Below are 243,793 nucleotides of genomic sequence, written 5' to 3'. Positions count from 1 at the left end.
CAGTAGTTGTGGCACACAGGCTCAATAGTTGTGGTGAATGGGCTTAAGTTGCTCCACAGCATGTGGGATCTTCCTGGACCAGGGATCGAACCAGTGTCTGCTGCATTGGCAGGCGGATTCTTAACCACTGTGCCACCAGGGAAGTCCCTGACCTGAATCTTGAAGGCAGAAGGGAAGGTTAGTCTATCTCGGCAGAAGAAATAATGGGAATAAAAAGAGAAGCACAAATCAGCCTTTTGTATTCCCAAATGCTCCCAGCTTACCCCTAAACTTTGCTTACTAAAATCCTCTCAGCCTACTCATATGCTTCCTTGGTCAGGGACTTCCTTGGGGCAGCCTCTTCTGGGTAACTTAGCTTATATTTCTCACCTGCACACTTGCCCTGTTGTGCCAAAGTGTGGCTGTCCTGTCTTCTTGAGCACCTGGACCTCCTCTGCTTCCTCAGGCTCTCCTAGTTCATGGAGTTCAGTTGGAATTCCACATACCTGTGGTAGGTGCTCTTGACCCTGGGTTTCAAGATTTTGCAGGTGAGGTCCTTATCCCTTCCTGTTGTCCTCTGGTTTTCGGCTTCAGTGAACCCAGGCCCATTGGCAGGTCTCTTCTTGTGAGGGAATGAATGCCCCACAAAGGCTGTGAAAGGGACTTCTCTTTCAGGCTGGAGAAATGAGGACTGGGGAAAAGAGTGATTTGGGGATTATGGGACAAATTTAAGAAAAGGCTCACATTTTGTTGATGCCTCAGCCCTGGAGCACTGAGCAAGGCAAAGGCTACACTTGGGTACCAGGAATATGTACCACAAGAAAGGAAACAGCGGAAGATAGATGAGGTGCATGAGTGGCAAACTCCTTTGAGAGATAATCTAATCTGCTCCCAGAAAGGAGGTTAGAGGTGAGGTTGTTAAATTGCTCTGTAGAAAATGCTGGGGTTTGTACGTCCTTGTGGAGCCACAGGTGCAGACCCATGTCTCTGCTCTTCTCTGGCTGACAAACACTGCCTACCAACTTCTAGGCCTCACAGGGCGCCCTGGGTTTTTGGTGTGGTGGTTCTATTACATTGGATGCGAGACCCTACTGAGCCAGGGAGCACTACCAGAGGTGCTGGAGGATGCAGGAATTCTGGAGAAGAGCTGAGGCAGAGGTTTCTGGACCTGGAGGAAACCTCTAAGCCCATTAAGCTCAACCCTTTTATTTTATAGTTGAGAACACAGGTGAGAAAACTGGTTGCTATGGTTGTTTTCTTTGGCCGTGCTGCGCGGCTTGTGGGGGACTGAATCCAGGCCCTCAGCAGTGAGAGGGCAGAGTTCTAACCACGGGGCCGCCAGGGAACTCCTGGTTGCTACAGTTTTTAACACTTAGGTCCACTGCGCCAGATAATGTCTCATATCCCCCACCGCCCCATCTTAGCTCCTTATTGTGGCGCATGAGTAATCAAGGACTACGTACCTTGGTCCAGGATGAAATGCTATCCACTAACCTCCAAATGCCCTCACTTTTTGTTTATGCCTGAAGTGCCCTCTCAACAGGAAGAACCAGACTCTGGTGGAGAGAAAACAGGTCTGCTGCTAGCAGCGGAGAAGTGAAATGAAAAGGGCCCCAGAGGATCCTAAAATAAAGGAGACAAGAGCCTTTGTGGGGGGTGGTTTATTGCAAACTGTTATAATTAAAGTGATATTTTACAAGTGTTTAAGCAGAGGGCAGACAGGCTCTGAGCCAAGCCTCAGCTTCAGAGGCACAGGCCCAGAGGGGAAGTGGCACTTGCAGGGAATGCGAGCTCAATCACTGCTGCTCATTTAATAAGTACACTCGTGCAGGAGTCTTCTTAGGGAGCCTGAGAGGAAAAGAAGGGAGTGGAGAGAGCCATGAAGTAGCTACTTGAAATTCCTAATCTTGCTCCCTTCCCACTGTGCACTTCGCCTCACAGCGATCCTGGGGACTGACACAAATCCTTCCTCTGGCCCAGGCTTCCCACCAGCTCAGGGTGCCTGAGTCACCCTCATTATCATTCATCACTGATTCCCTTTTCTGCCAGAGGTTTTCCCAATTCGTAGCTTAAAAACACCAGCAGGAGAGGAAGCAAGGAATGTTCTTATTAATATAAATCCACAGCAGGGTGACTCGAGAACTGGGTGTTTCCCAGGGTTGGCAGGTACGTGGATGGTTCCCAGCATTCTTTGTACGTAGGGTGCTTGAATGGGTAGTACTGCCAAACGTGCCAAAGGTCTGCACTTTTAGGACTTGTTCATGTTTTTGAGAACCTCTAGGGAAAAATCACTGGTTCAGAATCAGAGCCTAGCAGAACACTAGGACAGGGGAAACTCGATGAATCCTGAGATCATTCCCAGGAGGAATGATCTCAGCACTACTTTCAGAAGTAGCAGCAGGGAGGGCTGTGCCAAGGCTCTGCCCAGGGGGCCAAGGTGCTTGGCATGGAGAGGTGGCTCCTTGTGCAGTTCTATGTTATGGTTTTGGCAAAGCGAAGTCCCAGGCAGTTTCCTGTGCACATTTCCACATGGCCTGCATGAGGCGGGTGAAGCCCATGTCTTTGGGCTTCTCCAGGCCTCTCATCAGCCGTTGCTTCATGATGGAAACAAATTCCTTATTGCTCAGCTCTCCGTTGCCTAGAAGAAGAGGCAAACACAACAGGGACAAGTGAAGGCCTTGGAACAAAGACAATGAGGAAATTCCAGTGCTCACATCATGTAGCTTCCAGAGCCTGGTACTCTCTCACAGCCAAATTCAATTCTCTTGGCTAAAAATGAACTGGTTTGTGCCTTCCTTGATGTTTCCAATTGCAACTCAGTGATAGTTCAGTGTAGTGTGACAGAAACTGAATGAGAATATATTATATGTCTGGTCCTGTGTTGAGAATAAAGAGATAAAAATGACTTTGTCCCTTGAAATACCATCAGGTTGTGGGAGAGACAAGAACGTTATTTCAATAATGTGGTAAATGCCATAATGGGGTAAAGAGAGGATGCTATGGGGGCACAGAGGAAGACTAACCCAGGCTGGAGGGTGCAAGTGCAGATCAGTAAAGGCTTCCTGGAGGTGACTCCTAAGTTGAATCCCAAAGGATGAGCAGGAATTGGCTACACAGAGGGGAGTGAGATGGGGGAGCCATTCCAGTAGTGGTAGTAGCATAAGCAAAGGCACCAGCAGGAAGCAGCACAGCTGTAGGAGAACTACAAGGAGTTAGGTATTGCTGGATACACAGAAGTGGGGGTATGGCCAGTAAACCAAAGAGGCAGGCAGGAGACAGGTCCCCAAGGATCTTGTATGCTCATCAAAGGGTTTGCACTTTATCTTCAGGGCACGAAAGGACTCGGAGAGGGGAGTAAGATGTAGTTAGACTTCCACCTTGGGTAGATTTCTCCAGCTGGTTGATAGCAATGGACTGGAGAGTGGCACAGCTGGAGTATGGGAGCCAGTTAGGAGGCTGCTGCCAATTGTCCAGGTGAGACATGATGAGCCTTTTCATGGTGAAAACCAAAATCAAAATCTGGCTTTGGGTTAAGCCCACTTTCTCATGGCTTCGCATTTGATCCTCTTAAGTGGCAGACTCTCAGGTCTGGAGGAGAACTTGGAGAGCGTCTGGTGTGACCAAAGGTCACCTCTCAAGCCGCATGGAATAGTAAGCGCTCCAATAGTAGAGGACAGTTACTGTTTGACTAGATGCCCAGGAGTAAATGTCTGCTGATTAAAAGAATGGTAGCCATTACTGGTGGTAACAGGAAACCAGCAAACAGACCTCTATTAATGATCAGTCTGGAAGAAAGTGGTAAGAGGGAATAAATGCTTTACTTCTGTGGAGAGTACTTGAAAACCTAAACGGGCCCATGTTTGTTGTCTGAAAAGAGCATGGGCAGCCTCAGAGATACCCTCACAGCAAGATTAAAACAAACAAAAACCCAGATAAAACTATGGTGCTAAAAGTTAGGAAAGTGGCCGCCCTTGGGGGTATAAGTGACTGGAAGGCAGCACCAGGGGGCTCTGTGGTCCTGCTAATGTGCTGCTTCCGGATAATGCTGGTTACAAAGGTGTGTTCAATTTTTAAAATGTATCATGCACCACACAACGGTATTTGCATTTTTTTGTAAGTATATTATACTTTAACATAAGAAGTAGCCTGGCTGGGCTGAAAGGTAATCAGTAATATGGCTTATTAAGAATGCAGTTAAAAGAATAAAAAGGTCTTATTTAAAGACTCTTAATATTTTGTATACAAAGAAGCTTAAGATGAAAAAACCTGAGGCTATTTTTATTTATTTATTTTTTGGCTGCGTGACTTGCAGGATCTTAGTTCTCTGACCAAGGATCGAACCTGTACCCTTGGCAGTGAAAGCTTGGAGTACTAACCACTGGATAGCTAGGGAATTCCCAAAACCTGAGTATATTTCATTCAAACTACTATGGGATTTGCTTCGTGCTTCCCTAAGGCCAAGGCTGACCAGTCTGAATGGCTTTTGTTACCTGTGAATCAGATATATGACTGAACGTCATTTGTGTGCATGTGTGATCTGTGAGTGCAACTCTAAATTCTGTGACAAACAAGTTTGAAAATCGGAATTCTCTGCCCTCTGGCATTTTGACCTAAGGTCTTGCACTGGTAGACATGACAATGGCTTTTAAATTTAACATCTACTTTCCTTTCTGTAGATTAAGAAAATAAGCCCCATTTACCACCCAAAGCAAAGGCAACAAAAGCAAATATAAACAAGTGGGATTATATCAAACTAAAAAGCTTCTGCACAGCCAAAGAAACCATCAACAAAATGAAAAGGCAACCTACTAGATGGGAGAAAATATCTGCAAATCACATACTGATAAGGGGTTAAAATGCAAAATATATAGAGAACTCATGCAACCCAATAACAAAAAACCAAACAATCTGATTAAAAAATGCACAGAGCACCTGAATAGATGCTTTCCAAAGAGGACATATAGATGGCCAATAGACACATAAAAAGATGCTCAACATCACTAACTATCAGGGAAATGCAAATCAAAACCACAATGAGATATCCTCATACCTGTCAGAATGGCCACCATCATCATCAACAACAGCAACAACAGCAGCAGCACTATTTATAAGAGCTAAGACACAGAAACAACCTGCGTGTCCACGGACAGATGAATGGATAAAGAAAATGTGGTGTGTGTGTGTGTGTGTGTGTGTGTGTGTGTGTGTATTGTGTGTATGATGGAATATTATTCAGCCATAAAAAAGAAGGAAACTTTGTCATTTGCGACAACATGGATGGACCTTGAGGCCATTATGCTAACTGACATAAATTAGGCAGAGAAAGACAAATACTGTATGATCTCACTTATATGTGGAATCTAAAAGCAACAAAGTAACTGAGTTCATAGATATATAGAGAATAGATTGGAGGTTGCCAGAGGTGGGGGGTGGGGAGGGACAAATTTTGGTGAAGGGAGTCAAGAGGTACAAACTTCCAGTTATAACATAAATAAGTCATGGGGATATAACGTACAGCATGAAGACTATATTTAAAAACACTGTATTGCATATTTGCAAGTTGCTAAGAAAGTACACCTTAAAAATTCTCATAAGAAAAAAATTTGTAACATGTATGGTGGCTAGAATTATGGTGATCATTTTGCAATACACATAAGTATTGAATCATTATGTTGTGCACCTGAAACTAATATAATGTGTTTTCTTTTAGTTAATTAATTAATTTTATTTTTGGCTGCATTGGGTCTTCGTTGCTGCGCAGTCTTTCTCTAGTTGCAGTGAGCGAGGGCTACTCTTTGTTGCAGTCTGTGGGCTTCTCACTGCGGTGGCTTCTCTTGTTGTGGAGCACGGGTTCTAGGCACTCGAGCTTCAGTAGTTGTGGCTCGAGGGCTCTAGAGCGCAGGTTCAGTAGCTGTGGCGCACAGGCTTAGCTGCTCTGCAGCATGTGGGATCTTCCCGGACCAACGCTTGAACTCATGTCCCCTGCACTGGCAGGCAGATTCTGACCCACTGTGCCATCAGGGAAGTCCCACTAATGTAATATTATATGTCAATTATATCTTTTTTTTTTTTTTTTTTTGGGCGCACGAGCTTAGTTGCTCCGTGGCATGTGGGATCTTCCTGGAGCAGGGATCGAACCCGTGTTCTCTGCACTGGCAGGCAGATTCTTAACCACTGTGCCACCTAGGAAGCCCTGTCAATTATATCTTAATTAAAAAATGAGGCCCCAGAGGTTAAATGATTTTTTAAAAGGTAACAGAGGTAGATTTTGACAGAGCTTCCTTCTAAAGAGGCTAGAAAATCAAACATTTCCCAGGACTTCCCAGGAGAAGAGGGGAACTGTGAGGCTTGCTGCCATTACTCCCATATTCACTTCACAAACCAGCTCCTGGATACTGGCTTCAAAAATTATAAAAATAAATGTTCTTTGGAAAAAACTCAAACCACCTAAAAGTGATGAGAGCAAAAACAAAATCTGGGGGCTTTCCTGGTGGCGCAATGGTTAAGAATCCACCTGCCAATGCAGGGGACATGGGTTTGAGCCCTGGTCCGGGAAGACCCCACATGCCTCAGAGCAACTACGCCCATGCACCACAACTACTAAGCCTGTGCTCTAGAGCCCTCGAGCCACAACTACTGAGCCCACGCACCACAACTACTGAAGCTCTCGTGCCTAGAGCCTGTGCTCTGCAACAAGAGAAGCCACTGCAATGAGAAGCCCACATACCACAGAGAAGAGTAGCCCCCACTCTTCACAACTATAGAAAGTCTGAGCACAGCCACAAAGACCTAGCACAGCCAATAAAATAAATAAATAAATAAATAAATTTATATTTAAAAAAAAAACCAAAAAAACCAAAAACAAAATCTGGGAAGAGTTACTCTCTCTGTAGCAGTGCTGTCCATGAGAACTCTCTGCGATGAGGGAAATGGTTTTTATCTGTGCTATTCAATACAGGAGCTGCCAGCCACACGTGACTACTGGAGGAAGTGAGTTTTAAATTGTAATCAATTTAAAATAATTTAAATTTAAATAGCCACATGTAACTAGTGGTATCATATTGGACAGGGCAGCTCTACAGAATAACCACCCTTCCCTGTGGATGTGGACTCTCCTTGTCCTCACACTGGGGCTTCTTTCACTCAAACCTCAGTTGTGGGTGCAGGGGACAGATTTAAATAACTCAAGTTCAACTTAAAAAAAGTTAATGAACACCTGTTATGTGCAAAGTAATATCTGAGGTCCTATTGTGGGGGAGGGGGGATCCAAAGGTGACTTTACCCATAAAAAGCTCACAATTTGGTAGGGACATTGTCACATACACAGAGATAGAGTATAAAATGCAGTGATGTGGACAAATTGAACCAAGTTAAGGAATTAAAAAACCAGAGTGATTCATTATGCTGGGATCAAAAGGGAAGGTTTCACATATGCAGGAGCTTCTGACCTGGTTCTCGAATTCTATGAGCCTGGCTTCCTGGAGGAAGATGAAGAATGAATCCTGGCTGTGAGACAGGGAATGGAGGTAATATAGTACAGAGGGAGACAGTGCAGTTTGGTTCAAATCCTGGATTTGCTATCTACTACTACCTTTGTGATCCAGGGAAAACTACTTAACCTCTTTAAGTCACAGCTTCCTTATCTGTAATATGTGGTTAATAACTATTCCTTTGTCAGAGGATTAAATGAGCAGCTTGCACAGTGTATCTGGCTCACAGCAAGCAATAAAAAAACTGTGAGATAACTAATAAGAACCTACTGTATGGCACAGGGAACTCTACTCAATACTCTGTAATGGCCTACGTGGGAAAAGAATCTAAAAAAGAGTGGATATATATATGTATAACTGATTCACTTTGCTGTACACCTAAAACTAACACAACATTGTAAATCAACTAAACTCCAATAAAAATTAAAAAAGAAACAATTTAAGGCAAAAAAAAAAAAAAAGAAGAAGAAGAAAAAGAGAAGAAAAAATTGTGAACCTCCATAGTATCATCTTTGTATCAGCCAACAGAGCTGAGAAATAAGGCCTGAGCAGAACCAGGGTCTCTTAAATGGGCTAAACTGCAGAGTGCTCACAGACACCACAGACTAAGCTGTGGGGCTGGAATGCTATGATGGGATGTAAACGACTGAAATGTGTCCTGGGAGGTGGAGTGATCAGGACCATCTTCTTCCTAGAGACATTCAAATACTTGAGTGCTCCTATCTAGTAAGCAGTGAGGTTGGTCTAGTATTTTGTTTCTTTTTTATTTTTCTTTTTTGGCTGCAGGCATGAGGCATCTTAGTTCCCCAACCAGGAATTGAACCTGTGCTCCCTGCAGTGGAAGCACAGAGTCCTAGCCACTGGACCTCCAGAGAATTCCTTTGTTTCTATTTTTAAGATCCTGGGGTCATAAATGAATTTAGGCCTACAGGCAAATTGGAATTATGAGAAGAAATGGAGAACACAAACCAGGACCAGGGGTGATATTTCTCAATGTCATGATGCTGAGCTACTGTTGTGGGAAAGGGGTTAAGTTGAAGTGTTCTAGGTTGGTACGCTGGAGCTGTCTGCAAGGCTCCATCATAAACAGTGTCTACTTCAAGGGCAGTAAGGCTCGGTTTTCCTGCTGGACTCCAGAGGGCCCCACTCACCATCACAGTCAAAGAGCGCAAACACCACATCACACACGTGATCTGAGAGTTCCACTTTGGCCACTGTCCTGGCTACCTGCTGCATGGTCACTGAAAGAAGAAAGATGGTGAGTTAGCACAGCAGAGGGATTTTCATTTTGCTTTCTCTGAATGGAAGGGTAAAACTATTCAGTCATGATAAAAAATTTTCAAGTGTATTTAAGTCACATTTAAGAAAATGATAATTCTCTTTTTAATCCATAACCTTTTCACTTCAGGTTCCATTTTTTTTCCCACTGCTGCCACACTTTAGGAGGTATACATAATTAAGAAAGAATGCGTGATACTAAGTTCATAAAGAAAGTAGATTAGAGGTTACCAGGGGTTGGGAAGTTAGTGATTAATGGGTACAGATTTTCTGTCTGGGGTGATGGAAAAGTTTTGGAAATAGTGGTGATGGTTGTACAACATTATGAATGTAATTAATGCCACTGACTTACATACTTAAAAGAACACCTGATATTACTATAGTCTCCATCTTAGCATTTCACTCCCACTAGAAAGAACACAATAATAAAAAATCAGGGAAATAATGAGGCAGCAGAAGGATGGGGAGGTGGGGAACAAGGAGGCTCGTTTGAGTGCGCTGAGGCTTCACCCACCAGTTGCTGACTGACAGCGGAGAACCTTCATGGCTGAGCTCCTGCCCCTCCTCCTGACAGGTATTCCATCAGCCACCTCGTTGTTTCCAGCTGTGCCCCTTGGGAGAAGCAGTGGCCCCCATCTCACTAGATCAGAATACAGCCTTTTTTTTCTTTTTTCAGACTTCATCAGAAAATCTCGTCTCTCTTGCCATTTTCTCTTTCTCTGACATTTACTGTTAAACACTAGCAATCATGTGAGAACTGGGTTCTCATGAAAAACAAGCCAGGAAGGACTAGGCAATCTCCCGTCTTCTCTGCCGTTTTTCTTCAAGCCTGATCCAGCTACATCTATAAATTATGTTATTGCTTATAGACACACTCTTAAGTGAGGTAAAGCTCAGAGGAAAGAAAAATACGAATTTCTATTTATGAATCAACTAGCAACGAAGTAAGTGTTCATATGTATAAACCTTAGGTTAGATTCTTCCAGAAGTAACATGAACTTAAAGTCAGTGTGACCTCTCTGCTTATTTCATTCCTATAATTTCCATTCTTTCTTGTCATCTTTTTCTGCATTTGATCTTTCACTTCACCTCTATGGCCGCCACATATTCACCACAGTGCCCCCAAGGTCAGCTGATCAAATGCTAGAACAATGTAGAGGAGCGAGGTGACGCAGTAGAAAAACTGTGCTTGCAGTCACAAGACCTGAGCTCTAGTCCTGGCTCCACCAACTTGCTGTGTGACCCCGATGGAGTCACCTAATCTCTTTAGATATAATGTTCTCACATTCAAATGAGGGGATGCCACAAGGTAACTGCTGAGGTGGCTGAGTAGTGTAAAGAATGGTTTATTGGCACTTTCTAGAATCTGAGGGTGAGGGATAGGGGTGGAGGTGCATAGAAACAGCCGAGGATCTTGTGTGGCGAAGGACAGAAGAAAGGTATAAAGGCCACAAGCTGGGCTGTGCCTCAGTGTCCACAGCCTCTGGCTGGAGGGGAGACTAAACTGCTCAGGAGGGCGGGAAGAGCCAGATTCCTCCTGCTGGGCTTTAGGTTACTGCTCATACCGCCCTTCCTCCCAGGATGTGAGATAGTGTGAAAGAGGAATCAACATCCTTGGAACTAAAAGACTTAAGCAGAATATATGTTATCGTGTGGATGTTCACGAGACGTGGTTAAGTGCTGACAGGGGAGATGGGGCCTCTACAAGGCTGTAAAATTTCTAAGGTTTAGAAAATTAGCCTTGTAGGTCTAGACACTTGATTCTCTCAGCTGGCTCAGGAGGAACTGATTCCTGTTAACTAAATGGCCCAGGGAAGGAAGAGAAACCAGAAGGCCAATTTACAACGAAAACAGTAACTGTTAAGAGAACTAAAGTGATGACAGCTGGCCACTATATTTCTCGGTAGGAAAATCTACTAAGGACACAATTCACCTCAGAAGACTTCTCAGTGAAAAAGAGAATCAGATCAGAAGCCATTGGGTGCTCTCAAACTGTGATCATTTACTGAATTACCCTTTGTGGGTACAGAAATGTGTCTGGAGAAGTGGCTCAAAACCTGTTCCATATCAGATAACACGGACGCTTTATGTTAATCATCCCTTTCTCTGTCAATGCTTGTTAACCATGCCTGTGTCACACCAATACCACACCGGTTATAACTGATAACTACCTCTTTTTCTCTCTTTTCCAGTTCCATTCTCTCAGAGCAGAGTGCCTATTGCCAATTCTTCTTCTTTCTTTTCTTTTTTCTGGCCACACTGCATGGCATGTGGGATCTTAGTTTCCTGACCAGGGACTGAACCCTTACCCCCTGCAATGGAAGCACGGAGTCTTTATCACTGGAATGCCAGGGAAGTCCCTGCCAATTCTTCTTGATACTCCAAGTGCCCAACCTTTTCCCCATGAAGACAGACACTTTTCTCTAAATAAACCATTAACTAAATAATATCCAAGAATGTCAGTGAGAGCTCTTGGCTTTTTTTTTTTAGTGAAAAGCTCATTAAAGTGGTATTAAGTGGTTGCAGAATAGGGACTTCTGGAAGCCACCGTCGGGAATGCCTCATTACAAATGCCATCTCTTGACAGAACAGTTACAGAATGTGTTCCATCTCACATGGAGAGGGCTCTGATGCCACCTGTACTACAGGAGGAAAACTGGGGCTGCTAAGTTATTCAAACCACTGGGATGTTATCAGCCAGCAAAGAGTTTGGCTGGGGTGCCCTTTCACAGTCCAAGATCCTCAGATAGGTCCCCAGGTGTAAATCAGAGCAGTGGAGGAAACAAACATTAAACTAGCTGCTGAGCTGTCCAGCCAAGAGCACTTGGGACAAGTAGGATGACAGCAGATTAGAAGCCAAGTGCTTGACAGCTGGTCCTGAGAGTTGGCTCATTCAGATTTGCTTCCACATCTCTGAACCATAAAGTCATAATTAAATCACAGCAAGGAGAACAATCCCCCACCTCCTCTGCCCCAGATCACAACTTCCCCATATGGACCAGTTGTTGGTACTGGAATCTGGGCCTCCCCTATTTGATGATGCTAACTGATTGATGGTTGGGATTCTAATCTGAAAGATATCTCTATGGAGCATGAAGTCACCCTGGAGAAGGCCTAGGTTTCCAAGGCCTATCTATTCCTTTGGTACAAATATGGCCCAGCTGCCTGAACAATAGATGAACATGAGATTGGGTGATTTCTACTAGACTGGGGTAGGGAGGAATTTGCAGAAGCACGCTCAATTGGCACTCAAAAATGTGTTAACCATCTGGCTCTCTGAAAAGTCCAGGCAGAATGTGAGTTGTGTCAGGCCCCCAGTTTACTCTCTGGCATAGTCCATGACTGGACAATTCAGCAGCAGAAAGAAACACATACTGAGTTTGTGTGACTATAATGTCAGAAGCTATATTACATGAAACTATCTATTCACAACAGTAGTCGAACCAAGGAAAGGAGAGTCCTGGAGGGATAAGAGCCCAAATATCCACTTGGAATCAGAGAATCTTAGAACTGGAAGAAATCTCAGATGAAAGGTAAAATGCAGAGAATCTGAATAATTTGCTCAGGGTCACAAAGCTAGCTGGTAGCACAGCTGAGTCTAGAATCTAGGTCTCCTGACTTCCAGCCAATGTTCTTTTCCCTATACACACTGGGTCCACTTGATCCCTTATATGGACAATAGATCCTCCCATGAATCTGTCACTATATATATTTTTTTTGGCTGCATCGCATGGCTTGCAGCATCTTAGTTTCCCGATGCCCTCGGCAGTGAAAGTGTGGAGTCTTAACCACTGGACCACCAGGGAATTCCCATGAATCTGTAACTCTAAATAAGAGAAAGAGCTCAGATGAAAGAAAAACCAAACTGGGGATTAGTTATTGCTAGTGGGCAGGGAGGAATAACTGAATAACAATTAGGGGTTGTGAGGAGCCAGCATTATAGTTTGACCACAGGTCTGACTGTCCTCTATGGTGGAAGATGTTAGCGTTCCCTTGGAATGTATACTGACAATTTTACGGACAACTTTAAAAACGTTTATTAAAATGCAACCCAATTAAAAGCATGTGAAACAAAGGTGGCCCTGGGAGCTTTTATGCCTCTGATGCATAGATAGAGCTTTGGACAGCGTGACCCAGTTAGGAGCTGCCTATCTCTTCCTAATGCAAAGGTGTTTGGAAAGATGATATTCCAAGTTGGGCTGACAGTCTCTAGCTGTGTGGCCATGTGATTATTCCTGTCTTCCTGGACTGCAGTAGAGAAAATCAAAAGCTGGCTTGTGACTGCCAAGGTTAAGTGAGGGGAGACATTTCTGCTTCAGCTTTGGAAAGGCTTATGATGCAGATGTCTTAGTTTCTTAAATCCATTCCCTAGATGGCTTCAGGGAAGGCTGGGATGGGGGAAGGATTTTCCTTTAAAGAGCACTTGTCCTTTCTTTCACATCTTCTTCCAAGATACTTTGGCTAATACAACACACACATTTCAACCTGATTTGAGGGGGTGGGTGGGGAGGAGAGGACAACATTTAGGATAACAAGCAATATGAGGAGCCAAGAGCAATGTTGTATACTAATACTGAAAACTATAACAATTCTGTGTTCTGCATGGTGCTTCTGAGCCGCAGGCAGGTTGATCCCCTCTGTGTGCTCAGGCCGTCTACCTGTCAGAAGCGATGCTGGTGATCCTGGCTCTTAAATACTGGTATATGCCTGTGGTCAGGTTTTCTGAACCTCAGAGCATCATCCCATCAATGAGCTTACGTGATTAATCTAGTAAAACTGATTTACAGTAAGGTTTATTGCCATTGTCCAGCATTGTATCTGATGGCATTAAAAAACGCTCAACACATTTTGTCCACAAAGGGCAAGCATTTCTACCGGCACCATTAGGCAGTGATTTCAGGTGCCACACCCAGAGGGCAATCACAGTTCAGTGGGGGAAACCATACATACTAAGATGGAGAAATACATATGAGAATTATCAGACATATTAATAAACACATATGGGTTATGGTGGGATAGTCTGTATTTGGTTGGAGGTACATTTGGATCCTAATTCTAAAGGATTAAAGAGACAGAATGCTCCAGATTTAGCATGTAAGGTAGTAGGTGATGGGGGTTGGGAGTTTGAGTAAAGTACTGAAAGCAGGAAAGGATACTAATGCCTGACTAGAGAACTAGAACAGAGGTGCAGGTGGGGACGAGAGCATCAGGATAGATTTTGCAGGGGGCCAGTCAAGTCTCCTTGCAGGGAAAACTTTATAACACAGCCAGGTCTTATTTGGAGACCAATTTACCATATTAACTTGCTTTCCCCTCTTTGATTCTTTAAATTTTCATTATTTTTTACTTTAAAAAGTTGCTTTTATTAGATATTCAGCTGTTCCAAATTCAAATGGTACAAAAGAGCTGAAGTCTTCCTTCCAAACTCATGCCCCATAACTTGTTTCCCCAGAAATATTTTATAGACACAAAATCAAATATTTACTCTTCACTTCCCACAAAATAGTGGTATGTTAAATATATGGTTTTGCTTGACTCATTTAACATGTCTAAGAAATAATTCTACTCCAATACATAAATAGTTCCTTTTTAACAGCTGCATAGTATTCCACCAAGAGGATGTATTGTTATTTAGATAACCACTTCCTCACCTTATTCTAATCTCAACCTTGAGGAGGAAGTGCCTTTTATCCCCCCTTTACTTCCTTGGTTGGCTATAGTTGTCAGCTTCAGTACAGTCTGACTCTCTGACGGCGAAAGTTGAAAGCAACTGAGATATTTAAGTTCAGTTTGTTGAAGTTATACAAAGGCTAAATACTCTTTACCTAACAAGTGTCTTCTCAAAACTTCAGAGGCTTCTACGGGTAGTAACCCCTGAAGCGCCCCACCCCCAGCCCCCACCCTCGCCAAAAGCAGCACTTGCATTAAATACTAATCTCTATACTTTCCCAGTTGGTAGAATTTCTTTCTGATCCTTTTCATAGCAGGATGTAAATGTCTCACTTATCTATTTAAGTGGATGTTTTGCCAGTCTATCCTACCCTCACTCTCCTCTCTCCCTCAGTGGTAATCATGAATCCCTAAAGCAGCTCTCTTCCTCCTTGGGGCACTTAAATACAATTTTACTAAATCACAACATATTCAAAACAACAGAGTTAAGCCAGAATCAATCTTTAGAACTGCTAAGTGACTTTAAATTTGGGGGAAAAAAAAATCAGGTCTCTGCAGAGAAAATGCCTCATAAAGCAAACATTTCTTTCAGAATTTGAGCTTCCCTGCCTATATCATGAATAACTATGTTTAAAAAACTGACTTTGTCTTAAATGAATGAAATCCTGGCCAACACTCCTCTTTACAAATAAATGTTTTTACAAAATGCAATAATGAACTGAAGCATAGGGGCGCCTCCCACAAACTTTAAAAGGATTTATAAAATAGGAGCTTCTCTCCCATAACCTTTTACCGACACATCTTGACATTCCCATTTCCTGCCTTCATTCTATGGCTGTTTGGGGATGTTCTCTCATACATTCTTGCTGTGAATGTTTCCTTATTTCTGCCTTCTCATAAAAGTACTGAGTCCCCTATAGAATTCTCTAGGTCCCTCCAGTGGCAGTGGGTGCCATGTACTAAAGAGAACAGCGGTATGGAAGTGAGTGAACCTGAGTCTCTGGTCTCAGTTTTGCATCACTCTAGCTGTGATTCGAGTAAGTCATTTTCCTTCAAGTGTAAACGAAGAGGTTAAAAACAATAAAGTGAGAGTTTAAGTAAAATGATTCTTAAGCTCCCTGCTAGCCCTAAAATTTTATGACTACCATGTCAACATCTTTTTAGATAATATGGCTTAGATCAGTTAAAATGTCCATATCTTCAGAAGTCCCCAAGGAATCTAATGGTGGTAATTTCTGGAAATATGGTTGGTATGGTGGGTAGAATTCTGAGATGGTCCTCAACCTCCCCACACCCTGTAAAATCTCCTCTCCTTGAATGTGGACAGGACCTGTGACTAGGATGTGATAACACTCTTGTGATTATGTTACTTTATATGGAAAAGGTAATGAGCTAGTCACTCCCATGATTATAGTTATATTAGAACCCATCTCGGCACACTGGGGAAAGATTCTCCTGCTGGCTTTGAAGAAGTGAGCTGCCATATGTAAGAGGGCCAGCAAGAGAGCCACATGGCAAGGAACTGCAGCAGCCTGCTGAAAGTGACAGCCAGCAAGAAAAAGGGACCTCAGTCCTACAACAAAAAGGAACTGAATTCTGCCAAGAACCCAAAGGAGCTTGGAAGAGGACTGTGAACTCCAGATGAGAAAGCGTCCTACTTGATGCCTTGATTTCAGCCTTGTTAAGACTCTGAGCAGAGAACCCAGTTATGCAGTGCTCAGACCTTGACTTATAGAAACTAGGATGATAAATAGGTGGTGTTTTAAGCTAAAAATTTGTAGTAATTTGTTATAAGCAAGAAAGTTAAGTAGGGAAGGTTTTTATGGTCGGGAATGTTCTTTTGTGTTTCCTCAAGTCATACTTTATATACAGCTATGTTCATTCTAGGTACATTTTATGGAACTGTCACTTTTCTGCAACTACTATACCAAGCTCCTACAGAGGCATTAGCCAAGATCTAATTAAGTTCTAAATTTCTTAGCAAGAAAATGAATTAAAACTGCCACCCTTCTTTTGGGAATTCAACAGCCTTGCTCTGATTTCAAATGTATCTGATAATTATGTTAGTTTATTTTCACACAGGTTTGGATACAGCTTTAGGCTACAACATGTCCCTTTAAACATTACTACATTCAGTAAAAAGCTGATTTAGTTATAGAATTTCAAATCTGGAAGAACATTTGAAGATATCCAGTATAACTCTAACTTGAGATCAGAGAAATTGTGACTTGCCCACGTGTCAAGGAAATTAATGACATGGGAAGATATCATGCTCCTATCATTCTCCCTCTTACCCTAGGCTTTTATTAGAGATTTTCACCATCCTTTTCAGGATCTGGCCATGTTCAGAATTTACTCACTCATTTATTCAACATTAATTAAATATCTACTGTATATAAACAATTCTTCTGGGCTCAGAGTAGGACACAAAGATGTGGAAAACATAGTTCTTGTCTTCAAGAGTTTACAGTCTAGTAGAAAATTCCCGCTTGAATGCTGCTGATACTAGAGATATTAACAGGGCTTAGATACTCCTAGGAATAGAGAAGTTAAATAATGATAATACCCTCTGAAAGCAATGATCCCAAGAATTTTTGGATGAATGATGAAACTTAGGAGTATCTCATTTAATTTTCACACTAGCCCCGAGGCAAGTAGTCTTTATACCATTCTACAGATCAGGAAGCCGAGGTTTTGAGAGCTTCAGTGATTTGTTCAAAGTCACAAAGCTAGAGAGTAACAGAGACTCAAAACCAGGTTTGAGTTTAAAACCAAAATTTATGCTTACAAATTTCTTGCATATATTTAACTCTCAATAAGTGCTAGATGTTGGAACTGTCTCTAAAAGTATAAGGCATTGCCACACTGAGTAGAGGTGATGAGGAACAGTTGGATCGTTAGAAGCTGAGAAGTCCACACCTGTATATCCTATAATTTGATGTTTAGAAACTGACAGCTTAGTATATACATACATCTTTTCTGTTCTGTGGTATCCTTTAAAGGGATACCAACTTTCCTTGCTACATGATCTTATTTAAGTAACTTTAGGCTTTTGTGTATTGGTTTCTTCACTGAAGAGTAATATGGTCAGAAAAGTGAAGAACACAGATGTGCCTACTAACAGGTTCCTGTGTGGGATAAGAAGCTAGATTAGACAACTCCAAAAGTCTGTGTCACTGGAGGGTATACATTACAGATGTCAAAGTGTGTCTGAGCTGGAGAATCTGGTCCTGAACAGAAGAGAGAATTATAGGGGGAAAATTTCATATTTCATCTTCAAGAGAAGGGCACTAACTCCAAAACATCAGAGTTTACCAAAAGGACTTTATTTTCACCCAAGAATGGCCAACTCTTAGCCAAAGGGAACTGGAAGGAAATAGCCTAGAGCCTTGCTTCCCTAAGCTACTGAGAACCATAATTCAAAATGGTGAACCTGCATTGTCTCCTCCTGGATGGCATTTCAGCAAAGATTTTCAAATTCCAGCAGCATTTTGGGATATACTGAGAGACATGATGGTGTGGAAAGAATGCAGACTTTGGGATCAGAGAGCCCTGAGCTTGAATTCTGGTTCTACTTAGCTGGGTAACCAAGAGTAAGCTGCTTCATTTTATATTTTCTTATTCATAAAATGGGGGATAATACTACTTAACTTTCAGTAAAAATACTTGGGGTTGGGACTTCCTAGGTGGTGCAGTGGGTAAGAATCTGCCTGCCAATGCAGGGGACACAGGTTCGATCCCTGCCCCAGGAAGATCCCACATGCCACGGAGCAACTAAGCCCGTGCGCCACAACTATTGAGCCTGCGCTCTAGAGCCCGTGAGCCACAACTGTTGAGCCCACGTGCTGCAACTACTGAAGTCCACGTGCCTAGAGCCCGTGCTCTGCAAAACGAGAGGCCACCGCAATGAGAAGCCTGTGCACCACAATGAAGAGTAGCCCCCACTCACCGCAACTAGAGAATGCCCGTGAGCAGCAACAAAGACCCAACACAGCCAATAAAATAAATAAATTAATTAATTAATAAAAAAAAAAACCTTGGGTTGCAGAGGGTATCCTGTAGGAGTTATACCACAGGTTTTACTATTTATTTTCTTGGCTTGTCAGGTAATAAGGTAAACTGTGCATACAGAATGACTATACAGAATTAAGGACAACCATGTCAGAAATTACGATTTTCAATTTAAGTGGGCCTGTGCTGGGGCATGAGTACTAAAGGCCACGGACTATATTTCTGTGATTATTTCCTGTATTATAGTTCAAAGTACAGGGGGGATACAACTGGACCTACAAGTTTCCCATATCTCTAATATCCTAAGGTGCTTATAATGGGGCTTCTTTACCATACCTGGAAACCTTTTATTCTCTTGGCAGAAATAAGAATATTCTAAGTCATACAGGCCATAGCTCATTCTAGAGCTCCAACTCAAATAATTTCCACCTTTTCCATCATAGGATGCCACAGGAAAGGAGTCATGTTCAATTTTCCATTACCTTCTTCAGCAGACTAGGTAAGTCATTCAGACAGCCCTTGAGAGGTCACATATCTAATTTTATGCCCAGTATGTGTATGAATAAGCAACAGAACCAAGTCCTCTTAAGTGTTAAGCAAAAGAGACGACTATAGTAGAAATGTACTATAGTGCATGCAGAAAAGTTCTTTCTCCAAATGGTCAAAATTCAGCAAAGACATTTCATCCTTGCCTGAGACTTGCTGTTCTCATATGGGCCATGCAGAACTAAAGAAATAGCCTCAACAAAATCTGGCACTTCCACTCTGAGGGATTAGATCATGCTGGAATGTAAATCTGCAGTTGCCACCTGCCTGGGTTTTCCAACTGTTCTGAGGAACATTAGCTCTGTAAGTTGTTAAAAGACATTTTGGGGCAAGTCAAGTTTGGGAACTATATCACTTCCTTGGAGATTAATAATGCACATTAGCATATTAAAAATTGGCAAAAATAGTGCTGCAGGAAGAAATTCTCTATAACCTGGCATTTTCCAAACTTATCTGGAATACTTTTTTTTTGGTTTTGTTTTAAACCCACAGAACCATTAACATATTGCAGTATATAACATTCTTTGCAATGCTGTTTGGGAAATTCTGTGCTAAATTATGTCTAAAGACAGGTTTGCAAGCTCTAAAATAGCCCAGGAAGAGACAGTGCCAGGGCCTCTAAAAGGTGCCAATTTCTGAAGGTCCTAACCTTTTGGGAAAAAATGAAGCCAACTGAGACTGAGAGCAGCAGGCAGACAAAGTACTGCTGTGTCTATCCCCGCCTCACTCTTTCCCCACCCCTCACAGGGTTCAGAGGCCCTAATTAGCACCTAGCACAACCACTTGAACAGCTTGTATCCTTTTCTTTCTCCCCTAATAGACTGTGAGCTTCTTGAGAGTAGAACCTTGTGCCCAGCACAGTCTTTGCAGCAGCTGAATGAATGAATGAACTGCACTAAGTCTGGTTGCCTCATCACCCTCGCAATGGAAGCAGCAGGCATTGATTACACATTAACTGCATGGTAGGCACAGGGTTAAATGCTTTATGTAGATCTATCCTCAGAACAATCCTATGAGGTTTGTTATTATCCTGATTTTAAAAAATAGAAACTAAATTCAGAAATTGCCCAAAGCTACTCAGCTAGTCAACGATGGAGCCAAGATTCAAATCCAGACTTGTGTTCTTAGCCATTACACTTTCCTCCTCTCTCTAAGATTCGTCTAAGCAGTGAAGCTCCATGATTCTGTGGAAGGAGAATTGGTATAGAACTCAAACCCATGGAAAAATCACCAGTGTGACTCTCAGGATCAGGAAGGTTTAAAAGCAAAGGGAAGAGTACAAGGAAAGCCTCAAAAGATAGGCGCATCTGGCAGAGGGAAGGAACTTGGAATGGCAGCTGAGCACAGGCTAATCTTCCCATGCACACTGCAGTACATCAGTTAACAATGTTGATATTATTACCCCCTTAAGCACAGAAGAAGGTGAAATGTATGTCAAGTCTAAAAGACAGGCATTACAGGGCACAATGAATTCATGACACGAATTGTTCTCTGGGTCTACTGTCAAAGGTAAGGGGTTACTAGCTTGAGATCCTATGTCTTCTTCACATCTATCAAGATGTTCATTCACTCATTCATTTATTGATCAAATATTTATAGGATATCTACTATATCGCAGATAATGACCTAGGCACAGGGAACATATCCAGGAACAAGACAGATAAGCATTCGTAAAGAGAGACAGATAATAAACACACACATAAATACATGAGAAAATATCAGGTGGTGATAACTGCCATGATACAGGCCGATGGAGCTACCACGGAAGTGATTTACGAGACCTGAGTTACAAGGAGCCAAACACATCGAGATCCTGGGAAAGAGCACTTGAGGTGAAGAAATAGCCAGAACAAAGGCTTTCAGGTGGGGATGAACTTTATGTATTTAGAATATAAAAGAAGAACATGTGGAGTGGAGTGAACTGGTAAGAAAGTGATATTTGATATATTCCAGAGTATATAAGAGCTATGACACATGGAGCGCTGTAAGCCTAGGTAAACAGACTAGGCTAGGACTAGAGTAGGCAGATGGAGAAACAATGTCAGATTCAGGATATTTGGAAGTAGAAACATAGATTTACTGAAGAAATAAATATACGGGTGAGAGTGTGGAATCAAGCATAATGCTTACTTTTGAGCTCCTGGACAGATAAGGCATAACTCAGCTAGTAAGTATTTACTGAGAGCCTACTATCTATGTACAAAATATTGTAGTTAGTAGTCTCTACCCTACCTGTTTAGCCATATTTGTGAAAATTCAAGCACATGCCTACAATTTATGGATAGGAATTGATAAAAGCTATAGACAATATAGTTAGCTTTATATAACTTATACTGAGTAGTCAGGGAAGGCCTCTTTGAAGAAACAGAAGTTGGCCAGGTAGGGAGAGATTATAATTAGGTTTCTTACCAAAAAAATTATGTTTTTAAACAGATAATACAAACATTCTCACAGTAAACTAAATTTATGTTTTTTTTGTTTGTTTCTATTTTTGCCTTACTTTGTGGACTACATATGAGTGTTTAGTTTTTGGTTGCTATAGTGGGTTGAATGGTATCCCCGCCCCCAAGAGATATATCTATATTTTAGCCCCTGGAACTTGTGAATATGACTTTGTTTGGAAGAAGGGTCTTTGCAGATATAATTAAGGATCTTTTAAAAAAAATTAATTAGTTAATTTTATTTATTGGCTGTGTTAGGTCTTTGTTGCTGCACATGGGCTTTCTCTAGTTGTGGCAAGCGGGGCTACCCTTCATTGTGGTGCGTGAGCTCCTAATTGCAGTGGCTTCTCTTGTTGCAGAGCCTGGGCTCTAGGCACGTGGGCTTCAGTAGTTGCGGCACATGGGCTCAACAGCTGTGGCTCACGGGCTTTAGAGTGCAGGCTCAGTAGTTGTGGCACACGGAATTAGAGGCTCTGCAGCATGTGGGATCTTCCCAGACCAGGGCTTGAACCCATGTCCCCTGCATTGGCAGGCAGATTCTTAACCACTGCACCACCTAGGAGGTCCTAATTAAGGATCTTGAGGTGATCCCAAGTGGGCCCTAAATCCAATGACAAGTGTCCTTACAAGAGATATGCAGAAGACAGACACACAGGGAGATGGAGGAGGAAGACCACGTGAAGACAGAGGCAGTGATTGGCATTATGCAGCCACAAGCCAAGGAAAGACTAAGCCACCAGAAGCTGGAAGAGGCAAGGGAGGATTCTTCCCTAGAGTCTTCAGAGGGAGTGTGGCCCTGCCTACATTTTGATTTCAGATTTGTGGCCTTCAGAAACGCGAAAGAAATTTCTGTTGTTTTAGATCACCATGTTTGTGATAATTTGTTATGGCAGCTCTAGGAGATGAATACACTTGGCTTCTCCCTCTTACTTAGCATGAATCTAGGCCAGTTTCCCCTAGATATCTATCTTTCACACTCAGGGAAACCAAAGTTATACAGATACAACAAACTAGGAAGTCAAAATAAATGCCAAATATCATCTATCTCAAAGCCAAACATATTTTTGGATATCAGATATGACTGTATAATTTGTACCACTGCCTCTATTAGCAAGGGTAATGAGGCATGAACTCTCTGGAGAGGCTAAGCAGCCCAGGAGATGGTTTGAAGTCACTGGAAAGAAACACTTCATCTCTCTCTTTTTTTTTAACCAGTAGGTTGCACTTTCCTTTGCTACCATTACCCTGAATCATTCTATTTTGTACATCCTATAATTTTAACATAGATAGTGATTCATCCTATATAATTGTCCTTTAAAGCAAATCTATTGTCTCCAGCTGGACTTTTCAAAAAAAGGTATTCAAAACGAGAAGCTTATTAATTTTATTTTCACAATAAGTGATGACCTCTAATCTTATATCTTTGGATTTGCAGATACTGTCAAATCTGTTCTGTGAAACAAAGCAATATAACCAAAGCTATTCTGTAGGAATGACCCTGTGGTATTACACATACACATAAATAACCTCCATGATTTCATTAATTTTTTTCAAAGGCTTCTACAAAGGTCAGAGGAGGTATTATTTTAAACAAACAAAAATAAATAAGTAAACAAGGAGACAAATGCTACTTTAAAAAGTTATGTGGATCAAGAAAATGAAATAAAAGGAATCCAGGTTGGAAAGGAAGCAGTAAGATGATCTGTATTTGTAGATGGCACGATCTTATATTAGAAAATCTTAAGAAATCCACCAAAAAGTGTTGAATAAGCAATACTGTGTTTACAAAACCTGTCAGTGCTTTGAAGAGATTTAAAAATCACAAATTGCAGTACCCAATGGTGAAATAAAAACATTGTCAGATAAACCAAAAACTAAGAGAATTCACTGCTGGCAAATTTGTACCATAAAGGATGATAAAGGAAGTTCTTCAAACTGATGAGAAGTGATACCAAATAAAAATTTAGATATTCAGAAATAAATAAAAAACACTCAAAATGGTAAGTATGAGTAAATGGTAAATGTGGTTAAGTATAAAATTTTGTTTTTCTGTTAGTTTACTAAAAACTTTTAACTATTGAAAACAAAAATCCTAATATTATATGATAGGGATTATAACATATACAGATGAAATATAAAAAGACAATTACAGCATAAAGGATGAGGTGATGGTAAATGGAACTGTATGAATGCAAGGTTGCTTTTTATAAATATTTTTTATTTTTTAAAAATTTTATAAATTGTTTATTTCTGGAATTTTCTACTTAATAACTTCATTTTTTAAATTAATTTATTTACTGGCTGTGTTGGGTCTTCGTTGCTGCACACGGGCTCTAGTTGTGGCAAGCAGGGGTTGCTCTTCATTGTGGTGCGCAGGCTCCTCATTTTGGTTGCTTCTCTTGTTGCAGAGCACAGGCTCTAGGCACGTGGGCTTCAGTAGTTGCAGCACATGGGCTCAACAGTTGTGGCGCACGGGCTTAGTTGCTCCGCAGCGTGTGGGATCTTCCTGGAGCAGGGATTGAACCCATGTCCCCTGCATTGGCAGGTGGATTCTTAACCACTGCGCCACCTAGGAAGTCCCTTGCAAGGTTCTCACATTTCACTTGAAGTTGTGCATTATTAACTTTAGGAACTTCCTAGGTGGCACAGTGGCTAAGAATCCAGCTGCCAATGCAGGGGACATGCGTTCAATCCCTGCTCCAGGAAGATCCCACATGCTGCGGAGCAACTAAGCCCATGCGCCACACCTATTGAGCCTGTGCTTTAGAGCCCGTGAGCCACAACTATTGAGCTCATGTGCCGCAACTACTGAAGCTCTCGCGTCTGGAGCCCATGATGTGCAAAAAGAGAAGCTACGGCAATGAAGAGACCGCACACCACAACAAAGAGTAGCCCCCGCTCGCCACAACTAGACAAAGCCCATATGCAGCAACAAAGACCCAACACAGCCAATAAATAAATAAGTAAAATTATTTAAAGAAAAATTAACTTTAAGTAAACCATGAAAATGTATAACTTCTAGAGAAACCACTAAAATAAATGCAAAAAGGTATAGCTAAAAGGCTACTAGACCCAACTCTACGTCAAGAAGAGATGCACCTTAAAGACACAGATAGGTTTAACATGAAAGAATAGAGGAAGACACACCATGCAAACAATAACTACCCAAAGAGCTGGAGTAATTAAATCAATACCAGACAAAATAGACTTCAAGAAAGTGCATATTACTAACGGTAAAGGGGGGACATTTCATAAAGATAAAATGGCCAGTTCATCAGGAAAACACAATAGTCATAATGATTGAGTATGTATGCACTTAATACCAGAGCTCAAAATTCATAAAGCAAAGACTGACATCATTTAAAGCGAAAAACAGACCAATTCACACATCATACTTGGAGATTTTAACATTCCACTCTCACTAACTGATAGAGCAACTAGGCAAAAAAAGTCAGTAAGGACATACAACATCTGAACACTATCAACCATCTTGACCTAACTGACATTTTTATAACACTATATTCAAAAGTGCAGAATGCACATTCTTTTTTTTTTTTCTATTCTTCTTTATTTGCAGGACTTTTGAAAGTCTTTATTATCTTTCTTTTTTTTGTACATTCTTTTTTAATGTATATGAAACAGTCACAAAAAACTGACCATAGGCTGGGTCATAAAACAAGTCTCAATCCATTTCAATGAACTGAAATTTTACAGAGTGTGTTCTCTGACCCCATGGAATTAAATAAGAAATCAAACACAAGAGTATATTCAGAAAAAACAAAATATTTGGAAATTAGAAAACAAACATGTCTGTAAATAATACATGAGTCACCAAAGAAATCATGGGGAAAATTAGAAAATACTTCAAACAGAATGATGATGAAACTACAACATATCAAAATTTGTGGGATATAGATAAAGTGATGTTTAAAATGAAATTTATAGCCTCAAAAGCTTATCTTAGAAAAGGTAAGTAAAGTTCCCTGTTAAAAAGCTAAAAAAAGAAAAAAGCAAAGTACTATATACGGAAAATAAGTAGAAGGAAGGAAATAATGAAGATATGAACAAAAATCAATTCAATAGAAAAAACCAGAGAGAAAATTAAAGTCAAAAATTGATCCTTTGAAAAACTTAACAAAATTGCTAACCCCCTAGGTAGATTAAATAAGGAAAAAAAGAAAAAGAGAGCGAGAGAAGACATAGTTCACCAGTGTTAGGAGTAAAGGACAAGATTTCAGATTCTATAGATTCTATAGATATCAAAAGAATAATAACAGAATATTATGAACAGCTTTACGTGAATAAATTAAATAACAGACAAAAAACAGTCAAATTCCTAAAAAAAGACAACTTATTAAAATTCACACAAGATAAAACTATGAATACCTATATATTTATTTAAAAAATTAAATTATCAACTTTTCCACAAAGAAAATTGCAGGCCCAGACAGTTTCATTGGTGAATTTTACCAAACAATTTAAAATGAAAGAACAGGAATCTTTCACAAACTCTTCCTGAAAATAAATAAGAAAAAATTCCCCAACTCATTTAATGAGGACAATATACTCTGATTACAAAATCTGAAAAGACATTACAAAAAAGAAAATTACAGATCGATATTCCTCAATATTTAACAAAATGTTAGAAATAAGTTTAGCAATATACAAAAAGCCTAATACATCATTACCAAGTTGGGTTTATTTGAGGACAATAAAGGATAATCAATGTAACTGCCATATTAAGAAAATAAAGGAGGGTTTCCCTGGTGGCAGAGTAGTTAAGAATCCACCTGCCAATGCAGGGGACATGGGTTCGAGCCCTGGTCCAGGAAGATCCCACATGCCACGGAGCAACTAAGCCCGTGTGCCACAACTATTGAGCCTGCACTCTAGAGCCCACAAGTCACAACTATTGAGCCCATGAACCACAACTACTGAAGCCCATGTGCCTAAAACCCATGTTCTGCAACAAGAGAAGCCACTGCAATAAGAAGCCTGAGCACTGCAATGAAGAGTAGCCCCCACTTTCTGCAACTACAGAAAGCCCGCACGCAGCAACAAAGGCCCAATGTGGCCAAAAAATAAATAAAATAAAATAAAATAAAATAATAAATTAAAAAAAAAAACTAAAAAAAAAAAGAAAAGAAAGGAGAAAAGCCATATAATACATATATATATACACATATATACATGAAGTATTTGACAAAATTCAAGTCATTGATGATAAAAACTTTTTTTAAATTAGGAAGATAAAGGAATTTCCTTAAACTGATAATGGGCAACTATGAACAGTCTAATCTAATATCCAACTTAATGGTGAAACATTGAATGCTTTCCCCCTAAAAGCAGGAAGAAGCCAAGGATATCCACTCTCACCACTGTATTCAACATTGTACTGGTGGTTGAAGCAAGCGCAATAAGGCAAGAAAAAAAGCTATAAATATAAAAAAGAAGAGGTGAAACTATCTCTGTTTGCAGAGGACATGATTGCTTACATAGAAAAACCTAAGGAATCCACAAAATACCTAGAAGAATGAGCAAATTTAGCAAGACTACAGAGTACAAGATCAATATACAAAAATCAATTGTATTTTATAATAGAAACACCTGGAAAATGAAATAAAAACTCCATTTTTATTAGCATTAAAACCATAAAATACTTAGGCATAAATTTTAAAAACTATAAGACCCATATATTTAAAACTACAAACCATTGCTGACAGATATAAAATAAGATCTAAAAAAATGGAGAGAGATAATATGCTTGTGAATTAGAAGACTCATTATCACTAAGAGGTCAATTCTCCCCAAATTAATCTATATATTCAATGTTATTGTAATCACAACCCCACCTCTTTTTTATGTAGAAAGTGACAAACCAATTTTAGAATTTATATGGAAATAAAAAGGACCTAAAATAAGCTAAACCAATCTTAGAAAAGAAGAATTCAGTTGGGAGAATTTATAATACTTGACACTTCAAGAATTTCTATACAGTTACTATAAAGCAATCAAGACAGTGAGTATGTGTATAAAGACAGATGTATAGATAAATGCAACAAAAGAGAGAGCTCAGAAATAGATCTACACTAAAAAGGTCATCTGATTTTTGATAAAGGTGCCAAAGCAAACTAATGGAGGGCTTTGTCAACAAATGGTGCTGGTACAACTGAATATCCACGTGGAAAAAAAGGAATCTTGACCTCTATTCACATCATATTTAGAAATTAATTTGAGATGGATTATATATGAAATACAAGAGCTAAAATACTAAAGATTCTAGGAGAAAACACAGGAGAATATCTTCACAGTTTGGTGGTACATAAAGGTTTATTAGGATGAAAAAGTAATAACCAAAAAATTTTTGATAAATTAGATTTTATAAAGAAAAAAAAGAACTTCTGCTAATCAAAAGACCCCACTAAGAAAGTGAGTAGGCAAGCCACATACTAGGAAACTATTCACAAAATATATATCTGATGCAGGACTTGTATTAGAACATATTAAGAATTTCCACAATTCAATAAGACAAGCAACCTTATAAAAATGGGCAAAAGATTTGATCAGATTCCTCACCAAAGAAGATATCTGAATGATGAGAACACAAAAAAACTACTCAATAGCAGACGTTATCAGGGAAGTACAAATTAAAAACACGATGAGACACCTTTATATACATTCCAGAATCATGAAAATTAAAAAAAGACTGACACCACTAATTGTTGACAAGAATGTGGAACCACTTGAACTGCTGTATATTGTTAGAGGGAGTGTAAAAAGATACACTGTGAAAAAGGGTCTGAAATTTTTTTTTTTATAAAGGAAATACCTTTCTCTGGACCCAGCAATTTATTCCTAGGTATTTATCCAAGAAAAACAAAAATATATGTCCTCAAAAAGACTAACATAAGGATGTTCATAGTGGCTTGATTCAAGATAGCCAACAACTGGAAACAGCCAACGTGTCCAACAGAAGAATGGATAAACAAATTGCAGACTTTTCATACAATGGATTACTATCCATAAAAGGGAACAAACTACTGTATGCACGACAACACGAATGGACCTCAAAAAACAGGCTGAGAGAGACTTTAGAACGAGTGTACATTGTATAATTCCATTTGTATGACGTTCTAGAGCAAACAAAATTAATCTGTGGTGGAAGAATACACAGAATTAAGGTTGCCTCGATAACTAGGGGCAGAAATTGACTGTGAAAGGGCACAAGGGAACTGTAAGCAACTACTGAACTTCAGTTAATATTCATGCTGAAGTATCCAGGAGTGAAGTACACTTATGTCTCTAGTTTACTTTGAATGCATCAAAAAATAAGAGAGATTGATAGTCAGAAGGTTGAATATATGCACAGATATCCTATCAGGGAAATTCAGCAAAATGTTAACTGAGCTGGATATATGGGTGTTCTCTGAATAATTATTTCAATTTTTACATATGTTTGAGATTTTTCACAATAAAATATTGAGGAAAAATGTGTTTTCAGTTCCTCTGCTCTCTCACATTGCCTGTACAAACTGGAACTGAATTTGTATGAAGTAAGCCAATAGGAGTTGCTATTCTCAGTCACGATTTTATCTTTTAAAGAAAAACACAAAAACTTTAACATGGAAAATAAGCCAAACCATTCCTTCTCAACAAAGAATGAATTAAAATGAACAGCAACTTTAGCTTCACATTATATACGTCATGACTCTAGCTCTGATGAGAGAACTTCCAAATTTCATGTACTGTACCTCAGCTTAGATGCCTGTTTCCAAGACTAATCACTTAAAGATGGGCATCTGCCTTGACTATAGTACAAGAAAATATATTTGCTGAACTTGGTGTCTCAGGATGAAATGCAAGTCTCATGCAATGTCAACAAGACAAAACAAATAAAAAAACAACGTCAAGAAAAATTCACATATTACTGTTGAGGGGTAGTCACCTAATAGATTACAGATTCCGTAAATTTTGGGGTTTCATTACCTTTATCAAGAGATGCCCCGGCCATATGGTAAAAGCTCAATGCGGTGTCTACATCATTAATATTCTTTAGGAAAGTAAAGAAGTTCTCCACTTCCTGAAATGTCAGGCCCTGAAAGAAGAAAGACAATAAAGTAAGGCAGGAACCTGTATAAAAAGCAGCATAAAATGCAGAAAACTAGGCAGTTATTCATGTCTGTAACTCAGAAATTTATGCTGTGTCTAGAACAGAGACTGAACAAATTAGTCAAAGAATATTAAATCTGTACACAACAGAGGAACAAAACTCTGGAATTTACTCTGAGAAAGGCATGCTGGTTAATTACTTTCCCCTCATATGTAAAATCAGACATGAAGCTGTTTACAGTGATGGCTGGATATCTTTTTTTTTTTTAATTTATTTCTTTGGCTGCATTGGGTCTTTGTTGGTATGTACAGGCCTTCTCTAGTTGCAGCGTGCAGGGGCTACTCTTCATTGCGGTGAGTGGGCTTCTCATTGCGGTGGCTTCTCTTTTTGCGGAGCACAGGCTCTAGGTGCATGGGCTCAGTAGTTGTGGCTTGTGGGCTCCAGAGTGCAGGCTCAGTAGTTGCGGTGCACGGGCTTAAATGCTCCACGGCACATGGGATCTTCCCAGACCAGGGATGGAAGCCATGTCCCCTGCAATGGCAGGTGGATTCTTAACCACTGCGCCACCAGAGAAGTCTCTGGATGGATATCTTTAATGAAAATATTTCTATTTCTGCCCTCCAATTAGTCACAATATTTGTTGTGACACTTCCTAAATGAGCTATAGCCACTTGATCTGTTATACATCTTAACAAGTAAGACCCACCAGGACTTTCATTTTAATAATCTACTCATAGGCCAGCTAAGCTTTTTAGACGTTTAAGCTAATTAAAGAACCACCATACATGGGAATGGGTTCAGAATTTAACAGAACCCAAGCAACTGGGAGAGCTGTTCATTTTCTCAATTTAAAAACTACTAATGAAGCAATTTGCCATGTAACTTTAATCTGATGAGATTCTGTAAACGAAGAAATTCTTTCCAAAAGCTGGTCAAAGATTTGCTGATCTTTAATTCTACTTTCTATGATGGCTCAAGAGAGTAGTTGGATAAACAGGGATTACAGGGAGGAAGATTTGCCCTATTTGCCTATTTCCCATTTCTCACACGTCGTGCTGTGGTGGGAATGAATAAAATTTCTAAGGAGTGAATAACACTGGGGAGACAGAGGTTAACGCCTTCTAACAAAGCATCAGGTCCTTATGGATTGCAGATGTTGATGGGCTTCTACTCAGTACTGCTCCTCTTCTGATTTCCATTTCCCCAAACTACAGAGCCCAGGAATCCACATCAGCAACTCAGTAAAAAGGAAACCTTAACATAAGATAATCTATAGCACTTTCCTGGTCCTCTCCAAACTCGCCAATGGTATCTTTCTCATTTTATCAATCAAACTAAAAGCTAAAATACTGTGTGTATGATCATGTCACACGATCTTTTTAGTTTTTCCCCTTAGAATCACAGAACTTAAATTTTTTTAAATTGTGGAATATGATGACCTTTTAGAAAGCTGCATAAAACATAGATGTACAAATTAACAAACTGCTGTAAAATGAACACCCATAAAAACTCGATTCAGGTCAAGAAACAGACTATTATCAGCATCCCAGAAGCCTCCCTCCCTTTCCCAACATGGCCCTTCCCAGTGATAAGAACTATTATGACTTTTAGGAGATTCATTTCCTTGCTTTTCAAAAAAATAGCTTTACTATCTATTTATGCATCCTTAAACATATGTTCAAGGAGTTTAAGTATGTCTGTTTTTGAATTTTATAAATGGAACCATGCAGCATGTATTCTATTACATATGGCTTTTGTCTTTTAAGATTTATTGATGTTTCTGTGTATATCTGTAGTTTATTATTAGTGTTGAAAGTATTCCATTGTGTGACTATTCTATTTGGGCTATTTCCAGTTTTTGGCAATTACAAACAGTGGTCCATTTGTATTTAAGCATTCATTTAAACATTTACGGAGCACCTACTATGTACCAAGCTCCATAAATTTTGGCAGTGAACTGGAAGGCCTATATTAAATAACTTTCCCCCAACTTGAGGTCATTTTCTTGAGGTTATTCTCAGAGGTAGGGTTCATTTCTTGTACAAATGCCGTAGTATGCTATCTAATGTAAGCACTAGGTTAGAAACAACATTATAAGAGGAGAATTCCACTGGATCAGAAGCACAGGTTTTACAATATCATCTGCTTATGGGTGGATACACTAATACCATCTTCTCTTCTTCTCCATCAAAAGATATGTAGAGGTGGGAACAAACCAAGGGTCCACTGATAGATGAATGCATAAACAGAATGTGGTATATACATATAATGGAATAGTATCCAGCCTTTAAAAGGAAAGAAATTCTGAAACATGCTACAACAAGGATAAAGTCTGAAGATATTATACCAAGGGAAATAATCCAGTCACAAAGGACAAATACTGTATGATTCCACTTATATGAGTTACCTAGAGTAGTTACATTCACAGAGAGAGAAAGTACAATGGTGGTTTCCAGGGGTGGGGGGAGGGGATAATGGGGAGTCATTGTTTAATGGATATGGAGTTTCAGTCTGGGAAGATGAAAAAAGTTCTGGAGATGAATGGTAGTGATGGTTGTACAGCAGTGTGAATGTACTTAGTGCTACTAAGCCATTTAAAGATGGTTAAAATGGTAAATTTTGTTATGTATATTTTTACCACAATTTAAAAAAAGACATGCTAAAGGTTTTCTGCCTTTTTAAAAATTAAGGTGTGGATTTCCACAGGTGAGGGGAGATTAGGGGTCTGAGGTTATGAAAGGGTTTTTAATTTTTTAGGGCTAAAAGATTAACATAAAATTCCTAAAACAGAAAAGGCATGGTGGAGGAACTGCTTCCCACTCTGATAAACAATCTCTAATGTGCGTTAGTTAATTTATTGTGAAACATTAAATGCTCAAGACCACAGTGCTTATATTGAAAATTATTTGAGAACAGATAGAAAAATTGGAATTGGGTGGTTATTCATTTGATGATTTAGAAAAACAGTGAAATACAAATCACATTATGCCACTATTAAAAAAAATATGTAACATTTTGCCTTTTATTACATAGATATAATAAAAAATATTTATTGAGCACTTACTAACCACTCAGCACTATGCCAAGAACAGTGAGGAAAATAAAATTGCATTGGACATGGGCCTTGGTCTTATAGAGCTTACAATTTTTTTTTTTTTTTTGGGGAGGTACACTAGGTTCAATCATCTGTTTTTATACACATATCCCCATATTCCCTCCCTTCCTTGACTCCCCCCACCTCGAGTCCCCCCCACCCTCCCCGCCCCAGTCCTCTAAGGCATCTTCCATCCTTGAGTTGGACTCCCTTCGTTATACAACAACTTCCCACTGACTATCTATTTTACAGTTGGTAGTATATATATGTCTGTGCTACTCTCTCGCTTCGTCTCAGTTTCCCCTTCACCCCCCGCCCCCTCCCATACCTCGAGTTCTCCAGTCCATTCTCTGTATCTGTGTCCTTGGTCTTGTCACTGAATTCATCAGTACCATTTTTAGATTCCGTGTATGTGAGTTAGCATACAATATTTGTCTTTCTCTTTCTGACTTACTTCACTCTGTATGACAGATTGTAGTTCTATCCACCTCATGACATATAGCTCCATCTCATCCCTTTTTATAGCTGAGTAATATTCCATTGTGTATATATGCCACATCTTCTTTATGCATTCATTTGTTGATGGGCATTTCGGTTGCTTCCATGTCCTGGCTATTGTAAATAGTGCTGCAATAAACATTATGGTACAAGTTTCTTTTGGGATTATGGTTTTCTTTGGGTATATGCCCAGGAGTGGGATTACTGGATCATATGGAAGTTCTATTTGTAGTTTTTTAAGGAACCTCCAAATTGTTTTCCATAGTGGCTGTACCAACTTACATTCCCACCAACAGTGCAGGGGAGTTCCCTTTTCTCCACACCCTCTCCAACATTTGTGGTTTCCAGATTTTGTGATGATGGCCATTCTGATTGGTGTGAGGTGATACCTCATTGTGGCTTTGACTTCCATTTCTCTGATGATGAGTGATGTTGAGCATCTTTTCATGTGTTTGTTGGCCATCTGTATGTCTTCTTTGGAGAAATGTCTATTTAGGTCTTCTGCCCATTTGTGGATTGGGTTATTTGCTTTTTTGGTATGAAGCTGCATGAGCTGCTTGTATATTTTGGAGGTTAATCCTTTGTCCGTTGTTTCATAGGCAATTATTTTTTCCCATTCTGAGGGTTGCCTTTTAGTCTTGTTTATGGTTTCTTTCGCTGTGCAAAAGCTTTTAAGTTTCATGAGGTCCCATGTGTTTATTCTTGATTTTATTTCCATGATTCTAGGAGGTGGGTCCAAAAGGATCTTGCTTTGATGGATGTCATAGAGTGTTCTGCCTATGTTTTCCTCTAGGAGTTTGATAGTGTCTGGCCTTACATGTAGGTCTTTCATCCATTTGGAGTTTCTTTTTGTGTATGGTGTTAGGAAGTGTTCTAAGTTCATTCTTTTACATGTTGCTGTCCAATTTTCCCAGTACCACTTATTGAAGAGGCTGTCTTTTTTCCATTGTATACTCGTGCCTCCTTTGTCAAAGATAAGGTGCCCATATGTGTTTGGGCTTACTTCTGAGTTCTCTATTCTATTCCATTGATCTTCCTTTCTGTTTTTGGGCCAGTACCATACTGTCTTGATCACTATGGCCTTGTAGTATAGTTTGAAGTCAGGAAGCCTGATTCCACCAACTCCATTTTTCCTTCTCAAGAGGGCTTTGGCTATTTGGGGTCTTTTGCGTTTCCATACAAATCATAAGATTTCTTGCTCTAGTTCTGTGAAAAATGCCATTGGTAATTTGATCGGGATTGCATTGAATCTGTAAATTGCTTTGGGTAGTACAGTCATTTTCACGATGTTAATTCTTCCAATCCAGGAACATGGTATGTCCCTCCATCTGTTTGTGTCGTCTTTGATTTCTTTCATCAATGTCTTAAAGTTTTCTGCATACAGATCTTTTGCCTCCTTAGGCAGTTTATTCCTAGGTATTTTATTCTAGAGCTTACAATTTTGATAGGCCTTCTTAAAGAAAAGATGCTGAGAGTCACGAAATTCTTATTTTTTGGTAACCACCTTAGTAAAAATCCAGAAGTTTATTAGAATAAAGTTAGAATAAAAATATAGCATGAGGGTCATGCATAGAAAGTGCAAAGATAGGCTTTTCTCAAGTTGAGTTGATCAGACTGAGAAGTGGACAGCTTAAGCACAATCTATTGTCAGGTGACTTGAGCTGCAGACATAGTAGTCAAAAGGAAATATCCTTCTCTTAGACTTGGCATCAAGGGGATTTTTTTTTTTTTTTTACATACTTATGGGAAAGTGGAAGAAGCAGGAGTTACTTTATTCTGTGACCAACTGTTCAACAAACCAGTTATCTATTTACCTTTGGGAAGAAGAACTTATATAAGATTGGGTCCTAAATGACTAAAAAAAGAAGATAAAATTAATAGTACTTTGACAATAGAAGTACTTCTTTACGTTGTTTAAAAATGAACTTACCATTAAAGAAGCGGTTAAACAAGCAAATAGAATTGTCTTTCAAAACTAAAAGCAACTGATAAAATGTTTAGAAGAAAACAATCTTTATGACCCTGGGTAAGGCAAAGAGTTCTTAGATATGACACCAAAAGTACAATCCGTAAAAGAAAAAAAATGATAAATCAGGCTTCATCAAGATTAAAAATGTTTGTGCTTCAAAATATTGAGAAAATAGAAAAATCACAGACTGGGAGAAAATATTTAAAAATCATATATATGATAAAGGATTTGTATCCAGAATTATAAAAAGAACTCTTACAACTCAATAATGAGATAATAATAATAATCCAATTAAAAAAAGATTTGAACGGACATCTGCCAAACAAGATATATGAATGGCTAATAAGTACATGAAACAATGCTCTGTAGGAAATAGGGAAAAAGTTGATGTATACAAAACTAATTGTGTGGGGGGAAAATCAAAAGTAAAACAGGTGAAAAAATCCATAAAATCAAATCTTTTAATAGTAATTCACAGCTTAGTACTCCTTTGGGGGAAGTAAAGGTTTCAAAGCTAATTAGTAAAATAAAGCAGATCAGTGAAGTAGAATTTTAATCTTTTTTAGTTTAGTTGCCACACCTCGGGTGCTACACTACACAGTGGCTTTGATGGGCACCCAGTAATTGGTGTTAGAGTATTTCAAGGGCTGTGCTAGCAGTGTTTCTAGAATCTGATATCCTATGAAGACCACAATGTGGTTCAACCCCCAAATATCTGTAAGAATACGTGAACAGGAGAGCTCACATGAATATTATCCACAGAAAACATGAAAAGTTAATTATCTAATAGTTTTATTAAAATTGTTTGATAAGTACTAACCCTACTTAATGGTTAGTAGCAAGATTAATAAGCAATGCTGTACACAGAAGACTGTTGGGGATAGGGCTGTAAGAGGAAACACACAGCAAAAGCAAATACCTTTATAACCTCTGCTTGTAAAAATCTTACTTTGCCTTTCAGGCCAAGTTCAAATTGTACCTCCTCCAAGGTACAAGAATTCTTACTCAGTCTCTTCAGTTGGTTCTAGTGTTTCTCACTGGTGCTCCCAAAAGATCTCATTATCTTTATTGGGGTACTTAATATTCATTCATCAATGGATTTGATAAACATTTGCCAATGAGATATCATACAGAGGATGGCAAAGACAGTGCTCTCAAAAGGCTCAAAGTTAAGTGAGTTGTCTTCTATTATAATTATTTATTATCTGTCTCCTCCCACTCTGAGGGCAGAGACTTGGTTTTGCTCATTCCGTGTTCCCAGTATTTAGAAGAGTGCCAGCACAATGGTGGGTGCTCAATAAATATTAAACATGAAATTATATAGTTCTTTGCATACGTACTCTTTTACTAGACTATTATAGACTACATATTTCTTGAGGATAGGTAATGGTTTTGTTTATCTTTTATCTTTCTCACAGCATCTGGTTTTGTGACTTGAACATAACAATATCTGCCACTGAAATGTAATTTTCAACTCATCCTCAAGTGGATTTGCTAAGTTATTAAAGTGTGCAGCTTCTGTACCCACAAAGAACCACCACTGTCAATTACACTTTATGAAGTCTCAGAAAACTCTGTCTTTCTTTTAATGAGGAGAAGAAGGTAATTTGGAGGATGGAAAGTAAAAAAAAATTTTAAGTTGAGCAGATTTGACCTTGAAGAAAAATTCACAGGAAAAAAAGATATTGAGAGGAATGGGGAAAATCTGATAGAGGATAGGGAGTAATCTTAAAGCCAAAACAAAACATGCTGCCCATAAAACAAAAAAAGAAAGAAAAGAAAAATCTGTCTTTGTTAAATAAGAAACATGGCGGTTACTCAGAGCATGAATAGAGTAATTTTTCCAGGCATGGCAGGTTCCCCAGTTCTTCCAGCTATTACTCAGGGACAAAACTAGAGACACTGATGGAGCAGGCCTTTCCACAGCAGTGGCTCTCAAGCCTAACTGCACATTAGAATAACCTGGGAAGCCTTTTACGAACTATTGATGGCTGGACTTACCCACTGAGCTTCTGATTTAGTTGGTTTGAAGAGGGTCCCAACAACCACATTTCTGAAAAATTCCCCAAGCAATCCTACTGGGAGACCAGATCTAAAGAACTGCTTTAGAGGAAGAGTATGGTTAGGAGAAATAAAATTTTGCTAGAGAAGGGACAAGATCTGTAATAGGAAGCCTTGGATTTTAGTCCAGACTCTGGCAGATCATTAATTTCTCTTTCTCTCTGTCTCTATATTCTCGAAGGCAAAATGAGATCTAACAAAGCTGTTAGAAACACAAAAAAAGAAAAATGGTTGTGAAGCACTGCATGGTCATTAAGTAGTATGCAAATATTTATTTAATACCACCACTAGGACCTTCGACCTTTTAGGTCTGGTTTGGTATTTTGTATAGAACCCCACAGAGAATGATTAACACGTGCCAGATGAAAACTCACATTTTCATGTTAACAAATCCAAAGTGGAATAAAAGAAGCAATTAGAAATCAGATAGTGATCCCCCTATAACGGGAAATGGTCCCAGAGAGATGGACTGGTAACCTTACAAGCAAAGGCCCTTCATTAACTCTCATTTTAGTTAATTGCTATGTTCACAAACTATTTAATCAACATGAGAGTACAATCAATCTCAATCTCCCTGATAAAACAGGCTAGAAATTCTGGGCCAGATATAATTTAGCACCCCAGATTTTCCTCATCTGTCCTTTCACTTCAGGGCTCTTTTGCAAGGTCTTCAGGTCCTAAATTAACTCCTGCCAAAGCTAAAATACTTTATTCCTTCAAGGGCGATATCTCTAATTTATTGCTTTTAAATATAAATTCATAATAAAACATGAATTAGTCTATCATGATACATAATTATTTTACAGTTAAATCTATGCCTGGACCAAACTTTAAAAATCAGTCTGGTCAAAAGAAAGGAGTGTTCCCTACAAAATCCACCTATATTTGTGGTCAATTTTCTGAAACTATAATTTCCAACAGATATGACCTGGGTACTAGGTAGTGTAGGAGTCCTCTCTGGGAGAAAAGCATTGTCTTCTGTCACTTTCTGTTACTGAGTCTTCCTCTGTCGCCAAGGGAATACCTTGGGACAGGTTGGACTGAACTCAGAGAAGCTGACACTTTCTCTCAGAACCTAGCCTGCTCTCAGTTGCAGTCCACAGCCTGTTCAGAGGTCCTTTCAGCTTTTCAACCTCCAAGACAAGGAAAAAGTCTAGCTGATAAAAATTGTTTTCTACCAACTTGGGGTGATGCTATTCATGCAATATTTCCTCACAAAGACTAATAACTAAGAAAACTGAGACAAACACTTGCAATCCTATTTCTTATTTTCAGTTACTGAGTCTTCAAAGCTTAGAGTCTGCACCTAGGACAAGGCTCTCAATTCATGAGGCCAGGAATGTTAAGTGATTTGTCTAATGTTCCCGGAAACCTCTGAGGTAGGACCTGAACTCATCTTCTAGCTCCATGTCTACCATACCACACTACCTTTGCAATCCCTCATGGAACATGGTTAGTGCCAAGTCAGTTTCCCAGTCATGGCCAAATGGTAACTGTTGTCAGGTGGAAAGGATACTGAACTGAGAACGAGAAGATCTGGGTTCTAGCTCTTGCACAGTTCTCCCAAAGGTCACCAGTTTACCAAAACCAATGGGTATTTATCATCTTATTTTATTCGACTCTCTCTGTTCCATGTGACACTGTAGACCCCTCAGTTCATGAATCCTCTTCTTCCTTGGCTTTGACTTCACTACTTTCTTTAGGTATTCCTCTAACCATTACCTCAAAGTTTCATTCTGGAGCTGCTTAAATGTTAGTGTTCCACTTGATCTTGCCCTTGACTCATAGTTCTTTTCTGTATAATATTCTCCTTGGGCAACTTCATCCATTCTTGTGGTTTTAATTCTAACAGTGTGCTGACGCTTCCCAAATCTATCTCAGCCCTCTAAAGTAGATCTGAATATCCAACTGGCTGCTAACCATCTCTACTTGGACAGTCCACAGGCATTTTAAGATCTACAAGTGAACTCTTTATCTCCTCCTGTAAACCAGCCTCTCTCTTTAAATTCACAATCTCAGTTCATGGTGCCACCCGTGGTCTGAACAAAAAACCTAGGGTCATTTGGGGCCCTCCCCTCTTCCTTACTCACTACTCATTTAATTTTCAGGTACCAGAGATAAATTAGTCATAATTTGTCATTAGCTCACTCTCATTATGTTAGTGCTTTACAGTAATAATATTCTCCCATGGTACCTTTTCTTCCTCTAGGCAAAGATACCTACCTTTCCCTCTTTGAAGTGCTTCTTGAGCTGCTTCTGCATGGCAGTCAGCTTCTTGGACTGCACCCCACTGTAGGCCAGCAGCATGCCACCAAACTGTCTCTCAGTGATTCTCCCATCCACAGGGTCATGGCGTTCAAACTGGAAAGGGAACAGAAAGAGTGTTCATGGAGTCAAATGCAAAGTATTTTGACATGGAATGTGGAATGATCAACTGTGTTAGATGGCAGAGAATAGCTGATGGCTGGGACCATATTTTGAACTATAATTCTCACCAAGATTTTAAAAAATTAGTCAGAAACAAAAGATTTGGGTTCTTATTCCAGTTCTGTCACTAAGTTACCCAACTACCCTGGGCCTCAATTTCATCATGGATAAAAGAGCTACTATAACATCTCATATACCTTCTAGGTCAGGAGCTTCCTTGTGGGAATAAAAATAATGTCAAAAAACTCCATTCAAATTCATGAGTAATAGTATTAGTAATAAGTGATCTTTGGATCATCCATGTCCCTGCTACTCACAGAAAACTTAAAAGCTAATCATTATAAATTTTATCAATTATACATATGTAAAAGTCATATCAGTTCCTTGATCTGTACTTAATATTGTTATATATTCAGACCTCTAAGAATTTCAAAAAAGAGTAATGTGTTTTCAAGTTTTTCCCAAAATGGTAATCAAATGTATAGAGCATAGGATGCCTCAATTAGACATGCATACTTATCACAAAGCTACAAAAAAATCATTAAGTATATTTAAATATGCAGATGGAAAGATTAAGTAGAAAGGACCTCTAGCTAATCGAAGTAATGTCAGAAAACTAAGATTTTCACTTAAAAATGGAGAGAAGAAAGTTATCTCAATGCTAGCTACAGTGTTAATGATACTTCTAAATGCATAAATAATAAAATGGCTAAAGATGGGCCCAGAAACCAATTAGAAAGCAAAATGATTTCAAGAGGGTAAAATTTCCCCATGGTTTTATTGGAAAATATCAGTTACCAGGAAACTTTTAGATTCCTACATAGCAGGGCATAATGCTGTTCTCCTAAGGTTATATGTAGACATAAGATATTGCTAAGTAAGGTCATGACAACAAACATTTCCTGAATGTCTACTAGTTGTTGAGAGTGTGTTAGTCATTGTGGGGTACAGGAAAGAAGGAGAAGATTCAGTTTCTGTCCTTAGGGACTTCACCATCTAGTAATGAGATAAGATTTACATATATAAGACACAAAATAAGGAAGTACGTTGTTAAAAGTGAAATTCTCTCTCAATTTTTTTGGCCGCATCACACGGCAGGTGGAATCTTAGCTCCCCAACTAGGGATTCAACCTGTGGCCCCTGCAGTGGAAGCACAGGGTCCTAACCACTGGACACCCAGGGAACTCCCCTCTCTCAATTTTTATTTTCTTGGTTAGCTTGGTAAGTTGATATACACCTTAATTTGTCTCCTCACTGGTCAGACTATGTCAGTGAGCAAGACACAAGAATTACATTTTAACAACAAAAATCATTTACTGAAAATGTACTATGAGCCAGGTACTTCACCCATATAGTCTTTCATTTAATCACTATAACCACCCCATGGAGTAGATATTATGAGCTTCATTTTACAGATGAGAAAACTGAGGTAACATGAAGTTAGAGCTGGGAGTCAAATGTGGCTCTGTCTGGATCCAAAGACTGTATCTCAATATCATACTATTTCCTCCTTCTAAGCAGTAGTACATATTCATCCTATAGGATAGCATTATGTTGTTTTGGATAAACTTACAAAGCAATGGGGTTTAATTATATTCGAGTGAGAATCAAAACTATTTCCAAAGAAATCAACATCATCAATATTAAGTGAAAGCCCCATTTTTAACTCAACCACTCAATATTTCATGTTTGTCACACCACCACTTCTACAGAGCTGATTAATTTTTGACAAAACCGAATGTTTTCAGGATTCAATTTAACTTTGATTTATGATCCAATTTACAATCCCAAAACAAAGTGGAGGACTGATAACATTTTTGCAAATGGGCATACTTTCCACAATGTTTAAATCAGATTTTCAATATGTGATACCCAGGCCAAAGTTGGGCTTCTTCAAGGTAGGCGAAACAAAGCTGCTGTCCCTGCTCTCTTAGGCTTCAACAATTTAGGGTACTCATTCTACCCTTATCTGGGAGATTTCACAGCTGTGGAGAATTCTCATATATTTGAATTAGATGAGTTAAGCTTTATCCCACAAGATAGATTCAAGGTTGCAATGTCTCTTTGCATAGCGTTGGCAGCAGCAGCAGTGTGCTCAAGGCTTATGAAAGCCTGCATTTATCTGCTCTCCACGGGCACATAAAACCTCACCTCTGCTATGTTTCAAAGGCAGTAAAGACAATTTCCAGTGGAGATCCCCAATTAACAATTCCAGTGCTCAAATTAGCATTTTTACTAATGTTCTTTGAAAACACACACTTGTCTTTTTCTATCATTACTATTATTGTTAATATTTTGATGTGGTTGGAACCTGAAAGGGCTTAAAAACTATAAAACTCAGCTCCATGAAGTATAACTCACTTCAAATCTGATTTGGGGCAGCACTGAAGACCTACTAGGCTAGGGGACTTCGAGAGTAGTTTCTCAATGACCTGCATTAGGGCTAAATTTTCAAGGGCAATAGCTCGACATCATATGGTACCATATGATGTAATCCTCAAGGTCATGAGAGGGTCTTTGGGGAAAGACATAGGTTATTGCAAAATTATCACAGTATAGAAAGCTTCTAATTGTATATCTGGAAGCAATTCAAATGATTGGCTTGAATTTTATTTACCAAATATTGATACAGCCTCTTTAAGTTCCACTTCAGTGACAATTAAGAAATTCCATTCTATTTGATTCTGTGGCACAGAATGTGTGTGGTCCAGGACACTACCCACAATTTTCATTGCTCCTTAAGACTATACTGCAAAGCTACAGTAATCAAAACAGCATGGTACTGGCATGAAAACAGACATAAAGATGACTGGAACAAAATAGAGAGCCCAGAAATAAATCCACACTCCTGTGGTTAATTAATCTATGACAAAGGGGGCAAGAACACACAATGGGGAAAAGACTGTCTCTTCAATAAGCGGTGCTGGGAAAACTGGACAGCCACATGACAAACAATGAGATTAGAACACTCCCTCATACCATTTATATAAAAATAAACTCAAGATGGTTTAAAGACCTAAATGTAAGACCTGAAACCATAAAACTCCCAGAAAAAAAACACTGTTTGACATAAATTGTAGCAATATTTTCTTGGATCAGTCTCCTAAGAATAGGGCAAAAGAAATAAAAAAATAAACAAATGGACCTAGTTCGACTTAAAAGTTTTTGCACAGCAAAGGAACCACTGACAAAACAAAAAGACAACCTACAAAATGGAAGAGAATATTTGTAAATGATGAGACTGACAAGGGGTTAATATCCAAAATACACAAACAGTCCATACAAGTCAGTATCAAAAACAACCCAAACTTGGGCTTCCTAGGTGGTGCAGTGGTTAAAAATCCGCCTGCCAATGCAGGGGACACAGGTTTGAGCCCTGCTCCAGGAAGATCCCACATGCCGCAGAGCAACTAAGCCTGTGTGCCACAACTACTGAGCCTGTGCTCTAGAGCCCATGAGCCACAACTATTGAGCCCATGTGCTGCAACTACTGAAGCCCACATGCATAGAGCCCGTGCTCTGCAACAAGAGAAGCCACAGCAATAAAGAGCCCGCACACCACAACTAAGATTAGCCCCGGCTCACCACAACTAGAGAAAGCCCACGTGCAGCAACAAAGACACAACACAGCCAACAAATAAATAAATAAATTAATTTAAAAAACCAAAAAACAAAAAACCCAAACAACCCAATAAGAAAATGAACAGAAGACCTGAATAGACATTTTTCCAAAGAAGACATACAGATGGCTAACAGGCATGTGAAAAGATGCTCAAAATTGCTAATCATTAGAGAAATGCACAAATCAAAACCACAGTGAAATATCACCTCACACCTGTCAGACTGGCTGTCATAAAAACATCTACAAATAAATGGTGGAGAAGGCGTGGAGAAAAGGGAACCCTCCTCCTATACTGTTGGTGCAAATGTAAATTGGTACAGCCACTACGGAAAACAGTGTGGAGGTTCCTTAAAAAACTAAAAATAGAACTATTATATGGCCCATCAATTCCACTCCTGGTTATATACCTGGAAAAAATGAAAATACTAATTCAAAAGATACATGCACCCCAATATTGATACCAGCACTATTTACAATAACCAAGACGTGGAAGTGACTCAAGTGCCCATCAATAGATGATTGGATTAAAGAAGATGTAGTATATATATGCAATGGAATACTACTCAGCCATAATAAAAAAAATGAATGAAATATAATATTTGCAGCAAGGTGGGTGGTCCTAGAGAACATTTTGTTTAGTAAAATAAGACAGAGAAAGACGAATATGGTATGATATCACATGTGGAATCTAAAAATAATACAAACGAATGTATATGCAAAACAGACACAGACTTAAAGACATAGAAAACAAAATTATGGTTACCAAAGGAGAGAGGAAAGGAGGGAGGGATAAATTAGGGGCATGGGCCTAACAGATACAAACTACTTTATATAAAATAGATAAGCAATAAGGATATACTGTATAGCACAGGGAATTAAACCAATTATCTTGTAGTAACCTATAATGGAGTATAATCTGCAAAAATAGTGAATCACTATGCTGAACACCTGAAACAAACACAATATTATAAATTGACTATACTTCAATAAAATTTAAAAAAATATAAAGAAATTCCATTCTGTTGGATCCTGTGGCATAGAACGTGTGTGTTCCAGCATACCACCCATCATTTGCATTGTTTCTATGAGTCTAGGAGGAGAGCTGAACAGCTTAGCGTTTTCTCTTCTGGGCCACTGCCACTGTCTCAAATGGATACAAGCTGTTGGGTCCCTGTTGTTCCCCAGGGGGCTGCAGTGCAGGCAAAGAGGGGCCAGAGAAGAGGAGCCAAAAAACCGTCCACAAGATTTTTCCTGGCTTTCTGACCACACCGTGCCTCTTGTTCCCACCCCTGCCCCTTGTTGAGAGAAAGAACACCTTTTTGGAAGGACAGATGGTCTATATATATATCTAGAGATGAAATGATTTAAGGAAGAAGGGAAGCCAGGAAAAGAAAATGTGTATTATGAACATAGACCAAAATAAGATTAGAAAAATAGTAAAAGGAAAAAGAAATTGGTATCTGCAAGTGGGTCTTGATTTATTAAAGACTTTTTAGGTTAATATATTTCAACAAATGTAAACGTCAACCTTATTCTCTTTCACAAAATTATGTTTCAGGAGACTGTCTATCCCTCGGAGTAAATCCTGCCCTTTTACAAGTATTTCAGAATGATCATTTTCTTCACAGGCTTTTTCTAACTCCTGAACTGTACAATTCAAGTAATGCACAATAATCTCAAGTCACTGAGCTGAATACATCTATGTTTTCCAACCTGACAGTATTTGGCTTTTGAGATCTGAACCATGTCACTGCTGCTACTACCCTGAGTCTCAGAAAAACTGTTTTGCCCATCAGGAGGAAAAATGATTACAGACAAAGTTCTCTACTGCAAACCGCCTAGTGAGCATAACATGTACATTCCACAGTTTGAACATGAAATCTATGTTTCTACAATTGGTAAGGGAGAGAGCCCCAGGTCAAATTGCCTGGAGCATGAATTTTCTTGATCTTTACATATAAGATGCATCTTCACTGTCAACACTAATACGATTGTCTTTTAGCTGAGGAAGAAGGCCTACAATTTGGAATGAAGGTGACATGGCCCTGAGCAAGGGCCAAAACAATCCATCAGCATCTGGGACCATGAGATTATAGATTACCAAACTAAGTTGCTAGAGTCTTCTACTTCAAATTCAAGGATTCTTTCCATTTAAAAATGGTTTTTAAAAAAGTTCATGCTGGTGAGCAAATCAAGTGACTAAAAGACATGAGTACCAATCACACAGTTAAGACCAGAAAAAGATGAACTTTCCAAAATTAGGAAGACAGCAAGACACGCATGAACTTAATACAGGATAACAAAAACCAGGGTATATTTGACTAAGGGTGTTGGAGAAAAATATTTTAGATCTGGAACAAAGCGATTCAAGGTTTGATAAGTTTTGGTTTCATTCCATACAAGGTAATATATTTAAATGACTAGGAATACAGGCTTTAGAATCAGCAAGGCCTGGGTCTGAATTTCAGCTTGAAGCCATACTTGCTGCTGTGATTTACTCCCTCTAAGGATTCAAAATCTTCCCACCAAAGAAATGGAGATAATATTTATAACATCAAAGTGTTGTAGGGATTAAATGGGATAATGTATGCAAAGAAATTTGTACAGAGTTTGGTGCATAGTTAGAATTCCAATAAATGTAGCAATTAATATTCTTATCACCACAATATCACTTCTTAGGAAAGTACCTCAATTAACTATTCTGTTCTTAGTAGCTATTAACTAAGCTCAACTTGCTATGTCTCACTTTTCTTTTCATAATTGCTTTTGCTCAGTCTCTGTTTACAGAATACTACTTTCATATTTGAAGAGCAGAAAAAGGAATAAATTTTATTTGCAGCAAATTTTATTTATTATTCAACACAAGAGAATAATTTCAAGATTATACTTAGAGGTGGCTGAAGCAGAACAACTTAATAAGACCTGTATCCTGGCCATATATTACTAGACAAAAAACTTGCATAAAGGAGGTGCTCAGTAAATTTGTAGTAAGTGAACAGAGATAGAACACCAGAAAATTAATTCACAACACACTGTCCTACTGTTGAGAGGATTTCTTATCTGAGGCAAGGATTACCTCTCCATTTCTCCCTTAATACCTACTTCCACCATATTGATTTCTGTAAGAATATGCTTGAGAATGTCATTAAATATGGCTAATCAGTAACATATTTGAGTGCTTAGTAACTTGCCAGGTGCTGTCCTAGGAACTTACCTTATGTAATCCTCACAATATTATATAACAGGTATTATTATTATTATTTTATTTTATAGACGTGGACACATAAGCAGAGATAAGTTAAATAACTTGCTCACACAGTTAATCCAGGGAGAAATTTCTCTTTAGTCTCAATCAAAACAGCTGATTTGTTTTCTTATCTTAAAGGCACCAACAGTGATGTTTCCTTTTTTATCCTGGTTACTAAAAGTTTAGAGTCAAGTTTGTCGTCCACCTCTAATAAGAACAGGTATTTACAACCTATATTTTTTATAATAACCTTACTACTGGCTTTCTCTCAACCTTCTTCCATCTTTTAACTTTCAATTCTCAGCAAGTTTTATTTTACTTTTGTTTCACTGAATATATTCTTTAAAGCTTTCTTAAATCCTTTTGTGAACAAAGCAGGATATAAACAAGTGGTATTGGGCTACCAACTGTAAAACAGATAGCTAGTGGGAAGTTGCTGTATAACAAAGGGAGATCAACTGGATGATGGGTGATGCCTTAGACGGCCAGGATAGGGAGGGTGGGAGGGAGTCACAGAAGGGAGGGGATATGGGGATATATGTATAAATACAGCTGATTCACTTTGGTGTATCTAAAAAGCTGGTACAAGAGTGTAAAGCAATTATATTCCAATAAAGAGCTTAAAAATAAATAAATAAAAGTAAAAAACTGGTGTTGGGACTTCCTAGGTGGCGCAGTGGTTAAGAATCCACATGCCAATGCAGGAGACACGGGTTCGAGCCCTGCTCTGGGAAGATCTCACATACTGAGAAGCAACTAAGCCCATGTGCCACAACTATTGAGCCTGTGTGCCACAACTATGGAGCCCATGTGCCACGACTATTGAAGTCCACATGCCTAGAGCTGTGCTCCTCAACAAGAGAAGCCACTACAATGAGAAGCCCACGCACCACAATGAAGAGCAGCCCCCACTCGCATCAACTAGAGAAAGCCTGTGTGCAGCAACAAAGACCCAATGCAGCCAATAAATAAAAAATAAATTAATTAATTAAAAAAAAGTGGTGCTAGATATCTAGGTTGTTTCAATTTTGGTTGTAATAAATATCACCACTGGGATAAACATTTTCTGTATTGATTTTTTCATCATTTTTGGGTTGATCTCTAGAAATGAATTATGAAATTAAAATCTATATATAGGCTCTTACAATTTTTTATTATGAAATATGTGATATATACAAAATAGTATACATAATAGACAAGTCATGAAGCATAATAATAAAAAAATCTCCATGAACCTACCGCTAATCTGAGAGAGGAAGGATTAGCACAAACAGTTGAAGCTCATCCCTCTGCCTCCCCTAAGAGGACTTCTCTTTCTATTGCTTCATTATCTTTGTTTAGTTTAAAACACGTTTGTGTCCCTAAACGATATTGTTTATTTCTTCTTGCTTTTGAACTTTATAAAATGGTATCATACTGGATGTACTCTTCTGCGATTTGCTTTTTTCAATCAACATTATATTTCTAGAATTCATCCACGTTGACACATTTAAGCATGCTTCTTTCATTTTTACTCTAGTATAGATTTCTATTATTCGAAAATGCCACTATTTATCAGTTTTCCTATAAATGGAGATCTCAGTTACAGTCAGCCTTTTGCTATTATGAACAATGCTATTATGAATATTCTTATACCACTGTCCTGGTGAAGTAGGAACAAGAGTTCCAACTCTAAGGTATATATCTAGAAGTAGCACTGCTGGCTTATCAAGATAATACCTAATTATTTTTCAAAAGAATCACACGAATACTTTTATCAGCTATATATAATAACTCCCATTGCTTCACAGTTTCACCAATAGTTAGTACTGTCAGACTTTTTATTTTTTGCCAATCTAGTGTGTGTAAAAATGGTAGGTATAAACTCTTTAATGTTTTTGATATATATTGCCCCATTAATTTCCAGAAAGATGTATCAATTTACAATCCTAATAATATATTGGAACACCCTTGACAACATCAAGTATAACTTTAAAAAATCTTTGCTAGAGTAAAAATGGTAACCCATTTTAATTAGTATTTCTTTGATTACCAGTGAAGCTGACCATTTTTCAAACGTGTGTACTGGTCATTTCTTACTTCTTCCTTTGAATTTTTTGTGTTCTTTGCCTATTTACAGAAGTGCTGATATTTGTCTCAATTTATAAGATTAAAAATACTTGCCCTTTATTAATTCAGTATAAATTTTTTTACCCAGTTTGCCCATCTTTTCATTTTGTCTAAGTCTGTTTTACGTATAGAAGTTTTAAATCTTTACTGTGGTGAAACGCATGGATCCTTCTCTCTGGAACTTGTTTCACTGGTTTATATCTAGCAACTCTTTCCTTGTTAGATAAGAGGCTAGTTAAGTACTGACTTACCATTTCTTCATGAAAAAAAAAGGCAACAATCTAAAATATTAAAACATACTCATTGGACTTCCCTGGTGGCGCAGTGGTTAAGAATCCACCTGCAAATGCAGGGGACAAGAGTTTGATCCCTGCCCTGGGAAGATCCCATAAGCCTCGGAGCAACTAAGCCCGTGTGCTACAACTACTGAGCCTGTGCTCTAGAGCCTGAGAGCCACAACTACCGAAGACCGTGCTCTAGGGCCTGTGCTCCTCAACAAGAGAAGCCACCACAGTGAGAAGCCTGCAGTAGCCCCCACTCGCCACAGCTAGAGAAAGCGCGCGTGCAGCAATGAAGATCCAACGCAGCTAAAAACAAAAACAAAAAACAAACCACAGATACCACTTCAGGGAAAAAAATCCTCAATATCAATCAATGAAAGTGATTAAATCCTCAGAACAAAAGCTAAGTTTGTGTTAAAAAGTCCTCCAGATACTGAGTGAAGTCAGTCAGACAAAGAAAGACAACTATCATATAATACCACTTATATGCGGAATCTAAAGATACAGTACAAATGAACTTATTTACAAAACAGAAATAGTCACAGATGTAGAAAACTAATGGTTACCAAAAGGGAAAAGGGGAGGAGGGATAAACTGAGATTGAGATTGACATATACACACTACTATATATAAAATAGATAACTAATAAGGACCTACTGCATAGCACAGGGAACTCTACTCAATACTCTGTAATGGTCTATATAGGAAAAGAATCTGAAAAAGCGTGGATATATGCATATGTAGAACTGATTCACTTTGCTGTACAGCAGAAACTAACACAACACTGTAAATCAACTATACTCCGATAAAAATTAATTTAAAAAAATCAACTGGGAATTAAAAAAAAAACAAAACAAAATAAAATAAAAATAAAAAGTCTTTCAGTCTGCTGACTTTTGACTTTTTTAAACTAGTCTCTCTTTTTTTTTTGGCTGTGTAGCTGCACAACAGTGGAATTGCCCCCTGCAGTGGAAGCACGGAGTCCCAACCACTGGACTGCCAGGGAAGTCCCTTTAACTAGTCTTAATGTTTGGGAATTTAGACTAAAATGGGGTCATTTAAACCTAACTTAACCAGACTCCCCTCACTGAGGGAATAAGTTCAATGAAATTCAGTCCAGTTAACTTGCTTTTTTTTTTAATGTGTTCACTTACTTTAATAACACTACATTTACCATGTTATCACCATGGAATGTAAATTCAGGTTAGACAAGAGAATTTCACAAGTACGACAAAGCATTCTGTAGTATACCAAAGTCTGTATAATGTCTCACCAAACCAGCTTGCTCATAAATCACTTTCATTATAGGCAATTTATTTAGTTTACCATTTATGATTCTTATAGAGAAAATAAACATATTGCACACATTTAAAAAGTTTTTCATTTACCTTTGCATTAGCACTTAAAATACACATTTCTATTTCAAAATGACATTTAAAAATTATTCTAATATAACAGCAGCAAAATATAATTCTGCAATTACAAAAGAGCTAAACAGGGATCTACAATAACTTATTCTCATGTTTACAACCATGATTCTGAAATAAATACTACTTCAAAGCGGCTCTGTTAACAGCTTTTTAGGTTTGGTTTAAAAACACACACATATTGCCAGAAGGTTTATAATGTGGTACTCCATGCACTGTTCTGAAAGGTTTCCTCAAGAGCCAACCAGCCCTTAAAACAGTACTCAGTCCACAAGTTAGTCAGAGAGAGTTAAATTAACTGGGATAAATAGGATTCCTACATTACAGCAAAAGCATGTGATATTCTGCAGCAACTGGGAGCATATTCAGAATTGGCATGTTGTCCTATTTAGAACTAATTTCGTAAGAAGGTGGACATTGTACCACTATCAAGTGCATTTAAAAGTGACATGTTTCTTTTGTGCTAATCCGTCTTCCCTAAATGACCTAGCTAGTGAACTAGTCACCAGTAACTTGGTCACCAGGCAAATTAAGGCCGCAAGAAAGGAAGCCAATATTCAAATTACTGTGTAATTGTCTGACCCAAACAATTTATTTTCAACATAAACATATAACCTCAATATGAGATATCTACCTAAAGCAGGCACCACCAAGACCAAGACAGCATCTCCTCTTCTAAGGTTTAGGTTTTGCCCAGAATTCTTGACACATGGAATAGCCCATATCAAGCGTCATTGCTCCCACAACAAAGCCTTGGGCTGCAGCGTGCATGTGGATCAGGTGAACAGACATTTCAGTATTTCCCCTGCTCTTTAATTAATATAATCCATATGCAATGATTGCTGCAAAACCTGCCATTGCAATGGGGACAGATGGTGGCTCTCTAGCTTTTCAGACAAGTTTAGATCCCTGATCTTCATCATATGAAGAAAGAGAAACATATGTGTCATTTGACATAGTGATTGAAGAATCTTCAGACAACTACTAGATGTCTCAGGCTCCAACCGGCTTCTGACCCCACTCCTGCACCTGCCACCTTCTTTTTTTTGTTTGTTTAAAAGTATATAATCAGCTATGGAGCAATGAAGAAAGCAAGGAAAGAACAGTTCAGTTCCAAAGAAAATAAGGCCTAAAAGGACTATTATACTTACTTAGAAAAATTCCTCAGGTTGTTAAAGAATAATCCATTCTTTATCATTCTTTTTTTTTTAATTTATTTATTTTATTTATTTATTGGTGCGTTGGGTCTCTGTTGCTGCACATGGGCTTTCTCTAGCTGCTGTGAGCGGGGGCTACTTTTCGTCGTGGTGCTCAGGCTGCTCATTGCAGTGGCTTCTCTTGTCGTGGAACACGGGCTCTAGACATGTGGGCTTCAATAGTTGCGGCACATGGGCTCAACAGGTGTGGCTCACAGGCTCTAGAGCACAGGCTCAATAGTTGTGGCGCATGAGCTCAGTTGTTCTGTGGCATGTGGAATCTTCCCAGAGCAGGGCTCGAACCCATGTCCTCTCCATTGGCAGGCGGATTCTTAACCACTGCGCCACCAGGGAAGTCCCATTCTCTATCATTCTTTTTTTTTTTTTTTAATTTTACTTATTTATTTATTTTTTTTTTGGGGTACACCAAGTTCAATCAACTGTTTTTATACACATATCCCCATATTCCCTCCCTTCCTTGACTCCCCCCACCTCGAGTCCCCCCCACCCTCCCCGCCCCAGTCCTCTAAGGCATCTTCCATCCTCGAGTTGGACTCCCTTTGTTATACATCATCAGAGAAATGCAAGTCAAAGCCACAATGAGGTATCACCTCACACCAATCAGAATGGCCATCATCACAAAATCTGGAAACCACAAATGTTGGAGAGGGTGTGGAGAAAAGGGAACTCTCCTGCACTGTTGGTGGGAATGTAAGTTGGTACAGCCACTATGGAAAACAATTTGGAGGTTCCTTAAAAAACTACAAATAGAACTACCATATGATCCAGTCATCCCACTCCTGGGCATATACCCAAAGAAAATCATAATCCCAAAAGAAACTTGTACCATAATGTTTATTGCAGCACTATTTACAATAGCCAGGACATGGAAGCAACCTAAATGCCCATCAACAAATGAATGGATAAAGAAGATGTGGCATATATATACAATGGAATATTACTCAGTTATAAAAAGGGATGAGATGGAGCTATATGTAATGAGGTGGATAGAACTACAATCTGTCATACAGAGTGAAGTAAGTCAGAAAGAGAAAGACAAATATTGTATGCTAACTCACATATATGGAATCTAAAAATGGTACTGATGAACTCAGTGAGAAGACCAAGGACTCAGATACAGAGAATGGACTGGAGAACTCGAGGTTTGGGAGGGGGCAGGGGGTGAAGGGGAAGCTGAGATGAAGCGAGAGACTAGCACAGACATATATATACTACCAACTCTATCATTCTTAATAGCAAATATGTAGCACTTATTATGTGCCAGATCCTGTTCTAAGTGCTTGTCATACACCAATTCACATAGCATTTTGAATTACACAAAATTTGTGTGGTTATTTTTTCCTAAGATATGACCTTGATCAATATGAATAAGCCTCAAATTCTGGTAAAATTAACAGCTATTTAATATTCCAATCAATCTGTGAAGTTAGTGTTTCCACATGGAATCATTATATCATGTTAGTCTCAAGCTATTTTTTCCTCTAAGAAAGCTCTTTCAGCAAGCAGTAGATCTTACCATATCTAATTTCTGCTTTCAACAACCATTTTATTCTAACTCACAGGAACATGAAAAAAACCTCAGTCTTGGCACTAAATATTTCTTTGAGATTTGAGGCCCAACATTATTCAGAGTTCAAGGACATTCTTCTTTTCATGAGATCACAAGAGTTTTGGAAACAGAAAGACTATCTACTGGAAAAAAAATGTAAAAGCTTCAATTTTAGGAGATAAGAACCAAGGACTAATGGTGGTAGGAAAGCGAAGTGCTATTTTTTCTCATTTGAGTGTCAGTTTGTTTTCCTCTGATCTCATTATTTCTGTAGCTAGCTCTCTGGGATCTACTGTCTAGGGAAAAATACAACACATTTCCATACTGCTTTTGTCTGAGCATTGCTGACAGCACATCAGCACTCTTTTATGAGTTGGAGATTTAGCTTGTTCATTACTTGACACCTAATGACCACTATAAAAGGTTTGATGTGCTGATTTTACCTAAAGGTGTAGCAAACTGTGGAAGGCAGCAGCCAGTGTGAAAAGCTGTTGAAAAATAATGATGACAATTAAGACATACAATTTACTTTGGGCTTGGTGTATTCATAGTTGATCACTTCCTCATCACAGTGAATGACCGAATAAAGGAAAATAAAAGCCTCAACAAAATATTAGCAAACCCAGTCCAGCAACATATAAAAGGGATTAAATACCAAGCAGAATATATCCTATAAATGAAAGGATAGTTTAACAACTGAAAGTCAATTAATGTAAGACATATCAATAGAATAAAGGTCAAAAACTAAATGATCATAAAAAACGGGGAGACAGGCAAATATTTCTTCTTGTTACCATTTTCATATGAGAATATGGGTAATTTTTCCCACTTGCATAAGGCAGAAAACTGTCTAAGTTAGTAGACAGCAATTACTGGCAAATGATCAGAATATCCAAACTTGCTTAATAGAGACAAGAAAGATACACATTTTTAGCTGGCCCCAGTGAAACAGCAGGCAAGGGGGCAGGGCACAACCTTTAAAAGAATAATACAGCCCTTGAGGATATGACAAAGACCAGTGAGAATCGGGTCAGGTCCAAGATGGCAGAAGATTTGACTTCCAGTGGACCTTAATTGGGTGTTGGCCCAATTCCTGGAAATCTCTGCTCCTTCCCCAAAATAGCTGGAATAATCTGCCCACTCGTTAGCCCATGAAGTCACCCAGCCCGTAAAAACTAACCACCCCATATTTCGGGGCCTCTTGCCTTCTGATATGGCTCATACTCTGTCTGTGGAGTGTGTTTCTCCCAAAGCCATTCTCGCCTTTTGAGATGACCGCATTCTATGAAATGTGTATCTCTAAATAAATCCACTTCTTACCTATCACTTTGTCTCTCACTGAATTTTTTCACGATGAGACGTAAAGAACCCCAGCTTCGTTAAGTCCTGAGACCAGGTGTGTGATCTCAATTAAAAGACAGTGGGTTCAAGTCCCAATCTGAGTTTTGGCTGGGTTCAAGTTCCAATTGGTTTTGACTGAGTTCGAGTCCCAGCCCGTGGGTTCAAGTCTGAGTTGTGTGATTTCACCAGCATGATGCAAATTAGCAATCAATTCACTAAAATATGCAATATAAACTCCCCTGAGCTGCGCTGATTATGTACCTAATGTTTTTTCATAACAATAAAATATAAACATAAAACCTTTCTACAACAAGAAAAATTCAATCAATTTTAGACATTCTGTATTCTAAAGGGGCCTTTCATCACCTGTGAAAGGACCTGGAGTACCTCGTGGCTCTAGGGAAAGGACTTTGTTTCATGCTAAGCATTTGGGTTTTTCTTTATTTTATTTTCCCTGTCTGGGATGCTGTTTCCCCATCTTAACTATCTGTACAAACCCTGTCCTTTCTTGCACTTAACCTCTCTTCATGGCCCTACTGATTACTCCAAAACACACTAGATTTTCTTGAGTTTTCTGAGATCTTACGATAGGTAAGGTCTAGGCTTCATAGAATATACTTTGCGTTACAGTTTCCTTTTTTTTTTTGAAAGTGCAATATATCTGTCTTATAACATTATACACTTCTTGAAGGAAGAGTCCATACCTTGTATTTTTTACTATGTCATCCCTGGAGCTGGGACACACAGCATGTGCTCAATAAATAATTTTGGTTGAGTGATTAAACCTCTGCCTCATTTATAAGACTCATCTACCAATTCTTTATCATCTAGCAGGAGCCTAAGACACACTTTCCAGCCTACACTCTTGAATACTGAAGGAGAGACTGTGCCTCTTCTCTAAAATGAATAATTTCCCTCAGGGGAAAAAAAATCCTAACCATGCCCCTAGAGTTTCAAAGATATGATTAGTTGTGGGCTCTGCTATGAAGCTCCATTTGCTCCTTTACCTGAGTCCAGTTATATAAAAAATTTCTCAATAATATTCAGTTTGCATCTAACAAACTAAAAGAAAATAAAAATAGGTAGGTAAATCAATAAGCACACAGGGGGATACAGACAAGATAGGCAACACCAGACTCTGTAGGCCAAAATAATTTGTACTCAGAGTCTGAAACTATGCTGGAATGATAAATTAGGTGAGAATGGCAGGCACATTTATTCACTCAAGTGAAAACCACAAAAACCCATCAGTAAAGTTTCCCTTCTCCTGTCACTTGGTATTAGAAAACTACCATATCATCAATTTTCATAAAATTCAAGCCAGGGTAGATGCTATAAAATCACTATAGTCACACTTTAGTGCATTAGGAAAATGAGAATATTTTGATCAAAACACAGAGAGACCCACTTATCTAAATTAAAAGTCTGAATTGCAGGATCTATATTCAGCTGAAGAAATTTGCAGGAATCTTTTCATTTAGTCTTTACTCACTGCAATTCTAGTTTGGTAGCCTCTGGGAAATACTTTATGCAGCTCCATATAATCTCTGTTCCGGCTCTGCAAGAATTAGGATATTCTTCCTGTGTCCATATCAGACATCTTGATCATCTGGGGTGTATAAATGAATCCAATATACCACAGTGGCAAGAATACAGGCATTTGTGGTCAGACTGACTGATTTTTTTTTTTTTTTTTTGGTCACTTACCAACTGCAATCTATTTAACTTTTCTAACTCTTGGTTCCCTCATTTGTAAAACTGGTATAATAATAGTACTTTCCTTGTGGGATTATTTTGAGGGTTAAGTTAGACAATATATGTGAAACAATCACCTTATTTATTTATTTTTAATTTATTTATTTTGGCTGAGTTGGGTCTCCGTTGCTGTGCGCAGGCTTTCTCTAGTTGTGGTGAGCAGTGGCTACTCTTCGTTGCAGTGCACAGGCTTCTCAGTGCGGTGGCTTCTCTTGTTGCAGAGCACAGGCTCTAGGCGTGTGGGCTTCAGTAGTTGCAGTGCATGGGCTTTAGTAGTTGCGGTGCGCGGGCTCAGTAGTGGTGGCTTGCGGGCTCTAGAGTGCAGGCTCAGTGGCTGTGGCGCATGGGTTTAGTTGCTCCGTGGCATGTGGGATCTTCCCCCATGGACCAGAGATCGAACCTGTGTCCCCTGCATTGGCAGGTGGATTCTTAACCACTGTGTCACCAGGGAAGTCTCAATCACCCTATTTAATATTTTACCAGATGTATTTACTTATTTATATTTTTTACATTTTAATACCTCTGAAATCAATATGCTTCTTACAATTGCTGTTGGCCAGGCAGCAGTTATGACATTGTTGTCACTGCCTATACATGATGTCAAAGCTTGCAGAATGAATGTCAGTGGCTTGGAAGAAAATCCCAAGGTAACAGTGGAGTATTCCTTTAAGAAATGCTGCATTACCAATGCTCTTGATGGCTCAAAGGATAATTTGGTGTGGAAAAACATAGACATTCATGATTCTAAGTCAAAAAGAAATTCAGAAGAATTGGGCCCTGAATGCGAGGAAGTTTTAGACCAATTTATTTTGCTTATAATGAATTCACAAGGATGACATATAATAAAAATCTAAGCCTAAAGGAGAATTTTAATAGGCATTAACTAAACATTTTTAGTGCAAAGAAAGCATTTTTGTTATGATTTACTTGATGGAATTCTTTTTCTTTTTTAGTGGTACATAAAATAATGGTACATCTCACCAGTTTGTGTTTTAGATTCAATGAAATATGATAGTACGTTGCCTAGCACATAGTAAGAGCTCAATAAATGTTAGCTGCTATTAATAATAATAGATGTTAGCTACAAATAATAATAATAATAATAATAATAATAATAAATTTTGCTTCTGTTAACTTCAGGTCTGTTTAAAGAGAAACCTTCTGTCCTCTACAAAGACAATACAGAAAAAAAAAATTGAGAAAGGAAAGAAAAACAACAACTAAGTAATTCTCCTTAACTCTTTCTTTTCTGTCCTTCACATGAACATATCTCATGTTTATGAGAAGAAAGGAAAAGAGATGGAACTATGCTCAAGGCATGGAAAGTTGAATTATAAACTCTCCCTATAAAAACTGTACTTCTGCAAAAATTTATGGAAATAGGTGCTATAAGAATAAACTATAAGCCATGCAGTTACTATATATGGGACACAAATAAACATGTGGGCTAAGAAATAATAATGTGCAAAACGCTTCCTATTTCTTGAGTCTCATAATTACCTTTAAATAGGTATAATAGTGACTGTCTCTATTTACATAAGAGGAACCTGAGATCTGAAGAGTAAATGGGGCAAAGCCAAGACCACAACACAGGCTGATGGGTTTTAAAATTACCCTACCTGAGTGTATATTACTGGCACGATTACCAGCATGATAAAATTATATAACATTACATTTTATGAGTGAATGATTTAAAAAGCCCATGACTAGAAGCTGACTTAAGATCATGTAACTACACATATGCCTAACAAATATGAAAAAAAGAAAACCTAGTTAGGCAATTATAAGTTAAACTGCTAGTTTATACCCAGGAGGTGACAGCGTCAGTAAAAATAGTTATTGCTTGATGTTTTCTATAGGAACAATGTCACAGATGCAAGATATGAAAAAATCAATTGTGGCTCAATTTGAAAAAGAACTGTGTTCAAGGAATCCATCACGACAACTCTATGCTTCACAAAAGCTAGACAGTTTAACTGAAAGAAACATAGGTTTATTACACTAGAACAATGAAACAGTTACGGTTATATCTGTTTTACCCATGTGAACAAAGCTGTATGTTAAACTGCATATTCTCAAATTTCTATCTTCTTGGAAAATACTAAAAAATTATAGTTTGAGGACACTATCTGTAAAATTAGGAGTACATTCCATAGTTTGGTCTCCAGAACTTGGATCTCAATTATTATCTCACTTCTTGAAATGACTGATCCCTTTTTGATTGTCTTACTCTTATCACCCACTTTAAATCTGACCATTCAGAAAGCCACTGCATAGGCAATGAGCTCATGCTTATTAGGTAGTATGGAACTGGTTAATATCTTTTAATATACTAAAAATTACGCCAGGGACTGCCAATTTTTTTTAGAACATAAAATGGAGAGCCAGAGAGTGAAATAATATACAAAAATTAGAATTCAGGTTAAGTTGGCTGACAAGCATGAAGACAAATGCAAGAAAGACTAACAGACTGAAGCTTAGAAATACACAGCTTATTGCAGCTTTAATGTAGAAAGTGGGAAGAAATGATGAATCCAAACACAGCAGATGAAAGGCAAAGTATTTAATGGGCAAGATCACTTCAGTGGTCATTCTCTTCCATTAAAAAAAGGAAGAAAAATAATACACGTATTTCCCCTGACATAGGAAAATGGAGGAAAGTCATTAAATTCTTTTATGATGACAATGGTGAAAAACAGAAAGAGAGCCTGCTTTCTATCTCTACTGTATTCTAGGTTAACAATAAGTTTAGCTGTCCCTGGCTGGCCAATTACATGTTTTAGAGACCAAAGAGTAACCATTGAGTGAGGTTATGTGTCAAATTCCTCAGTACTAAAGGTTTTCTGTTTGTTTGTTTGTTTGTTTTAAAGTCACCGAGCTAATTAAGGTTCTTCTTAAATGTTAGTTTTTCATGTTTTTAAAAGCTAATTAAGAGACATAGAAGATACTTTTCAATTACGTGGTAGCCTTTCAGTTTTTAAAAAGAGCTAATTAGGAATTCTTCATGCTAAGCATACAGGGGTCTTCAACACGGCAGTTATAGTTAAAATAATCTAAACTAACTATGATATCCTATAAGGCATATGAATGTCATCTGAAGTTTGTTCATTTTCTTTACAGGTTCAGAGACTACTGAGTCTTATTCTGGACATGTTTTGAGGTCATTATTTTTAGTTTTTCTAGCTGTATTAAGGCTTCTTTTTGGTTGCACGTAATGTAAACCAACTCAAGTTAGCTTTAGCAAAAAAGAAATTTAGGTGCCCCAAGAGACACAAGCAAGCTCATGGAAGGGAAAAGACTGAAATCCAGGACTATAACATTGGCAGGGCTCTAATTTCTGTGTAGCTGCTTCACTCTTCGTTTTCTGTTAGCCTTTCTTCCTCTGCACTTCACAGGTCTACACAGTGGGCAGCAGATGGTTACCCTAGAGTTCTGGATTTTGTATCTTACAGTTCCACTATCAGATAAGACCAACTATCAAATTTCCTATGGAGAAACTGATTGGTTCAACCCCGGCTGGGCATCTGCTGCCAGTCCAATTAGCTGAGGTGGGGAAGAGGAGGGTGATGAGGAGAAGCAGTGGGAGGCGCAAGGCAAATTGATACAAATATGGTTTCCAGGAGCCCACACCTATGTTTGGGAGGTAGAGTGGGGCAATTCCTGGAGAAAAGGGAACTGCTGGAAGTTGAGTAGATATCCCCGAAGGTGCCTAATTTACTAACACGTAATGATGCCACTGAGGGAGACTGAGAGGGGTTGTGTGTGTGTGTGTGTGTGTGTGCACGCCTTTATCAAGCTTTTGTCCACATCTGAGGGACTATTCATCACTATTTCCTGAGCATCTGATTTGTGTTAGATACTGTGCCAGTGACTAAGGAAATAATAATGAGCCCAATACTCTACCAAAAGGTCTCAAGGAGTGTTTGGAGACAGGTATTTAAGAAATCATCAGAAGACTATATAATTAAGTGACCTGAAGAAAAAGTACAGAAAAGGTTACATTTGGAAATATGTAACACAAAATGAGGTCTAACTGGGCTCTCTGGGATAAGAAGGAGGTAACTAGGGGAAGGGAAAGGAGGAAGAGAGTGTTTCAGGCAAATCCACACTAATGCAAAGGCCCTTAGGTGGAAGAATGATTGGTATGAGATGAACTTGGAGGAAGAGGTGGCAGAGGTCAAATTATACAGAGCCCAGGAGTAAGGGTTTAAGTCTTTATTCTAAGAAGAACAAGGAAGGCAAGAGTGGCTATAGTTTAAGACTAGTTGGGAAGCAACTAAAGTAATTCAGCCAAAAGATAACTGTAGTTTAGACTAGAATGGCATTGAATATGGACAGAAGTGGTAAGATGAGATGATGTGGGATTGTGGGAATGGGTGTGATAAGGATATCTATGCCTAATAGGTTCTTTTGTGCTTCACACATGTCTTTGAATGTGACTCTAGCTACTTGCAAAGCCTATGTTGCTTGGCTTTCTCACTGCTAACCAAAGCCTTTACTAAAAGAAGGTCATATAACTGCTCATTTCTGCCTGGCAGGTCTTTCCTTGCTGGTGCTAGGAGAATGTTTTCATGTGTGAAATTATACTTCCTTAAATCTTAAATTGCTTTTAATATCTGACCTTGTTAGGGTCCTATTAGATTTGCAACACCTGATACATTCAAGTGACCAGCCAAGTTAAAGGGGCAGTGACAACTATTAAGGAGGCTGCTCCCATAATCTCTTGTAGCTCTCCAAAGTAGCAGAGATCCCCTACTTTAAGGGTATTTGATCTTAAGAGCTAGATGTAACACTGAAGACAAAGATATTAATATTGGTTGGTCATTCGCAGTGCTATCCCTTTACTACAATTCAAATACCCACTTCTTCGCCTCTGGCCCTCATGCAGCTGGGAGGCAAAAATAAGCCTCAAATTATCTACAGAGGAACAAGCTGTCCATGGCTGTGTAATAGAGAGAAGGCTGCCACATAAACACGAGGTCAAAATTATTGCACTGTTTTCAGTATAGAGGCAAACAGGAAGTTAATCAGTATTTCACATCAGAACCAACCAATTAAATACACTAAAATTATGGTAACATAATGAGGAAAATTGCACATTCTTCTGTCACGTATTTACCAGCACATATTGGCAGAGAGAAGCAGATATTTCAGATATTTGAAGCTATCTAGTAACTATGGTTTGACATATACTAATTATAGCCTAACAGTTTTCATTTACTGAAATCATGTAACTTTTACTCCGCTCTGAGGATCTGCCCTGTCGAGCCCTCTGGCAGATGGACAGGATGATTACTGAAAAGCCTGAGTGGGAAGGTGGATTTTTTGGATGACCTCTACAAAGCTGGTTTAGAAGAGCATCTAAGGCTATGCCACCTTATGCCAGTTTGAAATTAATTATGTTTCACTAGGCAGAGCAGGCTCCTGGGCACAGTTGACAAAGCATGTATAAAATCTGATTAGCTTTGGTGAATTAATGATTGCATGTTCAAATAAATGGACTTCTTAGTACACTCACTGGATCAACCAACTCCACAATTTATTATTTTTCCTTGGCAGAAATTGAATGCAAAGCTGCATTAACATTACATTTGAGGTCACACATACTCACAAGTGAGGAAAACCAAAGAGACTGTTCCCCTAGCTATCATAACCCTGTCAGAGCATAAAGATATATATTACAAGTGAACGAAAAAACTTAATTCAAATCCACAGTTAGGAAAAGAATACACCACAAGGAGAAAAAAAAGATGGCGGCGAAGTAGCGGGATCTGGAGTGCATCCCTCTCCACAGATGCATTGGGAATGCACGGAAGGACACAGTAATTCCCACAGAGAACCAGCTGAACACCAGCAGACGGCCTCGGTCACCAGAAAGGACCGCGGGGAGCCCGACATAGCCGGTAGGGAGGCATCTACGAGGGCTCAAAGAGGGTGAAGCGGCAGAGCTGTGGCAGACGGGAGGGAGTGAGAAACATATGGAGGGTCCGCAGAGCAGCTCAGCGTTCCCGGACCAAGACGTTGATCCGCGGCTGAACGGAGGGTCCCGGGAGCGGGAGCGTGGGAACCGGAGAGCTGGTTCAGGGTGAGAAACATTGTTGCCGGTAGGGTGACGGACCGAGAGGACAGGAGGGAGGAGGTCCGCGGAGAGGAGTGCCTGCCCCTGAGAGCTGCCCGGCCATGATGGCGGCTGGAGGCTGCAGGCTCACGGGCGGGGGGGAGGAGCCGTGCGCGTAGCCTCTCTCTCTTTCGGTGCCTCTGCAACAGGCAGTGGAAAGACTCCCGTGGGCCACCTAAGGTGCTCAGGGATAACAAGCACCCTCAGGCACTCGGGCAGGGCTAGATTAAAACCCCTTGCAAGGCCGGCAGCAGGGAGGCTGCTGAGAAAAAACAACAACAACAACAACAACAGCAATAACAAAAAAAAAAACCCCGAGAGAGGCCCAACTCTAAGACTTTCTGTTTACGCCTGAGCCACCGGCGTCCCTCTGCAACAGGCACCTCCAAGCCCGACTGAAACAACAGTGTGCCACTGCTCACTCACTCCCAGGAGAAGGAGCCACTATTGTACCTTCTCTCTCCCCACACACCGAGGCTTACAGACGAACAATAAAGGAAACTCTGCTGGTCACAGAATAATGCAAAAAAAACCCAAGGCAAGGAGAAGGACACTTACAGCTGAGACTCTAAGGAAACAGAAATAGTAGTATCAATTCCTATTGAACTGGTCCATTCTGGGATCAGTTCTGGATTTTTTTTTTTTCCTTTTTCTCTCTCTCTCTCTCTCTCTTTTTTTTTTAATTAAATATGATCTTAGCCCTAAGGGATCTACAAGTTTTATAACATAATTTTTTAATGATATTTTTTATTCTTTTTTTTTTTTTTTTGCCTTTTCTATATGCTTCTATATCTAGCTAAGTTTTTGGTAGTATGGACAATATATCTCTCATACTTTCCTTTCATCCCCATCTTTTCTACATTTCTATTCCTTTCTTTTTATTTGCATATTTCCAACCACACTACGCTCTTCTGTTCCCCTTTCTTCCAGCCATTTTAAGTTTATTTTATCTTAACATACTTATAAGCAACACTATCGATCTGCTCAGACTCCTTGCTCTATTCTCCAGATGATGCACTGCCTTGGTATTTAATATTAGGCTTTTGTCTTTATCTTAGTTCTTAGTACAGTTGTCTAATTACATTCTGAGAATCTCCATTCTCTCTGGTGGTACTCTGGCTCTTTTCTATATTTGATCCTAGCTTACAAAATCTCCCTGGATTAATGTTTGTATGTGTAAGGTGTTATTTGTTTGTTTGTTTGCTTTTGCATTTGTCTCTGATTTGTTCTGTTTCAGTTGTCAATTTCTGTTGGGTTTCTCTTTGAATATCTGATAGCACACTGGGGTTCTGTCAGGTCTTTCCAGAGCCTTATGTCCTAATGGATTCAGTAATCGTGTGTCTTATACATGCATGTGTTTCCTAGACTTAATATTTGTTTAATCCAATACTTGCACATTAGTCTGAGGCTTGGACAGTCTTCTATAAACACCTCTATCGCCAGGACAAGCAACCCCAAAAGTTTGGACAACCATGAGGAAACAAAGAAACACCATGCAGGCAAAGGAGCAGGAAAAAAACCCACAAGAACAAATAAATGAGGAAATAGGAAAAATGCCTGAAAAAGTATTTAGAGTAATGATAGTAAAAATGATACAAAATCTCGATAACAAAATAGAGAAAGTACAAGAAACAGTTCATAAGAACTCAGAAAAACAAACAGGAATGGATAACAAAATAACTGAAATTAAAAATACTCTAGATGCTATAACCAGCAGAATGACTGAGGCAGAAGAACGAATAAGTGAGTTGGAAGATAGAATGGGGGAAATAAATGCCACAGAGCAGGAAAAAGAAAAAAGAATAAAAAGAATAGAAGACAGTCTCAGAGACCTCAGTGATAACATTAAGCGTACCAACATTCGAATTATAGGCATCCCAGAAGAAGAAGAAAACAAGAAAGGGTCTGAGAAAATATTTGAAGAGGTTATAGTGGAAAACTTCCCCAACATGGGAAAGGAAATAATGAACCAAGTCCAAGAAGCACAGAGAGTCCCATACAGAATAAACCCAAGGAGAAATACACCAAGACACATATTAATCAAACTAATGACAATTAAACACAAAGAAAAAATATTAAAAGCAGCAAGAGAAAAGCAACAAACAACATATAAGGGAAAACCCATAAGGATAACAGCTGACCTCTCTACAGAAACTCTGCAGGCCAGAAGGGAATGGCAGGATATACTGAAAGTCCTGAAAGAGAGACACCTACAGCCAAGAATACTCTACCCAGCAAGAATCTCATTCAGATTTGAGGGAGAAATCAAAAGCTTTCCAGACAAGCAAAAGTGAAGAGAATTCAGCACCACCAAACCAGCCTTACAACAAGTGCTAAAGGAACTTCTCTAAGTAGGAAACACAAGAAAAGGAAAACACCTACAAACACAAACCCAAAACAATTCAGAAAATGGTAATTGGAACACACATGTCAATAATCACCTTAAATGTAAATGGATTAAATGCTCCAACCAAAAGACACAGACTGGCTGAATGGATACAAAAACAAGACCCTTCTATATGCTGCCTACAAGAAACCCACTTCAGACCAAGGGATACATATAGACTGAAAGTAAAGGGATGGAAAAAGATATTCCATGCAAATGGAAGTCAAAAGAAAGTTGGAGTAGCAATACTCATATCAGACAAATTAGACTTTAAGGTAAAGACTATTAAAAGAGACAAGGAAGGACACTACATAATGATCAAAGGATCCATTCAAGAAAGCATATCACAATGGTAAATATCTATGCCCCCAATATAGGAGCACCTCAATACATAAGGCAAATGCTAACAGCTATAAAAGGGGACATCGACAGTAACACAATTATAGTGGGAGACTTGAACACCCCACTTACATCAATGGACAGATCATCCAAACAGAAAATCAATAAAGACACACAAGCTTTAAATGACACATTAGACCATCTCGACTTAATTGATATTTATAGGACATTCCATCCAAAAACGACAGACTACACTTTCTTCTCAAGTGCACACGGAACATTTTCCAGGATAGATCACATCTTGGGTCACAAATCAAACCTCAGCAAATTCAAGAAAACTGAAATCATATCAAGCGTCTTCTCAGACCACAACGCCATGAGACTAGATATCAATTACAGGAAAAAAACGGCAAAAAATACAAACACATGGAGGCTAAACAATTCACTCTTAAACAACCAAGAAATCACTAAAGAAATCAAAGAGGAAATCAAAAAATATCTAGAAACAAATGACAATGAAAACACAACAACCCAAAACCTATGGGACGCAGCAAAAGCAGTTCAAGAGGGAAGTTTATAGCAATACAGTCCTACCTTAAGAAACAAGAAAATGATCGAATAAACAACCTAACCTTACACCTAAAACAACCAGAGAAAGAAGAACAAAGAAACCCCAAAGTGAGCAGAAGGAAAGAAATCATAAAGATCAGAGCAGAAATAAATGAAAAAGAAAGGAAGGAAACAATAGCAAAAATAAATAAAACTAAAAGCTGGTTCTTTGAGAAGATTAGCAAAACTGATAAACCATTAGCCAGACTCACCAAGAAAAAAAGGGAGAAGATGCAAATCAACAGAATTAGAAATGAAAAAGAAGAAGTCACTACGGACACCTCAGAAATACAAAAGATCATGAGAGACTACTACAAGCAGTTATATGCCAATCAATTGGATAACCTGGAAGAAATGGATACATTCTTAGAAAAATACAATCTTCCAAGACTGAACCAGGAAGAAATAGAAACCATGAACAGACCAATCACAAGTATGGAAATTGAGGCAGTGATTAAAAATCTCCCAACACACAAAAGCCCAGGACCAGATGGGTTCACGGGTGAATTCTATCAAACATTTCGAGAAGAGCTAACACCTATCTTTCTCAAAGTCTTCCAAAATATTGCAGTAGGCGGAACACTCCCAAACTCATTCTACGAGACTACCATCACCCTGATACCAAAACCAGGCAAAGATGTCACAAAAAAAGAAAACTACAGACCAATATCACTGATGAATATAGATGCAAAAATCCTCAACAAAATACTAGCTAACAGACTGCAACAGCACATTAAAAAACTCATACACCATGATGAAGTGGGGTTTATCCCTGGGATGCAAGGATTCTTCAATATACGCAAATCAATCAACGTGATACATCATATCAACAAATTGAAGGATAAAAACCATATGATCATTTCAATAGATGCAGAAAAAGCTTTTGACAAAGTTCAACATCCATTTATGATAAAAGCTCTCCAGAAAATGGGCATAGAAGGAAATTACCTCAACATAATAAAAGCCATATATGAAAAACCAAAAGCCAACATTGTTCTCAATGGGGAAAAACTGGAAGAATTCCCTCTAAGAACAGGAACAAGACAAGGGTGTCCACTCTCACCACTATTATTCAACATAGTTTTGGAAGTGTTAGCCACAGCAATCAGAGAAGAAAAAGAAATAAAAGGAATCCAAATTGGAAAAGAAGAAGTAAAATTCTCACTCTTTGCAGATGACATGATATTATATATAGAAAACCCTAAAGACTCTACCAGAAAACTGCTCGCACTAATGTATGAGTTTAGTAAAGTAGCAGGATACAAAATTAATGCACAGAAATCTCTTGCATTCCTATACACTAACAACGGAAGAGCAGAAAGAGAAATTAAGGAACCTCTCCCATTCACCATTGCAACAAAAAGAATCAAATACCTAGGAATAAACCTGCCTAAGGAGGCAAAAGATCTGTATGCAGAAAACTTTAAGACATTGATGAAAGAAATCAAAGACGACACAAACAGAGGGAGGGACATACCATGTTCCTGGATTGGAAGAATTAACATCGTGAAAATGACTGTACTACCCAAAGCAATTTACAGATACAATGCAATCCCCATCAAATTACCAATGGCATTTTTCACAGAACGAGAGCAAGAAATCTTACGATTTGTATGGAAACGCAAAAGACCCCAAATAGCCAAAGCAATCTTGAGAAGCAAAAATGGAGTTGGTGGAATCAGGCTTCCTGACTTCAAACTATACTACAAGGCCATAGTGATCAAGACAGTATGGTACTGGCCCCAAAAACAGAAAGGAAGATCAATGGAATAGAATAGAGAACTCAGAAGTAAGCCCAAACACATATGGGCACCTTATCTTTGACAAAGGAGGCACGAGTATACAATGGAAAAAAGACAGCCTCTTCAATAAGTGGTGCTGGGAAAACTGGACAGCAACATGTAAAAGAATGAACTTAGAACACTTCCTAACACCATACACAAAAAGAAACTCCAAATGGATGAAAGACCTACATGTAAGGCCAGACACTATCAAACTCCTAGAGGAAAACATAGGCAGAACACTCTATGACATCCATCAAAGCAAGATCCTTTTGGACCCACCTCCTAGAATCATGGAAATAAAATCAAGAATAAACACATGGGACCTCATGAAACTTAAAAGCTTTTGCACAGCGAAAGAAACCATAAACAAGACTAAAAGGCAACCCTCAGAATGGGAAAAAATAATTGCCTATGAAACAACGGACAAAGGATTAACCTCCAAAATATACAAGCAGCTCATGCAGCTTCATACCAAAAAAGCAAATAACCCAATCCACAAATGGGCAGAAGACCTAAATAGACATTTCTGCAAAGAAGACATACAGATGGCCAACAAACACATGAAAAGATGCTCAACATCACTCATCATCAGAGAAATGGAAGTCAAAGCCACAATGAGGTATCACCTCACACCAATCAGAATGGCCATCATCACAAAGTCTGGAAACCACAAATGTTGGAGAGGGTGTGGAGGAAAGGGAACTCTCCTGCACTGTTGGTGGGAATGTAAGTTGGTACAGCCACTATGGAAAACAATTTGGAGGTTCCTTAAAAAACTACAAATAGAACTACCATATGATCCAGTAATCCCACTCCTGGGCATATACCCAAAGAAAATCATAATCCCAAAAGAAACTTGTACCATAATGTTTATTGCAGCACTATTTACAATAGCCAGGACATGGAAGCAACCTAAATGCCCATCAACAAATGAATGGATACAGAAGATGTGGCATATATATACAATGGAATATTACTCAGCTATAAAAAGGGATGAGATGGAGCTATATGTCATGAGGTGGATAGAACTACAATCTGTCATACAGAGTGAAGTAAGTCAGAAAGAGAAGGACAAATATTGTATGCTAACTCACATATACGGAATCTAAAAATGGTACTGATGAACTCAGTGACAAGAACAAGGATGCAGGTACAGAGAATGGACTGGAGAACTCGAGGTATGGAAGGGGGCGGGGGGTGAAGGGGAAACTGAGACGAAGCAAGAGAGTAGCACAGACATATATATATACTACCAACTGTAAAATAGATAGTCAGTGGGAAGTTGTTGTATAACAAAGGGAGTCCAACTCGAGGATGGAAGATGCCTTAGAGGACTGGGGCGGGGAGGGTGGGGGGGAATGGAGGGGTGGGGAGTCAAGGAAGGGAGGGAATACGGGGATATGTGTATAAAAACAGATGATTGAACTTGGTGTACCCACCAAAAAATAAAAAAAAAAAAAAAAGAATACACCACAATATTCTTTAAGACAAGCTGTGGAGATATTATACTAAGAGAGTTTTAATCAACCTTTGCTGATGGGGAAAAGAAAAAGCCCTCATGGACTCTTTAAAGTCAAAATAAAACAAAGTCAATAAACCAACCAGCACAATTTCCTAAGCATTAGAAAAACCCCAGCATTACTTGGATCCAAATTTAAAAACTAGTCTCAATCAAATTCAACCTGATACACATTTACTTAAGAAATGCTGAAAAATTTAGTTCAATTTAGCTGATAAAGGAATTCCTGACAGAGAGCAGAGTGTGTTCCCATTTCTTTAGTTAACATCACTGAGTAGGATGAGTTTATACCTAAGAGAATAACTGGAAACTGTGTAAGGAGATAACCAGACAGTAGCTACTTTCTGCCTAAAAGCTCAAAGTCCATCAGACCAAAGAAATCAAAATTTTCAGACATCCAGAAGGCTAGCACTATGTGAGGTATTATCTAGGTGTTTTAATATGTATCATATTCTATGTACCACGAGAGCAAAATTCCTTAAATCCTGAGTAAGAAAAGCACACTATCACTTTGTGTTACGATGGGAATTTTCCAAGTTGATTACAAATATTTCATTAAAAATCTAGAAAGTACTCTCATAATGGATAGTGATTTCAAAGTGATCTTAACAGACATTTTCCTTAAGTTACAAGCATGGAAACTAAAACACGTCACATCATTTTGGTTGTACATTTGTTTAAAATGTTCAATACTTCTGCCACTAAAGGGAGCAACATACCATGGTGCAGAGCATAAAAGAGATTAAACCCTATCACTTGGTGGGGGATCGAATCCTAGAGATTTAGAGGAGTCTTCCTCATCAATTCCAAAGCTGCATAGTAGGGCACATTCTTCTGGAGATGGAAGGTACTGGCACAGGAATATAGCAAGCATTTCCAGAGTCTGGATCACATGAACATGCAGCTGGGTGTCTGGTGAAGCGGAGGGAAACTATGGACATATGGTGCTTGAATACTACTAGGAAGCAAGTGTCTTCTGGGAAGGAAGAAAATGAGGCTGCAATCCTGTTTACTAGATTCACAGCTAATGAAACATGTGGGGGAGGACTGCAGTGACCCTGAGCAGTGCCAGGTGGTTCAGAAAGGCAATGAGGCATCTGCAATAAATCAACTCAGGGCAGAAAGATAAACTGGTGGGATGGCCTCTACAATGAGTCAATTACTGGGAAAGGGAGAGGTCTGTGAGACTGAACAACTGGAGATGGCATGTCACTGGAACTGTTCTTGACACAGCTCTCCAAAGGCTACTCATCTGGGAAGTACACAGGTGGCACCCTATATATAGATGGTCCCCAGTGTTCCACATCTCCTAATATTTACTCTTATGTCTTCTCCCACAATGGACCGTGTCATAGAGCCCTGTGAAGAGGTCCACAGAGGGAGGAACTGAAAACCTCGTGCCCATGGCCATGTGAGTGAACTTGGAAGAGGATCCTCCAGCTTAGTCAGGTTTTTACAGGACTGCAGTTCTGGCTGACACTGTGACTACCACCCAATGCGAGAGAGCCAGAATCACCCAGCTAAGCTGCTCCTGGATTCCTGTCCCTTAGAAACTGCATGATATAATAAATCTTTGTTGTTTTAAATGGCTAAGTTTTAGGATAATTTAGGATAATTTCTTATGTGATAACAGCTAATATATCTGATGCTGCAGCTCCAGGTCTGATGTTTGTGTCACTAGCACTGCTGGTATGGATTCCTACTCAAGCTCTAGTGGTTATTCAAAGTAGGAAGATGGTTTCTAAACCATTTCCTCCAAAATTGGAGCATTACGACTCTGTCTCATTGGGTGGTAGCATTAGCTAATACAGAGTCGTAATGCTCCAATTTTGGAGGGAATGGTTTAGAAACCATCTTCCTACTTTGAATAACCACTAGAGCTTGAGTAGGAATCCATACCAGCAGTGCTAGTGACACAAACATCAGACCTGGAGCTGCAGCATCAGATATACTACCTTGGACAAGAGCAACTGTGAAATCAACCCTGTTAACATTAATTCACCCTACATGTCAGAGAGAGAGAGAGAGAGAGAACAATTACCACTACAACAAAAATAACCCACCAGATAGGTAAGGTACTTGCACTACAGCAAATGAGATGCTTCCAGAGTTTCTGAGTTTGCACTCTGCCAGTCTTAATAGCACAGAAGATCCATGAAAACTACTTCTATATAGGAAGGCAAATAAAAGTATATTAATATCCTTAGCAATGATGACAGCACTAAATTTGTATTAATGGTTCTGTATATGATATCCATTAAGGAGACATCTTATGTATTCAAGGAAACTACTTCAGTTCCTTAATTTCTGGCATCATGCTCCATAATGTATCCACCTGGAAATTTGAAAAATATTATCAAACATCTCACTGAGTGATATCTTTCAGCACAATGAATTCAATACACCTCACTTATTTTTCTAGTTGGATATGCTGGAAATCACTGATTTGGGATGAAAAATCGAATCAACATTTTTCAGTATTGAAATTGGTAATTTTCTGGAATCTTTTCAAACACTAAAGGTGACAAAACTGCAAAGAATATCAAGATGGGCCACTGGACAGAGATGTCAGGAAGTCACTGATTCTTCCCTCACTTCCTTTTCTGATAAAGTAAGAAGCACAGGAGACACCAGCAGTCCCTGGGAAGGGGCTCTGTGGAGCAGTCCAACGCTAGACACCAAAACTACAAACAGGCAGCCACAGATGAATGCATAAACGAACAAACACTCCTAGAGTGCATGAAGGGTGCCAGGCATGGAACTGGGGACTTTCTTATCCCAGGCAGTCCTCCCTACAACTCTGTGAGGTGGATATTACCCCAATTGTACAAAACGACAAAGTAGAGGCTCCCAAGGTCAAAGAGGTAAAACTCAAATTCAGATCGACTTTCTAAAAATCCAAATGACAGCTGTATAATGATTATTCTTTCCACAAATATTTATTGTGCACCTCTTCTGTGTACACCTCCATCATTGTACTTTTCTTCCTGTACTGTAATAACTGTCCAATTTCCCAGTCTGATTATACTGATAATTCCTTAAATTTAAGAACCAGGGTCTGCTTGCTTTCGTACATCCAGTATCTAACACAATTCCTGGCATATAACTAAACACTCAATAATTTTAATTTGTTATTAGTTAAAAAAAAATGACTAAGTTTTATGTTCTTGGTTTTTATTTCTTCTGCTAGGTAGATAGGCTACCACATCTCAAGGAAAGACTGGTGAAGAAAAGGGGCATCCCAAAAAAGATTTTTTGGGCATACTTTATTTGAGGCTTTTTTTTTTTAATGCTAAAAATGATTGAAGTAGTTTATGTATCATTCATGCTAATGTTGTGGTTGATACAAACAAAAAAAAAAGAAGAATGTGGGTGGGGAAGGAGAAAAGGCACTCTATTATAATAAGAAATGAAAGAGATGACAAAAAATTGCTTCTATGCTGTTAACTGAATTCAGAGGATAATAACCTGATGTAATACATATGTCCCTCTAAAGTGGCATTTGCTCAAAGTCTGAATTCAACAGGCTGTAATGCATTATTTATTCACAAATTACTGCAAAGCTGGCTCTGGTTCCTAAGACATTGTCTAGACTCCCCAGTCTCCTTGAAGGTTATGTGGCAGGCTAGAGGATAAAGCTGTTTTTAAAAAAATCTCCTTTCCCTCTAAGAAAGAAAAAAATAGATCTACTAGAGTTATTTAAGGCCAATTAGTTAAAAGAAGGGGAAAAAACAATAAAAGAACAAACAAGCTTTTTGATACTCATTAGTACAGTTGTCATTCTTTAAAGCCCCAATTCTTTCTTTAAAAATGTCCATAAATCCTGAAGACCGTAATTCTGAAAGGCATCTGCAGAAACATGGCTAGAAGAGTGATAAAAATGCAAAGACCTATTCAGATCCCTTAGACTCATTTAGTCCCAACTTATTCATTCTAAGGCTGAGTTGGAGGCCGAATTTCATCTTCCTACAGGTCCAGCTAGCTCCAGAAATTTCTCCGAAGAAGATATACAGATGGCCAACAGGTATATGAAAAGGTGCTTAATATCATTAATTATTAGAGAAATGCAAATCAAAACCACAATAAGGTATCACCTCACACCAGTCAGAATGGACATCATTAAAAAGTCTACAAATAATAAATGCTGGAGAGGGTGTGGAGAAAAAGGCACCCTCCTACACTGTTGCTGGGAACATAAACTGGTGCAGCCTCTATTGAAAATAGTATGGCAATTCCTTAAAAAACTAAAACCAGAGTTACTATATGATCCAGCAGTCCCAATCCTGGGCATATATCTGGAGAAAACTCTAATTCAAAAACATACATGCACCCCTATGTTCATAGCAGCACTATTTACAATAGCCAAGACATGGAAGCAACAAATGTCCATTGACAGAGGAATGGATAAAGAAAATATGGTACACATATATACAATGGACTATTACTCAGCCATAAAAAAGAATGAAATAATGCCATTTGCAGCAACATGGATGGACCTAGAGATTATCATATTAATGTGAAGTAAGTCAGACAGAGAAAGACAAATATTATATGATATCACTTATATGCGGAATCTAAAAAAAATGATACAAATGAACTTATTTATAAAACAGAAACAGACTCATAGATATAGAAAACAAACTTATGGTTACCAAAAGGGATAGCTGGGGGCAGAGAGGGAGAGACAAATTAGAAGTTTGACATGAACATATATACACTGCTATATATAAAGTAGGTAAACAAGGACCTACTGTATAGCACTGGCAAATATATTCAATATCCTATAATCGCATATAATGGAAAAGAATCTGAAAAAAGAATATATATGTGTATGTATATATGTATAACTGAATCACTTCTGTATGCCTGAAACTAATACAACATTGTAAATTAACAATACTTCAAAAAAAAAAAAAAAAAAGAGCAGACTGCCTAGAATCAAATCTCAACTCCTCTTTTATTATGTGAGAGACCTTGGGCAAGGTACTTAACTTCTTTGTGCCTTAGTTTTCTCATTTGTTAAATGTGGATAATTACAATACCAACCTCATAGTGTTGTGAAGGTTAAATTAAATAATATACATAAAACACTCAGAACAGTGCTTGGCTCATGGTGAACTCTCAAGAGATGTTGGCTAGTATTTTATTATGTAACATGTACTCAAATTATTGTTAAAATGCTTGGTTCTGCAAGAGGTCTACACCCACAGACTGCTATACCTAGAAGAGTAGGTACAGATTAAACACTGAACTATACATTCACAATCACCTTTTATACTACTTTTCATTTTACTGTATTGCATCCAATTATATTGTAAATTAAATACTCTGCTGTGTAAGACTAAAAAAAATTGTCACTGCATTCTGAATTCCAAAGAGTTGACCTATGAACTTTTGATATGCTGGTACACAGCTCATTCATAAGTTGAGAAGCATCTGTGTTCTACTAAAAAATGGTTGATAAGACTATTTGACTGACAGGTTGAGGAAAAATTTCCACCAGAGAAAGATCAGATTTTCATGATTTATTTATGAGCCCTCCCCCCCTTTTTTGCGGCCAGTTTAAAATTAACTTAGAATGTGAATTAAAGATATTTGATGACTGGAAAATCCTGGTGGTTGCCAAGTATGATAAAAGGTATCACTAACATACTGACTTCGGAATTGCAACGCTATCTGCAAATCATAAAAAAGTATTAATCTCTAACAGTTTTCTGCTAATGATCAATCTGAAAGGTCAGATTCAGCAGTACTAATCAATGCCTTTAAAAGAAAATCATGCCTAAATTATGTATTTTAAGCAACAAAGTATCACTCAACTTTTCCCTTCATTCACCAAAAGATATGAAACAAAAAAGTACCATTCTGGGCTTCCCTGGTGGCTCAGTGTGGTTAAGAATCCACCTACCAATGCAGGGGACACGGCTTTGAGCCCTGGTCCGGGAAGATCACATGCTTCTGAGCAGCTAAGCCCATGCACCACAACTATTGCGCCTCTGCTCTAGAGCCCATGAGCCACAGCTACTGAGCCCAACGCACTGCAACTACTGAAGCCTGAGTGCCTAGAGCCCGTGCTCTGCAACAAGGGAAGCCACTGTAATAAGAAGCCCGTGCACTGCAATGACGAGTGGCCCCCACTCTTCGAGTAGCCTTCACTCTGCGCAACTACAGAAAGCCTGTGTGCAGCAACGATGATCCAACGCAGCCAATACATTAAAAAAAAAAAAAAGCACCGTTTTGTATAATTTTTACAGAATAATTGTCAAGGGTATTACATTTACAACATCAAAAGAGCTTTATATCACCATGGACATTCTACCATGTATAGTATTTCCACTCTGAATTCTACCTATAAGCCACCAATGATAGCAAGCTTGAGCTACATGGTATAAAGGGAATTGCAAGAAATTAAATCAGAGTTTGGCTTTGGGTTTTACATATCTTCTTATTAAACTAACTCACCCTGAGAGCTAACTTGGTTTCATCAGGGCAAGGCTTTGGACCTAACTGACAATATGGTACAGAGAGAACACAGAATTAGCTTTAAAAAGTGTCGACATCAAGTCATGGGTGACTGACTTATAAGGAATTACTGAGGGCAATTAAACTTTTATTGTATTATTTATATATATTTCTATTTTTTAAAGTAATGATTATTTTCTAAAAAATCCCTTGGTGTCTCAGGCAAAGAAGGACTAGGTTTAAAACAAGGTTATTAAGGATAATAATAAAGGTTTTTTTTTTTAAACCTTTAAACACATACTTGGCTCCTTAATCTTACGAATCCCTAAAAGAGACAAGTATTTTTTTTACTTACTTACTTAATTAATTGGCTGCATTGGGTCTTTGTTGCTGCACGTGGGCTTTCTCTAGTTGCGGCGAGTGGGGGCTACCCTTCATTGTGGTGTGCGGGTTTCTCATTGCTGTAAGGCGTGCAGGCTTCAGTAGTTGTGGCGCACAGGCTTAGTTGCTCCGCGACATGTGGGATCTTCCCGGACTAGGGCTTGAACCCATGTCCCCTGCACTGACCAGCGGATTCATTTTGTTTTTTTTTAAGCTCTTTGGAATATAATTGCTTTACACTGTTGTGCCAGTTTTTGCTGTACACCAAAGTGAATCAGCTGTATTTATACATATATCCCCATATCCCCTTCCTCCCATGACTCCTTCCCACCCTCCCTATCTCAGCCCTCTAAGTCATCACCCATCATCGAGTTGATCTCCCTGTGTTATTCAGCAGCTTCCCACTAGCTATCTATTTTACATTTGGTAGTGTATATACGTCAATGCTACTCTCTCACTTCCTCCCAGCTTCTCCTTTGCCCTCCACCTCATGTCCTCAAGTCCGTTCTCTACATCTGCATCTTTATTCTTGTGGCAGGCAGATTCTTAGCCACTGTGCCACCAGGGAAGTCCTGACAAGTACTTTTTAATAACGTTTTTAATGATTTTTGGAAAGTTCAAGCTGAAAACATCTAAGGATGGAATAAGAAACCATAAATTTATTACTATCCACATTCTGCTTTGTAGAGGCAAAAGTGGGAGAATAAAACTAAAAGAAACCCAATGAACATATCTCACTTTGCTTCTTAGAGTTAATTAAATCAAAATCAACTCTCATCTTTAAGTTTATATAAGAGTCAGTTTTCCCAGGAAAAGAGAACCCAAAACAGGCTATTAAGATAAAAAGAAATCTGCTCTGCCAAGAGTGCTCTAGTTCCAGAAAGTGTTTGGTTGAAAGCCTTCTGGTCTCCTTTCCCACAACCTTTTGGCCAGGAAAAGAGCTGAGGTTTGTCTTTTAAAATGGCCCTCTGCATTGGGGCAAGAAAGAGTTAATTCTACTTTAGTACTTTAAAGAGATGAGTACAAAGATGTCAGCTTGATGATGTAAAGGATGGGTGATTCTGTAATTCCTTAGTATTAAGTTACTTAATATTTAAATTAAATCAACCCTCTTTTTTTGCTCTACTCTTATTGGCATATGGGAATAATTAGCATAGTTCTTTATATCTCCCTGTTATCCTTCTTTCTGACTGAACAAATCTAGTTAACTTCAATATTTTTTTCTTGCAGACTGGGAATATAAGACAGACACTGTCACTAATTGAACTATATCTAATTTGCCTTCATATAATTGATACTCATTCCATCTTAAAATGTGATAATCTGGTTGGTTATGCAATAAGCATGTGAACCCTAAAACTTAAAAAAAATATCATGCTACAGATTGGAATTCTATTAGATGATGATACTCTTTCAGTTTCCTTGTTGTGTATTCTGGAGTTGGCTTCATCCTCCTTGTATAAATTAGTTTTTGCTTTTCTTTGACATAATGACAGCTCCTTTTTCTCCTCCCCCCAAATTAAAATTAATCATAATCTTTCAACGAGTTCTCTATTACGTTTCATTTTTGACTGACATCCTACTTGCTGCAATCCTCAAGAAATCAATGAATATATTAACTGAAATTAGATTTGGCACCTGTCTCCAAGGAACTCAGCTCAATAGTTCTTGGTAGCCTTAGATGGAATTTTTAATAACTTCAAAAGAGATTTTTAAAAAAAACCTGTGCATTCTTTTTTTAAAAAATATTAATCCATTATGATTTATTAAAATGAAAAGCTAAGTATTTAATTAAATAAATAGTTCATAATTTTATCCCAAGTCATTATAACTCCTTTTCCCGACAGCCTTAAATACAAAGGTATTTCACCATTATTGAGTTATCTTTTCTTATAAAACTATGCATTTTTTTTTTTTAATTTTTATTTTTATTTTTTTGGGGGGTACACCAGGTTCAATCATCTGTTTTTATACACATATCCCCATATTCCCTCCCTTCCTTGACTCCCCCGCCTCGAGTCCCCCCCACCCTCCCCGCCCCAGTCTCTTTTTTTTAATTTTTAAATTTATTTACTTATTTATCTTTATTTATTGGCTGTGTTAGGTCTTCGTTGCTGCATGTGGGCTTTCTCTAGTTGCAGAGAGCGGGGGCTACTCTTTGTTGTGGTGCGCAGGCTGCTCATTGCTGTGGCTTCTCTAGTTGCGGAGCACGGGCTCTAGGCATGCGGGCTTCAGTAGTTTTGGCACATGAGCTCAGTAGTTGTGGCTCATGGGCTCTAAAGCGCAGGCTTCAGTAGTTGCAGCACACAGGCTTAGTTGATCCGTGGCATGTGGGATCTTCCTGGAGCAGGGATCAAACCTGTGTCCCCTGCACTGGCAGGCAGATTCTCAACCACTGTGCCACCTAGGAAGCCCCTAACTGTGCATTCTTAAGTCATTCTTTCAAACTCATGTTTTTTGACTTCCCAAATAAAGACATAAGGGTAGAATAAAACAAATATGACCAGAGTTAAGAGCATTAAAACACTTTAAAAAAATCTAACAAATTAATGATTGTTATGAAAAGAAACTAAATGGCTAGTTCAGGTAGTGTCTTATAAACACAAAATAACAGTGTATTTCTTCTCAGTCATAACATTCAACTCGAGGGGCAAAGGAACTGGAAAAACATGGTGCCAAAGAAGGGAGACTATAAATATTCAAGAAATTAATTTTTTTTCTGTTCCTAAATTTCAGAACGTTTTGTTTTTCTTTAGAGCTCTAAATTAGTCAGGTACAGAAACTTCATCTGACTAAAAGTAGTAACAATCAGACGAGGAATAGAAAAGTTTAGTCTGAAAGACTGAGATGGAATCCTGGTTGTATTATTTAACAGCTCTGTAACTTTTATCTTTCCGACTTTCAGTTTCTACATCTATAACATGGGCATTATACCACCAAACCCAATAGAGTTGGCTAGAATTAAAACAAAGAAGGCATGTAATATCTGTATATTGCCTGGCTCATAGTAGGCATTCGATAAATGTTCATGGACTTTTCCCCTTCCCTGACCCCTGTGGAAATTAAATGTGACAGATAAAGTGTTCTCTTCACTCTCAAAGCTATTGCGGTGAGAAAAAGAAATAACTAAATGGAGCTATAAATCTCCTTGATCTAAAATTTTAAAGTAGATAAGTAAGCAATGAAATAAAACTGGTAAGAGATAAACAGAAAGAATGATGGAACTATAAAACCCATATGAAAGTTAAGACACTGTTAATCATTTCTATTTTCCTCTTGGCTGTGATATTATATTTCGTATTCAGAGAGGGGAGAAATTACCCAAACTTCGAAAAGTGAAATTAAAAGCGTTTCATAAAAACAAAAATTGCTTCCATTTTCCAGATGTTTTATCAGAAAATTATTTCAAAATGAAAGTAAGGGCTTTCAGTCATTCATCTGAGATGACCTGTTTATGTGTCTACTGCATGCCAACTGCCATACTAAAGGGCAGAGGGTACACAAAAGAAGGTGAAAGAATACCTATTAAAGGCATAGTACATACCAAGTGTCTTAGGCATGTTCCACTGGGTTAGTTCACTAGGACTGCCATAACAAAATACTACCAACTGGGTGACAAACAGCAGAAATTTATTTTTTCACAGTTCTGGAGGCTGGAAGTCCAAGATCAAGGTATAGGTAGAGTTGGTTTCCTTTGAGGCCTCTTTCCTTGGCTTGCAGTTAGCTGCCCTTTTGCTGTCTCTTCACATGGTTGTCCCTCTGTGTAAGTACACTCCTGGAGTCTGTGTCTCTTTGCGTGTCTAAATTTCCTCTCCTTTCAAGGTTACTAGTAAGAGTGGATTAGGGTTCACCCTAATAGCCTCATTTTAACTTAATCACATCTTTAAAGGCCCTATCACCAAACTGGGGGTTGGGGATTCAACATAGCAATTCTGGATGGTGGGGGTACGGAATACAATTCAGGCTATAAGAGACATCATCTTACTTAACCATCACTGCGTTGTAAAAAAGAGGATCTAGGCTTTGAGAGAATAAACAACTCATCAAGTGTCAGATAGCCAGTAAGTGGCAGAAGGAAAATTTTAACCAAGGTCTCATTATGAGTACACCAAAGCCTTTGCTCTTTCTGCTATTCACACCTCTTCAAAGGATTACACATCTAGCTGGGAAGACACAGTACTGATTCACGAAACTTTAAATATGGGGGTTATTGATAAGGAGGCACTTATTCAGTGAACTTTTGGCATTATATGGAAAGAATGGACTCAGGATTAATAAACATATTTATGTAATACATAGAATATTAATTACATGGTAGGCTGGACTCTTTCAAAAAAGAGTCTATTAGTTGCCTTACATGAGGAATTGCTGACTATCAAATATAAACAGTCTTGGTATGTCTTGGCCCAAAGCCTACAGATGATCCAAAGTCAGTGTCAAACATAAGACACTTTCTAAAAGAGATATCTTAGATATACTGTCTTTTAGGTCTCTTTTCTTCTGCATTTGGGTGTAGGCAGGTATACATGTATGAAATCCCTAATCTGCTGTATAACATTCTGCCTCACTGGCAATCTACACAATATATTAGTGGGCTTTAAGCTGTATAGCATCTCAGGATAAAAGACAAAAGTCCCATATTCTGTTTCTGGAGATTCTGTCTAGGAGTGAGTGTCAGGCTAGACTGTGGTGAAGCAGGCATCTGCTCCATGCTCTGATGACCCCGTATTGTTGTTTAGAGTTTGTTACAAGTACCATTCTAGCTTGTGCTTTATTCTCTAACTACATTTGATGGATGTATACTCTATGCTAAATTGTAATTTACATAATTAATAAGTTAAATAATTTATACTCCTAGATTATAATGTTTCCAAAGAAGACCATTCCAGATACGCATACTAAGGCATATATCTAGAATCCTAGTACGTACCAACTCTTACACAAAAATTGTTGGATTCCTGCAGGACATAAAACTCCCATGTGAAAGATGTCCTCCTTATACTAGCAGGAAAGAAACAAAGAGAGGCAAACTGTGGACAAATAACTAAAATATATGGGGGACTAAAGGAAAATAAGAATTATTTTAACAAGATCTGTTTGTACAAATTCCTCTCGATGCTGATTCCCCTTTTCTGGTAATAAGAACGCAAAAGCAAACTTCATAAAGCTAAGTTGCCTCTCTTTGTTCAACTTTTTATATAAACACTTAGGCCTAGCCACTTCTTTGGGGCTTCATTTTCCTACGGGCATTCCCGTGTATGTGTAAAAATCTGTATACTTTCCTCTTGTTAACCTGTCTTACGTCAATTTAAGACTGAGGCCCAGTGGAGACCCTAGGAGGGTAGAGGTAAAGTTTTGTGCCCCCCTTAGCTACACATATAATAAATATTGATATATAGTACTTACCATGTATTATAGGGGCTACAAGAGCCTCCTGAAGGATGCTGAATTGTGAAAACCATTACTTTGTTATTTTGAGGTAAATTCCTTGAATGTTAATTATACTGTTTCCCAAAAAAACCAGTACAAAAAAGCACATTCCAAAGTGAGATCTGATTTTTAGTATGATCTATTCTGCTTCTCTCCTACAGAATGAATATTAAACAGTGTTCTTATCAATAATGGGAATTCAACTGTGACTTTTCAAACTGTCTAAACTGAGGTCGGTGGGTAGAAGAGGTGGGAGCAGTATATTAGAATCTTGGGGAAAAACAGGAGAGCAGATAGAGAAGTAATATTCAGAGTTTAAAAACAAAGCAGTGCTTTTCTCCAATACTTTTATATATTCTTAGTCATAGTATTTAATGTTTTCAAATTTTAAGTAACATTAAAGTAGGGCATATGTTAATCAAAAAAAAGAGGTTGAGAAACACCACAAGGGAATTTTTAAAAATCTGAAGAAATCAGAGACTCCACTTTTTTGTCTCCAGACAAAAGTGCATATAGAAGGCATTTAATGAACATTTTGAATTGAATAGGCTCAGTAGCCAGTTAACCCTAAACATACTTAATTCAACAAATATACTCATAGAAAAAGGCAATGCTCTTACAGAGTTGTGTCCACAAACCGAATACCATGCTGGTCTAAACATGAAGTGGAAAAGTAAATCCCCAAACCCAGTATGACACCTTTGTAACTCTGAGCACATACATTTTTATTTCTGACATTTTGTGTTTCCAGCTGTTACTATCTTTGTAAACTTTCATAGAAAGAGCTCCTTATTATCCTCCTCACCTTCACCTCCTGGTACCTTCTACACAATAAACATACATGCTCAGGCTGAGAAGTGCTTTGACCCCTGAATTTCTTTTTCCTCAAGCTGAGTATCCAAAGACAACTAAGATTTTCAATTTAGACTTTTTTGGCTTGCAGTTCCAGAACCAACTTACTCTAAGACATGTTATTCCCTACCTGCTGTCAGGGTGTAGATCACTGATGAGGTTCAAACGAATCAGTTCTCACCGTTGGAGGTAGACGGTAGTGCAGGCCCCTCCTAACCCAGAGGCTCTAAATGGGTACATTATGGACAGTGCCCTGAACTCCAAGGAATACCTACCTCTAGCTTCAGAACATCGTGCTGAAGTTTACGCTGAAATTCAAGGAAGTTTTTGATTGTCAGCTTTCCCTTGAGATCAGCTCCAAAAAAGTAGGTTGTGAGAGCTGAACACAAGCCAGACTTGAGGGTGTTACCAGTTGTAGAACGATCTCTGTGACGCATTCCCATACTGGTTTGGGAGCGAATGATGCTCTGAACCTAATGGAGAAGCAAACCCCCGTCCAGAAAAACATTACAAGGTGGAAAATATGGAAAACTAAGAATAATAACTGACTGTCGATTGCTTACTATTTGCCTACACTGTGCTACACGTCTCTCTTCTAACGCTCACAACAATCCTGTGAGATAAGCCTCATGATTATTCTTATTTTACAGATGAGGAATCTGAGGTACCCTGTTAAATAACTTGCTTGAGGTCAAGTAGCTAGCAAATAACGGAACCAGTATTCTAACACACATGCCTAACACCTTTGGGATGCCTTTAAAAAATCTCTCTTTAGAAAATAGTATACATTTGTTTTAGGCTCAAAACCTCACATGCGATGCTAAAATAATCATCAACCTCACAGTAATACCTTCCATATCTCAGGAGACTTTTAAAAATTTCACACTTCTCACTACTGACTCTTCAGCTGTGATGAGCAGCAGTATAGGTATAGGCAAATACTTGATATCTATGAGAGATAACACATTTATCAGAATGATAATGTGAACTATAAAGTTGGTATGAAGTAATTCTCCATGAGAAGATGGGGAATTAGTTTAATCTTTGAGAAGTTTTAAAAGAGTTTTTGAGAAAGAATAATTTGGGGACTAGCAACCGTGGCCTAACTATATAAAATGAGCTTTTCAGGGCAAGTCCATGATTGCTATAGCATTTTTTTCATGAGTTTCTGCAGTCTTTTCTACCTCTTTACAAGCTAAAAAAACAACTATTCCGAGCAATTAAGATTGTGATATGTAAGGATAGATAATAAAGGTATGTTATATAAATAATATATATAGCTTTGTGGATAATGATTTTTAAATTGCCAAATTAGAAAAGCATAATACTTAAAAACTTAAGATTTGTAACAATGTATTTACCATGGTTAAATGTCTTTTATTTATTACCTATGACCATAAAAAGACTTAAGTCTCTGGCTCTACAAGATAAAAGTAGTATAATGAAAAGACACGAGATGGGGAATCAGGACACGTGGGGTCTAATTCTGTTGCTCTGCAGTGAAAGCACAATTTATGCAGGTCATTTAACTTCTTTGCCTTAGTTTTCTCAATGGAAAAGTTCCCGGTTAGAAGATACTGTCTCTAAGTCTCCTTTTAACTCTAGGTTAATATCATAAATGCTTCTGACCATGACTTTTTTCTGGGTTCACATTTTATTATGTAAATAAGATTGCTTAACATGGTTTTCATGCACATGGGAACTTGAAAGATAGGTATACAATGGATTTTAAAATTATTGAAGTTTTTTAGACTTTAAATTGAAATATAGGATAATCAGTACAGTGCTGCTTCTGTCTGAAGGCAATACACAATTCATTTTCTCTGCCTGAATGTGAGAACTGAAGAATTTTCCAATAGCAGTGAACCAGCATTGAGCATCAGTGTCAGGACCTGTCCTGATTTAAATTTTGCCTGTGCTATAATATTGCAACTTATACCCTTCCTGTGGTGGAAATGTGTATGTCAGCTTCCAAAGTGTGGTGCTGAGAGTGTATGTGGAAATTTCATTCCCTTTCTTCGGTCTCACAATTCATGCTTTCATACTGAAAAAACATTTCTGTCACAGCCTCAGGTGAATGTAGCCCAAACTGTTATAAGATTTTTTTAAAAATATCTTTTGCTAGGTTAGTTCTGTTTTATGGTCTGCTGTGAAACGGGTTAAAAAAAGGATCTGCGTGAAAGAAAAGTCAGAGAAAACTCGCACTTGCTGTTTACAGTTGAATACTGCTTTTTAGTAATTTATGTTTATGCCAATCAAAGTGATTTTTGAAAAAGATGAATACAAGAGTAATACTGGGTGTAAGTTTGCTTCACGCCACACAGACTTTGAAGATACACAATGATGAGATGTGTGTGTCCTCATACTGGTTCTGTTTAACTTTTTTTATAAACTTTGAACAGAATGGTGAAGTGACCACTCCAAGTCATTCAGCATATCAACAGCAATGCCAAAAGTGTTGGGGAGGATGTGGAGAAAAGGGAACCCTTATGCACTACTGGTGGGAATGTAAATTGGTGTAGCCACTATGGAAAACAGCATGAAGGTTCCTCAAAACATTAAGACTGGAACTATCATTGATCCAGCAATTGCACTTCTGAGTATTTATCCAAAGGAAACCAAATCACTATGTCGAAGAGATATCTTCAGCCCCCCAACATAGACAGAGAAACTCAATACTGTATGATCTCAGCTATGTGTGGAATCCAAAAAAAATCTGAACTCACAGATACAGAGAACAGATTGTTGGTTGCCAGAATCAGGGGTGGAGGGTGGGCAAAATGAGTGAAGGTGGCCTACAGGTATAAACCCCCATTTATAAGATAAATAAGCTTTGGGGATGTAAGCATGGCGACTATAGTTAACAAAACTAAATTGTATATTTGAAAGTTGCTAATAGAGTAGATCTTAAAAGAGTAGATCTTTTGTAGATCTTTTGTTCTTAGAGTAGATCTTTTCATTACAAGAAAAAAACTGTAACTGTGTGGTGATGAATATTAACTAAGTTTATTGTGGCGATCATTTCAAAGTATACACATAGGTCAAATCATTATGTCATACACCTAAAACTAATGCAATGTCATATGTTAACTATGTCCCAATAAAAATAAAATAGTTCTATATAAGATAAAATGCAAAATACCAAAATAAATCCCATTTACAATCATTTGAGGCCACCTGATAACACCAGTAAAGTGTAGAATTACGGGAAAATGAAGGCATTAGATGGACATAGCATGCAAATTTGAATAAATATCTGTAGATATTTTAAAATATTTGTCTCTATGCATTTCTTATTTAAAGATACACTATTCCTGATACTTTCTCCCACTTCCTTTTTGCCCCTTTACTCATTTTGAAATCAAAAATGTTCTCTCCCACATACATATTTTTCTGTTTTGAAACCACTTCTAACAATCATAATAATTATACTTGGAGAGGCACCATAGCCCTCTAAGGACAGAAGTTTGATGGAAATGTAATCTTTTCCTAGGATTCAGAAGAAACTATATACCTCTATGGCTGGAACCTGCTATAGTAAAAGGCATGGTACTATTTTTCCTTCTCTTATAGAAATCCTTTCAGAACATATGTCATTCATCCTTGTATTCTGGAACTGCCTGGCATGAAGGATCTATTTAATAAATGTTGACTGAATATATGATTAAATAGCCATAACTTAGCCTCTCAGCATTAGAGTTTAATTCATGTTGGGGAATCAGTGCACCCTTGACCTTGATAATATGCTCAAATAATTCCTTACATTAGAGTAAAATCAAACAAAAAAACCTCACCTATTAAAAGTGGAGATAATTCTGAAAAATGATATATTAGGTACTTCAAAAATTGGATAGTATCAGAATATACTGACCAAGGCCAAAGTAACTCCAAGGCACATGAAAGTGTGTTAAATATTAATGTATTTAAAGGAAACTTCTAGGAAAACTTGCCTGTTCAAACTCCTCCATGTCTACTTCTCCATCTCCATTCAAGTCAAACATCTTGAAGGCAATTTCGAAATTTCTCTGAGGAGCTGCAAGTTAGGAAGGAAGGAAGGACAGGAGGGAAGGAGGAAGGAAAAAGAAAAATATTTAGACGGTATCGACCAAAAATAAAAAAATCATTCCTTTAAGAAAAAAAGATAGTTAAACATTAAAATGTAATATCAAGTCGCAGAATGCCACCATATTTATTTTGATCAACCTTTTAGCAATAGTCCTTAAAACCAAAACAGAACTTTTACCATGGTCAGTAAAGATAGCACTTGTCTATCTTTGTGTTTTAACATTCTCTTAAATACTTCAGCTTTGCTTTCTTAGAAACCATCCTCTCTTAATTGAATGATATTAGTGTTGTTCTGCTACTTAAATATAGTGTTATTTATCTGGGCATGAAAGTCTATTTGGGGTGAGATATACTGCTGCAAAGTAAGAAGCTGAAACTCTAAGTCTTTGCCTTGCCTTTTTAAAACAAGCTATTTTTCTACTTTGTTCTTTCTAGTCTCTCCACTGTAAGTACAATCAGGAGTTCAGTGGATATCATTCTGCTAACAGGTTATTATCTACACCACTCTACTCACTGTCAGCTACCCAGCCCCCTATTTTAACCATGTCAGCTGGGTACACAAATTACTGAGCAAAGCACACTTAAATGTTTAAAAAAACAAAATGAAAAATGCAAAGCTTGAGAAGATGGTATATTTTTTTTCCCTTAAGTGAATGATGAAAGTGCTTCAAGACTTCTTTGATGTTCTTAGATCAATCAAAATACAATTAATATACTTGTGCATTAGGATAAAATATAAATTTAATAGCCCTCCATCCTTACCATGCTAAATGTTCTAGTAAAGAAAACTAGGGACTTCCCTGGTTGTCCAGTGGTTAGCACTTGGCACTGTCACTGCAGGGGCCTGGGTTCAATCGCTGGTCAGGGAACTAAGATACCACAAGCCATGTGACACAGCCAAAAAACAAAAACAAACAAAAAGCCGAAGTTGTTTACCTCCTTCCTTTGGTGCTTCAAATTTATATAGCTATAAAGAATCAATCAAAATTAAATTTCCTACATATCCTAATACTACTGAATTAAATTTTCAGCTAATATCACTTTTAGTAAAAAAAAAAAATTAAAGATTACATGTAGACAAAAGAGTAAAAAAGGGCTTAGTATCCTATGAGTTGTTGTAGAGAGTCCATACTACCATCTTGCTCATGAATTTGTCAATATCAACACTTTCTAGGCTTAAATTCCATTTTCAGCTAGCTAGCCAAATAGGTGGGTAAGCTCCTGGTTTTTAGTTGCCTGGGTGAATCGTGCTCATCAGTTTCCAGCTGCCTGTTTCACTTGATATGGCTCTTAGGCCACCAGTATGATTGCTGAGAAGGATGCAGTGGGGGAATTAGATTTTTATATCTATTGTCACTTCTTAAATTATTCCTACCTGTCTGGATGCTATCTTTTACTGAAGGGTTACTATGTGCCAACCATTGAGCTAGGTAATTTTAAGCAGTTATCTGATTTTGTACTCTCAATCCTGAAAGTTTCATTTCTTTCTTATTTTTTTTTAACAGAGTAGGAAACCGGGGCTCAAAGCCATCAAATGACTAGCTCAAAATCACACAACTAATAGGTAGCAGAACTGGTAAGTGAACCTAGGTCAACACTGACTCCATCCCCCAAAAGCTTTTCATTATGTTCCACAGCCTCTAATATGAATACAGTGGTACTTACAATAATAAACAAATACTCTTTATTCTGATATGTTTTGACTTAGAAACAAAACAACAAAATATGACTCACTGGTCACGTCAGTCTCTGCAATAGCTCAGAGTTTCAAGTGGTTCATCTAAAGGATTTACCTGATATCAAAGACACATTGCATGTGTAGTGCTCAGTAGTTTAAGCTTGGTTGCACTCATAGGCATAGGCAACATCAGATTCTTGGATAGGTTTGTCATGTTTTTAAAAATTCTGAATATGAATTTCTTTAAACATAGTGTCTCTAAAAATAGTGTCTCCCTATTCTCTCCTATTGTCTCACACTTGGCCCACTTCACTCACATACATTATCTGCCTAATCCTTGCAGATACTTGAAACTGTAACAACTGCAGACAATATGAGGCCACTGAAGGTTTTAAGCAGGGCAGTGCCACACTCACACAGGCATCTAGAAAGAATTCTGCTACAATGTGAAGGATGAGTTGGAAAACCTCAGTCCACATTTTCAACATTTACAGAGAAGATCATAAAATCTCTTGTAAATGCTGAAAATGTGAACTGAGGTGATGGCCATGGAGAGCAGGAAATGTATCTGAAATAACTTAAGTGGGCAGAAAGTATATAACTTACTGATTAATTAGCTGTGATGATGAGAGTTAAAAAGTCTGACAGCATGACTGGCTTAAGCTACCAGGTAGCCTGCATATCATTAATCAAGAGATAAAAACAATATAAAAGGTTTGAGAAAAAACATGAATTCATATAGGACCTGCTGAATTCAAGAAGTCCATAACATATTCAGATGAAAATGTTCAGGAGATAGGTGGAAATATGGGTCTAAAGCTTAGAAGAGAGAGGTTAAAGCTGGGAATCATCAGCATAAATATGGTTAGCTGCAAAGACCGGAAATGAGGTTGTCCAAGGAGAACTGTGGGTCGAGGAGAAGGGTAAGGAAAGGGTAGAATGTAGTTGGAAACCAATATTTAAGGTGAAAGGAAAGAGAGAGGAAGCAGTGACGGAGGAAGTGATATCACAACATCAAGAGAAATGTGGTCCAAATGAACAGAAATAGAGAAAGATCTGGCCAGAGGCAGTCAATATGTTGCTACTCCTGAATTAAAGCAGCATTCCCTGTCTCCACTGATTACAGAGGTGACACAGAGTTCTTAAAATTTTAGCTTTATCATCTTTTATTCCTACTGTCTGTGAGTTCTGTGATGGCACATGCCCAGTCATTTAAATGACTGAATGAGTTATTCTGGCAAATCATACTTATGTGTTCTCTTACAACGAAGGTTAAACTCACTTTACCAAACAAAGCACATCCTGTACTGCCTGAGGCTTCTCTATCTTTTTTATCCTGGCTTACTCTCAGAGTATGTACTTTATGTGGAGTGATGCAGAGTGTTTATTAAAGAATATGTGCTGACACTCTCAGAGCTCCTGTGCCCTGGTCACTGATAGAGCAAGTCAGGGCAGCAGCTGTGCACATTCACATTTAGGCCTTAGCAGTCTATCAGGCAAGGTCCTTCCAGGAGTAGTTCTCTCAACCTATTCAATCTTCACCTGCTGATCCCGTCAAAGCAAAAAACCAGCTTGCTGTAAGTGAAACATGCTACACAGGAATATGCTGTTGGGCCATTTTCTTGTACTCCCCTGTCTCCCTTTACATGTAGGCTTCAGTGTAATTTTTAAATCTAGCTGCTCTGGAAAGCTAAAAGTATCTTGGGTGTACGTTAATTCACAACCTGTTTCCATAGAAAGGTAGAGAGAGGAATTCTTTTGAATTCCAGGCTACTTGCAGAGTGAAGAGTGAAGCTCTGCCCTGCTCCCGCCTTGTGTTAACAGCTTAATCTACCTTCTGCACAGAGATTTCTAAAACAATCATATGTTGAAACTGCTTAAAACAATGAAATTCCATACAAAGTTCATCACTATACATCTTTTACTCACAGTTCCATGCTAGTCTTTGCTATAAGTAAATGGAGATATAGTAGATCCGTTCTAGTTAAGAATAAAACCTTTTTGTATTATTCCATGATTGACAATGACAACAGCAATAACAACTCTAGACTTGTTCGAAGCACAGTAGATTTTTCTACACTGTTTTAGTAATAAGAAAAAAATCCATGTTTTTCTATGTGTGGTAAGTCAAATAATCAGATAGCAACAACACTAGTTGTCTCAAGATTTTCATGACTGTTTCACTTAGTTTTCTTTAATAGAAAATGTAAAAGACTTGGGCTCTAATTCTGGCTGTTCCAACAACATAGTGAGTCATTATGCCTTAAATCTTTTTTGGTAGCACTGACGGAATGAACACAAAAAGAAAGTGAATAGGTTAGATTCTAAACAAATTTTTTACTTTCAGTTGGTTTGATTCTCCTACCATAAAATTCCCACCTCTACCATTCCTGTTCTAAAATGATGCATAGGACAAGTGAGGTAATTAATATGCAATATCAGAAGACTCTGAGTTAGAAAAAAACTTGATATAATATGATGAACCTCTATTCAACGATGAACCTGACTACTGAATTTGTAAGGATGATCACACAGCCTCTGATTATTTCTGAGGAAGGTCACCACTTCTGAGGTGTAACCCTTGTTGGCCATATTAATTGAACTTTTTTTCTCATGCAGAGCCCAAATCTAATTCTTTGCAGCCCTTACAAAATGTCCTAGTTTAATTTCCTAAAGAAATAAAAAAATATAACTGCTTCCTCATATGTAATGGCCCTCTGAATACATAAACGCATAGCGTCATGTCTCTACTAAAGGTTTCCCAGAACTTGTTTCCAGAACTTCAACGACCTAATAGCCCTCTCTGGGGGTATCTCAGATGGCCAATGCCTCCCATAAATGCAGTATTCTAAATATAATTAATTCTGGAATGACTTATCCTTTCTAATAACAATAGGATTTCCTCTTTGTCGTCTAATATACTAACATTTTTCTTATACGAGGGCTTAGTGTCTTGTTTTCTCACATTAAGCTTGGGGAAAGGAGAAGAAAAACCTACAAGATTAGATTTCAAAAAAGTGCCTCTCTCAATTCTTCTGAATTCTTCAAGGTATGATGCCTAGGTGCAGTCTGAAAGAATATTTCTGCCCTTTTTACAAAGTGTGGGGGAAAAAAAAGTTTCCATGACATGATGCATTGTAGTTGAATATAGCATTTTCTTGGGGTGATTTAGCTTTCAAAGAAGGGTGCTACATAAAATGAAAACATCCTAAGAATTTTTTTAAACCATACTTAAGTAACAGAAGGTCAATTTTCTTTTCACTGACCTAGTTGCCTTCTAAGTCTGATTTGACTTCTGTTAGTAATTATTTTACAGGTACTCTCTGATAATCTATTAGCCTTCTTAGCATTTTCTAATATTAGGTCTCATGTTAAGTGCCAGCTAACACTATACCTAGTAAAAAGACTGCAGATATTTGAAAAACAGAAGAGTTAAAGAATGATAAAAGATAAGGACAAAGTCAAGGAATATTTCTTTTTTTAAAGCTACATATCTTAATTTTTATACACAGTTAACTTTCTATAAAGGCATATTTGTGTGAAGCAAGACGTAGCATGAACAATATCAGTGGCTCAAAAAGTTAACAATTACACTTTCTGCTTCAACTCAGAAGTCCCTTAGTCAGGCTTACCCTCATCTTTGTCTTGTAGCATTATATACTGACCAAAATGTCCACTATTAATCATGCCATCTGAAGTCAATGGAGATGGTAAGAATAACTATGGCATTTTGCTCTGAAATCAGGCAAATGATTATTCTTGAAATGAAAGATCTGAAATGGCAAATAAAAAAAATCCACATCTACTATAATTGATAATAGAAGACACTGTGTTATAAAATAAAGTTAATACCAAGGTTTTCTTTGTTGGTTGTGCTAGAATTACAATTGAAAACACTGTAAGAACTTCCCTGGTGGTCCAGCAGCTAAGACTCCATGCTCCCAATGTAGGGGGCCTCGGTTTGATCCCTGGTGAGGGAGCTAGATCCCACGTGCCGCAACTAAGACCCAGCGCAGCCAAATACATAAATAAATAAATATTTTTAAAAAGCCATACTGTAATAACTTTTTGACTATACTAACAAATTTTAGTTAATAACCATTTAGTGATTGAATATGCTCAAGCTGTGCAGCTGTATGCTCTTATTAAACTGAAATACAGGGGGACCAACTATATAATATAAAACAGCAAATATTCTACCACTTAGAATATTTAATTTTGCCCATGATGTACAATTTGAAATGATAAAATGCTAAGACATTTTTATTGCTAACTCTTGGAATACAATACCCAGAAAATTTCCTTAGTGGGGGAAAAAAAAAGACGATAAAGTAACCTGAAATAGCTGAAGTTCGTGGGTGTGAGTATATCAATCTAGTTTTTCTTCTTGGGCTTGCTCTTTTAACACAGGAAACAACAACAATAACAAGAACAAACCCTCCTCTGGTGAAATGACAAATGCTAAGAATAAAGAAAATGAGATCCCAACTATCTAGGAAGAAAAAGAAAAGTTATTATAAAGAAGAAAGTATTGGGTTGTATCATAATTCTCAACAACACAAACTGCAGAGCAAGTTCTATAGAATCTTGAGGGAAAACCATTTTATTTTATTTTAATTAAGTAATTAATTTAATAATTTAAAAAATTACTTATTTGGCTGCACTGGGTCTTAGTTGTGGCACACAGGATCTTTAGTTGCAGCATGCGGTATCTTTTAGTTGCAGCATGTGATATCTTTTAGCTGTGGCATGTGGGATTTTTAGTTTCGGCATGCGAACTTAGTTTCAGCATGTGGGATCTAGTTCCCTGAGCAGGGATCAAACCCAGGCCCCATGCATTGAGACTGCGGAGTTTTAGCCACTGGACCACCAGGGAAGTCCTGGGAAAACAATTTTAATTTAAGAATTACATACAAGTCAACTCATGATTTACCTACATTAGCCACAGAAGATAATCTCAGACATACAAGGACTTTGTATAATCCACAGATACTTCCCAACAAAATTTCATAAAAAAACAGTAACAAAAGTCTTATGCAAGGATTTGTAAACTATGATCTGCTGGCTAGCCATTTGTTTATATATCGTCCATGATGGCTTTTGAGGTACAAGGGCAGAGCTAGATAGCTGTGACAGAGACCTTATGGCCAGCAAACCTAAAATATTTGTCTTGCCCTTTAAGAAAAAGTTTGCCAACCCCTGGTTGAGGATATTCTTCAGCCAACAACGACAGAAAAATCAATCAAAATAAAGAAAGACGGGGAAGATGAGATCAATTAAGAAGTTAGCAGTAAATTAACTGAGCAATAAAATCAGTAGGACAAGGTTAAGCTTAAATAATGGTTATTAATAAAATTAATAAAATGGTTATTAAAATTATATGGCACTTACTAAATGTTTATTATGTATCAGGCACTTTATATAAATTATTTAATCCTCACAACCACTCTGTGACATTATACCCATCCTCTGTTAAAAAAGAGGAAACTGGGACTTCCCTGGTGGTCCAGTGGGTAAGACCCTGTGCTCCCAATGCAGGGGGCCATGGGTGCAATCCCCGGTTGGGGAACTAGATCCTGCATGCATACTGCAACTAGAGTTTGCATGCTGCAACTAAGAGTCCACATGACACAACTAAAGATCCCACATGCTGCAACTAAGACCTGGCACAACCTAAATAAATAAGTAAATAATATAGAAAGAAAGATAAAAAATAAGAAGAAATACAAGAAAGCAAAACAGGAAGAAAGCAGAAGCGGTAATATTAATATGAGACAGAAATTAACTAAGAGCAGAAGAATTAAGAACAAACACCACTTTCATATTACTCATAAGTACCACCCATATGAAAATCTATTATATATTTTTATGTACAGGACAACATCACATCAAAATATATCACAAAATATTAATTAGATGCAAAGGATAAATTACAAAAATTACTGTAATATCTAAGCCTTTGACATACTTTGCAGAAAATTTAATGGGGTCATGAAGACTTTATATAATATAAACCACAAGTTCAACTTAACAGATATATACTGAACATTGCTTTCTGGTAAACAGAGATTGCATATATCTTTTAAATCTTCAAGGGGAATTTAGAAAGACATTAGATATTAGTCGACATACAAACACATACATACAACACACACAAAACAAACACAAGTAAAAGAAGAAATTGCAAATCCAGAACGTTTACAACTATAATGCAATAAAACTAGGTCACAGGAATAAAACCACTTAGATCATCAGGCTAGATGCTGAAAAAGCATTTGACAAAACTTTAAGTTTTCCTAATGGTCTTTTTTTCTTCCTGAGAAACAGAGGTAGGAGGAACTTATTCAATATGGTAAAGAATATCTGACACCAAGATTCACAATATACTTAATTAAAAAATGCCAAAGACATTTATTTTAATATAATAAAGTGGGGATGCTCACTATTACTGATATCATTTTGAAAGTTCTAGCCAAAGCAAATATATAATGAAATAAAATACTGACTTCTTTTGATGTTAGAAAAAACAATTATCATTATTTGAAGATTATATAAATATAAATGTCTTCCTAAAAACTCCAAGAAAATGAACCAAAACTTTCAGAACTACTAATAACAGTAACGTGCAGTTATAAGATAAATATATAACAGCTATATTTATATCTGGGAGAGGTGGAGTATATAAATATGACTGGAAAGTCCTGTTTCTAAATCCCTTGCAGGTTAGTGGGGAAGAACTCGTGAAACTAATGATTGGTTGGAACAGTTCTGGAAGTTGAAGAATGTTGACTTCTTTTGATTTTATCTGCTTTTAGTTATTGACTAAATGGTGCGTACGGGGGGGGGGCAAAATAATGGGAAGGGAAGAAAACTACTTTTAGGGGGATAATACTCATTTACACATAGAACTTAACATGTATTTCTTCCTTCCAGTTTTACTGAGATATAATTGGCATTCAGCACTGTATAGTTGAAGGCATTACAGCATAACGATCTGACTTACATACGTCATGAAAAGATTACCATAATAAGTTTAGTGAATATCCATCATTTCATATAGACAGAAAATAAAGAAAAAGAAAAAATATTTTTTCCTTATGATGAGAACTCAGGATTTACTCTCTTAGCAATTTTCACAAAAAACATACAGCAGTGTTAATTATTTTAATCATGCTGAACAGCACATCCCTAGTACTCATTTATCTTATAACTAGAAGTTTGTACCTTTTGATTACCTTCATCCAATTCCCCTTCCTGCTACCCCCAGCCTTTTGTAACCACAAATCTGACCTATTTCATGAGATCTTTCTGAGTTCATTTGTTTGGGTTTTTTTTTTTAAGTATAATTGACCTACAACACTATGTTAGTTAGTTCCTGTTACACAACACAGTAATTCAGCATTTCTATATGTTACAAAATGGTCACCATTGTAAGTCTAGTTACCATCCATCACCATACACAGATATTACATTATTATTGACTATATTCCCCATGGTGTACATTTTATTCCCATGACTCATTTATTTTATAACTAGAAGTTTGCACCTTTTAATCTCCCTCACCTATTTCACTCAACCCTCAACCCCATCCCTCTGACAACTACCTGATGTTCTCTGTATCTATCACTATGTTTCTGGTCTATTTATTTATTTTGTTTTTTAGATTCCACTGTAGTGAATACATATTGTACTTGTGTTCTTTGTCTGACTTATTTCACCTAGCATAATACCTTCTAGGTCCATCTACACTCTTGTAAATGGCAAGATTTCATTCTCTTTTATGGCTGAGCAATATTCCATTGCATATATGTACCATATCTTCTTTATTCTTTCCTCTGTCAATGGACATTTAGATTGCTTCCATGTCTTGGCCATTGTGAATAATGCTGCAGTGAATACAGGGGTGCATGTATCTTTTCAAATTAGTACTTTTGTTTTCTTTGGAAAAATACCTAGAAGTGGAATTGCTGGATGATATAGCAGTTCTATATTTAATTTTGGGGGGGAACCTCCATACTGTTTCCCATAGTGGCTGCACCCATTTACATTTCCACCAAGTTTACAAGGTTCCCTTTTTTCCACATCCTCACCAACACTTGCTATTTCTTGTCTTTTTGATTACAGCCATTCTGACAGGTGTGAGGTGGTATCTTGTGGTTCTGATTTATATTTCCCTGATGATTAGTGATGTTGAATTTATCTTTCACGTACCTGTTGGCCACCTGTATGTCTTCTTTAGAAGAATGTCTATTCAGGTGTTCCACCCATTTTAAAACTGAGTTGTTTTCATGATGCTGAGTTGTATGAGTGCTTTGTATATTTTGGATATTAAGCCTTTATCAGATATATCATTTGCAAATAACTTCTCCCACTTAATAGGTGACCTTTGCACTTTGTTGATAGTTTCCTTTGCTGTGCAAAAGCTTTTTAGTTTGATGTAGTCCCATTAGTTCATTTTGGCTTTTGTATCTCTTGCCTGAGGAGATATATCCAAAAAATATTATGAAGACTGATGTCAAAAAGCCTACTGCCTAAGTTTTCTTCTAGAAGTTCTATGGTTTTAGGTCTTACATCTAAGTCTTTAAATCATGTTGAGTTTATTTTTGTATATAGTGTGAGGAAGTAATCCAGTTTGATTTTTTTGCATGTAGCTATGCAGTTTTCTCAATACATTTATTGAAGAGACTATCTTTTCTACATTGTATAATCTTGCCTCCTTTTTTGTAGATTAAATGACTGTTCAAGTGTGGATTCATTTCTGGGCTGTCTATTCTGTTTCACTGATCTATGTCTCTCTCTTTTTGTTTCAGTAAGTTTCAGACAAGTTTAGTAAATAATTTATAAAGGTATGAGATATCAAGTCCTGTCTCCATTTTTTCCAGCTCTATTGAGATACAATTGTAATGTTTACCATGGTAAGGTTAGTTAACACATTCTTTCACCTCACATAATTACCATTTTGTTGTTATGGTGAGAACATTAAAGCTCTACTCTCATAGCAACATTTATGTATACAGTACTGTGTTGATAACTATAGTCACCATGCTGGACATTAAGTCACAGAGCTTACTCATCTTCTAATTGAAAGTTTGTAGACCTTAGCCAACATCTCTGTGTATCCCCTGTTCCTCAGACCCTGGCAATCACCATTCTACCTTCTGTGTCTGAGTTTGATGTTTTTAGATTCCATATCTAAGTGAGATTATATAGCACTTGACTTGTCTGACTTATTTCACTTAGGATAATGCCCTCAAGGTCCATTCATGTTGTTGCAAACGTCAGAATTTCCTTTTTTATGGCTGAATAGTATCCCATTTTATATACTATATTTATCATATATTTTATGATATGTACTTCCTTTAAATATGTCATATGTATGTTTATATGAATATATATGCCATATTTCCATTACCCTTGTGCCTCTTTTTATGCTAGTACCATACTGCTTTTATTAGTATAGCTTTGTATTATAGTTTTTAATCAGGAAGCATGATGTCTCCAGCTTAATTCTTTCTCAAGACTGCTTTTGCTACAGAGTGAAGTAAGCCAGAAAGAGAGAAACAAATACCATATGCTAATTCATATATATGGAATCTAAAAAAATGGTACTGATGAACCCAGTGACAGGGCAAGAATAAAGATGCAGATGCAGAGAACAGACTTGAGGACAAGGGGTGGGGTGGGGTGGGGGGGCGAAGGGGAAGCTGGAACAAAGTGAGAGAGTAGCATTGACATATATACACTACCAAATGTAAAACAGATAGCTAGTGGGAAGCTGCTGCATAACACAGGGAGATCAACTCAATGATGAGTGATGACTTAGAGGGGTGAGAAAGGGAGGGTGGGAAAGAGTTGTGGGAGGGGATATGGGAATATATGTATAAATACAGCTGATTCACTCTGTTGTACAGCAGAAACTGGCACAACAGTGTAAAGCAATTATACTCTAATAAAGAGCTTAAATAAAAGATTGCGTTTGCTATTCTGAGTGTTTTGTAGCTCCATACAAATATTAATATTAATGTTTCTATTTCAGTGAAAAGTACAATTAAAATTTTGATAGGAACTGCATTAAATTTGTACATGGCTTTGGGGGGCAGGGTGGACATTTAACAACATTAATGCTTCTGATCCATGAACATGGAATATCTTTCCAACTATCTGTGCCTTCTTCAATTTCTTTCCTCAGTGTCTTACAGTTTTTAGTGCATGGCTCTTTCATTTCCTTGGCTAAGTTTATTCCTAAGTGTTTTATTGTTTTTGATGCTATCGTAAATGGGACTGTTTTCTTTATTTCTTTTTCAGCCATTTCACTGTTAGTGTACAGCAATGCAACTGATTTTTGTATGCTGATTTTGTGTTCTAAAAGTTTACAGAATTTGCTGATTAGTTCTAACAGTTTTATTGGTGGAGTCTTAAGGATTTTCTATATACAAGATCATGCTGTTAGCAAAAACACAATTTTACTTCTTCCTTTCCAATTTAGATGCCTCTTATTCCTTTTTCTTGCTTATCTGTTCTGGTTAGAACTTTCAGTGCTATGTTGCATAGGAGTGGTGAGAGTGCACAATCTTGTCTTATTTCTGATCTTAGAGGGAAAGCTTTCAATGTTTTACTCTTAAGATATTAGCTGTGGGCTTGTCATATATAGCTTTTATTATGTTGAGGTATGTTCCTTCAATCTCCAATTCATTGAGCTTTTATCATGCAAGGATGTTGAATTTTGCCAAATACTTCTGCATTTATTGAGATGATCATGATTTTTGTCTTTCATTCTATTAACTGGTGTAACACATTGACTGATTTGCATATGCTGAACCATTCTCACATTCCAGGGATAAATCCCACTTGGTTATGATGTATGACTTTTAATGTGCTGTTGAATTTGACTTGCTAATATTTTTGTTGAGAATTTTTGCAAATATATTCAGCAGGGATATTGGTCTGTGGTTTTCTTTTCTTGTATTATCCTTATTAGCACTGGTTTTAGGGTAACACTAGCTTCATATAATTAGTTTGGGAGTGTTCCCTTCTCTTCAATTTTTTGAAGATTATGAGAAAAATCAGTATTAATTTTTCTTTAAATGTTTGGTAGAATTTATACATGAAGACATCTGGTCCTGGGCTTTTCTTTTTTGGGAAGTTTTGGGTTACTGATTCTATCTCCTTATTTGCTATTAGCCTGTTCAAATTTTCTACCTCTTCATGATTCAAACTTGGAATTTATCCATTTCTTTTAGGTTGTCTAGTTTGTTGGTGCATAATTGTTCATTGTAGTCTCTTGTGATCCTTTGTATTTCTTTCGTTCACTGTGATGCCTCCTCTTTCATTTATAATTTTATTTGGTGAAAGATCTCTCTCTCTCATTTTTTTGGTCTAGTAAAGTTTTGTCTATTTTGTTATCTTTTCAAAAAATCACCTCTTGGTTTCACTGAAATTTTCTATTCTCTATTTCAATTACATCTTCTCTGATTTTTGTTATTTCCTTCCTTCTGTTAGTTTGGGCTTAGTTTATTCCTGTTCTTCTAGTTCCTTGAGGTATAAAGTTGGACGATTTACTTGAGATCTTTCTTTTTTTTAATGTGTGCATTTATCACTATAAGCATCTCTTTTGGCCCTGCTTTTGGAGCATCCCATAAGTTTTAGTACATTGTTTCCATTTTTGTTTGTTTCAAGATATTTTTTATTTCCCTTTCAATTTCATCTTTGACTCATTGGTAGTTCAGGAGTGTGTTGTTTAATTTCCATGTATTTGTGAATTCCCCAAATTTCCTCTTGTTATTATTTCTGGTTTCTTCTCACTGTGGCCAGAAAAGTTACTTGGTATGAGTTTGATCTTTTAAAATTTGCTGTCACTTGTTTTGTGACCTAACATATCATTTATTCTAGAGAATGTCCAGGTGCACGTGAGAAGAATGTATATTGTACTTTTGGGTGGAATGTTTTGTAAATGTCTGTTAGGTCCATTTGGTCATATTGATTTTCCATTTAGATGATTTATCCATTGTTGAAAATAAGATATTGAAGTTCCCTACTATTATTGTATTGTTGTCAATTACTCTCTTCAGATCTGTTTGCATTTGCTTAATATACTCAGGTACTCTGATTTTGAGTCTGTGTGTATTTTAAATTCTTGTATTATCTTGATGAATTAAGCCCTTTATCATTATATAATGACCTTATCTCTCTTTTTTTTTTGAGATGTATGCACAAATGTTTAATTCAGTTTGAATGGCTTTCAAGTTAGCGTCATTGTTTAACTGAAGAGGCCTGAGTGGCCACATCTGCAGGGGCTGAGGTTTTGCACCCCGATGTCTCTGGGGATCCTGGGTGGCTCTGGGGTGGTGACCCCATCCCTGCCTGCATTTGGTATTGGGGGACAGTAGGGTGAGTTTCCCTGTGGCTGTCGTGAGGAGTGGTGGCTGGAGGTCTGGGCGTCCCCTCGTCCTGCCCTGAGGATCCAGGCACCGTCGGTGAGGAGGCAGCCAGGAGCCTGCAGGGCTGCCCTTCCATCTGGTCAGCTCCTTTTCGCAATCAAGACCAGTGTGTCCAGCAGAAATATGTGCGCCACATGTGTGGTTTTAAATTTTCAGAATGCTGTGCTGATCTCTCTAAGGGTGGCTCTAGTCATTCCCCACAGTGCAGGCAGAATGCATAGTGTTCTGTGCTCTCCTGGGCCAGGTGGGCAGATAGACAGACGGATAGCTGGACAGGAGGCTCAGGCCTGGGCCAGTAACGTGATTCCTTGTGGGGTCCTTCAGTTCTCCTTTCTGGGCTATTTGAAGGGTGGCTTTGGGTTGAACAGTGCACCATCCGCTTCTTTATCTCTTGCTATAGTTTTTTTGGTTTTGATTTATTTTTGTTTTTGTTTTAAGCTCTTTATTGGAATATAATTGCCTTACACTGTTGTACCAGTTTTTGCTGTACAACAAAGTGAATCAGCTGTATTTATACATATATCCCCATATCGCCTCCCCCCCATGACTCCTTCTCACCTTACCTATCCCAGCCCTCTAAGTCATCACCCATCATTGAGCTGATCTCCCTGTGTTATGCAGCAGCTTCCCACTAGCTATCTATTTTACATTTGGTAGTGTATATATGTCAGTGCTACTTTCTCACTTTGTTCCAGCTTCCCCTTCGCCCCCCCCCACGCCGTGTCCTCAAGTCCTTTCTCTGCACCTGCATCTTTATTCTTGCCCTGTCACTGGGTTCATCAGTACCATTTTTTTAGATTCCATATATATGAGTTAGCATATGGTATTTGTTTTTCTCTTTCTGGCTTATCTCACTCTGTATGACAGACTCTAGGTCCACTACTTCACTACCAATAACTCAATTTCATTCCTTTTTATGGCTGAGTAATATTCTATTGTATATATGTGCCACATCTTCTTTACCCATTCATCTGTTGATGGGCATTTAGGTTGCTTCCATGTCCTGGCTATTACAAATAGTGCTGCAATGAACATTGTGGTACATGTCTCTTTTTGGATTATGGTTACTATAGTTTCTGACTTAAAGTCTGTTTTGTCTGATCTAAGTATAGCTACCCCTGCTCTCTTTTGATTTTCACTTGTGTGTAATATCTTTTTGTATCCCTGCACTTTGAGCATATGTATTCACTTTAGCTGAAATGAGTATTTCATTGCAAAGTAGGCAGCAAAGAGTTGAGTCTTTTTTTTTTTTAACCCATTCATCAACTCTGCACCTTTTGATTAGAGAATTTAATCCATTTATTGGTAAGGATTTAGTATTGCTAGCTTGTTAAATTTTTTTCTTTGTGGTTCCTTTGTTCTTTCTTCCCCTCTTGTCTTCGTTTGTGAATTTATTACTTTCTGTAGTGGTATACTCTGACTACCTTCTCTTTATCTGGTGTGTATCTACTATAGGTTTTTATTTTGTAGTTACCTTGAGGCTTACTTAAAACATTCTGTAGCTATAACAGTCTATTTTAAGGTGATAACTTAATTTTGATTGCATGCAAAGATTTGACCCTCCCTACCAACATTTTATTTCTTGATTTCACATTACACATATTTTATTTTATGTATTAACAAATTATTATAGATGTAGCTAATTTTAACACTTTTGTCCTTTAACCTCTATGTTAGAATTAAGTGGTTAACATGCCACCATATTGCAATATTAGAGTATTCTGAATCTGGCTGTATACTCAACTTTATCAGTGTTTTGTATATTCTCATATGTTTTCATGTTATTAGTTAGTGTCCTTCCATTTCAGCTTGAAGAACTCCTTTCAGCATTTCTTGTAAGGCAGATCTACTGGTAATGTAGTGCCTCAGCTTTTATTAGGGAAAGTATTCATCTTGCCTTCAATTTTGAAGGACAAATTTGTTGGGTAAAGTGTTCTTGGTTGGCAGATATCCTCTTTTAGCACTTTGAACATATCATTTTGTGCTCTCCTGGCCTGCAACGTTTCTGTTGAGATTTCAGCTGATAGCCTTACTGGGGTTCACTTGTAGGAGAGATTTTTTTTTCTCTTGCTACTTTAAAAGCTCTTTGTCTTTGATTTTGGTCAGTTTCCTTTATAATCTGTCTTTGAGAAGACTGGTTTGGATTGAAATTTTGGGGTGGCCTATTAGCTTTGTGAACTTACTTTCTCCCAAGGTTCAAGAAGGTCTCAGCCATTATTTTTTTAAATAAGCTTTTTACATCTTTCTCTCTTCCCCTCCAAAGATGTGTTGATTGTTTGTTTTAATGGTGTCTCATAAGTCTAGTAGGTTTTCTTCCCTCCTTTTCATTCTTTTTTCTTTTTGTTCCTCTACTGGATATTTTCAAATGATCTGTGCTTAAGCTAACTGACACTTTTTTTCTGCTTGGTTCAGTCCGCTGTTGAAACTCTCTATTGAATTCTTCATTTCAGTTATTATATTCTTCACCTCCAAAATTTGTTTGTTCTTTTTTGTTTTCTTTTTGTTGAACTTCTCATTTTGTTTTTTTCCCTGATTTTGTTAAATTATTTACCTGTGTTCTCTTATAGCTATCTGAGCAAATTTAGAAAAATTATTTTGAATTCTTTGCCGGGTAACTCCTGTATCTCCATTTCTTTGTGGTCAGTTACTGGAAGTTTACTGTGTTCCTATGGTGGAGTCATGTTTCTTTCCCTGATTCTTCATGCTCCCCATTGCCTGGTGTAGGTGTCTGCACATCTGAAGACTTTTTCAGGCTTTATGAGCTGACTTTGGTAAAGAAAGACCTTCACCTGAGGATGGGGGCACACTGGAGTGTGCTGTGATCTTGGGCCTAGTGGTTCAGGGTGCCAAGTGCAGGGGTGTGTGGCATCTCTGCACCCATGGGGGACATGGGGACTCACTGGCTCAGACTGATGGGGTCCATAGCATCGACAACTGTGTAGTCCTTGGCAATCACTGCAGGGGGTCCACAGAGGCTGAAAGGGCTGTTAGGGTCCCTGGGTGACACCTCCAGCTCCAGCAGGTAGGGACCAGGGTAGGCAGTGGTGGTAGCTGGAGTCAGTGGTGTGCACACACTTGGCTATAGGGGCCAACTACAGGTGCCTGTGTAGTGACAGAGGCCAGTTGTAAACACACATGCAGTGGTAGAGGCCAAAGCAAGCAGCAAGAACCAGGGCCAGCTGCAGACACACTGGTGGCTCTGGCAGTCAGCATGTACTACTGTGACTTTAGAATCTTTCCTTGGTGCACACATGGCAATGGAGGCTGGCAGCATGCAAGGGCATAGCTGCAGGGGTTATTCCTGAGCATCTGCACAGTGGTGGGGGTCAGCTGTAGGGGTCCAGGCTGGAGTCGTGTATTTGTGGAGCCTCAGAAGCCTGGACTTGCGGCTGGTGTGGGTCCCCAGGTACCAGTGAAGCGGGGGCTGGGGAGAGACTCTGGTGCTGGTGTCAGCAAGTGTGAATACCTGTGGGATAAAAACCATTGAAATCTGCAGAAGTTTGTGGCAGCTGTGCTGGCCATTGGTTTGTTTAATGGGGAAAGGTGCTGTAATCTTCTACAGAGCACGTTTCTGGCAATCCCGGTGCTCCCATTGCACGACTTATACTGGCATTCCTGCTATTATTCTTTATTCTTAGCCATCTCTATATGTCTGAGTTTTGCTGGTCTCTGTGTGAAACTGAAGTGAGTCCTTTGTGTGGTTGGGAAGATGCAGGTAAATGAAGCTGTTTTTCCTCTCTTTTTGTGTGGATATTCTCAAATTATTTGTTCTACTGTGTTCATGAAGTTTCTTAAGTCGACTCCAGAGCTCTCCCAGAACTGGTTTTGTTTGTAGACAGCTAACTGTTGGTCTTTGTAGGAGGATGGAGGCTGGGGTCTCCAATTCTGTCATCTTTGTGATATCACCAAGTGGAACCCTCACTCCAGTGAATGCACTTCTGGGTCTCCCTTTATCTTTAAAGAAGTTTCTGGGATTTCAACATCAGGTCATATCCCTATTTTCAAAGATTTTATTACACTACTACCACATCTACTGCATGGACCTCATCATTTAAGGAATCTTATGGTTTTGCAAGCATCTTGAAAATATTTCTAGAACTATTACGGGAATTTATAGGTCATTTATAATTTAGTGTGAATTCATTTAATCTGAGGATTCAAATTTTTTTACCTAAATTTGTTGTATTATGAGAAAGGAAACTTTGTCTTTTTGAAAGGAAGGGTGAAGAGAGACAAATAGAGATATTCCTTTGGTAGCTTAGCAAAAAGCTGGCTTTGTAGATCTGAATTAGCTTGATGAAAGAAAGGCTAATGCCACCTGCGGAGAGGAAGCTCACCCCTTCAGCTGTGTCTAACCCAACTAAGCACCTTCTTCCAATAAACAGCACGTGGATGGAGACTGGGTACTTTTGCTGCTTTCCTGCCTATGAGTTTCCCCACGAGACCTCACTTTAAACTACACTTAAGACGACACAGTACCGGCAGCATGTGTGTTGCTGCTCCCTCTGAACAGCAAAGGGGAAAAAGTAATTTTTTTGGATGAAGAAATTTCTAGAAGGCAGAGTTTAGTCTACCTTGACATTTTCACCAAAACCAGTATTTTCCTCTCAATTTGTCTTGGTACAGATCTAAGGGCTTCCATCTGTGGAAAGAACCCAGGGAAGAAAAAAGTCCCGTGTGTCTAACTAATGTTCCACTGCTGGAAAGCCTAGGGAGCCAAGCACAAAACAGAATTATGAGCTGGGTTAGTCCTATAAAAGGCCAGGGAAGGATTTCCTGATGAATTCAGCATAAACAAAAAGACGGGTGAGTCTGACGTTGCACCCAGTCAGCTTTTTAAAGTCAGACCCAGTCCAACTCTGGTGGGTTTCCAGACCCAGCCCAGAAAAAGAAACGTGCAAAGTCTGGACACTCATAAAGTAAAACTGCAGAGCCAGGATCCGAGAGGGCCTCACGCACCATCTCCAGAGGCAGCGAGCTCAGGGGGCTAAACAGCTGAGAGAGTCAGAGTGATCTGTGGAAATTTTCTACACTTTCTTCCTTCTCCTCAGTCTCTAAGCAAGAATGTTGTTTGCCTGAGATTAAGAATTAGAATGGGGACTTTGGAACCTGGATTCTCAGCCTCAGGAATGCAGCTGCTCAGGCACTGTCCTGGGAAGAGACTGTATTTGATACAGCATCACATCTGGAGACAGACGCTTCTTTATGACATATAGTACCACTGTTAGTTTCCTGTCCTCCCCTCTCTTTCTTTTTGAATCTCTCTTCCCCATAAACACCTATAAGTATTAGAGCAAAAGTACCCCATTTTTGCCCCAATGCTAGATATGAACTTGGTCAAGTCATGTCTTTTTATCTCTGCTTCCTATCCTAACATGAAATAATTTTTTGAAAATGGATAGATTAGTGCTGCTGTAGCAACATAAACAGGAATCACTGTATTATTTTATATACTGAAATGAGTCCATTTTTAAAGGGCGTTACTATTGGTGCAGAGGCCAATCGGATGAGCCCAAAGGGAAAGCACTATTTACAGTCTGCCCGAACTACCAGGATAATTTGCTCAGATTTCAGATAAAATCTTCACTACTTCTGTTTTTCTAAGAATTCAAAATAAATTTCTTAAAGTCTTAGGAGTAAATAGATGACAATGTATGGTTTATGCTGCTAATTTGCAGCAGGTGAACCCAAATAAATTTCTTTTTAAAATCATAGGCAACTTCAGTTTTGTTTTAAGGGTTCTGTTAGAACCATCTATTTTGGCTAGAAATAAAGGAAAATAGATTTTTCTTTATTCAAACAGCCATATTTCTATATATAGAATATGATAGCTCATAATTTTTGTTCTTATTTAGGTACATCCTATATCATACACACAGAGGATCTATATCAATGTCTATAGATGTATATCCTAAAATGTATGTGACATACAACATTGCATATCATATGTGTATCTGTACATACACATATTTCCTGGTTGATTCTAATATAGTTGCTTTATAAAATACGTTTCATCCTGGTTATAATTAAACATAAACATATAAAAAATAGACTTTTTGGTTACAATTCGTTTTTTTTCTTTTCAAATCGGCAGAAGTAATTGCTTTAAAATTGTACATTGTAAGTTTCATTTGATTCTAAGCAAACTTATGCATCCACCTCTGTTGAAACTTGTTTTTTCGTATCAAATCTCTTGGCACACAGTGAAGTTAGGAAGTCTTCTAGCATTAAAAACTTTTTCTTAAACTTTTTTTTTTTCTGACTCAGAACTTTCATCAAAGAAAATCTTACTTAAAAACTTATAACCTTTCTGACTGAACAGGAAAAGGGATGAGGAACCCCTGAGCCTTGCCTACTTTCCCTCCTCCTCTCACCAAGGAAATCCATAAATGGACTCTGCAGACCTCCTAATGTTTTGCGGACTGTGGTTTGTAAATAGAAAGCAGGATATATTTAAACTTTAAAAATTATCTTTTGCTTATCTGAAATTAAAATTCTATTTGTGTTCTGTATTTTTACTTGCTAAATCTGGCAACTCTATTTACAAACAATTATTTCAGTGAAAAGAGCTCTCAGTTCCATAAAAGAGGAGAGGATTTTCCCATAGCAGTATTTGCAAATATCTTGAACACATGACAACTTCTCTAATTTCAGTTCTCCGACTAACCAAATGGGTATAATAATTAAGGCCCTAACTACCTCACTAGTTATTCTAAGAAAGAATTAGGCTTTAGGGAATTCCCTGGCAGTCCAGTGGTTAGGACTCGTTGCTCTCAATGCCGAGGGCCCAGGTTCAATCTCTGGTTGGGAAACTAAGATCCACAAGCCGCGTGGCACACTGTCCCACCCCCCGGAAAAAAGAATCAGGCTTTAGCCTAAAGGTTCAAGATGCATGAAGTTATCACTGATATTGGTCTTAAAAAATTCCATTAAAAAGCACTAACTACTAAGAGCATATCGAGTCATAAAATGCTTAATAAACATTCAAAACACTGTTTTCTTCAAGCTGTGATGTAGTCTGAATGTAAATAATTTAATAAATATTTTAAATAGAAAAAAAAAAGGTGACTCCACCTGTGAGAATAATGGTGGTAGGATAAAACTATGTTCTGCTTTGAACATTTTCACCTCTGCGTGCTGAAACAAGTTGAATTACGAACTATTTTACAAGCCCCAGGACATGATTTGTTATTCTCTTAAGTCTATGAGACAATTTCTTCTCTTACAATCAAACAGTTAAATATTACTTTATATTCAGACTACACTTGAAAAGAAACTATTGAAGGAAACACTGCAGTGACTCCTGTGGAGAAAATAATTACAGTTTAATTTATCTGCTTTATAAGACTAGATTTTGCATCATTGCTTTTCTTGACATGAGGCATCCAATACCCTCTTTCATAGATTCATATTTACTCAGCTTAAAAGCAACTCTGTGACAGATGAATGACACAGAAAGACTGTAGCTAATTATATAATTGTCTAGGGGCTTCATAGAGTTAATATATATAATTTGGTCCTAAATAACAGATTAGATATCCAATATATTTGGCCCATGGAGGAATTTTAGGTACATAAATACATTTAACTGTACTCTACGCCTCTACGTTTTTTCACTATAAGAATCTAACATTTGTTTTTATTTCTGTACACTAAGGTACCAGTAAAATAAACCTGGAATTCTATAGTACTAGTCAATCTAGACATGACTGAAAGACAGGCTTTCAAATACAAAAAATAATTCGTTTTAAGAGGTGTTTTAAAAAACGAAAAAGTTTTAGAACCATTAGAGAAGCTTAATAAACTATGCCTATCATCCCAAACATCCTTAACTATTGTTGTTAATTAGCAATAATTAGAGTAGCTATCCTTTTTCCACTGTCTAAAAGAGAAAGGCAGAAGTCTAAAAGAACAAGAAAAAGGAAAAAAAGTGTAGAGAATTCTAGTGCCCACTGATATCTGTGTTTTCCTTGAAACGGATGATGGTGGTGAGAGCACATAGGACCTTAAAGGCCACTGTAAAGACTTTGGCTTTTACTTCTAGATTAAAATCCGAGAGAGACTGGAAGCCTTTGGGGGATTTTAAGCAGAGGAATGACATGATTTTTATGGTGGGATTCTGGATTATTTCAAAGTAGAGCTGACAGGATTTGCTGACAGATCGGAAATGCAAATATTCAGATTATTTTTTACAATACACATACACACACACAATTTTTCCTTTTCCCAAAATGGAATCAGGCAGTATGTATGTTCTGACTCATCAGTATATTGTGAACAGTTTTCTATGCTAATAAATCTCTGCATTACATATATGAAGTGCTGTATTGACTTTCATTGCATAATTTATTGTAATCTGTTCAGTCATCTGTTTGATATTTGAGTTCTTCCCAATTTATGTTTTGACCATCAACATCATTATATATGTGATCATTTTATTAGCCTAAATGTGTAGAAATGCAATTGCTGGGCCAAGGGAAAAGCACTTATGAAAGTGTTTGGGAAACACTGCCAATATTCTAAGAAGGCATGTTAATATTTTATACTTTCACCAACACTATATAATTAATTAAATTTAAGTGTCATCCCAATAGTTAATTCTGATGCACAAACAGCTTTGGGTATATTATGGATGTGGTAGTCAATGAGAGGAGGAACAACTAATTGCCCCTTCAAAAGAGGTAATCAACATTAATCTTTATCCCAGTTTCTTGGAGTTCTTTAGACCTTTGAGAGTTGTCTCAGTTTAGGAAAGACTTTATTCACCTCATGTAGTTTTGAGGACTAAACCCAAGTCTAAGCTAGTTTAACTGTAGGGTAGGCCAGGTGGTAAAGCTGACTGAAATGCAAAGTACAGCTGCGATGCCTAGAGTCTGTATAGCTCCTAGACAAACCCATAACCTTTGATTTACAGGTTTATAGTCAGCCACAGGGTAGCCGGGACGCCATGACTATGGAGTGGGAGGAAGGGAATTAAGTTGCTAGTCCTGGCAGCACTAATTGGAAGGATCTGGTTGGAAGACCCATGTTTTTACCTTAACAGATTCTGACCATAAGGAAAAAACACTTAGAAATTTAACATATACTTTTTTTTTTAAAGAACTTTTATTGAGATACAGTTAACATACAATAAATAGCATATATTTTAGAGTGTACAATTTGGTATCCCAATCTTCCAATTCATCCCCCCTCAACCCTCCCCGCTTTCCCCACTTGGTGTCCATGTGTTTGTTCTTTACACCTGTGTCTCTATTTCTGCCTTGCATTTCCTCTTTCATAGTTGTTAGCATTTGCCTTATGTATGGAGGTGCTCCTATATTGGGTGCATCTACATTTATAATTATCTCCTCTTCTTGGATTGATCCCTTGATCTTTATGTAATATCCTTTCTTGTCTCTTGTAACATTTTTTATTTTAAAGTCTATTTTATCTGATACGAGTATTGCTACTCCAGCTTTCTTCTGATTTTCATTTGCATGGAATATCTTTTTCCATCCCCTCACTTTCCATCTGTATGTGTGCCTAGGTCGGAAGTGAGTCTCTTCGAGACAGCATATATATGGGTCTTGTTTTTGTATCCATTCAGTTAGTCTGTGTCTTCTGGTTGGTGCATTTAGTCCATTTACATTTAAGGTAATTATCCATATGTATGTTCCGAGTACCATTTTCTGAATTGTTTTGTTTTTGTTTTTGCAGGTCCTTCTCTTATGTTTCCCGCTTAGAGAAGTTCCTTTATCATTTGTTGTAGGGTTGGTTTGGTGGTGCTGAATTCTCTTAGCTGTTGCTTCTCTGTAAAGCTTGTGATTTCTCCGTCAAATCTGAATGAGATCCTTGCTGGGTAGAGTATTCTTGGTTGTAGGTTCTCCCTTTCATCACTTGAAATATATCGTGCCACTCCCTTCTGGCTTGCAGAGTTTCTGCTGAGAAATCAGCTGTTACCCTGATGGGAGTTCCCTTGTATGTTATTTGTTGTTTTTCCCTTGTTGCTTTTAATAACATTTCTCTGTCTTTAATTTTTGTCAGCTTGACTACTATATGTCTTGGCGTGTTTCTCCTTGGATTTATCCTGCCTGGGACTCTTTGCGCTTCCTGGACTGGGGTAGCTATTTTCTTTCCCATGTTAGGGAAGTGTTCAACTATAATCTCTTCCAATATTTTCTCGGCTCCTTTCTCTCTCTCTTCTCCTTCTGGGACCCCTATAATATGAATGTTGGTGCGTTTAGCATTGTCCCAGAGGTATCTTAGGTTGTCTTCAGTTCTTTTCATTCTTTTTTCTTTATTCTTTTCCACATCAGTAATTTTCACCATTCTGTCTTCCAGGTCACTTATTCGTCCTTCTGCCTCAGTTAATCTGCTATTGGTTCCTTCTAGTGTATTTTTCATTTCAGTTATTGTGTTGCATATCTCTGTTTGTTTGCTCTTTAATTCTTCTAGGTCTTTGGTAAACTTTTCGATCTTTGCATCCAGTCTTTTTTCAAAGTCCTGGATCATCTTCACCATCATTATTCTGAATTCTTTTTCTGTAAGGGTGCCTATCTCCTCTTCATTTAGCTGTTTTTCTGGGGCTTTATCCTGTCCCTTCATCTGGTACAAAGTCCTCTGCTTTTTCATTTTCTCTGTCTTTCTGTGGCTGTGGTTTTCAGTTCTGCAAGATGAAATACTGCTGATACTGCTTGATACTGCTGTCTGCCCTCTTGTGGAGGAAGCTATCTAGGAGCCTCCTGTGTGCTTCCTGATGGGAGGGACTGATGGTGGGTAGGGCTGGGTGGGCGGAGCTCAGTAAAGCTTTAATCTGATTTGGTGGGCAGAGCTCAGTAAAACTTTAATCTGCTTGTCTGCTAATGGGTAGGGCTGTGTTCACACCTTGTTGGTTGTTTGGCCTGAGGCCACCTAGCGCTGGAGCCCACAGGCTCTTTGGTGGGGCTAATGGTGGACTCTGGGAGGGCTCACACCAATATGCACTTCCCAAAACCCCTGCTGCCAGTGCCCCTGCCTCCTTGGTGAGCCACAGCTGCCCCCCACCTCTGCAGGCAACCCTCCAACACCAGCAGGTAGGTCTGGTTCAGTCTCCTATGGGGTCACTGCTCCCTCCCCCTGGGTCCTGATGAGCATATTTTTTTGTGCCCTCCAAGAATGGAGTCTCTGTTTCCACCAGTCCTGTGGAGGTCCTGCAATCAAATCCTGCTGGCTTTCAGGGTCTGATTCTCTGGGGATTCCTCCTCCCATTGCTGGACTCCCAGGTTGGGAAGCCTGATGTGGGGCTCAGAATCCTCACTTTAGCAGGTGGACTTCTGCAGTATAACTGTTCGCCAGTTTGTGAGTCACCCACCCAGCATTTATGGGATTTGATTTTAATGCAATTGCGCCCCTCCTACCGTCTCACTGTGGCTTCTCCTTTGTCTCTGGATGTGGGGTGTCTTTTTTGGTGAGTTCCAGTGTCTTTCTGTTGATGATCGTTCAGCAGTTAGTTGTAATTCCAGTGCTCTTGCAAGAAGCAGTGAGTGCACGTCCTCCTACTCCACCATCTTAATCCTATCTCTTAATATATACTCTTAGAACGGACTTAAACTTCATATTGATTTAGTCTTGCCTTTATTTGAAAATCCTAAGCCAAAGAAAGAAACTACAAGAGATGTCACTATGAGCTTACCACCATTACATATAAGATCTGCAATGGCTACAAAGAGGGCTCTTTATTCTTTATTGTGTCTCAGTGTGATTTATTTATTTAATGTCAACTGGCAAGGTTTTCTAAACAATATGAAACACTACCTGTTGAAAATCTGAGTTTAAAAACTTCATAAGAACGTGAAAGGTTTCTAAATTTCTTCAGCAAGGTATTAGCTGTACAGACACTTATTCCTTCTAACTACTGCTCGTCTTCCATTTATAACTTTTCTAGAAAATACATTTCAGCCCTGATTCTAAAATATTTTATATCTATATATAAAATTTATACGCTTATCTATCTATCTATATATCTCTAAATAAAATTTCACACCAAAAGAAAAGAAATAGCTAATGTTCCTAGCTCACAGTACACAAGCTGTCTTTAAGCTGTATCTCAGCCTCACTTACTGGATGACCTTCAGAGGGCTGCCAGAAACAGGCTTTCATTTAAATTGCTCTTCCTTAACACTGTTATTGGACCGTTGTGCCATAGGAAGAGTATTCAATGCCAGAGACATCAAAAAGCTTTGATCCCCCAAGAGTTCCTGGGAATTAGATTCTAAAAGACATGCCAGTGCTTTACCCTTGTATTAAGGTCACGCTCTTCTTTAAAAATATATTTTCTTCAAATGCATGTCACTATTTTTATACCCAAGTTACATATGCCTGTGTGATATATTCCCCACCCATATCATCAGAGATCTAAAAAAAATAATCATCTGCTTGATATTCATTTCATTCTATGTGGTTTCATTCCATTCCATGTGCTCAACAGTAGTTAAAGTGATAACTTATGCCAAGATACAACTTAATGCATATATGCTTACAATCAGCTGCTTTAATAAAGAGGTTGGATATTTGATACTTAATTTATGCTCATTTTGAAGGACCCTCTTTACATGTGACTTGGTGTTCACCCAAAAAGCTATTTCGCTTTCCAGTTTAGTGTCCAAAAAGAAAAAATTTGCTATTCTAATTAATTTTCCAGCTTTCACCATGTATATACAGATAGAGAATAGCTATTATTTTAAAACAGGTTTAAATATTAGACAGGATGCTAAGAGTACTTGGAGCAATATAAAATTTTAGCATGTATACTAAAGTAACTATTCAGAAAAATTCTTAGCCAACAAATATACATGGAGTACTTATTATGTGCCAGATACTAGGCTGGATACCTTCTCCAGAAGGGACAGTGATTAGGCAGACCATTCCATGACAACCACTATTTCTTGCCCTGATTTTCTTTTTGCACCTTCAAATTCTTCAGCACAACAAATAAGCATTTTCTAACGCTGTTCCAGGAATAGGTAAGAACACCACGAAGCCTAAACATAACCAAACACGAATAAGTTGCGGGTTTTAGGGAAAAGTCAGACATATAGAATGGACAGACACATTTGATTCCAGTCCAGCTTCTAAGAGGCAAACACTGTAAAAGAGTGGGGCTCACAGACCATAGCAAAGAATTTTATACATCATCAATTACTGAGGGATGAATTCCTACAGAGCCATTCCCATCATAAATAAAACAGAAACAAGACATGGTAGAGGTTGAGAAGGACAAGACAGAAGTTATGTGAGTTGTAAGAAGGAAAGTTTCTATAATCTGTTTTTGGGAAATGAAGGAAAGACTCTGGCAGGAAGGTAAACTGAGGTCCATTTGACACTGTAACCAAGGGTATGGAGTTGGATGGGTGGCTGGGTCTTCTTTCTACCTAGAGAAGACCCAGAGAAGCCACATCCCAAATATACCTTCATTCAATTATTTTTGGAATGACTACTATTAGTAGGATACAGTGGTAGATACTTTGGGGATACAAAGCCATATGGCATAGTTCCTATTTTAAGATATTATTTAGTGATACCATACCCACTCTTTAAACTTCTATCAATTAGAGATTATTTCTAATTAACAGATATCTCTGGAGCTGTTATGAGGTACCATAATTCATTCACAAGTCAACATAAACATTTAAAAAAACTTCTGATGTTTAAAACAAGTAAAATCTTAGCTGAGATATGCTATAGGAGAAATACTGTTCTTATCTGAAGAGTGAAGGGAGAAGAAGAAATAATGTTACAGGTTAGGGTACTTTCTAGAAGGCAGAGAATTTAGCCTATTTTGGAGTTTTACTTGTCTTACTGCAGAAATTTTCTCCCATTGATAAATGAGACCTAAGAAAGGGAAGCTTCCCCTGTTACGCCTTCCTTCCCGAGAACCTAAAGAGCAGAGAAGGAAAACCAAGGGCAGACCTCCTCCTCTTCCCTCTTCTAGAGCCCCTATATGAACTTCATATGTCATAGAGAAGTGGCTTCGTAGAAAAGTGGCAGAAAGCTTTATAGGCCAACATAAGCCATTGAAGAGAGGACAAAGTGTATGCAGACATAATAATAATTTTAGTGGCAGCATCAGCTCATAGAGCATACAGAAAACACTCCTAATTACCTCACTCAATACTCTTTTGTTTTTAGAAAATAAGCCCATCTTGACTATTTGTACTGAAAAAGTAGAGCTCTAGAAATCATATGTTCTCAGCTAGATTTCCATAAGATTTTAAGTCAATATTAGAATTTTATTAGAATTCTTATATTACAATTTTCCAAAAATGAAAATCGATCAATTCAAGTAAAACTTTTCATAAAAAGTATGAAAAGGCTAATAAGAACTGATTTTCTAATAGGTGTAAAATTATAAAATCTTCCTCAAGATACAGTCAAAATACATTTAGACCTTATTTTTGTGTAAGCCACGACTGGCTTTGGTCTCTGTTCTCTCCTTGGCCTTGTGAGCCCCCAGAACAAATCTCAAGCAATTGTTCCCAAAGGATAAACTTCCTTTTGCAGATGAAATAGTATAGTCACAAGGAGACGTGAAAGAGTTAAACACAAACACCACTTATTTCTTGCTAATGTGAGCTAACATTCTTGCATGGCTGTTGATACGAAGATGTGAATGCTTCAACTTTCTGTAACAGCAGGGTCTACTGAAATGACATTATTTTCAAATACACCTGGTTCAAAATGAATTTAACATCATAAATATTTAATATATTTAAATACATTATTTTATTGTTTTGACAGAAGCTGCATTATTATAAAACCAATGAATTAACCATAAGAACAGGTTATGCTAGCAAAAGAAGTTACTGGTAAACAGCACAGTGAAATATACTACTTTTGGCCTTATGGCATGCAAATGAGTATTTCTGAAGTTCTAAGCACTTTTTATAGGCTAAAATACCATTGAATAAGATCAACCCTTTTCAGCTTTGTCTTACCCTTCCTAACATCTATTAGGCAATCACAGATAATCCTAGACGTAAAAATTACATAGCAAAGAGCCAAACCAAATTTTCTCCAAAACTTCCCCAATAAAACAAGATTTGTAACTGTCTTAGATCTGTTAATAGATCTCAGGATGTTCCCTCACCCATATTTTTCAACAGACTCATTCAACCTGAAAAACTTATTTTCATCTCTAACTTCTATAACATTTTCATTAGCCAGAATGGCACCGCTATCTCCAAGGCACATACACTTTGCGATCAGCTCTTGATTTCAATATGGCAAGAAAAACAAAATATTACAAACTTTCACTTGAATGCTGTTATAATTTCCCAAAAGGTTTGTATATTTGTGAGAAAGATGCATCACAATGAGGATGTAGTTTAATTGTCAGTAAATCAAATTCTCTTACAGTGAAAATCCAATAATTAAATTTCTCCACTAATTTCTTCAAATCTAAATAAGGAATCAAAATCAGAATACGCTGACTTATGCCTGATTTTCATTAGGTCTGTTCCTAGGTACTGAACTCACCATAACATTTTTTGCTTTTGATTTTTCTGGTGGCTTTTCAAAGATTAATAATAAATAGTAATAATGCTTAATAATCAACTTTTTGATCATTTTATTATTGCCTCCTCAAGCTATCTAGAATTGTTTTTATGTTATTAGCCCACAAGGTCTATAACTTTAGTTAGAAAATATACGAAGACAAAGAACAAAAAATAAAGATTTCATAACTGTCAATGGCCGAGATCCAGATTCTAAGTTGTATTATCATAATCTAGTGAATTAGCATTAGCTATTGAATGATCCAAATCAATACATAACATATAGCATTCTAGATAAATCTGGATGAACTTTCTCTACAACTAGTTATGGAGAAAAATCTCTGATTTCAATCATAAGATTTAAGACCATCAGCTAATGCAGTTGGTTAGTGCAGAGAACTAAGCCATTAATAAGCCATGCTTCTGTGTTCTCATTCAATTCCTATTACTCTACTTTAAGGATCAAAGGCTCTTTGGAAATTATTTAATAATAATCATTATTAACAATCTCTTTATCTTGTCTAGAATAAATTTGAATTTATTTTATTAATGAGTAGTTATTTAGTAAATACTTAATAGTCTACTTAATATAGATGCCATGGCTCATGTTGACAATTCTTCAAGTTAACTCATCAAACCTGATCAGAGAGATAAGGTATGAAGCAACAGAATTTATGAATTATGGTAAGAGAGGCATACAAATATGTGAATTCTGAATTATAAGAAATTCTGTAATTATTAGAAAGTATATATATATTTCTCATAAGAAAGCTTGTTTGGAAGTAGATTAATTTAAAAACATGTTTCCCTCCCTCCACTGGTACTGGATGCAGACTGAGGACATCAACAGCTAAAAGAACTGTTCTCAATTCAGGATATAAACAGCAAAGTCAAATCTTATGTTCTATAAACTTCCTTTTGGAGAAAACTGAAAAAAAAATACTTTCTTTGTTACTTTGCCACAGTGTTTTTTATACAGTGATGAATATCATTACAAACCTATGATCACTATCAAGCAGTTACAGTCTAGGTAGGAAGAAGAGAAATCAACTATGCACTGCTGGGTAGTTATCTGAAGACCATGAAAATACTAATTTGCAAAGATATAAGCATCCCTATGTTCAATGCAGCATTGTTGTTTTTTTAAAAGATTTTTTTGATAGGGACAATTTTTAGTCTTTATTAAATTTGTTACAATATTGCTTCTGTTTTATGTTTTGGTTTTTTGGCCACAAGGCATGTGGGTTCTTAGCTCCCCAACCAGGGACTGAACTTGCATCTCCTGCACTGGAAGGTGAAGTCTTAACCACTGGACCACTAGGGAATTCCTCTGATGCAACATTATTTACAGCAGACATGCCATGGAAACAACCTAAGTGTCCATAGATAGATGAATGGATAAAGAATTTGTGGTATATATATGAATATAATGGAACATTATTCAGCCATAAAGAAGGATGGAATCTTGCCACTTGTGACAACCTGAATGGACCTTGAGGATATTATGTTAAGTGAAGTAAGTCAGATGGAGAAAGACAAATATCATATGATTTCATTCACATGTGGAATCTAAAAAAACAAATGAAGAAACAAAATAAAGCAAAAACAAACTTATAGAGAACAGATTAGTGGTTATCAGAGGGGAAGGGGGCTAACAGGTAGGTGAAACTGGGTGAAGGGGGTTAAGTGCATGGTGATGGGTGGCAACTAGACCTGTGATAGTGATCAATTTGTAGTGTTTAGAGATTTTAAATTATAACACTGTACACCTGAAACATATAACTTTTTAAAAAAGACATCAATTATATAGAATGTTAAATAGTGACAAGCGCCAAGGAGAAAAAAGAAAGCAAAAAAGGGATTTAGGAGATGTGTATATGTAAGTGTGTGTATATGACAGGCTAAAAGGTATTTAAAATGTTAGGTTAGCCAGAAAAGGTCCCCAATATCCAAAGTACATACAGAAAAGAGTGAGAAATTTATGCCACTGCTTATTACAAGCACAACATAGTGCTGCCAAAGTGGTTGTTATTCTGGGTGTATGACCAAAAAATTCTTGTTTAGCTAAAAAAATGAAACTTCTAAAAAGTTTAAATAAGAAGAATTAACTCTATTTAATGGGGGAAATTATACTGCATAACATGCATTTTTAGAAAAGCAGCTTTCTTAATTGTATTTTTAGGAGAGGAATCATAAACCGAGAAAGAAAACAAATAATTTACTATATATGGTTGTTGAATTTTATTTTAGACAACATGGTAGAGTTTCTAAAGTACTTTGAGGTTTCAAGTGTCAATCCATTCGGGCAAAGTGTTCATATTCTTCAAAATGGTGGCGATTTCTTGAACACCACTGAGTCTATTAATTTTGAAAAAACAACCCCACCTAATTAGAAATACAACAGTCTTGCATTATCCGGGTTATACTGTTTGCATTGCTCTGCTGGTTTTTCCATTGGAAATCTCAAGAACGGTCAATACTGTCCACCAGACTAACAGATGAATAAATATACTAATGCACTTCCGCTAGTCCCAAGCCACTCCCGAGAAAAGCTTTTGGTGTTTAAAGAACTGCATTCCTTCTTGCAGGACGACCTGGGAACGATTTAGTGTGTTTAGATGTTATGATTCCTTGTTATCCACAAAGAAGTCAATCCACTGAGTGCCTCATTTCTTATTGTCCTAGCAGCAATTAGGATGTGAGAAATAACTGACCTCAGTGTAATTTCTGTGGCATATTTTCCTCCATGTCTTGTTAAATAAACAATGCCATGTACCACATTCAGATTGCAAAGATGCTTGAACTTCCCATTATCTACAGGAGAGTTTATGACCAGCCTTTCCACAGCCCAGCCTTAGAGAAAGAAGAGGCACTATGGTAAGTATGGCTAATCACTGCTGAAAATGTGACCACAGCAGTAAAGCCAAGTGACAGGCGCCCATATGCTAGGTTGGCCTGGGTTCAAACCCTGAATCATCTACTTACTGTGGGACTTGAGGCAAGTTCTTTCATCTTTTGTATGCCTTAGTTTCAAAATGAAGACAATAAACTACAAACATTACAGAGTTGATATGAGGAGAATATATGTGTAATTGAAGTCCCCAAAGGAGAGGATGAGGAAGCAATGAAAAGTATTTGATGAAATAGTTGAAATTTTTCCAAATTTGATGAAAACTATAAACCTACAGACCCCAAAACTCAAAGAATCCCAGAAGAAGAAACATAAAGAATACTATATCAAGGTACATAATACTACCAAATTCAAACAACCCTGCTAAAAAACTACATTAGTGGTTCTCAATCAGGGATTATTCCTCCCCATTCCTGCTCCCCTGGGGACATTTGACAATTTCTGAAGACATTTTTGTTTGTCACAACTGGGAGGGGGAGAGCATGTGTGACTGGCATCTAATGGGTAGAGGCCAGGAATGCAGCTAAGCATCCTATAATGCACAGGACAGCCCTCACAACAATGAATTATCCTGCCTAAAACATCAATAGTGTTAAGGCTGAGAAATACTAAAAGCATATAATAAACAAAATGCTTAAAACTAGTGATAAAGAGAAAATCTTAAAAGCATACCCTTGTCATATTTTCTCATTCCTGACAAATACAGAAAGTATAAGACAGTGTAATATTAAGATTCTTTTTTGGTAAATCACTCACCATGGTTAAGCCAGGAGCTGAGCACCAAGAAGTAAAGGTGTCTAGTCGTATATAGATACTTGGAGGGGTTTCCAGAACTTGTAGGTCTATGTGACTTTTTTAACCTGAGTTTAGGAAGCTACACACTGTGTAAAGTATTCTGAAGGTTCTACTTTGTGGTTCTCCTGACCCTTAATCACAGGTAAGAAGTGGTTGGACCAGCATTTGGACTGAGGTCTGTTTTGAAATGCACCAAAATAATAACTAATAATATACAATTTGAGATAAAAAATATGCTTTTAGTTTACCATTTTGGATCTTCATAACAAGTCAATGCGTATCTACGTTGCTAGACCAGTGGTCCACTACAAATTTATTCAGATACTTTGGTATCCCAAGACAGCCATGGTAAGGCATTAGTCTATATTTCTTCATTTTTCTGTCAATTGGAGGGAAGGAGAGTGAGAGTGGTCACAGCTATGGCAGGAACTGTGTATGTCATTTATTTAAAACTGTTTATAGTTTTTTTAAAAATTTTTATTGAAGTATAGTTGATTTATTTTTTTAAGCTCTTTATTGGAATATAATTGCTTTACACTCTTGTACCAGCTTTTGGGGTACACCAAAGTGAATCACCTGTATTTATGTGGAGTATAGTTGATTTACAATGTTATGTTAGTTTCTGTTGTTCAGCAAAGTAAGTCAGTTATACATATACATATATCCACTCCTTTACAGATTCTTTTCCGATATAGGTCATTACAGAGTATTGAGTAGAGTTCCCTGTGCTTTACAGTAGGTCCTTATTAGTTATCTTATTTTATATATAGTAGTGTGTATATGTCATTCCCAACCTGCTAATTTATTCCTTCCCACTCCTTCCACCCTAGTAACCATAAATTTGGAAAAATGTTTATAGTTTTATCTTTATAGATGCCTAGCCTGGAGAAGGGAAGGAAGAGATGGTTGTTTTTGTTTGCTATATCCCCCACGAAAAAAAAAATTGAGAATCACTTCTTTCAAATAACTAGATCAGATCTCTTTGGATCAATTTAGGTAGATTTTAATAGAATGTACACAGAGAGCTAGAAAGATATACTGTTTTTCCCAAATGGTTTAAAAAAAGTCACACTAAAGGAAAATAATACTAAGAACACTCATAGTAGCATACTAATCAACAAAACTGCTTAGCTTAGAAAAATTAGAAATTCATCAGTGCTCTAAATGAGCCAAATTTGAATTTTGTGTCTTAGGAAGTAATCTTCCAAGGTTCACTAGAGTAATGGAAATAAAAACAAAAATAAATAAGTGGGACGTAATGAAACTTCAAAGCTTCTGCACAGCAAAGGAAACTATAAGCAAGACAAAAAGACAACCCTCAGAATGGGAGAAAATATTTGCAAACGAATCAACAGACAAAGGATTAATCTCCAAAATATATAGACAGTTCATCCAGCTCAATATCAAAAAAACAAACAACCCAATCAAAAAATGGGCAGAAGACCTAGATAGGCATTTCTCCAAAGAAGTCATACGGATGGCCAAGAGGCACATGAAAAGCTGCTCAACATCACTAATTATTAGAGAAATGCAAATCAAAACGACAATGAGGTATCACCTCACACCGGTTAGAATGGGCATCATCAGAAAATCTACAAACAATAAATGCTGGAGAGGGTGTGGAGAAAAGGGAACACTCTTGCCCTGCTGGTGGGATGTAAATTGATACAGCCACTATGGAGAACAGTATGGAGGTTCCTTGCAAAACTAAAAACAGAACTACCATATGACCCAGCAATCCCACTGCTGGGCATATACCCAGAGAACACCATAATTCAAAAAGACACATGCACTCCCATGTTCATTGCAGCACTGTTTACAATAGCCAGGACATGGAAGCAACCTAAATGCCCATCAACAGATGAATGGATAAAGAAGATGTGGTACATATATACAATGGAATATTACTCAGCTGTAAAAAGCAATGAAACTGGGGCATTTGTAGAGACATGGATGGACCTAGAGACTGTCATACAGAGTGAAGTGAGTCAGAAAGAGAAAAACAAATATCGTATGTTAACACATATATGTGGACTATAGAAAAATGGTAGAAATCAACTGGTTTGCAAGGCAGAAATAGAGACACAGATGTAGGGAACAAACATATGGACACCAAGTGGGGAAAGCAGGGAGGGTTGGGGGGGGAATGAATTGGGAGATTGGGATACCAAATTGTACACTCTAAATATATGTAGTTTATTGTATGTTAACTGTATCTCAATAAAAGTTCTTAAAAAAAAAGGACACTGGTGTAAAATTAGACTTTGGTTTTCTCTCTATCAAAAGGACAAAGTTTTATTGGGCTATTGGTCTGATCTTGATAAGAAATTATGAAAATTGTTTTTTTAGCTTTTAGGTAATCTACCTGGAAAACAAATGTCTTGTGTCTTACCAAAATAATTTACTGTGCTTCATGTTGTCTTTATCAGGTCTCTGATTACTTAAGAAAACCCAGTCTTCTCAATATTAAAAGAACTAAGATTTGTTCAAAAAAAAAAAGACTCTGAAGGCTCGTAAATATGAAGAGGAAAACAATGCACACTGCTTTATTTTTCATTCCACTTGTTAAGGGTTTGTGAAAATCAAATACCTTTGCCCTGGCACGCAGTTTGTTCAAAAACTATATGTTGAATATATGAATAAAGAAAGGAATATTAAAAAAAAAAAAGAATGAAAAGGCAAGCCTCAGATTGGAAGAAAATATATGTAATGCTTTTATCTAACTAAAGACATGTCCAGATTAAATAAAGAATTCTTACAACTAATAAGAACACATCCCAATTTTTTAAATAGGCAAAAGATATGAACAGACAAAAGACATACAAACAGCCAAAAAGCACATGAAAAGATGCTCAAGATCATTAGTTATCAGGGAAATACAAATTAAAATCACAGTGAGATATCACTACACATCGACTAGACTAGGTAAACTGAAAAAGACCGACAAAACTAAGTGTTGATGAGGCTATGGAGCAACTAGAATTCTCATAACTACTTTGGAAATAGTTAAAAGTTCAGTTAGCACATGACCCAGCAATTGTACTCCCAGGTATTTATCTCAGGGGAATTAAAATATATATATATATATTTCCATAAGAAGACTTGTACATAAAAGTTCATAATATCTTCATGCATAATAGCCAAAAAATGAAAATAACCCAAATGTTTAACAGGTAAACAAACAAGTTGTGTTTATTCACACCATGGACTACTACTGGGCAATAAAAAGGTGCAAACTACTGAAACAACGTGGATAAATCTCAAAAATCATTTTGCTAAAAGAAGCCAGATACAAAAGGGTACATATTATTTGATTCCATTTATATGAAGTTTTAGAACAGTCAAAACTAACCTATACTCATAGAAACCAGAACTCAGAACAATGGTTGCCTAGGGCAACCTAGGGCAGGGGATGGAGAAGGAACAGATTGAGGTGGTGTATATATTTGTCAAAACTCATCGAACTGCATATAGTTTGATGTATTCCTGCATATAGTTTTTAAACAATATGTATTATAGTTTTTATTATATGTAAATAAAATTGAACTTCAGTTAAAAAAAAAAAAAGAAGTAATCTTCCAAGGTTCAAAAATGAGTATTCAACACAATTAGAAAAAAAGAGTCGATCAATCTTAATTAGTACAGAAATACTAGATCAATATACATTTCATGAGGAAGTATAAACATTAATGAGGGCTATAGGAGCAGGTAATGTATAATTTATCTTGAGCTTCAAACAGTTAAAGGTAGATGTAACTTCACAATTGCTTTTTTTTTTTTCTTTTAACTTTACCTGGTAACTTTATTTTCCTTCCTCTTTCTCAGGTGGTTCTACATACAAGTTATAGAGAATTTAAAACAAATGAAATTTGATGTAACTTAGCATTTATTAACTTTGCAAACATGTCTTGTTTCCCCCTCCAATCAACTTAACTCTTTTTACAGTCCTGTATGTGCCCTATAAATGAATAAAAAGAAAAGTTTATACTTACTAGAAAGAACAGTTGTAAGGAAAATGTAGTCTGAAAAGGATATGAGTCCACACTCTCCAAGGGTGTAAAATATACTGCCTTCATCAGCAAATTTTTCTCGTTCCTGGGCAATTTTCTATTGAATGTATGAGTCCCACCAAAAGATAAAAAGAAGATATAACAGAATGAGAATATAAACAGTTAGAGATGAATCACCATTTATCTGACAGTTTTATGCTATTTATCATAAGCATGTCTCTGAGGGGCATTCCAAATTAATGGATCCTTTCCAGTTTTGAAGATGATTAAAACTATAAGACAAAAGATGATCTTTGTTTGTTTCAATACTGGCTTGATGTGAACAATGGAAAAAAAATTTTAATTTTATGAACTCCTGCCATTTAACATACAACAGGCCCACTTCAGGGCTGGTTTTGTTTCTTAGTTTGAAAAACAATCCACCTTTTTCTATAGAGGCGTATTAAGGTAGAGGGGAAAAAAAAACAACTAAAATAAAATCAGTTCTAAATGCTCAAGAAAAACTATACAACTAGTGATTAGAAATGAAGAGGTAAGCAACTATTGTCAACAGCCATACAAATGCTCAGAAAACTAATTTCTGAAATACTAATTTTAAATTTTACCTTATGAACCCCAAGAACCTTAGTTTTGGAATGTAGAACAGTTTACAGAGTCAACAGCATCTCTGAAATATAATATCAAATCAGACATACACACCAAACTTTAGGCATGTTTTAATTTAATTACATTTACTGTTACCTTGGTGAAGGCTCCTAAATTTCAGATATTTGAAGAAATTCTCCTAAAACTTAGCTTTCACTCTAAGTACGTATTTATTTTCTTTAATCTATAAAACTCACAAAGAGAGTTAATTCTCAGTTTCAGTAATGGTCTAACTGGGAAGCAGTCTCTTCTGGCTGTTTAAGGAAACTTATCCTGTTTTCTGATTTCCTACTAAACCATAAACTAAGTGGTGACATTGAAGATACTTTCAAAAACTGAAAAGGATCCACCAAAGAGTTAGACTTGAAACTTATTTCCATAAGTTCTGGACCAACCAAAGGAATTTTAGGAATTATTCTGGGTACCAAAAAAAGAAATAGGAGGTTTAAAAAACCCAAACCAACGAGCGCAATCAAAGTAATAATATCATGCAAGCACAAAATAAGAAGCAGCGTTGCAAGCATAACCTTGGGAGGAGTATCATGAAAACTAAACCAACAAGCACCACCACACCATCATCCAGGTACACAACTATCCAATATGTTACCTCTGTCTAGTGAAGATCCCATCATACACCACAAAGGAAAGAAAACTGGTTAACCAATTGAAGACAAAAGTACCAAATGAATCATCGTGATCTTCTTAGTAAACCCATTCAAAATAGCCCCTACTGGATATTTGCTTGTAATATGAAACAGTAACCATGGACAGCCAAAAATCCATAGTTGAACGCCAGCAAAGTGGTAAAAGGTTTTGATGGTAGTTTCTACTTAGGAAAGGGCTTCTCTAACTCATTTCTGATGGACAGAAAGCTTGGTCCAGCCTGACAGCATTTAGAGATTACTTCCTTGAGCCAAAACCAAAAATGAGCCCACAGTCCAACATATTCAATTAAAGTTAGATCTCATATCACACTTAATCGTCTACCAATAGATTAAACACAAATTTCAGACAAAAAAGGCTACTGGATAAAAAGAGCAGCAAAGCTGTTCACTGGGAAGTTAATATTTTAATTTCTCAAAAGAAAAAAAATGTACATTTTTAACATTATCCAAGATACTGCAAAAGTAAAGCATGTGAACAAGAAAAAATATACAAAATGAGAACAGGCTGTCAAAGGCATACCATTACTAGAAACAATAAATTCGTATAGAAGCTGAGTAACCAACATTACTTACATAATAATCTTATGAAAAGACTGCTATAAGTAAATAAAATGAATAACATATTGGGATCCAGAAGCTGAGAAACAGACAAAAGTATAAGGACAAACTGAAATGAGGCAGCTAAGCCAAAAAAACATATCTAACATTATTTTTTTTAAGAATCATCTGGACTATGCTGCTGCTCAGAAGATAAAAAGACAAACCCAAGTTTGTTTGTAACTTTTAATTTTGATATAATTTCAAACTCAGAAAAGTGGAAAGTTCCGTATAAGGAACTCTCATATGCTTTTTACTCAGAATCACCAACAGTTTACATATCACCCTATTTGCTTTATCACTTTATATAGAAATATATTTTCTTTTACACCATACTGAAAGTTGGAGACATATGCCCCTTTACACTTAAATATTTCACTATATGTATCCTATGAACAAAGACATTCTCTTACATACTACAGTATAAATTTCATAAAACCAGGATATTTAATACTGATACATACTATTATCTAATCCACAGTCTATTACCAAATTTAGTGAACTATCCCAATAATTTCCTTTATATTTTCCCCCCAGTTCAGGATGTAGCCCACAATCATAAATGACATTCAGTTGTGATGTCTTTTTAATCTCCATTAATCCAAAACAGCTTTCTTAGCCCATCTTTATTTTTTCCTTTGGAGGTTATTATTATTATAAATTTATTTATATAGTTATTGGCTGTGTTGGATCTTCATTGCTGGGCGCGGGCTTTCTCTAGTTGCAGTGAGCAGGGGCTACTCTTTATTGCGGTGCACTGGCTTCTCACTGCGGTAGCTTCTCTTGTTGCAGAGCACAGGCTCTAGGCACACAGGCTTCAGTAGTTGTGGCATGCAGGTTCAGTAGTTGTGGCTCACAGGCTCTAGAGTACAGGCTCAGTAGTTGTGGCACACAGGCTTAGTTGCTCCACAGCATGTGGGATCTTCACAGACCAAGGACTGAACCCGTGTACCCTGCGTTGGCAGGTGGATTCTTAACCACTGCACCACCAGGGAAGTCCCGTGTTATTTTTGATTGTGGTGAAACTCACATGACATAAAATTCACCATTTTGACCATAAAATGTGTGGGCCTTTTGGGTTTGGCTTCTTTCACGTATCATAATATTTTGTGGGTTCATGCATGTTGTAGCGTCAATCAGTACTTCATTCCTTCTTATCACCAAATGATATCCGTTGTATATATACCACAAATTTACCCATTCATCTACTGAAGGATATCTGGGTTGTTTCCACCTTTTGGCTATTGTGACTAGTACTACTATGTACATTCATGTACAAGTATTTGTCTATCTGCTTTCAATTCTTTTGGGTATATACCTGGGAGTAGAACTGCTGAGTCATTATCATACCTCTATGTTTAAATTTTTGAGGAATGGCCAAACTGTTTTCCACAGCAGCTACACCATTTTGCCTTACTACCAGCAATGCAAAAGAGTTCCAATTTCTCCACATCCTCAATTTTCTTTTTCTTTTTCAAATTACATCCATTCTAGTGAGTATGACGTGGTATCTTACTGTGGTTTGATTTACATTTCCCTAGTGTCTAATAATGTTGAGCATCTTTTCATGTCTGTTGGCCACCTGTATTATCTTCTTTGGAGAAATGATCTATTCAAATCCTTTGCCTCTTTTGGAACTGGGTTATTTGTCTTTCTGTTGTTGACTTTTAAGCTTCTTTATATCAATATATTCTATATACTAAACACATATCAGACACGGGGTTTGCAAGTATGTTCTCACTCTGTTCATTGCCTTTTCATTCTCCTGATAATGCCCTTCGGTGCACAGAAATTTTAAATATTAATGAAGTTCAATTTGTCTTTTTTCTCTTATTGCTTATTCTTTTGATGCCATATCTAAGACTCCATCACCAAATCCAAGATTATGAAGACTCACCTGTTTCTCTAACAGTTTTGTACTTTTAGCTTTTATATTTAGGTCACTGATCTATTTTGAGTTGATTTTTGTATTAATGTGAGGTAGGGGTCCAACTTCATTCTTCTGCATGTGATATCCAGTTGACCCCACACCATTTGTTGAAAAGATTATTCTTTCACCACTGAATGGTCTTGGAACTCTTGCTGAAAATAAATTGACCATATATATGTGGGCTTATTTCTGGACTCTCAGTTTCATTCCATTGATGTATGTGTCTATTTTTATGCCAGTACCACAGTTTATGTTTTTATAATTTTTAAAAATTGTGGTAAAATATACATAACAAAATTTACCATGGTAACCATTTTAAAGTGTACAATTCAGTGGAATTAAGTACAATCAAAATGTTATATAACCATCACCACTACCTAGTTCCAGAATGTTTTCATCGCCCCATTTGGAAACCCCTTATCCATTAAGAGGTCACATCCCACTGTCCCCTCCTTACAGTCCCTAGAAACCATTAATTTGTTTTCTGTCTTTATGGATTCATCTTTTCTGGATATTTCATATAAATGGAACTATAGCTAGTTATTTTCTTAGTGGTCACTGCAGATTACAATTAACAACTTAAATTTACAGCAATCTAGTCTGAATAAATACCAACTTAGCTTGAATAGTATTAAAAAAAATCTCCTCTAATAGAATTCCATTTCCCTTTTTCACAAATTATATTTTTTACAGTGTACCCGTTAACATAGATGTATAATTACTGTTTTACACATTTGTCTTTTAAATCACAGAGGGATATACAGAAGTTATAAACCATAAATAAAATAATACTGGCTTTTATATTTACCTATGTTGTTACCATTACTGGTGCTATTTCTTAATATACCTTCAAGTTATTATCTACTGTCCTTTCATTTCAGCCTTAAGTACTCATTTTAGCATTTTTTGTAGGGTAGATCTACTAGCAATAAACTCCTCAGCTTGTGTTTATCTGGGAATGGCTTAATATCTATCTCCTTCATTTTTTAAAATAAATTTATGTATTAATTTATTGGCTGCATTGGGTCTTCGTTGCTGCACGCAGGCTTTCTCTAGTTGCAGTGAGCGGGGGCTACTCTTCATTGTGATATGTGGGCTTCTCATGTTGCGGAACACAGGCTCTAGGTGCACGGGCTTCAGTAGTTGTGGCACGTGGGCTCAACAGTTGCAGTTTGTGGGTTCTAGAGCACAGGGTCAGTAGTTGTAGCACTTGGGCTTAGCTGCTCCATGGCATGTGGGATCTTTCTGGCCCAGGGATCGAACCTGTGTCCCCTGCATTCAGCAAGTGGATTCTTAAGCACTGTGCCACCAGGGAAGTCCCCTACCTCCTTCATTTTTTTTTAATTTTTAATTTTTTACAATAAACTGCATATATTTAGAGTGTACAATTTGGTATCCCAATCTCCCAATTCATTCCCCCCCCAACCCTCCCTGCTTTCCCCACTTGGTGTCCATATGTTTGTTCCCTACATCTGTGTCTCTATTTCTGCCTTGCAAACCAGTTGATTTCTACCATTTTTCTATAGTCCACATATATGTGTTAACATACGATATTTGTTTTTCTCTTTCTGACTCACTTCACTCTGTATGACAGTCTCTAGGTCCATCCATGTCTCTACAAATGCCCCAGTTTCATTGCTTTTTACAGCTGAGTAATATTCCATTGTATATATGTACCACATCTTCTTTATCCATTCATCTGTTGATGGGCATTTAGGTTGCTTCCATGTCCTGGCTATTGTAAACAGTGCTGCAATGAACATGGGAGTGCATGTGTCTTTTTGAATTATGGTGTTCTCTGGGTATATGCCCAGCAGTGGGATTGCTGGGTCATATGGTAGTTCTGTTTTTAGTTTTGCAAGGAACCTCCATACTGTTCTCCATAGTGGCTGTATCAATTTACATCCCACCAGCAGGGCAAGAGTGTTCCCTTTTCTCCACACCCTCTCCAGCATTTATTGTTTGTAGATTTTCTGATGATGCCCATTCTAACCGGTGTGAGGTGATACCTCATTGTCGTTTTGATTTGCATTTCTCTAATAATTAGTGATGTTGAGCAGCTTTTCATGTGCCTCTTGGCCATCCGTATGACTTCTTTGGAGAAATGCCTATCTAGGTCTTCTGCCCATTTTTTGATTGGGTTGTTTGTTTTTTTGATATTGAGCTGGATGAACTGTCTATATATTTTGGAGATTAATCCTTTGTCTGTTGATTCGTTTGCAAATATTTTCTCCCATTCTGAGGGTTGTCTTTTTGTCTTGCTTATAGTTTCCTTTGCTGTGCAGAAGCTTTGAAGTTTCATTACGTCCCACTTATTTATTTTTGTTTTTATTTCCACTTTTCTAGGGGGTGGATCAGAAAAGATCTTGCTGTTATTTACGTCGAAGAGTGTTCTTCCTATGTTTTCCTCTAGGAGTTTTATAGTGTCTGGTCTTACATTTACGTCTTTAATCCATTTTGAGTTTATTTTTGTGTATGGTGTTAGGAAGTGTTCTAATTTCATTCTTTTACATGTAGCTGTCCAGTTTTCCCAGCACCACTTACTGAAGAGGCTGCCTTTTCTCCATTGTATATCCTTGCCTCCTTTGTCATAGATGAGTTGACCGTAGTTTATCTCTGGGCTTTCCATCCTGTTCCATTGATCTATATTTCTGTTTTTGTGCCAGTACCATACTGTCTTGATCACTGACAGTGACTAGCCTTGTAGTATAGCCTGAAGTCAGGAAGCCTGATTCCACCAACTCCGTCTTTCCTTCTCAAGATTGCTTTGGTTATTCGGGGTCTTATGCGTTTCCATACAAATCGTAAGATTTCTTGCTCTAGTTCTGTGAAAAATGCCATTGGTAATTTGATTGGGATTGCATTGAATCTGTAAATTGCTTTCGGTAATATAGTCATTTTCACAATGTTGATTCTTCCAATCCAAGAACATGGTATGTCCCTCCATCTGTTTGTGTCGTCTTTGATTTCTTTCATTAGTGTATTATAGTTTTCTGAGTACAGGTCTTTTACCTCCTTGGTTAGGTTTATTCCTAGGTATTTTATTCTTTTTGTTGCAATGGTGAATGGGATTGTTTCCTTAATTTCTGTTTTTGATCTTTCATTGTTAGTGTATAGAAATGCAAGAGATTTCTGTGTGTTAATTTTGTATCTTGATCTCCATTTTTGAAGAATAATTTTGCAGGTATAGAAATCTTGGTTGACAATTTTCTTCTTTCAGCACTTTATTTATTATTATTTTTTTAATTATTTATTTATTTTATTTATTCTCTGTGTTGGGTCTTCATTGCTACACACGGGCTTTCTCTTAGTTGCTGAGAGCCGGGGCTACTCTTCATTGTGGTGCATGGGCTTCTCATTGTAGTGGCTTCTCTTGTTGTGGAGCACGGGCTCTAGGCACGTGGGCTTCAATAGTTGCGGCACATGGGCTCAATAGTTGCAGTACATGGGCTTAGTTGCTCCGTGGCATGCGGAATCTTCCCAGAGCAGGGCTCGAATCTGTGTCCCCTGCATTGGCAGGCGGATTCTTAACCATTGCGCCACCTAGGAAGTCCTCAGCACTTTAAATGTCATCCCTCTGGCCTTCATCGTATCTGATGAGAAACTGGTTGTTAATCTTACTGTGTAGTTTGTATGTGATAATTTTCTTATCTCTTGCTGCTTTTAAGATTCACTGTCTTTAGCTTTTGTCAGTTTGATAATAAAGTGTTTCAGTGTGGGTCTTTTTGAGTTTATCCTATTGGAGTTATTTAGCTTCTTGGATGTATGTATTCATAAATTTCATTAAATTTGGAAAGTTTTCAGCCATTATCTCCTCAAATATTCTTTCTGTCCCCTTTTCCCTCTCTTTGCCATCTGAGATTCCTATTGTACATATGTTGGTACACTTGTAATGTCACATAGGTCTCAAGCTCTGTTCATTTCTCTTCATTCTTTTTTCTTTTTCTCAGACTGGATAATATTAATTGATCTATCTTCAAGTTCACCGGTCATTTTTCCTGTGTATTCAATTCTGCTGTTGAATGCCTTCACTAAAATTTTCCTTTCACCTATAGGAATTTTTCAGTTTCAGAATTTCTATTTGATACCTTTTTACAATTTCTCTCTCTTTATTGCTGCTGGTTCATACATCATTCTCCTTATTTCCTTTAAGTTCATTGCCTGTAGTTTCCTTTAGCTCTCTGAGTATACTTAGAACTGTTGATTTAAAGCCTGTTTATAGTAAGTGCAATATTTGAGCTTTTTCAAGGATAGTTCCTATTCCTTTTTTTTTCCCCCTGGGCCATACTTTGTTTCTTTACAAGCATAATTTGTTGTTGAAAACTGGACATTTTGTATATTACAATGTGGTAATTCTGGAAATAAGATTCTCCCACCTCTTCAGTGTTTGCTGTTGCTGTTTGCATGGGTTGTAGTCATTTCTTTAATGATTTTTCTAAATTCTTTTGTAAATACTTTGTCAAGCATGGTCACTCAAGTCTCTGTTTCATTACCTTAGTGGTCTCCTAGTGATCTGACAGAGATTTCCTTAGGTTTGGATCCAAAGGGTGGGGGAAAAAAAACCTCTCTAGATCCTTGCAGGTTGGCTCTGTGTTGGACATTCTTTTAATGTTTATTAGCCACTATTTACAATCTGCCTTTGCCTTCATTTTACTTGCATGGAAGCTAAACGTCAGCCAGAGGTGAAGTTTAGGGTCTGCTGAGGTTTCTTCTAAGTATTCATTCAGCCCTGGGTATGCACATGGCCTTCCAGATTCACCAGAATACAGCAGAGCATTTCAGAGTCCTTGTTTTCTCACCTCTCTCTTGTTGCAGGCTCTTCTTTCCCAGGTCTTTTGGTTTGTCTGCTGCTTGTCTTCAGCTGCTGTGGCTAGTCTATTTACCTTTATGCTTTTAACAAATGCCACCTGGGAGGTCACCCTGGCCCTAAAAAGTCTCCAAGGTAGGCGAAACAAACACAAACCTGCAAGCTGATTCCTTAATGGCCAGACAGGTCAAGGTCCACATTCACATTTTCTGAGAACAAGGTCCACACTGCTCCCTCTGGCACCAGGAAACTATATCAGGAAGGCACAATCTTTATGGTTGCCACTGTGCTGGGGACTGGGGGGTGGTCATCAGGTAAGTTAAAAAACTACAAGATTCTCTTACCAAATTTCAGCAGCTTCTTTCTTCTTTAAGCATTCCCCTAGTTGCTTAATGGCTTTGGTTAGATTCCAGGGATCTGAAAAAGCTGATCGGCAGTTTTCACCAGCTTAATTATTGTCTTAGTGGAGGTGTGTAATTTTAGAGTTACCTACTCTGCAAATTTTGGTCTCTTTATACTTTTTGACCTTGAACAATCTGAAAAGTACAGGTAAATTATATAGTAAAATATCCCTCAATTTGAATTAGGCTGATGTTTCCTCATGATTACATTCATATATATTATAAACTATGAATTCATAATGATATCTCTACTTCCATTCTAATACCACAGAGTACAGTTTAGTCTTGCCCTTTACACACGTGTTACTCCCTTCCCCCACAGGGAGAAATCTGGTTCCCATTATCCGCAATCTGGTTTCCACTATCCGCAATATATTTACTCATTTGCTCAAGCTTAGAATACAAGGAAGATAGTTTCACAACTGCTAATTATCTCTGCAAAAAACAAATTATCATCTAGAGTTCAATATCTGTTACATTTTAAGTAAAATCCACTTATGGTGAAATGCACAAATCTAATATACAATTCAGTGAGTTTTATAAATATATCTGATTAACCCAGATATATATTTGGGTTATAGAACATTTCCACCAACCCTGATGTTTCCTTTATGCCCCTCCACAGTTAATTCCTACCATATTTTTGTACCAGAGATTAGTTCTGCCTACTCTAGAACTTCCTATAAATGGTATCACCAGCGTATACTCTTCGGCATCCAGCTTCTATGGCTCAGCGTAATGTTGGGGAGATTCACCCACACTCTATTTATCAGTAACTCATTACTTTTTACTGCAGACTAGTATAATACTCACCAATAAAATAAAAATCTATTTATTTAGTGTATAATTATGTTATGCATATAATAATAATGCACACAAGTAATATCACAATTTATTCATTCCTTTATTGATTAAACAGGCACTTTTCAGTTTTTGGTTAATTTGACTTTCCTCAAAGTTGCTGTACCTTTTTTACTTGCACCATCAATGTATGAAAGTTCTAGTTGCTTCACTTCATCGTCAACATTTACATTGCAGTTTCTTTCATTTAGCCATTTTAGTGGTATCTCATTGTGGTTTTATTGAGCATTCCCCTGACGATCAGTGTTTTAAGCACTTAGTTTGTTGGCAATTAATATGTCTTTCTTTGGGAAGTATCTGTTCAAGTCTTTTGCCCATTTTTAATCGGGTTGTTTGTCTTTTTATTACTGATCATTATATGTTCCAGATATGAGACTCTTTTCAATGTGGCAGCCAGCCTACAAAATGACCCCATTGTTTCTTGCCTCCTGGCATTCATGTTCTTGTGTAGACCTAGTCTCTTCCCACATTGAATCAGGGTTGGTCTGTATAACTAATAGAATACAGCTAAAGTGATAATGTGTGACTTCTGAGGCTAAGGCATAAAAGGCACCTTGCTCTGTTGGAGGGAAGCCAGCTGTCATTTAAACAGAACACTCAAGCAGGCTTCTGGAGAGCCTACAGAGAGAGGATCTGAGGCCTCCCAACAACAGTTAGTACTATCTTATCAGCCACTTGAGTGAGCCACATTAGAAATGAATCTTCCATCCTTTGTCAAGCTAGATGACTAAGGCCCTAGCCAACATCTGACTGCAACTTAATGGAAAAGCCTAGCCAAAACCATCCAGTCAGACTGCTCTCAAATTTCTTACTCACAGAAAGCATGAGAGACAAGAATAATTACTGTTTTAAGCCACTAAGCTTTAATTTGTTACTCAGCAATAGATAACAAATATAGTCAAATATGTATGAAAAGTACTTTTAGTCTGTGGCTTATAATTTTATTTTATATCAACAATCAGAAGTTTTTAGCCTTCATAAAATCTAATTTATCAATTTTTCCTTTATGGTTATTGCCTTCCGTATGCTATCTAATAAATTTTTGCCTATCTCCAGTCCATAAAAATATTCTATTTTCTTTTAGAAGACTTATAGTTACAGATTTTATAGCTAGGTCTATGATCCATTTCAAATGAATTTTGTGTACAGTGAAGTAAGGTGGCAAGGTTTATTTTTTAAAATATGGATATATAGTTATTGCTAAGCCATTTGTTGAAAACACCTCCCTTTCACCATTTAATTATTTTGGCACCTTTGTTAAAAATCAATTTACCATATAACTGTGCATCCATTCTCCTATAATAGCTTCTGACTTGAGTAGCCTATTTTCTCTAGAAGGTCTTTTGATTACTAGCAAAGTATATGATTGTTTTCCAAAATATAAATAATGCAGCTTGAAACACTCTGCATGAGATGCATTTGGGGTCATGGTTTAGGCCTAGCCACCTAACCATTAGGGCAATTATAAAGTCTGCAGAGATAATAAAAATGTCACTGAATAGACCTTAAATTGTATATTGATTGAGAATTACTATCAGAACATCACTCCTTAGGGACTATTTTATACTGACACTTTACAATGCTAATTCAGTTAGTGTGATTTTCTCTAGGAGGACATATCCTCCTCTACTGCATTAAATAGGGTATGTCCATGTTTGCAACCTTCAGTCCTCAAAAGGAGAAAATATTTCCATTTGAAGGACTATGTATATGAGACCTCTGCTGTACTGAGTACAGTCACAGGGATCAGGAGAGGCCAAAAGAAGGTCAAATTGCTCGACATAAGAAAAAGCTGAAGAAGACATCTGGGAGAAAAAATATAGAAGGAAAAAGGACCCTTGAAAGGTGAGCCAAAAGAGGGAAGGAGATGTGGCCAGAGAGGAATAGAAAGTATGGAAGTCAGGAAAACAGAGAAAAGAAAGCAAGTGAGTACATATGTGCACACTTATGTTTGAGAGAAAGGACAGAGAATATACGTTTTGCATTAGCTCTTTAAAAACGAGAAAGAAAGATATTTAAAGAGAACTTTTAAATTAGCCATGCTTTGTGATGTGTCCTGTGCAAATATAGTCTTCTAATTTTCTAGTAAAGCTCTTCATTGTTCTTCCATGATTCTGGAGTTGGGGTAGGGATAGAAGGAGAGAGGGATGTTTTCTGAAGCATCCACTTGCCAAAGAGTAGTTCTATTAACTCTAAGAATTTATAAGTGGGTTTTCAAGTATCCAAAACTCCAAAGATAATTCTTATAGAATTCATGACATATATTAATCACAAACACCCAAACTGTCATAAAACCATATTTGATCCCTCAAATTATTTCAAGTTATAAGGAGAATCAAATAAATATGTCAAGATTTGGAAAGAAATGGGAGTTACCAGAGAACAAATTTTTAGACTATTTTGTGTTGCATGAATGTTTCTTAACTGATCTTTTTTAATCAAAGGCCTGATTCTACCATAAATGATATCCTCAAGTAAAACAGCCAAGGTACAAGGAGAATCTGTAAAAACAGATATATTTGAATTTAATAATGAATAAATTTTTAAAAGCACCAAAGTATGGTGAAAATGGAAAATTAAGATTCAAAGGAGGAGAGTGGAAGGAAGGTTTTTGGTTATTTTTTCTTATTCCTAAAGTCTTATCAATGTTTAATTTGGAAATTGAGAATATCAAGTAAATTGTTCCTTCACTTAATCTTTTGGATAAAGTTTAATCTTTGACTAAATTTTAAGTCATTTTTGTCTTAAGCAAATACCATTTATGCACTTCAGGAGTGATACGGAGGCACAGTGCAAGGAAAACATAATCTTCCTTAGCAGTTTGGTGGTAATGTTCATTTTCTCTCCCTGTCTCAGAGGTGGTTATTTATATTTTTTGTTACTAATGAACATTTATATTAATATGTATTTTTACCAGGAAAATCTATCATAAGGGTTTATATTTAATTCAATATAAATAATAAATTCAATATAAATAATAAACATTATAAGACAAACTAAAAGAAATCTATGTAGAAGTCAAAAGAAATAGAATATATTTCAATTCTAAGACCATATAATGTGAGATTAAGTAATATATTAACATATCATTCAGTAAAAAAATTTATAGAAACTTATTTCATGTTAAAGTTCCAGAGGTAAGATTCTAGCAACTACCTCAGTGTATGTGCTGAAAATTACACAAAACTGGGTATTTTAAAAAGAAGCTGTAATTGCAGATACCTTACAGAGCACTGTACTATTTTATGCATCATAGAAGCCACATACCGAACACTAATCACTTGAATCTCTGAAGTGAAGGCTATGAAGGCAGAATGCACATAAACTGCTCACAATGGAATTTCTATTCAATTTACTAACAAATGTTACTCCCCTTTTGGAGAACAAACCTATGCAAAATATTTCAAAGCGAGGTGATCACTAACTTAAAATGAAATTTAACTGTTTTACTATTCATTTCCATGACCTAGTCTTAGATCTTACATGTTTAAAATTTAAAACATAGCTACAGACTCAATATCACTACAACATTTAAATTACTGACCTTAAGTACAGGCAAATAAATTAATAACCTTATAAGAGTGCTAGTACTGATCTCAACTGCACCATATCCTGAATCTTTTAATTTTTCAGATAAGCAGAAAGACTGAAGTAAACTTACAGCAAATCAGCAATTACATGTGTAACTGCTACATTTTGCAGTCAGTCTAAATTCTTAATTGTTTTACCAGGATGGCTTTGTGCTGAAGCATCTGCACTCTGGTTTCTGACCAATCACAAAAACTTACAAAACATCTGGCTGAACTTGCAAGTACCATCAGGAGCCCTGGGACTGGGACTTCCAGACATGATTCAAACTTGTTAATACTCACTGTACTCAAACAGTGAATCCTGTTATAATAGGATTGAACAAAATAGGGCAAATAAGTTTGTGTTCTAGGATTCAACTGGATAAAGCCAAAGAGAAAAACCTTATCTAGGAGCTTTTAACCTCATTATTTATTTTAGTTAAGATCCACTTTTCAAGTTCTATAGTTTGAAGTAAACTTTTCTGTCAAATAGAAGTTGATGGACTATGACAGCAAAACAGATGCTAACACAACATCTAGAACCTCAAAGCATCTCTGGTATATAGAAAATCTGATAAAGAACACAGCTTTACTATTTAAGATGTTATTCTTTATGAGAGTGAAATAATTGAACTGTTTTAATATTAACATTTCTCTATATTGCTGAAATATACTTCAAAACCTATTTAAATCCCTCAAGAAGTACTTGAGGTTGTATTTGAAAAACAAATTAATGATAATAATATGCTTCTTCAAAAAGATGCAATTTCGGCATATCATTTCCAAATGATAAATAGTATTTCTACATAAGGTTGGGGTGAGGGCAGGGAGGAAGGGTGTTAGAAAGAAAGAGAAAATTCAGCAATTTCCCCATGCAATTAATGTTCACTCTTCATTGTTCAGTTGGTACATAGACAGATGCCAAAGCCTTGTGTAAGATATCAATCTTAAACAATCACACTATTCTCAATCAAACAGAAAATGTTGCACAGTTAAAATATGTGTTATTCTTCTTCCCCCATCCCATACCTGAACTTGCAGAAAGATAGAATTTGGGCATGTGTCAGATAAAAATTAAATTGAGATGTTTCTAATTTAGAGTAGTTTATTCTTCTAGAATAGGTTCCTTCTTCTCCTAACTCAGAGTTTCCAAACTTCTTAAAGGTAACAAACACAAATTACTGTGCAACAAACTGTGGAAGGTGAATGCTTAAGATCCTGGAAACTTCACTCTGCCAGAAAGCCATTCTCTTTTCAGTCCCAATTCTAACCACTTTAGCTCTGAGAACAACTCCAAACACCTAGAATGCAAATGTTTTCCTATTTCATTAACTAGATGGCTAGAGAGAATCTGGATACAAATGAGGATGCTTAAAAAAACAGTGGCAGAAGACTTCATTAAAGCAATGATAAAAATTTTAAAGTCTACTGGAATAGCATTAACTTCAAAGAAATGATATAACTTTATTGAGATGATTCATTTCAGTCCTCAGTATCTGATGAGGTGTTATCAAAATCCTAGATGGGGAAAATCATCAACTCTATTAGTTTCTACCATATAATGCCTGTAAACTTGCTTCAAGGCAGCTCTGGGTGGGAAAATATGTTTTGTCATTATTGATTATCTGCTACCCAAATCTAAGAATTTAATTTTGAATGTTGGCCACTCAAATCAATCAGTGCTGAAAAGAACTGTCCTGAGCTCAGCAGCAGTCTTGGTTTCAGTCACACGGGTCAGAAAAGGCTTCCCTATCACTTCATGGAAAAACAACCTCACATATAAATTTTGAAAAATAAGTCAATATAGTATTTCACTTTTTCCCAATTGGAAAAAAATTATTATGAGAAAAAAAATTCACCATAACAAAAATAAGAGTTTCACTCTGAGGATCACTGTTCACCCTTGATTTACACTGTTCTAGTAACTATCATCTCCCAGGAAGTCCTTTAGATGAAGAGTTTCTAAATCATTTTGAAATCAAACAATTTTAGGTATTCCTTGAATATCACTAACCATTAAAGACATATTAAGAATTTAAAAATTATAGTTTGCATGTTCTATGCCAGGCATTGTGCGAAAGACTTGTATTATCTCTTTAAGTTCTCACTGCAGTTCTATGACAGGTGATACTACTATCTGCACTTTACAGATGAGAAAACTGAGGGTCAGAGAAGTTAAATAAGAAGCCCAAGGTGACAATGCTTTAAAGTGGCAGGACAGGTCGTGGTCTGACTCCGGAACCCATGCATGAACCATTATATGTTGTGCTGTACCTAATGCACAGAAATACATCAGGTGTCTACATTGTTTGCAATTTCTAAAATTGTTAACGCAGACTGAATATTTTTGGAGCAAATATAATTTATTATTGTAAAATATTAATCTTGAGACTTAGCTTGTATTAGTGCATTTACCTTGAAGTTGAAGATGAAAATCTAGTTAATGATGTAGGTGCACTTCATATATTTATACCTTGATTCGTTCAAGTGCATACTTTAATCATTTTCAAAATGAGTATCACTAAAAGAATGTAATGATTCTCTATAATCTTCTTAATTAATAAATGTTCGATTGATCCATAATTGGAGAAGATTTTTTATTTGTTTAGAACTTTTAAAAAATGCACCATGGCAAAGACAAATATGCAAACTAACAACCATCCTCACACATTCTCTGCAACCAAAGGATCAATACATATAAGTTGAGAACCCATTTTTACCAGAACAGAAGAAAGAAAATGTTTTGAGTGGCTTTCACAGAAATCTATTCGTGTAACTTTGAAACATGCTAGAGTGTTTGTTGTAAAATCATTTTTAAAAGGAAGTTAGTTTGGAATGAAATCCTCTCATACCAAAGTGAATTTCAAATCTTGTTTCACAATGGAAAAGCTAGACATAAAGGTGTTCAAAATGTAATGGTTAGTCATGTTTATGCTTTCAAATCAACAATGATAAATCAAATGGGTTCACGGTGGATCCCAAATTCAAACACAACAGAATCTAAAATAAAAATGTATTTAAAGACATCTTAATAGAAGTTTTAATATTTGGGACAACCAAATAAACTATACCCTCCTTGGGAGCACTTTATGATTATACTATTCTTTGTTCAACCTGTATAATCAAGCACACAGGTCAAATCAACAGACTTTAGTAGTGGTGGAACTGAGAGACTGGAAAGAGACAACATGGATACTCCTCATAGCAATATAATAAGGAATGACACCATTCATAAGCTGCATCTGAAGAACAGCACTCATACTATGCTACCAGAAAAACAAAATGATTCCAGCCTTTCACAGGCAATAGGAACTTGGCATGCAAAGGACAAATCCCTGTAAGGAAGCAAGCAAGAAAGCCCTCTTCTATAAAGCAACTGCTCACTGACCTTTGGAAGCTTAAACAATTTATACTAGTGTCACCAAAATGAGTGATATTTATAGAACCCAATACAGATAAGCAATTCCCCCACTAACTATTCTAAGAAAAAGAGTATTATTTTTTAATACAAAAAGCTTATTAATAAGATATCCTTAAGAATACAATAAAACTTGATTCTGAATCCTTGATCAACAAAGCAAATTACCTTCAATAGTCAAAGTTTAAAGAAGACTGATGCTCTTTGTCAGTTACAGAGGTTGACTACTCAATGCTACAGATTCCAGAGACTTCCAAGTCCTTACCAATTCCTACCTCTTTTCTCTTCCACTCACTATCTAGTAGCGACACCTATCTGAAGCAAGTTGTTTTAAATCTCTAAGCCTTAAACCATACAATTATCAAAGGAGAGGAAGAGTTTTCAGCTGCCTCCTACAAACTGTCCTGTCATAAATAGAGAACTGGAAGTGACTTTCCTCAGTCACAGGTGTTAACATCTCATTTGATTTACGCTTCTTGGCACTCTGCATGACGGCTGTGCCACAGCTATTCTAAGACAAAATCTCCAAGATTAGAAACATTGATAATGGGATTATCAATAAATTATTTTCATATAAACATTTAAGTATCTGTTGGTTTGTTTCCGAAGGCAGTTAAAGGTAAAGGTAAGATTATCTACTGCACCAATAACAGGATGATTGGTTTGGGCTTTTGGTAAGGAGACTACTAAAAATACATAGCATTTTAAGAACAAGGAAGCACAGGAAAAATGTTACATAAAAATAAAGAGCACCCTGTGATCTGCATTAATTAAATAATTATTTTAAACCAAAAGATGTTCTAATTAAGTTTAGTTTATATTTTTATTAAGAAATGCAAGAGTAATGTTTTTAATGAATATATTTTGAATACACTTTAATAGTTTGTGAACTATAATTAAGAAGTCTTAGCCTTCAAAGATCAATTTGAAAAGTACTTCTTAGCATGTCTTTGAAATTCTCCTTTGTCAGCCTACAATCTATATAGTTTTTTTCATGATTTTCTCAATGTATTTGCTGCTTTTCCAAGCTAAAGTTGTTGAGTAGCTCAAAAAAGCAAAATAATGAAGTCTTACTAAATGTTCCTTCTGTTTCCCCTTCAGTCATTTTATTGAGCAAAGTACAACTAAGCGACTGCTTGTCTGTATTTACTATTAAAAAAATTTCAAAAGAAAAAGAAACTACTAATTTTTCACTTGAAGCTACTGTTGTCTCACCATCTCTGTTACAGTTCAACTAGGAACATGGCATCCTGCTAAGATTATTTAAATGACCCAACTAACTGAGTATCCATTATACAAAGATTAAAACAGTTTCTTGACCTTTTGCATGACACATAATGTTAAAACTTCCTTTCAACTTATGCTACGTACTATATTCTCAAGGACTTGTGCAGTGTTTGAATTGTCATATTAAAGATAAAGTATGTTAATTTAAAGTGACAGGAACTGAATTATTCTGAAGGGAGCAGGGAAAGGACATGAGCATGCACTGAACCTTTCTTTGTCCCTGAAGCATTACTATGGGTTTTTGAAACAATTAATTTAAAGCACATGCTGCTGAGTCAGTACCTGCCAGAAATCCTGATCAGAAGATGAGAAAAAGAAAAAAATTGACAGTTTGATTACATGAACAAAAACTCCCAAATACACAGGCACACATATTTCACAAACTATTATAACATATAAAGGACCAAATGTGATTTGTAATTAAATCACTGAACACCTAGAAACAGGAAATTAAGAATACATAGAAATATTTTATAAATTATCTGCTAGGTACAATAAGACAAAACAAAACAAAAACCCAAATAACTCAATTCCTAACCTCCCCCCAAAAACATACAATTACAGAAAAGCTTCATATTACTGTAAAAAGAAAACACACGAATAATTACCTATTTCTTAAAGAGAAGGAAAAGCAAACATTTAACTTTTTTTCATGGGTAGTCAAACCATTTCTTTAATTAAGGTTTTCTGTAAGGCTATCTCACTATCATTTCATGATATACTATTTTTTAACTTCATGGAAAATTTGTTGCTTTACCACCCATATTTAACATATAGACAACCAAATTCAGATGAGTTCAGAAGATTAGTAAGTACTCTAAGGAAGGAATGACTACTTAGAAACAGTCTCCTGCAAAATTATGCTGCACTAAATAAAGTACAATTCATATTAGTAACAAAAAAGTCAGCCATCATGAAGGCCGGCATTTGATGAAACAGTTTAATTTGGCTAATTTAGCTGGGTACCACTCCAAAATACCTTCAAATATAAAATGGTTTTAAAGATTTGTTCTCAACAAATAAACTTCACTGGCTGTGAAATAAAATTTGACCTGAACTTATCCTACTTCTCAAATCAACCTTAGAAGCATGATAAAAGTTCTTGACTGAAAAATATATACTATCAGCAATTTGCAAGCATAAGGCTAGGACTGATGTGACAGAGGCCCAAAGGATTTTACAGTACTGGGGTGAGATGAATCACTGTGAACACAGGACAGCTCAGATATGAGAAATCAAACCAGAGGTTTCTCTCGAGTTCACAGACTAGCCATTTAATTCTGGCCAACTGCTCATTACAGAGATAGCACAAGGAGATTTTTATAGCTGATTTAACTGGGAAGGAAAGAAGAATGGCAAGAGCAATTATGAAGAGGGTATGCTTTTCTGTAGCATTTCATACAGACCGAGAAAGAAGATAACATGATAGCAGCTAACTCCTTATGTAAATTGAGTAAAGGGCTCAAAGTCATGCAAAATAGCTATAATTTGTAGAGCCAGATACTTTGCCTATTGTCCTGATTTTACAGTTACAGAGGATAACTGACACAAAGGTTAACTGGTCCCTTGCCCAAGGTTATTTATCAAGTATGGGGCAGAGTCCATATCTGAATACAGGATTGTCTATATCCAAAACTACACTCTCTCATCCCGTGCTATTACACACTAAGAAGTACAGCAATCCATAATTTTGCATTTTTCATATATGACTCAGCATACTTACAACATCTACTAATCATTTACATGTAGCTGTCAAATACTTAAGATGCTCAAATTGGAAATCCCTTATAAAATAGTTCAGACACTGAAACCAGATTTTCTGAGGGTTGCATTGTGTACAAAAGAACTAAAATTGCTTAATTTGTAAGAAGAGAGAAAAATGAGAAAATGGTTTTAAAATAACTTAAGGAACTTTGGATGGGAAAGAAGGAAGATGAAAAAGTCTCAGACTAAAAATAAAACAGAAAATTACAACAGGTGCCAAAGGATTTTATGAAATGCTGAATCAGTACTTGATTTCATTTTGGTAATGTAATTACATTTTAAACTTTTGCTTGTCTAAAGACTAACTATAATGAGTAGCTCCTTTCAAATGATTCTACATTTAACACAAAACCAATCAATATTTGAAAGAGTAAATAGTTTAGTTTGTAACAGAAATATTATTGTCTCTACTATCTTGCTTATGAGTCAGGATCCAACTTTCGAAATACAGACAACAGTTTCCACTTAGAGTGATGGCTTCATTTAAAAAAAAAGAGAAGTCAACACAGCATTTTTCAAAATGCCAATTGGTGTTCATGGCATATGAGAAAACAATGGAGCAAATAACAGTGAAGATGACATTCTAATTTCTAAATTCCAGTATTAAAATTTGTATATCTCTTGTTTTCTTTCTTTAAAATGAAACGCTGTGTGGTTTCTCAGGTTAATATTGGCTTCTGGCTGTACTTCGTTGGAGCGGAAGAAATTAACTTCAACATTCTTAGCAAAAACAGAGTGAAACACCACCAAATTCTTTTTTGCACAAACAGCATTAAGTTAGTAAAATAATAAAAATATTTGACAAGAGAAATTTCTGTTTGCAAATAGATCATAGAAATAGTTTAGATATATGAAAGGCAGTATACAATAGTGCTTAAGATGGTAAATTCTGGAGCCAGACCACCAATTTGGAAGCTGGTTCCACCACTTACTAACTGTACGATCTTAGGTCAAAAAAAAAAATTAAGTTACTAAACTTTTATGTACTTTAGTATCTTATTTGTAAAATGATGAAAATAGTAAGCTATTTAGAAGAGTGGCTGTGTGGATTAGAGTTATGTAGAATAGTGTTTGGTACATAATAAACACTCAGAAAACTTCAACTATTCTTCTTTTTCGTATTAGTAGTAGTAGTAACAATTCCCTCAAGAGACAAATAGAGTCAAGCATTTTTCATTCAGAGATGAAACCACTGCCAACCAATAAGTGAATATGTTAACGGGGTTTTTTAAAAGGGCTAAATTATCACTCCTAAAATAATATGTAATCATGAAATATTGGTGGATAACTTCAGGCTTCAAAGAATTGAAATACTTTATGTATCCTCTTGAATCTATTAAACTTTTCAGGGCAAATGGAAACATGGATCAAAAAAACATGAAGCAAAAACAATAAAATTCTGTCTATATATTCACATTTACCAATAGAAAGACCTGAATAAATGTATCAATTCACCAAGAATTTAGAATTGACTGGTTTCAAGTCTCTGGAAACCAAAAGAAAGAGAAAGAGAGATGTGCCTAATTAACACTACAGAACTCATAAGAACATCAATCCTGCTACAAAAATCTGAGCAAAATTAAAGCAATTCAAATAAATGTGAAGATTCATCAAACTCTATCCCATAAACATTTCAGCCCTCCCCCCCAATTTACATTTCTTTGATCTGCAATACAATTCACTCTTAGAAGACAGGAAATCCCTTACATAACTTACTATACACGTCAAGGAGCAGTATAAATACCATACCTGACATTATTCCAGACTCATATTTTATCTGTGATATGAAATAATCACAACTCGAATAAAGCATTAAGAGTATTACATTACAGGAAAAAGATGTGCCCACACTCCCCTTGGGGAACCAAGACCTTCCCTTAAAGGGAATGGAATTTAAACTTCATTTACCAATATTTTTAAAAGAACTTTTACCTAGTAAGCAATTAAAAGCTTTTGATTATATTAAAGCTTTGATTTTTAACTACAGCACCATCTTTTTTCCTGCATATCATCTTTTCTATTATAAATACTGTGATCAGTATTTCCTTTTCTAGACTTTGACCATACTTTTATCTGTTTCACCTCAATGTGGACAGCATTTCATCTTAATTTGATCTGAATTGTTTTCCTGTTCCATGTAAACAAACATTCGTGTAGGTATCATAAAGGAGATGAAAATAAAACACATGTTAATTCTTTCTTCCAAATTAGGAGAGATTCTAAGGGGACTGTAATTACAAATAATGAAAAAATTCATTCCAGAGGCATGATTTCTGAAATGCTCAAAGAGAGGTTAGGGGAAAAGGGAACTTATAGAAAGGGAAGAATAAAAGATCTATTTTCTAAAAAAAGAAATATACGGTGGAATGATAATGACAGACAGTTTCGATGCGTGATTCATCGTTACTTAAAAAAGAGTATGAAATTTAAAGTTTTTAGAAGACAGAAGAGGACTACATCAAAGCTCTGGAATACTGGTATTCTTTGCTTAAGAAACAATTTTACCTAGACCATGCAGTTTTCTACTGTAACTTCAAAACAAAATAAAACAAAACAAAACATGGTATGGTTTGAAATGGAGAAAGTTGTCTATTATAGGCAATAGGAATAGAAAATACAAAACATAATTTCTGCATTTGGTATGCTGAGGATAAAAAGGAGAAGTAAGAGAAACAGGGTAATGAAGGGTATAAACCAACTGAGATAAACTACACCAACACAGGACAGCAGTTAACTGATTAAATGAACAAATATTTGATGATCATGTAAAATAAAGGCTCCACTTAAAATCGGTGCTTTGTTTTATAGACCAATTATTGGATGATAAAAAATTAAACTCAGGAAAAAATATAGTTTTCATTAAAGAAATAATCCAAAAATTCATGAAATAACTGCATTAACAAATCATTAAGAATCCATGGACATTGCATGGAGAGAGCGCATTTTTTAAAAACTCGATGATGTATTAAACTAAAACAAAAGCTAGACCATATTTTGCATTACATTTACAAACTAGTGCTAACACTCTATAATGATTTTCAAATATCCTGTAACAGAAAATCTGAACTCTTTCAGCTTTGAGGTCTTTAAACTTTTAAACCTAGTCTGAATATTTTTAAAAATATCACTTACAAAATATATTCTCCAAATCAAAGGCCACTAACTATAGCTTCTTTATACAAGGCCTGTGTTAGTAGACAGCAGATAATGTAATGCATAAATGATGCAAATGCCAATAATAATGTACTGCATGACTTTTCTACAAAGGAAATCGCTAAGAAGCATCCTTAGAGTAAGGGATAACATACATCAACATAAGGTAAGGATGAGCTATGGAAACAGATCTTCCTCAGAATTCAAAAGCTGCTGATCAAATTCAGTTTCACTGACTATCAGCTGAAATGGGAATGTTTCATTTACTTCTTGAGAATTTTCCAGTCAAAAAGAATAGGAGAAAAGATGACAGGTATCAAAGTAAGAAATAACTGTTCAATTATTTGTCAATATCAGTTGGGCCATTCTTTTCTACTTTGTGTCTGGAGTTTGTATGAAATTCAAGTACAAATGAGAAAACACCCCAGAAAATGATACTACTTCTATATTTGTTCCTGCTTTCAATGACAGAAACGCTAAAGTGCAATTCAACTAGAAGGCAATAAAATAAGCTAGTGTTTCTTACTGGTCAAATGATGGACATCATTAAATGGTGTGCTGAATGTTAAAACAATGGGGGAATAAGAGCATGAGAATAAACATTTCTCTAAGCAATTTATAACTAGTTCACCTTCAATTTAAACAAAAATAGAAAACTATCCATTTAAAAATCAAAGTAAGTTTGAAAGGAAATTCCTCAAGGGTATTATCTTTATACTAAATTTCTAACCATCATGCATGAAATTTACTATAATTTCCATGTACATCTGTTTTTTCAACAAGAAATTATCTTAGGAGTTATATACTTTGGAAATTGCTACTCAAGAATTGAGATTTTCTGACTGGGAGAACGAGTTATGAAGATCCAAAGGAATATCATTAAGATCGACAGTTGAATAAGCACTGATTCTCATAATTACCAAGTGAAGAACTTCATGCATAGCAAAAATCCCTGGAAAAACTACTAAACTGATTAAACACTGAATGAAATTTGCACTCTTCATTATGTAAGTTTTAAAAACAGTATGAAACTACTTTCTTAGACTTCATATAGCATAAAAGACAATTTATAAAGACATAAACTAGAGGTCAACTAAGCTTAAGAATCCTATTAGGAAGCATAACCTTCACTCCAAAATAAAACCATAATAATATATTGATAGAAATTAATACAGGACTTAAATGAAGAACCTGGCAAAGGAATTAAACATGCATATCACAATGTAGGTAAAAGGGAAATCTGTGCACTCTTTGCTAGGGGGACAAGCTAGCTGGCTCAGGGTCACTGGCTCAGTTTTACACCTCCTTATGTATCTCATTTCTCTATTTGCTTTCAGAACCTATTCCCCTGGACAAAGTCAACTTTCATATGCCTGACTTTCATGTAAGTCATACTCTCAAAGATTATACATTGATATCCTTAAATCTTGCCTTTCCTACTCTGATTTCAGAACTTTATGCTTCAGTGCATAAACATTTGCAACTATAATCTGTTAAGACTGCCTTCCAAACACAGAAGCACTGCCATTTTTGTCTCCATGGCAAGATGGGTACACAAATACTTTAATGTTTTATTGCATTTTACTCTTGCTATTTTATAAAAATGAGTGGAAATTGAAAAAAACGCAAATGACACAAATAAGAAATGTAGAGCTCATACATTTAACACAGTTGAAACAAAGCTGGAGCTCATCAGTCATGCCAAAAGTTGCAAATTTTTAGCATCAAGTGGACGGGTACTGGCCAAAACAGGAAAACATTTAAAAGTACATATGAAACATGAGTTACCATTACGACTTCTATATTCGGGAGCTCTCTAGGAATGGAAATTCCCCTTTTAACATGTAAGGTTATTGTTCAACTTGCACATATTCGACTTCTTTACATGTTTTCAGGTTTACAAAAGATGACTGAATTCTCATGCTACTCTGGACTCCCTCAGTAGTCAGGAAAAAAAAATGATCTGTAAAATTGATTTTGCTATAAGATATTAGTGACTTAATGAGTCATACCTCCAAGGAATATGTGATTGATTACTTGATTTTTCCCAAGTCATCAAAAATTTATTGGTTACCTCCTATGTCCCAGCCATACTCTGGACTCTGAGTGACATAAAGACAGATAAGACAGGGACCTAACCTGCCAGAGACTTTGAAACCAGACTCTGACATCAGTGCCTGCAGTAACCCCTTACATGGATAAGGTATTTTATCACACATAAAGGAGAGACACCAGGGATCAGAGAGAAGATGGGGCTGCCCCAAAGCAGAGCCAGGATTCTGAACCGGGTCTCCTAACATCTAAATGCCTTTTCTTTTAGTTCATTCTTTCTTTAGAATATGTGACTTCAAAAAGAAGATACCCACACATGGAGGCACTGTGCCACCTGAATAGAAAAGGTAATTTTTAGGCTGGAAGCCTTGGCTAAGATCTCTCAGCTCTTAAGGCAGCCACTCATTCCTTCCACTTGTGTAAAAGACCTTAGCACTTAATCTTCCCCTTAACGGTACATGTAGCTTTACATAAGGATGCAGGATTGACATAGTCCTGCAAGATCAGTTTCTACCAACCCTGACTTCTACCCATCTAGACCCTCATTTGTAATCCTGCCTTTTCCAGCCACTTCATGATTTTCCTTCTGATTTCCTTCTCTTTAAGCTTTGTAAAGCCATCCCTGGCTCGCTCTTCTTCCTGCTGTGCTTTCTTCCTCCTCTTTAAAATTGACCTTTTACTTTTCTTTCTGACCCTGTGTAATATTTTCTTTTTCTTTGTGGAGAATTCAGCCTGAAAGGGAAAAACATATTTAACTGACTGTTTTCAGATAGTAAAACTGAAAGTTTCATTTTCTATGCTTAATGAATTATTCAGGCATAAAATAAAGAATTGCAAGTAAGTATAATGCAAATTTATATGCATCTTTGGGGTGCTCTTTATAATTGTTATAAAACTACTAGTAAGGACTTCAGTAATTTTCTAGTTAGGATTATTGCTATATACTATCAAAGTCTAAGGAAGGTCAAATCAGATAGGTGTTTTTATAAGAAATGCAAACATAATACTGGGGGGCTTGTTAACCTTTATAATGGCTATTGAATTAAAATTCAAATGTAACATACACTGAATTATCCCTTAATATATATAGTGGGCAACCCATGAGTATTACCTTATATGGAAAAACACAGAAAAACCTTCTGCTTGATTTTTCTGTAGAAGCATTTGAAGGCACTTACAGGCCTCCCAACCTAAGCAACAAACTTTTTTGATAAGATACACAGGTATTCAAAAATTTCTCACAAATAATTCTAGAGAAACTTTAGAATCTTCTTAGTAAATAATAGGATATATATGTTGTGTCATAGTTTCACTCACCTTTCCATCAAAGCGTTTTATTGTATACTGATCCAGACCCAAGTCTGTAAAAGAGAAAAAAATAATACTTAGTCACTGATAATAACTAGGGTGAAACATATGAAATGACATCTCTCAGTTTTGTTTCCAATTATTCAATCTAATGTACTAGACAGTTTAGCCACATTATTCAAAGCCCACAGAAATGAAAATTTTGTCCCACTTTCAGACTCAAAGTGTCAGTGCTAAAAGATATCAATCTTTTATTTTATATATGAGAATATGAAGCTCTGAGATAAAGAGGGTAAAAGTTCATGTGCAAACCTATTCAACAGTAGAGCCAAACTAGAACCCTAGACTCTACCCAGGGTGATGCTCTTTTTTTTTTTTTTTTTTTTTTGATGCTCTTTTCATTACATCAAAATGATATATTATCTCTAAATAAGATGAGGGATATTAGTTTAATCTGAATGCACCATAATTTTTTTAAATAAAGTTAAAGAGAGAAGAGTTTAATATCAGAAGACATTTTACGACACACCTAAACAGATAAAAATAGACCATCTTAATATTACCTTTTAAAGGTGGGTTAAATAATAAATTTAACCTTGGGAATCCCTAGCAATGTGAAATTCTAAGCACTATGAAAGATAAAAGCAAATATATTAAGTGCTCTTGAGGGTTGGAATTTTCTGTCTTTGCTGATTGCTTTATCCCAGTACTTGGAATAGTGCTTGATCAATATATACCTTAAAAAAAATTGAATGAGTAAGATACAATCCCTGCCTTGAAGAGTTACAATTTAGTTAGAAAGACATATGCATATAATAATACTATAAGGGAAGATACAATGAGTTCAATAAGAGGGTGCTGTGGGAGTTTTTAGAGTGGAGAAATCAGTTCCCAATTATACTTATTTTTCTTGCATAATTACTCAGTTCTTTTCTTTCAGTTCTCCCTTTATTCATGCCAGTTCAGGTCCTTATCTTATTATGCCCACAATATTACAATGATCGGATTATCACTGCTCCCAAAGGAAGCTTTCTGCATTTCTGCTTTTACATGTTTGGTTACACACGCTCCTTACTGAAAATGTGCTTCACCTTCTAGAAGCCTGCCCTGAACAAAATGAACCACTGACAGCAAAAGAAAGAGATAAGTCAGGAAAAAAGAAAATTTAAAAATAAATCTAGGGACTTTCCTGATGGCCCAGTGTTTGAGAATCCACCTGCCAATGCAGGGGACACCAGTTGGATCCCTGGTCCAGGAAGATCCCACATGCCACGGAGCAATTAAGTCCGTGTGCCACAACTACTGAAGCCCATGCACCTAGAGCCTGTGCTCTGCAACAAGAGAAGCCACCACAATGAGAAGCCTGCACACCACGACGAAGAGTAGCCCCCATGTGCCACAACTAGAGAAATCCAGCACACAGCAATGAAGACCCAACATAGCCAATAAATAAATAAATAAATAAATAAATAAATAAATAAATAAATAAATAAATTTATATATAAAAAAACAAATCCAATTTGAAACCTTACAGATACTCAAGAAGATATCAGTCATAAAGGTAGAATATGCTTCTATGATAACAGAACAGAGAACAAGAAACAGTTGTAGACAATTAACTTATGATTGCCTATCTCCCCCCACTATTTCTTAATATACTGTCAAAAGATTAGGAAAAGGTTTTCTCCCAGGACCACTACCAAAAAGATGAAAAACAGAAAACAGAATAGAAAATTATAGAAAAACAGAGACTCAGTACAAGGTCTTATGACATATAAGACCTTTTACTCATTCAGAAATAGGGAAGAAATAATCCAAAAAGTATTAGCAGAAAATTTCTCAGAGCTGAAGAGTGACACAAATGAAAAGAACTTATTTAAGCAAAATGAACAAAACCTCCCTGTAATTCAGTGTATGCTTGTGAAATTTCAGAATACCAAGAACAAGAAAATCCTCAGAGTTTCCAGAAGAAAACTTTTCTAGTCCTTTACAAAGGAATTAGAATCAGTCTAGGATCAGTTATTTCATGAGTAAAACTTGGTACATCAACTAAAGGAAATATACGCTTACTAATTAGAACAACACTGTCCAACAGAAATATAATGTGAGCAGTAAATGTGAGCTGCATGTATAATTTAAAATTTTCTAACAGCCAGCTTTAAGAAAATAAATAGAAACAGGTAAAATTAATTTTAATAACATATTTTATTTAACTGAATATATCCAAAATATAATTTCAGCATGTAATCAATATAAAACTTATTGAGATACTTTATTTTTTACACTAAAATTCCAAAAGCTGGTGTATGTTTTAAAATTATAGCACATCTCAATTCGGACTAGCTACATTTCAAGTTATTACTGTAATATCCAAAAGAACTCAAAAGTTAACTTAAAAAATATTAAAGTGATTGCTTCTGTGACATAACTGGGAGGGTGGAGAAATTGGAACAGATTTGTGTTTTTCATTGAATGCTCTTCACTATAGTTTGAAAAATATTTTACCATGTGCATTTGCCAAAAAATGAGGGGCATGTAAGGACAGCCAGGCATGTTCTGAGAATTCCTGTCATTTAAAAGTAAACACAGACATAAAGTAGGCCAAGAGATTTGTAATTTCAAGTTGGAAGAAATGGTTATTTCATCTTGCTATATTTGGATTTCTTGACCTGTCAAATGAAGCAGATGGTTGGATTGGATCAATTCTTAACACGGTTGGGGGTGGAATATGGGAAATGTGGATGGATGAAATAATTCATGCTATCCTCACTTACTACTCTTCTTGAGATTCTAATAGGCCCAATCACTGTGGGGAGAGAGAGTATGGAGAAAGAAAGGAGAAAACACAGCACGTGTAGTTTGAAAATGTAATCAGATGACTTCCCTTCCATTTCTCCATCCTCATTCTTTGGGTCCCAGCTTAGAAACATTGGATGTTATGCTGTTTTCCCTAGGGTGCTTTCCAAAAATCTCAGACTTTTCAAAGAACACCCGCAGTCATTTAATGCTAACAGAGTGATCTAAATACTATCTCCCCATTTTCACTAATGAGAAAGCTGACGCTCAAAAGAATTAAATGACTGTTTCTGATTTTAAGTCTAACAACCTTTTTAAATGGTGGCAGTTGCCTGTCTTCTTGAATCCACACCGAAAATAATGTAAACATGCAGAAACAATATAAGAATAGTCTCAGTTTAAGCTTCAGAGTGAACATATAAAAGAAGGCTTGTTTTAAAGATGATAGCTACTCATTCTGTTAAAAGACAAAAGTGAAACAATCAAATATATCATCTCAATATCTATAAATTAGAGCTTGGGGTAAATGGAAACTCTATATAATTTTACTTAAGAAGTCCCAGCTATCTCTCAGAAGTTTAGATGTTCATTTTTTCAGTTTAATACTAGAATTTATCCTAGAAAATGTATCCAAAAAATCCTAAAATTTTATTAAAATAATTATATTTCAGCTATGTAAGTCAGCAAAAGAAAGTACAGTTCAAGTTCACTAGATATGAGAGAGAAGCTTTTTTAATCAAAATGCTGAAAACCAAAGGCAAAGAAAACAAATCTCTGAAGCAGCCAGTTTAAAGTGCTGAAAGAAAAGAATTTCAACCCAGAATTCTTTTTTTGGGGGGGTGGGGTACAGTGTATTTTATTGATGGTACATGACAAAGTATGGCTCCCTAAGCCCCTCCCCTTCCTCAGGGGGTCTGGGATGGAAACTGTGGAGGTCGGGAGAGTCTCAGTGTACTGGAGGATTGACTTGGGGCAAGGACTCCTCAGCAGCTGAGGACCTCTCTCTCCCTCTCGTGCTCTTCCTAGGGCTGGAGGTCCAGGGGCTCTCACGCCTTGGAGGCCTGTGGACCATGAGGTCCATCACCCTGTTGCTGTGGCCAAAGTCACTGTCGTACCCGGAAATGAGCTTGACAAAGTGGTCACTGAGGGCAATGCCAGCCCCAGCATCGAAGGTGGAAGAGTGAGTGTCACTGCTAAAGTCGCAGGAGACAACCTGGTCCTCAGTGTGGCCCAGGATGCCTTTGAGTGGGTCATCCGATGCCTGCTTCATCACCTTCTGGATGTCCTCATGTTTGGCAGGTTTATCCAGGCGGCAGGTCAGATCCACGACCGACGTATTGGGGGTGGGGACGCAGAAGGCCATGCCGGTGAGCTTCCCATTCAGCTCAGGGATGACATTGCCCACAGCCTTGGCAGTGCCAGTAGAAGCAGGGATGATGTTCTGGGAAGCCCCTCAGCCATTACGCCACAGCTTCCCAGAAGGGCTATCCACAGTCTTCTGGGTGGCAGTGATGGCATGGACCGTGGTCATGAGTCCTTCCACGATGCCAAAGTGGTCATGGATGACTTTGGCCAGAGGGGCCAAGCAGTTGGTGGTGCAGGAGGCATTGCTGACAATCTTGAGGGGGTTGTCATACTTCTCATGGTTCATGCCCATCACAAACATGGGGGCATTGGCAGAAGGGGCAGAGATCATGACTCTCTTGGCTCCACCCTTCAAGTGAGCCCCGGCCTTCTCCATGGTGGTGAAGACACCAGTGGACTCCACCACATACTCAGCACCAGCATCACCCCACTTGATGCTGGCAGGATCTCGCTCCTGGAAGATGGTGATGGCCTTTCCATCGACGACAAGCTTCCCGTTCTCAGCCTTGACTGTGCTGGGGAACTTGCCGTGGGTGGAGTCATACTGGACCACGTAGACCATGTAGTGAAGGTCAATGAAGGGGTCATTGATGGCGACAACGTCCACTTTGCCAGAGTTAAAAGCAGCCCTGGTGACCAGGCGCCTGATACGGCCAAATCCATTCACTCTGACCTTCACCATCTTGTCTCTGGGACACAGCTGGCACTGCACAGAAGTTGTGGCTGTCTGTCGAATGGGGAGGAGCAGAGAGCCTGACCCAGAATTCTTTATTTAGTGAAAACATTCTTCAAGAATGAAGACAAAATAAAAATGTTCTCAGACGAAGGAAAACCTAGAGAATTCATCAGCAGCAGAACTTCTCTAACAGACATTCAAGGGGGAAGAAAATAATACCAGAGGAAAATATGGAACTTAAGGAATAATTAAAGAGCAACAGAAATAGCTAATACTAGATATATATAACAGACTATTTGACAGTGGAAATAAAAACAATGTCTGGCAGAGTTTTCAACATACGTAGATGTGATACAGATGACACTACGCCATAAACTGGGGAGAAATCTTTATAGTGGTTAGATATATATATTCCACTTGAAGTGGTAAAATATAAATTCTCAGTAAACTGTGAAAAATTAACTATGTATATTATAATCTCAATAGCAGCCATTAAAGATTTACAAAGAAATACAGTCAAACCCCCCTGCCAAAATCAATTAAAATGAAATATTAAAAAATCTTCAAATAATCTGAAAAGAAGGCAGGGAAGGGGTAAAAGAGGAACATAAAAAAAGGGGAAAAAATTATAAAATGGTAGACCTAAATCTAAACCTATCAATAATTACATTAAATATAAATCATCTAAACGCATTAATTAAAAGGTAGAAACTGTCATATTGCATAAAAAACAAGACCCAACTGTATGTTGTCCATAAGAAACCCATTTTAAATACAATGATATAGGTAGGTTAAAAGTAACACGATGGAAAAAGATATATCATGAAAAGTGAACCAAAAGAAAGACAGAATGGCTACATAAATATCAGACTGTGGACTTCAGAGCAAAAAAAAAATACTAACAAGGATAAAGACAGTCAATTATATAATGATAAGGGGGTCAATTCACCAAGAAGCTAGAATAATCCTAAGTGTGTATGTACCTAATAAGAGAGTTGCAAAATATCTGAAGCAAAAACTGATAGAACTGAAAAAATAAATAGACAAATCCACAAATAAAGTCAGAGATCAATGTCCTTCTCTCAATAATTGACAGAGAAAGGAAATAGATAATCAGCAAGGATATGGAAGACAGAAAGATCAGTGGTTGCCTGGGACTTGGCTGGGAAAAAGTGGGAAGGCAGGATTACAAATGGGTATGGAGACATTCTAGGGGGCGATGCCTATGTTCATTATATTGATTGTGCTGATGGTTTCACTAGTATATACATGTGATTAATGTGTCAAAACTCATCAAACTCTTCAAATATGTGCTGTTTATTCTTTGTTAATTATACCTCAATAAATCAGCTAAAAAGAGACAGTACAAACCACCAAGGAGAAGACTGGTATGTTTGAAAATATTAACAGCTTCCGTATATTAAAAATTATCATAAAATAAAAAGATGGGCCACAGACTAGGAATAGATATCTGCAATATATATGACAGACTTCAATAGAGAATACATATAATACTTTTACTAATTAAAAAGAAATCAAATAGAAAAGTGAGTAGAGAAGATAAATAGGCAATTCATAGGCATGGCAATGTGAACAGCCTATAAATATTCAGATAAGCCTTACCAGTTGCTAGTGAAATGCAAAACACAACCACACAGATACAATAATTTCCATCAGATTGCTAAAAATTTAAGTCTGATAATACCATGTCTTGGCAGGAATGCAGAGGAGGAAACATACATTCTTGGAAAAAATATAAATTATTATATCCACTCTGTAAATCAATTTGGTAATGTTTAGCAAATTTGAGGAGGAATATATCCTTTGGGCCAGCAAGTCCAACCTTCAGGTGTATTTGTTGAAAATAACTTTTTTGTAAATATGCACTAGGAGACATATGGAAGAAGGTTCACGTCAGTATGGTTTACAATAGTAAAAACACTGGCATATTAGACTTTTGTTCTCAAAATATTCACTTCCTGCTCCTTGACCGCCATAGAAAATCCCTTAACTTTGGGCTTAGCCATGCGACTTGCTTTGGCCAATGGGATACTGGCAATTAAAACATGACTAGATCCTTAAAATCGAGTTCTGAGGTTGGCTTGCCTTCTTGCACCTCTGCCACCAGGATGAGAAGAAAATATCCAGATAGCCCTTTGGTCTAAAAAGGAGGAGAAACATATAGAGTAGACTGACAAATCCAACAAAACTATCAAGCAGAGATGACCTAGCCTAGATTAGCCAGCCCCTAGCCTATCTATAGAGCAAGGCCAGCTGAGATTAGCAGAGCACACCTCTTGTGATCTGCAGATGCATGAGGTAAATAAATGCTTGTGTTTTATGCCACTGACATTTTATGTGGTCGTTTGTTATACAGCAAACACTGACTGATAAAATTGGAAATGTTCATCCACATGAACATGGGTAAATTAAATACTGGCATATTTACACAAATTTAAACAATTGATATACACAATTATATAGCAGTGAAAATAAGAGAACAGCTACGTGTATCAACAAACACAAAAACACACAGAAATATAAACATAATATTTAACATATAAAAAAGCATGGGAAATGTAGCAGCTAAAAAAGACAAGTTATGCTGCAGTAGTAACTTTAAAATCTCAGTGGCTTACAACAAGGAAGGTTTTATATAGTGCTCATGCTACCTGTCTATAATATTGGCTGCAGCTCTGCTTCACATGATATCAAACCTGGAATCCAGGGTCATGGGGCAGCAACCTCTATCTGGAACATGGCAGAGGTAAAAGAGAACACAGCAAACCACAAACTGACTCTTAAAGCTTTTGCTTGAACATAATGTATATAATTTCTTCTCACATTTCATTGGTCAGAGGAAATCACATGGCTAGGTTCAATGTCAATGTCAGCAGATGAATACATTCATTGCTTAGGGAAGGACAATGGATATATGTGAATGTTATAGTCTTCATCAAGAATGATAAACACCAAATTAAGGACAGTGATTATTTCTAACAAGAAAGGGAGTGAAATGAGTTTTCAGAGAGATGCACAGGGTTTTCAACCACAACTGTAAAGCTTTGTTTTCAAAATAATTAAAAATGAAGATCTGAATTAATTGAGTAAATGCTAAAATTTGAGAAAATCAAGTAATGGTTACAAGAGTATTCTCTATTATTTTGTATATTCTCTATATATTTGAAAAAAATTCTAAGTCCAACTTAATACCTTTTTATAAGTTGGTTCCATATCAGGAATAAAATATAAAGGAGGGAGAGGAGTACAGATGAGATAGGGAAGAAGAATGGACTTCTGAGGTTGGCTTGCCTTCTTGTATCTGTCATCACTATGAGAAGAATACATCCTGGGTAGTGCCTACCTAGTATCTTATTCACAAGAGTTTCAGGAGCTCTGTGTCAGGAACCAGGGGCAGAACCCCTTATTTCTTATTATAATAAACCCTTGTTTCTTATTATTCCACAAGGAGTCAGCAAATATTTCTCTGTAGAAGGCCAGACAATAAATATTTTAGGCTTTGTGGGCCACTTATAGTCTCTACTGCAACTCCTCAACTCTGCTATTACAGCACAAAAGCTGCCATGAACAATACATAATGAATGAGTGTGCTTGTGTTCCAACAGAACTTTTTTTATGGACACTGAAATTTGAGTTTCATATAATTTTCAGGCATCACAAAATAATCCTCTTTTGATTTTTTTTTTAAATGTAAAAAATATTCTCTGCTCACAGGCCAAACAGAAACAGGGAAGTTCACTGTAGCTGACCAACATCTGCTCTATACTCAGCATCACTGTAGGAAATTAAAATAAAAGCAGAAGACAAGGTTCTTGTACTGAAGGAACTTATCTGGTTGGGGAGAAAACATTACCACAAAAATGTTTCAAAAATACATTCATTGTACATACTTTCGTATGTTTCTGTTACTTATTAGTGCCCTTTCATTTCAGCTTAAAGAAGTCCCTTTCGCCTTTCTTGTAAGTCCAGTCTAGTGCTACTAAATTCCTTTAGCTTTTGCTTGTCTGGAAAACTCTTTCTCCTTCAATTCTGAAAGACAACTTTGCTGGGTAAAGTATTCTTGGCTGGCATTTTTTTCTCTCAATACTTTGAACATACCATGGCCCTCCCTCTGGCCTGCAAAGTTTCTGCTGAAAAATCTGCTGATTGTCTTATGGAGGTTCCCTTGTATGTAACAAGTGGTTTGTCTCTTGCTGCTTGCAAGGAGTCTCTCTCCTTGTCTTTAACTTTTAACACTTTAATTATAATGTGTCTTGGTGTAGGTCTCTTGGGGTTCATCTTTTTTGGAATTCCCTGCATCTGGACATCTGTTTCCTTTCCCAGGTTAGGGAAGTTTTCAGATATTATTTCTTCAAATACGTTTTCTGCCCATTTCTCTTTTCCCCTTCTGGAACCCCCAAAATGCTAACTGTTGGTCTGTTGATGTTGTCCCATAAGTCTCCTAAGCTATCTTCACTCTCTCATTCTTTTTTCTTTTTGTTGCTCTGATTGGATAAGTCCCACTGTCTTCAAGGTCATCAATCCTTTCTTTTACTTCATATAGTCTGCTGTTGAACCTCTCTACTATATTTTTCAGTTCAGTTATTATTTTTCCATTCTGCGGCTTCTATTTGGTACTTTTGTCTATTTTCTCTCTCTATTGAAATTCTCACTTTATTCATGCATTGTTCCTGTGAGCTTGCTGAGCAATTTTATGACTTATTTTAAACTCTTTATCAAATAAGTCGCTTATCTCCATTTCATTAAGGTCTTTTTCTGAGGTTTTATCTTGTTCTTTTGTTTGGAACATATTCCTCTATTTCTTCATTTTTCATGACTGAGTTGATTTCTATAAACAGCCACCTCTCCCAGTCTTGGAGGAGTGGCCTTGTAGAGAAGCTGAACCTTATCCTTCAACGCTGCCCTAGCTCCTGATTGTCCCTCAAGCCTTTGTGATTGTCCAAGCAGGCTACTTTATTCTTACAGGCTCCCAGTAGTGCCAAGACTCATCTTTGTCAAAAAGTGGAGGATCTCAGTCAGCACCTAAATTCAGGCTGAATGGAATCCAGACCCTTAGGCAGCAGTTTTTAAAGTATGCAAATAAACATCTTCCACATGAAGGCTGGGGAGATGAGTGTTTGTTTGATTCCTCTACACTGAGCCCTGGGGTGACAGCCAGTTAAGAAATGTTACTTTGTTTGCTACCACCTATGGAATCCATGAACACAAGTCCCACTGGTCACCAGGGCCAAGCTATCAAGGGATGTGTCCTCTGAGTGGCAGCCACAAAATCTGGGGAGCCAGACATGTACACAAGCTCCTTTATCAGAGATATCAGCAACCTGGGACAGGGCAGAGGGAGAGCATAAAAATGATGCCCACTGGTCTTCCCAGTTTCAGGAGGGGACTATAGTCAGACCATAGATGTCCTGCCCCTCAGGACACAGCGATGAAGATAAGCCTCTTTTACAGAAAGACTGGGGTATATTTCACGCTGGTTATCTGTGCTGTGCCCTAGGAATTAGATAACCAGTTAGAATTGTTTCTCCATTTGTTACAGTCCTATGGGACATGAGAACATAAGCCCTAGTGGCCACCAGAGCCAAGTGATCAAGGGATGTGTCCTGGGTGCCTGCTGCAAAAATCAGGATGCCAGACATCTACACAAATTCCATTATGGGAGATACCAGTGACCTTGAACAAGGCAGAAAAACAGGCAAAGGTGGTTCCCACTGGTCTTTGCAGTCTTTGGAGAGTATTTCATCAGGCCTCCAGATATGTGTTAAACCAGAAGTCTGCCCCTCAGGCCAAAGGTTCAAGGCAAGCAAATGGGCCTCTTTCACAGAAATACTGGAGGTGTGTTTCAGTCTGCTGTCTCTGTGCTGTGTCCTGGTGGTTGCGGACAGTTAAGAACAGTTTCTCTATTTGTTACAGTCCTATGGAAGCTGTGAGCATAAACCCTGCTGCCCACCAGAGGCTGGCATTCAAGGGGTGTTCCTTGGGCAGCTGCTGCAAAAACCAGGGCACTAGATGTGCACAAGCTCCTTTCAAGGAGATTCTGGAGACCTGGAGCAAGACAGAGAGAGAGTGCAAAGATGGAGCCCACCAACCTGTCTTTGGAGAATATTTCAGTAGGCCCCTAGATATGTGTTAAATTAGATGTCTGCCTCTCAGGCCAATGCTTTCAGATAAGCAAATAGGCCTCTTTCACTGAAACACTGGGCATTTTTCACTCAACTGCCTTTGCCCTGTGGGGTAGCCAGTCATAAGCACTTTAAGAACTGCTCCTCAGTTCACTATGGCCTTGTGGCCCCTTTGGCTTTCAAACCCAGATATTATGGGGGCTCATCTCTCAGGTGTAGGTCTCAATAGCTGGGGTGCCAGATGTGAGGTTCAAACCTCCTGCTCCTCAGGTAAAAGCTCAGGTCTGTGAGTTCCCCCCGACCACTGGTTGCTATGCCAGTGGTGGAGTTTATGGTGAGATTGTGTCAGCCTCTTCTATACATTTTGGTGTGGGTTTTTTCTCATATGCCTGATGTATAGGAGTTACTCATCTAGTTTGGGGGCTTCTTATTATTCCATATATAATTGTATAATAGATTTGGTGTGTCCATGGGAGGAAGTGAGTTCAGGATCCTCCTACATCACCACTTTGAACCAAAACCATTGTATATAACCTAGGGTAAAATTGTGTGTCTCAAACTAAAAGTGCTCTAGGTAAGACTATCATTAAGGGCATGACCCTTAATCCTAGAGAGAATATGGAGCCGAGGAGAAGCAAATCACAGTATGATCTATGTTCCCCCTTGTCATATTCTTTCCATCTTCCACATAGACAAAGTCAGATCAAGATGAATAGGTCAGCCAGTGGTATATGGTGGAAAGGAAAAAGAGATCCTCTTTGCTCTGACCAAAGTTCAAGTATGCTTTGCTCTGACAAAAGCTCAAGTTTTTCTATTTAGTACTTAAAAAATCTGTCCATGCTGCTGCTTCTCCAAGTCATTGGCTAGCTAGCAAAACTGGTTATCACCTATATATTTTTTTTCCTTTTAATGTCCTTCCTACTTACCTATGGCTAGTCTAAATTTTCTTGGTATTTAGTATAAAAATATTCTTAATCAGCTTGTTACTAAAATTTATCAGCACTCCACTCATTTAAAAACTGCTTAATTTCAAGGCTTTATGTGCTTTGTGATTATTTTTGAACTGTTCTAAAACTAAAGCTTACAAGTTTAGATCTGTTAGGTATCCTGGGATACGGTATGTGTGAAAGACATGACAAAACAAAGTTGAAATATGAGCTACTGGCCAGAGTCCAGCCATCTGATGAAGAAATTCAAACTACAAAAAAAAAAAAAAAAAAAGCTTCACTCTTTTCTTCATTTCAACCCACACTGGAATAATATATATTTTACTTCTGTTACATCAACATTTGTGGAAATTTGTGTTCATGAGCAAACAAAAATGGAGCCAAAATTTCCACTGAATCTCATTTTAATATATTACAATTTTTCCTCATGATTATTATTTTAAAAGAAAAGCAATCATTCATTATTCTGGCTTTTTATGAAAACCAGAAATGTGCTTGGCATATTAGACATTTAGTAACTATTCTGTCCATGTAATATGTCTTTCAATAATTAAAGAACAAAATTACAAAGTTAAATGCCAAAATATGTGTAAGCAATCAGAATATATAATGATTTCTAAAGGAGAAAAAAAAAAAACTTCCTTAAATGATCAGATAATCTCTAGTAACCTACCTGAAGTGTTGCTTCATTTTCAATGCCACACTGGAAGCAAAGTATAGTTTTATGTAAAGTTACTGTTACATATTAGATTTCTTCTGGGTATTAGAAATTGACAAGTACAAATATTTCACCATCATAAAACCCAGGAATATATCTTGCAATCCTTTTTTCCGTCCTACACATAAATCTTCTTTAATTTCTCCTTCCATGTGTCACAAAACAAGGTGATAAAACTAATTCAAAAGGCTCAAAATCTGAAATTCAGTGTAATTAATGGAAACTTTATATATCTTCTTTCTAATTATAAAAGACTGTATACTCTATAAAAGAAGAAATTTTTCTCTGTTTTATAAATTACTGCACGCCCTGCATATAAAATAGTGTCTAACCCATAGCAGAGCTAATCAATTAAAACCTGTTGAATGAATGCAGATGAAGTTTATTAGAAAATAAAGGAACATCTGAAGAAGAATAAAATAATTCCTCATAATTTCAACATTCAGAGAGTTAATGTTTTGGTATATTCTCTTTCAGCTCCTTTCTATATATTTTCTACACAGCTGAAATACAAAGTATAGAGGAACATATTAAATAACATCATGGAGATACAATCAGTAAAATCCAATATGTGGGAAATTCTGTAATATAAATAACTTACATTCTTTCACAAATAAATGATGTACAGTTTGAGTTTCTTAAAATGTAGGGAGCCAGTGCAGAAGGACCAAGAAGAGTGAAACAGGAAAGGAGGGAAAGCAAATTCAAGTGTATGTCATTGAGCTGATTACTGCTGTAGACAACTAGGGCTCAATTTCTCTTAGCCCACGTAAGAAACCATGTAGTTTGCATCCTCAGAACTGAACATCCAAGGCAGTGGAGAAGAGAGTATTTATGCACCAAGTCCCAACAAAAAGTAAAGTCCTTTATGCCTCTATATGTGTGCGTGTGCCAACATGGTTGAGTGGGCTCCTGCAAGGGTCCCATGCTACAGCAGCAGAGATGCTCTATAGCACAAACAAGAGATACATGGCGTAGCTGAGGGTCATTCCTGGCATGCTATATCTCTATACTGCTATCTGCTGCAGCTACAATCTGAGCAAAAGGTGAAAGGTGGGCTGAGAGATGTGAAAGAAGACAAAACTTGTCTTGCTTAAATGGCAAGGAAAAAAAGTCAAGAAAAAAAAAAAAGAGAAAAACCTGTAAAGAAAGACTTAAGAGATATCAGTGTGTGACCATCTTTGGAGGTTGATTTAAACATATCAACTGTAAACAATATGTTTTAGATAGGGAAATTTGAACGATGCCTAGATATTTGCTATTAAGAAATTACTGTACTGTTGTCTAATTACATTCTGAGAATCTCCATTCTCTCTGGTGGTACTCTGGCTCCTTTTCTATATTTGATCCTAGCTTACAAAATCTCCCTGGATTAATGTTTGTATGTGTAAGGTGTTATTTGTTTGTTTGTTTGCTTTTGCGTTTCTCTCTGATTTGTTCTGTTTCAGTTGTCAATTTCTGTTGGGTTTCTCTTTGAATATCTGATAGCACACTGGGGTTCTGTCAGGTCTTTCTAGAGCCTTATGTCCTAACGGATTCAGTAATTGTGTGTCTTATACATGTATGTGTTTCCTAGACTTAATATTTGTTTAATCCAATACTTGCACATTAGTCTGAGGCTTGGACAGTCTTCTATAAACACCTCTATCGCCAGGACAAGCAACCCCAAAACTCTGGACAACCATGAGGAAACAAAGAAACACCATGCAGGCAAAGGAGCAGGAAAAAAACCCACAAGAACAAATAAATGAGGAAATAGGAAAAATGCCTGAAAAAGAATTTAGAGTAATGATAGTCAAAATGATACAAAATCTCGATAACAAAATAGAGAAAGTACAAGAAACAGTTCATAGGAACTCAGAAAAACAAACAGCAATAGATAACAAAATAACTGAAATAAAAATACTCTAGGTGCTATAACCAGCAGAATGACTGAGGCAGAAGAACGAATAAGTGAGTTGGAAGATAGAATGGGGGAAATAAATGCCACAGAGCAGGAAAAAGAAAAAAGAATAAAAAGAATAGAAGACAGTCTCAGAGACCTCAGTGATAACATTAAGCGTACCAACATTCGAATTATAGGCATCCCAGAAGAAGAAGAAAACAAGAAAGGGTCTGAGAAAATATTCGAAGAGGTTATAGTGGAAAACTTTCTCAACATGGGAAAGGAAATAATGAACCAAGTCCAAGAAGCACAGAGAGTCCCATACAGAATAAACCCAAGGAGAAATACACCAAGACACATATTAATCAAACTAACGACAATTAAACACAAAGAAAAAAATATTAAAAGCAGCAAGAGAAAAGCAACAAACAATATATAAGGGAAAACCCATCAGGATAACAGCTGACCTTTCTACAGAAACTCTGCAGGCCAGAAGGGAATGGCAGGATATACTGAAAGTCCTGAAAGAGAGACACCTACAGCCAAGAATACTCTACCCAGCAAGAATCTCATTCAGATTTGAGGAAGAAATCAAAAGCTTTCCAGACAAGCAAAAATTAAGAGAATTCAGCACCACCAAACCAGCCTTACAACAAGTGCTAAAGGAACTTCTCTAAGTAGGAAACACAAGAAAAGGAAAACACCTACAAACACAAACCCAAAACAATTCAGAAAATGGTAATTGGAACACACATGTCAATAATCACCTTAAATGTAAATGGATTAAATGCTCCAACCAAAAGACACAGACTGGCTGAATGGATACAAAAACAAGACCCTTCTATATGCTGCCTACAAGAAACCCACTTCAGACCAAGGGATACATATAGACTGAAAGTAAAGGGATGGAAAGAGATATTCCATGCAAATGGAAGTCAAAAGAAAGCTGGAGGAGCAATACTCATATTAGACAAATTAGACTTGAAAGTAAAGACTATTAAAAGAGACAAGGAAGGACACTACATAATGATCAAGGGATCCATTCAAGAAGAGCATATCACAATGGTAAATATCTATGCCCCCAATATAGGAGCACCTCAATACATAAGGCAAATGTTAACAGCTATAAAAGGGGACATCGACAGGAACACAATAATAGTGGGAGACTTGAACACCCCACTTACATCAATGGACAGATCATCCAAACAGAAAATCAATAAAGACACACAGGCTTTAAATGACACATTAGATCATCTCGACTTAATTGATATTTATAGGACATTCCATCCAAAAACGACAGACCACACTTTCTTCTCAAGTGCACACGGAACATTTTCCAGGATAGATCACATCTTGGGTCACAAATCAAACCTCGGCAAATTCAAGAAAATTGAAATCATATCAAGCATCTTCTCAGACCACAACGCCATGAGACTAGATATCAATTACAGGAAAAAAACAGCAAAAAATACAAACACATGGAGGCTAAACAATTCACTCTTAAACAACCAAGGAATCACTAAAGAAATCAAAGAGGAAATCAAAAAATATCTAGAAACAAATGACAATGAAAACACAACAACCCAAAACCTATGGGACGCAGCAAAAGCAGTTCTAAGAGGGAAGTTTATAGCAATACAGTCCTACCTTAAGAAACAAGAAAATGATCGAATAAACAACCTAACCTTACACCTAAAACAACTAGAGAAAGAAGAACAAAGAAACCCCAAAGTGAGCAGAAGGAAAGAAATCATAAAGATCAGAGCAGAAATAAATGAAAAAGAAAGGAAGGAAACAATAGCAAAAATTAATAAAACTAAAAGCTGGTTCTTTGAGAAGATTAGCAAAATTGATAAACCATTAGCCAGACTCACCAAGAAAAAAAGGGAAAAGATGCAAATCAACAGAATTAGAAATGAAAAAGGAGAAGTCACAACGGACACCTCAGAAATACAAAAGATCATGAGAGACTACTACAAGCAACTCTATGCCAATCAATTGGATAACCTGGAAGAAATGGATACATTCTTAGAAAAATACAATCTTCCAAGACTGAACCAGGAAGAAATAGAAACCATGAAAAGACCAATCACAAGTACGGAAATTGAGGCAGTGATTAAAAATCTCCCAACACACAAAAGCCCAGGACCAGATTGGTTCATGGGTGAATTCTATCAAACATTTAGAGAAGAGTTAACACCTATCCCTCTCAAACTCTTCCAAAATATTGCAGAAGGCGGAACACTCCCAAACTCATTCTACGAGGCTACCATCACCCTGATACCAAAACCAGGCAAAGATGTCACAAAAAAAGAAAACTACAGACCAATATCACTGATGAATATAGATGCAAAAATCCTCAACAAAATACTAGCTAACAGACTCCAACAGCACATTAAAAAAATCATACACCATGATCAAGTGGGGTTTATCCCTGGGATGCAAGGATTCTTCAATATATGCAAATCAATCAATGTGATACATCATATCAACAACTTGAAGGATAAAAACCATATGATCATTTCAATAGATGCAGAAAAAGCTTCTGACAAAGTTCAACATCCATTTATGATAAAAGCTCTCCAGAAAATGGGCACAGAAGGAAATTACCTCAACATAAGAAAAGCCATATATGACAAACCAAAAGCCAACATTGTTCTCAATGGGGAAAAACTGGAAGAATTCCCTCTAAGAACAGGAACAAGACAAGGGTGTCCACTCTCACCACTATTATTCAACATAGTTTTGGAAGTGTTAGCCACAGCAATCAGAGAAGAAAATGAAATAAAAGGGATCCAAATTGGAAAAGAAGAAGTAAAATTATCACTCTGTGCAGATGACATGATACTATATATAGAAAACCCTAAAGACTCTACCAGAAAACTGCTAGCACTCATTGATGAGTTTAGTAAAGTAGCAGGATACAAAATTAAGGCACAGAAATCTCTTGCATTCCTATACACTAACAACGGAAGAGCAGAAAGAGAAATTAAGGAACCTCTCCCATTCACCACTGCAACAAAAAGAATCAAATACCTAGGAATAAACCTGCCTAAGGAGGCAAAAGATCTGTATGCAGAAAACTTTAAGACAGTGATGAAAGAAATCAAAGACGACACAAACAGAGGGAGGGACATACCATGTTCCTGGATTGGAAGAATCAACATCGTGAAAATGTCTGTACTACCCAAAGCAATTTACAGATTCAATGCAATCCCCATCAAATTACCAATGGCATTTTTCACAGAACGAGAGCAAGAAATCTTACGATTTGTATGGAAACGCAAAAGACCCCGAATAGCCAAAGCAATCTTGAGAAGCAAAAATGGAGTTGGTGGAATCAGGCTCCCTGACTTCAAACTATACTACAAGGTCATAGTGATCAAGACAGTATGGTACTGGCACAAAAATAGAAAGGAAGATCAATGGAATAGAATAGAGAACTCAGAAGTAAGCCCAAACACATATGGGCACCTTATCTTTGACAAAGGAGGCATGAGTATACAATGGAAAAAAAGACAGCCTCTTCAATAAGTAGTGCTGGGAAAATTGGACAGCAACGTGTAAAAGAATGAAATTAGAACACTTCCTAACACCATACACAAAAATAAACTCCAAATGGATGAAAGACCTACATGGAAGGCCAGACACTATCAAACTCCTAGAGGAAAACATAGGCAGAACACTCTATGACATCCATCAAAGCAAGATCCTTTTGGACCCACCTCCTAGAATCATGGAAATAAAATCAAGAATAAACACATGGGACCTCATGAAACTTAAAAGCTTTTGCACAGTGAAAGAAACCATAAACAAGACTAAAAGGCAACCCTCAGAATGGGAAAAAATAATTGCCTATGAAACAATGGACAAAGGATTAACCTCCAAAATATACAAGCAGCTCGTGAAGCTTCATACCAAAAAAGCAAATAACCCAATCCACAAATGGGCAGAAGACCTAAACAGACATTTCTCCAAAGAAGACATACAGATGGCCAACAAACACATGAAAAGATGCTCAACATCACTCATCATCAGAGAAATGCAAGTCAAAGCCACAATGAGGTATCACCTCACACCCATCAGAATGGCCATCATCACAAAATCTGGAAACAACAAATGTTGGAGAGGGTGTGGAGAAAAGGGAACTCTCTTGCACTGTTGGTGGGACTGTAAGTTGGTACAGCCACTATGGAAAACAATTTGGAGGTTCCTTAAAAAACTACAAATAGAACTTCCATATGATCCAGTAATCCCACTCCTGGGCATATACCCAAAGAAAACCAGAATCCCAAAAGAAACTTGTACCATAATGTTTATTGCAGCACTATTTACAATAGCCAGGACATGGAAGCAACCTAAATGCCCATCAACAAATGAATGCATAAAGAAGATGTGGCATATATACACAATGGAATATTACTCAGCTCTAAAAAGGGATGAGATGGAGCTATATGTCATGAGGTGGATAGAACTACAATCTGTCATACAGAGTGAAGTAAGTCAGAAAGAGAAGGACAAATATTGTATGCTAACTCACATACACGGAATCTAAAAATGGTACTGATGAATTCAGTGACAAGACCAAGGACACAGATACAGAGAATGGACTGGAGAACTCGAGGTATGGGAGGGGGCGGGGGGTGAAGGGGAAACTGAGACGAAGCGAGAGAGTAGCACAGACATATATATACTACCAACTGTAAAATAGATAGTCAGTGGGAAGTTGTTGTATAACGAAGGGAGTCCAACTCAAGGATGGAAGATGCCTTAGAGGACTGGGGCGGGGAGGGTGGGGGGGACTCGAGGTGGGGGGAGTCAAGGAAGGGAGGGAATACGGGGATATGTGTATAAAAACAGATGATTGAACTTGGTGTACCCCCCAAAAAATAAAAAAAATAAAAAAAAAAGAAATTACTGTACTATTTAAAACTTATTGTTATTACTGGTACTATTTTTTTTTAAAGTACATAGCTTGGAGACATACACAGGTGGCCTTAAAATTGCTTAATAAATTGGCCTAAAACTATCTGGCATGAGGAGAGGAAGGAAGAAGGTTATAGATGAAATAAGATTGTCCATGTATTGACAGTTGTTGAATCTAAGTGACAGTACATATGGGTTGATTATACTACCCTCTGTACTTTCTAAGTTTGAAAATTTCCCTAAGAAAAAAATTTTAATATATGACAAATTTCCTGCAGCTTTGAAGATTTCATTTTCCATAGAGGTATAAGAATGTTAATTAACATGGGCAAAACATTATAAATTCCTTGGTTAGAAAACACCATAACTGTTTCTGGTTCCCCAAGCTCACATTGTTATTTCACATCTGTATTTTTGACCACACAAATTACTCACTCTGAGCAATGCCTTTTCCCACTCATGTATATGATGAACTGTTATTCACTTTTCAGAACCCATCTCAAATTCCACCCCCTTTAAAATGCCTTCCTTACAACACATAGTTTGTTTTTCATAGCCCACTACTGTAACATATATGATCGATTCTCACCAATTGTGATAGTTATGTTCTATAAAGTTGCCATGAACAATGAATTGGATGAATACTGATCATGGCACTAAACAGACAAAGCAAAGGACGCTTGTATGAAAGCTGAAACAAAAAAAGCAGAGCATTTACTTTGTTTGTCCTCAGCTGGTAACATGTACAAGGAGTGATTCAAGTTTTCTGCTGTACTGCGCATAACCACAGATGACGGCAAAGAAGCACCATTACAAGTAATGAGATTACAAGTAGTTTTAGTGAGCGTGCAAATTTGCAAATACAAAATCTGCAAATAATGAGAACTGACTATATATTCTTTTTTCCCTTTTTAAATTGAGGTGAAATTCAAATAACATAAAATAACCATTTTAAAATGTCCAGTTCAGTGGCATTTAGTACACTTATTGTGTTGTACTGGGTTGGCCAAAAAATTCATTTGGGTCTTTCCATAACATCTTACCTACCACCTCTATCTAGTTCCAAAATAGTTTCATCACTCTAAAACAAAAACAAAAACAAAAAAACCCACCTTGTACCTATTAAGCCATCAGTCCTCATTCCCCCAACCCAGCTGCTGGCAACCAACAACGTGCTTTGTGTCTCTATGGATTTATTTAGATATTTCATACAAATGAAATCACATACCAATATAACATAAAAATGAAAAAACAAAAAGAATCATATGATATGCGGCCTTTTGTGTCTGGTTTGTTTCACTTAGCATAATGCTTTCAGGGTTCACCCACATTTGAATAATATTCCACTATATGTATGTATCACAATTCATTTATCCATTAAACTATTAAAGGACATTTAGGATGTTTCCACTTTTTGGGTATCGTGAATAGTGCTACTATGAACATTCACATACAAGGACTTGTTTGAGTACCTGTTTTCTTTTCGGCTTATACTAATAGTGCAATTGTTGGGTCATACGGTAATTCCTTATTACATTTCTGAGAAAATGCTTTTCATAGTGGCTGCACCATTTTACATTCTCACCAGCAACATATGAAGGCTTCAATTTCTCCACATCTATACTAACATTTGTTTGCTTTTAAATTAGAGCCAACCTGTGAGGTGGTTTTGATTTGGACTTCTCTCGTGACTAATGACATTAAGTATCTTTTCATATGCTTATTGGCCATTTGTATATCTTATTTGGAGAAATGTTTACTCAAGTTCTTTGAATAAAAACTTTTTGTTGACTTGTTAGAATTCTTTTCCACTTCTGGTAGTTTGTGTATTACTAGGAATTTGTCCATTTCATCTAGGTAATACAATTTGTTGGTATATAATTGTTCATAGTATTCTCTTATAATCCTTTTTATTTCTGTAAACTAGGTAGTGATGTCCCCACTTTCATTTCTGACTTTAGTTATTTGCTTCTTTTCTCTTTTTTTCTTAGTCTAGCTAAATGTTTCTCAATTTTGTTGATCTTTTCAGAGAACCAACTTTTTGTTTCTTTGATTCTCTCTATTGTTTTCTATTCTCCATTTCATTTATCTCTGCATTAACTTTTATTATTTCCTTATTTCTGCTATCTTTGGGTTTTGTTTGCTCTCTCTCTCTTTTTTTTTAAGTTCCATAAGGTGTAAAGTTAGGAAAGTGATTTGAGATTGTTCTCCTTTTAAACAGAGTTTTATTGAGATATAATTGACATACAATAAACTGCATATATTTAAAGTGTACAATTTGATATTTTTTTCTTATTAGTCATCTATTTTATAAATATTAATGTATGTATGGCAATCCTAAGCTCCCAATTCATCCCATTCCCCCCACCACCACCGCCACCTCCCCCCCTTGGTGTCCATGTTTGTTCTCTACATTTGTGTCTCTATTTCTGCCTTGCAAACCGGTTCATCTGTACCATTTTTCTAGATTCCACATATATGCATTAGTATACGATATCTGTTTTTCTCTTTCTGACTTACTTCACTCTGTATGACAGTCTCTAGGTGCATCCATGTCTCTACAAATGACCCAATTTCATTCCTTTTTATGGATGAGTAAGAGATCTTTCTTCTTTTCAAATGTAGGTGTTTACAAGTATGTTTCCCTCTGAGCACGCTTTTGCAGCAGCACATCAGTTTTGGTAAGTTCTGTTTTCTTTTTCATTCATCTCAAAGTATTTTTAAATTTCTCTTGTGATTTCTTCCTTGAGCCACTGGTTGTTTAAGAATGTATTGTTTAATTTTCACATATTTATAAATTTTCTATTTTTCCATCTGTTATTGATGGATAGTTTCATTCTGTTGTGATCAGAGAAGATACTTTGTGTGATTTTAATCTTTAAAATTCATTAAGATTTGTTTTGTAGCCTAACATATGGTCTATCTGGTCTATTTAGGAGAATATTTGACGTGTGCTTGAGAAGAAATATATTCTGATGCTCGAGTGGAGTGTTCTATGCATATCTATAAGGTTTAGTTGGTTTACAGTGTTAAGCCCTCTATTTGTTTAAAGACCTTCTGTCTAAAATGTTTCATTCATTACTCAAACAGGATTATGAAGTCTCCAACGGTTATTGTAGAACTATTTTTCCCTTCAATTCTGTCAGTCTTTCACATATTTTGGGGTCTGTCATTTGGTGGGTATGCATATTTAGCATTGTTATACCTACTTAATGAACAGACCCTTTTATCAATATACAATGTCCTTCTTTATCTCTTGTGACAATTTCTTACTTAAAGTCTATTTTGTCTGATAAGTATAGTCACCTCAACTCTCTTTGGGTTACTATTTGTTCCCTTTCATTTCAACCTATTTCTGTCTTGGATCTAAAGTCAGTTTCCTATAGATAATACACAGTTAGATCATATTTTTTTCTCCTGTCAATGAATTTTTATTCATTCTTCTTGCTCTGCTCCTCACACTGGACATCAACTGACCTGTCGCCAAGTTTCTGATTCTTTTATCTGCCTGCTCAAATCTGTGTTGAACTCTTTCAGTCCATTTTTCATTTTATCTACTTTTCAACTCAATAATTTCTACTCCATTCCTTTTACAACCTCTATTGCTTTGTGGATATTCTCTATTTATTAATACACACTACTCCCTATTTCCTACAGTTCTTTGCTTATGGTTTCCTTTAGCTCTTTGAGCATATTTAAGATAGTTGATTTAGCGTCTTTGCCTAGTAAGTGCAACACCTGGGTTTCCTCAGAGATGGTTTCTGTCAATTTCTTCTTTTCTTTTTTTCCTATTAATTGGTCATACATTCCTGATTATTGCTGGTATGCCATGCAATTTTTTTAATTGAAAATAGGACATTTTGAATATTACAATGTGGTAATTCTGGAAATCATATCCTCCCTTCTTCCCAGGGTTTGATATTTTAACTTCCTGAGGACCACAGTCATCACTTTGTTTAGTGATTTTTCCAAACTACTTTTGCAAAGATTATATTCCTTATCATATGTCATCACTGAAGTTTCTGCTCTATTATCTAAGCAGTCATCAAGTGACCTCAGAGATTTCCTTAAATGTTGAGTGCAAAAAGAATGAAAAAACAAAAAACACAACCCCCCTCTCCTAGTGTTTGTAGACTGGCTCTGAGTTAGAGCCTTCTTTTGATGTTTAGCTAGATTCTCCTACAACTCTGCCTTAACTGTCACCTCTTTATTGCACAGAGCACAACTATCAGCAAGAAATACAAGCCCACTTAAGTCTTTGCCAAGTATGTGTCTGGCCCTGGATATCACTCTGGATTCCCCAGGTAGTAGCCCTTCCAAGCTCTTATCCCCTGAAATGTCTTTATCTTCAGCCTTCTCCTTCGTAGGTTTTTCAGTCTGTCTGCTGCTGGTCCCATCTGCTCTCTCTTGTCCCAATGGCTATAGGTAGTATGTGCCTTTAAATTTTTTCAGTAGATGACACCTGGGAAGCTACTTTAGTTTGAGGTGGGTGAAACATAAGGCAAGCTTTTGTGCTGGTAGCTCAGGAATCTACCAGATGAGTCAAAATACACAACCACCTTTTTTTGAGAAACAGTCTATATTGCCTCCCAGTGATCTCCCCATCACTAGTAAGCCACACTGGGAATATAGGCTGCCATCCTCAAGGCTGCTGCTAAGCTGGGACATGGGACATGGTAGGCAGGTAAGCAAAAGGCCACGACACTTTCTTTCCAAAATTTATTGGCTTCTTCCTTCATTAAGCAGTACCTTGGTTATTATAACTTTCTTATTAGATTCCAGTGATCCAAAAAAGGTTGATTCTGTCCATTTTGGGTAGTGTAATGATTGCTTCACTGAAAGAATTGATTCTTGGAGCTCCCTACTCTGTTGTCTTTCCCACCATGTTTCCCATATACATTTGTAAATTATTACCTTTAACTTATAATATTAAATAAGCCCTTTATTTTCTTTCCTCACACCTTGTTTGTTCAGGCCATTTCCTCTAAATGAGACATCTTTCCTCTACTCTTTGTTTGTCTAACTTTTATTCAAACTTAGATGTAATCTCTAGAAACCATCCTCTAAACTTCCAGACTGAGTTGTGTCCCTCCTTTATACTGCCATAGCACTTGTTCTTTAACAAATCACCACATTCCTGAAATTACTTGTTACTGTCTCTGTGTCCATCCTACCAAAAAGTAACTTGATGACAGTTACATCTGTAATGCACTGCCTTCAGTAACAGTCTTATTACAAGCAATGAATTTCAGCCAGAGGGGTATAATCTCCTCAGTGTTTTAGATTATAGACTCCTCTTTTCTACTCCTAAAGCCTAGCATAATGCCTAACATTCAGCAGCTACACAGTGAATATAATTATTACATGGATGTATACAGTTTAGGCGATACATAGAGAAATAAAGTAGCACATAATATAAATAAAATAAATATCACAATCTTATTTTTCACTTTAGCAACTTACGTTCTGGTTGTTTTTCATTGGGTGTTATGGATCGCACAAAATCTTGTGGTGTCATAAACACTTCAGATTCACCATGTTCACTGATTACTTTCAAGGTGGCAAAATATCGGAAGATTTTGTCTGGTGTGGAATATGCACGAATCCTATTCTCATATTCCATCACCTAAAATTAGAAATTCAGAGAGTGTTACTGTATTAAGCAACTCATTTTCATGTATCTTCTCTTATTTGGGGGGAAATTTTATATCATTTTTTCTATAACTCAATTTTTTATATTAGAAATTACTTGTGTCTCAAAAATGTGTGATATCCTATTCATTCTCCAGCTGAGGCAATGCTCGTATAAGTTTTCTTTAGAATTTTTTGAATAGTTTTCTAATTTCTTATATCATTGAAAGCTAGCAAAATTGAAAAATGTCATACAAGAATTCAAAAGGTCTCAGTAAAAGGGTATATAATACCATATATATGGGAGCCTATCATTTTTTAAATATCAAGTTTTTAAAAAGGAACTGATTTTACAGTTTTTACTTCCATGCAACTCCCTGAATTCAAAAACAAAACAGATGTGGAACTTCACAGATCTGAGTAGCTAACAGTCCTTCAAACACAAAATATATTAAACAATAGCATACAAAAATAAAATTACATATCATGGAAACTCAATTATTAACAGGTCTGAAGCAATAAGACTTTTACTTTTGATTAAAAACTAAACTTTCAGAGAACATTTATATATAGCATATTTAGAAAAGAGTAGACTTGGGAGAAACACAAGCAAACATTTGAATAGGAACAAAATTATATATGGCATAAATTTAACTAAAAGAGTATAATGTTAATATAAAAGCCTATTTCTTTATCTGGCAAACAAGCCCCCATTCCGCACATGAAACATACAAAATACTGTATCTTCTGCATAATATACTTCTACAACCTACACAGTACTTCGGGGAAAAGATTTCTCTCATACATGAATTTTATATGTTGAGATAACCAACATTAAATAGTATTTAGAAATAACTGGTTTGAAAATATGTCAAGGCAATACGATCTAAAAATCCGGAGAATTCAGTGTCTGTAAAGCAATTCACTGCATTTAAAAAAACATTATTAATGTTTTAATTTGCCTTACTAACACAGCTATTACTGTAACTGTCATTTCTGTCTAGATGGTCACTTTGAGGTCATCGATAGCAGCTGCTTAACAATGGTCTCAATTTCACTACCAGATGTGCTTTCAGCCACTAAAAAAGGAATGCTAATTTGTAAGTATACATGACAGGAATCTTTCTAATGCTTATTTGCATTAAAGTCTGAATATTGATTTCAGAAAAATTTTCAATAGATTTGGCATGTGACAAACACACTAAGCAGTCCCTTAGCAGCCTTTCAACCCCTAAGCAGCCTTGAGACTTAGCTATGAGGCTTAAAGGCATTTTGTATTTTACTGTAACTATCAACTGGGTCATACCAGCTACGGAACAAAAAATAATGTTTGCAATATTTAGGGTATGAGCTATAGTTATTGCCAAAGATGGCTTTGTGAACTAAAAAGTTAAGTCAATCATATATGAGATAAAGCTAGAAAAATAACTTAAAAGTCAATGATTTAGACTTAAGTAGTCATGTTAAAGGAACACTAATCACTATTATATAAAGGTTTTAAAATATAGCATCCAAGATAATAAAGGCTTGGAAGCTAAGATATATAGAAAATTGTTGAAGAATTTTGGAACATTTAGCCTAGTGAAAAGATTTACCAAGGGAATTATAGTAGTTACATTCAATCATTTACTTAAAACACTCTTGAGTTTCATGATGTTAAGACAGCAGTCTTCACTAAAACAACCAGACTTAATTGTATCAAAATTCAGCATTATATTTCCTATATGAAATGAGCAAGAGTAGCCAAATAGTAGTTGCAACCAACTACACTGAGAAATGGCAGGGCAGATAGGCTGGGTGGATGGGCCAGATGGCTGGCACTTCCCAGATCCATGCCTTCATCCAGCCAGCCAAAACCCCCACCCCACACCCCTACCCTGTGCCTAGCGACCCTACCCTAATGCTGCACAACCCAGTTGGGCTCGCACTATCTGCCCTGAGCATTTTCTTGTATCCAAGACCCTTGCTACTACCTGCAGCTGAGGCCCCAGAGACAAGAATCCTGATCTTCCCCCACTCTGAGTCTGCTTGGATGGAGCGTCTCCTGACCCCCATTTTTCATCAATTTCCCCTGATGGCTCAGGGAGCACATGTGAAGGAAAGTCAGCACTGAGATGCAGCCTCTGTTTCTGGAGCCTCTTGGAAAGTTCAGAAGATCCCAGAAAGGGCCCAGACCAGTGCAGGTGAAAGAACCCCAGTTCATCCCCAATATCTGTGTCTGGGAGAAACAGGTCCCTTCAACTCTACAGTTCACAGCTCTGGCAACTACAACCCCTGAAAAAAAAGTAAGAACCAACATCAAGATGAAAGCAGCCAATATGTGGCTTCCAAGGTCAATTCTATTCATGGCCATTCCAGCCCTCAGGAAAGGGATAAAGGGCACTGAAAAACCTTGTGGGAGATATTATGTGTCAAGTCTAGAAGTGGCTAACATCACTTCCATTCAGTGGAAAACTAGCAAACTAGTAATATCCATTAAAATAGATAAAGAAAAGATCAGGGCTCTCTTCAATAAGTGGCGCTGGGAAAATTGCACAGCTACATGTAAAAGAATGAAATTAGAACACTTCTTAACACCAAACACAAAAATAAACTCAAAATGGATTAAAGACTTAAATGTAAGGCCAAACACTACAAAACTCTTAGAGGAAAACACAGGCAGAATACCCTTATGACATAAATGACAGCAGGATCCTTTTTGACCCATCTCCTAGAATAATGAAAATAAAATGAAAACTAAACAAACAGTACCTAATGAAACTTAAAAGCTTTTGCACAGCAAAAGAAACCATAAACAAGACAAAAACACAATCCTCAGAATGGGAGAAAATATTTGCCAACGAAGCAACGGACACAGGATTAATCTCCAAAATATATAAGCAGCTCATGTAGCTCAATATCAAAAAAACAAACAACCCAATCCAAAAATGAGTGGAAGACCTAAATATGCATTTCTCCAAAGAAGACATACAGATGGCCAACAAACATATGAAAAGATGCTCAACATCACTAATCATTAGAGAAATTCAAATCAAAACCACAATCAGGTATCACTTCACACCGGTCAGAATGGCCATCATCAAAAAACCTAGAAACAATAAATGCTGGAGAGGGTGGGGAGAAAAGGGAACTCTCCTGCACTGTTGGTTGGAATGTAATTGATATAGCCACTATGGAGAACAGTAAGGAGGTTCCTTGCAAAACTAAAAACAGAATTACCATATGACCCAGCAATCCCATTACTGGGCATATTCCCTGAGAAAACCATAATTCAAAAGATACATGTACCACAATGTCCACTGCAGCACTATTTACAATAGCCAGGACATGGAAGCAACCTAAATGTCCATCGACAGATGAATGGATAAAGATGATGTGGCACATATACACAATGGAATATTACTCAGCTGTAAAAAGGAACGAAATTGAATTATTTATAGTGAGGTGGATGGACCTGGAGTCTGTCATACAGAGTGAAGTAAGTCAAAAAGAGAAAAACAGATACCATATGCTAACACATATATATGGAAACTAAAAAAAAAATGGTACTGATGAACCTAGTGGCAGGGCAAGAATAAAGATGCAGATACAGAGAACACACTCGAGGACACAGAGCGGGGAGAGAAAGCTGGGACAAAGTGAGAGAATAGCACTGACATATATACACTACCAAATGTAAAATAGATAGCTAGTGGGAAGCTGCTGCATAGCACAGGGAGATCAACTCGATGCCTGGTGATGACCTAGAGGCGTGGGATAGGGAGGGTGGGAGGGAGGCTCAAGAGGGAGGGGATATAGGGATATATGTATAAATACAGCTGATTCACTTTGTTGAACAGCAGAAACTAACACAACACTGTAAAGCAATTATACTCAATAAAGATCTGAAGGAAAAAAAATCAGGGCTCAGGATCACCTTTGGAAATCTGAAATGGCATTATGCTAACTGACCTAGGGTATACCATGAGCAAAATTCTGTAACCAAAACACATTATGTTAGAAGAATGCAATGGAAAGAGCAAGGGTTTTAGAGTTACACAGATTTATATTTGATTCCTTCTATTATAAATAACCAGCTGTACTACTTTAGCCAAGTCACTCAGTTGCTTCAAGCATTAAGTATATATGTATATAAGTATGTGTGTATACATGTATATATGTGTACATACACACATATATGCACAACATACACACATTTACATGCATGCATATGTATGTATATATACTATGCCTGGAAGACAGAAAATGCTCAATAAATGTTATTTTCCTTCTATTTTTCATTTGTTCTGTTACATGTGTAATAAATAAACTTACTTGGATTTTCTAGTCACCTAAGTTCCTAAGGATTTTGTCTGCCATATAGAGCATATTTTACATCTTTTATTATTCATGATCTCCTATCAATCAATTTAAAAGTATTTACAATTGTACTGAACCAAATAATTTGGCTTCTTAATATGAAGATGTCATTCCAAGCCCCAAATAGTGACATTTGAGGCTCCTGAACACCCCATCTCCCATGAATACACCAAATGCACAGCTATACATGGAGTATTTCCCTCTGAAAGAAATCCAGAAACTCGCTGAACAACGCCTATACGTTGGGACAATGAGAAAGCACTGACATCAAAACTGGTAGGAAAGGCTGAGACACACTCTTGCCATAAGTCCCACCTCTAATACAGTGCCATCTAAAAGGGAGGGAACTCTTAACCTCAAGCTTTTCCCTGAGCAGTAAAAGGTTTGGATGCTACATCTAACATCTCAACTTTTAAGACTCCCACTTGAGGGATGGGCCCCTGAAACAACTAGTTCTGAAAGCCAATGGGACTCGCATCCAGGAGACCCACAAGACTAGAGAAAACAAAGAAACAGTTTTTAACAGGCTCTGGAGAACTCAAAGTAGCTGTTGCCCCAGGGATCAGTGCAGAGGAAGAAGGCAAAAAACACCCACCTCCCAGTCTCCCCTTGAAAATGGTCTATTCGCAAATATTAAAGCTACTGCCCGAAGGTCAGGCTTCTAATTTAGCACACATCTAAGCGCTGGCTGACATCCTCCATGGAGACTGGAAGAGAAAGTGGATGCCTCCCCCAACTTCTCCCTTTAGCCTACTCTAAATTGCCAGGATCTTCCTGGAAGGAGCTTTGTACATGTCTGCACCTTAGATTTACTAGCTGCCATCTGAGGTATAAGTTCCTGAATCGCCTGACTCTGAAAGTCTACAGGGCTTGAATTTCTGAGTCCCACAGGACTATAGCAAAAAAAGAAGCAGTATGTAATGGTTGCAAGAGCACAATGCTAATGCTATACACCTAGGCCAAGCTCAGGGGAAGCAGGCAAAACTCCCTATCTCCCAGTTTCTCCCTGGAAGGCACTTAACTAGTTAGTTTCCCAGATGCTGCCTGAGAAGCCAGCTTCCAATCAACATGCATCTAAGTGTTGACTGTGATCCTCTGCTTTGGGACACTGATGAATCTTGGCACACTCTCAACTACAGGGAGGCACCAAGAACAAAGACAGCAACTTGAACAATCAAAAAGGCTTTAGAGACAATCAAGAGCTTGGGCCAGGCCAACTGGCAAGGTTCATCTCCACATGAGACCATTCTGCCAAGACAGGGAGGCATGGCTGTTTCGTCTAAGGATTAGAAACCAAAAATAGAAAGTCTAGCAAAATGAGGAAACAGAGGAATATGTTCCCAAAAAAGAACAAGTTAAAACTCTAGAAACAGACCATAATGAAACAAAGATAAGTGATTTCCATGATCTAGAGTTCAAAACAACACTTACAAAAAGATGCTCACCAAGGTCAGAAAAACAATGCATGAACAAAATAAGAACTAAAACAGAGATAGAAATGTACCAAACAGAAATCACAGAACTAAAGAATACAATAATTGGACTTCCTAGGTGGCGCAGTGGTAAAGAATCCGCCTGCCAATGCAGGGGACATGGGTTCGATCCCTGCCCTGGGAAGATTCCACATGCCACGGAGCAACTAAGCCCATGCGCCACAACTATTGAGCCTGTGCTCTAGAGGCTGTGAGCCACAGCTACTGAGCCCATGTGCCGCAACTATTGAAGCCCACACGCCTAGGGCCCATGCTCCACAACAAAAGAAGTCACTACAATGAGGAGCCTGAGCACCACAATGAAGAGTAGCCCCCGCTCGCAGCAACTAGAGAAAGCCTGTGTGCAGCAACGAAGACCCAACACAGCCAATAAATAAATAAAATAAATAAATAAATTTTAAAAAAAGAATACAATAATTGAACTGGGTAATTTAACAGAAGGGTTCAACAGCAGACTAGATCACATAGAAGAAAGGATCATTCAAAGGCTAGCAGTGGAATTCTTACAGAGGAGCCAAAAGAATAGAGAGTGAAAGAGAATAAAAATGGTTGAGGAACATATGGAATACCATCAAGTGAACCAAAATACACATTAAAGGGGTCCTAGAAGTAGAAATAATAAGAAAAAGGGGGCAGAGTGGGAGAGCGTTGGATTGGGATTTGGGGATTAGCAGATACCAACTGCTATATACAGAATGGATAAACAACAAGGTCCTACCGTGTAGCACAGGGAACTATATTCAATATCCTGTGATAAACCATAATGGAAAAGAATATGAAAAAGAATGTATATATATGTATAAATGAATCACTTTGCTGTACAGCAGTTAATTGACACAACATTGTAACTCAACTATACTCCAATAAAAAATGAATTAAAAATAAAAATTATAAAAAAAGAAAAAGAAAAAGGGGGCAGAAAACTTATTCAATGAAAATAATGATGAAAATGACCCTAATCTGGGGAAAGAAACAGACACCCAGATCCTGGAAGACTAGAGTTCTAAACAAGATGAATCCAATAAAACACACACTGAGACACATAACAATTAAATTGTCAAAGTTTAAGGCAAGGAGAGAGTCATAAAAGCAAGAGAAAAGCAACATGTTATATTCAAAGGAACGTCCCATAATACTATCAGCAGATTTTTCAGCAGAAACTTTGCAGCCAGAAGGGAAGGACACGACATATTCAAAGTGCTGAAAGAAAAAAACTGACAACTACAAAAACTCTACCTGACAAAGTTATGATTCAGCATTGAAAAAGAAATAAAGACTTTTCTTAGACAAGCAAAAGCCAAAGAAGTTCATCAACACTAGATCAATCTTACAGGAAATGTTAAGCTAAGTAATTCCTCAAACCAAAACAAAATGTAATAATTATTAGCAGGAAAATATATCAAGATATAAAACTCACTGTTAAAGGTAAATACATTCAGAATGCTCTAATCTTTTAATAGTAGTGGGCAGATCACTTCCAACTCTAATATGAAAGGAAAATAATTATAATAATTTTTAAATGGATATACAATGTAAAAAATATAAATTGTGATGTGAAAAACAAAAAATATGGGTGGAGAGTATATAAATATAGATTTTTTGTATATGATATGTTATCAGCTGAAAATATACTGTTATAAATATAAGATGTTTTATGTAAATCCCACAGTACCCACAAAGCAAAAGCCTACACTAGATACACAAAAGATAGAAAGGAAAAAAAGAAAAAAATCTAAGCATATCATTGCAAAAAATCATCAAATCACAAAAGAAGAGAACAAGAGAGGAAGAAAAGGACAGAGGAATTACAAAAACACCCAGAAAACAAATAACAAAATGGCAATTGTAAGGCCATATCCATCAATAATTACCTTAAATGTAAATGGACTAAACTCTAAAATCAAAGACACAGAGTGGGGACTTCTCTGGTGGCTCAGTGGTTAAGAATCCGCTGCCAGTGCAGGGGACATGGGTTCGATCCCTGGTCCCAGAAGATCCCACATGCTGTGGGGCAGCTAAGCCCACGACCCACAGCTACTGAGCCTGCACTCTAGAGTCTGCAAGCCACACTACTGAGCCCACATGCCACAGTTACTGAAGCCCGCGTGCCTAGAGCCCATGCTCCACAACAAGATAAGTCGCCACGATGAGAAGCCCATGCACCACAACAAAGAGTAGCCCCCACAACGAGAGAAAGCCCATGCGCAGCCACGAAGAGCCAATGCAGCCATTAAACAAACAAACAAATAAATAAATAAATATTTTTTAAAAAGACACAGAGTGGCTGAATGAATGAAAACAAAAAATCTAACTACATGCTGCCTACAAGAGACTCACTTCAGCTTTAAGGACACACCCAGAATGGAGGGAAATAATGGAAAAAGATTTTCCATGAAAATGGAAGTCAAAAGAAATCATGAGTGGCTATATTCATATCACAAAAAATAAACTTTAAGCCAGAGACTGAGAGACAAAAAACAGAATAATATAATGACACAAGATCAATTCATAAAGAGGATAAAACATTTGTAAACAGTTATATACCCAACAGGGGAGAACCTAAATATATAAAGCAAATATTAATAGAAATGAAGACAAAAAGAGACAGTAGGGAACTTCAATACCCCACTTTTAACAATGGATCATCTGAATAGAAAACAAATGAGGAAACACTGGACTTGAACTACATATTAGATCATATGCAGTTAAAGACGTTTACAGAACATTCCATTCAATAGCAGAATACACATTATTCTCTAGTGCATATGGGACCCTCTCCAGGAGAGATCACATGTTAGGTCACACAATAAGGCTTTATAAATTTAAGAAGACTGAAATCATACCATAATGGTATGCAACTAAAGTTCAACTACAAGAGAAAACTAGAAAATTCAAAAATATGTGAAGGTTAAACAACACATTCCTGAAAAACCAATAGGTCAAGGAAGAAACGGAAACAGAAATAAAAAAATATCTTGAGAGGAATGAAAATAGAAACACAAAATTTCAAAACATGGAATGCAGGAAAAGCAGTTCCAAGAGAAAATTCATAGCAATAAATGCCTATATTAAGAAGATTTTTGGATTGGAAGAATCAATATTGCCAAAATGACTATACTACCTAAGGCAATCTACAGATTCAATGCAAGCTCTATCAAATTACCAATGGCATTTTCACATAACTAGAAGAGAAAATTTTTAAATTTATACAAAGATTCAAAAGACTGCGAATAGCTGAAACAATCTTGTGAAAGAAAAACAGAGCTGGAGGAATCAAGCTCCCTGTTTTCAGACTATACTACAAAGCTACAGTACTCAAAACAGTATGGTACTGGCCCAAAAACAGAAATATACATCAATGAAACAGGATTGAAAGCCAGAAATAAACCCACACACCTATGGTCAATTAATCTACAACAAATCAGGCAAGAATATACAATGGAGAAAAGACAGTGTCTTCAATAAGTGGTGCTGGGAAAACTGGACAGCTATAGGTAAAAGAATAAAATTAGAACATTCTCTAACACTATACACAAAAATAAACTTGAAATGGATCAAAGACCTAAAAGTAAACCTGGACACTATAAAACTCTTAGGAGAAAACATAGGCAGGACACTCTTTGACATAAATCACAGCAGTATCTTTTCTGATCTACCTCCTCGAGAAATAAAAATAGAAACAAAAATAAACAACTGGGACCTCAAACTTAAAAGCTTCTGCACAAAAAAGGAAACAATAAAACGAAAAGAAAACCTGCAGAATGGAAGGAAATATTTGCAAACAAAAGTGACTGACAGGAGATTAATCTCCAAAATTACAAAGAGCTCATGTAACTCTATGTCAAAAAAACAAACAGGGAATTTCCTGCTTGTCCAGTGGTTAGGACTCTATGCTTTCACTGCCGAGGGCACAGGTTCAATCCCTTGGTGGGGAACTATGATCCTGCAAGCCACATGGCACAGGAAAAAATAAAAAATAAAAAAATGAGTGGAAGATCTAAATAGACATTTCTCCAAAGAAGACATGCAGATGGCCAAAAAGCACATGAAAAGATGTTCAACATCACTAATTATCAGAGAAATGCAAATCAAACTACAATGAGGACCTCATACCAGTCAGAATGGCCATCATCAAAAAGTCCACAAAAAATAAATGCTTGGAGAAGGTGTGGAGAAAAGGGAACTCTACTACACTGTTGGTGGGGATGTAAATTGGTACAGCCACTATGGAAAACAGTGCGCAGATTCCTTAAGAAAATAAAAACAGAGCTAACATATGATCCAGCAATCCCACTCCTGGGTATATATCTGGAGAAAAACGTGGTTCGATAGAATACATGCACCCTAATGTTCACTGCAGCACTGTTTACAATAGCCAAGACATGGAAGCAACCTAAATGTCCATTGACAGATGAATGGATAAAGAAGATGTGGTACATATACACAAGGCAAAATTTCTCAGCCATTAAAAAGAATGAAATAATGCCATTTGCAGCAATATGGATGGACCTGGAGATTACCATACTAAGTGACATAAGTCAGAGAGAGAAAGACAAATATCATATTATACTCCTTATATGAGGAATCTAAAAAAAAGATACAAATGAACTCATTTATGAAACAGACTCATAGACTTAGAGAACAAACTTATGGTCACCAGCAGGGGAAGGGTGAGGGGAGGCACAGACTGGGAGTTTGGAATTGACAGGTATACACTGCTATATTTAAGATAACCAACAAGGACCTACGGTATAGCACAGGGAAGGCTACTCAATATTCTGTAATAATCTAAATGGGAAAAGAATCTGAAAAAGAATAGATACTTGTATATGTATAACTGAATCACTTTGCTGTACACCTGAAACTAACACAACATTGTTAATGAAGTATACTCCAATATAAAATAAAAATTAAAAAATAGAAGATAAGAGATAAGTGTTGGTGAGGGTGTGGCGAAAAGGGAACACTTTTGCACTATTGGTGGGAATGCAAATTGATTCAGTCACTATGGAAAACAGTATGGCGGTTCCTCAAGAAATTAAAAATAGAACTACCACATGACCCAATAATCCCACTTCTGGGTATATATCCAAAGGAAACGAAATCAGCATCTCAAAGAGATAGCTGTTCTCCATGTTCACTGCAGCATTGTTCACAATAGCCAAGGTCTGTTAACAACCTGTGTGTCTATCATGCAATCTCAAGGGACTCCAAAGAGCCAAAATAATTTTGAAAAAGAAGAACAAAGTTGGAGGACTCCAACTTCCTGATTTCAAAATTTATTACAATCATAAGAAGTAAGAAGAATGTGGTACATGAATAAAGACAGTCATACAGACCAAAAAAATAGAAAAGAAAGCCCAGAAGTAAATCCTCATATATGTCATCAAATGATTTTTGACAAGGGTGCCACAACTGTTCAATGGAGAAAGGACAGCATTTTCAACAAATGGTGCTGGGAAAATTGGTATCCACATGCAAAAAAATAAAGTTGTGGGTTTCCCTGGTGGTCCAGTGGTTAAGACTCTGTGCTTCCACTGCAAGGGGCATGGGTTCGATCCCTGGTCAGAGAAATTCCGAATGCCTTGAGGTGTGGCAAAAAAAAAAAAAAAGTTTTTTTTTTAATTAAAAAATTTTTTTTAAAAAGGGACAGAGAAAGAATAAGTGTTTAAATAGGTTCCTGGGGAGACAAAATGACACATGGAATGGTTATCCATTCACTAAGACTTAGTGAAAGAAATAAGAACTATTTCAGATATAGATTAGAAAAGTTTCATAGCTCTGGGAGCTACCAATTAAGTAAATTACACTGATAGCTTTCATTTTTTCTGTGAAGCATAAGATATAGTCATCTGCCAAGCAGAAAGTGGAAAAAGAAAATGAAAGATTCAAAAATAAATGTTTATTTGGGTCATTTGGGCCCTGCACTGTAAAATGTAAAGTTTGATTATAAATGAAGCTGCTCGTGCAAGATAAATCTGAACTTTCCTCAAATTCACTCAGGGCAAAAGATTAAATAAATGTATCATTTTGGAAACAATGGCACGATAGACAATTAACTTGTGATACACAACTTTTGTTCAAATTCACCTTAATCAGAAGTGGATCTGGGAAATGAGAAGACATATTTAATAGCTTCATCCAAATAAACAGAAAATCCAAATTTCTCAAAGAAACTATTCTTGCTTGCAGTTATACACCCCACCCAACACACACAAAGTAACTCAAATTATCTTGTTGCATTGATTAGCTATATTTTAGCAAGTAAAGGTAATTCCCTGAATTTCAATGTTAACATGCAAAATGTCTAAGAAATTCATCCTTTTTACTTTTCATCACTCGTCTGCTGAACTCAAATGCCCAATATCAAAGGCATTATTATAGAGGAGCTAAAACTTTTTGCAGGTAAAATTATACAACAGCAAATTGTATTAAAGATATAAAATGCTGGAATTATGTGACATGCTGTCCTCAAAATTACTTGATTTTTTGGAAATATTTGTATATTTCCAAAGAGATTTTATTCTGCCATTACAATTTGGCATCATAAATCAGTATGTCACAAAGACTCAACTTCACATATATGAGAACATCTAGCATCAGAAAGATCCAAAAAGCAAGAATCACCTTAGATGGCTGAATTTAAAGAACAAATAAAATAAATGCCAATCCTGATGACCAAGATCCTTTTCACTACCCCAATTAACTTCACATTCAAAGAGTACATTTGCCTTAGAACATGACAGAAAATAGCAAAGAGGTGAACAACTTCAAAGTGAACATAAACCATCTGAAATATATGATAAAAGACTCAACAGCATTATTCTAAAATAGAATTAACTATAGTTCTAATTAACTTATAAGATTGCATTCCATACTTTTCTGTCTCTGAATCCAGAACGTTTCTTCTTTTTCTCTTCTGGATAAGACTCAAGACAAATATCTGAAGACTTTTTTTCATGGTTACAATCTTCCCCTTCATCTTTACTCTTCCCTTTATCATCGAGTTCACTCTTTAGGTTGTTTACAGATGGTGGAGATTCTGCAAGGGCCCTGGATGCACAAAAAATTTTTTAAAAAAAGCTATCAATCAAGAAGGTCCATCATATTAAACAAAAATGATTTTCACATAAAGCTTAGGAGCAAAGCAATGAAATTCATGAAAAATTCTACATGAAAAGGTTCCTCAAAAAAATAAAAAATAGAACTAATATATGATCCAGCAATCCCACTTCTGGTTATATATCCAAAAGAATTGAAAGCAGGGTCATGAAGAGATTTTTGCACACTCATGTTAACAGCAGCATTATTCACAATAGCTAAAACATGGAAGCAACCCAAACGTATATTGACAAATAAATGGATAAAGGAAATATGGTATATCTGTATAATACAATAATATTCAGCCTTAAATATAAAGGATATGACACCAAAAGCACTGGTAACAAAAGCAAAACAGACAGGCAGGATTACATGAAACTAAAAACCTTCAGCAGAGAAAAGGAAATAACAAAATGAAAAGGCCATCTACAGAATGGAAGAAAACATTTGCAAACCATGTATTTAATAAAGGGTTAACATTTAAAAGGTATAAAAGGAACTCTTACAACACAATAGCAACAAAATAAATAACCTGATTAAAAAATGGTCAAAGGAACTAAACAGACAATTCTCCAAAGAAGATACACACATAGGCAACATAAATATGAAAACGTGTTCAACATCAATAATTATCAGGGAAATGCAAATCAAAACCACCATGAGATATCAGCTCACACCTGGTAGGATGGCTTTTCTCAAAAAGCAAACAAACAAACAAAAAAACAAATAACAAAAACCCAAAAGATAACAAGTGTAGGCAAGCATGTGGAGAAAAGGGATCCCTGGTACACTGTAGGTGGGAATGTAAATTGATCAAGCCACTACGGAAAACCGTATGGAGGATACTCAAAAAACGAACAACAGAATTACCATATGATTAAGCAATCCCAATTCTGGTTACACATCACAAGGAACCAAAATCAGGATCTCAAAAAGATATATACACTCCCAATATGTGCAGAATAATATGTGCAGTATTATTCACAGTAGCCAAGATGTGGAAGCAGCCTAAATTTCTATCACTCAACAAACAGAATTTGCAAGTGACTGACAAGGTATTAATTACCAAAATATACAAAGAGCTCATGCAGCTCAATATCAAAAAAACAAACAACCCAGAACTCCTGGCAGTCCAGTGGTTAAGACTCCATGCTTCCAATGCAGGGGGCGCGGGTTCGATCCCTGGTTGGGGAACTGAGATCCCACATTCCATGTGGTGTGGCAAAAACAAAACAAAACAAAGCAAAAAACATCTCTTTCAAACAAATAACTCAAGCAAAAAATGGGCAGAAGATCTAAATAGACATTTCTTCAAAGAAGACATACAGAGAGCCAGGAGGCACATGAAAAGATGCTCAACATCACTAATTATCGGAGAAATGCAAATCAAAACTACAATGAAGTATCACCTCACACCAAAATGACCATCATCAAAAAATCTACAAGCAGGGCTTCCTAGGTGGCCCAGTGGCTGAGAATCCGCCTGCCAATGCAGGGGACACAGGTTCGATCCCTGCTCCAGGAAGATCCCACATGCCGTGGAGCAACTAAGCCCATGCGCCACAACTATTGAGCCTGTGCTTTAGAGCCCATGAGCCACAACTATTGAGCCCATGTGCTGCAACTACTGAAGCCCACGTGCCTAGAGCCCGTGCCCCGCAACAAGAGAAGCCACGGCAATGAGGAGCCTGCGCACCACAATGAGGAGGAGCCCCCACTCACCGCCAACTAAAAAGAAAGCCTGTGTGCAGCAAAAAAGAGCCAACACAGCCAATAAAATAAATAAATTTATAAAAAAAATCTACGAACAATAAATGCTGGAGAGCGTGTGGAGAAAAAGGAACCCTCCTACACTGTTGGTGGGAATGTAAATTGGTACAGCCACTTTGGAGAACGGTATAGAGATTCCTCAAAAAACTAAAAATAGAACTACCATTTGATCCAGCAATGCCACTCCTGGGCATGTATCTGGAGAAGACCATAATTCAAAAGGATACATGCACCCCAATGTTCACTGCAGCACTATTTACAATAGCCAAGACATGGAGGCAACCTAAATGTCCATGGACAGAGGAATGGATAAAGAAGATGTGATACATATATACAATGGAATGTTACTCAGCCATAAAAAGAATGAACTAATGCCATCTGCAGTGACATGGATGGACCTACAGATTGTCATCCTGAGTGAAGTAAGTCAGACAGAGAAAGACAAATATCATATGATATCATTTATATGTGGAATCTAAAAAAAGGATACAAATGAACCTATTTACAAAACAGAAATGAGTCACAGATGTAGAAAACAAACTTATGGTTACCAAGGGGGAAGGCGGGGGAGAGATAAATTGGGAGACTGGGGCTGACATATACACGCTACTATATATAAAATAGATAACTAATAAGAATCTACTGTATAGCACAGGGAACTCTATTCAATATTCTGTAATGACCTATATGGGAACAGAATCTAAAAAAGAGTAGATAATATGTATATGTATAACTGACTCACTTTGCTGTACAGCAAAACCTAACACAACATTGTAAATCAACTATATTCTAATAAAAAAGAAAAAAAATTAATGCTCAGGTTGGGCTATATAGGTTTCTTTTCCAAAGAGCTGTTTTTCTAATCAATGTATTGAATAATGCATATCTTTTCCCACTGAATTTTTTTACATTGAAAACTTTTGTTTGTTAAAGGCAAAAAACAAAAAACAAAACATAGATACAGGAAATGTGCTGTGTGTACAATGGAACACAGCATTAAAAAAGGAAGAAATCCTGCCATTCATGACAATACAGATGAGCCTAGAGGACATTATACAAGTGAAATAAGCCAGACACTACATTTTACCACTTATATGATTAATATAAACAGTGAAACTCACAGAGGCAGAGAATGAAATGGTGGTTTCCAGGGGTTGGGCAGGGGGGAATGGGGAGGTATTAGTCAAAGGGTACAAAGTTTCAGTTATACAAGATAAATAACTCCTAGAGATCTACTATACAGCATAGTGCCTGTAGTTAACAATACTGTATTGTATACTTAAAAATTTGCTAAGAGGGTATTTCGTTATGTGTTTTATCAGACACACACAAAGAAACATAACTAATAAACAAGAGGGAGGGAGGAAACTTCTGGAGGTGATGGAGAGGTGTATGGATCATGGTAATGGTTCACAGGTATATACTTATCTCCCACTTGTCAAGTTTTATGCACTAATTATGTGCAGCTTTCTATATGTCGAAAAAAAATTTTTTAAGGAAATTGGAAAAAAAAAACAGAAAAGGAAAGGAAATCCTGTCACATACTGTCATACAACATGGATGAACCTTGAGGACATTATGCTAAGTAAAACGAGCCAACCACAAATACTCTACGACTCATATGAGGTACCTAACATCCTCTATTTCATAGAGACAGAAAGTAGAATGTTGGTAACCAAGGTATGCAGGGAGGGAGAATAGAGGAATTGTTGTTTAATGGGTAGAGTTTCAGTTTTGCAAGATGAAAATTTCTGAAAATCTGTTTGACAATAGTGTGAACATACTACTGAACTGTACACTTAAAAATGGTTAGGATGGTTAGGTTTTTTTTTCTTTTTTTAAAAATTGAAGTACAGTTGATGTACAATAAGTTACAGGTGTACAATATAGTGATTCACAATTTTTAAAGGTATACTGAAGGATGGTGAATTTTATGTTATACATATTTTTTATCACAACGACAAAAAAATGCACTGAAAGAAGAAATGTGAGACCAAAAGAATTGCGAACAGGTATTTAGATAAAAACAGGTACATGAAAAAAAATTCTACATGAAGACAAATGATCTGATGGGCTGCCCAGGTTGACTCAATTATGAACAGCGAGAAAAAAACTGAATATTCAGTAAAAGCCCCTTGGGCTGACTAGAGATTGAAACTGATAATCTATTCTACGAACACTTTCCCAACTTACCCATCCAAGGTAATGACTCTATTCCTTCAAACTGCTACACTATTTAGTGACTGAATGTTATTGGCAAAATTTGTAGAGGTTCTCCAAATGCCTTGGCCAAAGCATTGTCATTGGTCCTTCTAAATCTCAAATCCACCCCTTTTGGAACTCATAAACTCTCACCCTTTGAGACAGTCATAGGATCCCCAATCCACTTGTTTCCTGCTTCTTCTGACCCACAACTGATAAAAGAAGAGATACTCCAATACTGCAAAAACCTAATTGCTTCTATTAAAAATAATCATGCTTTGGTAGAGCAATCTTTTCACATGCACCCTCTGAAGACAAAGACCTTAAGCATCACACCTTAAACTCTGGAGATTTTGTCTATTGGAAAAGACACCTCTAGAAGAACTCTCTTCAAGCTTGCTGGAGAGGCCTCTATCAGGTACTGCTAACCAACTCCTATGCCACCAAACTCTGAGGAAGAAACTCTTGGATTCACGTCACAAACCTAAAGAAAGCACCAAACCCGGACTGGACCTGCACATCATCTGGTGACCTGAAACTAAAGATTTCCTGAAATTGAAGTAGACGACATCTGATGAGACAGCTATTCCAAGATATCTGGACCACGCCTGTTGGAAATGTGTTAATGATGACATAATGCTTCAGATGATCTCCAATGTCAGTGATCTTGATAACAGTGAATTTTAGATAAAAAGTGCATGAGAGTTCTCCCTCTTACACCTCCTTGTTACTCAAATGTGACTTCAACAGGTTTCCAATCTGTGCACTTCCCCTCCAGCATGAGACACTAGACCCAGGAAAGTTCTTCCCTGGCACTGAAATATGAAAAACGACTGACAGTAGATAACCTGATTCTTGATCAGCAGTGCTTTCAGAGAAAGATCTTGGTCAAAAGGGGGAAATGTAAAAAATTAATAAACAGAAACCTCATTTAGAGTCAGGGGAACACAGATGTAGAGAACAAACTTATGGACACCAAGTGGGGAAAGCGGCAGGGCGGGGATGAACTGGGAGACTGGCATTGCCATACATACATTACTAATAAGAAAAAAAAAATCAAATTGTACGCTTTAAATATGCTCAGTTTACTGTATGTCAAAAAAAAAAAAAAATAGAATCGGGGGAGCTCTCACATCCTGTGATGATAGCAGAGCCCAACACGAAGAAGAAAGGCACCTCTTCTTTCCTGACAAGGACTCAGCCAATGAAAAGCCATGGACTCTTTGTTTAGTATAGCCCTCCCAACTTCTTTTCCACCCTATAAAAGAGACAGGCAGACCTTGAAGCAGAATATTTCTTATTTGTTGCTTTAACATGATAGCCCAATTCCCTGAAACATCATATTTCATAGACAAATATTATCAATGCCAAATGATTCAGCCAAGAAATTCTGATACAAAGTTAAGTCAGAAATCAATTCTTTTTAGATAAGAGAGACAACTGAAAAAATAAAATTACATGCAGGAACAGGATGCTCAGATAACACTCACCTCTTCCACAAGAGACCAGTACTTGCAGTTACTGCAGATGCTCCAAGAAAAGCCACCATCATTAGCCGTCGCCTGATCTGGGTGGGCTGTGATCCTCTATGGTACCATCGAGAGCCCACTGCCAGCTCTGCCAATGCAGAAAGAGAAGTAATACGAAACATCCTGTGGACAAAGAGTGGAAGTGTTATTCCTAGCTGATGGCAGTGACAGCGATGATGATGATGACAATAACAGTATTAACATCACCAACAAATACTAAGTACTCAATGGCAGACAGTATTCTAAATGCTTGGCAATATTATGTATTATCCCATTTAATCCTCAGAACAATCAGATAGGAAGCTACTACTACTTACAAACCTGATATATCAGTCAAGGTACAATTAGAAGAAACCACATAGTAATTTGAATGGGAAAATTTAATATAAAGCACTATTAATTACAACAGGCAATTAAGTATGTAAGAGTATGGGTGGGACTTGGGGGGGGGGAGTCAAGGAAGGGAGGGAATACGGGGATATGTGTATAAAAACAGATGATTGAACCTGGTGTACCCCCCCCCCAAAAAAAAAAAAAAGTATGTAAGAGTAAAGAGACATCAGATACAGGCAGCAGTCACTACTTAAAGGGCTGCTGCAGAGCAACAAAAAAGGAATAAATCTGTTAAGGGGCCACTCCCAATAGGGCTGAGATTCAGACACTGTGGTGAGTACGCAGCAATGGATGTCTGAGAGATTTACTAAAGTGCTACACCAAAAGAACTCACTGTAAAGCCCTCTATAGATGGTGACTGAAGGAGAAATGGGTATTTCTTCTTGATTACATGACTTTTTGAAGTGGCAATTCATTCAAATCACAAAGTATCCATGCTTCTCCCCTTTGATTTGCTCAAAGCATAGTTTACATCTTTCGGATTTAAATTATCCTGCATTTTGTATGTATTCATATAGTCACATATTTGTTCATACGTAAGTTTGCCTCCCCCCACTACCAACATACACACTTGGTTCTGAGCTCCCTTTAACGCCAAAATTATTCTTTTCCTCTTTGAAAACACACAGTCTAACACAGAGCCTGTTACATTACAGCTGCTTAAAATATTTAACTATTTTACTTTAACATGAAAAATGTCAAGTTACAAATTATACAGGTACTGGCTCCAAACATTTAAGTACATTTCTCAATCTCAATATACTAAGAAAACTATGTCTTTTATTGTTTGGGTTCAAGTTAAGTTAGACTATTTAGCTGTCTCCTAACATCACTGAGCTTGTTACTGACTCTTCTCTGGGACCTGTACCTGTAACCTCTTAGCTTAACTTTTCTTCTAGCCTCCTCCTTCATTCAACCTAGGTCCAATGTCAAAGTTGCAGCTAAATCTTGCCCTTACAGATAAAGTGGGAAATAATCAATTTTTTTCTCCTATATCCTATGACCTAAGCTTCAGCAATACATCCCTTCCAATCCTAGAAAGCACCTCATTTTATTGCACATACTCTAGCAAATTCCAGCACCAAGGAGGCTGTCCTTTATGTTTTCTTCCTGTCCTTTATATTTTCTTCCTGTCAACTTCTGATTCATTTTTAAATTAATATTTTCCGAACCCACAAGTGCATTCATACACAGCACTGCTTTTGTCTATAACAAAGACAAACACAACTAAAACACTCATATCTGGAGAAAACATTTTTTCGTCACTGACAACAGAAAGAAAAGGGCATTGGAAAGTTTTCAATGAGAAAGACAAATAACATAACCAAATTCAAAAGCTGGACCAGGCAAGGGGTGTGTAAGGCTGGAAGATAAGTTTACAACATCTGATCAGATATGGAGAATACATAAATGATCAAACAGAAAAGCCATGATCACTTGAGAAAATCCTTTGAATGCTGGACTGAGAATTTTGATCACATATACAACACACAGGGAGCCACTGAAGTCCTTAAAAAGGAAAAGAACATGATGAAAACATTTTTAAAGAATTCCAATCTAACTACCAGCAGTGAAGAGAATAAACTGCAAAGAACCATAGGCAGAGAGAGCTAACAGGGAAGTAATGAGTACACTCAGAGGCAACTAATAACCAAAAGCATTGTGATGACCTAGATTAGGATGGTAAGTATAGGAACCAAAAATAAAATAAAATTTTCCAAAGAGAAACAAAACTATTGGATTCAGTGTTTGACATACATCAATATCTAACTGTGTGGGAATTCCCTGGTGGTCCAGTGGTTTGGACTCTGTGTTCTCACTACTGTGCGCTCCAGTTCAAACCCTGGTTGGGGAACTAAGATCCTGCGAGCCGTGTGATGGGACCCAAAAAAAAAAAAAAAAAAAACTGCACAGGAGGTGTGGAAGACAAAAAGGGGAAAGAAATTAAAACAATAACAGCAACACTAAGTAATATGGTAGAAAGTGAAATGGAATAGGAATCCAATGACCCAAGATCTAGTGTCAACTCTACTATTAAACTGTTGTGCACAATGGAAGCTCATCTCTCCTCCTCAGAGAATAGTTTACCCATTGATAAGATGAGAGAACTGCCTAAAGGAACTTTAGGGTTTCTCTTATCTCTTTAATGTTCTCATACCTCTGGTGAGAAAAGGTATGGCAAAATTTAATCTATTTCAATTGGGGGGAGGGACTAAGACCATATCATATATTCAAGATTAATAAGCTTTGAGAATCCATATCTGTATGCTATGGCTCCAGAGGATTTTCAGCTTTGGAGGTTCTGAGCTATACTAACATTCCACTTAACATTTGACACTGTAATTCAAATGTTACTGTCTACATCTCATTTCACCACTGTTAACATCATTGCCCAAAGGACACATCAAAATATATATCTATTCATCTTCCCTAGTGTAATTTCTATTGATGTCAAGTAAACAGAAGGAAAAAATTATCCCATTGAGAACAGGCTTTATTATAATTTAATTCCCAGCTTTGTAATGAAGAAATAGTGTAACTAGTTGAATGTGTTAATTTTTTTTTTTTTAGAGATAAAATAATATGGTTTTTTATTGACAGCTTTCTTGAGGCAAAATTGATATATAATAAGCCACACTTACTTAGGTGTACTATTTAATAACTTTTGGTATCTGTGTACCTTCATGAAAACATGCAATATGAGGCACGTATTCATTTCCCTTTAAATTTTCTTCATTCCCTTTTGTGTTTGTGTCCTCTGCGAATGTGTTAATTTTTGATGGGAGACCATTTAAACAGATTTGAGGAGATCAGCTTTCCAATTGAGTCTGGAAAACTGAATAGGCCAACTGGCAGCAGTTATGCGGTAATTAAGATTAATATGCACATTTATGACATGGATTAAATTAAACCAAAACCAGTGCATTTTTATCTTCCCTAACAGTCCCCATCCTTCTCCTAAAAAAAAGGCATGCCTCTAAAAAATAGCTTTGATGTGAACTGAAAAAAGATGAAGAGGTATTTCTAATCAAGAAATGTCAAGGGAAGCAAAAAAAAGATAAGTTTGTTACCAAAGAAAAGCATTATTTATCCAACAAGAAACAGAACAAGTTTTTGTTTTTGTTTTCTTAAATCTGTAACAGTATATCATCACTGTGTTTCTATATCTATTATTTTTAAACTATTATGCTTTTGGTAAATTTCAAAGGGTCACAGAAACAGAAAAATCACTTAATTCAACATTCTTATTTTACAGGTGAAGGAACTAAGATCCAGATAAATTATGTAGTTTACTCATAGCTAATTAATACAAAAACCTACAACAGATCCTAAAATTCTTGATTCCCAAATAAATAACCTAAGGGGGGGGGGAATCTTTTTAATAACTGTTCCCAGAAAAATAAGTTTAACAGCCACAGTTCAAAAGTAGATCAAGTGTCCAACTATAGAAAGATAGTGTTATAAATATTAAAAATGATAACCATTAAAAAGTATTAAAATATTATTTCACAAACCAACAGAAAGTTGGGCTAAAGATATAAAAAGACAATTGGAAAAAAAAAAGTAAACATGGCTCTGTAATCTATGAAAAGATACTTAATATCACACATAATAAGAGAATACAGATTAAAACTATACTGACATACTGCTTTTTACTCATTAAGCTGGCAAAATCCAAAAGTTTGAGAACATACTTGTTGGCAATGCTTTAAAAATGGTACCGCTGAGGAATGTGTAAATTGGTACAATCTATGGAGGGCAATTTAGTCATTTCCATCAAAATGACCCACATAAACTGCATATATTGACCCAGCAATTCCATTTCTGATATAATATGCTAGTGATATACTTGCACACCTTTGAAAATACACACGCACAGTTATTCACTGCATCATGGCTTGTAACAAACAGCAAAAGACTAAAAATCACCCCAACGATCACCAAGAGAGAACTGGTTAAACTACGATAAATAGCAATACATACAAGGCAATACCACATAGCAATACACAGAAAATGAAAAAACTATGCATAGATTTGAAAAGATTTTCAAGACATACTGTTATCTAAATAAAGCAAGGTGTGGGATGACAGATGATGTAGCATGCTACTTTTCATGTAAAAAGAGGGGAAATAAAAATGTATATTTGTATGCTCTTATTAATTAACTCTGGAAGGACATACAAAACAGTAATAGCAACAGTGCCAGCAAGGGTGGAAGATGGGTGAGATGTGAGACAGGGAGATTTTTATGACATACTGTTTCATTTTTAAAACTGTGCTTATGTATTTATTCAGGCAAACAAATAGATAGGATTTCACACGAGCATCCTCACTGAAGTTTAAAGGCAGAATAAATGGTAATGTGTGCATGCCAGTTTAAATAATGTAAAATATATGTGCACCCTTTTCATTTATAAAAAAAAAAAGATGATGTAAATAAAATTTAATGATTACTCTAGGGGAAGAGTTTACTCAAACTTTTTCATTTAAAGAAAATTAAAGGCAGGCCCAGGTTGATGTTTCATTCTCCTCAGCCAAGAACTCTCGTTTACCAGCCCTATTAGTGGGCTCAGGCCCAACGTCTCAGAAATCAACCCACATCATGGCAAATTTCCTAGTAAGATAAGCCTTACTTAAATTCATATTCCAATACTCTCATTATTGGCACATCCTGATTCAACTTATCAAATTATTAGAATTCCAGACCTTATCCTGAGCCTGGCTTAAAATATCTGCTTGCACTTTCTTTGTTATTATGCCCCTGGTATTTATGACCTCTGGCAACTGCACATTTAAAGAACCGCTGCTTGGCTCTTCCACTCCTGCCACTGGCCTACATAAACCTCTTTTGTACTATTTCTGATTGTTACCTAGCACTATTGTTAAAAGCAACACCTGTTAATATTGAGGCCAAGGTAAATTTCTAAGATCTACCTACAAAACTCAAACCTCAGTTAACTAAAGCTTTAAGGTTTCAAAATGTTTAGTCTACATGAACTAAGTCTACATGAACTAACAAGGACTAAGTGTCCTTTATTTCTGTATTTCTAGACTCTAACACATCATCTGTCACAGCTAGTGTACACAGGTGATGGGGCAGTGCATTACATGAACTCGGAAATGTGGCTGCTCTCTGAGAATCACATCATAAAATCAGCACTCTCTGGAAATGTGGCTGCTCTCTGAGAATCACATCATAAAATCAACACTCACAAGAATTCACTCTAGTCATCCCAGTGGCAGCTGTATGCTAACCATAGAACTGGGTTCAGTAGGCCATCAAAGCCTCAGCCATTAAGTATCTTAATTATACACTTAACTCTCCTTTATTCTGTTTCCATGTTCGCTAAGTAATTTGTGCTTCCTATGTAGATTGCCTTCAGACAGAGAGCATGTTGATCAGAAGATGGAAGTTTCTAGTTTTGTGGTAAATTAAAAAATTGGCAATCTGCAATTTGGTTTATAATTTTAATCTCCCATGATATTAGTCAGTCTAAAGAGGCTTCTCTGAATCCAACCAATTCCAAGGCACTGATAAGATCCAGTTTAAGGACTTCCAAGGTTCAAGGCCAAGGTCTTGGACTATGGTGACATCTTGCCCCTCTGCCTTGCCATTTCATTCACACTTACACCCTAGTGAGAACTTCTCAAAAGCTTTGTATGGCCAGAGTCTCTGAACCTAGCAATCCACACTCACTTTTCCTTCTGCCCGGGGCGTAATCGAGTTAGGGGAAGGTAATAAATGAAGAATCTAAAGAAAGGAAAATGATCGGAATATTGTTTTGCTGGACATGATACAGATTTTTGTGTGGAATAAGTAAGACTACTTGCATTTTTGCTACAATAATAATATAGGAATACGTTTTTATTGTTGAAAATGTTGTTGTAGAGAAATATATAAAGAAACTATGTATTCTTTTTCATACATCTGAAATTCCACCACTCTTCCAGAAGAAAGAACTGAAGAGGGAAAATAAGAATGTATATTTGTGGGACTTCCTAGGTGGCGCAGTGGTTGAGAATCCACCTGCCAATGCAGGGGACACAGGTTCAATCTCTGCTCCAGGAAGATCCCACATGCCGCGGAACAACTAAGCCTGTGCGCCACAACTATTGACGCTGTGCTTTAAAGCCCATGAGCCACAACTATTGAGTCCATGTACTGCAACAACTGACGCCCACACGCCTACAGCCCATGCTCCGCAACAAAAGAAGCCATGGCAATGAGGAGCCCGCATACCACAATGCCGAGGAGCCCCCACTCACCGCAACCAAACAAAGCCTGTGCACAGCAAAAAAAGACCCAACACAGCCAAATAAATTAATTAATTAATTAAAATAAACACAAAAAAACACATTAAAAAAATGTATATTTGCATATCCCGTCAAAGGATATACAGAAATACCTTTTTCTTTTTAACTATTACAGAGTATTTCATTCTATGACTGTTCCACTATGACTGTTTAACTATTTGCCAATTAGTACAGTAAAGTTGTTTCTGTACTTTGCCATTACAAATATAGCTACAGAGACTTTTTTCCCTATGCATTTATTTTTACTCATTTTTATTCAAGTATATCTATCTGTGGGACAGATATCTAAAAATGAAACAGGTTAAAAGTGTGATCTTTTTTTTAATTAATTTATCATTTTTGGCTGCTTTGGGTCTTTGTTGCTGTGCACAGGCTTTCTCTAGTTGTGGAGACTGGGGGCTACTCTTCGTTGTGATGCAGTGGCCTCTCTTGTTGTGGAGCATGGACTCTAGGGAGCATGGGCTTCAGTAGTTGCAGCATGCAGTCTCAGTAGTTGTGGCTCACGGGCTCTAGAGTGCAGGCTCAGCAGTTCTGGAGCACGGGCTTAGCTGCTCCGCAGCATGTGGGGTCTTCCCGGAGCAGGGATTGAACCCATGTCCCCTGCATTGGCAGGTGGATTCTCAACCACTGCGCCACCTAGGAAGTCCCAAGAGTGTGATAATTTTTAACTTTATAAAAATTTTATTGAAGTATACTTGATTTACAATGTTGTGTTAATTACATCTGTACAGCAGTGACTCAGCTATATACATAAATTCTTTTTCATGTTCTTCTCCACTATGATGTATGTGTGTATGTGTGTGTGTGTATACATGTGTATATATATTCTTTTCCACTATGATTTATCACAGGATATTGTATACAGTTCCCTGTGCTACACAGTAGGACCTTGTTGTTTATCCATCCTATATATAACAGTTTGCCTCTGCTAATCCCAAACTCCCATTCCTTCCCTTCCCTACCCTCATTTTTAACTTTGATAGATACTGTCAAATTACCTTTCAATACTTACATTCCAATTTATACACCCACCAGCACTGTATGAGGGTATTCCTTTCCCTGTACTTGCTATTCTCAATCTTTTCCATTTATATGATAGACAAAAAATCTAATTTAATTTGCATACTCCCTATAGTAAATGAGTTTGATAATATTTGTTTGCTTTTCAAGAGTTCATCATTGGTGCTCTGAGGACCACTAGAATATTAAGTTGTATTTATTTTCTTTTGTTCCAGTCATATTTCCAGTCTTCAGGCTTCATCTTTCCTTATTTGCAAAAAGAAAAAAAAAAGGAGGGGGGGCATTTGTTTCATCTAGATTTTTTTTTAGATATAATAATATGTTTAGGTTAGATGTAATTTAACACTATTTCATTCAATGTTATTTTTGAGTAGAATGTTATTTTTATTAAACAACAACAACAAAAAAGCTATAACTTCCTTAATCTGAACCGTTTCAATACTTTTCTAATTCAATCTGACTAAGCTCCACCAGAGCTGACTGGGAAGTTTTTTTCCATCTAATGTTTTGCTTTCTGATGTCTAGTTATACTTTTGAAATATCTGGATTATCCATTCAGCACATTACTGAAAAGAATGATTTAATCTAAACAGCAACAGAGTTCTCAAAAATACCCCTCAAGTGTTTCATCTGCACACAAGCTAAAATTTACACTTCACATTTACTAAAAATTACAGTGTGTCCAATTTAACTGCAATATAGGGACATAGCTACTTCACAACACAAACAGATGCATTTTTTCATAATTTATTTTACTAAAGCTACAACCCAGAACAACTCTTTAAATACATACAGTAGTGCAAGCATCAACAAGTGTGTTTATTTCACTGATATTTCTAATACTTCTTTTCTGCAAAGGGTGTATGTTATCCCCAAAGTACATGCAATCTATGAAAGCAATAGTTGCCATGAACATAAGAGAATAAATAACAGGGAAAAAATGAGCATCTGCTATTGCTATATTTAAGATTTATGGACTTCTGATAGCAGATTTAAGCAGCTTCAGATTAGCCGCTCAAGTTATTCTTTGGGCAAACTATAAGGATTATTGTAATTAATATTTTCATAATTGATTTCATATTCATATCATAGTTTATATACCCTTAGAGCTCAATAAACTGGGCTTAGGTATCTTCATGAAAGCACAAACATGAGGACTGTACCAATACAATACACAAAGCCTAACACAATACTTAGGGCATTAGATAGATTTAAATGTTTGTCAATTTAAAAAGAAATACAGTATTTTGAATAATGCCAAATAATTATAAAGATATTGACTATATAATAGGCTACTGGACTGGAAGTGAGGACAGTCAAGTTTCTGGCTTGGTTTTTATCATTGTTTCTAAATGTCTTAACATGACAAACTACTTCTGTACTATTCGTCTGACCAGCCCTTCTTTAGACTCAAATGAAATCCCATCTCATCCATAAAAGTTATGTAAAACAATCATTACCATTCTTGATTTCTTCCTTTGAATTCCTGTAGAATTAATATTCTGTACCACTATTATGGTACCTTGTTTATTAAATCACTTTAATATATGCCTGCCAACTTGCCGAAGAGACTGTAAATTAAAGATATGAAGTATCTTTTAGGCTTCTTAGTATCCTAAGTGCCAGTTAATAAATCTGAAGTTACTACTAACAGTAATAACAGGTATTACTGTTCAATTACACTAGAGTACCTACAGAAAACTTAGGGTCTCTTTCTACCTCTACTACTATCCTGCTTTATGACCAGCAAAAGCCTTACTCTCTCTAAAAATGCAGGGAGATGCACAGTACAGGTGGTTATTTTTAAGTCCTTTCTGGCTTTAAGAGTTCATTTCAGGAAAACAAAATGAAAAGGTGTTTCGTACTTTTTGGAAGAAGAAAGTCATCCTGAATGGTTATTAATGACATGACATCCTACATTAGCCTCACTGGCTTAAGAAAATTTCATATAATCCAAAATATCCAATTGCTATTATTTCATTTATGTCATTAGCTATTTATCGAGCAAGGGACGTTGAGGGCACTGCAAGAGGCATAAAGATGAGCGAGACATAGTGTGCCCACAGACACCTTATAATTTGGTACTGGACATAAAACAACTATTCAAATAACCATAATGCAAGGCAGGAAGAAAGGTAAGGGCTACATGAACACAGTAACATAGATTCAAAGAAAGGAAAAATTACATTAGGTGGGAAAGTGGAAAGGGCTCAAGAAAAAATCCAAGGAAGATTTACTCAGGGTAGGAAAAAGCTAAGCATTCTTTACAAAAAACTTTGAATGCACTATCTTAAGAAGCCTTTGTCATTTTACCTGAGGAATGGGATAATCTACCAGAAATACAATCTTTACTGAACAACTATGACACTTTCAAAAATGCAATAATATATTAGATTTCGATTATGCCAAATAATTTTTAAAACATCGCCATACATTTCTTTTAGAAGAAATGAATCAGACTGAAAGTTCCGCAATGAAGACACCAGGACGACTGCCAAAATACAGTAAAGATTAATGTTCACATCTAGAAAAGATGCACTTTCATACCTCAAAGTGACATTACTGACAGTATAAGCTTCAGTTCACTCTGGTCTGAAAAATCAGTATTTCTCAACAGCAGAAAAAGAGCTATTTTAATGATCTCAGGAATGTAAAGTTAATTTAAGTCACAAACATCTCTAACAGTTTTTAAAAAACCAACAAAAAAACAACTGTAGGCACAAGAATCATCTCACAGAAATGTTAGGCTTAATATAGAACGTTTGTACGTATTCTTGCTAAATGAAGATGCTATGGAAAAGCAAGTCAATATCCCATAGCACTCAACTTTCTGAAACTGTGAAACATTTCCTCACCCACCTAAGAACCTTCAAAGTTCACTTTCACAAAATACACACACACACCTGCACACACACACATACCATAGAGACATTTTATTGCAATAATAAAACCTGAAACTTATGTCTGGTGAGGGAAGAAGAATTGAAGAGTAGCAATTTCCCTTCCTTGAACAACTGCACAAAAGAACAAATCAACCAAAGAAAGTCTATTTAAAACAAAGCAGGCAAACCATCCAGGAAACTACACAAATAATGATAACCAATATAAATTTTCTAAAACCACTAGGATGTGCTAGTGTGTTGAGATGAGTAAGCTTCTTTCAATATTTAAAATTTCCATAAAACAACATCTCCAACTTTCAATTCAAGTCTTAGAAATTAGGTAGTCATGGAATTTTAACGGCTAATAAATACTTATAACGTACTTAAGAACCATTAGAAAAACTACAGGATGGGAAAAAAAGGCAGCTATCAATAAGGAAAGTTTAAGTGCTGCGCCAAAAGAAATTAGAGCCAAGAGAGTACTGACTTGTACAAGGCAAAGATCAGGGTGTGCAGAAATGAAGAGGAAGAGTAGTAGTCTAGAGGAAGCACTGTGGAAAACCACTTTTTACTCTCCACCTCCCCTAAACATCTTTGGTTTATCCAAAATTAAGATACACTTCAGACTATCGTTACTGAGTCCACACTCCTGCTGCTCGTCACATGACAGGCCAAAAATCGAGAGCCCAACCATAAGAACTCACAGTAAGTAGAAGAGGAAACTTCCCCCTCCCAGACAGCAACATGCAGTGCACTTTAGACAGCACATTGGGCTCAAATCAATTTAAGGTTTGTGGCAACCCTGTGTCAATTAATTCAACTGGCACCATTTTTCCACAGCATTTGTTCACGTCATGTCTCTGTATCACATTTTGATTAAAAAAGTAGGAATGAAGAATTAAGTTGTTAAAAAATGACTAGATCTCAATCCCCATCAGCCCCCTTGGCAATCCTTCAGTCAGACCACACAGGTAAAGATAACATCTGAAGAAAGATCATGAGGAGTCAGCTAGCTTGCACACAATGGAAAATGATGCAGAACCTAACCTTCTGCCTCAATGATTAACTGAGATTACTGCCCCTTTTTTCCCTTTAAAAACTGCCATAGCTGAGTAGAATCTTGGGAGTTGGTTTTGGGGACACAAGTCCACCTTCCCCCAGATTGCCTACCTTCTGATTAAAGCAAGCTTTCCTTTCTACCAACACTTGCCTCGAGTATTGGCTTTTGAGTGGGAAGCAGCCAAACCTGAGTTCAGTAACATTAGTAATAAGGCATATATATTTTGAGTTTCACAAGGTAGTGATAATTTACCAAAGAAGCTGAACCAGTTTACATTATTACAACTTGGTAGAATTCTGCACTAGCTTATAGTATCACCTCTAGAGTATGAGATTTCCCATTGCTTCACATTCTTACCAATATTCACCATTGTCTGTTTTAATTTTTCATGTATTTATTCATTATGCCAGATTTTTGCTATTCAGTTGCATGTGTGGTGTTATTTCACTGTAGTTTTAGCTTGGATTTCTCTGATGACTGAAGAGTTGAACATGTCTTCATATATTTATTGGCTACTGCTATTTATCCATTGAATTCTTTTGCCCACTTCTGTGGGATATTTCTTTCTACTTTTTGATTTGTATAAGTTCTTTATGTTTTCTAAGCAAATAGATTTCCTGTTATATAGCTTGCAATTTCATCACCATCTTAATGCTATCAATTAATGAAAACAAGATCTTGGTTCCAATATATCTCTTTCCAGGTCATGCATTTTTGTATTCTACGAATACTTTCCCAACCAATGTTCATGAAAACATTATCTCATAAATTATGCTTTTTAAGCAAATTATTAAAAATGGCCTATGCTGACAAAAAAAAAGAGATACATTTCAAATTCAAGCCCTAAGCTTCAAAAATTTTATGGTTACTTTGCCATATTTTTGGCAACACCAGCAGTCACAAAATCTTAGTATATAACAAAATTTCATTTAAAATGTTTCCGTTTAAACAATTCTTATTGTAGGATAATCCAATAATGTGCTGTTAACTAATATTTGATTTTCACTTGGAATTTTCTAAATGTCAACTCTCACAGAATATAAAACTTAATCTTTATCATCAAACCAAAGTATAAGGTTAGGTTTGGTTCAGGTTAGGTTAGGTTAGGTTAGGTTAGGCTAAGGTTTGCTATGATGTTTATGATTTAGGTTAGGTTAGGTTAGGTTAGGTTAGATTAGGTTAAGGTTTGCTATGATGTTTATGATTTCAAGACAACAAACAGGGGTAGCTGAAGATATTAGCAGATGCCTACATTCCTATCTCCCAATATTTTCTCCAAAAGCAATGCAGATCAACAAGAATGGGAAAATGACTATATGGAAACCATGAAAAACATGAATAAGGGCAGAGGGTATATGGGAAATCTCTGTGCTTCCTCCTCAGTTTTATTGTAAACATAAAATAGCTCTAAAAAAAGTAAACTCTTGGACTTCCCTTGTGGTGCAGTGGTTAAGAATCTGCCTGACAATGCAGGGGACTCTGGTTCGATCCCTGGGCTGGGAAGATTCCACATGCCATGGAGCAACTAAGCCCATGCACCACAACTACTGAGCCTGCACTCTAGAGCCCGTGAGCCACAACTATTGAGCCCATGTGCTGCAACTACTGAAGCCTGTGTGGCTAGAGCCTGTACTCTACAATAAGAGAAGCAACCACAATGAGAAGCCCACACACTGCAACGAAGAGTAGCCCCCACTTGCCGCAACTAGAGAAAGCCTGCGCACAGCAACAAAGACCCAATGCAGCCAATAAATAAATAAATTTATTAAAAAAAGTAAACTCTTTAAAAAAAATGCATGTGGAATCTCAAGGGACCCCAAATAGCCTAAACAATCTTGAAAAAAATATGAACAAAGTTGGAGAACTCTCATTTCCTGATTTCAAAACTTACTACAAAGCTACAGCAATCAAAACAGTGTGATACAGCATAAAGACAGACATATAAGTCCAATGACACAAAATAGGGAGCCCAGAAATAAACCTTCACATATATGGTCAACTGATTTTCAGCAAGGGTGCCAAGACCGTTCAACAAAGAGAGGAACTCTTTTCAACAAATAGTACAGGTAAAACTGCATGTTCACATACAAAAGAATGAAGCTGGACTCTTAGCTTACACCATATGCAAAAATTAACTCAAAATTGACCACAGACCTAAGCATAAGAGCTAACACTATAAAACTCTTAGAAGAAAACAAAAGGAAAAACCTCTATAACAATGAATTTAGCAATGGCTTCTTGGATTGAATACCAAAAGCACAGGTAACAAAAGAAAAAATAAATTGACTTCATCAAAATAAAAAAAAAAACTTTTGTGCATGAAATTATAGTATCAAGAGATTAAAAATATAACCCATAGAAGGGGAGAAAACATTTGCAAAGCATATGTCTAACAAGAATTAATATCTAGAATATATAAAGAATTCCTACATTTGAACAACAAAATAATCCAATTTAAAAATGGGCAAAGCACTTGAATAGACATTTCTTCAAAGGAGACATACAAATGGCCAATAAGTACATGAAAAGATGCTCAACATCATTAGTCATTAGGGAAATGCAAACCAAAACCACAATGATATACCACTTCACACCCATTAGTATGGCTATCGCCAAAAGCAAAAATGCACACCTCAAACCTTTTAAGATTTTCAAGCTAGAAAACTCAAATATGATAACAATATATCACAGAAATATCTTTATCATACATAGGCCTAAAGCTCTTAATTGTTAATTTCCAGAACAGCTTAAAATAATTACTTTGAACAAAAAATTCAAAGCCACACACACAAAAATATTTTCAACACCCTGTAACACAATGTATTAGACTTAAATAATAACTACACATTTTTACCTTATAGAACTTCAAAGAGGACTGTGCAGGATAAGAAAAAATGCATCAGAAGGAATATTTTAAAAACCAGTTGGATAAAAAATATTTTTATCAACGTGATCAAGAACTTAATGTAATGGACACACATAGAACACTGATTCAGCCGCATATTATACATTCTTTTCAAATACACACAAAAATTATAGAAATTAACCCCATGAAGTGAAATGGCATCTAAGTTTTGCATTTAAAAGTCAAGTGACAGTGGGAGTGGGAAATTACAAATGAAGGACTGGCCAAATGTTGATAAATAATGAAGCTGGGTAATTGGTACACGGGGATTTTGTATTGTATATTAAGACATTTTTCATAATTCTGTATATGTTTCAAATTTTTCATAACAAAAAATATTTAAAAATTGATCATAGAGGTTCTGGCTCCACTTAAGATGAAGTGAGCACGCTCCTTCCCGTCTGCTCCACTGAATGCAACTAAAAGCCCTGCATGGAGTATCTACCTGAGGACTCTGAAAAGTATATGTCAGCAGGCAGAATGGAAAAGGAAATAGATCTCAAGGTAGTGCTGAAATGGCAGTGAATTTCCCATTTTTTTCCTCTGGCCTCTCCATGCCAGAATTCAAAATTAGCCTGACACCAAACATGTGCACTGGATGCAGACAGAAAGATCTCCAAGAAGAGCCATTTATTTCTGGTTTGATGAGTGGGAAAGGGGACTTCTATGAGTAAGAGAGAGTGGGAGAAATTCACAACATGTGTGTGTGTGCGCGTCTTTTTTTGTTTTCTCTCATCCCAGCAACAAAGTACTCCTACAGTAGCGCAGAGGAACCAGCAGCTGCGAAGTCATCTAAAATCAGAAGGAAAAAATTCTTTCTAACCAGAGGAACTGTGCTCCAAGAGCATTGGGGAAGCTCTTCTATTTTTCTATCCTCTGGTCACTAGACCCAGGAGGCTGTTGTAGCTAAAATTATGTGACAGGGTAGGAAAAGGAAAATTTCAGGTTTGAATCAAAAGAAGAGGGGTCCTTGGGAGCAAGTAAGTGTTGGGGATATCACAGAGAAGGGGAGCTTAATAAAGCGAAACCATAAGGTTCAGTATGATCTCCTGAGCTCACCTCCAAGGTACATGTGTAGATCTTACCCTAAGCTGTAGAGCAAAGGATCTGTGAACTAAAATACGGGGTAGACCACCACCAAGGCTCAAGACAGGCCACTGTGTGGGGCACACAAGAGACAAAAATTGATAGTACTGCAAAGGCTATGAAAACTGAACTGACATTGGAACTACAACCCACAAAAAGTGGGTTGGAATTTGCAGCCTGAACCTAACTAGGCCACGTGCCTGCTAAAGGAAAAAACCCAACATTCTTTACAGGATTTAAATAAGACCTACAAAACATGATATCTAGGAGAATTCTTTGCTCACAGACCTACTCTAAAAAACTATATAGGGTGGGATGAATTGGGAGATTTGGATTGCCATATATACATTACTAATAAGAAAAAAATATCAAATTGCACACTTTAAATATATGCAGTTTAATGTATGTCAATTATATCTCAATAAAATTCTTTAAAAAATAAAATAAAAAACTGTATAAAGTTCTTCAGATGGACAAAAAATGCAATACTGGAGGGAAACTTGGAAATTCAGGAATGAAGGAAGAGCAACACAAACTGCCTTTTATCGTTTCTGAGAAGTTCACTGTAACTCTTACCTTCGTCCCTTTGTGTGTAATATGTCATTTTTCCTCTGAGTACTTGTTACTTGGTGCATGCTAGCCTGGTAGCAATGGCTTCTCTGTTGTCCTGGGATAGCCACAATTTTCAACAGTGACTTTGTGTCACTGGGTGTTGTGCATGGGGCTTTCTCAGTGGTCCTGTCTCTCCTCAGATGCAGACTTCTGAAGATCTCAGCTTCTGACAGTTTCCTGCCCCTCTCCCAGGGGTTGAGGATTTCTTTTTCTTTTCCTCTCCTCTAGAGTTAATGGATTTTCACCTATGCTCTGAGGTGACAGGGCTTGCTTACACAGTGGTAAAATTAAAAGTCCAACAACACCATATATTGGCAAAGCTATAGAGCAATGGGAACTCACACTTGATGTTGAAAGTGTAAATTGGCTTGATCACTTTAGAAAAGTTTGACATTACCTTGATAAATTGAAGACATGAATACCTTTAACCCTGCAATTTTACTGTAGAAAAATTCAAGCATATTCTGAGATATGAAGAGGAATGTTCACAGCAACACTGTTTGTAATAACCAAAACTAGTAACAACCCAAATGTCCATCAACAGTTAAATGGATAAACATGTCCTAACTCCCAATGTGCATAATGGGTAAACAGGGACTCACGTTATAGTCATTAATGCATACCTTTATTTTTTACACATTTTCATTTCAAAATAAAACAATTTTTTAAATTAATTTATTTATTTTTGGCTGCGTTGGGTCTTCTTTGCTGTGCGTGGGCTTTCTCTAGTTTCCACGATCACAGGCTACACTTTGCTGCAGTGCATGGGCTTCTCATTGCAGTGACTTCTCTTGTTGTAGAGCACAGGCTCTAAGCACGCAGGCTTCAGTAGTTGTGGTGCGCGGGCTTAGTTGTTGTCGCATGTGGGATGCTCCCAGATCAGGGATCGAACCCGTGTCCCCCGCATTAGCAGGCGGACTCTTAACCACTGCGCCACCAGGGAAGTCCAAAACATATTTTTTAAAAAAGAATTACTAAATTAATTTTGGAAAACTTACATTTCCCCCAAAATGTTTTACAAGTAACACACAGTAAGTCTCAAAAATACAATGTTCCCTGGAGAAGCATGCCATAAAAGAATACACATGGTTAGAGTTCATCTACATAAAGTTCAAAAACAGACAAAACTAAGTGCTTAGTGATACACATAATCATGATTATCACCAAAATTCTGGAGGATAATTTATCTCCTGAAGAGATAAACTGTTATAGCAAATTATGCTCAGAGACTGAGACTGTCTTTGCCAATAACTTATTTAACACAGGTTCACTGTGGGAATTATATAATAATATGTCACAAGCCAACAGCATACAGGATAATGTCTCTCAATAAACCAATAAAGAAATAACATACTCTAAAGCAATGGTAGGTTGTTTTGGATGGTTGTTTCAAATGATGACACTATTGTTCCAGGCAAAGGGGAGGTGAAAGACATAAAGTTCAAATTTAGTTGAGGTGTACCCTTCTATGAGTTGGTCTTCAGAAGAGTTAGCTTAGCCAACCTAGAGCTGCCAGTGCAAACTGAAGTCCCTTCTTGCTAGAGCTGGATGCTAGGGGAATGAAGGCACCAGTGTTGGCTGACAACATGATCTCCTTCACAGGACTGCTGCACGGTTTTTATCACTGCTGGCAAAGAGTAGCTTTGCCACAGCAAGTCTTTGGAAAGTTATTTTAGATCAGCAAAGAGTAGCCTTGCCCAGATTGAACACTCTCAGTAAGTCCTCACAAGTTCTTGGTATTTAAAGTTTAAATGTTCATTATGACACAGTCACGCCTCCATATGTTCACACAACAAGCACTCAGTAGCACAACAATTTTGATAATATCTTGACACAGCCTCCCCAACGTAAACAAATTCACCCTTAGATCAAAACAACTTCACTTAAGCCATAAACAAGTAGGTATGAAATCATAACAAACTAAGACACAACAGGCTGTGTGATCAAAGAAGGGTACGTTGGGGACTTCTGGGATGATGGAAATGTTCTTTTTGGCCTCAGTGATGGTACCTATATGGTTCACTTTTTAAAATTATTCTTTAAAGTGTACATATCTGTTTCATGTAGTCTTCTTTATATGTGCTATATGCCATATCTGTATGTGATATAAACAATATAAAATTATTTTTTAATGATATCCAACCATTCAAAAGCTGATATTAGGTTGAGTTAATCTAATCATACAAGAGAACAAACCTAAATGGCTTATGTAAACCTACAACCATATCCTCATTTGTAATTTGCTAATGATATAATTCATTCATTGCTAAGTCTGTTTGCTTTGCCCATAAAGCTATAACACATGAATGTATAGCAAAAGTCGTGGTTGACTAAACTTAACTTTACAAAAAAGCTGAGACTGATCCCAGGAAGACCACATTTTTTTAAAAGAAAGAAAACATAAAATGTTGACCAAAAATAATGTATTATATGTACCATAGAACAAAGAATACTTCATGGGCTTCCCTATTAAATTAAAAGCTCTAGGGACTTCCCTGGTGGCACAGTGGTTAAGACTCTGTGCTCCCAATGCAGGAGGCCCAGGTTCAATTCCTAGTCAGGGAAATAGATCGCACATGCATGCCGCAACTAAGAGTTCACATGACACAACTAAGAAGCCCAAGTGGCACAACTAAGACACAGCACAACTAAAATAAATAAATAATTTAAATTATTAATTATTTAAAAATAAATAATTAAGAGCTCTAAATTCTATTGTGATATAGAAATATGTGAGGATAGAATGAAGGAATCAATCTTTAATAAGAATGTCACCTTCATTTGCAGAGAACTTTATATTTTAAAATGCTCCAACTGGACTTCCCTGGTGGCACAACGGTTAGCAATCCACCTGCTAATGCAGAGGACATGGATTCAATCCCTGGTCTGGGAAGATTCCACATGCCATGGAGGAACTAAGCCCATATGCCACAACTACTGAGCCCATGCACTGCAACTACTGAAGCCTGCACGCCTACGGCCCGTGCTCAACAACAAGAGAGGCCACTTCACTGAGAAGCCCGCACATCAATGTAGAGTAGCCTCTGCTCACCGCAACTAGAGAAAACTCACATGCAGCAACGTAAACCCAACGCAACCATAAATAAATAAATAAATAAATAAATAAAAATTAAAAAATAAAATAAAAGCTCTATCTTTAGGAAAAAAAGTGCTCCAGAGGCTTCCCTGGTGGCTCAGTGGTTACGAAACCACATACCAGCGGAGGGGAAACAGGATCGATCCCTGGGCCAGGAATTTCCCAAATGCTGCAGAGCAACTATGCCCATGTGCCACAACTATTTAGCCTGTGTTCTAGAGCATGTGAGCCACAACTACCAAGACCACGAGCCGCAACTATTGAAGCCCACATGCCTAGAGCCTGTGCTCCACGACAAGAGAAACCACCGCAATGAGAAACCCATGCACCACAACGAAGAGTAGCCCCCACTCACCACAATTAGAGAAAGCCCGTGTGCAGCAATGAAGACCCAATGCAACCAAAAATAAACAAATAAATAATTAATAAAATAAATCTTTAAAAAAACTGCCCCAACAAATACTCTCATTTGCACTATGCTCAATTTCCAGACATGGAAAATGGAGTACCTGTATTAAAATGTAATAATTTCAATGTCAGAACTCAACTGTGAGTCAATGACATGTTTCTCAGTCTGGTTCAACAGCAAAGAACTGTTTAGCAGTACAGGCCAATCTGTAAGAATAATATACATTTCTGCCAAAGGAAGTCTCTTTCTACATAAATAACAATTTCAGCAACAGACATCTTTATTGATACTCTTTTATAACAATCTGTCTATATTTATGTTCTCTCTAGAAACAAACCTCTGAGGCTGACAGCAATATTAGATATTTCACAAGATGTTTTCCTGTCTTTTTTACCTTTATTCCAATTTCTATTTACCCAGGTCCTTTTTTTTTTTTCTTTTCTTTTTAAGACTTTCACTTATTTACTTGAAGATGTTGTTTTAAACTTTAGGATTTAACTGAAGCAAAATTAAAACATCACAAATTAAAGTTCTACTAAACATGTAGATAACTTTGCACTGCTGTATACTTTGTTTTGTTCTGCTTTGTTTTAATAAACTGAGGCCCAGAAAGTTAAGTGTTTTACTCAAGGTAATCTAGTTAATTAATTAATTAATTAATTCTACATACCAGACCTTAGTAACTTGACCTCTTACTGGCCATTAATTTTGAAGTCAGTCAGACCTGTGTTTCTGACTTTGGCAACTTTGTGCTTCCATAAAACAGGGATAGTAACACTTACTGCAAAGAACTATGAGGAGGATTAAATGAGAAAATGCTTGTAAAAAAGCTGAGCACAGTGCCTAACATGAGGTAAATTATGAATGTTTGTTTGGTAGATAATATAAGAGAATGCTGCTGACGGTGATAATTCAAATAAAAACTGTTTTGTGTGGACTTCCCTGGTTGCGCAGTGGTTAAGAATCCACCTGCCAATGCAGGGGACAGGGGTTCGAGCCCTGGTCCGGGAAGCTACCACATGCCTCAGAACAACTAAGCCCGCGAGCCACAACTATTGAGCCGGTGCTCTAGAGCCTGTGAGCCACAACTATTGAGCCCACGTGCCACAACTACTGAAGCCTGTGCACCTAGAGCCCGTGCTCCGCAACAAGAGACGCCACCACAATGAGAAGCCCACACACCACAACCAAAAGTAGTCCCACTCCACACAACTAGAGAATGCCTACATGCAGCAACGAAGATCCAACACAGCCAATAAATAAATAAATAAAATAAATTTATTAAAAACAACTGTATTGTGTAACATAAATTTCACTAAAATATTACATAAACATATAATGCCTAAATATTTTCCTTTTAATGCAAACATTTATTTAAAATACAGAGTGAGAGTCTAATCATAAACTTATCTATTATATATCCTTGCTATCTAATCAAGGAAATGAACGTTTTTGTTTCTTTTTTTTCTAATCTACCATTTCAAATCCATGGAATCACTCTGCCATTTCTAAGAAACCTTGTGTGTTGACTCAAAACTATCTATTCCAATAAGAAAAAAACAAACAACCCAGTTTATAAAAATGGGCAAAGGATGTGAATAGGCATGTCTCCAAGGAAGATATGGTCAATAAGCACATGAAAAGATGCTCAACATTATTAGTCATTAAGGAAATGCAATCAAAACCACAATTAGATATCACTTTACACCCATGAGGATGGCTATTATCAAAACAACAGAAGCAAACAAAAAAACAGAACAAAACAAGTGTTGGAGAAAATGTGAAAAAACTGGACCCTTGTACATGGCTGGTAGGAATGTAAAACAGTGCAGCTGCTATAGAAACCAGTTAAACATAGAATTACCATGTGATCCAGCAATTCCAACCTTAAGTATATATCCAAAAGAGGGACTTCCCTGGTGGCACAGTCGTTGAGAGTCTGCCTGCCAATGCAGGGGACACAGGTTCAAGCCCTGGTCGGGTAGGATCCCACATGCCTCGGAGCAACTGGGCCCGCATGCCACAGCTACTGAGCCTGCACTCTAGAGTCCGAGAGCAACAGCTACTGAGCCAGTGTGGCACAACTATTGAAGCCCGCGCCTAGAGCCCGTGCTCCACAATAAGGGACGCCACCACAAGGAGAAGCCCACGTACCACAACAAAGAGTAGCCCCGGCTCTCTGCAACTAGAGAAAGTCCACACAGCAACAAAGACCCAATGCAGCCAATAAATAAATAAATATTTATATCCAAAAGAATTAAAAGCAGAGATTCAAACAGATACTTGTATACCAGTGTTCACTGCGGCGTTATTCACAATAGCCAAAAGCTGGAAACAGCGCAAAAGGCCATCAACAGAAAAACAGATAAACAAAATATGCTGTATACATACAATGGATTATTCGGCCTTAAAAAGAAAGGAAATTCTGATACATGCTACAACATAGTAGTCAGATTCTGTTTTTAGCTTTGGGTCCTTTAAATTCCCTTGTACCCTTATAGGCAGCATGTAGTACAGCTGCAAATGCCTCCAGATCATCATCCTGCCTGTATGTAAGTTACCCACAATAAACTTCATAAATGCACTTTATGGAGCTGCCTGCTTTGTTTTTTGGTCTCAAAGTTCCTTCTCAGTTCAGAAGACACTATTCAATATCTCTGCCTTCCAACATGGGTCAACAGTAGGCTATTAGTAGTTAAGTTTGGGGGGAGTCAAGAGTTATATGTGGATTTTTGACTGCTCGGAGGGTGGGATGTTAGTGCCCCTAACCTCCACGTTGCTCAAGGGTCAATCATAACTACCAACCTACAAAGAGGGAGCCAAGAAAACATATACCCAGACCTCGCTCTCCTCCCATCCTCTGCCACTGGTCAAACCCTACTGGATAGCAGAGCGAATGGAGCTTGTACTGTGTAGTCCATAAAGGTCAGCTTCTTGGAGCACAAAGCATGATGGAGAAGGGTAAAGAGTGAATATAGGGACTTCCCTGGCAGTCCAGTGGTTAAGACTCTGCACTTCCACTGCAGCGGCCGTGGGTTTGATCCCTGGTCAGGGAACTAAGATCCCCACATGCCACAGTGCAACCAAAAAAACAAAAAAAAACCCCAAAAAGAGTGAATATAGAGGGATCAAATGAAGACATCTAGCACAATATGACATACTACTTTACCTCACATTTCTACTTTATTACACAAAAGGAAGAATTATAATAAATACATTTTTCAGTACAAAGAAGTTGTTCCCGTTGCCACAAAAAGTAGGGAAGTCAATGCGTTAAAAAGACAGAGGATTTTGTTGTTATTTGAAAAGAAAAGAAACTCACACATTTATGACAAGAGGATTCAGTACACAGTCTGCCACAATCAAGAGGATGAGTACACAGTCTGCCACAGTACCCCTGCAAACATGGAGATAAAATAGGAAGAAAGAAAAAGGAACAATACACCAGAATATTGGAGCTAAAAGAGACCTTAGAAATTTTCAAATTTTCAATATGAGAGGAAACAGCCAGAGAGGATGATACCTCAAGCAACTTCATCAAAATCACAAAGCTACATAGTAGCAAAGCTGGAAACAGAAACTAGATCTAGTAACTCCTGTAAGGCAGCCTTGTCTAATTCTCTTCTTATCATACTTACACTATAGAAATAAGGTGGAAATGCTTCATATTGGGAAAACTAACTAGTAAACAAGTTAAAAGACAATAAACACCACCCAGACTCATAGGTTAGAATGTTTCTTATAGCAGTAGAAACCTAGGTTTCCCAAATAACAATATTCTGCCCTCTACCCTCTTAACCAATAAATGACATTTCATGAAGCTTAATACAATACACATAGTACCTAGAAGTTGAACAGAGACTTTAATGACTTAAAGAAAATATGCAGCCAGGAAAGAAATTATCAAAGAGTTAAGAGCCATTTTCCTATACAGCATAAAATTAAAACCTCTGGGTTAAATGAGTCATGGGAATCGTCCAAAGCTTTGACAGTTGAATTGCTCCTTCAGAAGCTGGGTTATATATGAAGAAAGCATACTCCATTGGTCAGGGTGAACACAAAAATCACTTCCTAAAAAGGACACTAATTACATACTTAGAGAAAAAAAAAAAGCAAAAGTGCAGTATCTGTAAGATAAAACCCATAAAATCAATTAACAAAGAAAAACTAATTTTAAAAAAAAGGTAGAAACTAAAAGCATTAAGGAGTAAATTATTTATTTAAATTATTTATAACAGTAAAAGCAAATTAAAAATGGCTTCTTTTCCAGAAAAGACATTAACATCAAACATTTATAGTTCATTTAAAAACTTTCACTCAGAAAATTTCAAAGAATACTATTATGAACACCAACTGTATATTACCTAGATTGAACTATTAACATTTTACCAATTTGCTTCATTTATCTATGTCTATCAAGCTATTTTTAACACTGACAACTTCAAAGTTACAGACATTAAAACACTTTACCCCTAAATATTTCAATATTTTCTGATATAACTACAATACCATTATCACTTATTCAAATTAAAAGCATTTCCTAATATCTTCTAATACTAATACCTATTCAAACTTCCACAAAATATATAGCTGATTTTTCAAACTAGAATCCACACAAAAATCATGTAATATCTTTGCTTTTGTTTCTCTAGTCTCTCTAATCTACAATAGTTCCTTTACACACAACCATTTTCTCCCCTTGCAGCCCTAATCTTATTTTATTAGCTATACATAACATAAAATTTATCCACACCCAGTAGAATGGGTATTATATATTTGTTTGCTTGTTTGTTTATTCATTATATGAAAGTGGAATCCTTTCATACATGTAAAATGAATCTTTTTTTAATTTTTCAATATTTTAACTATTTTTTTATTTTTTACAACAAACTGCATATATTTAGAGTGCACAATATTTGTTTTCTTTTTCTGACTCACTTCACTCTGCATGACAGTCTCTAGGTCCATCCATGTCTCTACAAATGTCCCAGTTTCATTGCTTTTTACACCTGAGTAATATTCCATTGTATATATATACCACATCTTCTTTATCCATTCATCTGTTGATGGGCATTTAGGTTGCTTCCATGTCCTGGCTATTGTAAATAGTGCTGCTGAACACTGGAGTGCATGTGTCTTTTCGAATTATGGTGTTCTCTGGGTATATGCCCAGTAGTGGGATTGCTGGGTCATATGGTAATTAGATTTCTACTTTTACAAGGAACCTCCATACTGTTTTCCATAGTGGCTGTATCAATTTACATTCCCACCAGCAATACAAGAGCATTCCTTTTTCTCCACACCCTCTCTAGCATTTAATGTTTGTAGATTTTCTGATGATGCCCATTCTAACCGGTGTGAGGTGATACCTCATTGTCATTTTGATTTGCATTTCTCTAATAATTAGTGATGTTGAGCAGCTTTTCATGTGCCTCTTGGCCATCCGTATGTCTTCTTTGGAGAAATGCCTATTTAGGTCTTCTGCCCATTTTTTGATTGGGTTGTTTTTTTTCTTGATATTGAGCTGGATGAACTGTTTATATATTTTGGAGATTAATCCTTTGTCTGTTGATTCGTTTGCAAATATTTTCTCCCATTCTGAGGGTTGTCTTTTCGTCTTGCTTATACTTTCCTTTGCTGTGCAGAAGCTTTGAAGTTTCATTACGTCCCACTTATTTATTTTTGTTTTTATTTCCATTATTCTAGGGGGTGGATCAGAAAAGATCTTGCTGTTATTTACGTCAAAGAGTGTTCTTCCTATGTTTTCCTCTAGGAGTTGTATAGTGTCTGGCCTTACATTTAGGTCTTTTATCCATTTTGAGTTTATTTTTGTGTATGGTGTTAGGAAGTGTTCTAATTTCATTCTTTTACATGTAGCTGTCCACTTTTGCCAGCACCACTTATTGAAGAGGCTGCCTTTTCTCCATCATATATCCTTGCCTCCTTTGTCACACATTAGTTGACCACAGTTTATCTCTGGGCTTTCAATCCTGTTCCATTGATCTATATTTCTGTTTTTGTGCCAGTACCATACTGTCTTGATCACTGTAGCCTTGTAGTATAGCCTGAGGTCAGGAAGCCTGATTCCACCAACTCCGTCTTTCCTTCTCAAAATTGCTTTGGCTATTCGGGGTCTTTTGCGTTTCCATACAAACTGTAAAATTTCTTGTTCTAGTTCTGTGAAAAATGCCATTGGTAATTTGTTGGGATTGCATTGAATCTGTAAATTGCTTTCGGTAATATAGTCATTTTCACAATGTTGATTCTTCCAATCCAAAAACATGGTATGTCCCTTCATCTGTTTGTGTCTTCTTCTATTTCTTTCATTAGTGTCTTATAGCTTTCTGAGTAGAAGTCTTTTACCTCGTTGGTTAGGTTTATTCCTAGGTATTTTATTCTTTTTGTTGCAATGGTGAATGGGATTGTTTCCTTGATTTCTCTTTCTGATCTTTCACTGTTGGTGTATAGAAATGCAAGAGATTTCTGTGTGTTAATTTTGTATCCCGCAACTTTACCAAAGTCATTGATTAGCTCAAGGAGTTTTCTGGTGGCTTCTTTAGGGTTTTCTGTGTCTAGTATCATGTCATCTGCAATAGAGAAAGTTTTACTTCTTCTTTCCAATTTGGATTCCTTTTATTTCTTTTTCTTCCCTGATTGCTGTGGCAAGGACTTCCAAAACTATGTTGAATAGTAGTGGCGAGAGTGGACATCCTTGTCTTGTTCCTGATCTTAGAGGGAATGCTTCCAGTTTTTCACCATTGAGATTGATGTTTGCTGTGGGTTTGTCATATATGGCTTTTATTATGTTGAGGTAGGTTCCCTCTATGCCCACATTCTGGAGAGCTTTTATCATAAATGGGTGTTGAATTTTGTCAAAAGCTTTTTCTGCATCCACTGAGATGATCATGTGGTTTTTCTCCTTCAGTTGGTTAATATGGTGTATCACATTGATTGATTTGCGTATACTGAAGAATCCTTGCCTTCCAGGGATAAACCCCACTTGATCATGGTGTATGACCCTTTGAATGTGTTGTTGGATTCTGTTGGCTAGTATTGTGTTGAGGATTTTTGCATCTAAATTCATCAGTGATATTGGTCTGTAGTTTTCTTTTTTTGTAGTATCTTTGTCTGGTTTTGGTATCAGGCTGATGGTGGCTTCATAAAATGAGTTTGGGAGTGTTCCTTCCTCTGCAATGTTTTGGAAGAGTTTGAGAAGGATGGGTGTTAGCTCTTCTCTAAATGTTTGATAAAATTCACCTGTGAATCCATCTGGTCCTGGACTTTTGTTTGTTGGGAGATTTTTCATCACAGTTTCAATTTCATTACTTGTGATTGGTCTGTTCATATTTTCTGTGTCTTCCTGATTCAGTCTTGGAAGGTTATACCTTTCTAAGAATCTGTCCATTTCATCCAGGTTGTCCATTTTATTGGCATACAGTTGCCTGTAGTAATCTCTTATGGTGCTTTTTATTTCTGTGGTGTCCGTTGTAACTTCTCCTGTTTCATTTCTAATTTTATTGATTTGAGTCCTCTCCCTTTTTCTTGATGAGCATTGCTAGAGATTTGTCAATTTTATTTATCTTCTCAAAGAACCAGCTTTTAGTTTTATTGATTTTTGCTATGGTCTTCTTTGTCTCTATTTCATTTATTTCTGCTCTGGTCTTTATGATTTCTCTCCGTCTACTAACTTTGGGTTTTGTTTGCTCTTCTTTCTCTAGTTTCTTTAGGTGTAAGGTTAGCCTGTTTATTTGGGGTTTTTCTTGTTTCCTGAGGTAGGATTGTATCGCTATAAACTTCCCTCTTAGAACTGCCTTTGCTGCATCCCATAGGTTTTGGATCGTTGTGTTTTCATTGTCATTTGTCTCTAGGTATTTTTTGATTTCCTCTTTGATTTCTTCAGTGATCTGTTGATTATTTAGTAGCATATTGTTTAGCCTCCATGTGTTTGTGTTTTTTACAGTTTTTTCTTGTAATTGATTTCTAATCTCAAAGTGTTGTGGTCAGAAAAGATGCTTGATATGATTTCAATTTTCTTGAAATTACCAAAGCTTGATTTATGACCCAAAATGTGATCTATTCTGGAGAATGTTCCATGTGCACTTGAGGAGAACGTGTAATCTGCTGTTTTTGGAGGTAATGTCCTATAGCTATCTATTAAATCCAGCTGATTTATTGTGTCATTTAAAGCTTGTGTTTCCTTATTAATTTTCTGTCTGGATGATCTGTCCATTGGTGTAAGTGGGGTGTTAAAGTCCCCCACTATGACTGTGTTACTGTCGATTTCGTCTTTCACAGCTGTTAGCATTTGCCTTAGGTATTGAGGTGCTCCTATATTGGGTGCATATATATTTATCATTGTTATCTCTTCTTCTTGGATTGATCCCTCGATCTTTATGTAGTGTCCTTTCTTGTCTCTGGTAACATTTTTTATTTTAAAGTCCATTTTATCTGATATGAGTATCACTACTCCAGCTTTCTTTCGATTTCCATTTGCATGGAATATCTCTTTCCATCCCCTCACTTTCCGTCTGTATGTGTCCCTAGGTCTGAAGTGGGTCTCTTGTAGACAGCATACATATGGGTCTTGTTTTTGTATCCATTCAGCCAGTCTGTGTCTTTTGGTTGGAGCATTTAGTCCATTTACATTCAAGGTAATTATCCATATGTATGTTCCTAGTACCATTTTCTGAATTGTTTTGTTTTTGTTTCTGTAGGTCCCTTTCTTCTCTTATGTTTCCCGCTTAGAGAAGGTCCTTTAGCATTTGTTGTAGGGCTGGTTTGGTGGTGCTGAATTCTCTTAGCTGTTGCTTGTCTGGAAAGCTTGTGATTTCTCCATCAAATCTGAATGAGATCCTTGCTGGGTAGAGTATTCTTGGTTGTAGCTTCTTCCCTATCATCACTTAAAATTTATCGTGCCACTCCCTTCTGGCTTGCAGAGTTTCTGCTGAGAAATCAGCTGTTAACCTGATGGGGGTTCCCTTGTATGTTATTTGTCGTTTCTCCCTTGTTGCTTTTAATAACTTTTCTCTGTCTTTAATTTTTGTCAGTTTGACTACTATATGTCTTGGCGTGTTTCTCCTTGGGTTTATCCTGCCTGGGACTCTTTGCGCTTCCTGGACTGGGGTAGCTATTTCCTTTCTCATGTTAGGGAAGTTTTCAACTATAATCTCCTCCAGTATTTTCTCAGGTCCTTTCTCTCTCTCTTCTCCTTCTGGGACCCCTATAATGTGAATGTTGGTGCATTTAACGTTGTCCAGAGGTCTCTTAGGCTGTCTAAAGTTCTTTTCATTCTTTTCTCTTTATTCTTTTCTGCATCAGTGATTATCGCCATTCTGTCTTCCAGGTCACTTATTCGTCCTTCTGCCTCAGTTAATCTGCTATTAGTTCCTTCTAGTGTATTTTTCATTTCACTTATTGTGTTGCTCTTTAATTCTTCCAGGTCTTTGGTAAACTTTTCTTGCAACTTTTTGATCTTTGTATCCAATCTTTTTTCAAAGTCCTGGATCATCTTCACCATCATTATTCTGAATTCTTTCTCCGGAAGAGTGCCTATCTCCTCCTCTTCATTTAGTTGTTTTTCTGGGGTTTTCTCTTGTCCCTTCATCTGGTACAAAGTCTTTTGCCTTTTCATTTTCTCTGTCTTTCCGTGGCTGTGGTTTTCAGTTCCACAAGATGAAATACTGCTGATACTGCTTGATTCTGCTGTCTGCCCTCTTGTGGAGGAAGCTGTCTAGGAGGCTGGTGGGTGCTTCCTGATGGGAGGGACTGATGGTGGGTTGGGCTGGGTGGGTGGAGCTCAGTAAAACTTTAATCTGATTTGGTGGGCAGAGCTCAGTGACACTTTAATCTGCTTGTCTGCCAATGGGTGGGGCTGTGTTCCCACCCTGCTGGTCATTTGGCCTGAGGCGACCCAGCACTGGAGCTTACAGGCTCTTTGGTGGAGCTCACTGTGGACTCTGGGAGGGCTTATGCCAATGAGCACTCCTCAGAACCCCTGCTGCCAGTGCCCGTCTCCTCGGTGAGCCACAGCTGCCCCCCACCTCTGCAGGCAACCCTCCAACACCAGCAGGTAGGTCTGGTTCAGTCTCCTATGGGGTCACTGCTCCTTCCCCCTGGGTCCTGGTGAGCACACTTTTGTGTGTGCCCTCCAAGAGTGGAGTCTCCGTTTCCCCCAGTCCTGTGGAGGTCCTGCAATCAAATCCCGCTGGCTTTCAAAGTCTGATTCTCTGGGGATTCCTCCTCCCGTTGCTGGACCCCCAGGTTAGGAAGCCTGACGTGGGGCTCAGAACCCTCAGGACTTCTGTGGTATAACTGTTCTCCAGCTTGTGAGTCACCCACCCAGCATTTATGGCATTCGATTTTAACGCGATTGCCCCCCTCCTACCATCTCATTGCGGCTTCTCCTTTGTCTCTGGATGTGGGGTGGTGTTTTCTGGTGAGTTCCAGTGTCTTTCTGTCGATGGTTGTTCAACAGTTAGTTGTGATTCCAGTGCTCTTGCAAGAGGGAGTGAGCGCATTTCCTCCTACTCCGCCATCTTGATTTGTAAAATGAATCTTGATGACATTACTTTAGGTGAAATAAATCAGTCACAAAAAGATAAGCACTGTGATTCTGTGGATCTCCCCAGTGGTACAGTGGTTAAGAATCCACCTGCCAGTGCAGGGGACACAGGTCCAAGCCCTGGTCCAGGTAGATCCCACATGCTGCGGTGCAACTAAGCCCGTGAGCCAAAACTACTGAGCCCACATGCCACAACTACTAAAGCCCTCATGCCTAGAGCCCGTGCTCTGCAACAAGAGAAGCCACTGCAATGAGTAGCCCTTGCACCACAATGAAGTGTAGCCCCCACTCCCCACAACTCGAGAAAGCCAGAGAAAGCCTGTGCCGCAACAGACCCAATGCAGCCAAAAAATAAGCAAACAATAATATAAATTTTTTTAAAAATCACTGTATGATTCTAATTATGTGGTACCTAGAGTAATCAAAATCACAGAGACAGAAAGTAGAATTGTGGTTGCCAGGGGCTGCAAGGAGACGTACTGGAGAGTTATTTTTTAAAGGATGCAGCATTTCACTTTGGTAAAATGAAAATAGATCCTGAGGTGGATGACAGTGATATTTTCACAAGAATCTGAATGTGTGAGGGTCACACAAAAATTATCCGCACTCTGGCTGTAGAATTTATTTTAATTAACTTTTAGAAAAGACAAATACATCATTTTTCAACATAATCTCCTTGCTTTCCAATATACTTTGTCCATTTGTCAGCAAGTTTTCATATTCCCTCATTAAAAAATGTTTTAGGCTGAGCTGCAAGCTAAGAATGCACCGCTGTCTTCACTTCTTCATCAGAAGTGAATCTTCATCCTTGTAGGGCTGCTTTCAGGGGACCAAACAGGTTAAAGTCCAATGGAGCAAGATCAGTGCTACAGGGAGGATGCTTTAACACCTCAAAACGAAGTTTTTGCAGAGTGTCAACAGTGTGGGTAGAAGGGTGGGGATGTGCACTGTCATGCAAGATCGCAACACCTTTGGATAGCAGTCCTCTGCATTTAATCCGAAGTTTATGCTTCAGCTCTTCAATAAGCATCTCACTGTAACGAGCACTGTTGATTGAAACTTTGTCCTGATAATGTTCCAATACTGGCCCTTGAGAATCCAAGAAAACTCTAAGCATCAATTTTCAAGCTGATGGTTGATTTTTGAACTTCTTCTTGGTCGGCTATTGAGGATGTTTCTATTCCTTACTCTGCATTTACTCTCAGGCTCGTAGTGATGAATCCATGTCTCCTCACCAGTAATGATTCTCTTTAAGAAATTTCCACCTTCCTTAGAGTATCAGTCCAAATTTTGTTTGCAGATATCCAAACGCTTCTGTTTATGCTCTTCCGTGAGTTGTTTCCATACCCATCTCGCACAAACTTTGTGAAACCTAAGTCTTTCGTGGATTACTTTGTTTTGAGGTGTTAAAGCATCCTCCCTATAGTGCTGATCTTGCTCCATTGGACTTTCTCCTGTTTGGTCCACTGAAAGCAGCCCTATGAGGACAAAGATTCGCTTCTTCATCAGATGTGAAGACAGCAGTGCATTTGTGGCTCACAGCTCATCCTAAAATATTTTTTAATGAGAGAATACAAAAGCTTGTTGTGGATGGACAAAATGTATTGAAAAGCAAGGAGAGTATGTCAAAAAATGATGTATTTGCCTTTTCTAAAAGTTAATTAAATTCTACAGGCAGGGTGCGGATAATTTTTGACTCACCTTTGTACTTAATGCCATTAAGCTGTACACTTTAAAAATGGTTAAGGGACTTCCTAGGTGGTGCCGTGGGTAAAAATCCACCTGCCAATGCAGGGGACAGGGGTTCGATCCCTACCCCAGGAAGATACCACATGCCACAGAGCAACTAAGCCCGTGCGCCACAACTATTGAGCCTGCGCTCTAGAGCCCGTGAACCACAACTATTGAGCCCATGTGCCACAACTACTGAAGCCCACATGCCTAGAGCCCGTGCTTTGCAACAAGAGAGGCGACCGCAATGAGAAGCCAGCGCACCACAATGAGGAGAAGCCCCTGTTCGCCACAACTAGAGAAAGCCTGTGTGCAACAACAAAGACCCAACACAGCCAATAAAATAAATAAATAAATAAATAAATAAATAAATAAATATTAAAAAAATAAAAATGGTTAAGATGGCAAATTTTATATTATGTGTATTCTACCACAATTTTAAAAACTGAAGAAAAAGGAAGGAAATTCTGATACATCCTACAACATGCATGAACCTTAAAGACTTACATTAAGTTAAACAAGCCAATCACAAAGATTTCACATATATGACGAACTTATACTAGTGAAATTCACAGAAAGAGAAAGTAGTATAGTGATGCCAGAGACCGAGGGGAGAAGGAAGTAGAGAGTTATTGTTTAATGGGTATAGGGTTTTCTCTTTGGGAAGGAGAAAAAATTCCAGAAATGAATGGTGGTAATAATTGTACAACAATGCAGATATACTTTATGCCTCCCTGTTGTATACTTCTAAATGTTTTTTTAATGGTAATTTTTTAAAAACAATGGTAAAACATACACAAAATTTAACATTTTAACCATTTTTAAGCTTACATTAAGTATATTCACCACACTGTGCAATCACAGTACAACCCTAATTTTTTAACAGAACAGGACATTTGTATTGCATTTCTCAATTCTGTACAGTATTTATCTAATTGCTTCCTTGTAAAATGGTTTAAATATTTCTCTAGCCCCTTTATTTCCTGTAAACTGGAAGTTACATCTAAAAGTTTGATCAGAGTCAAAATTAAGTACTTTTAGCAAGAACTCTTCATAGATAATTCTGTATACTTCATGAGCCTTGGCTTAAGTTTTCTTCTCCCATGGCTAATCTGCCATTAATAACATCAAGTATATCTTTCATCTCAGACACTGCAGTTTCCATCTCTGGAGGTTCAATTTGGATCTTTTTTATATCTTCCATGTTTCTATTTTTAATACATTCAATTTTTCTTCTAGTCTCTTGACCATATGGAATACAATTTTTAAAAAACTGTTTTACCATCCCTCTCCACTAATTCTATCACCTGTGTCAGTTCTGTTTCAGTTTTTACTGTTTTTTTTTTTTTTTTGTCATTATGAGTCATATTTTTCTGGTCCTTTGCATGCCTAGTAATTTCTGATTGGATGCTAGACACTGTGAATTTTACCTTTTTGGGTGCTGGATATTTTTGTATTCCTGAATCTATTCTTGAGCTTAGTTCTGGGACATGAATAAGTTACTTGGAAACAGTTTGACTGTTTCAGGTTTTGCTTTTAAGTTTTTTAGGCTGAGCCAGAGCAGCATTTAGTTTAAAGATAATTTACGCCACTACTAAGGCAAAACCATTCTGAGTACAGTAGTCCCCACTTATCTGTGGTTTGGCTGTCTGTAGTTTCAGTTACCCACAGTCAACCTTGATCCAAGAATATTAAATGCAAAATTCCAGAAATAAACAATTCATAAGTTTTAAACTGTGTACTATTCTGAGTAGCCAGATGAAATCTCACACTGTCCTGCTCCATGCCCCATACCCTGCCCCGCATGCCTGCCATGTGAACCATCCCTTTCTCCAGCATATCCATGCTTTATATGCTCATCAGTTAATATATATAGGCTTTGGTACTACCCACAGTTTCAAGCGTCCAATGGGGGTCTTGGGATGTATCACCCACAGATAAGGGGGACTACTATACTCTACCTGGTGACCTGTTAAAATGTATTCAACTCTGGCTGGTAGGAAAAAAAACACTGTCTCTGCTTCTGTTTGCTCTTTTCAGGTGGTTCTTTTCGTAGCCTTGGGTAGTTTCCTCACGTGTAGGCACTGATCAGTTCCCAGCTGAGTATCTGAGGGCTCTCCCTCCAGTTCTCTCATTTCTAGTATTCTGCCCAGCAAACTCCAGCTGTCTTGGCCTCCCCATACTCTCTCAATTCAGGAAGACCACTATGCTCTGCCTGGGTTCACCCTCCCTACTCTGCAGCCAGGAAACTCTCTCCAGGCAGCAAGACAGGACAATCACAGAGCTCACCTCATTTGTTTCCCATCTCTCAGGGATCACTCTCCTTTGCTGCCCAATGTCCAAAATCCAGGACACAACTGCTTTTGTATATTCTGTCTCCCCTTTCAACTGCTCCAGGCAGGACGGTAAATGTGGTCCCTGTTATTCCTTTGTCACAGGAAATGTAAGTTAAGATTAATTTTTGTGTCCCTTTTATTCTTCATTGTCTTTGTGAATTATTTTAAAGCAGCTCTAAGACATGGTATCATTTCACTGCTGTATAGCTCACTATGCCTCTCCAAAAAACATGGACTTTCTTTCTACATAAACATGTCACTGTTATACTTAAGAAATTTAACAATAATTCCCTGGTATCATCTAATATCCAGTCCATATTCCAATTTCCCCAACTTTCTCAAAAAATGTTTTTCCTTGTAAACAACTGGTTGTTCAAATTCTCTTTAATGCTAGCATTTAGTGAACACTATTCTGTGAGGGATACTATGCTAAATGTTTGATACCTATTACTTTATTTAATCCTCAATAACCCCAAGCTAAGTATTATTACCACTTCTATTTTACTGAGAAGGACACCAAAGCTCAACACTTTTAAGAAACCTGGGGACTTCCTAGCCATGGAGCAACTAAGTCCGTGTGCCACAACTATTGAGCCTGTGCTCTAGAGCCCGTGAGCCACAACTACTGAGCCTATGTGCTGCAACTACTGAAGCCCAGGCACCTAGGGCCCGTGCTCCACAACAAGAGAAGCCACTACAATGAGGAGCCTGCACACCACAATGAAGAGCAGCCCCCGCTCGCAGCAACTAGAGAAAGCCTGTGTGCAGCAACGAAGACCCAACGCAGCCAATAAGTAAATTAAATAAATAAATTAATTAATTAATTAAAAAAAAAAAAGAAATCTGGGGACTTCCTAGGTAGCACAGTGGTTAAGAATCTGCCTGCCAATGCAGGGGACACGGGTTCGATCGCTACTCCAGGAAGATCCCACGTGCCACAGAGCAGCGAAGCCTGTGCACCACAACTATTGAGCCTGTGCTCTAGAGCCTGTGAGCCACAGCTACTGAGCCCATGTGCCATAACTACTGAAGCCCACGTACCTAGAGCCTGTGCTCTGCAACAAGAGAAGCCACGGCAATGAGGAGCCCACACACCACACCAAAGAGTAGCCCATGCTTGCTGCAACTAGTGAAAGCCCGTGTACAGCAACAAAGACCCAACACAGCCAATCAATCAATCAATCAATCAATAAACAAAAGAAATCTGTCAGTGGATGGCAGGGGAGGGTTTCCCTGATCCCAAGGCCATTGCTCTTAACCATTATGCTTCATTACCATCTCAAGAATTATGAGGACAGAAAGTCAGATAATATCAATGCCTAAGTTGAAAATCAAATTCTGAAAGAACTTAATTTAAATTCTATCATAGATCAAAGATCCAAGAAAATTAGCAATGCTTCTTTATTTGAAATACATTATCACAGAATCTACTTGATCATTTTAAAAAAATACAATTTCCAAATCTAAAAGTAAGGCTTATTTGAACAAGAAAGGAACATGACTGAAATGAAAATCAACTATCATCTGAAACTAGTAAATGTAGATGTAAGTGTATTTATAATATTCCACAACAATTCTGTCAAACAGAATGTGTTGGCATGATAGAAATGTTTCATATCTACACTGCTGAATACAGTAACCACTAGTCCTTTGTGGCTACTGAGCATCTGAAAAGTCTCTAGTGAAACAAACTGAATTTTTAACTTTAATTATCATAAAATTTAATTATAAGTCATCTGTTTGTCTCCACCACTAGACTGTGAGCTCCTTGATGAATGGAATATGTTTTATCTCTCTCTTTCCAGTGCCTAGGTACATATTAGAGAGATAAAATACATTGATTGATGTGTGGTAGAATGTGTGTATGTAATTTTCTAGGTATGTCCAAGTAAGTTCTCTAAATGCATCAGACTGATAAAGGTTAGAGTGCAGACTTAATCTATTGGATTATATCTTATTTCTACTCTGATTTTTAAAGCAGATAAAACATCTTATTTACTCATTTATTCACCAAACATGTTCTGAGCTTGTACACAAGACAGACACTCTGTTGAGTGTTCAGGACATGATGATGAACAAGCCTTGTTTCTGGCATCAAGAATCACTCAGTCTCATAGAAAATACATACAATTGCTCTGCAAAATAAGAAGAATATTTTTAAAAGACAAAGATAATCATTATGATATCACCAAGGAAAATAACCACCTGAGAGTGGAGGGAAATTTATCAATTGAAGAATAACTCATTAATCTAGTTTGAAGATGAATAGCAATTCACCAGTTGGAAGATGACAGGATGGTGAAAAGGCATACACAAAGGTATGACACAAAAAGGCATGGCTCGTACAGAGAGCAAAAAGTAGTTCACTGTGACTAGAACATGGGGGAAGGAACGGGAAAAGAAGGTAGAGACATAAAGATATAATAGGGGAGTTCCCTGGCAGTCCAGTGGTTAGGACTTGGCGCTTTCACTGCAGTGGCCCAGGTTCCATCCCTGGCTGGGGAACCAAGATCCCAGAAACTGTGAAGCGCGTCCACCAAAAAAAAAAAAAAAAGATATATTAGAGCTAGATTCTAATGTGCTTTATGTGCCATGTAATAGAATGCTCTAGATTGCTCACTTAATCCTACTAGGATAGTAGACAACCAAAGTACTGATGTTTATCTTGTAAAAAGGAAAAAATTAGTTTTCTGGTTTAATTACAATATTCCAATGAACAAACTTTAAAAAGCAATATCTAAATTGTAAGTAGAGCTTATAAATAGACACCAATAACTGTCTAACTCTGAACAAGCAAGGTTAAGATAGGCACTTTAAGTTTTAAATGACCAATATTAAATCACTTAGAAGAGAAATGCAAAACTTAATTGTTTACCTGACACGAATGAGGATATATCTCTCAAAGATTAAAATAAAGTTTCATTTTTCTCATAGTCAGTAAAACCCACCTTAAACTTATTATTAGTTGGCTAGGAATGTTTACAATTTGCAAAAAAACCTGACTACTCTGTTTTTAGGGGAAAAAAGCTTAATCCAGTTTTAGATATTTATTTTCTCATTAACCAGGCTAAAACACCTCTCCTCCCAATGCAGCAGTATTTAACTTCTCAATGCCAGATCATTAATTATATTTAATGTTGATTACTTCTCACAGTTGTTCAATTCCACAGTTGCCTTTTTTGGATTTTCAAGTAACATTCTAAACTCTTAGAATAACTCTTCCACCTGCAGATGTCTAGCACATCATGTTCTCAAAGCATTACTTCTTTGCAGTAGTATTACCTGAACTTCCCCTTAAAAATAAAAACAAATTCATTTTTTATCATTTCAGCCTATTACCTAAAGTCACCGTAAATTCTGATCTGAACTTCCAAGGTGCTCAATGTTTAGCTCCCCTTGTATAGTGAAGGAACATGCTATCTTCCACTTACTGAGCTTTACTGAGTTACCTGTGTACCTGTGTACAACTCACTCAGTACATTCCCCAAGCCTGACAGTTATATTTGGAGGAAGCAATCTTTACTTTTTATGTTTTTTTATTGAAGTATAGTTAATTTACAATGCTGTGTTAGTTTCAAGTATATAGCAAAGTGATTCAGTTATACACACATATATATATTCTTTTTCATATTCTTTTGCACTATAGGTTATTACAAGATATTAAGTATAGTTCCATGTGCTATACAGTAATGTCCTTGTTTACTTATTTTATATATTGTAGTATATATATGTTAATTTCAAACTCCTAATTTATCTCTCCACTGCCCCAGTCCCGCTGTCCCCTTTGGTAACCATAAATTTGTTTTCCATGTCTGTGAGTCTGTAAATAAGTTCATGTGTATCATTTTTTCAGATTCCACCTATAAGTGATACCATATATTTGTCTTTCTCTGTCTGACTTACTTCACTTAATATGGTAATCTCTAGGTCCATCCACGTTGCTGCAAATGGCATTATTTTATTCTTTTTTACGGCTGAGTAATATTCCATTGTATATATGTACCACATCTTCTTTACCCATTCATTTGTCAATGAACATTTAGGTTGTTTCCATGTTTTAGCTATTGTAAATGGTGCTGCTATGAACACTGGGGTTTATGTATCTTCTCAAATTACAGTTTTCATCTTTTCCAGATACTGGCCAGGAGCAGGTTGCAAGATCATATGGTAACTCTATTTTTAGTTTTTTAAGGAGCCTCCATATTCTTCTCCATAATGGGTGCACCAGTTTACATTCCCACCAACAGTGTAGGAGGGTTCATTTTTCTATACACCCTCGCCAGCATTTATTATTTGTAGATTTTTTTGATGATGGCCATTCTGACCAGTGTGAGGTGATACCTCACTGTAGTTTTGATTTGCATTTCTCTAATACTTAGCAATATTGAGCATCTTTTCATGTGCCTGTTGGTCATCTGCATATCTTCTTTGGAGAAATACCTGTTTAGGACTTCTCTCCATTTTTTTGATTGGGTTGTATTTTTTTAATATATATATCAAGCTGTGTGAGCTTAAGCAACCTTTAAAAACTTGGGCAATCTGCTAATAATTATGTAATTTAAATAAAGTTTTCTAGTTTTGCTATATATGCAACATGGAATTTTAAAACCTGCTAAAACCAAGACAAATTGAATAAAGAACAATCTAGTTAACTCTGCAGACACCTATATATTTCAAACTCTCTGGGGCTAAACATTCTGAAATTGGAAAAACACATTCTTTTAGACATTTTTTGTTATTTATATTATTAACAATTACATTTAATGAGAATCTACTGTATCCTAGGCACTTGGCATATTATTAATTAGTCCTCAAAAGACCCCTATAAAATAGGTATTATCATTTCCACTTGCAAATGAAATAAACTCAAGTTCAGAGAGATTCAGTAAGTTGCTCAACATCAAGAAGAGATGGAGTTGGGTTTTAGAACACAGAGCTGCCTGTCTAAACTAAAGCCTGTTAGCCAATTGTTAGCCACCAATGTTAGCAATTAAAGTTCAAATGTCCATTGAATCAAGCTACTAACATCTTTTAAACGAAAACAAGACAGTGGAGTAAACAATATGTTGCTTCTATCATATTTTCTCTTAAATTATAATGAACCATCAAAATAACCCATAAAGATACAAAACCAGACATTACTGTTAACTATAGTTTTAACGTTAACACCCAGTGACAACAATTAGTGATAATTATAATTTGTTTTTAATACAATACTCAAAATGAAGTAGTTTCTATGCAGATTTTTGAACACGGAACAATGAAAAGAATCAAGCATGTAATCATATTTACTATATACACTTGAATATTTAAAACACTTTTATTTACTGTTCATAAACTGCAGTTTATATAATCAAGTTCACCCATAGTACAAAAAACACCAATAATCAATTTTGATAAGTTGGTCAAATATACAATAATTTTAAGTTAGAAAATCTGAATACTCCAGAGCATGAGAACTTATACACGTAATAACAATACAAATAGGTATGCTTGAAGAGTTTAAATTTCAAGTTCTATAAATTAATAAAATAACCAACAGTAAAAAAGGAAAAAAATCAACATGCAAATTTTAAAATACAATTAATTTATACTGGGAAAGGAAAGCAATTAAATTTTTTAAATATATGTAAAATTATTTTAGTGAACATCTGCTGTTTTTGCCTGCCCAGCAATCTTTCTCTCTTCATCACCTCAATTTGCCTTTAGGAATTATGTCACCTACCCTTAATTCACGTGGTTTGAAAATGTATCCCCCTCCACCCCACTGCAGGGTGGGAACAAGATCCAATTCTGGCCACAGAGATTGCCTCTAGGATGGGCAATGACCCAAGTTCAGGGCAATCAGACTCCCACACAATAGTTTGGTGGGATCATAAGGGGAAATTTTCTCTCTTCTGGAGTTTCTGAGGTCGTAGGATATAAGCCTAGTGCTATTAGTATGGTCTTTACCAGGGAGTCTGACTCCAGATTCTACTTTTCCACATCGAGTCCCTAAAATGCAAGGGGAGCTAGTGGTTACCTGGTGGCAGGAGAAAAGCTAAATAAGCACATATTACTTTTATAATAGGAAATATAAAACATTTAAAAATACTACCCCTAGGACTTCCCTCGTGGTCCACTGGCTAAGACTCTGTGCTCCCAAAGCAAGGGGGCCTGGGTTCAATCCCTGGTCAGGGAACTAGATCCCACATGCTGCAACTAAGACCCAACGCAGCCAAATAAATAAATAAATATTTTTAAAAAAAATACTACCCCTGTGTTTTCTTCTCAAATATGCTGAGATATCAATATTTAATGTCTGAAAAGCATTAATAATTTTCTAATAATTTACCAAAGTGAGTAAAACATCTACTTAAAAAGAATCAACTTATTCCCTTGGCACAAAATCAAACTATTTTCATTTTGCGTGAGGGAAAAAAGTTGTGAGTAAACTTTTTTAAAAAATTGGTTTTCTTTTAAAGGAAATATTAAAAAAAAAAAAAACTCTACTCCTTATAGAAAAAAACTGGTAAACAATCAGCAAGTGGTGCAGCCACTGTAAAAATTGCTCAAGAGGGAAAACTAAAGATTTAAAGTGGCCAAATTAAGTGTAATAACTTTATCAATTACTTTAGTCCTATAATTATGAATAATATAAGATCTTAAGTGTCAGTTAAATCTTTCAGCTATAATTATTTTACATAATATTGTATTATGGGAGGAATTACATACCATTGTTAAATACAGGAAAGTCAGTCTCAAAACGCACCCCTTGGAAATGTAAAAAGTCTACCAAATATAGTAAATGTTCTATAGATTATAAATGAAGATAGCAATACACTCTTTCGTTCTCTTGCACTTATTAGTTTCTATCACTCTTTCCTTTTCTCCCCAGGCACACAACCAACTGCTGAATCTTCACTTTTTGTTAGCATTATTCTATGTCTTATAATCCTCAGTAAGGACACAGAGCAGCTGGAGGCCAGGGCCACCTTCTCATAAACAAGTAGCAGTGGTTTCTAAAAATTTTTTAGAATAAGGCAATATTTAACTTCAATACCTTACCCCACACTAGGAACATAACGGGTTGGTCAAACTGGCCAACAGCTATGTCTCGAGATGCTGACATTCTATTAATTTGTCATACAGTTTAATGAAACCTAAACCGTCCTACAGCTATCAACTCCAAACTGTTTCACTCCTTTCTACTGCTAGATCACTTGCACACGTAACCCAAAGGAGTACTTTAACATAAACAAAAGTATACCCAAGAAATTGCCCATAACTAAGAAATATATCTATTGATGCTTACAAAACAAAAAGAAAATAGGTCTTTCCAGGTATCACAAGGAGAATAAAGTATTTTACTCTAGTCCCTTAAGTATAAAATGGTTATTCTACTTATATTCACAAATATCTACAGTACTTTTTAGGCATCTGAAAGAGAAGATAAAGAAACCATAAACCATAACATAACAGAGATCGCAATCTAAAAAACAGTTCGTTTTAAACTCTTCTCCCAACATTCACACTGAGTCAATAACGCCGGGCACATTCTCAAAACATCATATTGTGGGCCAGGATAGGATGGTGAAAAGGATACTTGAGAGAGAATGAGAACTGGTAAGGCACTGGGAAAGAGAAAAACTGAACAGTCCAAAAAGCCTGCACTTTGTTTTGTTCCTTCAGGTCCTCTTTGATTTTTTCACTTGCTTTTTCGTTTCAAAGATTAATACTTCTCCCCATCAGAGATCTAACTGTAAACTCCCCACCCACTTCCAACCACATCCACAAATCCCAGGGATGCGTCCCTGGTCGCCCGTGAGAAGAAGAACGTCGGCGCTCAAGTGAACCCTGCGGTTGGGAGCTCGGTAGTAGAAGTTCTCCTGGGACAGGGAGAAGGGACTGGCTGAGGTGAAGGACAGCTGAGGAACGGAAGCAGGCAGGACTAAGGACTGGTCTAAGCCCCTAAACTGAGCACATCAGGGAAAGACAGCTATCCCGCTCGACCAGAGAAGTCGCCTGACCCCAGAGAGACAAACGGCCGGCCCCGGAGGTCAGGTCCCTAAAGCTGTTTCGCATCCCCTTCCCTTTCGTCTTGCCTAAAAGGCTGTCTCCTAATACCCTTCAGAGCCCACGACTCACGTCAACACTGTAGCTCCAGCTGCTTCTGGGTCAAAGCTGCCCACCTCTGAAAACCGTAGAAGCAAAGAAACAAGCGAGACAAGCCTCCGCCTCCACCGCCCACCCTCACGTGACTCTCCTAGCCGCTGGGCCTGTCGGGATCATGGCGAAATGCGTGTGGGAGGGGCACGGACGGAAAGGAGTGGAGCGAGACCAGGGAAACAACCGGCCCCGCCCGCCCGCCCCCGCCTCGGGCCCCGCCCTCTCACTGTTTAAGCGGGAAGGTGGCAGAGCACCCAATTCTCTGGCTTTTTAAATGGGATTCCCCCCTCCCTGCCACCCACCCCCCATACAAGGGGTATTGGAGTCTGTTAAAGAGATTTATTGTACCTGCTGCCACTTTGTTGGTACACTTTTACGTGTTGGCTAAGCAAAAAGGAGTCAGTGAAAAGAAAATTGGAGCACAGTGAGTTGGGAATTGTTCTTTTTGAACTGCATTTATTAGATTTAGGCGTCTGACAAAATTTGCGTATTTCCTGACCTTGAAGGTTTTTTCAATTTAGAAACCGCCTCATCGCTTCCTCTCCTGCTAGACTTCTCAAATGTTCTCTTTGCAAACTATTGTTATTGGAGAGTTTAGTCACTAAGATACTAGTAGTAACATGTTTTTCTCTGAGGTTGCTATGGGAAGTGAGGCTTGAGAGGGGTCCTTTCTTCTGCTGTGGAAATAGAATGACAGTATTTTGATTATGATATGACAGAACTTTTAAATAAAAATTTCTTCAAGAGTTCGAGCTGTAGAAAAGGCTACAACCATAGAAACAAAAAGAGGCAGACAGAACTATCACTCGGTTAAGTTGTGACGTAAGCAGAACAACTGTTTTCTCCGTATCTTCTCAGAGGACTGTCCCTCTCCCCTGCCCTAAGAACGACAAATTATTGTGTTCATGGCACTGCGCCAGCACGTTGTAGGCAACCCACTGTTTGTTTGCAACCACCCTGTCGATGGAAACTTTTATTCCATTGCAGATGGGGAAGTAGGCTAAGACCCCTAGGTAATGCAGCAAATGCTGGAGCTGGTACAGACCTAATCTAAAGGTCACCAAGGACGTCTTAAGCAGTTTTCTTCAATCTGCTCTCCTCTGAATCTGCTTGCCACGGGAGTTAGGAATCTTTGCTGATTTGCTTCTCAGCTATCAAAATGTGCCTTTTCTGTGTTTCTTTCCATTTAGAGTCTGTTCTCTGTTAAACGAGAAATCTGATAAAGACATCCTTCCCGGTTTACTAGTAGACACTTAGCGTGGCATCCTTCTCAGGCAGCATGTCCTTTCACTCTAATGATGAGAATTTCAAATTGTGTCATAGATTTCTCTCCAACACTTAGGGGGCTCATGGAATCTTAATTAGTAGCTGAGTCAGGTGTTCCTCAGAATAAGAAAAAGAAAGTTATTAATACATAAATGTTGAACAAAGATCAACTTTTAATACTTGGTGAAATTCATTACTGATTTTGGTTAAAATCTGTCTATATAAAACTAAATAACAAGTTCAGCTAATTATTAAGTAACATTTAAAAAGATAAATCACTGGTCTCAAATTTTTGGTCTCAGGACTCCTTCATACTCAAAAATTATTGAGGACCCCAAACAACTTTTTTAAATGGATGTATAACTATCAATACTTACCATGTTTTAGAAATTAAAACTGAAATTTTAAAATTTTTTTAGTCATTAAAAATAAGCCCTTTATATGTTAACATAAACAACATGTTTTTAAAAATAACTATGTATTTTCAAAATATATAAGTGCAGCATGGTTTTACATTCTTGTTAATTTCTTAATGTCTAGCTTATAGAAGACAGATGATTCTCATATCTTTTCTTCATTAATCTGCCTCAATATCACTCATCAAGGAGCCTGTGGAAAACACTGTACATTCAGAGAATGAAAGTGATAAAGGCAAATAACAGCTTTTTATTATTAGGGAAAAAGTCTTGACCTTATAGATCACCGGAAAGGATTTCAGGGAACCCCTAGGAGTCCATGGACCATGCTTTGAGAACCTCTGTTTAAAACCATACAAGTGTTAGCTCCTTTTTTTTTTTAAAAACCATTTGTCATCAAGTAGAACATTCAGTGGAAAGAGGAACAAGACAGAGATAATTTACAGACTAGACCAATCCTATAAACGTGAGTATTCTTTCTTCATTTATCAGAAGCATAGAGTAAGTTAGCAGAATTCAAGATCATAACTGAACACAACTACATTCTGCATTAGAAATCGGTCCACCAATCCAATATTGTCTTTCAGCCTGCTATGCAAGGATATTCCTGTCACGTGAATATATAATATCACTAAAGTGGGTTTATATCCCCTGCACAAACTAATATTGACTCAAAATTTGAAGTTAAAATTATTTTCTTAAGCATATATTGAATGTTTACTATATGCAAGGCTCATAATAGGTGCAGTTTATAAGCACAGTTCCTGCCCTTGGGCAACTTATGTATATAATGAGATTTACACCCTGGTATAAATGTATTTTTTGCCATGTTCAGTAGTTCCCAAATCAGTTTTATGATCAACTGTCTTGGAATTGTCTGGGGAGATTTTAAAAATACATACTCCTGGATTAAGAGATATGTTTAAGTGAACCAGGGTGGTGCTCAAGAATTTGGATTTTTTAAAAGTGACCCAAGTATTCCCATATAATGATGGGCTTGGGAATGAATACAAAGTACAGGCAACAAAGAAATGGACTTGGTCTTTGTCCCTAGTACTGTCACGCATAAAATATGATCTCTTTATTTCAATATTTCTAAAGTATATCATTGTTCAAAGACCTGTGTTATCAAGAAACAGAGTATATACTTAATTTCATTCAGTTAAAATAGAAATTGATATACTTATTTCAAACACTGTATAGTTCATCTGCTTTTATAACATAAAAATGTGAGATGTTACCACAGCAGTTTGCAACACATCACATCACTGTAAGAAGCAAAAACATCTTTTACAACAAGAATCTGATGATGAAAAGTGTTATTTTATAGAGGTCTGATTCAATTTCTTTAAAATGAATTCAGTGAGATGTCCCATGTTTCATTACACTTGTGTGCAGGATTCCACAGATTAGCTTAGAGAATTTCAAAACGTATGCAGTCTTTCATCGCAAATTTCTTTTGAGGATGTATATTATATTCAAGTAGCTATTGAGAGACTTATGATCCATAGTTGCTGTTGCAGTCCGTGTTCTTTGCTGATATTGTAGCCAGAATTATATTCAGGTAAATAAGAAAAATTTTGAAAATAAGCTTAATGTTTCCTTCCTTCTTACCACAAAGGGAAAAAAAAGAAATAGCTAAATCAGCCATAAATATGATGATTTATAAAAATTGATGTATATTCCTCTTGATCTTATGATTGAAAATAACTTCAAAATTAAAGGCTCCCTGCAGAAATCGATTTCTAAATACCTTTCCCCATGAAGAGAAATCAAAGCTTCTTGAACAAATGGCTGATTTCAGGGCTAGGGCAGGAAGGTACAAGATGATCTGGAACATCTTTTGGGGCCAGAAATAAGAAAGTGCTCAGAAAATAAAATGGGGGCATGTCAACAGCAGCCAGCTTGAAGGGCCTCTCATTGGGCAAATCTGGTATACCTAGAGTATCAAAATAAGAACAGTAATGAATTATGATCTATTGAATAAAATAAGAATTCATTCATGTATTCTAATAGAGAGAGAAGGAGAGAGAGAGGTGGAGGAAAAGGAAAAGTTGTTCTCTAAAGAGAGTGCCCACTGATAAATACAGAGAGAGTGGTGGAGTTGGAAAAATCATCATTTTGCAACTATCATAGAAAAGATTGGTTTGGAAAACAACATCAATGGATTCTAAATCTAGGGATGAGAAGCAGTATACTTTCAAGTCTGCAAAGTATCTCTCCATGGATTGTGTATTTGTTAGAAGGCGGGAAAAGTACCTATACAGTGGAGAAACTAGGCAACACTTTGATCAGTGACCATATATGTCCTGATGTGATAACCTGAGATGGACATGATATCACTTGAATCTAATCATGAGGGAACATCAATCAAACCCATATTGAAGAACACTCTATTAAATAACTGTTGTGACCGCCCCCACCAAAAAAAAGAATGCTGAGGAATTGTTACATATAAAAGGGACTAAAGAGACTTAACAACTTAAGTCGATACATGATCTAAACTGGAACTTGTACCAGACCAGGGGAAATACTATAAAAGATTTACTGAAACAGTTGACAAAATTGGAATATGGACCATAGATTAGAAAAAAGTAGCTCCTACATTTGATTACTATTATGTGATGATTATATAAAGGAGTATATACTTTCATAGTAAAAACACACTGAGGTATGAAGAGGTAAGGAGGCATAATGCATGCAATGTATTCTCAAATGGTTCAGAAAAAATAAACCAAAATATCTAGAGAGAGAGGATGCAAATGTAGCAAAATGTTAAAAGTTGGTGAGCTTGAATAATATTCAGGAGTTCTCTGTCCTATTCTTGCAATCTTTCTGTAAGTTTACATTGTTTTTTTTGTTTTGTTTTGTTTTTAATTTTTTTTTGGGGTGGTACACCAAGTTCAATCATCTGTTTTTATACACATATCCCCGTATTCCCTCCCTTCCTTGACTCCTTACATTGTTTAAAAAAAAAAAAAAGTTAAGGGCTCTTCAATTTCTCTCTCTTAGACTTCATTCCAAAATGGGCTAGAACATTCATCATGAAGCTTTTAATTTATTTAGTTATTTTATTTCCACTATTATTACTAGTCAGGTGGTAGTTATCTTTAATAATTTTAGTTGATTATATACTACCAATAAGAAGGAAAGCAATTGACTTTGAGAAAGGCAAAAGCAATTCCTTTTTTTAAAAAAATTGAATAATATATTTCTATTGAACCCAACGCATCCAAAATATCACTTCAACATGTAATCAACGTAAAATATAATTAACAAGATATCTTACAGTCTTTTTTTGTTTGATACCGTGTCTTCAAAATCAGTGTGTATTTTTTACTTATTTTACACTCACATCTCAATTTGGGTTTGTTTGTTTGTTTGTTTGTTTTGACTGCATTCCATGGCTTGTAGGAATCTTAGTTCCCCAATCAGGGATTGAACACCCAGGCCATGGCAATGAAAGAGCCGAGTCCTGTTAGGGAAAACACTGACTGAAACCGCCCACCCTGGCCAGACAAGACAGTAGCCACTTGCATGAGTTATCTTAGAACAGGAGGTCCTGGTAAGGAATGTGGAACAAACAAGCTACCACCAACTGGAAGAATCCAGGAAAGGTCAAAAAGATAAAGGAGATGCCAGTCCCTAGTCCTACCAACCTCCCAGAATCCTTCTCGCTGGAATCCCACTTGGCTGATGTGCCTGCCACCAGGAAGTCCCCTAAGTCAGAATGATTGGCCAGAGACAACACAGAGACTAACCCTATCACCAAAAATCTGAGGACTACGAGCCACGTGGCAGAGGAGTCCTCCTGGCTTCCCTTACCACGATGCTGTCCATCCAGGCGCCCGTTCCCAATAAAGTCTCTTGCTTTGTCAGCACATTTCTCCTTGGACAATTCATTTCCGAGTGTTAGACAACACACTGTTGGGCCCTGCAAGGAGTCCCCTTTCCTGCAACATAACCACTGGACTGCCAGGAAACTCCCCATGGATTTTTTTTTAATTGAAATGTAGTTGATTTACGATGTTGTGTTAGTTTCAAGTGTACAGCAAAGTGACTCAGTTATACATATATATCTATATACGTATGTATACATATTCTTTTTTCAGGTTTTTTTCCATTATAGGTTATTACAAGATATTGAGTATAGTTCCCTGTGCTATACAGTAGGTCCTTCTTGTTTATCTATTTTATGTAAAGTAGTGTGTATATGTTAATCCCAAACTCCTAATTTATCCCTCCCCTCAGCACATCCTAATTTGGACTGGCCACATTTCAAAAGCTGAATAGCCACACGTGGCTAAATGATAGCATTTGACAGCACAGGGCTAGGGAAAAAGACAGATGAAGTCAAGGGAACTTTCAAAACACTGTAGTAAATGCAATGATAGATTATGTTCGGGATCACCCAAATGCTGGAGTTTAGACTTGAGTCTTCAGTGACCATCCAACTCATGACCTGTTAATTGTGCCGCAGAGATTTTGCCACTTCAAACAGTGCCTTTGGGGCTGGCCTCAACCAACCAAACTTAATATATCCAAAACAAAATTCATCCTCTTACCTCAAATACCTCCTCCTGCTCTCTCATTTTCTTTTTCAGTTGATAGCACCATTATCTACCTGTTCACTCAAGTCTTCTTCATTACATCTTTGGGCAAATGAGCACTTTTTCTAGAAGATAACTTAAAATCTAAATGCTTATCAAAAAATGCACCCTCCTCTCCACCCAAACTAACTGAGCTTGTTCAGGCCACTTTCATCTCTCACCTGGGTCACTACAAGAAACTTTTCTCCCACTCCCAGTTTTATTGAGCTATAATTGACATACATCACTGTATAAGTTTAAGGGGTAGAGCGTAAGGTTTGATATAGTTACAATAAAAAGCAAAAAAAAAAAAAAAAAGGAAAAGAAAAAGTTCCTTAAAAATATGAATCCCTTCATGAATTTTCATGGCATCCTTGTGCGGGGACGATGCTAATCTCTGTATCATTCCATTTTAACGTTCTGCCCAAGCCAGCACTGGTTGGCTGGTTCCCTTACTACTTCATAAGGCCCTTCATGGCTCTCCATCCCCTACATAACAGAGTCCATGATCTTTTTTACATTGCACAGAATTTCCTCCAGGGTCTGATCTTTGCTTGTCTCTCTAAACAATACTATTGTTTACCTTTCCTAGACCTTGAACAGTTCAAGTTCTCTTACCTCCTCTGAGCCTGCTATTCTTTTGTAAAAATAGCCATCCTAATCTCTCAAAAAGTTTTACTGAAAAAAAATTAAAAAGTTGACCTGCGGTTTAAAAGAAATATACTTTAAACAATACACAATCAAGGGTTTACCTTACCCATCATTCCTTTGTATAGATCTCTAACTACCCAGGTATTTATTGAAACTTACTAAGTGCTAGGCACTTTGTGGGACAAAAGGCAGAGGGAATACAGAAAAACTGATTGAATAACATGATCTTTGCCTTCCCCAAACTCATTACAATGTAGTTTCTCAACCAGACCTTTAGGAATAGATAATCTCTGACGTTAAGAGCAAATCAGGGGCAGAGTCAAGATGGCGGTATGGGAAGATGTGGAGATCGTGTCTCCCCACAAATAGATAGGTTGCCAGAGTCCAGCAGGGGACCTGAGGCTGAAGGAGACTGCAGGAACCCTGGAGCAACCGGGTAGGACCTGGGGGAAGGCAGGGGGGCAGGGAAGGGGAAGCCAGACAGGACTGGCGCCCCAGAGGGGTGGCTGGTTGAGGGGGGAGGTTGCCACCTGGAGAGACCATTGGGGGCTGGGGAGATCTGAAACTGCAACTGAGGTTCTCCCGCCGGGGAGGCCAGGAGGCCTGCTGAGCTCCCCGGCTTGGGGGCCTGCTGGGCTCCCGAGCGGGGTCCTCCACCCTCTGGGCTGCGTGGGTCCTGGGGGTGTGGGAAGGAGGGAGGAGGGTCAAGGAAGTGGAGAGGTGGAGTGGTGGTGGGGGGGCTTTGAGATTGGGGGATGGGGAGGTGAGAGGGTGTTTCACCTGCCCTTTTGGTGAGGGAGGCCAACTGGGCTCCGGGGCCTGGTCCTTCACTCTCCAGGCCCCCCTCCAGCATGAAGATTCTGGGGGCGTGGGGGGAAGGAGGATGGGGGGAGGGAGAGAGGCAGACAGTG

The 243,793-nt window shown here is 37.2% G+C and overlaps 1 protein-coding gene, 1 non-coding gene and 2 pseudogenes across 4 annotated transcripts; all 4 read right to left on the bottom strand.

Annotated features, from left to right (window-relative positions):
- Positions 1-1,624: 1,624 nt before the first annotated feature.
- Positions 1,625-236,053, bottom strand: MICU1 (mitochondrial calcium uptake 1). Of its 2 annotated transcripts, XM_057734250.1 has the most exons (13): positions 235,940-236,053; positions 193,367-193,528; positions 187,682-187,856; positions 174,784-174,946; positions 149,874-149,917; positions 123,390-123,504; positions 92,082-92,237; positions 85,953-86,035; positions 82,278-82,475; positions 39,371-39,508; positions 29,402-29,510; positions 8,621-8,710; positions 1,625-2,617 (listed from the first exon to the last, which is right to left on the bottom strand). In XM_057734250.1, the coding sequence occupies exons 2-13, from the start codon at positions 193,525-193,527 to the stop codon at positions 2,457-2,459; spliced, it is 1,593 nt and encodes a 530-aa protein (XP_057590233.1). In that variant the 5' UTR covers position 193,528; positions 235,940-236,053; the 3' UTR covers positions 1,625-2,456. The 2 variants fall into 2 exon arrangements, with proteins under 2 accessions (XP_057590233.1, XP_057590234.1); XM_057734251.1 differs by lacking the exon at positions 92,082-92,237.
- Positions 50,936-51,229, bottom strand: LOC130853087 (HIG1 domain family member 1A, mitochondrial-like; annotated as a pseudogene).
- Positions 153,586-154,920, bottom strand: LOC130853086 (glyceraldehyde-3-phosphate dehydrogenase-like; annotated as a pseudogene). The gene has a single exon (XR_009053663.1). The product of XR_009053663.1 is annotated as a glyceraldehyde-3-phosphate dehydrogenase-like (transcript).
- Positions 236,054-242,568: 6,515 nt separating the features above from the next.
- Positions 242,569-242,675, bottom strand: LOC130854677 (U6 spliceosomal RNA). Its single transcript, XR_009054124.1, has one exon. It is a non-coding gene; the product is annotated as a U6 spliceosomal RNA (small nuclear RNA).
- Positions 242,676-243,793: the final 1,118 nt, after the last annotated feature.

The sequence above is a fragment of the Hippopotamus amphibius genome, chromosome 5 (assembly GCF_030028045.1).
Source record: "Hippopotamus amphibius kiboko isolate mHipAmp2 chromosome 5, mHipAmp2.hap2, whole genome shotgun sequence".
NCBI lineage: Eukaryota > Metazoa > Chordata > Mammalia > Artiodactyla > Hippopotamidae > Hippopotamus > Hippopotamus amphibius.
This window is presented reverse-complemented; position numbering and strand designations above follow the sequence as displayed.

What these genes read in the sequence shown, in the direction of transcription:
- MICU1 (XM_057734250.1), bottom strand. Translation starts at nt 193,527, where the DNA reads ATGTTTCGTATTACTTCTCTTTCTGCATTGGCAGAGCTGGCAGTGGGC. An exon ending in CCTTACAACTGTTCTTTCTA is followed by an intron (nt 92,238 to 123,389) that starts GTAAGTATAAAC and finishes TTTTCTTCCTAG; the next exon opens with ATAGTTGGGATCTCATTTTC. An exon ending in ACGAACTTCAGCTATTTCAG is followed by an intron (nt 86,036 to 92,081) that starts GTTACTTTATCG and finishes CCTAACTTGCAG; the next exon opens with CTCCTCAGAGAAATTTCGAA.